Source organism: Corvus moneduloides, chromosome Z (assembly GCF_009650955.1).
Source record: "Corvus moneduloides isolate bCorMon1 chromosome Z, bCorMon1.pri, whole genome shotgun sequence".
Taxonomy (NCBI): domain Eukaryota; kingdom Metazoa; phylum Chordata; class Aves; order Passeriformes; family Corvidae; genus Corvus; species Corvus moneduloides.
This window is the reverse complement of record NC_045511.1, coordinates 69,143,667-69,432,024: the sequence shown is the minus strand read 5'-3', so window position 1 is coordinate 69,432,024 and position 288,358 is coordinate 69,143,667. Positions and strand designations below refer to the sequence as shown.

Genomic DNA, 288,358 nt, shown 5'->3' with positions numbered 1-288,358 from the left:
GTTGTATTAATCACCCTCCCATGTGCTCTTTTCATGTGTGAGCCATGGTAAGTGTGAGCCAAAACTTTAACAAATTGTAATTTTTCTTTTTCTTATTGGTGTGAGATGAATTTTTGGATCAGGCTGTAGGAAGAGTACATGTTAGGTTAAAAAATATAAAATATATTTAACTTTTTCTTTCAAACCTCTGCAGCCTTTGCCCAAAGCTTTATGTGAGCCAGTGTACAGCTATTTCTCTCCCTCTCTCTTCTCCTCCTTCTCTCCTCCCATATTGTGGCAGCTCCAAAGCATGTTTGCTTCCAGGTTTGATAAATCCCTTCCCTCCAAGACCTCCAGTGAGTAACTCTGTTTCCATAAAGCAGCATACCTTATTAAACTTACTAGCTCTTCAAGAAAGATATCACAAAGTTTGTTTTTGGTATGGATGGATTGGTGAGTCAGACACCAGGTATAAATCATACAAATTAATTTCAAAAATTCAAAGATCTGCACTCCCACTGTTATGAACAATGTTAAAAATTATCCATCTCCCATGTTAGAACAGTAAAAGAAAATAGTTGAAAACGTGGAAAATTATTCAGTAGTTCTATTAATGTTCTGTTTCAGTAACTTGCACAACATTGTTTCAAGAAGTTATTTTTTAGATAACCTGCAAATTAGTCTTGTTATATAAGATTTATCTGAGATTGCTGCACCTATTGGATCAGCAATCTGTCATGAATATCTTCTAAATGAACCTTTCACCTTTCTTTGAAGTGCAGGAGAGTTACAATTTGGGGGATTTCTTCAGGAATATTTTGCTGCCTTCTTAGTTAAAGCTTGATGAGGTTATTATGTGGCCTTCAGAAGTGGCTTTTCAGCAGCATTATGTGTCTGAGCTCGTGGTATCTAATTAAGCACGTTGTGTTTTCTGTGTAAATGGTAAAATGAATGTAAAAGCACAGAGGGGATGTAACCTATAGGTGAAATTCCTATGCTTTTCAATCAGTTTCTTCTCTTTTCATCACAGATCAGTACTACTTGGGTTTCATTTCTCTGAGTAGGCTTGGGGTATTTTTTTCTTTTAATATGCTGGACCTCCAAAAAACACTATGAGTAATAACGCGGATAAAAGTAATGGTACTACAGAAGGAAATGACTGTAAAGCAAACTACATACACAGTGGAAGAGAGACACAGAGGTCACTACAGTATGTATAAACCTTGCTATTCTTGCTTTTTGAGCAGAGAGAAGCTTCTTGAGTGTTACACGACTCCAGTAGGTAGCAGGTAAGATGTAAGAGTTGCTTGCAAGGGGGCTTAAGCCATGAGTTAGGAGTGCTAAGTATCAGGGTAGTGTAAGACTTCAGAAGCAAGAAAAGTGGCTTCAATGTTGAGGGCCAATCATACATTTAAATGTGATTTTCAACCAGCTGCAAACATCAAGGACATGTCTGTGTGTGGGAAACAAATCACAGATACTTGTCTGTAAGCTCTGTAGTGTAATTTGGGGAGGTGAGTTTCATTCAAAGGTCGTGGTACGGTTAAAGCAGTGCAGCCTCCATGCTCTGTCAGAGGATGTGTTCGTGTTGCTACAGCAGTGCTAACGCCATTTGAGCCTCACTCCGTGAAGAACAGACTGTGCTGATGTTGCTGCAGTTTTTCTGAGGGTGGCACCCCAGAAAACTGCAAAACTCCCCCACTGCAAAACTCCCCCACTGCAATGTTTTTAAGACAAATTTTACACTGTGTGATTCTTCTCTCAGACTGCTGCCAAACATCAGTATGGCACTGAATCACAGAAGCAAGGTCCTCAAGCTGTTTCCTTGGTCCCAGGGCAGGATCACAGGGAGCTGTTACTCAAGGTGTGTTTCTCAGCGTGGTGGTGAAGGTGTTCGCCAGGCAGCCTTCTCTGACATCCTGCTCCTGGTGGCCCCTACAAGAGATTCCTGGAGTCCACCCCTGAGCTCCCTCCTGGGGCTCAGCCCAGTGCTTCCCCTGCTGCCTCCGAACAGCAAGCAGATAGAGTTCGTCACATTTCAGCTGTCTTTCACAGAAGACAGTTCTCACGTCTCACCTTCTTCTCTGAAAAGTGGGACAACCTTTCCTTGTCAGAGCTTTTTTTTAACTCCTTTGATCAGTCCGCATGAAGTTTTGCATCCTAGACATCTGATTAGCTTTATTGTTCCCCTCTAGTTGACTCCTAGACATTTTGTCAAGAACTTGGAAAAATTTTCAAGTGTAATTCCAAGTGGCATATGTTACACATTAAAAAAAGCTTAACAGGAGTATAATCTGGATAAATAAGAGACAGTTGGTAAGAAATACACTTAAAAATCTCCTCTTTTGGCAGAGAGCCTTGCATCTGCTAATAATAATCATCATTAGCTTTTACCTATAAAATTTTCCAGATTTATTGGTGAGGAACTGACCACAAACACACTTCTCAATCTCATGGTTTGTCACACAGACAATATGAAGTCTTGTTTTGGCATTCATGACATAATTGTTTGGTTATTTTGGGAAAGCTTTCAGAATTGCTTTGAATTGCCACATCATGGATATTGAGCCAGAGCTTCAGCAGCTCTTCTTCATTTCACTCTAGCATTTCAACCATTCCTAATTTTCTCTATTTTTTCACATTACTTTCTGTGATTTGGAAGAACTGAAGGGAAGGCACAAAAACCCCCCATCCTAAACTGTGTAATTATAAGAAATTATTGAATAGGTAAAATATGTTCTGTATGCCTTTTCAAGTGCATAGATAGTCTAGTCCTTATGGAAAAATTCTCAAAGTAAGAAGATTTAAGAACTAAGAAAGTTTTGCTCCTTAATTATTCCCTAGAGGCTTGCTTCTTCTTTAGAAGACTATCATGTCTTTAAAGAGATAATTTATAATTTAAGACTCACAAGGGCTAAAATTTTAATAAAGCCTCTCAGAAAAAAAATAAGAGAAACACTTGAGGTGGTGAGATCTATGGAGAATTTTATTTTCTAGTATGTATTTTTAGTAATACTAAAACAGGAAAAGGTTTTTCTTTGTTCAGTTAAAGTTTCTGTCAGTATGAAATCTGGCAAAAGAAGTAATTTTCATAAATACTGTAGAAAAGAACTCTTTTCAAGGGTAAAAATGCTGGAAGCAAACCTGCAAAGTGTCTGCTGGACTTCTCCAAAGGCAAGTTTGAAACCAGGAATTTTCCAAGTGAAGCAGACATAAGCTGTCCTGAAACAGGACAAATATAAACACAGTCATGCACTTGTCCAGATTATGTCTTTGAGAAAAGTTTTTTTTCAGGCAACTCATGTAATTGTTCAGAAAAAATATGAGGAATTCCACTCTATTCTTGGTGGTAATTCAGATTTTTAATTATGAAAAAATGTTGGTGCTTATTCAATATCACTTAAATGATTTACTCAAAATTACTTTAAAAAGACTCTTCTACAAATGAAGTTATTTGTTATCTGGGTCTCCTTATAGATCTCATTCCAGACTGAAATGCTCTACATAAGTTTACATCTCTGTGATCTCAGCAGATGGAAAGAGAAGTTCAAGACAGAACGGCTTTTTCTTGTATACGTGGAATCTGTTTTGCTAAAATCTGGTTTGCTAAGGAATTAGCAGAGCTACTTCCAAGATCCTTTCTAAGTAATTCCTACAAAAGCAAATAAAAATTGTACTTTGGGTATATTTCCTTAGGTTAGAATATATCTTTTCCACTAATTTTTGATTTTTTCCTGATTTTATTAGAGTATCAGCTTTAAAGTTTTTATAATGAAAAACTGAGTTAAACTCCATTAAACATTTAGTGGTAAACTACTTGCCACAAAAGTATATATTAAATGAACAAATAAAGACACTGTGGTGAGTTGACCCTGGCTGGATGCCAGGTGCCCAGCCTCCCACTCTATTATTCTCTTCCTCAACCGGACAGCTGATAGAAAATGTAATTAAAGGCTCACGAGGCAAGGTAAGGGCAGGGAGAGAGATCACCCAGCAGTAGCTGTCGTGAGTGAAACAGACTCAAATTGGGAAAATTAACTGAATTTTTTATCTACCAAATCAAAGTAGGATAACAAGAAATAAAAGCTACATCCTTAAAACACCCTTCCTCCCCCTCCATCTCCTTCCTGGGCTTAACTTTCCTCCTGAATTCTCCACTTCCTCCCCACAGTGGCGCAGGGGGATGGGGAATGGGGGTTATGATCACTTCATCACATGTGTTCTGCAGGTCCTTCCTCCTCCTGGAGAGGACTCCTCACACTCCCACACACAAGCCTAATACAATAGCTGTAACAATAAACAATATAAACCCCATAAAATTAATTAATGATTAATAAATAAATGTATAAATACTTATTTAGAGACTTACAAACTTTAGTCTCTGGTGAGTTTATAGGCTGACACATTTCAAGGAAAAGAATAAATGACAAAACTTCAATTTTGAGCTTTTGATAGGCAGGAATTTTATCACAGGAAAACCAATTTCTTTGTTTAAATGTTAACATTTTGTCATCTAACCTTGCCCACAAATGTAAACATTTTGAAATCTGCAATACACTTTCCCTGCCCATACCATGTCAAACAGGAAGATGAAAAGCACAGGAATGTACCTGTTAGACCTCACTCGTAAGGACTGTGTAAAAATATGTTACAAGGAGACCAGCTTTGCAACCAGCATTCAATCTGTGATTTTCTGAAATCATTGACAATGCACAGACACAAAAGGGGGGCCAAGAAGATAGGTACATGCCTGGCACTAAGCATTTTGTGGCTGCTGCCACAGGAACTGAGCTGTCTGCTGTGCTTAGGACCTGTTTTAGCAGATGATACTGAAGCCAGACCTTGCTGCAGCTAGAGGAGGTCTCAGACCTTCCATAACCAACCACGAAATAAAACCAGTGGTGCTACAGAGCAGATAAGTGGGTCTTCAATGCATGGCCAAGCTCTTGAGGGGCTAGCAGACAACCACTCTAAGTAAACCCACTAGAACTAGGAATTATTCACAGATCAGTAGGATGGGGTCCAGCAAATGGGACGAAAACAAGGGTTAGTGTAAGTGGACAGCTGTATGTTGAATGTTTACACCAGGGAACAACAACAAAAAAAATTGCAATGTGGCAAACACCCCCCCACTCCCCCCCCCCATCATCTTACTCAATGATTTTTATAATCTGGTAAAGTTATGATTATTAGCATTGTGTGGGTTGACCCTGACTGGCCACCAGGTGCTCACCAAAGTGCTCTCTCACTCCTACTTCTCAATGGGATTGTGGGGAAGGGGAGAAATTGACAGAAATATGGGTCAAGATAAGGACTCGGGGATCTCTTCCTAATTACTGTCAAGGCAAAACAGACTCAGATAAATAAATATATTGCTAATTAAAGAGACCATGATAATGAGAAATAAGAACAAACATTAAAAAACACTTTTGCCCCACCCCTCTGTTCTTTCTGACCTGAACTTCAGTCCCAAATCCTTTACCTCCTCCCCCTGAGTGGGACATGTACAGTTCGTACATGTCGGGGCTGCTCTTTCTTCCTCATGCTTTTCCCTTGCTCCAGCATGGGTTCCCAACCACATGAAATAGCCCTTCTCCAGCGTAGGTCCTCTCTGCAGGGTGCATTTCCTCAGGAACAGACTGCTCCAGCTTGAGTGCCCCCAGGGGGTCCCAGGTACTGCCAGTAAAGGTGACCCTATGTGGGCTCCTCTCCAAGGGCTGTAACTCCTGCCAGAGCCTGCTCCATCCAGGACATTCTCCATGAGGTCACGGCTTCCTTCAAGGCTGCAGGGGAAACTCTGCTCCACCATGGACCCCCATGGGCTGCAGGGGCACAGCTGCCTCACCATGGGCTGCACCATGGCACTGGAACACCTCCTCCGCTCCTGCACTGACCATGGGGTCTGCAGGGCTGTTTCTTTCACCTGCTCTCTCTCGGCTCTCATGGCTGCTGTAGTGCAGCTTTAATTTAACCTTTCTTTCATGCAATATCCCAAAGGTGCTGCCACTGTTGCTGATGGGCTCAGCCCTGGCCAGCAGCAGGTCCATCATGGAGCTGGCTGGCACTGGCTATGGTGGCCTGATGGCAGCTTCTTGCAGAAACCACCCCAACGGCATCCCCGCCCAAGGCTACCAAAACCTTGCCACACAAGCCCAGGACAAGCTTGAGGGTTCCTTGTCTGCATCTATCTTGCCACTTTTCCCTCAGAATCAGGACTGGGAGATCATGGATGTCATGCTTTGGTGATGAGAAATAGCTTCTCTGAGGCAAGTGGCCATTTCCTCTCTCTCCTTCATTCATGATATGAGGTAATTTGAATATGATTGATTGATTGCTTTTTCACTTACCTCTTTTCTTATTTCCACTTACGGTTTCCACAAGCAAATTATTGTGAACACAGGCATGTGAACAAAGACATATCTCAGATCCTAACCCTATTCATCTCCAATATCCAGTATCTCCTCAACTTCATCAATGTCCCTTTATTATCTGCTGAGAACTGTTTTGTGTTAAGTGGTATCTTACAGTGTTGAATAGTGCTCAGCTGGACAGCTGCTATTCCAGCAAGCTGTCTGCCTGGACCTCTCTCACAAAGGTCATCATCCAGCCTTGTTGTCATAGCACCAGCATGTTGACCTTTTTTTTCTCATTCATGTGTATACTAGAGATCTCCTATCTAGTTATGTGGACAAAGATTTTTGCCTACGACATGATTCACTGAAGATAAATATGAATGTGTCATAGGTCTGTTCTGAGGAAATCACCTCATTATGCAGTTCTCTTAACAAGATCATAAAAGCCATTTTCCTGTTCAATGGTTCATTGCCCTTTTTGTAATTATTAGGACTAAAATAGGAATTGTGTAGTGTAAACAAAGTGTGTGTGGTAAAAAAGGGAGAATCCATGTTTAAAATTAGTGACAGAGACAATATGCTGTATGTGTGTATAAATATTTGCCAAAAGACTTTCACTTCTGAGATCTTGTCTGAGACAAGAAGCTGAGAGAAAAAGCCATGCCGCTGTAATGTCATGTTTCATTGCAAATTGGAAAAATAAACAAGTCTGGACTTAGTCAGAGTTACTGCTAGCACCAGCTGCTGTGACCTCCTACTAAAATAGGAATGACACACCACATTTTTCAGATTCTGGTGATGATTACAATTGAGTCAATACATAGCTGGATTCATACTAGTATTGAATTACCAGATAATTAAATTTCATAGAGAAAGTATACGCGCAAAAACCAGTCAATGCTGACATTTTTTAATCCAAGAAATTCAGAAATTCAGCTGCTGCTGAACTTTAAACATCCTTTAAAGGTCAGATTAAGAAAGTCAGCAGAGCTGACAGAATATTTTAGAGTTGCTTCAGCTCTGGAAGCAACACTTTTTATGCTTCTGGATATTTTGGGTTTTCTACATGCAGACCTTTGTTTTCCAGCTGTAAGTTTTCCCATATGGAAAAGGAGACTGTTGATCAATAATCTTATCAGAAGGCTCTGTAGGTATTGCACAAGGAGAAGTTTATTATATCTTTCACGTGCCTATTCTCTCACATAAATATAGGCATGTCTACATCTCATTTTTTGGATAAGGAAAAGGAATGTTCAGATAGCTCCCAATTAAGAGGGCTTAAGGCAACCAAGTGACACAATTTCTAAGTGCTCCCCCTTGATGCAGGTGGAGACAGAAAAGAGATTGGCACACATTGCCTTACAAAATGGTCATCTTTTGCAGTGGGACAAGCACTGAAGGACAGGAATGTCAGTTCCAGCTGGTTCTGTGGGAGCCCAAGAGGACAACACAAGTTTCATTGAAACTTTAAGTGGATGATTCCGGCTTTCCACTGTGGAATATTCAAATATGAGACAATACATGTCTTGGGTTCCACACACCTGCTTTGCTTTCGGTTGCAGTGTAGCACCCTTTACCCTCAGCCAGTCTGGGTAGTTCCCTCAGGTCAGCCTTTAATACAAACAGCCACAAAGCTGCAAGCAGCAAACCCCAAGCACTTCAGAGAGCAGAAGAAAGATGGAGACTTGAGAAGTCATCTCAGTAGCATCCTCTGGGTTATGGCTGGAAAGTTCGTGTGACACTAACATCATTTAAAAGAGAGAAATATTTAGTAATTAGTTGTGGGCAATACCTTAAAAATAATTCCTCAACTCTAGGACTTGGCTGAATCAAAACCAGAATGCCCATAGCCTCTGAACTGTGTGAGGAACATAGACAAAAAAGTTAATGCTCATTCTACTAAGGATGTGAATAAGCCCTTTGCTCCCAGTGCTTTTTAAAACTTCTCCTACAAAAACTTGCAGTTAATATCTGGAGCTGGTAATTTTTAACAAATGAGCATCAGACAGGTCAAACATATTGAAGTGGTAGCAGTAAAGAGGAGGGGCACTCTTATTTACAGAGCTGGGCAAGGTCTGGAGAGAAAAAGAGAAATTAGACTTATCACTGCATAAGAAATGTCGACTATTTTCTAGGCTGCTGCAAGACCCATGCTTAAAAGCAGGCTTCCAAAGGGATTTTGGCTTGGAAAACTTACGTAAGAAGTTGTGCTAAAGAAGTTGTTTTCCTGTTTTTTTTGTTGTAGTGCATTTCTCAGCTACACTTGAGGAGAAATACTTGTGTTTTATGAGGTTCTGTGCAATTTCTGCAGTTATATATTCAACGGATTTCATGAAGAAAATTTAAAAAGTTTTTCTGCAGAAAGAAATAAATTTAGTGAATTATACAGCTGATAGTCCTGTTACAAAAGAAAAATAGCACAATATTTATCTCACTGGTAGGGAGAAAAACATTTGGTTTACATCAGAAAATGAGAAAGTTTAGAAAACATTCCTTCATACATCTGATAATAATTACTAACGTTGCTGTGATGATAACTCCTTGGCTGGAGTTTCAAGGTAGGTTTACTAGCATTTATCTCTTAAAAGGAGCAGCAAATGCCCTGATGCTTCCAAGTTTCATTTTGCTGAAAATCAAACTAGTGGCCCACCAAAACCTGTCTCTTCAAACCTGTCTCTGGAGAATCATACCAGACTCCATATTTATGTGTTTGGACATTTTACAAAGTCATTGTGTAAGTTTTGGAGTTGTTTTTGTTGTTAGGGAAAGCAGGGCCATTTTCCCTCAAGTTTGTGTTTCTGAAGAGTAACCCTCTGATGAGACAGAAGTTGAATGATTTCAAGGTCAGTCAAATGCCTGACTTGTCCCAGGAAAGCAGAATAAATTGCTTCAAAAGAACCAGGTGCTAGGGAGCTCCCCTTATATGTCAAGACATTCCCTTTCTGCAGGTAGTTTGTTATATGTTCTATTTTCCTCTTCCTTTACTTCTATAGCTGAGAAATACTTTTTTAGGTGTCATTCAGGTTTTCATTCTCTCTGCTTATGGGATTTTTCAAGGCTAGAGCAGCTTTCACACTCCCAGAGCCTCTCAAAGCCAGGGTCCTTGGGTCCATTTGGACTAAGAGGAATGAGTGCAGCAGGACTCTTAGCATGCAGCCCAGCCAGGTTTGCTGATCTGCTGGCTGCAGTACTTGCTGCAATAATAAGGAAGGTAGATTTAAACTGCAGCTGATAAGAACTGAATGGTTGTGTCCCTGTGATTTCTCCTCTGTTTTGCATAATATGCTTGATTTCTGCACTTTGCATGGAGTTTAATTTAGTGCTTGCTGGGGTGGAAACTGTAGGACCAAGCCCTGCATGGAAACATATACAGGATTACAGTTTTCATGGATGTGGATGAGGGTTAGGTACTTTTCTCTTGCCTGAGACCAAGATGTTCCTGATCCAACATATAAATCAGATTTGAGATGCCTTTATAGCAAAATTTGGAGTGGCTGTGAAGCTTGTGTGCTTTCACTTAATTGGCAGCTAAATGTAGGTTTTCTGAACAGCAACACTACATAGGTATCTGAAGTCCATCTTGGACTGGAGGTAAGCTCTTTGAAATAAATGTTTCCGTAAAACCAAGTGGGAGGAAAGGTTTGCCTTCAAATACATACCCCATGTTAGTATTCACCTGCTTAGACTTCTTAGCACTTGAACTTCCTCAGATAGTTTGAACATTTTTGAAAATTAATTGTTCCTTAAAAAGAAGTGTTTGGTTAACTTGCATAAGTTAACCAACCAAAAGCTGGTACGGAAAATTTGCAGTAGAGTACAGCTGGGGACAGTCAGGGTCATGAGTAAAAATGGACTTTTCAGGAGAAGAACCAATTCAGGAGACCAGCACAGAACTATCTGGGGAGCTCCCTCTGTTCCTGGCTCCTGTGTGCAAACTAAAGTGCTGCTGGGTGAGAGGGTAGGCATGTATCTTATAGGCTATACATTTTGGAACAGATTATTATGCTTCATTGACTTAGTCTTTGCATGTTTTTCATTACATGGAGTGGAGATACTTAAACAAGATTAGTTTAATATGATCAGAAGGATTGGGGACTGAATGCTTTCCAGAAGCCAGGTGTCCAAATAATCTGAAGGGCCTGACTTGTCTAACCCTGAGCCACATACTATTACAGTGAATTTTTACAGAGCATGGAAAAACTGTGCAAGGTCTTTTGCTGGTTCTGCTGACTCTTAATACAACTATCAATTAAGGAAGGGAAAAAAGGAAAGAAAGAAGGAAGAAGAGGAGAGGAGAGGAGAGGAGAGGAGAGGAGAGGAGAGGAGAGGAGAGGAGAGGAGAGGAGAGGAGAGGAGAGGAGAGGAGAGGAGAGGAGAGGAGAGGAGAGGAGAGGAGAGGAGAGGAGAGGAGAGGAGAGAAGAGAAGAGAAGAGAAGAGAAGAGAAGAGAAGAGAAGAGAAGAGAAGAGAAGAGAAGAGAAGAGAAGAGAAGAGAAGAGAAGAGAAGAGAAGAGAAGAGAAGAGAAGAGAAGAGAAGAGAAGAGAAGAGAAGAGAAGAGAAGAGAAGAGAAGAGAAGAGAAGAGAAGAGAAGAGAAGAGAAGAGAAGAGAAGAGAAGAGAAGAGAAGAGAAGAGAAGAGAAGAGAAGAGAAGAGAAGAGAAGAGAAGAGAAGAGAAGAGAAGAGAAGAGAAGAGAAGAGAAGAGAAGAGAAGAGAAAGAACAGGTACCAGGCAAGAAGCCAGTGGCCTGGGATCGGATGATGTGGAGAGTATCAGAAGCCCAAACACCTGGGAGGGAAGCACGAGGAGAGGTATTATTGCACATAGAGCATGTACTAGCACAGCTTTCACAGAAGTCATAAGAAATTGCTCATGTCTTTTTTTGTCCTCAGCAAATCAAGCTGCAAATGGGATTCCAGACTCACTTCAATGTACTTGATTAATCATTCTCTTCATTGCACTGCAGGCATTAAGGGTATGGCTGTTTGGATAATGACTCATAATCTTTTATCTACCGGTAAATCAGGACAGAAATATAAATTTTTGCATTGCCCATGAAGCACATAGGTCCACTTTGACATGGCTCCAGTGTTTAATGAGGGTTTTAGTGGCAAGATGCAAATATTGCACGAGAAGCTCCTTTTAGGAATCCAGCATACTGAAATGATAAGTGTAGCTCTTTGTACATTAAAATCAGGATGAAAATCTTCTTTTAACAGAGATAATTCTCTAACTCAAATTTATATAAGCTTTGAATGTTTGGGGGTTTGAGTTTTATCTGGTCCTTTTTTTTGATGTTGGCTTTTTTGTTTGTTTGGGGTTAATAGGTTTGTTTGGTTTTGAGGGGACTTTAAATGTGTTTTGTTTGGTTGATTTTTTTATTTAGTTCATGTTTTTTAGTTCAAGTCTAAATAAAATCAAACTTTCTCTGACTGAAACTGGAAATTTCTTCTGGCAGTGTATTTCAATAGCGTATTCTGACACCTTCCTTTTAATTGGTTGTACTCTTCTGATTCTGGCCTCTATCACAAGTATCAAAAATGTTGAAGAATTGTAAGGAATATATACTCTGTGAAACACGAGCTGAGTGGGAAAAACCAAATGTATTTGACCCTAGGGTAACATTATTTTTAGTTATACTGAAAACTCACACAGAAGATTCTAATAATGCATAGCACCATTAATTAATTTTTTTAATGCAAAGCTGACTCGCTAAAATTAAGAAAGATATGCTATTGTAATTTTTCTATTTTTGTGTCATGTAACTGGGAAGAAAAGTATAGTTTTATCCAGAAGAGGTAGAAATAGCTCAGTTTTGCTTGCATAAATACACTCATCAAGAATATTTGATTCCCAAAATTAAATTTACAAGCATTGACATTTTACAATCTGGATTTTTTTTTTTTTTTAAGTTATTTATGGGATGGCTTGGACCTGGTGACCCGTTTTCTTAATTTTAATCTGTTTAGACTTTATATTCACGGGGATTTTAAGGAGGCTTAGCTTTGTTTTACTGCAGATGTTATGAAAAATGCAAGTTTAAAGAAAACTATGCCAAAATGTTTAGGTTCTGTACCCAAACTTAAGATCTTGGATAAAATTAGTTAATCAGGACTGAAACTAGCCATCATACCCCCACATTTGCTACAAAAAACACAGAGTATGAAGTGTATCACGTAAGTGTACACGTAAGTGTAACATGTCTGAAAGCTATAATGTAAATATACATTTTATATACATTTTATATACATTTTTGAAACAGCTAGATTTAAAAGCAAACATATCAAAACATTCTAGTCCTTCCTCCTTACTAGGAAACTGAAAATGGAAAACTGAAAACTGCTGTATAATCATCAGTAAAAAGAATTTGTACTTCAGGAACAAGGAGAGGAAGAAAAAAAGAATCAGGTGAAGGAATCAAAATTTCATGTTCCATTCCAAAAGTAGACGTATCTCTTTAAATTAAGTTAAATTAGTGGTCTGAGAATTTCATAATAACTCATCTAGGTAATGGGGTTTTTGCCCATGTTTGAGATAAAAGAATCAATATCAGAATAGACTGTTTCATGTGTTGAATATCTTACTTCAATGAGAATGCTCAGAAGTGCATAAGATCCTAAAAGAAAGCTTTTTTACTGTGAGGACAATCAAATACTGAAACAGGTTACCTAGAGAGATTGTGGCATCTCCATTCCCAAATATATTAGAAACTCAGGTGAAGAGAGCCCTACATGCTGTACCTGCACCCACTTTAAGCAGAGAATTTGGACTAGATGGTATCCAAAGCTCCCTGGCAGCCTCACATACTCTATGATTCTGAGATAATTAGGAAAAAAATTGTATTTTCCAGTGATTGTAACTCCAAAATTAATATTGATCTTGACAGGAAAATGAGAAATTTTGTTAAAGTCTTGACAGGTTTTATCTTCTCATGTGCCTTAATAGGGATGAAAAACAGCCACAATGTGTCTTTGGTACATCTGTCCTCCTTCCTTGTTTTCATACTCATATTGATTTCTCCATTCCTCAGACTGTTCCATCAGTGTGCAACGTGTACTTAATCACCGACATAACACATCTTGTCAATTCTTAACATTTTTCGAAGCCTTTAATTCATAATCTGACAGAAATGTTTAATCTGTATCTTACCCAGGTGTGCAGACATCACCATCCAGGACCTGTGGTTACAATTCTAACAGGAATAGTTACTCATAAATGATGACAAGATGATTAAAGCCCTGGAAAGACTTTTGTTAGAGGGGTGATGGAAGAAACTTTGACTCTTCAGTCCTGGAAATGGTAATTTAAGAGGAGAGACAGAGGTCTGTGGAACTGTGCTTTGAAGGGAGAAAGCAAATAAAATGACCTTGCTGACTGGTCTTGTCAAAGGCTGGGAATTAATAAAAGGAAGTGGTTAAGAGTGAGGTTTAAAGTAAATTAAATGGAGGTGGTTCTTCATAGAGCAGAGGCTGCTACCTGTGATATCATTCTTAGTCAAAGGATACTATGAATAATAAAAAGTTTTGGAGATTTAAGGGCAGATGGAACAAGTACATGAAGCAAAAATCCATTGGGGATTGCTCAATCATAGGAAACTTCTCTGATTCAGGAAATAGTAGCAGTGAGTTTCTTACGTGTTTGGCAAGTATTTATGCTTCCATTTACGGACAGGAGAGACTGTGCATCAGGATAAGCGAGTCTTTGGTTTGACCCAATCTGGCCAGTCTCGTATGTCTGTGTATTATACACTTCTATAGTTGGATTAATAATTTTGTATGTATCACATATGTATATTTACCACATATGACATTTCAAGTGAGACGAACTGTTGCAGAACCTCTAATAGCTTAATAACTAAAATTAGAAAAAAAAATCCTATTAGACTTTCCAAGTAGCAGTGGCTTAAATCCCAAATATACTTCTATCAAAAATGGTGAAAATAATCCTTCATATTACGATAATCTGAGAACAGAGAAATAAGTACCTCCAGTGCCTTTATAATAACATCTTAGTTTTTCATTATACATGGTCAGTCTTACCTCATTATAAGGGGTTTTGTGTGTCTGGGGTTTTTTTGCTTTAGAAAACAGGACTTATCTGATATTTTTTTTTTTATGTGAGGACAAACTTTAGAAGTTAATCAACACCTGTCCTAATGTGTAAAATCATCTTCTGCATAGATTGACTCTTTCAAAAGCTAGCTTTTAAGCAATATATTAAACTGTTCAATTTCAGCATAAAAGGTACTCACCACCTACAACAAACACTGTTGTATTCAAATTATATTTTGTGTATTTCTCCCATTCATTTCTGTCCTGTTTTCACTGGAAACACTCTCTTTACTCTCTATACCATTATAGAATTAACTAATGCCAAACTAAGACATAGTTCATCTACTACAGATGTGTTTGCTATCATTTCTTCTTCTGTAAAAGCTACAAACCTCTGTTCCAAGTTTGTGTATCCTGTTATTACAGCAACCAGGTCCCATTTTGCATTATAGCTGCAGAAGAAGGGCCAATACAAATAATATCAGATTCATTACTTTTCCAAGGTAATTAGTCATGGAGTCAGAAGGTGTCAAAGAGTAGTAGTGGTTTGTAGGCCATTTGAAAAATGAACAACTGAAGTGTAAATATATGACATTATGAACAAAACCGAAATTTTTCAGAGCAACAAAATGAATTTTTGTCTTCAGATACACCCATTCAAGCCTGAGCTCTTCAACATGTGGAGTTTCTTTTATCATAACTTATTTCTTTGTTGTTAAGACCAATGAGGCACTGACATTGATAAGATGTCTGGAAGCATAATCATAACCTGATACAGGTTGTGTACAGTACATACATATAAATAGGCCCTTTATGTTTATATGAGCAAACAGAAATGGAATAAGATTACTCAGATTTGGTTTTAGTGCATTTTGCAGTTTACCAGGAAATCAATGTAGACATTACAAACCCTCAGAGTCTCATAAATTGTTCTTATTGATGCTCTTTATCCAACCCTATCCTTAATAATTTTAGCTTCCCACATGGGCAGTAGCAAAGAAAAATGCAGTAACCAATCAAGTACTTTTAGCACTCATAAAATAGTTCACAAAAGTTACAACATTAATATGTGAAATTGTAAAGTAGAAGAAAAAAATTTCCATCTGATTTTGGCATATTCAAAACAAAGTTTTCCCAAAAGTATGTTAAGAAGTGTGTGCTTCAGGTCTGTCAAGTTCCATGCTGCTTTTAATCCCGCTCAGTATTATGGGAGTACTCCACAGCCCTGGTCAAGCAGAGGGCTTGTCTTACCTGGTGCTTATCCACAAACACAGAGTAAAAAGCTTTTCTTTCTCTAGAGTTTAGGGCAACAGTGAGCATTTGAGACAGGCAGGACCACAAAAGGCAGGCATTACCTTCCTAGCAAACATATCTTTGTTGTTTATTTTTAATTTGTTTCATGAGTCAAATAAAAAATTAAGGCAGTCTGGACTTTAACTACAATCTAATAGGGGCTGCTTCCTTAGTCTGCATCTTTTATGTCTTTGCTCCTCAAACAGAGTGTCAGCAACAGATATCTTTTACTGAAAAAAACTCTGGTCTTTTCTTTCTTTCTTTGAGGGAAGAAAGAGGAAAAGAAGTTCGACATGCTACATATTATGCTTTGAGAAAAGCTTTTCACCTAGTTTCAGGCAGATGGATATGTTGGTCTAATTCTCAGAACTTAACAACTAGCAATTGAAGGCATCAGTTGGATAAATATCTATGACATCTGGGGATGTTTCCTAATGAAAGCTACTGTTTAGGAGTCAGTGTAGTTTAGAATTGATGCATGGATATTAAACAAAGCATATACATGAGCTTCCAAGCATCTGTGTCCCATCCATACGGTCAGATCTGCCCATGGAATAAAAAGGAGACTGTCCTGTCAATGGTGGTTGAGTGAAATGTGCTCTCATGTGTCTTGCAGACATGCACTGAGTGAGGTCTGTGTGCTGTATTTCTAATTCCTCTAGAAAGAACTCACAAAGTATTGTAAATATTGTTTGTCAATTTTCATTTTAGTTCTTGTTGCTTCTTGGTATATGTTAAGCTACAATGTTTTAAAAGTGCAAAGTCAAACATTTTATTATTTTCTTCTCAATCTTGCTTATCTACTAGAAATTGATTTTGGGTTGGGAGGTGAAGAAATGCTTTGGGTTTTCATTAACACTGTCATTGATTAACAGCCTTACTGCACCTCTCAGAAGGAGTGTGCCCCTCCCAGAATTGCAGTAACATATCTCTCTGTCACAAAATGCCAGAAGGAAAAGCAGTGCCCTTCATAGACATGATTGCCAGGCTCTTTGTCCTTGTGTGCTTCAAGAAAACTGAAGAGGAAGGGCAAGAAGCATTGCCACAACTTCTTCCTGTCCTGTTCTTTCCTCATGCCATGGGCTAGACACACCTTGATGCTCGGCACAGCAGAATGGGACATGTCATTGACAGTAGACACATTTCCAAGATTTCTGAGAGAGAGCTGAAAGGGAACACCTCGTTTAAGTGCACGCTAACTACCTGCAACCCAGGTCTGAGCAGGAGACATTTCATTTGTCATGTTGTTTAAAACAGCAGTTTGGGTTTTGAAGCAGTAGCTGGGGAAGCCATAAATGCGAGTCTACTCTCCCCTCTTCCAGTGGTAAGAAAAACTCCTTCTTCCAAAAAATATTCATTCAACTATTTGAGAAAATGATAGAGGTTGCTTCCTGTTGCCTCCTGGTGAAGCCATACATCTGTGTGAATAAGGAAATTTTCATCCATCTCCCAAAAGACAGCAATGAAGAACCATGGCTCTAATTTACACCAGTTTCATTTGGAAGAGAATGAGTGAGATGTGCTTGTTACCCAGACCAGTCTTATTTAGCAATGGTACACATTCTGTATGAAAACAGTTAGAGGACAAAATTTCCTATTATCATACTTCCAGATTTAAAGAGTTGCCATCCCACCTATAACCTGCAAGGAGCTGAGACTCTTAAGGTGTGTGTCAAGTGTGATATATGTTCCCTAATCAGGGAACATCTTATCTGTGTCAAGATGAGGGTTAGCCATGAGTTCAGCCTGAAGCTGCCAAGTGTGTCCAAGCCTGGGACAGTGGGGAGATCTGCACAGAGTTGCCACTCTCAGCACTTGTGGAGAATCCTCCCTGAAAGTGAGGATCTAACAGAGCTGAAGTACCTCCAGGGTAAAAGCGTCAGGTGTTTTCTATTTTAAAATCTTGACTCTGGGCTTTTAAATTCTCCCTATTTCCCATTTTTTGTATCAGCTGTGCTAGACCATACCTTGCATTCCAGAGTCAGTCCTGTTTTGCTCTACAATGAAGAGAAATTGAGTTCTATCTTTATCCATGCCTTTAAATATTGCAAACTTCCAGAAACACCTTTAAAGGAGCATTTCTTAAAATATTTGTGCTGGAATTATCAATATGCGAATACTGTTTAAAGTTTGCAGACTGTACAAATTAATCCGAAGTTTTAGGCTTAAATCTTACACACAGCTTGTATCTGTTTCTTACTGTAAGACTTTTTTTGCAGGCTTAGTTTTTATAGCTGTTAGTGCTCATTTAAGCAGATTCAAACACAAAAACCAAAGGCGGCCGTGAAACTTACCTGATATGAAGACCAGACAAAATCTGAATCTAAATGAAGGGTGATTGACATACTACTGGATATACTGTGATTTCTACTAAAATGAGTTAGTGAGTCAAAACTAATAGTGTTATTAAATATTCTGGTATTTGCTGAGCAAATCAGACACAGAAAAATAGAAGTGTTTAAGGAAAGCTTATTGTCTTGATGTTATCTGATAAAACACACAGAGAGAATTTTATTTCCAAGTAACAAACATTGTAGATAATATCTGCAATTTTTTTTTTTTTTTTAATTTCTACAGTATTTACTGGGGATTTTAAAATTAAATAGGCAGATCCTGTAATTTTAAGACTTGGCTTTCCCTGTTGAGGTGATGCTCAAGGTACAGAGGACAACTTGAAAGCACAGACTCAGAGAAAGATTAAAGTAAAAGGCACCTCTGGATGCTATGTAGTCCAGCTAGCTCGCAAATTAGACCAGGCTGCTCAGGGTTTCGCCAGGTTTTAGGAATCCACAGGGATGGAGGTTTTGCAGTGTCTAGGCCACATGCCCCAGTGTTCAGGTAGTCCCATGCTGAGAAACTTGCTTTATACTCATGAGGTATAGCAAAAAAATTTGTGTCTTTGGGTAAGTGGAACAGTAAATAGAATTAATGCCAAAAAATACCATCTATTTGTCATTACTTAACTAAAATAAAAAACTCAACCAACATAATCCCCTCTGCCCCTTGCCCCCCCCCAATAGCACCCCCAAAACACAAGTCATAAAATAAATTGTCATATCTAGATTAAGACATAGGAATGGAAAGAACTTGACTTCTAAAAACTACTTGAGAAAAAGTAAATTTGAGGGGAGGAAGAAAGCCTAAAATACATACTCTCTGTGAACTCTTATTTGCCAAAAGATACCCAGCAATGAGTCAGCTCCTGCAGGGTGGTAAATGCTAAAAAATTGTAAAGAAGAAAATAAGAGTAGGGGAGGAGACATATCCATTTTCTCATTCCTAAGCAGCAACAGGATATGCCTTTCTCTGAAAAAGCCAAGAACAAAAGCTCTCAGAGTTGATAAATAAATAGCAGTTAAAACTTATGAGACATCAACTAAGCATAAGGGGTAAAGAGCCCAAGGCTCCAAAAGCAAAACCTGTGGTAGATGACCTGAACAAAGATTACCACACATTTTGTGCTGACCCAGTAGCTTAGATACCAGTGGGATTTGAACTAGCAGTTATCTCTTCCAGATCTCCTAGATATGGAGTAAAAGACTCAAAGGTAACTACCCAAAGATATGGGTAAAAGCCACAGACACAGCTTTCCCAACACTATACATGTCTCTCTATATTGTCTACATATTTCCCAATACACGTCTCTAGAAGCTGTTCACTCTTCTGATACTAGGATGTGGTGTAAAGTCAGTATATTATGTTTTTGCAGGGTTTCAAGTGGAACCTCACAGATTCACAGAGTGATTTTGGCTGCAAGTTACTTCTTGTTATCATATAGTCCAATCCCCCAATCAAGCAGGGTCACCTAGAGCAGGCTGCCAGTGATCATGTCCAGTAGTGTTTTGAATACCTCTGTGAGTGCAGATGCCACAATCTGTCTGGGCAACCCTGACAGAAAAGAAGTGGGGTCTGTGTGTTCAGATGAAATACCATGTTTGAATTTTTGCCCAGTGTGTCCTGTCTTGTCAATACACACTATCAAGAAGATTTTGATATACTGTAAAAAAGTAAAACGCACATGTAAAATCCACGTGTAAATGTGTGAAAAATAGTTAAGCTGGGGAGAATTTGAAGTCAGGCAATCCAAGAAAGAAAAGTATGTATATCATTCTGAAGGATAGAACTGTCAGTAAAAACTGCCTTGAAGATATTTAGTTGGCAAGAATATATCATCAAATTGGAACGACTAGATTTTTGAGTATTTATATAAGAGTCACTATAAAGAAAAATACAAGTCTTCTAAATATTAGAGATACCATATACTACTCGAATATGAGTCAGGACATTCAAAATCTACTATGCAGGAATGACACTTATAGGAAGCTGCAAGAACCCTTTCTGCTGTAAATGATACAAATACTTTTTCGTGTTAACTTCAATATTCATTTCCAGGCAGCATGTCCACAGAAAAATCATTGACACAAATGATACCTTAGTAAATGCTGTATATTATCAAACAAAGAACATTAACTTGTTCATGGTGATGTGCTTTTCTTGGAAGATTATACCCTTCCTCCCCGGCAGAAGTCCATCTCCAGCTCTCATTTGTATCTCACTTGTAAGCACAAATTCATCTCCCATCTGTGCACTGACAACTCATAGGCCTGCTTTCTCCTCCCAGTCCCAACTAAATCCTTGTCTTGTTTCTCTGATGGCTTTCTGTGGATACCCAGCCATTGCCTTATGCTAACATGGCTAAAAATCCCACTCTCTATTGAAGGTCTCCTTAATGCTTTCTGTCTCACAGCTGGAGACATCAGAAATATATTATAAAATCATAGGAGCATAGAATAGTTTGGATTGGAAGGGGACCTTAAAGCTCATCTCATTCCAAGCCCCTACCAAGTCTTAGCACTCACCTCATGACTAGCAATTTTATACCCATTATTTTCCCTTATAGAAATATGCTTGCATGCTAATGTTTTCTAATTTAATTAGACAGTTTTTTTCACCTGTCCCAGATCTCTACAGCTTGCCCCAACATGAAAAATGAATTTTTTTCCAGACTTACATAAATTCATCTCAAATAGACTTACAGAGGTACTGTTAGACAGGATTTGTAATAGCAGCTCATTTAAGCAGAAAAAGAAATAAACAAATCTTTTTTGTGTATTGATATTCTAAGAAAGAACAGTCAAGAAAGGAAAAGGCCTGTTCTCTGGGTAAAAATTAGCTTTATCATGTAACAAAGAAAGCTTAAGTGTTCTGGGCTACCAGGTCACAAACAAGGTAAATTACCAAAAATTGTCACTGTAGGTACAGGTTTGATGTTACAGGACTATATTGTTCATAAAATCATGGAGAGATTACCTTTACAGCATTGAGGAATGGATGCCCAAACCTCAATGCCTTCCTAAAGAAGAATAGTTCTAATCATATATGTGTTCTTATAATAATTATTCTAAAACAACCAAAGGAGAGACCAATTGTGTTGCACAGTTTATCAAATTTTGGAATGACTCAATAGCTGTAGACACTTGTCAAGAATTCATTGGTTTAAAATCTCTTTTTTAAAAAAATCCAAGCACTAAATTTAGCATACGGTAACCTGCATCATCACTATTTGAAATCACCACCAGGAACCCCTAGGATCCCAGGATGAGGTGGAAAATGAAACTGGGGTTGTCCTAACGCTAGATTTTGGGTTCTGCTCTGGAGAGGTGTGAGGCCACTGCTACCCACTGTCCTGCAATACACCCATCAGCTCTACCAGAGTCCCTGCTTGACCACTGTGCCACTGTGAGGTGCAGCAATCCTCTGCAACCTGGACGCGGCAGCAGCATTTAGACCTCCATGTCCAGGGGTTTCCTGGTGGGAGTTTAGTGCATATTGATGACATTTGCTGGCATTTTCATTGATGACATTTGCTGGCATTTTCACTTCAGAGAGGCACAGATGTGTTTGTTTCTTGTGTTTCCTGAATTCTTCTCTGCTGATGTGACTTTGTGGTCTGTCTGTTTCTCTCACTGACTCATGATCTAGGAGAAAGCAATATGCATCACACAGCTATGTTACCAGAGAGTTTACAGATTAATACTGACTCATCAGTTGGACAAATAGCAAAAGTTTTCTCAATCTATTAAATTATTTTTTTCTATTCATGCGTATTCTGAGCAAAATGTTTGTCTATTGTTTCTTCTGAATCAACTCAGAATATGCTGGCACTTCTGCTGTATTTCTTTGACCTGGAATTTTACCTGTACTGGAGTTTTTCTCTTTGGTTCAAGGCAAATAATTATTTTTTCATAATTGTACTTTATGTTAATCATCACAGACACCTGTAAGACCTAAAAGAAAGACTGAAACCTTTCTGAATCTTGGGTACATCCCATGCACTCAAAATGTGTATGTTTCACTTGAGATAGGTTAGTGATAAGCAGCATGGTTGTAAGACCAAGGTGATTGCCATCAGTCAGGAGCTCCTGCTGTAAAGCAGAGCTCTGAACAAATTGTGTGAAATTAGAAGTAGTGGGCTTCCAGGGAACTTCCATTTTTTTTCCCAAGTTCAAAATTTAAAGGTAATTATTTGCCCTTCTGTGCTGGTTTTGACTGGGATAGAAATTTGTTTTTCCCATATTAGCTTGTATGGAATTATGTTTTAGATTAGTGCTGAAAACACAGGGATGATTTCATTACTGCTGAGCACGGCTTGGGGACAGCCAAGGCCTTTTCCGTCTCTCACTCCACCCACTCCACCAGCAAGGAGGCTGAGTGTGCACAAGGAACTGAGAGAGGGCACATCCAGGAAAGTTGACCCCAAATGACCAAAGGGATATTCCAGATTATATGGCATCACGGTCACTATATAAAGGGGGAAGAAAGAGGAAGTTTTGGAGTGATAGGCTTTGTCCTCCCAAGTCACCGCTACTGTGATGGGACCCTGCTCTCCTGGGGATGGCTGAACAGCTGCCCGACCATGGGAACTAATTTCTTTTTTTGCTTTCCTTGTATGTGCAACTTTTGCTATTACCAGCTCTCTTTATCTCACTTTTACTCTTGTGATTCCCTCTCCCATCCCAGCTGAGCAAGGCTGGGTGGTGACTGTTGATGGCTGGGGTAAAACCATGACAGATTCGGGCCATCAGCTGGCAATTGTCTATTTGCCAGGAGGGAGGTCAACTCTGCAGCACCCAGGCATACATAACTTGACTCTGCTTTCCCCCTTACCTCTCACTCCTCCCTCAGCTTGTTGCTTTCCTGATGATCACCCCAGTTTTTCTACTTTCCCGCCTTCCAATCCTGCCTGTGAAGTCCTTGCCCCTCTAACCTGACCTGTGCCAGTGGTGGGAAAACAGCCCTGTGGGTTCTTCCTCCCTCCACACTTTGACAGGCTTTCTGATGGAGAAATGTAGTTGGGGAGTGAAGTGGCATTTCAGCCTTCTCTCCCAACAAAATAACATAAAGCTGACAGGCCTCTCTGGTCTCCCGTGCAACTGTGGAATAAGGCCCATCTCTTCCTGTCCCCATACTTTCACACCGAAAGGAGGAGAGGCAGAAGAACAGCCAGTTGGAGAGTTGCTGAAAAAAGCAGGTCCTGCTCCTTCACATAACCTCACACCTGTAGGTACAAAAATGCTGTTAGTGAGGATTTTCTTGTTATTTTTTCTAAGTCCGTGAGAGACTTTTCTCTCTCACAGAAGAGGTAGCAGGGAATGTAAACAACCAAGCCACCTGCAACCTTGGAAAGTCTTGTTTATGGTATAGTAGAAAATATTTTGATAATGGATGTTTGAGGATTTTGGCCAATCACCCCCAAGGGGTGGCTGGTCCTTTGTCCAATTAGACTATGAAGAAAAAAGTCTATAAAAGGTTTGTAAAATAATTAAATAAATCAATCTTGCTGCACAATTCCTGCCTGCTGGATCTTCTCTCCTCCTCCTCCCTATGGCTGCGGGACATGGTGATATACCGCAGGAACCAGGCCTGCAGTAATACACACCCTCCACAGCTTTCAAAAATTCGTCTCTGCTATACGTCAGTCTCTCTATTTTCAACACTCGATTTATTTCTCTTAGTCAGTGCTGCAGGATTATAGATTAATGTCTTGAGTCCAAATTCATGCCATCTTTATGTCATAAAACTTTATTAGATGCTTCTGCTATCATAAGATATCACTCCCTCAGAGTCTTCCCTCACCTTAAGCATATATATGAAATCTCTGCAGCACAGCTGCTGGAGTTAAGCAAGACAAGAGCCTTGTAATGCCCCAAGAGAGATCTTTGTGCAAGTAAGTGTGTGCATGGGTGTGTCCTTGTTTATGCACACACGCATTAATAGGGTTACATATAAAGGCAGTCTCTGGATATGATGCTGAGAAAGCAGCACAGTGATTCATCTTACCAGGACTGCACAGAGTGTGATAACTGGGCTGAAAAGGGATGCCTGAAATTTTGAAAAGACCTAACTACTGCAGCAGCCTGATGAAACCCATGTGGAGGTTCTGCTCAGCCTTCAGGTACTGTTAGCTTCTTCGTCTCTGAAAGAAAAGTCTTCCACCTTGGTTGTAGATGCTTCTCTACTCTTCGTCTTCTTGGAAACATTCAGATGGAGTCTGGATAGGGCTCTGAGCAACCTGATCTACTTGATATCCCTGCTCATTACAGGGGAGTCGGACTAGATGAATTTTAAAGTTCCCATTCAACCTAAACTGTTCTATGATTCTATGAAAAAATTTGGGGTTGCACCTCTAAGTCTTCGTGCATAAGTGATTGAAGATAGACAATTTAGCTTCTTATACTTTATTAAAGCATAAGGACACAGCTTCTTGTGCTATGACAACCTTAAAGCAATGTTCAGGAGTCTGTAAGACTCTTCACTCTTTTTCCTTATCAGAATAGGTTGTGCTGTAACAACTGTCTTTTCTGTTTTAAAGAGAATGAGGAGTGTCATTTGTCAGCAAGAGATGCTACAGAAGTTTACCACCAAATTATTTCCATTGGGATCTAGATTTGAGGAAATGATAGCACTTTTTCTTATTTTATGAAGTTGTATATTGACTAGTCTGCTTTTTAAAAAGGAGATATACTTGGAACAGAAGATTTTCAGGTACATTTACATGGTTACACTGCTCTTGCCATCTCATCTCCTCTGTGATGCTACCAAACAAAGTTAATACAGTTATTATTTTCTTCTCTGTAAAATATGGAGGTATTTTTCTATTATTCATAGGAGTGCATAATAAATAATTCATTTAGCAGAACATATGAAAAACTGCACAAACAAACAAAGTTTATGGAAGGTTGTACCAACATATGAAAAAAGTGGTTATCAGAGTCCAAACCCTCTAAGCCTGATAGTATCTTGCTCTTCTTTGCTTCACACAATGCATTTGTTTCCCAGTGTGATATGAAAAGCACAAAATTCTTTGATCTCTTCAGAGAGCAGGCCAGACCACAAGACAAGGTTGTGTTGGAGAGGATCTAGGTGTCTAGTAGAGCTGTCTATGCTCTTCACAGCAATGATACAGAAGTCTGAAGATGCCACACCGTTAAAAAGCATTATTCAGTTCCTTGCTGTAAAGTATTAAGACCTTTGTCTCCTAATATTTACTAAGAACCTTGTAATGTGTGTTTCAGAGCATGACATTTGGCATAATGGGAATTGTGTTCAAATTAATTTGAAATATTTTTGAAACTGCTCCGAGAGTTGACTTGCTGAGAAAGAAATTATTCATTGTCATCATATTCTCCGGAGCCAGTGATGCTAATGTCATGGTTACTGGGGCTGCATCAGGTGCCGGTTGATGTTTCCTACAGATTTACTTGTTGATAATTTGATGAGATCGTTAGTTGTATTGAGTTTTGATTATGAAGACAGGCTCAGAGTTGGGATTTTTCAGTGTGAACAAGAGAATGCTCCAGCAAGACCTTATACCATCTTCCAGTAACTGAAGGAAGCTACACGAAAGTCAGAGAGGGACTTTTGACAAGGGCATGTAGTTATAGAACAAGGCAGAATGGCTTTAAACTCTCAGAGGGCAGGTTTAGATCACATAATAGGAAGAAATTCTTTACTGTGAGGGCAGAGAGGCCCTGGAACAGGTTACCAAGAGAAGTTGTGGATGCCCCATCCCTGGAAGTGTTCAAGACCAGGCTGGGTGGGGCTTGAAGCAACCTGGTCTAGTGGAAATTGACCCTGCCCATGGCAGGGGGTTGGAATGAGATGTCTGTAAGGTATCTTCCAACCCAAACCATTCTCTGGTTCTACGATTTAAAGAATTAAGAACTTTCACATACACAACACGAAACTTCCCTAATTTTAGTTCAACTGTCTCATAGCCTTTCTGCAAAATGATGCAAGTCTATCACTACTTGTTTCTACTCTACTATTTTGTTTCCTGAATTTTTCATTGTGACACTATGTCCCAGTTGCCCATGGGTTTCATTTCATGAACATGTCTTAAGCTATCTTGAAGACCCTAATTCCCACTTCCTTGTACTCCACCAGCTGTTAATCAGCATGGTGAGAGGAATCACAGCTTACAGAACTGATCCCAGTTTGACATACTATTTTTCACATGGCTTCCTCCAATTTGATTTCTTAATCAGTTCACTATAAACACTCTTGCAAGAAACGTCTTTAGATGTTTGTGTAGTTGTCTTTGTTTCATTGGTTTTGTTTGGGGCTTTCTTGTTTCATTGTTTTTTTACCAATCTAATTTTGAGACCTCCAGTGAGTCTCTTAGGTAATTTGTTTGTTTCTGCCTGAAGTGAAAATTTTTCCAGCTTCTTCCCACATACTTCCACAGATTTTTCCATGAAAGTTCCATGAAGCTGACTTTCTCCCTTACAAGACTAATCAAGCAGACATGCCCTACTAGGTGCCAAGTAAAATCAAGGCACTTATGTTAGCCTCTGTATTTCAGTTAGTAACAACTTTCAGAATCTGTTGTGATATCAGTAATTAAAATATTAAAGTTTAATTTTATGTTTGTTGTCCTTGCTAAATTTTTTAAGGTAATGCAAACGAAATATTGTTCAGGCTTGCACAGGGTAGGATATGTTGCTTCCTCCTGCTCCGTTCCAGAAAAAGTGATATCTGTCTGACTTTCTCTTTTCCAGACAGCATGGCATACACTGCAATAACTTTTCTCTTGTTACTCTCTGTGATATAAAATTTGCATCATCTCTTCTTACAGTTTATACTGTAAGAACTCCTTTGTACTTTATTTTCCTCACAAACCATGTAAACAGGGTGTTGATGATTGACTTGGAAAATGGGTTATGTCACTTTTTCCTTTCCTGAAATTTGGACTCCTGTTTGTCTGCTTCCCAAGTAGCTACATAATTATGATCTGCTAATCCAGACAGCTGTAAAATCAACTGTCAAGGTACTATTAAAAAATGATCAGGAATATCCATCTTCATTTTGGGTGTTCAGGAGAAAAACCCCACAAAGCAAGAGAATCAAGACTTTAAACTTGTTGATCCTGTCATCAAACAGGCTTCAAACTCCAACTGCAGATTTATGCCCAGAACTGCTCTTGTTTCAAAGCTTATATTAAACTTTGCCTCACTTTGCCTCTGTTTGAAAAGTGGTTCCAACTATAACCATTCCTTCAAATTAGCCTTCAAGTGCCAATAGGTCCTCAGTAGAAAATAACATAAACTCCTGTGAGCAAAGACAGTCTTCTGTGGTCAGCAAGCACACTTGCAGAATGTTACAGTAGGAAATATTAATACTTATTCCTTCTTTCAGTGACGAAGGATTACGATCATTATTACACAGATTTTTACTGCAGTGCTATGAATGTCACTCCATCATTCAGACGCAGCCCAGAAAGCCAAGTGTGTCCTGGGCTGCATCCAAAGCCCCGTGGGCAGCAGGGGAGGGAGGGGATTCTGCCCCTCTGCCCCGCTCTGGTGAGACCCCACCTGCAGAGCTGCCTCCAGCTCTGGGGTCCCAGCACAGGAAGGACATGGAGCTGTTGGAGAGTCCAGAGGAGGCCACCAAGGTGATCAGAGGGATGGAGCAGCTCTGCTATGAGGAAAGGCTGAGAGAATTGGGATTGTTCAGCCTGGAGAAGAGAAGGCTTTGGGGTGACCTAATTGTAGCCTTCCAGCCCCTGAAGGGACTCCACAAGAAAGATGGAAAGGGGCTATTCACAACGGCATGGAGTGACAGGACAAGGGGGAATCGCTTCAAACTGAATGAGAGTACACTGGATATTAAGAAGACATTTTTTGTGAGGGTGGTGAGGCAGTGGCACAGGTTGCCCAGGGAAGCAGTGGATGCCCCATCCCTGGAAGTGTTCAAGGCCAGGCTGGATGGAGCTCTGAGCAACCTGGTCTAGTGGAATGTGTGCCTGTCCACGGCAGGGAGTTTGGAACAAGATGATCTTTAAGGTCCCTTCCAACCTTCTGTGATTTTAGCGGAAGAAGTCGATGATTAAGAAGACCAACATATAATAAAATGAATTATCAGTTCACATAAATGAAAATAAACAATCCAAGGCTTGAAGGGGACCCTCTCATCACTTCCTATTGCTCAAGTATGGCTATGCTATGGCTACCTGGTCAAAAAAACCCACAACAGTTTCAGCCTTACATTGGGCCTATTCTAGTAAGCATCCCAAAAAGTGACATTGCAGTGCTATTTCTAGAAGGTTGCTAGAAGTCTGCATGGAGTCCCATAGCTTTGCATGAGATTGGCTTTCTGGCTTTCACCTCCGATAACTTGGAGGCTTGTACCTCACATACCCATGTAAGCAGCAGTGTAATCATAGCTGCTTGACAATAAACAGCCATATCCATTGTAGTGTAGTTCTCTGCATGAAGTACTCATCTCAGAAGTACTCTTTTTGAAAGTACTCATTTCCTTCATATTTGATTTAAATGGCAGCAGCTGCCGAGTTTTGAAGAACTCAAAATTAAAAAAAAAGACTAGAGTGCCAAGTAGTTCTTCAATAGTTTCGGACTTCTAAGCAGAGTGTTATTGAAGCTCAAGAATACTTCATTTTCTAAGAATGTTTTCTCATGGTTTAACCAGCATAAAAATTTGTTTGCCTGCCTCATTCTACTTTACACAGCTTTTTTCAACTTCTTGCATTTTTTTTCATTTTTGTCAGCAGCCTCTCTGCTCTTTCTTAACATGTTACTCCGTCTGTCTAATTGAGTGGGCAGTACTACAGTCCTAATGTTAGTCTTTTCCTGTACAGGCATAGGAAATCCACTGGGATTCACTGTTATCAGTATAAAATACCTCTCTCTAGTGTATTTCTTAACACAGTGGAAAGTAGATGCTCCAAGAATTTGCACAGTCTGCCAGCTCTGAGCAGTCTGAGACCTACTTTAATGGTTTCATGATGACTCCACTTCTTAGTCAGAGTTTCTGAGATCCTAGTTTTTCCTATATCCTCTTCTAAAACTACGCACTGATTCACTGAAAAGAGAGCTAATAGATTCAGTTCTAGACAAAGCAGAAAGTCTGACAAACTGTACTAGGCCACATAAAGAATTATTTGCTTCTCATGGAGTTTCATATTTTTGAGAAAATACTCTAACAATGGGATACTCCAGTTGTTCCCGTGCCACCTGATTAACAATGAAAATATCACATTGGATTATGACGTGGGGACTGAAATTTTAGACATTGTAAATTGCTACCTCTTAAATCAATTTGTCAGAGAACGCACAAGGAGAAAAACAAAGTTGGATTATCTGCAGAAAATCCAAGCAACCTCGCTCAATCCATAAGCCTCAGACGCCTGTAGAACTTACCACAAGGTGCTCAAGAGCAGTATTCTTACAGAAGAGGAAGAAAACCCCTGGTGAATTAATATTTTATTTAAATGGGCTGGGTGTCTGTGCACTGATCAACATAAAAATAATGAAACTTCTTAGAGAGAGCTTGGGAATAATAGGTCACAATACAAATCATTGGCAAGCATCATGAATATGCTATTTACTAAACCAAGTAAATGCTTATGGCAGATGAATGAGGACTGTAAAGTCAACACATGCGCACACAGAAAAAGCAGCTGGATTCCACAGCAGAATGATGATGGTTGTAAGACAAGGCATTTTTTAACACAGGAGTCAAACACAAATGAAGCGTAGATACCAATGAATTTTTGAGAAATTAAACATAAAACCACAATAGCGCAGGCAAAGAGAAGAACTACCTAAAGACGTAAAAACAAAATAATGAGTGTATTTTCATTTATTCTGGAAGCTGACACTGACACCATGCCAAGGAAGCTGTGGAGTTAACAGACAAAAAAAAAAAGTGAAGAAATGCTCTAGTAAAAGAAATACCTATGGCTGTAAAGTATTGCATTGCTCCATTTACGGCACATGAAAAGTCTAAAGAGTTGGATGAGAATAAAATTTTGGTTCTCTCAGAAAACTGCTTTGAATGAGATGCTGAACAGCAAAAACCTTTCATGTCAAGCTTGAAAAGAACAAGATGTGAAATAGCTGAGAGGGCAGCAGCAGTGTGGAACTTCTGGTCAAATATGCCCTGGCAGAGAAGGACCGGTTGGTGTAATGTGTGGCCCCAGATTCCCAGTGGGTGTCCAGGAGTGGACAGAAATCTAACTATCACTGAGTCTGATTGCAGTGCCGGGAAACGTATGACTACAGCAATGAAAAAGAGAATCTGCAGATAGCGGAGACAGGCATCATACTCAGGAATAAATAGCACTGGTTTTGTAGGAGATTGTGCATCACCAGCATTACTAGTTTACTCTGAAGCAATCAGTTGTTTAAGGTGAGTCAGTCATACATCACAGTTGGAATCACGAATAGCTTTTGACAAGGTCTCCTGTGAAAGTCTCTCAAAGAAATTAAATTGTCATGGGAGGGAAAGGTTGACTAACAACCAGCTAAATGTTAAGAAATAAATGATAGAAATAAATTGTGAGGTTTCGCAATGATAGGACATTGTAAGCAAGATCTCTCAAGAATTAATGTTGACCCTCTCATATATGACCTAGAAGAAAGAGTTGAACAGTGAGATGACAACTTTTGCAAATGGTATATAAAATAATTGACATTTTTTAGTGCAACTTCTGGCAGCTAGTCTTATTCTAAAGTTTGCACAGTACGGAGTGACAGAGTGCTAAAATGGCATACAATAGTGATAAATACAACATGTGAAGGATATGTGAATGAACATAATGTGAATGTATATGTGAAGAAACTGCTCTACCTGTGTTTTCTAGGTTAGATACGATTGTTCAGGTCATAGATGTTAGAGCCATTAGTGCCATATGCAGAAGCATCCAAAAAAGACACACAAAATACTGGAACCCATTAAGAACTTAGTATTTATAGATACTGTCTTTTAACAGATCATATTGTTTTAATCTCAAGTTTTCTTTGGTTGCAATATTATTCCTGCAGTTACATGAATTGGAAAAGAGCTGAAAACAAAAATAATTCTGCAATTGTGTATATTCATATACTTCATTACAAATACCAAGTGTGGTTCTGGTTCTCTCATACGAAAAAAAAAGACGAATCAGAAAAGAAAAGAGGAAGGAGTCTCTGTGATGGGTGACTTAGGAGCTCTTACATCAGCAAGACATAACTGTGGATAGGGATTTGTAAAATTTCCAGCAGACAGAAAAAGGCATCACTAGGGGATGAATATGCACTGTTTCTAAGGACAAATGCACGTGAAAGTCTCAGACATCACATTTAAACCAGACAACAGAAGCATTTTCCTACAGAACTCATCATCAAGCTGTGGCATAAATCACCATAGGAGCCATGGAAACAAATATTTGAATGAAATCAGGCAGGGCTTAGACCAGCTCGTGCTGGGTAGGTCCACTGAGGGCCACTAAATGTCACTGAAGGAAAGCTGCCTCCATCTGAGAAAATCCTTGAACCACTGACGTCAGAAACTGTGTTAGTAAGCCTAGGCAGCATTCGTTTTCTAAATGACTTGTCTCTTTTCCAAAGTATTAATTTCTTGAGACAGGATAATAGAATAATTGCAGCATTATGGGCCTCAATCTTGATTTTCTCTTCTCCTGCGTCTGTTTCAATCCTATGCTGGGCAAAAGCAGAGATTAAGTTTAGTCTTGTCCCCTCTGCTGCCACTCTTCAAATGTGGGAGGCTGGTAGTGACTCTTTTGACAAGATCATGGTTTAGCTCATGACAGATGTAGTTAGATTATTTCTGGGTGTCTCATTGCTGTCCTTTCACTTCTACAACTTCTCTGAAGCTCTTCTCATTACTGGAATTTGCCCTCCCCAGCTTCCTCAGGTTGGCAGGTACATAGTTCTGCTGACTCAGGACCAGGCCACTGTCTCCAAATGTCCAGGATTCACAAGACTTTTCCACCAGAAAGCACAAAGCCATGCCGGCCCTGTGCTCAGAAGAAGCCCCTTCATTGAAATGGGGGGTTCCCTGCTACGCCAAATGAACTCTCAAAGCAGCAACAGGCAGAAGGACACACAAAAGGGTCAATCCAAGTAAGAAGCAAGGCACCCCTGGGGAGTAAGAAATTCAGATATGGCCATATAAATTCAGTCCATTCCCTAAGCATGTTATACACCATAATTTAAGAGTGTATAATCATAACTTAGAAGAGGAGTGTCAGCATCATAGAACATCATCTTGATACATAATTTCTCTTGAGTACACTACTTCACACACTCCTACTGTTTGGGTCTTGCTGGACTAAACATCTTTCTACTCAGACTGTTTGAGGGCATTTATAAGTCTGTCTTTCTTGCCAATTCTTCTTAAACTTCCATTTAAATGATGGAATTGTTTTAGGTTTGAAGGTGAAAATACCAAATCAAACACCTCTTTTGAAAATCATAGGATCATAGAACAATTCAGCTTGGAAAAGACCTCTAGGATCACTGAGTCCAACCACTAGCCTAAGAGTGCCAAGTCCACTACTAAGCTGTGTCCCTGAGTACCACATTCTTCAATAACAAAGATACCTTCCACACCACATCTACAAGCTTTCTGAACAATTCCAAGGATGGTGATTCCAGCACTTCCTTGGGCAGCTTGTTCCAGTGTTTGACAACCGTTTCAGGGAAGACATTTTTCCTAAAATCCAATCCAAACCTCCTCTGGTGCAACTTAAGACCACTTCCTCTTGTCCTATTTCTTGTTACCTGGGAGAAGAGGCCGATCCCCATCTAGCTACAACTCCTCTCAGGGAGTTGTAGAGGGAAATAAAGTCCCCCCTGAGCCATCTTTTTCCTAGAATAAACACCCACAGCTCCATCAACTGCTCCTCATCAGACTTGTGCTCCACCCTCTTCTCCAGCTCTGTTGCCCTCCTCTGCAAATGCTTCAGAGAAAAACAGAAAAAAACCTTAAAAACCCCAAAATTCAGATGGGTAAGATGTGGATCATTTCTAAAGCAAAGAGAAAAATGTTTATGAAATTTGTGAAATCCCCAAAAATTTCTTTTTTTCTAAGGAATTCTAACAACTCTCCTCTAGCATCCTTGGCACTGGACGGAAGGGAAGTGATTAATCCTTCTATTTTTAAAACCCTGTAAATCAAACATCCAGCCACAGTTTAACTTTCTGTTACTAGGATTAAAGCAAAAAATGCTATTAAAACTGAGCATAATTCATCTATTTAAGAAAAGGAAAAAGCAAACCTCATAATGTGATTTGTAACTTAAAATGTCATTTTCAGCAAGACTCATAATCTCTCAGCTGCAAAGTCAAATCTGGTTTCTCTTGAAAAAGAAATGTTGCCTGAATTATTAGAAGTCTGATCTTTAAAAGTAGTTTGAACACATTTTGGTTGTTCAGTTCAAGTACAAGTTCTCTGGGCAAAATAACATCTCTCTAGAGTAAAGAACACAAATGCTAAGTGCATAGTGTTGTGTTCTCTTTCCATCAGGTAAGAAAGATATTGATCAATGACCTTAAGCTATGGTATAGCACAGACACGAGAAAATGCTGTTTGAATAGAAGCTCTTCAGAAACGTCTAGAACAGTCATGTTATTTTCATAACTTGGTGTGATCAAGCACATGCTGACAGGCCCCCTGTCAGAAATAGTGTAGATATAAATGATTATGCCTTGAGGAAGGGTGTAAATTACCATCTCTTGACAGCTGTTCTAGCTCTATGTATTTTTATGAGCAAAAAAGTGTTGCCATTGTTTATATTCACTACTGAAGTACCAGCTGTTTCCTTCCTCCTTCAGTAACGGCTAATATGTTTTAAAAATAGCTCCATTTTCCTGTCATAATCCCTGCCAGTTGTAATTTAATTGGAACCTTACCCACTATGATTTAATTTAAAAAAACAATCTTATTCCTTTATACATGCCCTTAGTTATGATAATCACTGGTTTCAGAGAGACAAAGGCAGAGTTCTTTCTGTAAGTATCACCATCAAAAGAGGGAAAAGAACCACAATACTGTCTTTAGTCAACATTGGCTTTTCCAAGCCAAACAGCTTCTATCTCAGCTCCTACATTAAAATCTTCCTTTACAAAAGTCTTTTTTTTTCAGGGTACAGCTTTTATTCTCTACCAGGGTTCAGTAATGAAGTAAAAGACTTTCTCAGAGTGGGGTAGTATTCTCCAGCAGTCTCAAGGAATTTCCCTGAAAATCACTTTTCTAATGGGATAAATATTTACAGAGGGAGAATATCACGAGCAAACTATCTAATACATTTTTGGGATTGATTATTTTTTTTGGATGATGAAGATCATGTTGGTTTAATCAGAGACTTGCAAATAGCTTGTGTCAATGCTGTGTTAAATATGGCTTTGGCTCTAGGCCTGTCCATGGATTTCCTCTGTTCCCCACAAACATGGTCACTCCCAACCAGAAAACAGGATTCACCACAGGTGAAATGGTGTTGCCTTGGGGAGGTACATAAGATGATGTTTATTGGAAGATCTGTGCTATTGAGTTTGTGATTTTCATGTTGTTGCTCATTTTTTCTTAACATGTCATCAATATTGGCCTCAGAGGCTCATGGGGTAGACTGTCTTCTCTCCTCTTTGTCCTCATCCAGCACTACATCAAATATTGGGAGGTTGGAATGGAATGGAATGGAATGGAACAGAACAGAGTAGAATAGAATAGACCAGACTAGACCAGACTAGACTAGACTAGACTAGAGTAGAATAGAATAGAATAGAATAGAAAACGGAAGCTGTGTGATTCAAGCTTGTATGACATTTCTGGTTTTGGCTAAAACTGTGGTACAGAAGTTTGCCTGTGGTCAAACAATGGAGAACTTTCTCTCCAGGAACAATGATCTGAGGTGTTGCATATGTATACATTAGACATGGCACATGCAGGTGTCTTCCAGGAGATGTTATGATGGTTCAAGTCTCCCATGAGGACCAGGACGTGCAAATTTGAAGCTTCTTCCAGTTGTTTAAGGAAGGTTTCATCCACCACTTCTTCTAGGTAGGATCAAGGACACCCATCAAAGTGTTCTTCCCACTTGTTCTACCTTCCAAGCCACGCTGTACTAAAGCTTCATTCATTTGAGCCATTCTCTTTTCCCAGGGTACATATCCATCCAAATATATTGTGTATAATAATGTAGTACTCACATGATTAGTCAAACATGGCTAAAAATTAACATATTTAGCCCAGAAAACAAGAAATCAGTTATGAGGGAATGGGAATAGCTTGTCTTTACTTCCTTATGCTACTGCTTCTGTTGATTTCCACTGGACAAGAAGTTAGCTTTTTTCTGACACTTTCTAAAATATAATACCTATTATTAGGATGGGAACAGGGCTTTTGCCAGTGGTGTCATTCTTTCAATCCTTACTTAGGGGACGCTGTAGTAAATACTTATAGCTTTAGCCCACGTATGGAATATACTCTTTTAAAATTGGAAAGGTATGGCAAATTCACATAGAATTAAAGATAAAAAGGAAAATAGTAAAATGCAGAACCTTTTCAATTAATTGTATATGTTCATTGTGTTGAAAGCACCTTTTTGAAGAAGTTAGTGGATACCTTCCTCATACCTCTTTAGGACAGGCAACATGAACTGTTTCATAATCTCAGTAATTTTAGAAACCATTTAGTTCCCACTCCTAAAAAATACTGAAGTTCAAGTGGCTTGCTTTCAGGGCTTTTTCCCAATTTCTCCATAATAAGTTTTAGAATATCTGTAATCTGAGTATCAAACCCCAGACTCATTAGGGGCTTGGTTTTTTTCTGTTCCTAACTACATCTTGAGAATGACATTCTTTCTTTTTCAATGCCTTATCTAGAAACTTTTTAAGACTCTCCTTCCAAATAGCTGATTTATCTGTTGTGTGGTGTTAGCAAGTGAAGTTGAACACAGTTTTTGAGTGATTCAGTGGCCGAGATGTAAAATAGTATGTGATTTCTTTATGGATGGCACTATCAATATTTTCTTTCCCCTTCTGTACAACTACAAAGTAAAAACATCCTGCAAACCTTATCTGGAGTTATCTGTAAAAGTGTAATCAAATCCTCTTCACTGAAGTAGATTAATTCTCCATTAGATTTGATCCTTACAAGTCTTCTTCAAAAACTGTTAACCCAACACATAGGATGCAAAATTTAGCCATTAGATGCAGTAGGTTTCAACTTCTCATCTCAATTACTTTGAAAAACTGCTTGGTGCAACAGTGGACTTCCCAAACTCACCGGTGAGCTGATTTCTCCAGATCCAAGAGTTGTGATACTCATAATCTCGTTTCTCATAAAAGCAACCATATCTGGAAAGTGGTAAAAGGCAATGTCCAGACTTGTTAAAATTCTTATTTATTTCTAGTATCTGGCATGATATACACTTATATGTGTGTCCCAGTGTAAAAATGGGAGAATGCAAGTTTTCTGTGCTTGCTTTCTGCCCCAAATAGCTGCATTCAGGCCAGTGGTTTCTCGGGCACACACTTTTTTCTTCAAAGTTAAAAGCTATAGGAAGGTTGAGAAATTTTACTTTCTGTTAACTGCATTTACTTCTAAAATCTAAGTAGAGAAAAATATCCTGGAAAATATTTTTTTGTCCTATCCAGTTTATCTGAAACTTTTTTGTGGTCAGTTACACACAAAAAATAGTGTATTTATCTACTTTTTCTGTAATTAGTGTTTCATTGTCTAAACGTAAACTGCATACACTTAAAGTGGTTTTGTCAAGTTCTACCAGATTTAACAAAACATTTACCAAAACCGCAAAAAAAACTCACTCTGTCAAAAACGAAAGGAAATCCTTTAAAGAGACTAATAGAGATTTTTAACCATTGTAAACAGACTGAGACGTCTGATACCAGGGATTTTACCTGGTGAAATCATAATTTTACCCACTAATTTCCTGCTTTGCTAGTGAATTTTGGGCCAAATTTATTTTAAAATATTTTGAAATGCTCAAAGCTAGAAAATTCAGCCTCATGTGGTCTGATGGCAATTCTGGTATCACTGTTATATGCTGAACCCCCCAAGCCTCCACTCCCCAAGCCTCCACCCCTCAAGAGAATACTTTGACTGTCTGGTATTAAGTACTACTTAAAGGCAGTCCATGAAATCAATCAAGCTCACAGTTTTGAGGGTCAAATTCCCTTAGATGTTTAACACTGACTTGGTGGTGTGTTCAGAGGTGCAATGCCTTGGAAGCTGTGATTCGAACCTGCCAGTAGTCCAAAACTGTGAAGAGGCATCAAATTCTCCACTGTTCTTGGGGTGGCCTACTCAAAATGGGGTTGGACAGAGCTTGGTAACCATAGAACCATCATTCAGAGCAGTAAAAAGAAGCAGATGGTGTTTGAATGATCTGTTCAAGTGAGGGGACCTGAGTGATTTACCCTACTCAGCCCAAAAGAGGTTGGACACTGATCCCCTGCAAGGACATTGTCTTAGCCCAAAGATGTAAAGGACTGGTTCCTTAAAGATCTCTTCCTACTCTTGACAGCCCAGGTGGGTAACCAGGACTGTGTCTAGATGCCTTTTGAATATCTTCAAGCATCTGCTGGCTCCCTGGGGTCCTCATTAAACACATGAAGACAAAACTTCCTACTCCAGCACAGCCCTTGGGTTATTACCCACTATGGATTTTCCATGCAGGCAGTGACAAAGTTGCAATAAGAAGTCCAAGGGCAACCAAGAGAGATTCCAGGGCTTTGGGATGACTGGTTAAGGGATCAGGAGTGCAAGCACTATTCCTCTCTATCTTTCCAGTTAGAGGAAATGATGAGGAAAGAAACATGAAGACCCAGCAGGTCAATACCTGGATCCATGAGTGGTGTCACAAGCACAATTTCAGGGGTTTTGCCCATGGGTTGGGCGACATGATACCAGACTGGCTGGCAGCAAATGGGGTACACCTGTCTCAAAGTGGAAAAAGGACTGTTGCAGTTAGCCAGGTTCATTGCAGCAGCTTTAAATGAGATTAGAAGGGGAAAGGGAGAAAAACAGGCTCAATAGAGATAAGCCTTGAGGTGACAAACCTGTATCCAGATGGGGGTCGGACTCTTCTCCCAGGTAACAAGTGACAGGATGAGAGGAAATGATCTCAAGTTGCACCAGGAAAGGTTTAGGTAGAAGATGAGAGAAAATTTCTTCATGGAAAGGGTCATCAGGCATTCGAACAGGCTGCCCAGGGAGGTGGTACAATCACCATCCCTGGAGGTATTTAAAAGATGGGTAGATGTAGCATACATGGTGTAGTAACATGGTGTAGTGGTGGACTAGACATTGTTATGGTTGGATTCAATGCTATTAAGGGTCTCTTTCAAAACAAAAGATCTTATAATTCTATGAAATTTTAAATAATATATAGTAATTTCTACCAGAGAGCTGGTTTTTAGTACAAAACCAGAAGGAGACCTGCTTGAGCATCTTTCTCTGAGATTCAAAAGAAAAAAAGGAACTTCTGAAACACATGAAAATTAGGCTTGTACTCTGAACCCTATCATGAGATAAGAGTATGGTCAAAAGCATTTCTTTCCTTCATTCTACACCACCTTTTCATAGCCTCAGGAAAAAGATATTGCACATACATTCCTTGGAATTAACTAGAACTGCCCAAAAGGAGTAATTAATTCGTGCCACCTGTGTTTCTCCTCTTAAGAGAAACAACTCTTACTGTTCAGTTTATTGTTATTATATAAATGAGAAGCACTGAATTTCAATATGCAAAATATCTGCTTTAAACATTTCTTGGCGATGAATATCTAAATACTTTCATCTAAAGAGGAATTAGATGGAGCTCTGAGCAACCTGGTCTAGTGAAAGGTGCCCCTGCCCACAGCAGTGGGGTGGGACCTAGATGATATTTAAGGTCCCTTCTAACCCAGGCCATTCTATGATTCTATGATAAATTTATATACTGCTCAGCTCCAGTATAAAGATAATAACTTGTAAACTGGGGAATTAGAAAATCCTCACAGATAATGATGGTTTGTCTTTCAAAGAAATGTTAACCTTTTAAAAAACATATTTGTCTGAAAAAGTTGCCACATCTAAATTCCCTCACGTTTCCTAGTTATTTGGGGTTTTTTTCTCAAAATTATATGTATCATTGTATTTTCCTGGAAAAAGTGTACTTACACTTATACTCTGCAGTCTATTCTTCCCAGAAAAAATGTGTTATTTTCTAGACAACATTTGTTAACATTTCTATTTTCTCTTGCTTTTAAGTAATTTTATTAAATTTATGTGCTGTGTTTCCATTTATGGATTTTGTGAAATAACTGAAACATCGGTATATAACATGATGCTAAAAGTTGCATTAATCTTTCCAAAGACCATTGTCACAAATATTTCTGCCAGTTTTTTCAGTAGCTCTCTATTGTGTGCATATAGAATAAATCAGGATCATCATAAATTTAAGTTTCTATGATTTTTAAAGGGTTTTTTAAAATTTATTTTTCCTTTTTTATTTTTCATTTTTACCAGCTTCTGTTAACAAAAAATAAAAGGAAAATAGTATTTTGAACTGAAAAAGCAAAAGACCTGTTCTCAGTCAATCTCTGACCAAGCTATTTTTGTGGGAATGCTTGTGTGGCATACACTGAGGACTGGCACACGATACGCGAAGAAGTTGTTTAATGTAGCGTCTCAGGCAACAGGATCTCTGTTTCATAAATCGTTGCTCTGCTGCTTTTCTATCTTCTTCCCACAATTAGAAAATCAGAGTGTGGCCATCTTCAAACAATGCTGAAAACAACAGCTTTGATTTCTTTCACATTGCATAACACACAGTGAATTAAGACCCGAAAAACCAGGAAATGGATTAGCAACCTCTCAGTTCATAAGCCACCGAAATGTCTGGTTCTACACAAATGGTGGTGCCAGAGGGGTTTTAAATTCTTTATGGAACAGTCCTCAAAAGCATGGTTAAGACATCAGTTTCCAACATGCAAACAGTCATAACGCCAAAATGCCAAAGTGAGTTACTGCCAGCTGCTCAGAATTTTCATCAAGAGATGTTATAGAGAAATACACTTGTGTGAGTAAGAAGGCACTTCCCAGTCACAACCTTATTTGGACCTGATCATCTAGGCTGTAAGAACAATGTCTCCCGGTTTAGTTTAACCCACCAGACTTCACTTCCGTTTGCAGCAGGGACTGGCTCCCAGTTTCCTCTAAGTCCCCACTGCCTTTGAGTGGACACAGTGCAGCTGCAGCTGAACAAGTATTTGGCTTTTAAATCCCTGCAGGTCACGACCCTACTGTCCAAGGACAATTCCCAATAAGGCATCCCACATCTCCTTTGCCAGGGGCAAGAATACAGAAAAAATCCCTATGATTTACATTTCCTCTCCCTATGACCTCCCCCTCTTCTGCTAAATTTTGAGTGTCTCGCTGTGACATCAGAGGATATAGGTTTACTAACTGGTATGTTTTTGTTATGTGGCCACCTGTCAGGCTGTGTGCAGCCAGTCAGCACCATGCAGGCACGTGGCTCCTGCTGTGTGCTGCATGTGGCTCCTCTTGTGGGCTTCACGTGCATCCCTAGGGATAAGGTTTCTGCCTCTCTGTAGTGGAGAACATCCTCCCGAGCACTGCTTAAGCACATTTCTAAATCCAAAGTCTCATTTTCCTCTCCACCCCGTTTACTTCACATCCTGCTTTGAAAGTCAGACACCTCCACCTTGCAGCTGTCAAGACTATGCACAGACCTGAGCTCTTCATTCCCTGAGCTCAACCCTGTGCTAAATTAAACTTGTTCACACTGTTTTGATGCCTCTACTGCTTACTACATTTCCTCATCACACAGAATTTGTGGAAAAGGTTTTACTCCAGTCAAGCTATGACTGCAACTGACCAACACCAGCAGCAGGACTGAACCAGTACTTCCTCCCAGGAATGGGTGCAAAAGACACAGCATTCCCTACCCTCTGCTGTTGCTTTCACCTGGGCTGGCTGCTGCTAACAGGAGGCATGAGCAAGCAAGAAGGAAGTTAAAAATAGAGAACTGTATGGATTTTGGGTTATCTGGAAGCACACTTCTGGAGAGAGCAAGCAGGAGTGGCAGCAGGGCTGAGAGAGCAGGTGGCTGCCTGCAGCTAGGCTGGGGCACAGAATGTAGCTGAGAGTCTGCAGGCAGAGACTATACAGGGTTGTGGTATGTGCCAAGGGCTTGGAAAGACATGAAACACGGAACAGAACATAGCACATGAATAAGGTGAAATGGATATGCAAATTTACCTAAATTCCAGCGTTGTTAGCCTCACACATGCTACAGGTTACCTTATCCAATGGAATACCCTATTGGCTTTTGGGATAGTTTTATCTTGAAGCACACATCAGATCAGCCAGTGAAGAAATTACCAGCAGGAAGGAGGGCAGTTCTGGCAGGATGCAAAATCTCCATTCCCAGGTTCTAGTCCCACCAGGACTGATGCCAAAGGTGCTGCCACTTTTGGACGGGAGGCAGCAGCTCCTTGCATTGCTGGTCTGGGCTCTAGAGTGAGTGGGAAACGCTGCTGTCCTCTCCATGTGCAGGACAGGCAACCTGCCTGTCTCTGCTGTTGGGTTGGCAAGCAAGGAAGCCATGAATACAGTAACAAAGAATGAACTGCAGTGCTTTCAGCGCAGATATTCCTACAACTCTCTCAGGCTGACAACTGGGGTCATTCAAAGTCATGTGTAAGGTGCTGCCACGTGCTATAGCTTCCCTGACCTGTAGCCTTCCCCTTCCCTTGTCTTGAGACCATGGGTCATTTGCAGTAATGCAAATCCAAGACCATGAGATGGGTCTTTTAGGGGCGCCTTTTGGGACAGGTGCTATGTAATATCTTCACCAATGACACAGATTAAAGGATTGAGTGCACACAGCAAATCTGCAGGTGACGCCAAGCTGAGAGTGCAATTGACACTCCTGAAGGACAGGATGCCATCCAGAAGAAACTCAAGAAGTGGCCCGTGGGAATCTCATGAGGTTTAACAAGGCCAGGTGCTGGTGCTGCACTTGGGTTGGGACAACCCCTGGTGCCAACCCAGGCTGGGCATGAACAGATCCAGAGCAGCCCTGCCCAGAAGGACTTGGGGGTGCTGGGGTGAGAGCTGGACATGAGCCAGCCATGGGCACTCCCAGCCCAGAAAGCCAAGTATGTCCTGGGCTGCATCCAAAGCCCCGTGGGCAGCAGGGGAGGGAGGGGATTCTGCCCCTCTGCCCCGCTCTGGTGAGACCCCACCTGCAGAGCTGCCTCCAGCTCTGGGGTCCCAGCACAGGAAGGACATGGAGCTGTTGGAGAGTCCAGAGGAGGCCACCAAGGTGATCAGAGGGATGGAGCAGCTCTGCTATGAGGAAAGGCTGAGAGAATTGGGATTGTTCAGCCTGGAGAAGAGAAGGCTTTGGGGTGACCTAATTGTGGCCTTCCAGTACCTGAAGGGACTCCACAAGAAGGATGGAGAGCATACAGGAGCATGGAGTGACAGGACAAGGGGTAAGGGCTTCAAACTGAAAGAACATAGGTTTAGATTAGATATTAGGAAGAAATTCTTTGTTGTGAGACTGGTGAGGCACTGTTGCCCAGAGAAGTTGTGGACGCCACATCCCTGGAAGTGTTCAAGACCAGGTTGGATGGAGCTCTGAGCAACCTGGTCTAGTGGAATGTGTGCCTATCCATGGCAGGAGGTTTGAAACCAGGTGATTTTTAAGGTCCCTTCCAAGCCAAGACATTCTTTGATACTATAATTATTTGGTATGCTATTAGGAAAGATGTCTGGGTAGAGGGCCTCCTGTAGGGAGTGAGTATTGCTGGGATATGCAACAGCTGAGCAGCAGCACTGAGAATCTCAGTTTTGAGTGCATATACTTTAAATCAGGAGTACAGTGAGAGTTGGATATCCTCTTAGTTCCAGTTACCAGGAATTTCCATTTGCTTTCCCTGGGGCTGCAGTACATCTATGTCTTACTCTACTTGGCAGACTGTCTTGGCAAAATATAGTTCAGCACTATTTACATACAGAATATTTCTGGCATGTTGCTCCTTTTGAGAGTAGAGAGAGAGAAAACACAGCTAACTGCCATATTCCTTTAATAAATTATAAAACACATTGAAGTTGGATGAGATTAAATGGATCTGGAGATTATGAAGAAGCTGAATTCTGATTATTTCTGCAGCCCTTCAAAGGAAAAAGATTTGCATCATTTTCTGAAATAAAATTCTGTTAACAAAAATACAGCAATAGAACAAATTAATCCCATTTTTATCTTAACCTTCCAGTATCGTCTAGACTCACTTCAAATTTTTACTGAAACAGCACAAAGGCGATTGTCAACAGTGTGCTTCAGTCAGAAATGGCAAGACAAGAAGCTGTTTGGTAGCAAGATGTTTGTAATATTGAGGTTAGGTTGCCCTCCATATTGAATATGATATCTCAGTATTGGTAACAATATTTAGAATTTAGAACTTATCCTTTCATTCAGCCACATCACAATTAAATAATTTACTTACTTTATCTGTGAGAAAAAAAAATTACAAATTTATCTTTTGGTTTTCACTACCCTTTCATTACACTGATCATGTCGAAGTTACAGCAGCACTAGTCTAATTATACTCCTGTTAAAGTGTGCAACTGAAATGTTCAGAATTATTTTATAAAATCAACATTGCTCAAAGTCAAAATAAGCAACAAAGTGCATAGAAGAGCAAATAGAGGAGAAGGGACAGGATCTTTGTTGATTTTTAAAAAGTATCAGTTCCTTATCAGGAAAATGAAATGTTATTAAGCAATCAACATCTCCAGTTGTATATATATCATTCTTCCACTTCTCCAGAAGTTGTGGGTCCCGTGATTGATCAAGGTAAGGATGTCCTTTCAGTTTCACTCCTTTCAATAACATAGAGACTGACTTTCTCAAGAATTCAGAGTTTTCAATTCACCTTGCTGAGTAAGTGCCTCAGGGTATCTCCCTCAACAAAACACATCAATGCTTCAACTGGATTTCTACTGAAATAATTCTTGGATGAGACAAACCCCACACAGTCGGTGAAATATTTCGAATGTAGGAAATTGATTTTTTTTCATCTTTTCTAGCTGGAAAATCTTTGACCTCCCTGTCTAAATGTGGTGGCTTCAAAGCAAAGATCTGAAAGAAAAATTAATGTGTTGAGCTTCCTCACCCTGCTTTAGTGGTTCAAGAAGTGTTTCTTATACAGTTAGGCATACCCAATTGCAATGACAGTCAGTGGATACTCAATTCTAATGGAAAATTCATTACACTTCAGCGGAGTGCTGAGAGTTTTTTACAGTTTGAAGTGACTGTGTCCTTTTGTTCAGATTTTACACAGTGTACATGATCAAAGTAGTTCCACATGCTCCTTTCAGTTTATCCTTAAATGCTACACTTCAAATCATAGAACAGTAAATTTCAGTGTAAGCATATTAAATTAGAGAGAAAAGAATACTGGAGTTATATTGGAGTACTGCTGAAAAAAAAGGATAGAAATAATGGCAGCACTGTTGCAAGGCCTATTCATTAACCCAGGAAATGCAAGACACAACTCAAAGAAAGTTAAACATGTTAATAAGTTATGATCACACAAGACTAAAATATCTGAACACCCTTAACTAAGATGAGCCAAGAATACCCAGAACTGTGACATTGTTTCCAATCTGATACTTTAGGGCTTGTGAACCAGAATAGATGCAACTAATATTTTTTTTAATAACTTCTCATGGTGTTCTAGTTTGGCCAAATTTAGAAATACATCCTCTGAGAGAAGGCACAACCACCCCTCCCCCACCAGGTTCGGGAAAAAATAAATTTTCCTCGAAGGAAAGTGAAAGAGATAAAAACTATTTATTTAACATACACATGGGAAAAGGAAAATAATGCTAAATAATAAAATCTCTCGCTGTGGAGAAAAAACCTGGGAAAGTGTCAGAGTCCTCCCTTTGGTCTCCTCGGAGCTGGGGCTTGGCCCAGGGCCAGGCCCTCTGTGCCCGGTGGAAAGTCCTCCCGATGTGCTCTGATGTTACAGCAATCAAGCAGTCCAGTAGAAAATGGGAGAAAATCCGAAATTCCAGAGAAGGAAATGTTCAACTCTCAGTCTCTCTCCGGAGAACAAGAAACTGAAACAACTGGCCAAAAGCTGACTGGAAAAGCCACAAGCCGGGTGCTTCCTCGCTCCCCTGCCCCAGCTGGGGGAAAAAAAACCCCCTGCTATCTTTATATGACCTTGAACGAGCTGCAAACTGCTTTGAGAAAGTTTTGCTCAGTTTTTTTCCTTCCCCCTCCCAGGCTCAGTTTAGAGGCATAGAAAGGCACAAAAATTAATTTCTGGGCATAGGCGGTGATATGGGATACACATCATAAGGTCACCCCAAGACACATGGGATTTCAAAAGATGAGGGGTGGGAGAAAGTGAGGGAAGAGTTTGAAGGCAGGTAAACTCTTCTCTACCGGAGAAAGGTAAAAGCTTAAAAATAAGTATTTAATAATGGACTTGGAAAATGATTTGGACTGGGTGAGAACAGAAGGGTAAAAGACTCAGAGGCTGACATTGGTGATGTGGTGGCAGAAGATGCTTGCACAGATGAAATGAAGACGAGAAGAGAACAGGGAATGGCAGTGGGTAGGACAGTAGGGACAAGTATGTTTAACTCACAGACTGCAATCTCTCAAGGATTATTAACCACAAGAGTGATGAGTCTTTGGAGGCTTCTTCTGGCAGTGAATCACTGTGACTCCTCTTGGTAATGTGCATTTTATGCCTTCTAGCAACTGATCTGTATATAGAATAACAGATCCCCACTGTTATGATTAGTCCACCTTGTTGGAAAGGGACTCAGCTAAGAGCATGGACCCCCGTGAGTGTGGCCAGAGCAAGGTGGCCATCAGTCTGATTCCTGGAAACTTCTCTCCTGGATGGGTGTTCAATTTCCTAAAGAGACAGGAAGTTAATACAAAAAAAAGTAGTACTGAGGAAAATGTGCTTATGAAGATTTTACAAGAAAGTATGTGTCAGCAGTTGATGTTGTGGGACTTAGACAACTTGGATGTTCAAACTTAGGGGGTTTTTACGTGCCCATGTAGAAGCCACGCACATGGGGAGGATTCTGAGAAAGGTATCCTGTGTTCACCTCAGGATTCACATGCCCAAGTCCTGCAGATGTGCTGATGGTCTAGACAGCAGCTACCCAAATAAATACCATCATGTACCATGGCCATATTAGATAAAAATGGTTAGGTTTTTACCCAATAATGTGGGCATGCTCCTGTGTTTTGCTGATGTGTCTTTTAATCTCTGGTGGAAGCTGAGGAGTACCAAAGGCAACAGCTGCTAGACCCTCTTAGAGCTGTTTTGGTCATTGCCAGCCACCAGCCACCCTCAGGTGCTCCTTTTCCAGGTGGCATGTGGAGGTCATCACCAGCATTCACCTGCTGCTTGTGTTCAAGAAGGTGAGCTCCTAAGGGACAGCCAGCCAGTCTTGTGTGTCCACAACCAGGAAGAGCAGGCTCCAAGCATCATAAAGGAATGTGGAAAAAATTGCGGGCACCACTTTAAATTTCCATTGTGTTGGAAATTATTATGCTTCAAAGGAAAAAGATTTGCATCATTTTCTGAAATAAAATTCTTTTAACAAAAACATATGAAAATATGTGAGTCCATTGAGTTTTTGTCCCCATGATCTGTGCATGCAGGTCATCTCTAACATCACCTTCATGTTTGCTGAGGTTTCTTGATGGTGGCATTCACACACCCAAGCTGCAACAGGCAGGGCATTTATTGATTAGCTGGTTGGGTGATGAATTTAAAAAATTTCCAAAGCCTATATATCCAAAGTATGATGGCTTTCTGTAGTGCTGAGAGGTTTTCAGAAAGAATATGTTACTTATACTAACAAAAAAGAAAAGAAGCATAAAGTTTGCCTTCCAGCTACATGTACCAAGATGCTTCCATCTTAGTCAAAATTGGCTCAGCAAATACAAGCCAAAATAATAAATGATAATGACATAAATATAATAATGTTGATCAGAAATATCTACCAAAGTCAATGACTTCATGTTGTCTTTCTTCTTCTCCTGGTGAGGGCTGGCAGCAGTCCCACCCACAGATACCATCTCGACCTGCAGCAAAATAGCAACAGCTATCTTTCAATCCCATCTTCCCATTGCTCAAGCACCACCACAAATGTGAGGTCTTCATCCAGGAAACAAGGATTAAGGAGGACAGTAGGTGTATTGTAAGTATAAATATACATCAGAAAAATGCCTCTTGTGACTCGTATTTCATAATAGAAACCACTTCCAAACCACTTGAATTTGGCCAACTGCTTGGGCCGAAACTCCTGTCAGAAGTGAGGCTGCGGCACTCTTGTTTGAAGCAAGTAAAAGTTTTGAATTACTATAGTTATAAAAATGATCAGATTTTTCTAATGTCCTCTTGCCCCCCCACCCCCCCTCTGGTACTTATGTCAGTAATTGAACTTTTCTCTCTGAAGAATTTGAAAAAGAAAACTTGAACACATATTCATCATAATTTGGTGTTTCTGAGGTTACTGCTGCATGCAAATTAAAGGATTAGCAAAGTTTTAGAGACACTATTTATTTACAGGAATTTTCCATACAAAATGAAAAAGTGGTTGAAGAAGAAGACAATTCTCTTTTTCCTAACAGACTTTCATTTGAACTTACTTAAAAGTATGTTTTCAATGCCAAGGTGTCTTTTATAGCCACATATATTTCTGCTCCCTTTAAAAACCACATTTTTTTTTTCATTTACTAATCTGAGTATATTGCTACTGTTTTTTACATCTTTGTTCTACTACTATCTTTGGAGACACAACTTCAGAAATAAACGCATGTGCATACTGCCGGTGATGGAAAAGAGTTTCAACCCATTGTTACTTGCACTAAAACATAATTGTACCCTTTATCTCCACACAAGTTTGCCATGTCCTGTTTGGTAGGGACAAATAAAAACTTTATTTAGCTATTCACAAGAGTTCATGTGCTGTCCAGTAGAGGCAAATCAACAATGAAAAGTAAAAAATAACATGTTCCTGGACCTTAGATTAGTATCACATTGAATTCATGGCACAAACAGGCTTTTCATTGATTATGATGCTGGTCCTTTGGTGTACAGTAAAACTCACCTAAGGTGACCTTTATGCTGTAGTGCACCTCTGATTATGCAGAGAAACACAAAACTATTTAACAGATTCATATTTTTATCAACTTAATAACATGCATGAAGCCCATTAGCAACTTCAGACAAAAATCTCTGGAGAAAGACTAAAGCACATAACTTTGCAAGTTAAGAAAACCCCTTCTAGAATATGAGAACAAGACATCCTTTAGGAAACTGGAATTTGGTGACACTGAGAGCAACGCAGGTAAGCACCCGCTCAAATGCTCTCTAGGGCTACCGAGCTCGGTACAGCTTTGCAGACGCTTTGCAGATCCATCTCCATTAGTGCAGTAGCTATTGAGGCATCGATTTTGAGTTAGTTATGACTAGAATTAGGTGTATACACACGCACACACACAAAACCAGACACATACACACATTCACGGAGTCACAGGACTGTGGCCACTCTTTGAAATAGAGACCGGGAGCTCTCAGCGGAGACCCGGGCGCTGCGGCCGCCTATCGCTGTTCCACCCGGAGCCCCGGGAGGAGCGAGAAGCAGCTCCCAGCTGGGCTGCGAGTTGCAGGACGAGAAGAAACAAAGAGAAAAGGGAGAGATCCAAGAGGAGAGCAGGGAGGGAACCCACTCAAGCGGACAGGTACCCACTGATGACTAAGCTGCTCTGACTGGTCCCCAGTTCAGCGGGCCAGAGAGGCGCATTGTCCCGCGGCAGCCTTCCAGGGTTTCCCTCATGACTCACGCCGGAGGAGCATTCCCCGAAAACGAGCACGCCCCCGGCCGGGGCTTCCGCAGAGGCTCCCGGGGCACTTTCCGTGATACACTTCAGCAGGACCAGGGAACAGCTGGTGCTGAACGTGACAGAGCCGTCGGTGCCGGCAGGAGAAAGGCGCCGAGGAGCGAGGCAGAGAGCGGGGCCATGCCTCCTTTCGGCCCGGCAGCCCGGGCATCCTGGTCGCCAGTGCCCGGGGCAGACTGGCCCCCGACTCCCCCTCATACCGATACCCTGTGCCGGGGGCAGCCTGTTTTTTGTCGTCCTGAGCATCCCGATACACAGTGCACGGTGCAGCCTGTACCCCGATGTCACCCCATCCCTGTCCCCAGCGCACGGCGCAGCCTGTCCCCCGATGTCCCCCGCATGCCGGTCCCCAGGGCACGGTGCAACCGACTGCCCTGTCAGCTAGGCTGTCTCCACAGCCGAGCAGGTGGTCCTCGCCTGCATTCCCCGAAACCTAAGCAAGCGAAGAGGCTCCCCCGGGGAAAGTGGTTTGTAAGATAAAACGTTCACCTTCGAGAGAAAAAAAAAAACAACCCAAACTGTAGACGGGGGTGGAGGAACGACCACTACGCTCCACTGCTCCCGCGCTAGCGTGTTAAAATGAGGCACTGGAGATGTCCCTGCAACCTCAGTGTGGAGGGTATGCACGCCCACACCCGGGCAGACCCTCTGCAGGTGCCCCGAAGCACTTTTCTCTCCTTCAAGAGAAAATCGGGTGTTACTGCAACATTCCACGCTGAAGTTGCACCCCACGTAGTTACAGGGAGGGCTACTCACACTTGTTTCAAGCAAGGTTGTCTGTTGCAAAGCTTTTGTGTTTTCTTTTGTTTTGTTTTGTATTTGGATGATACCTTTGATTATTATTCGTTATCCCGGTTTTATTTTCGAATCAGTGACACAACGTCAAGACTGAGTAATAATTATTTACAGTTCTGGAAAGAGGTGCAAGAGACGTCCAAATGAGCCCCGGTTATGGAATTGGAAACCTTTCTTTCCGTAGGCGTACAGGTACATATATGAAGCCAGAAACGATCTGAAGCCCGGGAGGAGAAAAACAACGTGTAAAGACACCATGGATAGTCACAACGGTAACCAAGCAGTTTCTCTAGTGCTTCTGAAGCACGGGCATCCCTCTCTTCAGCTGTCTTCCGTGCCTTGTCGGGTCACGCAGCGGTGCAGGAGAATTAACCTTTGGCTTTTTCTTATGCAGTCCTTTGTAGCTTGATCATCTTCCTTCAGATCGCCTTCTTACCGCGGGGGTCCACCTACAATTTCAGCCTCTGTAACCACGGCAAGATACAAGAGGATCTAGTAAACGTTTTGGATGCAGACACAACCTTTACACAAGAGGTTGGTGCTTTCTCTGGTGGCATCGGAGGGAAACTGTCGGGACGGCACTGCCTCCACGTTTTTACCCTTGACCACCGGCAGCTACTTTCTGAAAATCTCGGTTAGCAAGCCGGGAGTTGGCTAGTTTAGTAAACCGGTAGCTGTGAAACAGGACCTTGAAGTTATGTCCAGCTCTCCTCCGGCGACCTTCCTAAAATGTGCTTCGCTGAAGCTGGGACTGGCAGGGACGGAGAGCGGGAGCCGGGGCGGCCGCTGCCAGAGCGCTACCCGACCTTTCCCAGCGCCTTGCAGACTTGTAGGACTGAAAGTCGCTTGTATAATGCTTCACCGACGCTGAAGATGGTGTCACGGTTGCAAAGGTGATGAGTGGCTTAGAAGCTACGCGGAGAGCTCACACGCGCAGCCGGCCCTTAGCGCAAAGACCAGGCAGTGTTTTTCGCGGAAAGCAGCCCTGCCGCTGGCTCGGGCATCACAGCCCGGAGCTGCCCAGCACAGCCCAGCACCGGCTGCCCCGCACGGCCGCCGACCGGCTCCCGCAGCCGTCCACACCCTGCGAGGCCCCGACGGGGCGACACGGGGCGCCGAGGCAGGAGGGATGTCTATAACGGGGTGCCCGAGGCGGGCTGGCAGCCGGCGAAGGCGACCCCATGGGACGTGGCTTTAACGAGCATCCCCTGTTGTTGTTTCCCTCCAGGAGCTACAACTCGATTTTCACACCTGCGAGGACGCGCCCTCCGAGCCCGTGGGCATGCAGCAGTCCGAGGTTCGCCCCGGTGCGCGCACTCCCCGGCGGCTAGGTGGCATTCCCTTTCCAAAAAAAAAAAAAAAGAGAAGGGAAGGGAAGGGAAGAGGGGGGAAAGAAAGGGAGAAAAGGGAAAGGTATGGCGGAAAAGGAGGAGGAGGGGAGGAGGGGAAAAAGGAGGAGGGGGGGAAAGTGAGCGAGAGTGGAAGGCAGGAAAAGAAGGGAAACCGGGGAGAATGGGGCAAGGACGAGGAGCGAGAAGTGATGGATGGGCAGCCTCTTTTTAAGGATGTGTGGGGAGGCGCTGAAGGGAAAAGGAGTTAAGGGTCGTGACCGGGCCGTCTGCTCGCAGGATTCCCGGCGGGTGGAGCGAGCGGGCCGGCTGCTGGAATGCCTCCTGGAGCGGGCACGGGGATGCGGGGAGCGGCCGGAGCTGTGGCGCGTCACCCGGTCCGTCCTGCAGCAGCACTGCCCCGGCTGGCGCGCGTCACAGGAGAGTTCTGGGACGGCGCAGCGGGACAGCCCCGGGGACAGAGCCGGGAGCGCCCCTGGGACGGTAAGCCCGGGCCCGTGCGACAAGAGCAAAGCCCGGGAGCTGATGGCAGTGTGGAGAAGCTACAACAACTTGGGATAGGTGGCCTGGGGGTAGCGCGGCTTTTCATTCTGCCGCCTCTGCCGGACTTCATTTGCATTGTCCGCCGTGCAGTAATAGCAACAGAGTCATCCTGCGGGTTGGTATTTTTTTTTAATATCCTTAATTTATTAAAAAAAACCCCAAACCCACACACAAAACAAACACTACCACCACCACCAAAAACCGAAAACATCGGGAAGTTCAGAGGTTGCCGACGCGGGCATCCCATGGGATGCGCCATCGGAGGTGGGCTCATCCCGCGCTCCGCTGCCGCCTCTTCGGCGGGGCCACCCGCACCCACAACCGGACCTGGTGCTTTGCGAGGGCAAAGGGGATAGCGAAATGAAGAATAAAAAGGGGATACAAAAATGAAGAATAAAAGGAAAAAAACCGCGCAGTCGCGGCTGCGAGGAGTGTTTGTGGAGCAGTTGGCGGCTGACGCTCCCCCGCGCGCCCCGGCGGCACGGCGCCCGTACGCGGCGTGCGGAGCGGGGCCGCGGGGCGGGCGCGGGGGCCGCTTTCGGCGGCGCACGGCGGGGCGGGGCGGGGCGGCGGAAGCGGGCGGGCGCTTCCTGCGGGAGGGCGGGCGGCCGGCGGGCGGATGCGGACACGGACGCGCACACGTGCGGAGCGATGGCGCGGGAGGGCTCGGCGCTCTTCGCCGCGTTCCGGGTGCTCGGCCGCTTCAGCGGGCACGTCCCGCACGTCCTGCGCTATCACGGCCGCCACCGCGAGTTCTACCTGGCCGTCGCCGTCGGGCGCAGCGTCCACACCTACAACGTGAGTACGCGGCGTCCCGGTCCCCGCTCCTTTTTCACGACCTCCTTCCCGTTCCGACCGGCCGTGGGGAGGCCGGGGCCGTGCAGGCAGATCCGCCTCTTCCTCCCCTCCTCCTCCTCCCCCCCCCCCCCCTCCGCCCTCGCCGTCACGATGCGGGAGCGTGTGCGGGGCTGCGGCGCCCCGGTGCCGCGGCTCTGCAGCCGGCGGTGACCGGGAGCGAGCGAGGGAGGAAGGGAAGGAGGGAGGCTGCCGGCTAAACAGGCCGGGAATGGGCTTGTTTAGCCATGTGGGCAGCGCTAGCCGATGCGGCACAGCCCATCCGTCGGGAGCGCCCAGGTACTGAAGCTTTTCCTTCATTACAAGATAAATCAAAGCTCCCCCGCTCTGGTTTAGCGTTTGAGGATTACGTTTTAGGGGCGGGGGGCAGTCAGATCCTATTAAAACTCCTGTATGAAAACGGATGAGCGTAACAGAGTTCAGACGGACTCGTTTTTTGCAATGTAGAATCCTAAACCCCCTCAGGGTTGGAAGGGACCTCTGGAGATCACCCAGACCAACCTCCCTGCCAAGTCAGGGTCACCCTAGAGCAAGTTACAGAGGAACGTGTCTGGGTGGGTTTGGAATGTCTCAAAAGAGGAAGACTCCGTTACTTCCCTGGGTTCAATCGAAGCATTTTCAGTGTGTAGGACCCAGTAACTACACAGGTTTGAGTATAGTGAACACCAGAGGGCAGACATCAGGGATCTCCCTGCGCTTCTGTGGCGCCTTTTGAGCCTTCGCTCCTGTCACTCTTCACAGCCTTTGAAGCATAGTAGTGATCATCACTAGGCAGAGATGCTTAGATGCTTGCAACTAAAGCAAATTCTGTGTAAACAGAGGTAAAATTAGAATACAGTGTGGTTGTAGTGAAAATAAGGTAGAAGCAGAGATGATGTAGAAACTTAAGGTACCCAAGTTCCTCAGGGTGACTGAACATGTCCTTAGTTTTCTGTGCATTAGGGTAAAATATATCAGGAAACACAACTTACTGTTGGTGAGTAGTTGTCTTTTGGCAAATGCATTGTCCCATTCCTTTTGACCCGCTGTCTGTATGTTTTTCAGTAGACAGTGTTGTAAACTAGGATGAATCATTTTTCTGGTTTGTGAGGTATCAAATTCATTGTCTGATCTAGGTTAATTCCTAGAGTTTTTAATTTCTATTTATAGCAAATTCATTGCAACCAATCACTAAAAACGCCTTTTAAATATTTTCGTTGCAGGTGAAGAAGCTTGGTATTGTTGCTGTGAGTAAGTATGCACAAGTTGTTCATTCCTCTTATTTTGTTGTTTGGTTTTCTTTAATATGTCTGACATCTGCACTTCATTCTCAACTCAAAAGCAAAAAAATAAATTGTACTTACTAATATTTACACTGAAATATATTAAAAGTAGTCTCAGAAATCTAAAATACAAGTTTGGAAATAAGTCTGCTGTTGAAACTGGGATTTAGTTTTCTTAGAGACGTACCTTGTGAACCTTCTGTTCTTACCATGTTGTTCTTCCAAAACCACTTCTGAGCCATAAGGATTGCACAGTGAATAAAGCTCAATTATTAATTTATTGAATTAATTTCAGATCCCTTCTTTTTGTTGTTGTTTTGTGATTATTGGAAGAGTGTTATAGGAGGAAAATAACTACATGAAGAAAATAGATGTGGATGTCTTCAGGGAGTGTTAGGAATTGGTTGTACTGAATACAAAGAATATGAATTGGTGGCTTGACATTCACTTGGCCTTTGGTGACGAAGCACTTTGGGTGGCAACAGCAGGGCCCACTTTCTTCAGCACCATCACCAGCAGCCTGGGTGATGAGGCAGCATGCACTCCTAGGTTCAGCTTGCAGAGGATGCTATTTTAGGAGGAGTAGCTGACACCCAGAACAGCAGAGTTTCAGTCCAGGGAGCTGTTGCAAAACATGAAGCCTGGGCCAGCAGGAACCTTGCCAAGTTCAGCGAGGACGAGTGCAGAATCCTGCTGCACCTGGGACAGAGCAAGCTGGGAGCTGACTGGCTGCACGGCATCCTGCTGGAGAGAAGGTGGGGCTGTGCTGGTGCCAGCCTGAATGTGGACCAACAACACGGTAACTGAGTAAGGCAGGCTGCATATCCAGCCTCATTAGGAATGCAGCCAGCAGGTCAAGGAAAGCTGTTCTTGTGCTGCACCTCATGCACCAGGCCATGCCTGGACTGCAGCACCCTGTTAGTGTGGTTCTATCCCTTCCACAGCTCCTCTTTCTCCTGCAGAAGGGATGCTGAGGAGCCGAGAGAGTATTGGGGCATCCGCATGCAGTATGAAAAGACACTGGAGTAACTGCATCTGTTTAGTGCTAAGAAGGGCAAGATACAGAGTGACCCAGAGGCAGCCTGTTACCTGAAGGGCTGGATTTGTGCTGATGGTGGTAGTGGTAGACAGAGCAGCAAGGGGCAGCAGCCACAGATTGCAGCTTGAGAGGGTCACAGTGGAGGGCAGGAAAGTTATCTGAGAGGTAAGTGTGCTATTGTGTAGACCTTGAGCAGAACTTCTTCTGAAGTGTCCAAGACTCAGCTGGGCACAGCTGCAGCTAACCCAGTCTAGTACTGGTGATAATCAAGCTTTGTGAGGAGCTGGTGGGATGTTGAACTGGTTGATTTCCAAAGGTCCCTTTCATTTGACATTTACATGATTCAGAGGGATGCACTCTGTCTTGAAAAGTAGGGGCTTTACTTCTGTATACCACTAAGTTTTTACAGAGACCTCATATATAAAATATATTTTATTAACAGAGCACCTTTTTATTTTTATTCTTTTTATTCTTTTATTAACAGAGACATTTGAGAGCAAATGTCACACAACCAGGACTAGATTTAGATGATCAGCTGTGCATTGTTAAAGCTGTACACACATTAATGTGTGTATTATGTGGATTAATTTCATCTTGCAAAATTATAAAAACATTGCATATTCTGTTCAATGGGCTACATCATCTTACATATGTAATCATCTAAGCTTTTTGAGAAATTGAGGTGTTGACGTACAAAATTGTAATTGAGAAAAATGAATGCTGTGCGTTTATTTTTACAGTGCTTTTGGTTTGTTGATGTTATGTGGTTGGCACTTTGAACTTTTTAATTTGGGTCTGCCTAAAACTGTCTTAGCCTTAGCAGCCTTGCATACAGCTCCTCTGGAGTACTGGGTATCTGTAACCTGGTTGTAAGCCTGAGTTACTTCAGAGGTGCTCTGGGAAGATGTGGTCAAACAAATGAAACCTCATAGAGTGCAACCTTTTTTACTTTCTTATTTTAGTTCCTCCTTTTGAAGCTGTGCTGCAGTACAGCAGTGTGTGTAGTTTTCTTTGTGTCTACTACTAATTCACAGTACAAAGCACCTTTGTGGGAAAGGCTGCTGTGTGACCATGCAAGTTTGTATCATAGGTGCGCTCCCACAGTGATTTTTGATCCGGTGTTTCTCTGCCGAAGTGTTAAGTGCTTTAATTTGCATTTTTATATTTCCTTGGAGAGTATTATTCCCTACGGTGTTTATTTTTCAGTTTTCTACCTTTTGGGACTACACCACCAGTTTCTCAGTGTGGTCTGGAACTTTGACTCTTTTACCTTTTGGGCTAGTAAAGTAAATATCCCAATATTAGTTACTCTTTCTGAGCCAGCTGTGAGGTGGGGAGAGAATATTCTTCAAGCGTTAAATTCTCAGTGTGGTCAGGAGTCAGGTGCAGGAGCGGGTGGCTAACTCCGAGGCCTGCAGCATAACTTAACCTTAATAAGCCTTGCTAATGCTGAGACTTTGATTTATTGTCTGCTTCCAGCCCTCACAAAGCTAACATGTACCTTTACTTACAGAGATAATTCACTAATTAATTAAATATTTAATGTTTTTCAAAAGAACTACGTTGTGACCTACCAGTCTTATGTTACTTATAATGTTGTTACTGGTGAAATGTTTTGTAGTTTATATTTGCATTCTTCTGAAATGTGTGCATTTCTCTAAAATTCGACATAATGCTCAGCCAGAGGGCTTTTTTTGTGGGTCACCATGCCAAAAAAATACACTGTTGAGCTTTCTCTCTTGCTAGGAACCTGAAACTTGTTTAACTTTTTCTTTTGTTTGATCAACAGGTAACACTTTGCCACAAGACATCACATGTTTGGCAGCAGATCGCATGTTGATATTTGCTTCATACGACAATATTCTCCATGCTTTTGCCAGGAACAAAGAGGTTTCTATTAACTTACTTATTACTCAGTAGTACAAAACAGTTGTGTAGTGTTTGTGGTATCAAGGCAGTTAATTTTATATGGATGCCGTTTTCTATAGATGTTTGGTACCTTCAGTTTTAGGGAAACAAACTGTAGAATAAGGAGTTAAAAGCTTAAACCAGGAGAATGTAAGAGCAAATTCCATAGTGGCTGAACTGTGTTTTGTGTGTTAATTACAATAATTAAGTAGCTACTTAAAGATTAAAAAAACCCATCGCTTCATGTAAGCTAAATTAGTTGAAAATAAATAATTAAAATACTTAGGTATCATATTTTTTGTCAACAGTTTTAAGTATCAGATACAATTATTTATCTTCCACTTCAAGTTGTCTGGCCTTTCCATAAATTTGTTTTGAACTTGTTGCTGGTATTTGTTAGCTGTCCTTAAGTACTATGTTAACATGAAACTCTACCTTAATGGCTTACTGGAAGCATTTCTATTTTGAAATTGTAGGTGGTTCATACCTATGAAGGCCACAAGGCAGGGATACACCTTCTACAGCCTTTTGGTGATCACGTCATCTCTGTGGATGTCGATAATGTTCTTATTGTTTGGAATATACAGTCAGAAGGTGAGAGATTTTATTTTTGTTGCTGCTTTATAGGATAGCACTGTAAGACATTCAATAATTTAAAAAGAAGGGCTTTTTTTAAATGCACATGTTCAGAAGTAGTTAATTCTTAAAGAAAATTCTTAAATGACTGTGCTGCTAAATTGGTGATCTGAAGTCCTAATCCTGGTGTAATGTTTCGTGAATGGATACTGGACCATGTGGAGAGGCCCAGTAAGGTTCCACGTAGACGTAAAGAGAGAATGTTTATATGAAAATTACATTTTAGTGTTCCATTTTCTCATAAAGACTGTGATAGAGCAGCTTTGGAATTACCTCTGCAACCCTGTGTTTTATTGATATTTACCAGACTGGGTACGACTAAATTCTAATGAATAATCCTTTTGTTTGCATCAGCATCTTCTCATGCTGTTGTCAAGTGCTTTGTAAAAGTGTGCTTCAGTGCCCCAAACATTTTTCTTTAGAAAACATTCATTGGTGTGACCAATGTTATTCCCTGCGTGCTGGTTGTCAAAAGTGTCTGTAACCAGGCTTTAGAGATTTGGAGTTGTGATAACAAACAAAAGGCGGGTTAATCAGATGAGGTGTTTTGCTCAGGCAGGAGCAGGAATTGCTCAGAGAGATACAAATCACTACAGTGTTGCCAGTATTGTTGTAGTGGGTAGGCTCATAGTGAAAAAATACACCTTCAAGCCAACAGATATTACAACATAAAGCAGTTTAGCCTCTCCTGTTACACATTAGCTAATCCTGTAATGTAAGAAACACCAGTTGCAGGATTTGAAGAGTAGACATCGGTCCTGCTTTTACATTTGTGAAGGGGTGACAAGCCTGCAGATTTATAGGGGTAGCTGCACTAACACTATTTCTTACTGTTTTTGCAGAAGAGTATCTTCAAATAGATTTTGATAAAGCCACTTTTGCAGTTTCTGCACTTCTGCATCCCAGCACCTATCTGAATAAAATTCTCCTTGGGAGTGAACAAGGAACCTTGCAGCTATGGAATATAAGATCCAAGTAAGATTCTGATACTTTGGCTACACTTCATGCTCCAAGTAGTTTGATAGGCAACAAATGATACTGTTAAGTATGGAATCTTTTACTAGGTATTGGCACAGGTTTTCAGTTGGTATATCTCCAGGAACAAAGAATGCTGCTGCTCCCTGAATGCTGATGCCTTTCAGGTTGCGTGTTGTTTACTCTCCTTGCAAAATGGCAGGGGTTGTTCAGGAATTACTTTTTTTTTCTTAAATTTCTTGGAATCACATAGCTTTCCCATGAAAGGTATTAAAATAATAGTTAAAGCATGTTCAGGCCTCCTGCCTCCCATCTTCCAAGCTTGGCTTTTTTGGTTGTTTTGAGTCCAGCGGAGTGCTGGCAGGTAGAGTGGAGGTAATTACTAGCATTTGAGCCTTAGACTCAGATAAGAGATGTGTAGACATGCAGTAATCCCAGTAGATCATCATCCATAATGTCAGTATTTCATGCCTACCATGAGCAGCTGCTTTTCTAAATCATGAAAGTTACAGGTACAGTGAGCTTCACTGCATGTTCATGTTCATACTGCAGATAGGTGTTAAGTTGGCTTGCATAAATCAGTGTTTCATTCTCCTAACGCAGCTTGCCATGATATCACTGATATTTATTTTGTTTCATATGTTTGTGTCATGTAGTTATGTCACCATTGTGGTATTAATGCACAACACTGGCTTTTTTCAATAAAAATTAGCCATAAGTTTTATTTTTAGCCTTACTTATTAGTATCACAGGGTTTTTTTTTTTTCCTTCTATCTGACTTATAAGGACAGATGCACAGCTGATATACTTTTCTGTGTAAGTACATATAAAGCAGCCACTTTGTTATTGAAAATACCCAAGGGTTAATTGATTTATGGGTTTTTAATGTTTGTTTTACAGCAAACTCTTGTACTCATTTCCAGGATGGGGCTCAGCAGTCACAACTCTTGAACAAGTTAGTATTTTTGTTATCTTTTCTTTTCATATGTAACTGGTCAAGAACAGCAGGCAAAATATTGTTTAAAGTGGCAGCAGTAAAGATGGTTTGTATTCTCCCAGGGACTTGTAGTAGCCCTCTCTTGACTGAAGGTTTATTATCTGCTCTTCCTCTATTCCTAGTTCTGTTGCATTTAGCATCTTACCTTTTTTGTGTTCATCATATCTGTAGTCTTCACTGAATGATGTCATGAATTCACAGAGTTTTCAAGTTGCATTTGTATCATGAAGCTTCATTACACTGGTAGTTTTTTGCCAAATTTATTTTGCTTTGGAGTTTGATAAAATGTAGATTTTGTTGATTCAGGAAAAGATTTTTTAATGGCATTTGCTTTATTTTTATTTTTGGATATAAAAATAAGTTAAAGCTTTCTTGTGGCACTGATGACAGCTTTGAAAATGGTCAGCAGTTGTCCAGGATAAAACTTGTAAATATGTGGGGAGTGTGTCAGGGTGTATAATGGTCCACCAGAGCTACTGGACACTTGAAGTGATCTGTTCTTCAAAGGAGTCACAGCTTCTGGAAACAGAATTTTTTCATTTATTGCAGGCTCCAGCAGTGGATGTTGTTGCAGTCGGCCTTGTATCTGGTCATATCATTGTACATAATATTAAGTTTGATGAAACTCTGATGAAATTTCAGCAGGACTGGGGTCCCATCACAGCAATATCTTTTCGTACAGGTATGTCCTAATGTTTTTTAGTGAAAACATGTATGAAAGCACTAAAACTGAGCGGGACAGAGGAAATTAGTTTTTGATAAAACATTTCAGAACCAAATTTGTGCTGAGAGTTTTTTTTTAGTTTTCAAAGGCTGCAGGTAATCTAGAAAAGGTAGCAATAAGTAAAGAAGATCATGCATTTTCATCATGCTAGCTGTTTTATAGGATTTTCTTGTGTTCTTAGGGCACATGAAGTGACATACAGCATATTTGAAAAGAAAAGTTTGTTTACGGTGTGCCAAGAGCTAGCAGAGTACACAATTGTCAGAGTTACTGTAATCAGTACATTTTGCTTTAGTGTCCAAACCTTCTTCTCAGCAGTGTCTTTGTCCCCCAGACAATGTTAGAATGTTAATAGTTGAGTGACTACGGAATGATGTTACTGGGGAATCTTATTTATGTTCACAGCTTTTTCTTATCTAACAAACGTGTCCTAATTACTAAGCTAGCTACTTTAATGTTGATCCTTCCTGCAGAGCTGTTGATACTGAATCTAATCCCTATTTGAATAGACTTGTGAATCTTAATTGTGATAGAGATTACCTTGTTGAGGAAGAACGCTACTGGAGAAAATTGTGGAAAGACTTGTGAGAAGTAGAAGGAGAGCCTTTTTGTGTCAATATCTATTGTGTTTTCACGCAAAACCTCTAGCTCTGATTGCTGGATTTAGGTGTTCTATTGTTATCTGATATGAAAAAGTCCTGGTTTTATTATCAGTGAGTTTTGGGGTTTTTCTGATTGACATACTCCCAACATTTCTGTTAAAACATATATTATTTCTAGTATCAACTTGAGATTTCTTTTTCCTTGTGATTGTAAGCTTTTCTTGCATCAGTTTTCAGATGTGACAAGTCAGTAGGGATGAGCTCAATGTCAATAAGCAAACCTTTTGAACTTTTCTTTTTTTTGAGCAGATGGACACCCAATAATGGCAGCTGGTAGCCCAGTTGGACACATTGCTTTGTGGGATCTAGAGGAGAAGAAACTGATGTGTCAGATGCAAGATGCCCATTCCACAGCAATAGCTGGCATGTCATTTGTCCCTGGAGAGCCACTTCTTATTACTAATGGTGCTGATAATGCTCTACGGGTGCGTTGCAATTGCTGCTGCTCTCTGAAACCGATACAAAACTCGAGTTGCTGGTTCTCAGTTGGACTGTAGTGGAGTGTAGTTTAAAGATTTGCTGCTATGTTGTCATTGCCTCATTTACTGCTTAGTAGTAGCCTTGAAGAACAAAGCTTTAGACCCACTTTTCCAGAACCACACTTTATATCCCAGTACACTCTCTTAAATCTTGATCCATTTTTATGATGTTTTGGATCATAAGCAGTTGCTGTTGATAAAAGTCCCTTGTGTTGCATGTACGCTGATGCCACTAGGCTTTGGTAGAGGGGCAGAATGAACAGGAAGCAGTCAGGTGCTGTGGTGGAAACTTCCAAAGCTTTAGGGTAAAGGGTGAAAGCCAGTGTGTGATGTTGGCTGCACCAGCTTCCAGCTAAACATATTCCACTGACGAGAGATGCAATTTTTGGCAAGTCAGTGTTTCACAGCCTGTTTTTTCTGCTTGTTTTGGGATGCAGGTGTGGATTTTTGATGGACCTGGTGGTACAGGTCGGGTATTGAGAAGCCGAAAGGGACATAGCGCGCCGCCAACAAAAATCAGGTACCATGGGCAAAATGGAGAGCAAATTCTTAGTGCAGGTATGAATTCCCATTCTTTTTCAGTTTGATTTCTTGCCGTGATAAAGAAAATGTGCAGAGCTAAGTGTCTTTATTAATATACTAGATTATATTTCATGTGTTGTATAATGTATTTATGAAACGTAGTAAGTAGTTAACATAAACAGTGTAATTTTTTACTGTAACAAAGTGTTTCACTAGAGTTTTCCTACTCTAATAGGAAACTAATGTTTCCCTAGAGTAAGGTATCAGCAAGTAAGCTGAAGAGTACTAGAAAGCAGAATAGCGAAGGAGCTGCTCTTATCATCTGTATTTAGATATTTGATAAATAAAAATTGGTTTATTATCTCCTGAGCAAATATCAGCTAGTCAGAATGAAACCTGTAACTAGCTAGAGAAATTTGGTTGTGGCAGGGGAACAATTAGCATAATGTATTTAGAAACTAATTTTTAATAACTCCTTTTTCCACTGGTTTTATCAAGCTTTGTGGCTTGCACTGTCTTTGTAATTTATTACAGCTTACTTGTATCTGTAATATTTATTTTCAAGGTTGCTTTTTACTGAGATATTAACCTAAAAGTGTAAAAATGCGTAAGTGACTACCCTTCCTTAGAAACTAGTGTATTTGAAAACACTGCTTAGGAAATGGAAGTGCCAGGTCAGACTGTGTTGTACCCAGACCACTTAAGTAGTGGGGTGATAGGGACTCACCACCTAGTCTCTACTTATTCCTAAGTAATTAATTGTCTGCATGGGCTACTTTTGAAAGCATTACATTACCTGTACTAAGATCTCTTGCTGATCATCCAGCTAGTGACTTGAATTCATGTAACAAATTACTTGTCAGTATTTCAGCTCACACCGGACAAACCGCAGTATCAATCAAGTGTTGCTTAACAAATCTTCACATTTGCTTGTGCGGAGGAGAGGGCAAAGAGGCAACCTTTACAATGAAAAGGGTCTTAACCTTTGAGATCTGATGTATCTGCAGTGTAGAGAGACTGACTCTCTACACTCCTTTCTGAAACAGTGGTAAAACTTTGTGCAGCAGAAATGAATTAGTTTCCTTTCAAGTGCTACTGGTTTCCTTAGAAGAGGCATCTCCTCAAATAAACTTTATAAAATTTCATTAATGAAATTCATTTCAATAATGACATTACAGGGTCAGGAATGGAGAAGATGTCTGTGAAGAGTGTTTCATGTGAACATGTGTGGGGCCGAGCTGTAGCAATGGGATGTAGGCTACAGAAAATTAGGCTCCATTTATTCTGCTACTTACAGTGTATCTGTATTTATTCTTGGACCAGAAATTTTAGTATATACCTTATTATAGTGTTTAAAGTTGTTAATTGCTTATCTTTTACTTTTCTTCCTCAAATAGCTTATGAGTAAAGTTGATTTTTGCCCTTCACTGCTCTGTGCTAATACTTTCGTAGGTCAAGATGGAACACTACAGTCTTTTTCAACAGTGCATGAAAAGTTCAATAAAAGTTTAGGACGTGGTAAGTATTTCAGTCAAAATACAAACATGGGTGAAAAGAAGTCCTGAAAAGTATTTATGTAAATATTAGACAGGCCTTATTTTCACTTTAACTGTTCTATAAAAGCCAGTCACCTGAGTTATTTTGCAGACTCAGTCCTTCCTGCTGTAAGTGTACTCTTATACTTGTTTGTACTTGGAAAAAAGTGATTTCTGATCCTGGCGGTGTATGTTACTTCACTGGGCATGATTTTTGTGTTAAAAATGTGTAAAGCAGTAGCTGACATTTTAGCATACATGATTGCAACTTTTTAGCCTATTTCCCTTCTGTTCAATTGACTGAGTTATTGGCCAATTCATATTTATTGGCTTGAGTTCCTTTGATTTAGTGTAGAGCTGTACTTAAACACACGTTGCGCATCATGCTCTGGTTAAGGAACATTTTCATTTGGGAGAGCAAGGATCAGAAAGACTAAAATAATTTGTAGTTTTAAGTATCTGTCTGTATTATTATACACGTATTTGGATCTGTTTGAAAAGACACATAAGAATTAATTTGGGTATAAATTTGAAATTCAAGATTCTTTGGTTACTGAAAGGATGCTGTTTATTGCTTTATATAGTCATGTCTGTAGGACCATGTATTTAGCTGTGATGGAGGAACCTGTGCCTCAGGATTTCAGCACAGGATCCTGGAACAAAGAGATTTAGTGGTGAATTCACATCTGTGAATGTAAAAGGCTGATGATTTCCTCAGCATTGCATGAATTCTGACAGAAACTCTGTATTAGTGTTCTTAGCTCTTCAAACCTAGGGAACAATGATGTGTTCATGTTAGCGAAATGTTTCTAAATTTAAGAGGAGCTTTGCGTTTTGTTAACAGTCCTTTTTAAACCGTTATGCTCAGTTCTAACCATGAGACTGAGACCCTTAATGTCTATTTTTAAGGTTCAATTAACAAAAAGAAATCAAAAAAGAAAGGCCTTAAGCTGGATACGATGGCACTACCACCGATTACAGCCTTTGCTTCAGGTAAGTGATCTTTGACATAGATTACAGACTAAATGTAAATACATTATCTTCAGGTATTCATTTAATTTTTTAACCCTCAAAACACTACTGTTTTGAAAGCTCATGTTATATGAAGATTAGATTATTCTGTGGCCTTTCATGAGCTACTGAGTGTCAGTTAAAATTGCATTTGTCTTGATAAAATGTTCCAATATTTCAAAAAGAGGATTTTATATTAAAACATCCTTGTCTGCCTCTTGGCTTGAAAATCTCCTGCATGGGAGCCAAAATCTCCTGATGTACATATTATTCCAGGCTGGAAAACCAGCAGCTAGGTGGAGGATGAAGATATTTGTCAGCTGAGGAAATCTCAGTTGCAGTTACAGTTGGTTTTGAGTCCTCAGTACATTTATTTGAGCCACTTTCCAAAGTTGAATTTCAAGTAATCCATTCATTTGTAATTCAGTATGCAAATAATGAAACTAACTTCTTTAAGCAGAATTACAATTATCTTTGCTTCATCAAAATGTGTTTCTTTAAATTAATGACCTCCTCTTCAGACTTGAAATCTGTTTTGTCAAAAGTGTAGCTATTTTCTCTTCTGAGGATGATTTATTATTTCCTATGTTGGAAGATCTGGACTTAAAATTTTGTGGAGCCATTTGACTTCAGTGATACAGACTGTTTGTATATACTTACTGCGAGTATGTGTGTATATCTTTAAGGTTTTTATTTAAAATTATTAAATTTTAAAATTAATACTAGACCTGCCTGTGTTTAAATACATAGAACCTCCATTTATTTAAGTACACTCTAGAGTTGTTTCTTTTTTGCTGTATTGTCTTTGTTTGGTTAAGTAAACCAGTTTGTATCTTGTTTTAATCTTTGAAGTTCTAGAAATCACAGTTTCAGGCTCTCAATTTTTTTAAATTTCCAGAAAAAAATCAAACTTGTTCATTATTTAGATCCCCATATATCGTATTTGACTACAAAGTTTGGATACCAAGTGTTTGATAAAGAATTTTCCTGGAAATGCAAAGAAAGTATTTTGCTATGTGAAGCAGATTTAGCTCTTAAACCTGACTTGGTTACCTGGTGGCTTCTGCTGCTTCAACAGCTGAAGAAAACGTTTAAGACACTCAGCTGGAAATGTGTACAGATTGAGCAGTCTAAACCATTTAAGCCAGTTTAAAACATTTACATTGAGGTATGCTTTTCAAGCTGCAGAGTCTAAAATATGCAAAGACACAGAGCGTAACGTACTAAACAGTGCTTGTGGTTCTGTTGTTAGCATTTTGGTTACCCTGCATATGCACAGCTCTTTGCCCAGTGGTTTTTCTGAGTGGTAGCCTTTTGACTGTGCAACAAGAGCACTAAATATGAACTGTGCTGTCCAAAGGTATTTTAAAATATCAGGAGACCTTAAGTTTGACTTTAGAATTACTGTTTCTAAAAGGACTCTGTGTTACCTTGCAGAAGTGGCACATCAGAGTGACTGGGATGGTATTATTGCCTGCCATCAAGGGTATATAACCTGTACAACCTGGAACTATCAGAAAACCTCCATGGGAGCTCACAAACTGAGGCCAGAAGAATTTAGCAAACACAAACCTATTGACATATATGCAACAGTAAGTTTATTTAGGCTAAGATTTCTTCAGATTGGCACTGCATGCTATTTTTATTCCTGTTGGTACAGAAATAATGCTTAGAATGAAAAAGCACTGTCTAGATGTGTCTTAGTTGCTTTGCAGAGTGATTTCTGCCAGCTCAGTGTGTTCAAGGAGATGGTTTGTAATGCTTATGGTCTTAAGAAAAATTTTGCATTCGCATTTTTTCCTTAAACATTCAGTTCAACTTTCTGGTTCAGAGAGGTGGTTAGTGTTTTTCTTTATTCTATCACAGTGATGTAGAGTTGTCTGTATGCCTGTGATGATTAACTTGCTCTGAGAATGCAGATTGCTGAAAGCTCGGGGCTTGGGCTTTTTTTGGCAATACAGGAAAGTGTACTTCCAAATTGCAAGCAGGATATTACCTCAAAATTTGCCACTTGAGCTGGACACAACAACATTGTGTCAAACACACAGTGACAGAGATAGAAATGTTTGCTGAAGTTTATCAGCTTTTTAAAGGAGGAATTACTGTGGCACACCTCATTTGCTAGGGCTTCATGCAACTCCTGTGTGTTGTGGTACATGGTTTTTTGACCTTACGCTTTACTAGTTAAGTGGTAGATAAATTAAATTGTAAATAACCAGTTTTCTTTTGACTACTAGATTTGGACTGTTCCAAAGACATCTAGACCACTGTTTCTTTGTTTCTTCCTATTTGAACTCTACGTGACCTTACCCTAATTTGGGAGGGTATTGGTAACATGGGCATTGAAAGAGGCTTGCAGCTGCCATGCTTAACACTTTCTCTTAGGGACTATATTTGTGGATATCTTGATTATTTAAGTTACAGTGCTGATATTATTATCTATGGCTTCTGCTGGATGTCACTAAGCTAGGATTTCATTATCTTTCATAACCATGCACTGCCATATTTATTACATGTTATCTATTTGCTCATTTTAGGAGCTTCTCCCTCTGCTTTCTTGAGATGTAGTTTGTTCTCTGCAGGTTTCCTCAAAGAACATGTTAGTATTTTGTATTCCCGATATGCTGTGTACCTTCTAACAACTTCACTGATTGATAGACACCTAAAGAATTGTTTGCATAGGTGCTTTGTTTTGTTTATTCTTTTTTTTTTATTCCCTTGAAAGGCAGTTGACATTACCTCGTGTGGTAACTTTGCTGTAATTGGGATGTCAACTGGGCAGGTAGATGTGTACAACATGCAGTCTGGCATTCACAGAGGGCGTTATGGCAAAGAAAAAGGTAAGAACTCCTAAATTTCGAAAATACTGGCTCTTAACAGAACAGCAGTGACCTGATGTTCTGTCGTCTTGAAAAATTTAAATAGTTTTTGAGTTGAATTTGGGATACATTTCAGTTTTTCTAATTATACTGCACTGTCCTATCTTGCAGTCAGAAAGCTGATTTGAAGGATCCTTGATAGTTGTAACAGCTCTGATGTTAGCATATCCTTGGTTTTATTTAACACAAAATGGTCAGTTACCAAAATGGTTAGCACTAAAATGAGATACTCTGGCCTCCACTCTTTTTGAGATAATCGCATTTCCAATACTTGGCTTCTTGTTTTATAGGGTTCTAGCTCTTAGATAAATTTTTCCATCTGTTTTGTGCTCCCTGCTTGGAAATGAAAGAATGTTTCATGTAAATGGAAAATTGAAGTCCTAAGCAAGTCCAGTTCTTTGCATATGGTGTTATTTTTAATTATCCAGCTGCAAATTTAGAACATAATGTGGCAGTGCTCTGGCATTTCCTTTTAATAGTTGCATACATATATATTTCATGTCATGTGTTCTCATGCATGTTTTTTTGGCACTCCTTATCTGAATTTTTTGTTGTAGAAACAAGGAAAGAGTCCTGATGAACCCTTAAGACTTACTGGATTTCTAAAAGCCATCTAGCTCAGCAAATACGAAATGGTCTCTTTGTAAAATCATTGGTTAATGGTGGGATGAATTTTCTAATTTTGCTTACTGGCCAGTAGCTCTCGGTATAGATTAAGAAATTGATCCAAAACCAGAGGAGCTATGTCTTGCCTTTACACTGCAGTGTGAAGTAGCCTGGGAAAATTCCCAGCCTTTGTGCCTGAACTGAAGCTGTAATTTTTTCTGGAGTAGTCGGGCCTCTTGGAACTATTCCTTAAGTGATTCAAGAAGTCCCTCAAATCTCACAATCACAAAAAGTTCCCCAAACTGAAAGCAGAAATAAGAGCTAACACTCCACTTCAATTGCACTTCTTACGTGTATTCTAGATGTTTACTTGAAATCAATTTAGTTTCTCTAGAGATGAAAAAAAAGTAGAATATTGGAGCATCTTGTCAAGTGTCTTTCAAATTGTCATATGCTTGCTACTCATTCGTTGTAGTCAGGCAAAGATAAACCAAATAGTGTTTGTCATTCAGCTGATTTCTGTGCTAAATTTAAATCCTGAAATAATACTCTCTTTTCTCTCGTCTTGCAGCACATGAAGGGGCCATTAGAGGGGTAGCGGTGGATGGATTGAACCAGCTGGTAATCACAGCTGGTAGTGAAGGATTAATTAAATTTTGGAAATTCAAAATGAAAGATCTGGTCTATTCCACTGAACTTTCTTCTCCTCCGAGTGGAATTCTGCTTCACAGAGACAGGTAAGAAACTGGAGTTATTTCATGTGCATATTTTTTGGTGAACATACTTGTTGAGAACGGCAACCAGTATTCTTTATTAGAATATATTAGAATTTATATTTCTGATGCTTTGAAATACAACTGACTAGTAAACACAGGATGACAAGAGATTTTATTAGACTGAAGAACTGTAACAGTGTCCTATTTTTAGGATAAACAATACCTAGAGCAATGTTAGGATGTTTTTATTTTTTGCCTCTTGAATATTCCCTGTCATATGTGTTGATGTTTCTTGGCAGTGGTATTCTGGGAATTGCCTTTGATGACTTCACTATTAGTGTTTTGGATATAGAAACCAGGAAGATTGTCAGGACATTCTCAGGACACCATGGACGGATTAATGACATGGTAATTGTTAACTCATTTTCATTTGTGACATACACAGATACCTAACAGATTTCACAGATGGTGGACTTCTCTGCATGTATTAAATCACTGGGTATTATGTTCAGCTGTGAACAGTAAAGCTGTAGTTCAGCTCCACAGCACTTTAGCCATGTTAGCTTTAAAATGTAAAGTGGTCAAATTGCCATCTATTTTTTAAAGTGCTTTGTGATTTTACTGTAACTTGGCAACAAGCTGATTTGGAGGTCAAACAAAACAAAGCGTTGGGAATAATGAAAACCACGTTGGGGAGCAAAATTATGCAGTAGTCTCAGCTGTGTATATAGAAAAGACAAGCAAGCTGAAAACAGATCTGAGATTATGCAGCACATTGATATTTGGTTAAATCTTATGTAATAGTCCATTGTAGTGTTCAGTAAAATAGTTTTTAGCTTCAAATTTACTTATAAATTCTACTAAATTAGTATTTACTTAACTTATTCAACTTCATGCTTAGGAATAGGTTTTCACCTTCAATGTAAAAGGGAGGACCAAAGTGCTTTGACCAACAGTGAGATATGTCCTGTGTTTTACATTTGAACCTGTTCTTAAAAAGCTTCTAGATTTGTTCTTTTCTCACTTTCAGTAATGTATTGTTGGTTTTGGTTTATGGCCAGACCATTTCACCCTGGTTTTAGGGAGCAGTCTAATCTTGGCAGGGCCTCCTGTGGGGTTGGCTTATCAGTTGTGCCATAAAATTGACTGTTTTATTTTAGACTTTCAGTCCTGATGGTCGTTGGCTGATAACTTCATCAATGGACTGTTCCATTAAGACTTGGGACCTTCCCTCTGGATGGTGAGTCAGTTTAAAAACATGCAGCAGAATAAATAATTCCCTGTCTGCTAAATGGCAGAAACCTTCTGGCGTGGTTATCTGTCACCAGATGTGACAGATTCAAAGTTGCACTTGATGTAGCAACTCTGTCCACTATTTTAGTTGTGTCCAGTGCTAGCAATGTGTGTCTTTTTCTGGGTCTACAGAATAACACTGTCCTGAAGATCTGTTGATGACACCTGGAGCTTCCATGTAGTGTGAATGAGTGTGAATTTGTTCTTTGTCTGGAAGCAGTGCTATAATCTAAAGGGCAAGAGATTGCTTAGGGTGAATTGCAGTCTGATATGCTGAGGTGTTTGTAGGATCATAGAGTGGTTTGAGTTTACAGAATCACAGAATCACCAGGTTGGAAGAGACCTTCAAGATCACCGAGTCCAACCCATGCCCTAAGACCACCTCAACTAAACCATGGCACTGAGTGCCACATCCAATATTTTTTTAAACACATCCAGGGATGGTGACTTGACCACCTCCCCAGGCAGACAATTCCAGAACTCTATCACTCTTTCAGTAAAAAACTTTTTCCTGACATCCAACCTAAATTTCCCTTGGTACAGTTTAAGACCGTGTCCTTTTGTCCTGTCAGTTGTTGCCGGGGAGGAAAGACCAACCCCCACCTGACACCTTTCAGGTAGTTGTAGAGAGTGATAAGGTCACCTCTGGATCTTCTTTTCTCCAGGCTAAACAACCCCAGCTCCCTCAGTCGTTGGAAGCAAAGATCTAGTCTAACTGGATATGGAAAGGAACTTTTCTCACTAGATCAGGTTACTCAGAGCCCCAGCTTGGCCTTGAACACCTCCAGGGCTGGGCCATGCACTACTTGTTTATGCAACCTGTTCCAGTGCCTCACCACCCTCATAGTAAAGAAATTCTGCCCTACATCCAATCTAAACCTACAGTCTTTCAGTTCAAAGCTGCTGCTGCTTGTCCTGTCACCATAGGCCCTGTTAAAAATCAATCTCTCAATCTTTCTTTTTAATCTCCATTTAAGTATTGAAAAGCCACAAGGTTATCTCCCCCAGAGCCTTCTGTTCTCCAGGGTGAAGAACACCACAGCTCTCTTTATTTTTCTCATAGCAAATGTGTTCCAGGCCTTGGCTCATTTTCCTGGAGCTGCTCTAATTTCATGCATGTCTTGTGCTGGGGGCCCCAGAGTTGGATGCAGTACTCCAGCTGGTTTTGTAAAGAGAGACCCATTTTCACTTACATTCATTTTAACAACACAGTATGGTTTTACATCAGTTATATTTTTCATTTGTTTGTACTTGCAACTGCCAAAAATACTCTCTTGTGATCCACTGTGAGTAGTTTTCTCCCAGAATAAAGTTTGGCTAAGAAGTAGACAAGTACACAAAAGAAGTTCAGGAGCATAGAAAAAAGCTGAGAAGTAACTTTGCATTCTGCCAGTGCATTCTTTCAGCAGCACATCGGATAGATTTTTATTTTTTTTTTTAGTAATTTAAGGTGGTACTGTGCAGTGTGCAGCTCTGGTGGTTGTGCCTGGAACTGAAAGGTTTCATTCGGGTTGATTATTTTTGTTGATGTGGTTTGGTAAATTTTGTATACTTGTAAGAGTTATCATTTTACTACTACAAGTGCCTTGCATCTCAACAAACAATTGGCCTGTTCTTGCACCATCTAAAATAGACTATGTTCTAGTCTAAAATAGAGCAGGATGGACATTGTCTTCTTCCCTGTGTAAATGGGAAGGAAATTAGCACTCTGTCTTTCTAACACTCTTTCCCTTGCAAAGTAATATGTCTACAAAAAATTGCAGCATTAGTTAATATCAGTTTCTTCTATTTTTCATTTCTTTAACAACATAATACTTTGTGGTAAGAATCTATTCATAATGTTTTTAAAGCAGTCTGATGGTAGTTCTCCTTTACGTGTAAAAAAAATTAAATATTTTGTCTCTTGTCTCTGAAATTCGGGTCAAGCTGAAATCTAGGCAGGTACTTAAACCCTGGTTTTAAAAGTAATTAGGTTAAATTACATTTCCGTTATGTAATGGCAAGGTTTTCCCATAGCTATAGGCAGAGGAATGTATTGAAAAGGAGGAACAGCTTTAAATAAAAGGCCTGATGCTTGCTTTACCTCTGTGGCTCATAAATAGGAGAGACATCTCAGGAACTAGAACCTCAACTTTGATATTGTTCTTATAAAAAGATGGAAAACGTGTTTCTAGAATCCAGCATTTATGAAAATTACCAACTGACTTTAATAAATGGTCTGATATCTATTAATTGGACATCTGTTTTTACTTGAGAGTGGTGCTTAACTGTTCTTATGTAATAAAAGTCTTCCTAGTGCGTGTTTTTGCTGTAGGGCTTTTTGAAAACTGGGAAAAAAAATACCAATTTGTGTGAAGAAAGTTATAAGCAGAAACCCTGGCATTATGCAGATTTTCTGCTGTGTGGCTTGCATAGGCAAATTAAGAAATCAGGGGTACGAGCTGACTGTTCACAGTTTGGATGGAACACTTGAGAAGAAAACAGCATAAGAGACCTGTTAAATGTGAGCCTAGTAGCTTTATACTTTGCATTGTCTCAGTTTTGCAGTTAGGCAGGAAGCATAAAGGTCGATGCCTTCGGCCCCCTGGCAGGATTCATTTAGCTTTTTGTGTAAAAATTACAAGCACGTCTTATTTCCTGTAGTAGATTGATCCCGCTTTCCCCCAAGCCTGTAATTTTAATCATGATTTAAGTTCAGTAAGTAGAAAAACTTAATTTCTTGTTAAGTTTGTTTTGGAGTTCTTTGTGGTTGATTTATTGAACAGACTTTCTCAGCTACAGATAAGGATTGTGATAAAAGGATGGATTTGAAACTAAAAAAATTATCTAGGGTAAATTTTTTTCGCCATTGTGCACTGTGTGCAAAATGTATCTGGTATAAGTTTGGGATTTGTGGGTTTAGTGTTTATACTGAAAGTGATGAATGATTTTTTCTTACCTGAGATTTGCAACATGTGTCTAAGAACATGCAAAGGGAATAAAACACCCCATTAAGGGGAAAAAAGGCTTTTATTTTTGGCATGCTCTCTCATGCTCATCACAGGAGTGCTCAGTATCTAAGGAAATACATGCCCACAAGATTTTATGTTTTGAACTGCTGTGTTACATCAATATTTTTTCTATTGTTAGTGATCGGAACATGGCTGTAGAGCTGTAAACAAGAACAAAGTATTCACACTCTTCATTTGTTCTTTTTGTTTCTCTTGGTGAACTAGTTGTCAAATTCAACTTTTACTTAAAATTTGAAGTAATTGAAGTTTATATTTCAACAAGTGACAAGCAATGCTGTGAACCTGGGCTTGAGTGGAAGTCTGCTAGGGAGTGCATCATCCAGAACTTAAATGTCTCATTGTTAAAATAGTGGCATAATAAATATTTTAAGTTTGTCTTTACATGGTCTTTTTTCGATTTTCTGCAATCGTGAAAAAAATTATCAAGGAATGGTTTATCAGGCTGAAGATATGGTAATGCCAAAACTGTTGCAGATAATCAAACTTCACATTGTACAGTTCATACTTTATTTTAGAAACATTAGGTGCTAGTATTAACCAGGTGTATATGAAGTATGCAGAGAGAGGGGATTGTCAGTCTGAGCAGCTGGGGCTGACTGGAAGTACAGAATTTATGGCCACTAAGAAGGTTTGTGTTAGGTACAAGGAGTTTAATAATTCGTCACATATTCCCCAGGGTGTGCTTATCTAAGGACGTGCCCGCTTTATCCAGAATTTTGTAGAGACAAGTGGTTTGTTGCCCAGTGCTCTTCACTTGCTACATTTATATGATCTATTGGGATACTTCTGCTACCCTGGTTTGTGTCCATACTTGTAGTGGCCTCTTTGCATTCAGCTGTAATTCAGATATGTGTAGATAAACAAGTTTATCTTGCTGATAATTTTTCTGTTGTGTTTTTTTTCTCCATAGCCTCATAGATTGTTTTTTGGTAGACTCTGCAGCTGTGAGCCTTACTATGTCCCCTACAGGAGATTTTCTGGCTTCAGCACATGTGGATGATCTTGGAATTTATTTGTGGTAAGTATGAGTATGTAATCTGTTTCTACACAGAATTTAGGATGGGAAGGAGTTCTTATAATCACTTGTACTGCAAATAGAGAATTGCCCTGTGAAGTATCATCTCCAATGTTTTGTGTTTTCTGGTTCTTATTAAGACAGGTGTTCTGTATTGCTCTAATTCATAAATAATGAAATTTAAAAATTTGATTCTGTTAAAATATTTATTCTGATAGTTAAATGGTCTCTTTTTTTCTAAATGTTTCATACTCTTAATAATTCCTGTTATGCCATTCCCAAAGGTTTTTATAGACTCCATTTCCCCCCCGGCTTTGAAATGTCCTTGTTCAAATAGTGTTTCTTTCTGAAGTGCTTTTCTTGTCCTGCTATACAGTGTTGTCTGAGACTTCTGAGCAGTGTATGAAAATTGTGATTATTTATCTTTATTACTGATAAATGAGCACAGAGGTAAAATGTGGTTTAGTTCAGTTTCCTCCTGATAAAGCTTTAAAGCAAATGACTGTTCAGGTCCAGTACTGAAGTAGCACACTCTGAAAGTGGCTTGGGTCTTTTTCCCATTCAGCTGGCAGATTATTTCAGGTTATATATGTTGGCTGTAGTTTTGCCTGAGGAGTGTTCAGCTGTTAAGTCTTCCTGTGGTTAAGTAAACGTGCTTCCTTGTGAATAACAACAGATGTTTTTACCTAGCCTTAGTTTATATTGACAAAAGAAGAAATTTGCCAGAATCATTTGTGTGCGTATTTCAATCCTGTGAAAGCAGGATGAATCATTTATTTTTGCATAATGTCTTGTGCATAATGTTCAGCCTGGAGAAGGCTCTAGGGAGATCTCAGAGCTGCTTCCAGTGCCTAAAGGGGCTCCAGGAGAGCTGGGAGAGACTTTGGATAAGGGGCTGGAGTGACAGGAAAAAAGGGGGAGTGGCCTCAAACTGAAAGAAGATAGGTTTAGATTGCACATTGGAAAGAAATGCTTGATTGTCAGGGTGGTGGAGCACTGGCACAGGTAAATATATTTTTGGCCAGCAGGACTAGGGCAATTATTGCCCCTGTACTGGGCACTGGTAAGGTCACACTTAAAATAACGTGTTCAGTTCTGGGCCCCTCACTTCAAGAAGAACATGGAGGTCCTGCAGCCTATTATTATTATGTCCTTGGCAATAATACTTGAACATAACATTTACATTGCAGATGTTCAGGTGAGTCTATTGCTACACTTTATTTCTTGCTTATCTGGTAGATGAGGAGAACTAATCTTGAACAGAGCCTGGTGAATTGCCACACTGAAGCAGTATTAGACTGCGGTATAAATTGTGTCTGAAGTACTTGTTCCCCTTCATCTGGAGATGACTTTTAAAATGCCTGTCTTATTTTTTCAGGTCAAACCGTTCTTTGTATTCACTTGTGTCATTACGGCACCTTCCTGCAGATTATGAACCTTCTTTGGTGACACTCCCCAGCACCTGCCCCATGCAAGGTAATCCTCAGATGAAAATGTATTTTATTTTCCCCTTGCAGTTTGTTTCCCTGCTTGTATGCCATAGATTCATTGCCATTGTCTTGTTGGCAAGAGAATTGGGTTCAGCTGACCTGCCGTGTGCCTGTGCCCAGTGAAAGAAAGGCCTAAGTGGAATTTTTTTGCTAAATTACTAGAAGTGATTGTGCTTCAGAAGTCCTCTAGATGGAGGTCTTGTCTGCCCAAGTTTGGAGTGCCTGCACTCCATCTGCAGGAAAATCACACTGGAAAAACTATTGGCCACTAGAACATACTTTGTGATGATGGCTGCTGTAGCAAGCACATACTTGTTTTACATACCTAAATTAGGGAGACGGGATTCATCCCAACACTGTGAATGTTTTTATCCTGATTCTGGCAGAAAGTTTTAATCCACTTTCTGTCTTCAGTAAATGTAAAGTTCCTGTTTAGATGCTAAGGGCTCTTAATGGGTTACATTCCTTTGTTGTTTCAGGCTTGTCTTAATAAATTCATTGTTTTAGCCAAGTAATATTTTGCAAAAAGAAGGGAAAGCAGACATATTTGGCCAAGACCACATAGGAAATCAACAGAAAATTGAGTGACTGACATTATAGCTTTTCTTGTGGGATGTTGTGCTTTAATGTTGAGATTTTCTTTATTTTTATGTGCCACTTCAGTCAACCTATGAAGAGGTTGTGATGAGGTAGTGAATATGGTGCAAGGATTTAAATGCAAGGATTTCACAGCTTTGTAACTTAGAACTAAAATGACTGTGTATATATTTAGACAGTTAGAACAATGGCTTACTGTCAAAACTTTGTTTTCTTTAAGAATTCTATAAATTGGTTTTATATAACTTCAGCCAAAGTAGACAGATCTTAGTACTTTTTAAAATTTTGGTTATTCAGTTCTGCATCTCAGCTCTAATCTTTTAAAATTATTTAATATTTCATAAGGCTAATACACATTGTTTCTGTAGCTTTCAGCTCTATGTTATGTTAGCACCTATGTCTATAACTGTTATGCATTTGTTATTCAAAAATTGCAAAATAAATAAAAGTGTTTGGCTTGATTTTTTAAAAAATGAATGTGGCGTATGAATGTTTATAAAAGATATCTGTTTCTGCAAGATGTGGATGTGTCAGGAGATGAAGAGCCATGTGATGAGATGATAGAATATGTTTCACCTGAGCAATTGGGAGAGCAGCTGGTGACCCTTTCCTTGTTACCGGAATCAAGGTGGAAAAATCTCCTCAACCTTGATATTATCAAGGTACTGTGCAAAAAAATAGCATACATCCAGATACATTTGCCCTATTTCTATGAAATGCATTACCTATTCATGAAACTTGATCCTGCTTTTCAGGCATTTTCCAAGATTTTGCAGTAGAAGTCTATATGGTGCTTTTCACAGCTCCTGGCATTTGGGAGAGGGGCTGTTTTTCTGCTAAACAGTAGCTTCATAATTAGTGGTAAAAGATTTTACCTGTATATTTACTTTTCAGTTAGTCTTTAGATCTAGTTTTCAAAGTATTTTAAAAATAAAACTGTTGACAAACAAAATATTCCCATGTGCTCTTACTACGATGATAATGATTTTAATTCAAATATCTAATTAACAGAAAAAAAATAAACCAAGAGAGCCACCAAAAGTTCCAAAGTCAGCACCTTTCTTCATCCCAACAGTTCCTGGTCTTATACCCCGATACGTTCCACCAGAGGAGGAAAATGATACACAGGTAAAAACAAGAATCAATGTAATTGTGTTTATGTAGTGTGTTTTAAAAGAAATCTTAAATGCTTGTTAGGATTTAGTTAAATCACTAGACTTCAAAGTACCAGTTTTAACTCACTACGCTATTGCTTTATTTCTCAAAGTCTTATTCTGTCAGTAGGAAAATAATTTAATTGAGTTGTAAAAATATGTCTGCATATTCATGTACACACTGTTATGCTTTTGTGGTCCAGTCGAAGGTAGTAAACCTCGGAGTGCTGGCACAAAAATCTGATTTCTACATTCATCTTGAAGAAGCCCTGAGCACCAACAAATGTAAGTTAACAAAATATTTCACAAAAAATGTTGATGCTGCTTTTATTTTGAGATATATATGTGATTTCTAATGTCAGAATTGTAACAGATGTGAGGGAAAAAATATGCATAGTACAGTAGAAAAGGCAAAGAAAATGACTTAGATAGCCTGACTAGATCACAGATCCATTGGTACTGCAGCTTGTCTGCAGCATGGAACCCAATTGTGGCTAAAACCCTTATAGGGAAAGAAGGTTGTGTTCCTAAGGTCATTAACCTTTTTTGAAAACTGTGATGATCTCACCCAGAAAAGGTGCTATGTATTATTTGTAGGGGAAGGAAGGAAGGTATTGATTTGGTAAGGAATAGTCTGGTGATTCACTGAAACATAGAAGCATAATGTGCCTGTAAGTTCTCCTTTCAAGGGCTACTTCACCAGACATTCAGCAAACTTACAGTGTTAATTCATTGCCTTATAATTTAAAGCTTAAGAAGAAATAAATGATACAAAAATAAGGTGTTGGATTTCTTTGAACATTCAGTTCATTTTGAAATTCAATCACTTAAATGACCTGTGGAATGTACCAGCTGTTTTTCATGTTTGTCTTGTGATGCTGCAGAATCCTTGAAACTCAAATTTTTGGAAATGATTGCTAATATAGCTAACTTGGAAATGTAAATGGACAGTAGCTTGTCCACAAAGCAGTTCTGTTGGGAATTCTTCTACCCCTGCTTAAACATGTTGAGATGACCAGCTTACTCAAGTGCACTTTAAAACATTTTGTGTGCAGAACTTTATTATCTGTCACAAATGGTGTGTGTTCTTATGCTGTATTTTTAGTATTTCGATTGGCAGCATTCTATTAAACTGCTTCAGAGCCACTCAGAGAAGAGGTGCGTGTTTCAAAACCTTGCCAAGCATCTGGAGGCAGCAAGTACACTCTGATGCACTGTGGTAGTGGACATGTGGATCTGCCTCGGGCCACCTCTGCTGTAAGGCAGGTGTGCTCCAGGGTCTGTGCCACAGCCACAATCCAGGGAGCCCAGTGATCCTGGCTGGGGATCATGGCTCTTTGCTTGCTAGATTACAACCATCTCTTCTAAAGGTGAAGGACCATGCAAATAAAGAGAATCATGCTGGAAACCATTCTGATTTACTGTGGGGATGGAAACAGGGTTTCACACCTTGGGTCAGGAGTGTGGAACACAGACTGAGCTGCAACCTTTTCCGTGTTGTATGTGTGTCAACTTCACAACATGTTCCAAGCTTCATTTGTTTAATGTCATAAAAAAAGATATTTGATGCATCTGTTTAGTACTGTTGAAATGAGTTATATTTAAAACTAGCTAATGATTTTTGTAGGGATCTAATATTGATTTATGCCACCTAAAGAATATTAGCCAGTGTCTAATACCATTAGCTACCATGAAGTCAGTCTTCTTAACAACTTCTTAGCAAAAGAAATATTAATCAGAATACATTTTAAAAATGTTATGACTATCAGTTGCATTTGCAGCCAAACATATTTTTAGTTTCATTTTTAAAGCAAATGGATGGAATCCTCATAGATCGTCAGGTAGGATGGTAGAAATCCTGAGAAGGAACACTTATTAAGAGGAAGAAAGTTTGTAATTTGCATGTATTTCTGCTATGGAAAAGATTTTCCCCCAGGTCCCAGACAAGCATAAGGCATTCACTTAACAAAAGTAGTAGTTATGTTAGATGCACCAGAAGATCTCTAGTTTTGCTTAATGTCAACTAGAGTAAAAATGCCTAGTAAAAGTAGTGCTCTCTGTCTTTCAGAGTATATTCACAGTTAACAGCTCGAAATCTCAAGTATGTACATTCTTTCTGACGTGTGAAATGAAAAGTTATGTGGTTAATTAGAAAATTTGTTTAACTTAGAAGATAGAAAAGGGAAAAAAAGTGAAACAAAGATGTTGCTTGTATTTTTCAAGGTGAACTTTAAATGCGTCTGAACTTCTAGTATGTGGTGGGACAGTAAATTAAAGACAGGAAGACATTTTGTTGAAAACAAAATAACAAGGAAACAGTAAAAACTTGAAATTCCTAGTCGTTGCTTAAGAATTTTGGAATAAGCCTATCTTATGAAAGATCTGTAAGATTCTCTTCTGCAGATGTTACTGATAATGTGTCCCTCAATATCCTCACACAGATAAAGCTCCACTTGACTTACTGAAAAGCTTGGGGCCATCTAATATTGAGATTGAACTACGGGGTTTGGCCCCTGAAGGTGGTGGCTCAACGGAGGTGATGCTGAGCTTTCTGAGAATGATTGGGATGATGCTGAACAAGAAGTACAACTTTGAACTTGCTCAGGCGTACCTGGCACTATTTTTAAAGGTAGCAATTTTCTTATAAAATTTTATGTTAGTTCTATTTAGAATTATGGTTGTGCAGTAAAAAGGTATAAATTGTCTGCTTGAATTACCTTAAGTGATTTTGGTTGAGAATGGTTATAAAATGTCTAACTGAATGTATTGGATGATTTGGCAACTCATTTGGTGACAGTCAAGAAAAACTTGCAAAACAAAAGATGTTGTGAAGAGGTCCCTGCCACATAGGTTTTGTTCTAGTTCTTGGAATTGTTCTTATTTTGTTCTTAAAATTGTTTTCATTTTTTTGATACATGCTTAACTTCTTAGTTGTTGTTAATTATAAAACTAAGGTATGCTACATCTTAAATAAGCAAAGAATTTAATGCACAGTGGTTGGGAAATAAATTAGATGTTTTGTTGGCTTTATCACTAGACATTGCAAGCCTGACCTACTTTCCATGTCAGTGGGCTGCCTTTCTTGTGTTACCTATTGAGTCTCACAGAGCTAATGAAATGATTCCAGGGCAGGTATAAGTTAGAAAGTTATTGTACTGAAGTGCAGTAACAGTCACTCTTAGAGACGAAATGGTTCTGCAGAAGATTGAAACCCTTCTGATATACAAGTGCTTAAGATACTCTGATTTTTGAAACCTTGTGAAAGCAATTAATAACAGTTTACTTGGAGAACATTGTTATAAACATTCAGACACATGTAATATCAGGCAATACCCAGCTTCTCTGGGTAACCTGTTCCAGTGCCTCACCACATTCACGGTAAAAAAACTTGTCTAGTATCCAAACTGAACCTACTATCTTTCAGACTAAAGCTGAGTATCAAGACTCCTAAATTATAGCCTGGACAAATAACTATTCCATCTGTTAAGTGGTAATAATTGCTACAAGATCAGAAGGTTTCTCTTCCTTCTGCTTTAACGAGGTTGCTGTTTGTCACATAAGGAGACACCATGCATCTCTATAGAGTGTGCTGGCATCATTCTTCTTGATGTATGCAACATGGATAATTAAAATAATAATCCTGATTGACCTTTGCACGTCTGTCTAGCCTTTCTAGCCTAAAGAGGAATTTGTGATGCAGGTCAGAAAGTGGAGAAAATTACCCTCTACGGACGTGTGTAATGGGGATAGATTCAGCAGCCTTGCCAGAAGATGATCTAGTAAAAATATAGCATATTTAAGATATTTTGTTGCCTTATCTCATCTAGTACATGGAAAATGGATTTTAAAGACTAGCAAAAGGGAGGCAGTATTAAATAGAGGAAATTAATCAAAGGAAAAGTGTCCTTTACTTACTTGGGACATTTCCTGAAAGCAAAGTATTGGAACTGAATGGGAAAAACAGTCTCTTAATTTTTTTGTTATCTGTATTTGTTTCACTAACTGCTTGTTTTCATTTTCAGTTACATCTTAAGATTCTCTCATCGGAGCCAAAACTCTTGGAAGAATTATCCAAATTGTCAATGCAACTTGAGGAAACTTGGATTCACTTGCAGAGTCTCTTCAATCAGAGTCTGTGTGTTTTAACATACATGAAAAGTGCTTTGCTGTAAAATACTTCAGGGTTTTGTCTGTATAAGATTTCCCTCAGAGTAACAGTACAATTACCAAAAATACTGGATTCCAAAAATCATACTGGGTCTTGGAATCATAGAATCATTAAAGTTGGAAAAGACTTCCAAGACCATCAAGTCCAACCTTCTACTGAATACCACCATGCCCACTAAGCCATATCACTAAGTGCCAGACTTCTAATTTTTTTAATATTTCCAGGGATGGTGATTACACCTTCCTGTTCCAGTGCTTCTTCTGGTGCTGTATTTTATACATCTACATATGGCAGAGTATTTTAGAACATGCATAACTGCCCAGTTTTCTTCACTTCACTTGGAGAAAAAATTACTATGTGCAGCTAAAGTATTTGTTGTGTTGGGCTCTTCTGTCAACGGACAGACATTTGGATTCAAGGCCCTGAGCAACCATGGCAGGGGGTTGAAACTAGATGATCTTTAAATTTCCTTCCAACCCAAAGCCATTCAATCATTCTCTGATTCTATGGCTGCATAAAACGTAGTTTATAATGAAAAAATGACTTGCGGGGAAAATAAAGAAGTGGGAATGTAACTCCTGTGCCGGAGACCAAAACCTATATTATTCTTAATAAAGTCATTGTTGATGCAAAAATAAAACAAGAAGTCTGAATTGTTAACACTTTATTAAGATTAGTCTAAAGCAAATTAAACTAAAAATTGTGTTCCTCTGCAATTAGAGCTCTTTTCTTACAATGTTTGTAAAAATCAGTTGTCTTCTCGCTTTTGCAGACATCTATTTCTGAAGGCAAAGATTTCCAGCTATACTAAAAATGGTTGAACTTCAAAAAAAAACCCAAGAAACCCAAGCACCATACTAAACAAACAAAACCAGATCTTTGGGAGGCCAAATTTCATATGAAAATTGTATATTTTCTTAAGGAGAAAAGATTACTGGAAAAAAAGCTTTGTTTGGGGGAATTTTTAATTAAATCAGATGGGGTTTTTTACAAATTGATATTTAGGTTTCAAAAAATAAGGTTTGGGCATTGTTTGGGAAATGAGTGACATTAACTTGAACTGTGCTATTTCAGAGTCTTCCTCCCAGCAGAAGAATCTCCTGAACAAGGCCTTTGCTGTATTTCACGTGCTTGAGCTACATACACAGACCAACAGAGTAACTAATACAAATATGTGCAATTTCAACAAATAAACTTGAAAGGTGGTTCATTACATTTGGCAGAAGACTGAAGCAATAGTGAGGGTTAGTTGTACTGTATATCTTATTTCTTTTTAATGCTGTTACGTTGTAGAACTCCTTTTAGTTGTGTACTGGAACAAATTATCTGCAAACATAGAATCAGACAACAATAGAATGGTTTGGGTTGAAAGGGACCTTAAAGATCACCTAGTTCCAACCCTCTGGCCCCTTCCAGCCTGCCCCTGGACACTTCCAGGGATGGGCATCCACAGCTTCTCTGGGTAACCTGTCCTGCTGTCTCACCATCCTCACAGGGAAGAATTTCTTGTTAATGTCCAATTTGAACCTACTGTCCATGAGTCTAAAGCCATCATGTATACCTGAGGTTTCTTATGAAGTTTGCTACTGAGATTTAAGAAAATCCTTTGTACCACAGAATTACTAGTTTCTGGTGATACGGTTCTCAAGGACCCATTGCTCCCAATTTATTATTTATTGGATTGATCTGAACCAGTCCAAAATCCCTTAAGTGTCGATGTAGTATATAATGAACCTCTCAGCTTGCAGGCCTTACTGTAACTCCTTTAGAAGATCTTACTGAATCATTTTTTGAAGAAAGACAAAATGTTCTAGGGTTAATAAGGGCAGACCTGCCTCAGTGGAAGAAGGACAAGTGGATAAAGAACTTTCATCTTGGATAAGAGTAAGGGTCTGTCAAGACCAGTACTCTGTCTCCAGCAGGAAGAGACGTAGTATAGCAGCCTGGTTATGTATAAAGTGATCCTTTCTCAAGCACATCATAGCACCTTTCAGCAGATGACAATTAGATACTCTGTGACCCAGCTGTGGCCTGACAGTTGTGTTTAATGTTCTGTGACAGACCTTTTGTTCTCTCTGAGTTCATCTAATCTCTTTTAGAACCCATTTATCCTTCGCAACATCCTGTAGTAATGGGGCCTACAATTTAATTAGCAGGAATAATGTATTTCTGTTTACATACTCCAGACCTGCTATCTTCTAATGTTGTATGCCCCTCCTTGAATGTGGAAGTATCAACTGTGCTCTGGTCTTCATGTTTCACAGACTGCCACAGAGCAGTGGTGAAAGGGTTTCTACTCATGAAGGACATACTTCATTTTGCTGAGGGCATGTGTCTGTTTTTTCACTGATACCCAAGAACTCTTTCTGGGCACAGATGTTTAAATCTGTATGTACAAGATTTATCTACAAAACCTGTAGGGATTGTAGAGTAGGGGATTTTTTTTTTCAGCTTCTGTTTTCATGGTCTGCTTGATGTCATCATAAGAAAAAAGACATGCTCTGCCAAGCAGGCTATTCTTCTTAGAACAGAAATATCAGGGTAATTTTTGTGACTGATGTATGTATAACACAGTTGACATAATATTTGCAGTCTGTATGACCTCATTAAATGTCTTTAATGCAGTTTCATGTATCATACACAGATATGTTTTAAGTCCACCTGGAACACTTCAATAACCTTCAGAATGTAGTGTTTAAATGTGAGTGATATCTCACCTCCTTTATTTTGTCTTTTTCTCAATATTGCTATTCATCACTGCTATTTCAGGGGTGTTTTACTATTATTAAAGCTGCAGAGTCTTCCACCAATAGTTCTGATTGCTTCTTGTTCTTGGTCTTTTTATTTTGTCATTTTTATTCCATATCAAAACAATGAACAACTTTTTGCCTTTAATAAAAAACTTCTTCAGAAATAAAAAATAATTTCCTCCTGCTAGTGGATGAAAGTAGATATTTCACCTGCTCTTTCCTGCATTATTCCTTCACTTGAGATGTCAAGGACAGTATTTTGTGGTATGAGTCAAAAATTGTTGATTACAAGTAACACACATGACAGCTGAATTTGATAATTTGGGCTTTGTGTTGCCCGTAAGAACTCACTTTAGCCTGGTGCTTTTGTAATGGCATATGCAATAGGATGTGAAAAAATATCTAGAAAATTAAGGGATATAGTTGTTAACTCTAGGTTTTCTTCCAAGCAGGGCAGCTGCTGAGGATTTTACCATTCTTACACAATGTCAAGCCCATCTTAAGCTAGCTCTGAGTAGCAGCTTGCTGTTAAAATTCTCCATGTTATTGTGTGCTGCAGCACTCCTTTCAGCTTCCTCTCTAGCCTATGCCTGCCTCTGTTCCTGTGCTTCCTTTTCACCATGATTTTCTCAGCTCTTTTGGCTCCTGAGTGCAGCTGCTGCTCTTAGCTACTCCTGCACACAACAGTACTGTCAAGTTAGGTCTCAGTACTTCCACTATTTTCTTTTGACTCTTATTTTTTCCAAACAGATTTGGTACTTGTGGTTGTTTTGACTCTAAGCCAGCTAGTTGGACCGTGCTACCTGAATTTGCTACTGAGTGGATTCAGACTCTGCACAGTGAATTTTGCTCTTCTCTGACCCATAAGAAATCTTCAATCTTAGCAGTCTTTGCTTTCGTTTTTCAGTCAAGTGAAAATAGAGGTATTATGAGGAGATGCATGCAAACATGCAGAGAGAGTAAGGGGATGCAAATGTTTGCATTGGCTACCCTGTTCAGTAGCTAGCATAGACCTCTGACTTGAAGCACTCCAACTTCTTGTTGGAGTTATTGAAATTATTTCAAATTTAACTCTTCTTCAAAAAAAAATGTTAGAAAGTTCTCACATCTGTGCAAATTGTCATACTGCAAGTGTTGTAGTCCCAGAGTAAGGAAACTGGAAGATAGTTGCATTCTGTGAATTAGAAAAGGTAGGGTATTTGTTGGCATATTTGAACTCTGTTCAATGATCTGTGTTGAAGGAATTTAGCATTGTTTAAATATCACTAATATATAAATAGTTTGTCTTGTTTGTTGGCATCAGCTGATGTTTCTTGAACATTTTATGTTAATCTTAGCACATAACCATTTGTATCTTAAGAATTACTTGTTTTATGAAAAATGATCCTTTAATAAAAATAATTTACCTTTTTAGAGATGAGGCATCCAATCAGTGTCTTATTTGATGCCAGTGCAAGGACTGGCATCCTTTATGATGTGTTTGCAGTATGTGTTAGAGGAGACCAAAATGCTGTCATTAAATGTCCTTAATACCTGTGCTTTTCTTTTTGTGAAGCAGTGGTGAATTGAGGAAAGAAAAATGAAAGATGACTAGGATTTTTCTACCCTGGCTGTTATGTGTTCTATTCTGTGATTCTGTGTTCCCCAGAAGGATTAAATGAGCTCTCTGATGCTTGTGGCACATCACAGAGCTTTGCTGTTTAGTAGCAGTCTCTGAAAAGTTTCCTCCACTGATGTATGCACTGCTGGTTTGTGACACAGTTCATGTGGCTAAATGGAATTACATACTACTTCCCTGACTATCCAGTGTGTTAAAAAATGTGCTGGCTCTATGAGTGTTAGATTATGACAGGGTTAAGGCTGCTCACCCTGAAGGATCAGACCAGCTTGGTGATTTGCAGTTAGGTGAAATCACCCATAGAGTAAGTCAGAATAAGGTAGAATAAAATACTTGTAGAATCCTCACTCAGTTGCTATTTTTGTAGAGGCAATGGAAATAAAAAGAAATTTACCTACTTAACTTAGGTCCAGAGGATTCCTTCACCCTGTGTTAGTCTGTAGCCAAGCTGATAGTCACCTTACAGTTACACAGCTGAAGATCTATCACTTACTGTCTCTCAAATTGCCCAGTGTTGGTCTCAGAATGAGACATGAATTTAGCAACTCATCCCATCCATTAGCACTCCAAACACTTCTTGAGGGTTGTTCAAATTCACATGCCTCAGAAGTATTTTGTAAGTATAACTCACTGAAAAAAACGTAGTCATGACATTATTTTGTTACAACCAGTGGTGTTCCTGCTGCTCTGGAAGTGTCCCATCTGTTTGGCATGGCTGGAACTGAAAAGTCACCAGCCTGTTGTAATGCAACATGTCCCTTCCTGTCCCGTGGAGCAAAGGTTAAAGCCCAGGTAAATGTGTTTTCGGAGTGTATCAGATTACATATTTTGTTGAACATCAGGTTTGATCACACAGTGTTGTGCAGCTGGTTGTTGTTCTTCACATTTGTGATTAACCTTTGTGTTTGCCCATTGCTTTGGGTTGATGAAAGGCTGAGGGATGACTGCCCAGTTCTCTTTGAAGAATTAAATTTCAACAGAATCAAGACAAATGTAAGCTATTTCAGCAGTGCTTACATCAGTGCTTAATTGAGATGGTTTATTCATGGTGCTAGAGTAAACAGCACCATCTGTACAGAAATCCCTGCAGCTCCCTTTGTGTTGGTGGGTGAGGATGACAACCCACTGGTGCATATGGAAAGGGCAGAAATACTTGATACTTTTTTTTTTTTGCTTCAGTCTCCACAGGCAAAGCCTGCCTCCGTTTTCAGTGTGTACCAGCATCCTCTCTGAGGGAAAGGAGTTGCCAGCAGTGGGGGAGAAATGGGTTAGAAACTTTAGCGTGCAGAGCTCTGAACTCACCTTGTAACCATGGGGCTGCACAGGACTTGTGCATGAATGCTGTCCAGTGTGACAGTACTGCCTATCACAGCACTGGCATCAAGGAGCTCCCTGACAGCTGGGTTGAGGCTGTTGTGCCCGTTTTTAACAGACGTTAAGTGGAGGATACGGGGAACTGTTGGTTCATCTAATTTCCCTCAGTCTCCAAAACAGTCATGGAGCACACACTGCACGTGCTTTTGGAATCCATCTCTAGTGCACAAAGGGAAAGATTATGATGAACAACCAGCAGAGAGTCACGAGAGCAAATCATGCTTGCCCAAGGTGGTTGCGTTCTAGGATGAAATGGCTGGTTGGGTGCACAAAGGAAGAGCTGTGAATTCAATGATCAAATTCAGTGCAATTACAGCAGTCTGTGATTACATTATCATAGTCTATTATGAAACAGTGTAAATTGCTACTCTGAAAGTCAACAGGCATGCTTTCAGTTAATATTTTGCAAATTATGGTGCTTGTTCATGGCAGTCTATGTGCCATTTACCTTTTATACTTAGCAAGCTGACTTAAGCATCATATTGGTTCTGCAGCACAGAGGTGTGAATTACTTTTGCAGTTATCCATTATAATCAGCATTACAGAAATTAATTTAGTCACGTTCTAATTATGCCTAATGCATGATTATTTTGTTTAACATCCCATAGCAAAGGAGCTCAATAAATTAGATGCAGAATGTTGAATAATGCTAATGGCATTCAAGAGGTTTGCACTGAGGCATAGAAGAATTAGACTGCCAAACGAGTTGAAAGTATTTCAAGTGAATGGCTGGTAAAAAATTATTCTAAAATTGGTGTGTGCCACAACACACTTGGCTGTTTTATAAGTTTTTACCTTTTATCTACTGAGGTTTCAATTTTGTGTATCACCACTGTGTCATGTCTCCTGCTGCAGCTATAGATCTTTCTTCTTTTTACAATAGCTTCTTCAGCCTGACTATTTTATAACCGTTTGGTAACATAATTTGTGCCTGAGCAAGGACTTTTCCTGGGGTACAGGGTACTTACTCTGGGAATGGTGAGAGGTCCAAGAAACACTCTTAAAAGAAACTGCAAAACCACATAGCCAGCTGAGAAAGAGACACAAAGTGCAGTTTTCTTAGCGTGAAGGTGGTGCCTAGAAATGTATTTCTGGAACAAGACTGCTGCTTAGGCTTGGAGACAGCAAATTGTACAAGAAACAGACTGTGATGTATCAGGAGCTGGGTGCTTACTCTGATTAAATGTCATTTCTCAGTCGGGAAAATGCATGAACTGATGTAAGGAATCTGTGCAATTAGAAGTAGGAAAGGTTGTCTGTCCTCAGGAAGAGAATGGGCCCCAGTACAGTGGTACTTGACCCAGGAGAGGACGTCCCCTCTAGAGGTGCTGTCCCTGTTGCAGCGTCTCTCTCAATAATTAAAGAGAAATTCATAATGAGAATATCACAGGAGTTACAACAACAAAAAGAAAACTGCTTGGAAGAGGAAAACGCAGAGCCTCACTTTACACAAGAGGACTTGTAGACAATGGAGTAATACCGGTGTTCCTGCAGGGAAGCAAGGGTCTGATTGCTGAAAGCCCATAATGAGTAAAGACAAACATTCACATTTCTCCTCTTCCCTGCTTAGCTGTGGAAGCATTGTGGCTGTGCTGTAGAAACACTCTTTGCCCTTACAGTGAATTGACTGCAAGATCTTACCTTTATGCTTAGGTTTTTCCTAGGGCCCTTCTGCTTAGACAGAATCACAGAGTCCAAAAGTGGCCCCAGCTGGCTAATGTTAAACATTGAGGATATCACATGCATGGCAGCATGCAATTTGCAATCCTGGCCTTCTTTAGGGGACCAAAAAGAATTATTTCCTCATAAACAGAAGACCCAAATCTGGAATACTGCGTTTCTGAGGAATGACTTGGTTTTCTGTATAAATTGGGATTCAAGCTTGTATACTGTGATTGCCAGTGTCAAGATCTTAAAGGGCGATGGAAAGAAATTATGTAGTGGATAAATATAAAGATATTGCCAAAATACTAACTTGATAAAACTATGTGAAAAACGTACTGATTTTTTCTCAACTGAATTAGTGACATGTACTGAATGTTTCTAGGTGTTGTGAAGACCTGAACAGATTTGTCTTTCCAAACAGAAGGTTAAGGTACAATTTTTTTTTTCATGCAAATATCTGTTTCTGTGAGCTCAGGCAATTTTTAAAATTAATTTATAACTATTTAATTAATCTATTTTGAAGTACTGAAATTGTCAAAAGGAAAAGAAAAAACATCAGTGAAATATTAGGAACAAAAAATGATGTAAATTTTAATCCTAAGGGATAATGATACTGAAAACATTATGCACTAATGAAGGCTTACCATGTTAGATTCTCTGCTTCATGCATATGAGAATACTTTTTAACTGAGCCCAGTACCTGGTGTTTAAAGAATAAGTCTTGATTGTATCATACATATGTAAACAGACTATTTTGACATAACTGAGGAGGTGCTTTTCTTCATTGAATGCCATTTCCTTTCATTCTCTAAGGAGAGGCTTTGAAAATATGGCAAATTTTTTTCAAGCAGAAACATAGCACAGTTTAGATACTAGTTCCTCAGCTTATTTATCATCTTGATATGTTGAAGAAGGAAATCCTGGAGCCACAGATCATTACAGATGTTACCATTAATCTTGATATAACCCGCCCTTATCACCCCAACTCCACTTAAGTCTCCAGACTAAGAAAGGTGGATGGAGCTCTGGGATTAGCCCTGTGGGTTGTTACTCAACTTCAGCATGGACCATGAGCTCCTTGATAGGCCTGGACAGCCTAAACAGAGACTATACTGACTAAGGCATCACATGAAGATGTTCCAATAATAAGATGAATCTAAACCCATTTTATCTGATCTATCAAGAGCTGCGGGCTAGTGCCCAGGAGTGGAGTGTCAGTGTTAAGCTGAAAGCTGGTGCTGGAGAAGGAACCAAACCCAAACCACAATGATAGAATATTCTTACCGTCTCAATGTGTTCCATCAGTAAAAGAATGTTTACAACAGCCTCTCTGAAGTTCAGCTTTGTACAGTAGTCCAGATTTGTTTGTTATTCTTATTTAAATACTTTTAAAAATACTTGTTACAGTTCTAAAAGAGATGCTGTGGTCTAGGTAACTATTGAGCTGTTTTAGCTGTCTGCTTTTAATAACTGTCAGTCCTAAGTGAACTGTCAATTAAAATGACAGATTCCTGTTGGTTAGAGATACCTACAATGAATCTCTAGTCAGTGACGAGAAACAGGCTTCTATGCTACAAGACAGCCTGCTGTAATAACAGGAAAAATATTTTTTATAATAGGCCATAAATTAATTTTCTACTGTCTTTCCACAATAAAATAGTATGTTGTTTTGAAAAGAGATTGGGGTAAAAGCTTTAAATGAGACTTTTGTAAAACTTACAAAGACAAGATTGCTAAGTAAGTTTTTGAATTTTACTTAATCATGATTGAGAACTACATTCAGAAAAGCTACGGAACTGTTTTTATGTGCATTGGAGAACGTTAAACAAAGTAATTCACTGTCTTTAAATAGAAAAGGACAACTGGTAGTTTCAAATGATGTTCCAGCCTCTGTTGTTCTGTTGTAATTAATCTACATGGCCACAGACTTCACCTCCCACAAATACTAACCTCACTAGATATTGGAAGCACATATTTGGAAAAGCAACAGACAAATGAAAACTATTTAAAATTATTTTAAACCAAATAAAATAGAAAGTTTCATGATTAAGAGAATTGTATAATTTTCCTCCTTTTCCAATCAGTCAAAAGATTTCTCACAAGATTTCTTCTTAACTTATGACTATTATCCCCCCCAAAACCAGAAAAGCAGTTTACTAGCATTAATTGATTCAGTTTCCAATAATGTCTGTCAATCCTCTTTCAGTTTATTTGAAATTATTCTTGCAGTATTCTCCCCACTGCTTCCATATATCTACTGAAATGTAAAGAGCTGAATAAAATATTGTGGACACATCTGGTGAATTCAGCATTTTCTTATCTGTGTTCCATAGTTCTAAACAAGATTCTCTCTTTCCATTGTTTAGTTATGCTTTTCTTCTTTGCCTATAAGGGAGGATGTCTTACTAAAATGACAGGATTGTTACTCAGATTGTACTAAGATAAAGGAAAAATCTTATTTGTTTCATTAATCTTTTTAATTTCTACTGTAGGATTCAAACTGTAACAACTATCCTTTGTTACAGACTGCTTCTATTCCTATTAGAGACTGACTTGAAAGGCAGGCACTTCTTTTTCCATTGTTATTTTGTGAGCAACCACTTTCTGAGGAGCTAATTCTCAGTCTAAGCGGCACCCACTCATTTTATGATGTTGGTAATAATTTCCACTTCCTCAATGGGAGGTTCAAAGATTAAAAGTGCTTGACTTGGATAAATTTAACTTGACAGCAAGCCATGAATAGGTAAGTGTTATCAGAACAGTGTGACTTGTAGGAAAATGGATCATCTATCATAGTGCCATGTAGAAATATCTGTATATTGTCATTTAGGAGTGTTAGCCAGAGATTCAGTTCCCAGCTGTGGTTTCCAGGCCTAAAAAGCTTGGTGCTAGCTTGCTATCTCTTGCTTTTCTGATCACTCAATCTTAATACATCTGTTGTTGCTGAATGTCGTCTGACAAGTCTGTAGAATGACCAGATATAGTACAGAGGAATTCTGACTCTTGGCTCCTTTTCCTACCACTCAGTATTAGTCCTGTCTTGAGAAAACTGGAACTGTAAGAAGAAGAGTAATGAAAATCAAGATTTCTCCATTAATGGTAAAGCTGGACAAGAGAAAAAACTATCTTTTAGTTTCCATGGTGTGACCAACTGTATTTTTGTGAAGATTGCTGCTCAAGCGTTTTACCCAGGAATTGCTAATGACTCAATCTTCTCCATCTCCAGCAAGAGCCTTCAGTGCTCACTGGTGTTAGCTCCAAACAGCACTTCTAGATTTATAGGGAAAATAGAGTGATGTATTACCATTACACAGAGTAAATTATCCACACAATCAAATGCTTAAGCATTACTCTAACTCAACCCAAAACAATTTCTTCCTAGCAAAATAAAAGAATACTAAATGGTCAAGTCTGGCTCCTAATGAGACTGCTTCACGTAATAATGTTCATATTCATAAATGAAGAGACAACAACCACAGGGTTTTACCCTATCCAGAAATACAATGAGAAATTACTCTGTGAATTCAAAATACTTCACTAATGTGAGTCATTGTGTTGTCATGTGAGTACTGATAAATCTAGTTATAATCTTGTTGAAAACTGTAGTCTATCTGCTCCTTTCTCACTACAAAGGTGAGTACCTGGATAGCCAAAGTAACAGTAAAGAATGTGTTGTTGACCCTTGGCCATCTCATTCTTTCTACACTAGAACACTTCCAGAGACGGTGACTCCACAGACTCCCTGGGCAACTTATTTCAGTGCCTGAGCACTCTGCCAGTGACAATTTTTTTCTGTTATCGAGTCTGAACCTCCCCATGCACAACTTAAGGCCATTTGCTCCCATCCTTTCCTCCAAGAAAATCTCCTGCTGTGTGTGTACTGCTGAAGAGTGGTGGGTTTGACTCACAGTAAGGCATTTGCACCAATGATGAGTTGATTACTAAATTGGTTATGTATATATCTTGTAGCCCAAAAGCTTGGAACTCCATATGGTGACTCACTATGGCCTAAGAGTTGCAAAGGATTCTGACACGGGGTCTGGATGCAATCCCGTACATGTATGATTGAAGTTAGATGCAGGTGAACCCAGAAACTCAGGTGAAATGTTAGGCCTCTCTGATACTGCGTCACACTACTGGATCCACAGGTAATAAATGTCCTGAAAACCAAGTACACCAAAATTTCAGGCAGATGACAACGGCCTACCTTCTTGCTTTTTTGTTGCTCTGTCCTGTACATCTACAACCCTTCAGTCTGTGAACCTCAGAGGTATGACTTGCGGCCTCTTAAAGCAAATGATCAGGGCCCCACTGGACGGGAAGGGAAGTCACTCTCTACAGCCCTGTAGAAATACCTGAAAGGAGGTTGTGGGAATTAGTCTCTTCTGCCAGACTCTTCAGAGGTCCCCACACAACAGGAAATTTTCTTGGAGGAAGCTTTTCTGTGTTGTGATGAATTGAAAAGTTGTTTAGAAAAATAACCTATAGGAAAAATCCCTTCAGTAAGATCATATTTTTATCTGACCTGGTGTTTTAACTTCTGCTTTATGCTGGGGTAAAAAATGTGAAACTTCTATGTAACAACAAGTGCAACTCTGTTAGAGCTGATGGAAGTGGCCAGAAAAGACAAGGGAAAGTGAAACACAATAGGACATCTACCTCCTTTGAAACATTTTCTCAGGCTCTACCAAGTTGAAATTAATGGACTATCAAAGGCAAAGATGGTTTCTAGGTGTTTTGGGATATCAAACAGTGGATTTGTCATCTGTGAAGCTGCCTGGCTTCTTTTGAATCCATCTACATTTTTGGCATCTGCACTATCCCATGGCAAGAGGTTTCAGAGCTTACAGCTGCCTCCTCTTGCTTGTTTGAAGCTGGCTTCTTACTAACTCTACTTTATTTCCCTTAATTCTGTCACTGAAAAATAGCAGCAAACAATTAATTCTTATCCAACCTGTGTTCCCTCCCCTCTTTCCCCCTTCTTTTGATTTTCTAGGTCTTCAATATGGGTAAAATTAAAATAGAAGCAGTTGAAAAGAAGACCTTGTATAGGGAAGGAAAAATTTCTACATATTCAAAGTAGATATGGGTATGTATGAACACTGAACAGTGTAGGTACTCTTTTTCATAAAATTAAAAATAATATTTACAATCATTTTATATTTTAATGCTTTCATAACGAATCATGTAGACTGATTACTTCTGGAGTTGTAGGCAGCTTAGATAACTGGAAACATCACAGAGTAAGTTGCTGGCCACATCATCCTCTTAGTTATCAAGCAGTGTATTAATCTGGAAAGAAAACACAGGCAAACATCCCAGTTTTTAAGAATATCTTAAAAACCCCAAACAAAACAAAACAAAACCCCCAAACAAACAAACATAAAAATTCACAAAGGAGCAAGTGAAGGTAACTAACTTCAGTTGTTGTTTCCAGATACTTAATGAACTAACAATTACCACTTCTGGATTATAAAAACAAGAGCTTATTCAGTGGGTATCAGCCTTTTGTCAGTTACATGCCCTTGCTTGTCAAACTCCAAAATCTTGATTTCATTTCATTACAGGGAAACCGTTCCACAATAACATTGTTTTCCCTTGGAAATTTTATGTTAAACAGAGATGAGATCTGGGCACAGGAGAACAGGTCTTCAGGTTGTGCTGACCCTCTGAAATGCGCAGAGAGTGTGCTTTTGCTTGTTCTTTTCAATGTATGGATCCATTAGCAGTAAATGAACAGCCTCATCTGTGATGTCATGATCAAAGCACTCTTCCTCTCCCTCATTGTATAGGGTGAGCTGGCAGCCGGTGAAGTGTGTTTGGCTTTGGATTGTCATTGTGGAGCATCTCTGTTGCAAAAGCATGACCTGGTGTTTAACACTTAAACAGGCAGCAAAATTGCTGAGAATATGAGTAGTTTATTGTGTTCTCTGTTTTGCACACACATTTAAATGTTTATATAATTTAATGGGATCTCTTACATTATTTGCAGACTCGGTAACTTTTCTGAGGCTCTGTACAAACTTCAAAAAGTATATTCAGTGTTAATGTTCAAGTACTGTAAAGTGAATGCTGGGCATTGATAAATTATATGTGACATTTATTATGCTCCATTCTGTGCTGACCCAGAGCTAATGGAAATTACAGCATATTGTTTGCCTGTATTTGTTCCCATTAAGGGTACTTGTTCTCAGTGGCTCTTCAGGCTGCTCATCTTATCTATTTATCTGTTTAGTGGCTTAAGCTGCCTGAAGTCTTTCTAATTCCCATGATCAGTTCCACTTCTGTAAGGACAAATACACTAGGAGGATTACAAGAAGGAACAAAGTTGAAAAAGGTAAAAGCTTGCAGTTAGTACTGGGGTTGCAGAAAAGCAGAGTTTTCTTGTGTGCCATGCAAAACTAGAGCAGAAAGATATTAGTTCTTTTCTCAGATGTCACCATCTCTCAGTGCCTTAAATAAATCAGTAATGTATTCCTGAATCCTTCGTCAATGAATCAATGCTCAGTGTGTCACTGTTACCAGGAATTCAAGGGATTTTTTTAAAAAAATGAGCAAAAAAAAAAAGTGGCAGACTAGAAGGAAATATCCTTCTCAATATGCAAGTAATACTTAGGCACATAAAGGCTGTGGCCTGCTTTGTGCCAGAGTGTCATACTGTGCTTATACATGTCTTGTTAGAACAGTTACGTTTAGTTCTTGCAAAACCTTTCCAGCAGTTGGCCTTCCATCACTGCCAGAATGATTGAGTAGTTTGGATGCCTTCCAAGGCTCATTCTTTTCCCAGTAACCTAGATTGTTTAAGATTGAGTGTGTCAGAGAGAAAAATGTTTCCCAGTGATGTCTGTTACAGGAACTGGTGGAAAGCTCACTGGACCTGACTCAAACCATACAAGCATACGTTTTTTTGTAAATTTATATTGGGGCCTCTTGATCACAAGTGTCAAATTTAGTCATATTAAGATTCCTGAAGAATTTTCATGTTTGGCCTTCTGAATTATGGACAGGGAAATAATATTCTGATGGCAGGCGGTTAAAAGACTGTCATCTATCCCATGCATGTGGGAATAACATAAAAGAATGTTGAAATTCTACAAAGATGTAACAATGGAGTGTTGGTGGTCAGCTCCTTCTATTGAATGGGGCACTTTTCATCCTTGTGGTGAGTGAGATGTGTGAGGAGTGTGGTCATGGGCTCTGGACTCAGAGGCAGAAAAGAGTATTTTTGAGTTTGGCGATGACTTGAAAATCAAGTTCCTGAATATTTACTCACAGCACTCTGTCCCTGTGCAGCGTCCTTACCTTTAGTACCTCCAGCCCAGCAGAGCCTCAGGGGCAAAATTCATGTACTTTGGTGGAGTCTGTTTAGGAGCAATTATTTAGTCTTGAAAAAGCCCAGACATTCTTCCTCTGTGGTAAGCATCATCATGTTTTAATAATGATATTTTTATTATCCTTTCAAGCTATGTGAAGGAATTGGATTTCGTCATAGAAGCTAATGATTTCACCATTGCAGAGATACTGTCTGAGAAAGAAAAGGGAACTCTGATGTAGGTTTTACTGGACCTGGACAACAGGCTTCATCTGTGATACTGAATGCATTCATTACAATAGGAGATAGCAGAGGGAGGAGAGGTGGGCACACCTCAGCAAGTGAAGGCTCTTCAGATTTATAGAACAAATGCTGAATTTTTTTTTCTTCATTTTTGCATTCAAGATGCTAAGTTTTCCTTTTTTTTTTTTTTTTTACCATAAATGCTCTACATGCTCTCTGCAGTATGTTAGCTGATTCTTGTTATGTGTTCACAGATTGTAATCTGTCCAGGATATTTTTTAAACTGGAGGACAGCATCACCTTTAAGATTTTACTTTGTATCTTCAAATGAAGAGACTTCACCAGCTGCAAGGCAGCAAAGATTTGCAGCCATATTAACTCACACTGTCCTCTGTCTTTATTTTTTTTAGGCTAGGAGACATTTTCAGCAAGTCTGCTCTCTTATGGTCTTAAATAATTTTTTTTGTGATTTCATGTGGTGAATTATTTGATGCCTGCTGGGAATAAAATTCCCAGCCAGTTAATGCTGTTACAGAAGGAGCATGTGCTATATCGGTAATAGCAATGATGTGAGCACTAACTGTGAGTACAACAGTTTTTCAGGAAGTTAAAAAGTCTTGAGATGCAAAAATGTAAATTCCGTGAAGATTTCCATATTTTAGTGATAAAACATATGTGATAATTTAATCAGGAAATTGTGGATGGGGGAATGGGGAGCAGGGAAAGCACATGTTGATAGCATCTAGCTAGTGATACTCTCCTTATGCTGCCAGAAGGCAACAGATAGTTTTGACCTACCATTTAATGAGAAAATGAGATGCCACTAGAGGATAATTTTGTAACTCACATATATTCCTTAGTATCCTTCTGCTTTCATCTTCCAGTTTGCATTCTGGTTATAAAATTTTTGTATATATTGTAAGAACTTTGAGAGAAAGTGGGGAAGAGTTGGCGTGGAGAACATAGTCACAACCACTGGAAGTTGTCTGGAGCCATTGATGCCCAGAAAACTTAAATTTGGTCTGTTGACCAAATAGTGTCTGTTTGGTTTCACAAATGAGGTCTCTGGTCAATATTTCCCTCCTGTCCTATGGATCATCACAGCAGCCTCAGCACCTGTGTCCATACACAGCCTCTCCATCCTCCACCAAAAAAGTTCTCCTTCCCTCTGCCAGCGTTAGTTGCTTTCCATTACTTGCAATGGCCTGTTCCTTGTGCCTCCTCAGCCAATTTCCTATTTGTACCTATTTATTCTGCAGAGAAGTAGTCTTCTAAATTATAATGTAGTCAGCATATTCTGGATACACCACACTAAATTTGGCACTGCTGCAGGGGGATCCTTATTTTCAATAGTAAATATAAATGATTCAGCTCTAGAAGCAGCTTTTTGTTTGCCACCTGGTTATTCTTTTCATGGAAAAATCAAACCTCCCTTTACTTCCAAGTGTGTAAACTATGCTGATAGTTCATAGATCATTTTAATACATTAGACTACTATGAAGTAATTAATTCTTGTCATGGGGAACATCTCTCTAGCAAGCATACCATAAGTCGCAGAGCCAGTCCCCGGGGTCTTTCTTCTCTGAAATGTGTATGAGCTCTTGCTGCTGCGATCCTCTCTAAGTGTTGACAGTGCTTTCCATTTAAAATCAGCATTTTAAAAGAATTCAGTATGCAAACATGATTGTGGCAGAAAATTGTAGTACCTACAGATGACTTAGGCAGACAGTCTTCTTCTTTTATTGGCTCTGGGGCTTTTTAAAAAAATATCCACATATCTGATCCTTTTCCCTTTCTTTTACCTAAGAAAATATGATAGAGACTGCTGATGGGGGATGACGCTTTCTGTAGTCTACGAGAAAAGTTTGTAGTTTGTGTAGCTGCGATTTTAAACAATCTGCATTTTTTAGGAAGTTGGCAGGAAAGTTTAGATGGTCCAATGGCATGGAAATAAGGCTGTTTCTTCAAAATTTAAAATTTTTGGTAATGGGGCTACAACTTAAGCTTGTATTCACCCATCCACTTAGACTTTTACTTGGCTCAGCAAGATGTACATGTGGACTTATTTTCCAGTAAAATCTATGACGTTAATTGAAGCCCATTTTTCATGCCTTGCTTAATAAAGATCCTAGATCTAGAGTAAGAGCCTCTTTTCCAGGATGAAAACGCAATGTAAGTGAGCTGGAGCTGAAAAAAGGAGAACCTGCCCTACTCTTGGTGTGGTACCTGCTGATTACAGCTGTAATCATCTGGGAGGAACCGAAGCACCTGATTGCCTACTCCTGCACTAAAGACTTTAAAGACACATTTCTGGGAAGAACAGTTCATGACAAAATTACCTGTGACCACAAGGGAGGGGATCTGAGAGCCCAGAGTGCACTCCCAGAGTCCCATATATTGGTCATGGTCCAAATTCACCAGAAACCAATTCTTGTTGTTCGAGCAGATCAGCACAGCCTCCTGTGCTGCTCTGGCCAGGCTGAAAGCAGATAAGCTTGTTTACAAGAGCTGGTCACATATGCCTGTGCTTATGAGTCTGGCACGGCCTATGTGTACACCATCCACACATGTAAGTGCGTAAGTCCATGGCAACCAATCCCACTGATGTGAGTGGGACCAGGCATTCAGCCTCCTGCTTGCCTGCCTCTAATTCATCACAGGAACACATTGAACATAGGATGTTTAAAAAGTGCTCTTTGTTCTGTGTTGCTAGTCTGGCTGTCATACCTTCATTCTGCTTTTCTCTTATTTTCAGCCCTTGGCAGAGTCTATTTCTAGATGCATCATTTTAGTAGAAAATTTATACTGTTGCTGCAGGAGTGATTCTCTGGTTCAGTGGGAGAAAGAAGAGAAGGGTTTTGCTCTGAAGATCTACCACTAGTTTAGTATCAGTGGTATAACCTGTATCCTTGAAAATACATATGTTGTGATGAGTTGATTGCTAGAGGAGAAGCACTCCCTTAAGTGGTGTTAAATCAAGAGCTAGCCTTGGTGTTTGGTTTTTTTTTTTAATTGAGAACAAAGTTTGGGCTGAAATTATTTGTGTTTACCAAGATTTAATAACAATATTAGAATTCTGCAGAAGTGCGTCATTGTAGGTGTGTAAACCAACATGTTGCTCTACAAAAATGCTGTGTTTCTTGACCAAGTCACTGAGGATTCACCTATCCAAACAGAAAGAGCAGGAAGATGAGATCCTTTAAAAGAAGCTGCTATTAAATGCAACATGTATTTTAAAACTTTATCTGAAAATTGCTTATTGACATGGTCCAGTTACATGCAGAATAAAGACAACCTCTCAGTGATCTGTTTTTCATCAGACCTGGATTCATTGTCTGGTTTAAATATTTTGCACACATCATAGGGCCTCTCATATAAAAATTCTGTGGTTTGTAGCTTAGATCGAAGTTTGTAGGTTTGAAAAAAGCATCCTGTATAGAACTGAGTTGCTGTAAGGTCAGGGATACCCTGAATTTCAGTATTCTATATGTCTAATTTTCACCTCTAACAAGATGACTTATGTGGCCTCCAAGTTAACTTAATTTTATTAGTTTTCTAGGATCCCTATTCCATGTCATGCAGTTAGTCAAAATGCAGGCTGGGTACTGAAGAAATTATTTTTGATGAAAAAACTGCACACAATACATAAGGATACAGGCAGAAGTTATTAGGAATAGTTATACTGGCAGTTATGCTTTCTTCATTACTGTGCCTGAAAATGGTAAATGTGTCTTGGCCAAACCTTGAACTTCTGTCTTGCTTTTATCTTTAAGTTTTTAACTAGGAAACTGTTTTTCCTCTGGCGGAGCATCAGGTCACAGGTGAGACTGCTGAAGATTAGTACAAGGAGAAATATACAACTTAAATGTTGACTTCTGAGAGCAGTGGCTCTCATTGGTGTCAGACACCCTGTTCTTCTCTAAGAACTTCAAAGTTTGGCTCAGAAATATTTTACAGTTTTAGGGGCAGAGTTACAGAGCAAGATGACCCATGTAGCTTCCGAAGTATTTTATCAGTCTCCTGCTTAATAGCTGTTAGTTTACTGAGAAAAATAATATTTGGGGATGTGGTATTTATGGTGATGCTATGGCATCCACTTCACTCAGCTTTTCTCATGACTATTCTGTGATTCTATGACAAGGTGCTAAATTGGCTGTGTTGCCCTTAAACTCTAGGTGTCATCACTCCTGGAAAATCTTCACACCTTTGGAGCACTTACCCTCGTGCTTTTTATTATTTCCACTCATTTGAATGTTGCAGTGGCTGATGCAGGCTTGGTCTCTCTTATCATGACCTGCTAAATGGTTTTCCTGCTGATATCCCAGCCGGAAAGAATTACCCATGAAAATGGCTGCGAATGCTACCCAAACGCACAGAGTGTTTTGCCATGTTAAGCTGCATGACTATGAAAAATGCAAAAAGCCATAGCCAAGATAAATGTACCAAAGAGGAGGTTCTTCACTTTCATGTCTCTTAGGCTTTACATTGTTAACAACTAAGGAGTTTGGGATTTTGATTTTGTTTGGGTTTTTTTCTGTTTGTTTGGGTGGCCATTTTTTTTGTTGGTGGTGGTGGTGGAGTCTGTGCTGCTGCTGCTTCTCTGTCATAGACTGGGGACTTTTTTAACTAATACCTTCTCCAAAGGAAAAAAAAGAAAATCTCAATAGGAATCCAGTGTGCTCAGAGCTAGACTCAGTAAATAACTTTGTATGAAGAAAACCCACAGAACTCTGGAAGAAATCAAATGTTTTCTATAGGTACTTTTGAAGTTAAATATTCTGCTTAAAGACTGATTTTTTTTGTTTTAGAAGTCCTATTGAAAATGTTAACCCAAACTGAATCTGATGAAGTATTTTGTTTACTTTAAGTAAGTCACTTGCCTTTTACTGCAAGACCCAAAAATACTGATTGTAAGTTGCCTTAAATAAGTTTGTGTGGGATTTGGCCAACCAAGCAGGGAGTCTCTTGCAGGGCCAAAGATGAAACACACACAAAAGTCTTCACTCTGGTGAGGAGCAGAGAGACTCTTTCTCGTTTTGTCTCATTTCGGATTGAAGGCACTTCTTTCCAAATTCAGTCAGAAAAATGTAACGAGCTGCTATTCCTCAGTTCACTTTGGTAGCTCACATTGCCTTCCCCATGTGAGTTAAGAGCTTATCTACGTAACTGCTGACATTTTGTAACAGTATCTGCTAAAAATCCTAGGAAAACGTGAAGATGGCAAGTAAAATGAAAGCAGTTTTGCGTGATTATTTTATGGAAGTCTTGTGCAGAAGAAGGCAAGATTAGCTGGTTAACAGACAGACATAGCATTATCAGTGCACTTTCATCTGGTGGTGCAAAAACCCCCTCACTCTCCAAACCAGGGTCAAACTGTCGACCCTGAAGGAGGACTGGTGACAAACTTTCTACAAGGTGTCTGACCAGATATTTCTTTTACTTCCACCTGCTAATAGGCTTAGAGATCATTGGCACTTTGTAAGTATAAACCAATGTTAGTTTCTGATATATTATTAAAATCATACAAATAATTGTTCAACCTTTAACTGGACCGAAAAAAAAAAAAAGGTGTCAAAAGCCTCCAAGAGACAGAAGGTGAGGAACATACAGCTTGGAGAGTGCTTAATGCTTCAGTTTGTTTGTTTCCATATACTGGTTAGTGGTTTTAATATTGCCATCCTACACAAGAGTTCTATGGAAGTAGGAGGTATTGTTTTCTAGTGCAAAAACCTTTCTGTACATCTACAGTAATTATGTGCAGATCAGCATTCAAATTATATATGTGTTTTTTACATATACCTACCTTGTCATTTACTCTTGTGAAGTCTGAAGGATTATGTATATCCTCTCAGTGAGCTTAGCTTTACTGTGAAGACTGGTCCAAAGCAGGGTAGGATTTGTTTTAATATATTTTGAATATAAGCAAAAAATGGACAGATTCATTTGAACACTATACTGAGTTATGATCATAGCATTTGATTTAGTGAAGAATTTTTCACTGAAATAATTGTTCAATATTTCACTGATTGCATTTCAGTTCAGATTTTAAAAAAAGAAGTATGTAATACTACTTGAGGAAATCAGGATGTCCTTAAAATTGTGCAAAATTTTATTGCCAACAAGAGGAATTTATGAGTCTTTGCAAGGTGATTTATACTAGTCAGATGTTGCCAAAGTTTTTAGGTACACTTCATAAATCAAGGGTCTAAACAATGGTAAGAGTATTTACAGTACCAAACTACTGTGTGAGAAATAAACAAGAGGAACTATTTACATAAGCAATGGAACTGTTCTACATTTTGCTTTGCTTCAGATTTACTCAACTGGGTTTGCATGGCAGGGTTTTGGTGGAGAGGAAGGTGATGGAATCAATCCCAGCCTGTTCAAAGACAGACTTACTGCTGGCTGAGTGAGAAGTAGAACCTCTGGCATTAGCTAAGAAAAGAGAGAAAAAAACGTCTGCACAACAGCGACAGGAGTCCAAGGAGAGGAGTGAGAATATGTGAGACAAACAGCCCTACAGGCACCAAGGTCAGTGGAGAAGGAGGGGCAGGACAGGCTCCAGGCACAGACACAGATTCACCTGCAGCCCATGGTGCAGCCCGTGGTGAGGCAGCTGTGCCCCTGCAGCCCGTGGAGGTCCAAGGTGCATCCAAGATCCACCTGCAGCCCATGGAGACCTCAAACTGAAGCAGGTGGATGTGCCCAAAAGACGCTGTGACTTCATGGGAAGCCTGTGCTGCAGCAAACTTCTGGCAGGATTTTGTGACCTCCTGGGGGCCCTACACTGGGGCAGTGAGTTCCTGAAGGATTGCACCCCAAGGAAGGGAAGGAAGGGACTCAAACTGGAGCAGTTTGTGAAGAACTGCAGTCCATGGAAGGGACTCAGGTTGGAAAAATTCAGGAGGGGCTGTCTCACGTGGGAAGGGACCCCATGCCGGAGCAGGGAAAGAGTGTGTGGAGCCCTGCCCCTGAGGAGGGAGGAGTGGCAGAGACGTGCCATGAACTGACCACAGGCCCCACTTCTCATCCTCCTGCAGGGCTGGTGTGGAGGAGACAGAGAAAGCTGGGGGTAAAGTTGAGAAGGGAGAAGTTGGAGGGAAGGTGATCTAAGCGGAATCTGTTTTGTCTGTGATGGCAACTGTTGAATGACCACTTCCCGCCCTTATCTTGCCCCAAGAGCTTGTATTTTCTTTCCCCTGCCCAGCTGATGAAGGCGGCGACAGAGCAGCTTGGGTGGGCACCTGGCATTCCATCCAGGGTCAAAACACCACACTGGCAGGGGTCGTAACGGAACACACAGGTGGAGACTCTCAAATATCATCTCTACACATGGTATTCAACTCACTTTACTGGAAATTCTACCAGGGTGCTTTATATTCTACATTTAATCTTGTTCAACTTTAATTGGAAAAACAGTAGTTGAAGGGATGAGTATAGTAATAGAATAATACATTTGTTCAGTCTAAAAATGGGATCATCATTGTTAATTCCCACCACTATAATTAATGAATGGTACAGATTTTAAAAATTTAGCTAAGCAAGAATTTAAACAACTTGAACTGCAGCTGATTTTCTTAAAGTGCAAATAAAACTCCTATCTTATGCTTGGAAATGCCCAATTTTATTGGTGTAACATGTATGAATATATATGTATATCATGTAGAGAAGAAATTGCAGTGCTGTGACTTGGAAATACTAACTTCAGTTTTGTGTTGGAGGGATTCAGATTTTTTGTTTTACAAGATGTAGCATATTTTGTATGAAAGTATAATCTTGTATGATCTTGAGCCATGAGTGAATTTAGGATATTTCCAATGTTTGGAAGTTTTTTATGAAAACTGCAGAAATTATCTGTGCTATAGGTACATATGCCTGCACTTCTATCAGAGGGTTTAATGATACTGAGTTGCTGAATAATTGGTAGGACTTTGCATTTTATCAGCAGCTTAGTGTAAGGTATCCCTCTGTACACCCTTCCATTACAGTAATTACTTTCGAACTGTAATAAATACAGGGTAAAAATCTTTATGTGGATGCTTATCAGAGAGTAGAAGAGCTGCTGAAAGGCCTCCTTTTACCTAGCAGTAAACTCTTCTTTGTCCCTGAAAGTTAAATTAGTTGCAATGAATTTTCAAGAATCAAAAATGGAAAAATCCAGAAAATAAATGGAGAAAGCGAGGAAAGTTTTATCCTGGAGCTCCAGGGCTTTTATACAAGAACTGTTGGAGAGTGGAACAGTTAGGTGAGAGCTTTATGTCTGTGTGGAGGCAACCTCATGCAGGCCTGAAGTAGGCACCAGATCTAGGTGAGACAAAGTGAGATTGAATTTGTGTTTTGTCTCTCCTCTCCTGTACATTTGTGCACAGATAAGCTTATAAACATTGCTTCCTGGGGCACAGATGCCCTTCTGCTGTGTCTCTGGTCAATGTGTGTCAGAGAAATATTGTTAGTGGTAGTAGGGCCACATGGATCCAAAGAATTAAGGGTCCTGTAAAAGACCAAAAATCCCAAAACATAGATGCTCAGTCTAGAGGGGAGTAAAAGGAGTAATTATTCCCTGAAATACTCAAGTGCAGACATTTTCACTCCTTTGGAATTTCTGCATAAGTATTTCCCCTTGACTGCTGTCTCATTTTGAGATCCCTCAACAAAAGCATCAGAGCTGTCTCTTGAAATGATTGCACTCATGAAGACCAATGGTGCAGTGTAGTACTGGACCGAAACCCGTAAATGAATAGTTAACCTTCACTTTTGAATTGAATTTTGTTGTAATATCTGAATTTTTTTTTCCTGAGTTAGGTCTTTTCTAGAACCCCTTTAGCTAACACAGCAAGACTGTTACCATCAATATCAGCCAGGGCACTCAAACAGATTAGATTGCAATTGAACAAGACCATATCTGGATGCTTAATCAGAAAGATGTACAAAACAATATCAACAAACTACAGCCATTTCCTGTCTCATAAAAGCTGCAATTTTCCTGAATTTACAGAACTGGAAGCAATCCAATCAGAAATCACTGAAGTAAATTAGGATATCTTTTTTTTCTTTTCTGTACTATGCCCTGGGTACAAATTGTTTGTGTTTCCCACTGTTGTCACTGGCACTCAAGTCACAAGAAACCCAGTCACAACTGCACTACAGTTAACAGCCCTCTCAATTTATAGCCGCTCAAATATGAGGCAAATGAGTAAAACAAAGAAGGTCTGTTCCATAATGGATTGCAGCAGTCAGAAATGATGGCCTTAATTGGTTTTCACAACACAGTAGGGTTTTATTTATTTTGTTTGGGTAAGGGGAGGTCACAGAATAAGACAACTGGAAAGGCAAGATTTACTACCCAGTCTAGCTAGTAACTTAGCTGCCTTTTGGAGCAGCAGTAGGAATAGACCTTGAATTCTCTTTGATTGTAACCATGGCTATTAACTTCTTGGTAATGGACTAGCTACTGAACTCACTTCACTGCTAGATAAGGTGTTGAGGTGCTGGTAGTGGAGAGTTTGCTTTACATCTGTAGTAAGAAATCGTTCATTGCTGAATCTGCATATATTTATATGGGAAACCCAAGCAAAGAGCTTAGACTGCTTCTCTCTGCTGGGCAATCTAACACTGAGCGGTCTGCTGAATTTTTAACTGGGTTTACTCACAAATAGCAAAAGGACATGCATAGCCACTGAGTAATTTTTAAAATGAAGTGAGTGGCGGCTGTTCCCCTTCAGATTATTCCTTAATGTTTTCTTTGTTGCCAGGCAAAACATACATTCAGGAAATAGAAAAAAGCTTTAAGTATGGCGGGTTTTTATTTCTTCAATTCATTGCCCATCCACACAGACTAATGCTAATGCTTAAACCTCCCTCTAACCTTCCTGAGAAATTACTGGTTTACTACTGAGATGAGGTTGAACTCCGGCCTACTCTGGGAAAGTGAAGTCTCCTCATATAAATGACCATTTCTCAGAAAATGCTAACTTTCCCTTCCTCTTACAGTTTTCATACAATTTCCTGTATGCAGATTTCTTTTTCCAAATACCAAAATACAGATGAAATTCTTTTCTTTCTTGAAAGAAACTATATTAACATTGTCAGCTTTTGTTTTAAGAGTGCTTGCCTGTGACTAGGACTCTTCATATCTGTTTTCCTAATATTTTATTTCAACTTTCTGTTGGAAGTGTTGAAAGTGTGGCATCACCTTAAACCTGGCATAAAGTTTTTACTCTTACTTGTACAGTTTAGAATTCACTTTATGGGTTGCTTTTTTTTCGGGGTACAGGGGGTGGTGTGAGGAGGGTGTTCTTTTCCCCTGCGATAGAGGGAGTTTAAACTGCATATCTAAACTACATAATAGCATTTGAGGGGGAAGAAATGTTCTGCCTTAGAAACAAGGAAGTGCTATACCCTGGAGAAATTTATTGTGCTACTAATAATGGCAGAGGACCTCCAGCTGGATTTTGTTTGAGCAGGGCTTAGAGACCCAACAACAGCAAGGTTAGCTTAACTCAGGAAGAGCTATGCGTGACTTCTGTGGGTCCTACCAGGTGACTTCTTGTTTGTGAAGCTTGTCCTCAAGGGGGTGGTTTATTTGGGTTTAATGACTCATAGACTTGTGGACCAGCTTTATATTTTTTTGTGAACCAATGCTGTTTGATCCTGCAAAATGAAAGGGAATGCTTCAAGTATCCTCCTACATTCTAGAAATCGAATGATTTATTGAATCACTTAAAGAGGGACAGGAAAGATAAGTGACTATGGTGCAAAGATAACTGTTCTGTGTGTCTTCCCGCAATGACTATAAAATGACCCTATTGATACCCGCAGCCCACATGATGTGGTTCAGGGATAGATGAATCACAATGTTTTCTAACAGTTTATCTTCAAGAAATCCCTTCTTTTATCCCCGTTTACGTGTTTGCTTTTCCCAGTCTCTGGCAAAAAAAAATGGTCTTGACCTGTGAGTAGGGTTTGTGGTAAAGGGCACATTGTTACTCTCCTTTACCTCTACTGTCACTCTACAAAGGGTCGTGTTCCTCTTTGTTTCTTACATAAAGACACTTCTTCCCCAACATCACTATTCTGCTCGCCTCTCCCAGCACTGTGTTCATCCTCTTCACCTGATTTAAACTCTTCACATACACAGCTGATGAAAGTGTCCATCTTTACCCAGCAGCTCTGTAAATTTTTAAGTAGACTTAGATTTACACATATAACAGCATGAAAGATGATAATAAGTTAATAGACAGTGATGAACTTGTTCAATACAAGTAATAATCCTTCCTATACATAGAAAAACCTAAAGAAATTGGCAGAAGTTTTTAGCATTTCCAACTGACAGGGATCCATGGAAGCTTACATAGTCATCCAGAGGTACTGGAAGTTGAGTGGGAAATGAAAGATGTTGCAGAAAATAAAATGAAATGCAAGGCTTTGTATTCAGCAGGGAAAATCAATGACAGGGAAGGGAAGTGAAAGCTTTTGGGATTTGCCCTGATCTCAACTTCTTTGACTTATAAGTGACACATTTTGAGTAACTTCTGTTTCAGAACACTTAATCTGCATTACAATTACAGCAGAGAAGCATCTGGTACAGCACAGGTGGAAATTTGGAATCTATACTGAAACATCTTTGTAAAGAGGGAAGCTCTAGTACATGAAAGCCATTTTGAGAGAAATATTCCTTAATGGGGATCGTGTCTGACAGTTTGCTTTTCACAGATAACACTGCCTCTATTACAGTAGGTGTGGACACACTGTGCCCTCACTAGGAAGCTGCTGCAGTTTGGCCAGGAAGAAATACTGGCGTAAGTTTCAAGGGACTAACATGGTGCTCTTTCAACTGATGCCCACAAACTGGAAACTAGTTATTCAAAACTGGGGACAGAATTTGTTTGTTCTTGAGTTCCTACACAAGGTCTGTCTGCTAGAATTGTATGAAAATTTCAGAAGTCAAGTTTAAAAAGTTCCTCTCCCGTACTTACCTTTAATTTAGCCCTCTAAAATATGTTCTGCTTATACCTGATGCAGTGATATCTGTACAAAAGGACAACAGCATTCACAAAACAGGACTGCAGCAACCAGGAGGGCAGAAAGACTACTGATTCCACACCTCCACCAAGACACCAGATTACATTCCTGCTTTTGGGTTTAAGTTTATGGGTGACAGGAGGGAGGCAGAAGATTGGCCTTCTCTTGCATGTATGTTTTGTTCATATAAACTGCTTCCTCCTTGACCTGCCTTTTTTCTTTGAGTTTCTAACCTGGGTTTTTTGGCAGGAAAATTACGATCTTTGTACCTCTGTAATAAAATCTCATATGCAGTGTGTCACAAATTGATAAATGAAGATTTATTAGTGTTTTAGTTTCATGTCCAATAAAGTTGGAATCTTCGCATGGTTAACATAGATCTGAGTGGAGCACGGCACATTTGAAACGCTGTCTTTGGTTACCTGGAGACTGAGACGCATCTTTTTGCTGCAGCCTGAAGACTTTCTTTAATTCCACATGGACACATCCTGATCTTAATTTTTGAAGGATGTGGATCTTCTGAAGAACAAGGTCCAGTCAGTTTTCAAGCACAAGGTTGTCAGCACGGTGCAATGCAGCTCACTTTTGAGTTAGAGTTTCAAGGAAAGCAAAATACCTTTGATATAGATAACCCAGTTTAAAAAAAGAAAATCAAAAAAGAAAATCCACTGGTGCTATGTCATTTAGCACGGAGTAGCTGAAGGCCCGTGGTAACTATATCTAAATGGTCAGAGATGTGACCTTGTTTGCAGATACCTAGATAAATATAACGCTACTAAAATAATTTTTACAAAAACCTTCCAGAACAGAATTATATGTGCCCTTTGGCTTTCAGAATATGTTAGATATTTGACTAAAAATATGATGTGGAAAAATACTTTCTTCTAAGTGTGCTGATTTGCTATTTTGTGTGTGTGTGATTGTCTTAATCAGCGACTATTTCTTTTCCCAGGAGAGTCTGTTAACAAATAAGGTGAAAAAGCGTCACCTATCAGCCAAAGAGATATGAAGAAAAGCTCTGCATGCACCAGAAGAAACAGAGAGAGCTGGGGGATTGAAAGGGGACATGAGCAACAGTGAAAAGGCTGCCTGCCTGCTGCTCTGGTGCTGATCTTAGCCCTGTAACTGTGGGTGCTCTGGGCATGAAGTTTGTCTCAAAAGAAATTTGGAGTTTCTGTCAAACTGGATTGGGTGGAACTTGGTTTTCAAATCAGGACTTTGGGTAACTTTTTCCTGACTTTCAAATATGAATTTGAAAATGATAAAATCTCAAATTACAATTGGGATCTACATTTTAATTCTATAATGACAATCTTGAGACAAAAAGGTTTTATCTCTCTTTTATCTATCTCATTTATCTCTTTTATCCTTTCCCACTACTAGCAAAGACTGGTTTAGGAGATACTTCTTCTATTAGCTGGTTATGCAGAGAGAGGCATTTCTTTGTTAAGGTCTTTGAGAAATTAAGAGGTTTAGAATTAAAATTAATTGCCCCATCTGGGTACAATAAGGAAGTTAAGGAACAGTAAAAGACAGACTTGCTTATGAGGGGAAGCAAATCATTTTGGAGAACATCAATACGCCTGGATAAATACAATTCTGAACAGGATACCCTGCTTTATTTGAGCAAGAAATACAATGTTTGAAAAACAGGCCAGTGAATTGCAGTTGAAAATTAGAGGACAATACTTCGGTCCTTCTGCTGCACAGGTTTACACATGGTCCATTTTACCTCCTGCCTGTGCTGGCATGGCAATGTGAGTGGGTGTAACAGCACAGAGAGGATGTGAGTGGGATTGATCTGGCACACTATGCATGCGAGGCACACACAACTGCTGCTGTTTTATTTTGCCACTACACCAATAGAAACGACCCTTCTATAGATGTTTCTGGCTAAGGATTTTGCAGTCAGGGATATAGCATGCTTTAGTATAATTCGCATGCATTTCATAACCTGCAGATTTCATAACCTGTTAAAGAGTGGCATTGCAGCACAGCAATTTTATTTCTCTATGGCTTCTTTTAGTTCTCTGGTGGGAAGGGAAGCCGTGTTTTGGGGATTTTTATAGTCATGTTCCAGAATTTGTCAGTCTCTTTCTTTCCCACTGCTGTTTGCCTTGTTCAGCCTCAGCCCCCACACCCTCCTCGCCAAATTCACGGCAGAATTCCTGAACTCCCGCTCGGGAACTGGCAAAACGCTGCGGCATGGCGGGCCGGCGCCCACCTCGCTACGGGCTGCGCATCCTGCCCGGCCCCTCCGCACACAGCCGGCGGATCGGGATGCGATTTCTCCTCCCGTGCACTTGTCCCCCGGCGGGTCCGTGTCCCGCTCCCGGTGCCGGTGAACTCGCAGCACTCCCTCCGCCCCGAGCCGGCGCCGGGGGTTTCTCGCTGCAGGCGTGGAGATGCCGCTCGGCTCGGCTCGGCTGATGGAGCGGGGCGGGGGGCGATGGAGGTGCATCTCCCCACCCGGGGCGGCTCCTGCGGCCCCGCCCTGGCCCCGCCCCGCCGCCCCGCCCGGCTGGGGACCCGCCACCGCCGCTCCAGCGCGGCGCGGGGGGAAGGAGGAGGAGGGGAGAGGGAGGGGAGACCGAGGCAGGGAAGGAAATAAGTAAGGAAGGAGAGAAAGAGGGAGGGAGGCGAGGTGTAGCCGCCGCCTTGCCGCTCTGCGTTCTGCAGCCGGCGCGGAGAAGAGGACAGCCCACGGCAGGCGTCCCGGCATGCTGAAAGTCACCATGCCCTCCTCATCCTCATCCTCCTCGTCCTCCTCATCCTCCTCCTCCGGCTCCTCGGCCGCCAGCCGCCCCGGCTCCGCCGCGCCCGACTACTGGATCGATGGCTCCAACAAGGACACCCTGGCTCACTACTTCGAGCTGGAGTCCGAGCTGGGACGGTGAGGCGGCGCCGGGCCGGGCCGGGCGGGCGGGGGGCGGCCGGGGCCGGGTGTCCCTGCCCGCGTCGCTATGGCGAGAGCGGCAAAACTTTGGTGTGCGTGAGCGGCAGCGGGAGACCGTGCGGGCTTTCACGAGGGACAGGATTTCGAAGGAAAAATCACAGCTCCCCGGGAGCGAAGCCGAGAAATCCCCGGGGGAAGAGAATGATTTTTAGGAGGAGGCATCGGTCCGCTCGGCGGACGCTGGCCCGAGCGAGCGAGCGGCTTCTAGTCATGGTACCTGTGTGCTCCCAGCCCCCGTGCGGTGTCGGCTGAAGGGTGGGCATCACTTCGGGAGCACCGAAACGCCGCCTCATTAGCAGCATCCCTTCATACCAGACCGTCCGCCGCTCTCTCCATTACCGGCACCCTGCGCTGACAAAACTCCGACCCGAGACAGGAGTCCGTGAATAGGCCTCTGCAAGCAGGGTCTTCCCATCGAGGTGCAGTGTAGGCGAGTGAGCTGCTACATCTTCATTCATTAATTTTGCACTACTGCCCTGGTGATGCTCCTGCCCAGCAACTTAAGGGTCCCAAGTCTTCAGGTTCTTAAAAACTGAAGTCTGGTGTAAAATGCTATATCTAACGCATAATTTTTGCCCTCCTAATGCCTTTGTTAGTTCATGTTGAATTTGCAGATAGAAAATAGTGTCCAAAAAAGGGGAAAATTGCGGGGTTTTTAAAGGGTTCACAGTATATGACTTAAATGTGTAAGTCACTAGGTAGCAAATAGCAATTGTTAGTTTTGCCAATGATAGAGTATTACACCTCCTGAATGAATGTGGGAAATTTGCAGATAATAACATGGTTGCCTTGGTAGAATACTTTTTTCAGAAAGGACATGCAATGAAAGTTATTGCTTCAAAGCATACCTGTGCTTCCTGTACCATAACTGATAGGGGCAGGAAAGGTGATAGAAATACAATATAGTATAATTCTTGGCTTGCTGCCTGGGTCTTAAGCATCTGCTGCTACTTTTTTCCCACTGTTGCTACTATTCCTAGCCAGATTTAAATAGGTATAGTTTTATGTATGCTTATCACATTTATGCTTGACTTCACTGTACCCCTGTGCAGAAGCATAAAAATGTAAAGCAGAAAATATTGCTGTGTTGGTTTTGGGTCTAGAGCCAACAACAAAAAAAAAAGAAACAAAGCAGAATGCTGGTGAATTACAACAGTTGATACCAGCTCTGTCACCTGGATGAGTACTCTGTGGTCTGTCTAGAGCCCTCCCACCATTTGTGATAGTGACCGTGGGGTTTGCTGAAGTGTAATCTCTACTGGTGATACATCTCGGGTTTATTGCACAAGGAAGGGTTTCTAACATGTGAAATCTTCAGATTTTGGTAGGAAGAGTTAATGTTGTAAAAAGTACTAGAGTCAAGATGAGATGCAATGGATTTTTCTACCTTGCAAGGTGAGAGAGTAAATGCTGAAACACTAACAAAAGGTTTGAATATGGAAGATAACCACACCCAACTAGTGTAGAGATGTGAGCCTTTAGGTCTGCACTGCTCCTTGGTAGAGCTAGGAAATAAGATTTACTTAAAACAGAAGCAAAAACAATATAGGAGAAAACAATCATCTTAATCAATGATTAAGAGGTAGAGAAGGGACAGAACAAGAAAATTTCTCTAATGGGTATGGCAATGAGATCTTGGTCCTTAGGTCCCAAGGCCAGCTTTGAGGTATTTTCAGAGCCAACATCCAGAGTGCTGATGATTGTCTCAGAACCCCTCTGATAGGTGTATCTTGACAAATCTATAAGGAAGATCCAACAATCCCTCTTGGTTCTCAAGTGTAATATAATAGTGTATTGTTTTCTCTTGGTAACTCTGTCTCCAAACTTTTAGTTTTGGATATGGTTTTCAGTATGTCTACAAAAAGAAGTATTCATTGTTTAGTTAGGTTAGTGGTGGTGAAAACGTGTTAGGTGACACTGAATAATGTGGCTATGTGATCACTTCAGATGCAGTAAATAAAGTAATATACTGAAATAACCAGAGGAAAACATTGTCCTAAATTATCTTTAGCAAATACAGGGATTGAAAGATGCCCTTTGGCAGACTCCAAAGACATGCATTTAGAGAGCTGTGGCCAAATATGGGAATTTCCCTTTGGAAGGAATGCCCCTTGTGCAAGCAATGTCTGACAGATCCCTAAGATGTCTTACTCCATAATTCTTGCATGACTAACTAAGGAGTCATGGAAGAAGAGGGAGAAGATCGTATTAGGAAGAATGATAAATGCCTATAAGCTTAGGTGAGAGTTAACAGTCATTTTTAAACAGTGGAGTTCCACAGCGATCAGTTCAGGTGTCTGTGCTCCTCGACATGCTCATAGATAAAGGGGTTGAACTGTGATATTTGCTGGTCTTTGTAATTGTCAAGGGTTTTAAAGATTGTAAAGATTGTGTTTCCTATGAAGAATTACAGAAAGACCTCACTCTACTGTTGGGGTATTTAAATGGCAGACGAAATTCAGTTTGGATAAATAAAATGGGTGTGGAGGAGGAACCATTTAGTTCTCTTCTGTCCTTAGTAAAACCTGTAGTGAGGTTAGGAGAGGTATCTGGAGGCACATGTGGCATGGATGGAACATCTTGTTAGAGGCACTTGCTGGCTGGTTTTATTTCTTTCATGCAGGCTCTTAGGGCTATCTGTCAATAAATGGGGTATCCAGTCAAAAATGAATGACAGGTGGTAAGGCAGCTTTAGCACGGTGTGCTGGAAATCCTGGCCACTGGATACTATGGATGCTAGAAGCTTACATGGAATTAATGGGCAACTAGGCAAGTTTACATGGAGGAAATCCATTAAGACTGATTAAACATGAAGATATTAACTACTGAACTGTAAGTTTTTGAGAGCTTTGAGGGTATTCTCTGACAGCGTTGACAGGAGTTTGCTCTATTCTTACATTCTTCTTGAGGCATCTGTGTTTGGCCACTGTTAGTACTCTGGGCTATACAGGCTTTTATTCTCATTCTTTTATTCCACTTTTATGTTCCACTGAAGCCCTGATTAGATCACTTTCCTCTTAGTACATTTTTTACAAGGGTTTTTGTGTATAAGTGGGGCTCAAAATGCTGTAAACATGAAATTTTGTGTTTTGTTTTAAAAAACATCTTTGTTTTACAGGTTGCAAAGTTGATCAGTTGTAGAGTTTGGAATTTCTTCTGAGTGTATTTAATTTAAAAGCTTATTTTCCACACTCCCTTGGAAAAAGATGTTGAAAATATTATACTCTAAACTTGTGTTTCCTTAGGGACTAAAACCTTTCGTTAGCCTTATATAACCCTTGCTGCATCTTTTGGTACAGAGTTTCTGAATTCAGGGTCTAAATATGGTGTTTGAGTGAAGAAGAAATTCAGTAGTGATTTTTTTGATACTCAGCAATATTACAAAAAACGGAAATTTTCTTTGTTGGCATTTTACTTGCCATGCACCCTCTTTGCCTAACTAACTACATAACTATCTGAGTTGAAACTGTCTAATGTTACTATTGTAGGCAGACTGCAAATCTATTAAGTGGTCAAAAGCAGACGAAAGTGTTTCCAATCAAATCCTTCGGGCTTTCTTTCAACTTCAAAGGTTAAATTAATAATAATTTTAAAAAACCCCAAACAAAAACCGAACCAAAACTCAACAGGGCAGTTACTGGCACTTTTTTTCTTGTAAGAATGATAAATCTTCCAAATCTTACCTTTTCCTGCATGGGCAGTCTTTCAGTTGTGTGATCCTTGCTGAAGACCTGAGACTGAGAGGCTCTCAATACTTGGCAACTTAGATTGGATTTACAGTGTGAGCTGAATCATAGGTGGTTAATGTCCTTGAGCTTTTAGCACAGAGAAAGTTTAAATCCAGTGTACGGTTTGAACTCAAGATTTCAGAGTGCAGAATGACGCCTTACTCTGTCAATCCTATTTATGAGAGCTGTCATCCTAACATCTACTTTTGTAATGGCAGTAGTAGATGAAATAAGCTAACTCCTTTGTTAGCTGACTTAAGCTAACAAAGCTAAAACTTCTTTGTCAAGCTGATAAAAGCATTATTTTATAGAAGTGGATTGGTTTTGCACTTGATGCTTTGAAGTTCAAATAGTTTTTGCTTTGAGAGCATGCCAATTATTTTGCCCTCCATCCCTTCAATAAAAAAGGTTCCTTTTTGTGTTCATCTCAAAAGTAATTTGTTTTACAGCCTCTTTGCCCTGTTTATTTTGAAAATCACTTGCTCATTGTGCTTTAGGGTGCATATAAAGTAGGTCTGTCCCTCCTTCAATAACACTTTTGCTCACTTGCTTGTGACTTTTTTTGTAGTGGACCTGAGGGTTTTCCCAAGTGATGCAGGCGTGCAACTGACAGACAGCGCATGGTCCTAGCTGTCTGAATGTGAGAGCGTGGAGTCCTTAGAGGAATCAGGATGAGAATTATCTTTGAGTAGAAACTGCCAGTGTAGATTTGCCTGTGCCACAAACTGCAACTTGCTTTTTACCCTCATGCCTTCAGGCAAGCAGGAGGCATTTTCCCTCTGGCAGTCCCTGCCCGTAGGGAAGGTTATTGAAGAGGTGGGTCTGAGGCCTCATTTGGGAATGTTGTAGTTGGACCTTGCTTTAAGGCAGGAAAATAGGAGATAGCTAGAGAAGGCAGGATGAAATTTCTCACTTGGGTACCAGAAACGAGAACTTGTAGTGAATAGCCCAGGCTTTGACAACTAAATTTCTTTAGTGGATGCAGGGAGTGATTTTTTTCCCAGTTTTGTCTGGTTCAGTTCAACAACTGGTTGATTCAGAAATAAAAAGCTGTGTCGAAAAAGCAGTGAAAGAAAATTTACCATTCTGTAAATAATATCTGAAATGAGTGGGTGATCATTCTGTGTAAATTTAACAGTTTTCTCGTACTTAAAAAAAGAGCTATTAATAATGAAAAGTTTTGATAGAGAACAGTTATTTCGTGATTTTCAAGATTTTTTTTCTGTCAGCCACTATGCGTTTATGTCACTGGTTTTGATAGTGTTTTCTAATTTGAAAAATTATATTTCTAGTACAGAATATGAATAGCTCTTGAAGTAAGTACTCTTAAGAATGCTGAAAAAGTTTTTTACACAGATTGGTTTTAGGAGTGATAATCATATAATTTGTATTAATACAAGAATTGTCATGCTTCAAAAACATTGCATTAGTCTGCAAGAGGTAGGATGTAACAAAGTCATTCTTTTAGCATATTAAAGAGAGAATCATAGAATATCTTGAATTGGAAGGGATCTACCACGATCATCAAAGTCCAAGTCTTGCTGAAGAGAGAATATCTGAAATCAGATAAGTATTTTCAAGTGCAATTGGAAGCACTTTCCTATGTGTGATTGTGGAATAAGCCTGTGTGATTCTGGGCAGATAAATTTACTGAGTTCTGTGGTATCAGAAGCACATTATGTGTTCATTCCACTGTGTCTTTTTTTGTGTGTCCAAGTGTGCACACTGTTGTGTAAGGGACTGTAATGCATACAGTTTCATAGGTAGAATTCTTCCAGTAAGAGATGTTTAAATGCTTGCTCACACAGTAAATAGCCATACTTTAAGAGACCACCAGTTACGTGTGATGGTCAGTGAAAAAAGACTCAGCAGTTTGCAGTAGCCTCTGCCCCATCTATGGAAGTTCAAATACTTGCTAGAAAGGGCTAACTATCCTCTTCAGTCACTCAGATCAAAGAAGTTTTATTTTCCTGAGTATTTTTTGAAAAGTTCAATAAAGAAATTTTAAAAATCAGTCATTCCCCGCCCTTTAATTGAGCCAGCTTTATTGCAGTAAACCTGAGCAATTTTTCTGTGGTCTTCTGCTATCCACAAGGTTGACTGGGCTTCGGAAAAGCAATCTTCTGACACTGCATGTTGTGTGGAAAAACTCGCAAAGGTTTGAGTATTATTTTCATCTATATATATACAATATGAATGAACCATTAGTAGGAGTTCAGATTGTATTAAAAAAAGAAGAACATATACTTCCTTGTGCTTTTGCAATGAAGCAGAATTTAAACATAGAAACTTGGACATTTTTCTTCTTTGTTTAGGTATTCTTACCATACTTCCTCTGTTCACAAGAAGCAAACCTTTATTATCTGAAAAATCAGTAATTTGACAAGGAATATTCTTTTTCCAGTGCATTGATAATTCTGAGAAAGGGTAACCATTTATTTCCAAATGTTGATGCTGCTTTTTGCTCTTGGTTTGTCTAATGTCTTTCCAGATATTTATCATTTCTGTACCTCTTCCATTTAAAAAAAAATGGTAAGAATGACACCTTTTACAACCAATCACTGATACACTGGAAGTTCTCTTACATTTGGTGTTAACAATCCTTCATTTGGCCTTTCATTGTCAATGTCATTACTATCATAGGTTACTCTCTGTTAAAACACATGGACAATTGGGGACCATCAATATTTGCATCTGTTGCCCTGTGATATAGATTGATGAGGTGTTGTTTTGCTCCTTGTAAAGGAATTCTAAATTAGGAGACCCTGCAACAATATGACTTTGCAAGTGACCACTCAATCTGTAGCAACTGAAGATTTTCTCTTTGAATTTCATCTTCAGGGAACAAGAAGAGAGAAATTACTTGGAGTGATCCACCAAATTCCATGGTTTGAACTGTGTGCTAGTTCAGACGCAAGTAAAAGTAATCACTTGAACAACATACTGCTGTAGATTATAAATTGGCCTCCTTTCATTTATGTGGTTATCTGTGCTAGAGATAAAGAAACATAAAATGTAAAAGAGAAGGAAATGGGACCCCTCTTGAGGAGCAAAAATAATTATAAAACATTCTGCTCTTAGACAGTTTACTATCTATATATTATGGCATTTTGTGGGGGATGAGGTAAAAGCAAGTCCAAGAGTCATAATTCACAGCCTTAAAAACAAACCACTAAATTTTATGCCCTTCAAAAAATATATAGTCTGTGTTCCAATGCATACCTTGCTGTGAGCATCCATATGCCACAGATAAGATGCCAGAACTCCAACTTTATCTCAGAACTGATGTCATCTCCACAGTCCTTTTCCCCAGACCCTCCTCATCAGAAACGTGTGGTACATCTCTCCCCTGGCCTGTCTCCAAGCATTGTGAAAAGAAAAAAAACACCTCGCTTGGATTTAATGAATAGCTGTCAATTCTAAAACAGGGCCATGTATGTGTTCCCCTCCACACCTTTCCCCGCAATAATTTTTCCTTCTTGCAAATGTTCATATTTTCTTCACAGTTGAGATGATTATGAGCACACCAATATGTTTACTTATTTTCGGTCGTTTGATCTTTAAAGCATACCCATGTCTACCAGGTTCACTGCCTTTGGGTACAAATACTGCATCTTAGTATACTCAATTTAGTGTGATTTTATTAATGAAGACAACCCTGCTTGCTCCACAGACTTAAGCAGAACAGAACACAAATAAGAATGTTCAACAAATGTCTTGTTTTTATCTTTTTGTATTGAGGTGGCAGGGAGGGATAGTCAATCAGACCAGCTGCCACTGGTATTATCTTCAAGTACTTCTGAAATAATGTTCATATTGATTTTCTCTTAATAGTCCTTGTTAACAGAGTCACACTGACAGTGCCAAAGAATGTGGTATGTGATTTTATTTTGTACTTATCTGTAAAAAAATTAAACACACCATGTTGAAAAGATTTGACTTCTGTACCCATATAAGGAAGGCTGGCCCTACATTGTGCAGCTTTCACTTGATAATAAGATCTTTAGCTATTATGTTCTTTGGTGATTAGTTGTTTGAATTTTATTCAAACTTGAGAATGCATCTCTTCCAGATTCTCTCTGAATACAAGATGGTATTTGCTGGTTTTTGACTTTTTAGGTGTCCAGCACCAGCCTAATGTTGTGGATCAATGAGAGTATTTTAAGAACATGCTTTGGACCAGAAAAAATTTCAATGCTTTTGGCACACTTTGATTTTTTTTTTTTTTTTTTTTTTTTTAATGTGGTGGTATTACACAGCTTTAGACTTTTGCAGAAAAAACTGATGTTTTGCTAAGGCTTATAAGGCCCTGAGAGTGTCTGCCATGGATGAGTACAGGCTTTTTTTGAATGCATTTTTTAACCTATTGACATATTTTCTAGATTAATGAACCACAGTTCTGATCTGATGTATAGTGCTTTACAAGATGTTTGGTTTTTTGTCTTCCTGATGGAGAATATGTTTGTCAGCTTCCCATGTTGTGCAATAATGACTTGTTAAAGCTGAATGAAGACATGCTGAGAACTCTGACGCCATTATCATAGTCTAAGCTCAGGGAGCTGTAAATTACATGTACATTAATGTTTTTAGCTTTGTTGAATGCTTTGTTGAATGCCCCCCCCCCCCCCCCGCCTGATGCTGTGGGTGCAGCGAGTGATCCTTCTCTCTACATTCTCTCCAAACCCTCATGATATTCTGACTAGCACAGTAAAATTAAAAACGAAAGAGTTGAAAGATGATTTTGTAATGGGAAGCAATACTTTATGGTGTAGATACTGATGACCACTAGGAAATGACTAATGACATTGTTTAATGACTTTAGGCTTCAGGCGATCAGAGGAAGAAACCTAATAAAGATGTGGGTTTTTTTCTTCTCCCCCTCACCTTTCTTTTTTTTTTTTTTTCTGGGAATCTTTGCAACCTTTTCACTGGAAGCTGCAGATGCTTGTGGAGCACACTGTTCACTGGCCTGTTAGCTAACTGGCAGAGGATTAACTTAAGTTAATCTAGTCTTAAAATTCTAGTCTTAAAAAGTCCTACTAGAACCAAAAGTAATGTTGGAGCAACACTTATGACACTGAAAAGGCAATAATTTTGTTTGGTGCAGGGAGGAGGAAGACTGGTAAATTAATTCTATCTTATTCTCCCTTCACAGCATTTCAATTCAAGAAATGTGTTAACTGTAAACAAGAATAGAGTTTAGTAGTTAAAATTAGTAGCTGATGAATTCTAAGTAAGATCAGTAATCAATTCCAAATGGGGTCAATATGTAGTGGAAAATCCACGGTGAAAGAGATCCTAAAATTCGCTAGCATTTTTGTTTTCTCTGACACTTGTAGGGGTGAAACCCATCTCCATCTCCGTATTACCTTCATAATAAATATGCATGTAAATGATTTTTTGAGTTTGAATTCAAATCACATCTCTATTCATAATTTATATTGTAAGTATTCAAAAGTAGGTGCAGCAGGAATAAAACTGAGTGAAAAAGGCAGTTTTATTCATTACTATAAAAGTTGTTCACAGAGTTGATTTGATTGGCAGTAACATAAAGAGAATATTCTTTTCTTTTCAGAGAATCATTAATTTCAAATGAGAAAGAAACCCTTGGTCACCTTCTATTCAGCATGATGGCATCGTTTTGACCATTTCAATATTCAGCTTGTCTAATTAAAGTACGCTAGCTCATGTTGTTGTACAATGATTTCAGATGGTTTCATCCATACTAGTCTATTTTTATTGTTCATGCGACACGTATTAGAAGAAAAAAGCAAAATATTTTAACCTCTTCACATTCTTTTCCTGCATGACTTTAGAAAAGATGAAATGTCATTTGTGATGGAAAAATCATATTAGATGTATTTCCCTTGCAAATGACTGTCTAAATTAGGGCTGGTGAAATTTATTCTTCACATAAATAGCCCTAAAAATCTTACTTTCTTTCTCTTGTCAGTCCCTATTCTGTGAACTGGTTATGTTTGCTATTTGTGAACTAACACAATAAATATATACCAGATAGCCTGTTTGAATAGTTTGCCATGTGTTTCTTTTGAGCCATGTGTCTCAACTGTATTGAATACCTAGTAATAGCATTTTCCTGTGTTTTGCTGTAGTCACAGCCGAGATAGAATAATAATGATTAGCAAGATGTGTTAGTCAACCACAATGGCATGTGGCCATTAGAAGACCATATGTAATTCTTCAGAGCTCTACCTGCTAAAGCTTGTTTTATCCACATATTCTTATCCTTGCAATAGTTAATTGTCATATTTGAGGACTCTGGAATTTTCATCCCATGATAAAGTTCAATATTTTGGCATTTATCTTTATTTTGAGTTAGAATGAGTAATCAAGGTACTTACACGTTGTGGATAAGGGACCGTTTCACACCATGGAATTTTTCAACAGTTTTGAATTAAAATTTTCAAACCCTTTTACATTTTGTGTTCATTAAAAACATTCTTCACTCTAACAAGATTTTAAGTATGAAGTAAGTTAATATAGTGTGTGATGGTGCTTTGAGAGTTCTGATTCAGGTCCCTCTTAGCTCTTCTCATCTTCTCTCTTTGGTTCTTGCTTGGACTGTGTTTTACAAGCTACATCAAAAGTGGTGCAGCTTTCATATGACTTATTTCCCTACTGGAACATAAAGAGGTTACAGAAGCAGTGTTTGTCTACTGCCTCCAGATACAAAATTCTCAGACTTTTCTAATAAGAACATTAACATTATTGAATGGGATGGGGTCACATTTGCCTTTTTTACAGCTGCTGTCATGGTGGCTTATAGCTGTCTGGTTTTTTGTTGCCCAAACTCTATGTTTTCCATTTTCCTTCTCTGTTTGCAATTGATGAGATTTGTTGTTTGTCTGTACTTCATGACTGTGCAGTTAATGCAGTGAAATTTTATCCCTTTTCTTGTGATCCTAATCCCCAGGCAGTAAGTACAGGCTTTTGCTTTTTGGTATTATAGCCCTCTGCTGCACTGCCAATGCCTCCGCACCTTTATCATCAGCAAACTGAATCAGCATACTCCCAAGTTTATGCCAAAGGCAATAATTCAAATATTAAATAAGATGTATAACCAACCAAAGGCATAGTGCTGAAACACGCATGCCTGAGAAAAGCAAAAACACTGAAGTAATGTGCAGTGTCTTTCTGGAAAGTTTTGATGAAGATTAGATGCATAGGCAAATTTTCTTGAGATTGAGAAAAAAAATCCTAGAAGCAAATGGCTAATAAAATTTTTCCCCTTTATACCATTATTCCACTCCAATTGAAACTGAAAAAAATCGGAATTCTTGCAGAATTGCCCATAACAAGGCTGAATCTCTTCTTTTATATTCCTTTGGTGATTCCTAGCTCCTTTAACTAGGGGAGTCTATTCTCACCTTCCCTCCTCCCAGCTCCTAGTGTTTTCTCTAAAAAGAGAAATTTCTCTAAAAAGAGAAAACACTAGAATGCGTTCTCAATCATCTGTATGCAAAGAGAAAGAAATAATCTTCACATATTTAATGGACACAACTTCAGAAGCTGCAAAATTGGTCACTCTACACCTGTCTTTGTGTGATGGCTGCCAAATAATATAATTGGTGTGCTAGTCAGGAAGCTGACAGAAATGTTGATGTTTCAGTAGATTAAGTTTCAGTATGCAGATAGGTATATTCCTCCTCCTGTTTTTGAAATGTGGATTAAATATGTATAAATTTATCAAGTGCTGCATGTGGAAGGACTCATCTCCACTAAGTCTGTCAAACAAAAAAGAATGTTTCAATATGGCATTTGAAAATTACGTGGGTCTGTGAATTGTCTGGGACCTGATATGTCCTTTTATTTTATCCATCCAGCATAATAGTTGTAGTTGTAAAAGGTGACAGCAACATTGACGTAAAACACTTGCCTTCGTATGTATTATGAAAAACCTCTTTTAAACTTACTTGTAAGCATTTCGTCTGAAAGTATACTGTGGAGGAATTGGTTTTTTACTCCCAGGTGGTTGGTTGTGGTAGTCCTCCAACAGAGGACCACACCTGTGAGTTAGAATATTTCACTTATATTTGAGGACTCCTTGTGCATGCAAGGGAAAAGAGAACTACCTTGACCATGATTACAATAAAAATTATAATTTAGAAGAAAGTCTGTAACCATCTGTAAGCCTTTTAAATATGGGCAAGACAGACGAGAATTGTGCCTAAAATTGGTATGTGATAATTTTGCAGAAGAGACTGTGTGACATGGTTGCCCATGTTACCAGGAGCTGTCTTGATGACTCAGGAGAGTTCTTCTCAGTTATCTTCAGAATAACTGCATTGATTTTCAGTGTCCTCTTGTTGGTAGCAGTGAGTTCAGTATTGATCTGTTGACACAACCAAAGGATCAGCCAGATTCTCCTAGCCATATTCTTATCTCAAATTGAAATCAAAATGTCTTCGGGGGCCGATGTACTCTCCTACATCCTTAGTGCCTGGCTGGTGGAAAATGTACCTAAACTGCAGTTGCTGCGCTCAGAGATGGGCATGCAGTGCACTGGGTATGTGTGTTTTAGTGTTTAAAGGAAACTTAACTTTGCCTTCCAGAAAGAATCGACTCTAATGATAGCATGGATGTTTTTCCATTCTGCTTGTGGAGACATCTTGTTCGGAAACACGCAGTATTTGTTTCCAGAACTTTCAGCCACTTCAGAGTCTACTGACTAAAGCATACATATATGTTTGCAATACAATTCCAAATGAACTGGTCATCCTAAGTTATCTGAATTTCTACAGCGTAAGAATGGCGGTGCTGGGTCAGATCAAAGGCCTGTTTGGGCCAGTATCTTGTCTCCCACCTGTAGTGAGAAACATATGCCTAGACAGGGGTACATCTATCCTTAGATGTTTGCCCAGAGCAGTCCCTCAGCCTCCAGAAATCAGAAGCTAAATCTGAACCTTTAGCTCTGTTCCTTGTAACAAAATAGTAATGTAAATTTGCATGCAGTGCTTGAGGTGTAACACACAATCATGGAACGGACAGAACTGGCAGGGACTTGTTCAGATCATCCAGTCCAAACTCCCTGCATAAAAAAAGTTAGTTAGAGAAGGTTTCCAAGCAGTGTGCCCAGCAGATTTTTGAATAGATGGAGATAAACCAGGGGAGATGTTCACCCAATGAATTTATACATGGACTAATGCTTAATACCTCTTAACAGTCGTTGGGTTTTGGGTTGCCTTTTTTTTTTTTTTTCCCTTCTAGTTAAAGGCTTGATTTGTGTTATTTTTGTCTATATTTCAAGATGTCTTTTCTTGTGGTAATAGGCCAATATTCTGTTTAATACATGAAATTAGGATTGTGTTCAGTATTCATAATTTAATATTTATTCACAGTGAATTTTCTCTGCCATTTAATACCCCATAACTGAATCTCAGTAGACTCCTCTTGCAGTTAGGCATCAACTTATGGATAAATTGGATTATAAAAAAATCTCAACCAGCTATTTTCACCTCATTTACATCTTGGCTCCTTGGGTAGCAGACACCAGCTCTGGTCAATTAGACTTTTTGATGACCTCTCTGCACTGTGAAAACCAAACTTCCAAACTTTTATTCCTTCCCTGTTTTGTATCTCTTAATCAGCTACTAATTCATCAGTGCCTTCTGTGGTTTCTTCAAGCACCTGTTTTGAGGGACTTTGTCAAGTAATTTCTGAAAATCCAAGTAGACTAATCAATCAAACCTACTTTATATCCAAATACATGCTGAATCTTTCAAAGAAGCTCTGTGATTTTGACACACAGTTTCTCTCTACAGAAGCCACATTAACTCTTCCCCAGGCTAATGTATGTACCCATATATCCGCAGTTCATATTCTTAGAGCTTTAAATGACTTCAGCAATATAGACCAACAGTACAGTCCTTCAGTTCCCTCTGATTAACATTTTTTTAAATTGTTGTGACATTTGTTTTGTTTTAGTCTAAAAAGGCTAAGTAAGTGTTGTACAAGAGTTTAGATATTGCTTTAATTTGAGCAATTGCATCCACGAGTTCAGGTTAATCAATTAACTGTGTCTCATCCAGTTCCTATAATGTGTTATTGGTCATTTTATCTTTTTTTTTCCATGATGCCTTCTGCCTCTTCACTCTCTCTTTTTTGTGAGGTTTGAAGACCTTTTTTTTTCCCATCTGTCTTCTGAGTAAAGGAAGATTCTAGCATTGGAAAACCTTCACTTTGTTCAACATCAGATTTATCATAGTCTATTTAGTAGACACAAAATCTTTACAGAATTGAAATTTTATAATGATCGTGCAGCCACTTTTCAGTGTATTATGGTCATTCTGTGCTTGATGAAGAGATCACCTTCAACACAGAATGTTTTCCAGGTGGTGAAATACAGGTAAGATGTTACTCTCCTGTCATTTGGTGCACATGCCCAACAGTAGATCTGAGGGAAGAGTGAAGCTGTAGAAGCTGATGTTCATCCTTGCAAGGTTTCATCCTACACCTTCCTTTTACTGTACCTTAGCACAGTTTGGGTAAGGTGAAGGTCTTCACATATTTTTACTATTTTTTTACATCTGACCACATGGTGTTAGCTCCTTTAAGTCCAGCAAAAGAGAAATGTGCATGACTAAAGATAAGCAAAAATTGTTAAATTATTCTGAATCCTCATGCAGTGACTAATCAGTTCACTTTTCTTTTCGATAAACTGTGCACGGGACAGACCATTTTGGGAAGTTGAGGGATAGAAATTTAGTTCCAGCCTAATAAGCAAATGGAGAAAATTTATTTTCTGTTATAGATATAGTTTTTGGTATGGGAGTTGTGAATGAGAATGACGAGTCTTGCATCAAGTTACTGTTTTTCAGTGCTTCTGGAAGTTATTTATGTAACAATTTTTTTGTATAGCTTGTAAGAGAAGTACATGTGGCTGGCATAGGCTGGAAAATATATTGTTCTTATTGGGCAGTGAAATTTGTGCCTAAATTACTGCCATTTAGCCTGACAAAGCTATATAAGGGTCTTTCAGTATCTACTAATCAATAATCTGAATGATGGCTCCTTGGCTTGTTAGTCCTTTCTGTCAGCTTCCATTGTCTCTTCATTCATCTGTGACCTTACACTACAACATCAGTTTTATTGTAGAAAACACTCCATTTTGTTTAACTGCTAGGAGGTAAAACAGCTGACTGAAACTAATCATGCTTATCATTGTCCCTGAAGCAATAAGGTGCTCTTGTGAATGCTCTATAATTCATTTATCTGCCGTGAATTCATATGTGTACACACACGTGTAGGTGCAGCCAGGCACACCTCGGGTGGATGAGAGGGTAAGTGGCAAGCTTTTAATGTGTAGTGACTTTTGTGATTCCTTTTGCTGTCAGGTGAATGGAAACCACCAAAGAAGGTGCACTGATGGAGATGAAATCAATGGTGGATATTTAGAAGCCTAATGTAACTCTTATTTTCTTTGGAAGTGTTTGTCCCATCTTCTATCAGTGATGGACAACACAGCATTCCAAATTTAGGTAAAAAAATGTCTCCAAAGAGGGTTGGAAGCTGTTGGTCATAATGGTTCTTGAAGCCCAATAGAGATGATAAAATGCCTGGATAGAATGAAGGAATTATGTAGGATACAAAAGAACCTTAAGATCCTATGATCCAACCATAAACCTAATGCTGCAGCTTTCACTGCCGAACTATGACATGAAGAACCACATTTCAATGACTTTGGAGCAGCATGTTGCTGACCATTTCCCCTTGGATTCTGGGAGCTTCATTCTGTCTCTTGTCTCTGTTTTCAAGCTCAGTGGGCTGGGTACCCCAAGGTAACTCATCTGGTGTGGTGCAAGTGCTCTTGGCACTAGCCAGGGCACAGTGGATGCACAGGTTTCTTCTGTGCCTCATCAGGTGAAGGAGTCTGAAAGTGTGTTGAGCTCCAGCAGTTGTGCAGAGCAGCCTTTCTCTTCTGTGCTTACCCACACCTGAGATGCTCTGGGCATCAGAAATTTCTGAGGCACTGTCAGCACCCCAGCTGGTGGTGTCCTCCTTTCCCACAGAGGTGCTCAGAAGAGATGCTTTACATCTGCTCTTACTTTCACACTGACTCCACATCTCTTCTTCTGAGATGGTCAAACTTCTGTCAACAGCTGCAGATAACAGATAACATTGCTCACAAATGTCTAGTTGCAGCTACAGGTTGCTTGTCAATTTCTCATTTTCTCCAGCTAAACTCTCTTCTTGTGTATCTTCTTGGGGTCACCCTTCTAATAACATGACACAGGATAAAAATCATCCTTTCTTCCCCAGTTGCCACACTGTGCTTCTGTGAGTAGTGCAAAGAGGAAAGCCAAGTGAGAATATTCTTCCTTGCCTTTAGCTTTTTCAAAGAAAATGCAGAAGGCTGTTATCCCTGATTTGGCCTTTTCTACATACTTGATTTGTGTTAGAACTTTCTGGTGCTGGGAAGTAACAAAGTTTAATCTGATCCTTCAGCCCTTCAGAAATGAACATTTTCATGGACTCCAGATGAAGAGTTATTCTTCTCAAATAAACTGCACTCAAAAATTTGAAGAGAAGACTGGAAAATGAAATGAGCATTATAATGCTCAGAAACTGTTGATTTATGGTGGAGTGTCAGAGTTCATTTAGGGCTCTGCCTTGAACTGGGAGTACTATGAGAGTTTGCCCTGCTGTGCTGAGATACAGGTATGTCATCCTGGCAATGATTTCCATTCAAACTCCAATACAAAATACATGCTTTAAGCACACCTTTCTTTCATGAAATTCTCATGTGTCAGGTTCTCTACCAAAGTAGTTTAAACTACCTTGAAAGATAAAATGAAATATGAAAATTTTCAGTTGGCCATGAAGACTTTTGCCTCTGGGTTTCATAGGACTAGACTCTGACAGGACTGGGATGACTAATGGGATGGTTGTTCACTGATTTTACACCAGCAGCACCCCCACCTTTCCCCATTCCCATGGGCTGAATGAGCTGAATCTACTACTGAAACCAGTATTTTCTGACTTTCAAGTCTGAAAAGCTGCAGATAGGTCATCCCCATACAGAATGCTTTTCAGTTTAGACTGCCATTACAATCATTATGAAACAAAGCTGATTTGTTTTACATCTAAAGTATATTTAACATAAAACCTGATTTCTTTAAAACTGACAAAATGGAGTCTTTCACCGTAGAGCACTTTTTTGGGTTAATATTTAAGAAATTCTGGCCATAACAGCATGTGCAAATCTTGGTACACAGCAAAAATAAGGGAAAATATGCTTTCACATAACATAAATTTCCCTAAAATTTCATAAAATTCAGCTTTGAAGATGGTCTGCAGCCTGGGTTTTTTACTTCACTGACTGAGGGTGAAAAAGGGATTGTTAGCTTGAAAGCTGTCTTCAATTCATTCAAACGATTGCTTGGGTAGGCACAGTTGTTCTTGTTAAATGCAGATACTTAAGTGGAAGTCAGAGTACTTGGAAAACAGACTGCATCTGCCTGCTACTCTACAGTAAATTTTTTGCGCTCACCACTTCTGCAAGTAAGAACTTTGTTGTACCATCTGTGTGTTAAAATGATGTGAATGATTCAAGAATGGTGATGATTCTTCCTGTAGAGTGGTTCTCTCATTCTCTTCCTTCTGCTTAGCAGATTTCTTGTAGGGGAATGGTGTTTGTTTCTGCTACACATGACTAAGTGAGTTATTTGGGAAGCCCAAATAATGATGTTCTGAAAGGTATTTGGTGATTTCTCAGGCAGTCTTGGTATTTGGATGTGCTCCTCTGTCTGTTTCCTTCAGCAATGGGCTCAGGAGCCCTGGGTGACTGAGGAATCAGGGGTTCCAGTAAAAGGTGGTTTTGCCCCTTTTCAGGTGTGTTTTCTGTGTCCTTGTAGCAGTTCTGGCACCCTCATGCAACCTGCACTCACAGCCCAAAGAGGTGATTGGTGTCTCTTCCACTTGGAAACTCATATGGGATGATGCTGTGCCTCACCTCTTGGGAATGATTGGGCTGGAAATGAACATATACCATGAGAAGTGGTACATGCACCTTTGCAAACTCACTTTTTCTTTTTTCATTATTTTTCCAGAAAGCCCTTCTGAGTTTCAATCATTTTAGTTTTCACCAAGACTGCAGCAGTTGCAGAACCAAAATTTCGGTAGTGCTGAGGATGAAAGGTTCCTCTGCTCTACTTGATAAGCTTCACCAGGTGACTTTTAATGAGTTAGTCAGTGAAGAGTTCTGTAGTCTACTGGTGTTTTGCATAGACTGGCAAAGAGAGAGACCGTCATTGCCTCTGTCAGCACCATTCTGTGGGCCTGGCTGCAAGATGCCTGAGTGCTTCATATGCACACGTGCATTAAGAGACATCAACTTCTTGTGTATGTAATATCTACTTAGTTTTCACAACAAATAATTATGTTGAACAGCCATGGCTGGGAGTTTTTCAAGGCCCTTGAGTAAATCAGGGGATTTAAAAACAGTGAAAGTCCTAGTGTAGCTAAACTGACAGAAAAGCAGCAGCTTTGGGTAGAATGATGGAAGCCAAATCTGTTATGCTGAAGGATAACAGGTTTGGGGGTTTTATGGTAATACATTAATTGTAATTTGTAATCATATTAACTTGAATAACTCCTTTTGAGGGAAACTGCAACATGCATATGGGCATGCTCTGGGATAAAATATCAAAAGTCTGATACATCAGGGGTGGTTCATTATATTGTTGATGCTATTGTTTAAGCTCCTATGGCTTAAAGAGCTATTTAATGTTGTACTTAGTTGTGGTAATCCTTCCCAAAGTACTTTAGGCCCGTAAGATTGGGCTACCCTACCGTCTTAGGGTAGATTTCAGTGTGAGACAGTGTTCGTGTATGTTTTATAGCAAAACCTGCAAGATCTTTAAATGTAGTTCTGAAATATGTAGTCCATTTCTCTCTGCTGCTTTTTATGCTATCATTTGGGTTTCTTGATAGTAGTTGTGCTCCGTTATTGTAAGTATTTCCAGATGTTTCCATGGGTTACTTGCTTTGTGTGATTACTGTCTCTAAGGTGGTGTTTGCGTGTACTCAGATCCTTATGACATTGTCCCTTAGCTCTTTAGCAGTCATTTTCTAGGAGTCACCAATGTCTATTTCTAGATACTTGTGAGCAGAAGCCAAAGGTCTGTGTGAAGGTAGGGTTTTTGCAGAAGAAGCATTTGGATTTCGTCAAATGGAAGTCATGACTAGCTGTGTGAAGCTATGCTTTCTTGCATGTAGTTGAGGACCATGGTTTTTGTAGTGGATTAAATTCTTCTGTGCTGTGGCTCCCTTGGCTCACTAGTCTCCTTTTACAAAAGCTTATAGTGTGACCACAGCTAAGCTCTGTTCTTTGAAAACACAAATAACCCAGCCCTTCAGCTTAAGGGAGTAAAGATTTTCTTTTTACTTTATATTGAAATCTTCAATTTCCTTTTCAGAATGAATTTCTGGCACCATTATTAAACTATATCCAGCAGCCTTCTTTGCTACCCTTTCCAAATGCTTGCATGAAAAGCAGCAAAAGCACATTGCTCTATGCCTGAAAGAATAAAAAAATTCAATTTCTAAAGAATGCCAAATAATTGAGGGCCCTCCAGAGTGCCAGGAGCAGCTCTAAGTATACTAGCACAGAGCATCTAGTGTAGTAGTAATTTGCAAGAAAATCTTGAGACAAAGGTAAATTTATGAAATAACACAGAATGTGCCCAGCTGTCTCCAGACTTGCCAAGATTCACCTCTGTGTTGAAGAGAGTATGGGGTTGTAGAGAGACTTTATTATATGAATTAACTTCATCTGGAGATTCACTTTCCCTGAGGGAGGTACTTGTCTCTTTTGAGTTGGTTGTGGGGGGGGGTCTTCCTGACCACTTTTTTAGATTGTCCGGATTTGTTTTAATTCTTGTGTGCTCTCAAGCATGCATTCCCAGATTTGGAGTATCTGTATTAAAAAACCTACATATTTTTAATTTGCTAAAGCAATTATGACCTGTCTATTAATGACCTCTTATATATGTGAAAACACCAAGCAGCATCAAACACAGGAGCAGACACATGTTGACACATGCGTCCATTTGAACAAATTGCAACTACTTTTAACTATCAGATCATTTATAACTATTATGTCAATGTGTTTACCCAGTCTTTCACTGACCCTATAGTGTTTTGTCCTAGACTGTCTCCCTGTATTATTTCTGAGAAGGTTGTGTGAGACAATGTCATAGGCTGCATGGGGGTGAAAGTGTGTGGCATCCACTGCCTCCACTTGGAATGAGGCTTATTACAGTGGCAATCCAGCTCTGTAAGAGATCTCATTACAAGAGCCAAGTTCACACTTTTAGTATGAGGCACAACTAGTTCTTTTACAAAAACTGCTGAACCCTTCCATGATGCCAATTTTCATCTTCAGAAATAGCTGCTGACTGAGTGCTTCATAGTATAAACTTCATTTTTAGTTGTATTGTGTATATCTAGACCCCTGCTGAAACCTGTTTTTAAACTATGACTTCAGAGTAACCTTACTGTTTATTTTCAGTTGCAGTTTCATAAACTGGTATGGTGTCTTGCAAGGTAACTTCCCTCAAACTATATATGTTTGTGTCCTTTTATTCAAGAAATTAACTTCTTTAGTTAGGAATACAAAAAAGTAAGTAACGGTGACCATGATGAGCTGAGGAAGTTGCTTTCTCTTCCCTGTTCTCTGATCTGTAGTGGCTGTTGCTGTGATGGAGGTGTCATGTGCATGGAGTAAAGGGAAAGGTGTAATGTGCAGTGAAAAACACACAGGCATGTTTATAACAACAGATTAGGCTTTTGATACAATTTTATAAAAGTATAGCATAAAAATGAGATGCACATTTTTAACATTCGAAGAGAATAGATAGTGAAGTGAAAGAGCTTGTTCATTCAGATTATAAATAAAACTTGAGAGTAGTCACCAGGTGTCTGCCCAGTCTGCTGACAAGAAGAGCAGATAGTGCACAGTAAAGATTACCTTAACAGATTTATCAGGACAACATACTCTTTAAAACATAAGTATTTATACTGAACAGTGTTTGAAATAGATCTGCCATTTGAAGATACAAAATTCTCTGATAGTACAACACCTCACTTGATGAGGGTCTGATTTTACCTGTGAGAAGGAGACATATAGTCCTTCAATATTAAAGTACAGGAAGTGACAAATAGAAACACTTGAGAAAGTACAGACAGCAAATAGGTGAGGTAGTGAAAGTCAAATGTCTATTTCTTTCTTTGACCTGTTACACTGAACATATTTTTGGTTAGATTGCAGGTGTCCTCAGCTTATTCTTTCTTCACAGTTCCTGAAATGGTGGCTAAGGTCCTAAAAATGCATGCAGAAGGGTAACCCCCAGAGGGCAAAAGATTAATTAGGAATATGTTTAGAGCCATTTATGTTCATGCCGTCCAAGTTGTCCAAATTTACTTTCAAAGAAATATTGTACTTAAAAAGGATGGATCATGGCAATGATACTGGACTCTTTGAGGCTCTGGATGTTACAGTGATACCAACAAAACATTGTAGAAAGTGCATCTCTTCCCTTTCTTTTTTCTGATCAGTTATATGGCACTCATGGAACTTTTTCTACGTTAAGCTTTGGAGCAGACTCAGAAATACTTCTATATTTTGATCTTTTTATCTGCTTTCTCTTAAAACCCATTTTATTTATTAGAAGTTTATATAAGTATAGTTATCTGCACTAAATTTGCAACAACAGGAAAATCTTTCAGATTGACCATAGCTGTGAAAATTACTGGCTTGTTGTGAACCAATACTATTTACTTGAGGAAGTAACACTTGAATTATACCTGAAGGCTGTGCTGCCATTCAGTAGGACCTTGACAAGCTGAAGAGTTAGGCAGAGAGAAACCTAATGAAGTTGAACAAGGGCAAGTGTAAGGTCCTGCACCTGGGTAGGGATAACCCCCAGTACCAGCACAGGCTGGGGGCTGACCTACTGGAGAGCAGCTCTGCTGGGAAGGACCTGGGTGTGCTGGTGGGTGACAAGTTGACCATGAGCCAGTTGTGTGTGCCCTGGGGGCCTGGAGAGACAGTGGGATCCTGGGATGCATCGGGAAGAGTGTGGTCAGCAGGTCAGGGAGGTGATCCTGGTGCCTTGATGGGCCCCCTAAAACAGAGACTATACAAGAATAAGGGAATAAAGGTAGGTATTTGTTTGAAAGGCCTTCAAAGGTACATCCTGGGGAGCCAGAGGCTACTGCCAAGATGGACCCCAAGATGGACCCCAGGTCACGAGTTCTTTACACTATTATAGGTTTGGTTCATTTGCCTATCAGGGTTTATTCTCCAATTAAAGCTTCAGTTAATGATGTAATTTCCCCACATTTGCCCCCCCTTTAGAGGCTTTTGGTTTATACTTTTTGGGCTTAGGATAGTCAGAGTGTCCTTGGAGAGCAGGCCTAAGGCATCAATCCTGCCCCCTTCTTGCCCCTAGTAAGGCACATCTGGAGTGCTGTATCCAGTTCTGGGCTCCTCAGTACAACAGACATGGGGCTCTTGGAGTGGGTCAAGCAGAGGGCAAAAGAAGGTGATTAAGAGATTGGAACATCTCTCTTAGAGGGAGAGGTGGGAGCTGGTCCTGGTTAGTCTGGAGAAGAGAAGACTGAGAGGGGATCTCATTAATGCAAATAAATATCATCCTGCCAAGAGGATGGTGCCAGACTCTCTTCAGTGGTGCTTGGTGAGAGGATAGGGAGCAATGGCATAAACAGAAACACAAGACTTTCCGTCTCAACCTGAGGAAGAACTTCTTTCCACTGAGAGTGGCAGAGCACTGGAAGAGCTGCTCAGGGAGAGTGTGAAGCCTCCCCCTCTGAAGACATTCCAAACCCACCTGGGCCCATTCCTGTGTCACTTGATACAGGTGACTATACCTTGGTAGGGGGTTGGACAAGAAGATCTCCAGAGGTCCCTTCCAACCTTAACTATTCTGTGATTCTGTGAAATTATGGAGATTTGGGGGATTTAAATGACAAAAAAAGCTTATTTTTAAGAGTGAAAGGCTTTGTCGGTAGGAGGGCAGTATAAAAATAGAAACTTGCAAGACAAGAGAACAAAAAGATGTGGTTCTGCTCTGAAAAGCAATGCTGTGAATAGCATTGTATAGACAGATAAAAGATCTTTTTGTATTTTGTTAAATCCTGGATTAAATCTCCTCTGACTTTTATAAAAGAGACTTTATTTTTCCTACTCCTTCTAGTAGTGTTTGACCAACAAAAACGATTCTTCAGTCTTAACTGAAGACTCAACTTATGGAGGCTGAAGAGAGCTTGAAAACTGAAGTCAGTGGTATTACTCTAACGGTTAAAATTAAGCATGTGTTTAAAAGCTGTAATAGGTCATGGTCACATAAAACAGTTCAGCAGAGGATGTTCAGATAAAACAGTATGAGCTCACTCTCCCTTTTGTTCACTCTTGCATTGCAGAGGAGATGTGTTGAAATCTGCCTCACTTTCTCTGAGTCCATAGAAGAAGCAAAATTTCCAACATCAGCACCTGGATGCATTGAGTAAAATGAAACTTTGCAGGATACATGGCCACATCTGTCTGGTGCTGTGCACTTAATTTTAATCTGTAAGTCACTGTAATGAAGTGAATTAGGCCTGTCTTTTCCAACAGTAAAATGCAGTACAGGTATTTGCATTTTACTGGGGGCAGATGCAGCTCACATGGCTTGTGCACGACTCCTGCGGATCACGGTACAACTGAAGCAGTTGCTAATGTGGTCATAGGATCAGACAGGGAAGTTTGTAGATCCCGAGATTCTGCTGTGGAAAAAGGTACTTTCATGTAACCTAGAGCACACTTTATTCCAGAAGTCAGTTATTTTTAATTTCTAAACAGCTTTGCATGGATTTCTTTTAAATACATATCATCTGGAGCTTTTCGGCACGACTTGTGATTCTGCTGACATAAAATTTAACTGTTTGCTTCTATGCATTATTTTTTTTCCTAAGGAGAAAGATAATTTCAATGATTTATGAACTCAAATGCAAGATCTTTAAATAGGCAGGAAAATTAAAAAGTCAGAGTATCTGCAGATGTGTTTTCTGTCAGTAACTGGCAGAAAGCTGCATGGAGGAGGGGTGAAGACAGAGTAGCAGTAGAGGTCCAGAAAATGTGTAATATGAAACACAGCCGCATTTACATACCTATCATTCAGAAACCTTATAATTTCACCAAATTTGGATATGGAATCGAATTCAACTGCTGAGTTTGCCTACGTGTTTCTTATATTAAAAGGAGAGTGAGTAAGATGTGTTGATAAGGCTTTCCTAACTCAAGTTAGACAAAATCAGTTTTATCATTTTTAGAAGTGAGGCTTCCCTGCATAAAAAGAGATGTCAGCAAATTGTATTTGAACCAAAGTGTGAGATTAGTCACTGTTACTTGTACAGTATTGTATGTTTATGTAACAGTGTATATACATTTATGTAGCGTATCTGAAACAGATGTGTTCTGGACTCCCCAGATGCTTTTCCCAAGGGAACTGTTTGGACTATAATGAAATTTGAACATAAACTGGAGAAACAGAGATGGTGAATAATTACAGCTCTGTACAATCCAGGTCAGTAGTTGCTTGTCTGCAGCATCATTTAGTAAACCAATTACTATTATTGCCAGAAAAAACCAGACTTGTCATCAAAGTTTACATTCATCACAGTCTTCACAAACTTCACTTATATAACAAGCAGACTACCCCATCCAAAGTCAAAATTACATCATCACAACGCCACATAGGTCATTTACCGATGCTTGTCCTTTTGCCACCATTACAATGAAATTGTAAAAACTACAACCATTTCCTAGTTGCAAACAACATTTACCCGGAACCTTTTTCTTCATTATGCAGTGTCATTGAATAACAACGGCAGCTTTGAAGCAGAATGAGGGTAGCCATATGTTATAACTAGCGTGTCTGACCTACCACCTAGGAAAAGTGAGGGCGGAGATAGGTGGCTTGTGTTTGACGGCGGCTTTCGCCTTGGAGCGACTGCAGCCTCTCAATCAGCCGCGGCGCTGGCCATGGTGCTGAACGCTGGGAGCCAGGACGGGGTGGTCTGGAGCAGGGGGGTGGAGGGCGCGGAACACTTATGCTGGAGCAAAAGAAAAGTCACAGATGTGGCTAGAGGAGGGAATGGTGAGGAATAGAAGAGGAAAGGGAATGGTGTTTCTAGCAGAGAAACCGAGAAAATAAAGATTGCGGCATGTTTTATTTTTCTTGTAAGGATGGCACTGCTGTGTGGAAGAGTTCAGGAAACGGTGAAAGCTTTGTCAAACGTTTGGATAAGTGGCTTTAATTGAATTTAAACATTCTTTTAATCAGAATTATTGCAGAATTGCTGCTATAATCATTTCAGCTATGAGCTGTGTGGCTAGTTGTGGCAGACGATGTTGGCTGGACTTGGAGGCTATAAGAAGTAGGACCAAAGGAGAAAGCACAGTGTTCTTGTTTTTAACTTTGACCTTGTTCTAGCCTTGTTCTTGCTTTTAATTTTAAGTGAGAGAACAATTTTTCTACAGTTTGCTCAAATTAAATAGTAAAATGGCATACCTAGGCCATTTTTCTCCTTTCAGCCTAGAAACATTTGAAGTACTATATGCTGACATGCTCTGTTTGTAATTCACAGGCTGTTTTCTTTATCCCTTTGCAATATTAGTGACAATTGTGCCAATGATAAGCAATCATTTTTTCCTGCAACATAAGAGAATTTATTTCTGCTGGTATCATCGCCCTTCCAGCCTGAGAAAACTGATTTCAAAACTTAAGTTTCTATATGGTGTGCTACATTTGCAGAAGTCCTATCATGTTGCATCTGAACATGCTGGATGGAAAAGATAAGTTTGAACATTTTCTAAGAACCTCCTCTAGCAGTCCGTCTGCATTTGCCAAGCCTGATCCTAAGTTCTCACACATTAATAAGTTGGTAGTCAACATTAATTTTTTATAGCCACCTTTGCAGCCAGCCATATTTGGTTGGAATCCTTACCTTTTAAAGCTCCTTCAAGGTCCTTTTTTTGTTTATGATAGAAGATGTGCATAATTAAGGCATTCACTTATCTTACTTTAATTTTGGTAATGCAGCTGTTAACAAATATCTCCTTTATGAGATCAGAACATAATTTATTTCAACAAGCCACAATGAACTGCTCATTTTCTTTGGTTGAAGTTTTGGCAAGCAGAAAAATCTTCATGACACTGTCAAAAGGAAAATCAGGTGCAGAAAGCTGATCATTTTGTTAACCTTTCTGTAGTAGTGGGTTTTAGTTTTTGATCCGTTTAGTACAGTCTGGAGCCGGAAACAATCCTTAGGCCCTCTAATGTTACCTCCTGACAAATCTCTGAGATTAAGTGTCATGGAGGCCTGCAGATTTTGAGTCCTGTATTAAAGACAGACTTTGTTTTGTGGCAGGGGAATTCTTGTATTCCCAAAATCCAGTTGATAATGTGTATTTCTATCAGATGCTGACTTGTCACCTGTTCTAGTCATCACTGTATAAATAGTTCACCGATTTCACTGGTGTTTGAAATGTCGGAATCACAGGTAATAAGAGCAGATTCTTTCCTCCTGGCTTTCTCTTAGTGATGTTTTTGAGTTCTTGCTGAGATTAAACAAATGCAGAGCAGGGCATGGAAAACCAGCATAAGAAACTACTTAATTAAAAAGTAGCTTACTATTTTACATGTAAGCTTATATCAAGATATTATTTTTATGAAAATTCAGTTTATATTCTATTGGAAAGATTTCCAAAATAGCACATACTTCTTCTTTGCAAAATTATTTAACATTTTCACTTGTAACAGAACACGCAAATGTACAAATTGAGTAGTTTTGCTGTTTATGTAAAATATGTATAATAGACAAAGAGATTGTAAGTACCTAGAAAAGCTGCAGGTGCTTGTGGTATAAATAACGCCAGTTTTTCTGACCTTCTCTATGTGCGTGCTAAGCATAACTAATAATTCAATAACCTTTCCAGGTTTTATCCATTACTCCTTTCCTGATCACATCAGGTCTGTATTCTACATAGCTTTTAAACTCATCTGAAGGAGGGGCATTTAGTTTTGTTTTGGGTTTTTCTTTCTGGCTTTTTATGTTTGAGTTTCTGCCTAGTCACACATTTTTTCTTCTTTTGGCATTTTTCTTTGAACTTGACAATGTAGTTTTGCCTTTCTTATTTCTGCACAGAATGTTATTTTAGTGGTTACAGTAGAAGATCAAACAGGTGGTCATTTTACCCTTCTTTTCTGCCTTCTTTTGCTCTCTTGTTTTTACTTTCAAGAGCTTTTGTTTCTCAGTCTTAGCTGGAAGTCTGTCAGCTTCTTCTTCTGATAGTCTTATGATGCCAGACGTCTTGTTTGGTATCTAATCAATTGCTCTGGTGGTTTTCCATCAGAAATGAAATTACAGAAAAGGAATTTCCAATATGATGTCAAAGGGAGGAGTGAATCCTCCATCCCTGAAGTTCATTTCAAAATTGCAGCTTGTAGTGTGTTCAGACAAAAAAATCTGAAAGGGGAAACACCAGTTGGGAAGCAGAGTTCCAGACTGGTTTCTCAGCGGTATTATTCTTCCTTCTAACTTCACATACCATCTTGCATCTTAAATCCAAGGTCAGCCTGAGTGGGCTTGAGGCTAGGGACAAATTTTTCACATGTTCTCCTTAATGCTAAACGAACTGTAACAGGGCGTTCTGACACAAATGGTAGCAGTGTGAGAATGGCTTTGGAGCTCTTCTTTGTCCGCTGGAGTTCCTTACCTCTCCTCATTATCACTCAGAGCTAACATTTTCAGGGCACTCACTGGAATAAAATCTACTTTCTTTCTCTGATGCTTACCTTATTTCAAACTTTGCTAATGTCCAAACGTTCAGTTTCATCTGGCAGCAGAAAAGTCAATTATTGTTTCCAAATCAAAAATACTGGGTACTTCCAGATTTAAAGCACCTTCTCTTCAGAAATACAGTTTTGTACATTTAACTATTCACATTTTTCGTTTTGCTAGCAGTAAAAATGGGGAAATCATCCTAGAAGTGTGAAATACTTCAAGTACCCATAGAATAAAGACTAAATGCTTCTTGCTTTTGCATATGCAGAAGGTGCAGAGAGAAAAATCATAGAGTGTTGACAGAGAAATTTGATCTTCGAAGTTTTTTATGTCATTCTTAAACAGTTTTTTACAGTATTTATGTGGCAGAAGCCTTGTGATCTGAATTCCTGTATTGAGAACTGAGCAACAACTTTTATTGACAAGCTGGGGCAGCTTCCAAGAGAGGAAATGAACTTAATTCTTACCACTGTAATTTGCATTTCTTCCATTAATACTGTGGGGAAAATGTGGCCATGCCTGTGTGGGACTTAATGCATGACTCTGAAATTGAGGTGACTCCTTTTCTTTTTCAAGTATACTTCATATTTGAGATATCTTGTATTTGCTCCTTCTCATAATGCTTATTTTATTAATTCACACTGACGGCTTGCAGTGCCACTTTCACTTAACACCCATCTATGCATTCAAATAGTTTTCATTCTTCCCATTTTAGGATATATATTTTTTCTTGTAATCTCTCTTCTGAGACTTATCAGCTGCAAGGTTAATGTGACTACTTCTGATGCCAGCAATTTTGTATTTGCATAAGCCTGAAAGAAAATCTAAGGCATGTTACTGGCTTGTGTCAAAAACCAAAGTATATCTGATTCGTTTATTTCCTCTGTGGTTTTAGTTGTCATTGTTTATTACTATCTCTGTGTCTTTGCAGCTATAATAAGTGAATGAGAAATTAAGCAATCAAGTGTTAACTATTTTCCTTTTCAGACACTCTCACTGCATCAAATAGTCTTGAGGGAAAGTTAAGTTACACCACATCCTAGTGGTGGGAAGTGCCATACCCTTGCCATTCTTATTTCTGTGACTACCTGATGACATTATTTTAATAAAAAATCATTTTATCACATTTTATGAAAAGTAAAGTTACTTTTAAAGGTTTTATTTTTACTATGATGGTTTTGCACACTGTTGGCTTTTGCTGATTTTTTTTCATGGTACTTTAGATACTTGCAAAATATTGCTGTTTACAGCTTTTGAACCTGCAGAATATGATAATTAACCCCACGGCTTCCTGTATTTTCTTGTTTTCTGCTGCATAGAACTATCAAGCTTATGCATGGATGCATCTCTTCTTTTTATAAATACTGTATTGCAGGTATGTGATCTGATGCAGCGTAGATTGACAGTTGGTAAACTTAAATATAGAGTGAGTTAATAATATTTTAATCCTGACCAGGACCACATTTTCTGTGCCTTGCATGATTCCTAAGCTGAATCTGACTGATTGCCAAAATATGTACTAACTTTCTGTTATACTTTGTTGCGTGTCATCACATGAGAAGGTGTCAGAAAAAAGTGCATTTTCAGAGTTGAACCTTTAAAACTACATGGGTGATATGAACTTGTGGAATATTGATGTGCAAAGAACACAAAAGCATCTAGTGTCCCAAAAATCAGTTACTCTATTTTTTCCATATACTCTCATTAGTGACTGATGTGCTATCACACATTGTTCATGTTCTCGTCTCGCTGGCAATTGTTCCCTAGTGCAGCCCAAGATGCCTGGTCCTTTGTTCCAACAACCCTTATCTCCAAAGCCTTTTTAGGCTTTGCATCTTCCCTGGAAGTATTGTTATTATTTGTTTGGGGTTTTTTGTTTTTATAACATTTATTTCTCACTCATATTTGAAACAGTTCCACTGCAGTTAAACTAACGTGCTGAACACTTGACTGAATCAGAAGCCTCTACCTAGTCCTGTGTAATAGCAGGTAGTTTTCTTGGGCAAGATAAATTGTCCAGGGATGAGAGATTGTCACATCTGAGCAATTAGGTATTGTAGAAATATACTCTTTAAGAGATTAAGGAAATGAAATTTAAAATTCAAAATTTAGCTTGAATGATAAATGACAAAACAACAAGCTAACATATTTAAAAGTCCACGTCTCTATGGCAGAACAGTGAAGGTCAAATATTATTAATCATTAGTTGTTACTGATTCAGGGAATAAGTTTATGACTTGTTTGAGGGATAGATTATGGCAAGAAAATATGATTGTTGGTGTTTGTTTCGTTACAGTTGGTTGTGCCACATGTATTTGTAAACTCAAGGAGATGTTTTGCCCAAACAAAAGCTTCATGTAGCTACAGCTATCCCTTAGTGGTGCACATGATGTGTTGCATGCTGAAAAACTAATGGGAAATAAAGTAGGAAATCTATTGGATTATTTAATCTGAAATGAATGGCCACATGGAGGAACAGAGAAACAACCCTACCAGTTAGCAAAACAATGACAAGGAGACACTGAAGCTGGTTTTGTCTTTTATTGCTAGGGTTTCTTAACAGGAATATAGGAATCTTACTCTATTTAATCTAGTCTTGAATATTTCTTGCTTTCAAAATAGGAGGTAACATGCCACCACAATTTCATAGTGTCTCTTAACAGTCAGTTCAATATTGTTTTCAGTCAATAGCATTTTATCACCCCCAAAACCAAATTTTTTCTCTTCTCTGCACACTTTGGAGGAACTGAACAGAATTTTGTTGGGTACTCATGGTTTCCAACTGTAGAGCTGCATATGAAATGTAGCCAGAGAGTTTGGATGATGATATGTGCTTGTGGGACTCAGTATCTGAACAGATTTATGTTTTACATAAACATGAAGTCAGAGTTTATATCTGAGCATGTCTGTATTGTGTTTTGTTTGCAAGCCCTGGTAGCATCCAGGATCATTATATAGAATTTAGGTATGTGTGAGATATATATGCTGCAATTCCTTTTAGTGATAAGAGAGATTCACTGTGGTTTCAGGGACAACAAAGTGTCAATGTACCATTCAAGTCTAACCACGTATGTAGGATAGGTCATGCAGTCTCACCAAAGCTTTTGTTTGTTTAATGCAATAACATGTTCTGGAACGATGCAGTGTCTCCTAGAAAGGTGGAAATAAAATATTTTGCAATGGGAATGAAATGGAGCAGAGGAGAAGGCCTTCTTTGAACTAGAATGGAAATTATTATACCGAGATAGGTTTTAAACAAATATGCTTCACGCTTGGATGGGAATGTTGTGCCTTTGTGGGTGTAATTATTTATTTTACAGTGGTGGGTACAGCAGAAATCCAAGAATATCAGTGCTGCACAAAACATTGTGTGACAGGAGAGGTGGTCTCCCTGTCCACCGGACAGGCAGAACCCAAAGGCACATGGATCAAGCAGGCAGCATGGGGTTGGGTTTAGGCCATGAGCTCTGAAGACAGAAAGGCAGATGGGATACACCAAAAGTGTCTCAGGGAAAGAAAAATACCAACAACAAAGCCACCACCACCAAAAAAACCCCAATCAACCAAAGCCTGACGTAGCCCGTGCACTCAGTTCCAGAAGGTCTGTGTTTCTGCTAGTCAGCAGTAGTTTTGCTCCTTTGTTTTCCTGCTGTGTTGCTACTCTTTCCAGTTTTGGTGCTTTATAACTGGACCACCACAGGCCACGGAATTTGAAAACTGAGTGTTTTGTGTTGCTTGTGTGAGATGGAAGGCAGCAGGCACAACAAAGGCCGGAGGTAGTAAGGTGGAAGGCACTGGGAAGGATTTTGTGAAGCAGATAAACGTTACAAGACAAGACGAACAGAATTAACAGAATCAAATGCCTCTCATCATAAAGCTGTGGCCTGTGTGTGTCTTCACTTGCTGGGTTTTGTTTTGCCTTAGTTGTAGCAGTGAGCACCTGACTTGGCTGAGCTCCTCCGGCCTTAGAACTGCTGGGCAAGAAGGTGCAGAAAGGACCAGGGGTGACTCCCAGCTGCTTTTGTCATCTAATGTGGTGTTTCTTTGGCCAGTGGCAGTGTTAACCCTCAGTGCACAGGACCTCTGACATGATCTTTAGCAGCTTCAATTCAAAGTTAAAGGAAAGTCTCTTGCAAAGCCTTCTTGCAACTCTGTCTTTAGAAGCGTTCATGTCAGCAGGGACTCTCATTTCTGGAGCTATGAAGGATAACAAGTCTGAGCTTACAGTTTGCAGGTTTGACTGACTTCCCCACATTCCCTCCTGAAAAGCATTTGTGTACTTGGGAATTTAGCACGGTCACATCTTCTCCAGATCTTTCTGTAACACCAACATGGAAGTTTTGACTTCCACAGATAAATGAAGATTTGCAGCCCTTTCTACATCAAATACAAGATCAATTCCAAACCTGAAGCTCAGTCTTTTCTACAACATCTGTCACCTGGTATGGATATAAATTATATATATAAAAAAATTGTTCTAGGAAAGAACAAATTCTGTCTTAGTCCAGCGTTCTGTCTGACAGCATTATATACTTCCTGTATCTCATAACTCCACCCTTTTTGTTTACAGTCTTGATTTTATAAGACTTTTCAAATCAGTAATTTTTTGTTTTAAAATAGGTTCAGCATTTCACACCATTTGTTTCTGCTGGAAGCTTCATCAAGACCTGGTTTCTCTGGTGGTTGAAGCTGCCTGATGGGGTGAGATGAGCTTGGCTGAGCGGCATGTACCCATCAAGGTGCTTTACAACCCTGTCTGCTCAATTAATTAAAACATAGTGAAAAAGTTTGGGTCAAGATAGGGATAGGGAGATCACTTGCCATTTACCATCACAGGCAAAACAAACTGATCTTAGGGAAATTGATTTTAATTAATGACAGTTAACATCAGACTAGGATGGGGAGGAATGAGGACAAATCTAAAACCACTTTCCCACATGCATACATCTTACAAGACTCAACTTGAAGGATTGCAGTCAACTCATAGCACTTTGTGCCTGCTGCTTCTCCCTCCTGATGCTCTTCCCCTGGTCTGACATGGGGTCCATCCCAAGGGAGACTGTCCTGCCCAGCATGTTCCAATGTTCCCTTGGACTGAAGCTCTTCACTTACTGCTTCAGCGTTGGTCCCCTTCCACGGGGTGCAGTCCTTCAGGAACAGGCTGGTTGAAATGATTTCTGGGCAGGTGTTTCCTACTGTGAGACAAAATGGAGAAGAAATATAAAGAAAGTTTTCATCAAAACAAAAGCAACTAAACAAGAACTTGACCATGTCTCAGTTGCTTCTCTTTTGTTGCTGGAGAAACACAAGGTTCTTGGAGAAATATTTAGAATTCCCAAAATACAAAAATATAGACAGTGAGGTCTATAAAGCATATCAATAAAGAATCTTGAAACTTTATGTTTGAAGTATTGGATGATAAGCTCCTTTTGATGACATACATGCAATTAACAAAGCGTACATAAATAAATTGAATCAAAATTTCAGATGCTGAGAGTAAATAATCATTATGAAAATACTGCAAAATATAGGTGCAAAAAAGAGCTGTTACTGAAATGACTGAGCTTAGCATAATTGAGGGTGTGCTGTACTTCCAGTGAATGAAAATTACTGCAAGGCACAGACCTTAGGCAACAATAGAAGTCTATTTCTTCTTTGTTAGATAGCACTATTTAAAGGAAGAGAGCCTGAAAATAAGTGACAGCTTTCTACCAATGCCAAGAAGTGTAATTTTCTTTGTTATTGACCCAGAAAAAGCTTTGAGCATTGCAGCATATATAAACAAAAGAAGTATTTGGCGTTTGCCTGAGAACACAGAAGAACTCGGGCATCACCTGATGAGTTGCTGCAGAGTTAGAATCTTGTCCCAGTCATAAGAAATGTAAGTGATCTAAATAAGGATCCATTCTACTATTTCATAAATTTATGATGTTGAAACAAAGATAACATTTCATATAAGTCACTGAATTAAAGGATTAACTCACCCTTTATTTCTTGACTGCTTGATGACATGAACAAGAAATTGTCATAATAAATTAAATACAGTACAGTGAAAGATGAAAGAACCTTGGACATGTTTTCAAAAACAAGAAAACCGTTATGTATTGTCCTGGAACGCAAACGCTGCATAGGAAGGGTGTTCATTTTTGTTACCCCCTTAATATGATTAAAATAAAGTTATTTATTTTGGAGTCTCAGAATCCTTGTGACTGAAAAATGATCAGAAACATATGCTTGGATTTAATGTAGAAATGCAGAGCCAAGTGCTGGATTCTCATTTTTCTCCTCTCAGTCTGCCTGGCAGAGAGAAGAATGGAAAATATATGCCACATCTCATAAACTCATTAATTTATTTCTCACCATTTCAGATACATTTTCCAATTGTTTTGAAATTTCTTGACTGAAGCAGAAATGTGGTGTGAGGCTGGGGAGTTCATGCATCCAAATTTCTATGTTGTTCTGCCAACACACATAAGTTATGTGCCTGCTGGAATTTTCACCTAAACCCCGTACCTGTCTGCCTGAGACATGCACAGAATTTAGAACATGGCAGATAAAAGGTTGCAGAGTCTAATCAGTCACCTAATTAGTGGTGAGCAACATTAATTTAAAATGTGCTTTCTGATGATCTGGTTCACTTTTGCTCTCGAATATAAGAGCATGGCGCTAAAAGAAACTTTCTGAAATGGTAGCTGCTGTAATTCTGTTTGACAGCTAAGCTCTTCAGTCCTGACAATTTACGGTGGGAAGAAACATGCATTGCCATGGTTATCTTGAGGAATTTGGTAAGAAGCAAAACTGTGCTCTGTACCAAAATCTTTTTTGTAGCCTTTCTCACAATCAATTTAATAACAAAAACTTGTTAAAAGAATACTTGTGCCTAAGAGAAAGTGGTTTGGAAAAGAGAAGGTTGCTAAAAATACAGTGCTTTTTCCCTTCAAGTGGTGTGTGGAGAGGACTGAGGAGTTGATTTGAGTCTGTGAATTCAGCTACAGAAAAGAATTAAGTTGCTGGCAAAAGCAGAGTATAAACCCCCAAATAATGGTGGTAGCATGTATTAGTTGATTCATGTGTACCTGGTGAAATGATGTGTGAACTGAAAGCATTTTAAAGAATTCTGGTGTGTTTGTCTATGTCCAGCTTGGGGAAAAGGGTATGTTGCTCAAGTAGAAGGAGCTTTGTCTTGAAACACTTGTGGGATAACTAGAGTAAAAATAAAAAAGGAAAGTAGATTATTTGTCAGAAAGAAAGGTGGGTCATACCCCTTTCCCAGGAAGGTGTTGTTCTTGGAAACACAAGGGTAAGGGAAAACAAGACAAATAGACATAATTTTTCTGTGAAAACCATACTTGCCATCACACTGCACTAATGAAGCAACTGGAAAGGGAAAATATCAATGTTTTGTCGATTTGTGATTCTCTACTTACACAGCACCTTTTTTTTTTTTAAAGTATTTTTCACATTGCTTTTCTGGAATGTCTGGTGCTTTTCTCTTCCTTTCTTGAAAGTACACTTTTTCATGTCAGTGTTAGGTGCAGATGGTGGCTTTTTAGAAATCAGCTACGACACTCTTGTTGCGTCCCTTACATAATGAGCTTCTTGAAATGACAGCCTTAAAGGAGAAAGTACATTTAATAGAAGGTTACAATTTTGCACAACCCACAGAGTAAAAGGGGTAAACAAACTGGCACAGGTAGCTCTTTTCAAATCTAGTAGTAGAGGAAGGTGCAGTGTACTTTTCCTCTCACTGAACTCTGGATAAGCCATTCTGAGCACTGTTCAATAATTGTTTGTTGGTTTGTTTTTCTTTAAAATAATAAAATTTGAAGAGTATATGGTTTTCTTCCTAGCTGTTGCCTGTATAGCCCCTGTTGTGTGCACCTAGAATTTGCCTAGGGCCACTAGATCCTTCTGTCTTGTCATCATGCCATGAGTAATCGATAGCTGCTGTAAGATGTATTCTTTCATTACCATGGCAGAAAAACTGTAGCTGATCAATAACAGGAAGATCAATAACAGTAGAAGCAGTTACATACTTATTTAAATTATATGCTGCAAGAGCACTTAAAACTACATGATATGGTTGATTTAAATAGCCTCACGTTTATAGAATGGCAGTAGGCAGGTAAAGACACTGCAAGAAGGCAAAATGTGCCTACTAAATCTACTGCAATAGTAAAAAATCAAGCAAAAATGGTTTATTTTTTCTTTTTTGCATTTATTTTGCATTTATTTTTTGCATTTATTTTTCTTTTTACATTTATGCACAGGAGCACAAGAGAATTTCTGTGCTTTTACAAGAGAAGATGAGCTTGAAGGGGGAAGATCATAGGCAGCCTATTAAAGGTGGATTTATATGGTTACTTTATGCATTCTTCTTTAAAATATGGGGGGTTTTTTTCAGCTCACAGAATGAACTTAATTTTACATGAAGAACAGGCAGTTCTTTAAGGATGGTGATTTTTCAGGGTTGAAATTTGAATACCATAAATTGGTCTCAGGAGCATCTATCAGACCACAGACTGCTCAGTTACACAAGGTGTGCAGGCCTGTTTAGACTGTATTTTAGTGAAGGCATGAGTTATGCTCACATGCAAGCACAAGGCTCGATACTGCAGCTTGATGCAGGTTGCCACAACCGGCTGGTTTTTTTTTTTATTTTTTCCCCTCAATTCCTGAATGTGTAACATTTGAAATGACATTATGTGTAGCAAGTCTACAGAGCTGTTTTTCATACCACTTTTGATGCTGCATTGAGCCTTAAAAAATTGTCATCACATTTAATTATGTTCTGCAAGTGTTGCATCCTCTCTTAGATGCTCATGATTAGATTAAGGTGTTAAAAAAGAAAAAATAAAGATTTAAGCTATTACATATTCTTCACTCCATTTTATGTTTCTCTGTACTATTACTCATTGCTGAAGCTTGAAAAGCAATACAGTTGTTCTCCTCAAACTTGCAGTTTCTCTCTTGCTCTTGTTCTCTGCTGTGGGTTTTTTTGTCACTGCATGCTCTGTGTCTCCAAACTGAAACCATGGGCCTATGTGCTTATTTTCTATTTGTTGCTGCTTCTATTCTGAACTCCTTTTTCTCACTTCCTTTCTTACTCTTCCCTTGGCACGTCTCCTGACCCACTCTGCACACCCCCACCACCTCCTCCTCTCACCACCTTATCTTCGTGTGCCTGTCTTCTCACTTCAGCATCCGTCCCTCCTTATCCTCCCTCAGTGTCTCGCCATCTCTGCCTATTTCATCTCCAGATATCTAGATAAATATAGATAGACATGTCCTTCTCCATTTCTTCCTCCAAGATGCCATCTCTATTTCTTTTTTCTCGCAAAGGTTTTTCTTTCCTGTGTTCTTTCTTCTTTTACTTTAAGTGGTGGTGTGCTGTGACACAGCATGGTTGCTTTCTCAGCATGGTTTCATCACACATGTGGGTCTGCACTGGTTTGGGTGGGACATGGGGAGGCAGAGGATTGAGAGATCCATGAAGTTTTTGGTTTTGACTTCATCAAGAGGGTATCAAATGCTGTTCACTGATCAAGACTTGGAAGGGCTCTGCATCATGAGAGATGGGCATCGTGGTGATATTTTTTGCTGCTCTTGAGAGTCTTGAGAAGAGGTTGCCACGACTTTCATTCAAAAACTCATTGTTCTGTGGGCTGCTATATTTAGAAAGGGTGGGAGCAATTTCCCCTGTCAAAGACAGCTACTTCTGTAGGTACCTATGTAAAGCTTCATTGGTGCTCAGAGTTAAAACCCTTTCAGGTCCTGTTGTACCTGACCTATTCAAAAAGTCCTTAGGATGGAATGAGCCATGTTTCAAAATTGCCAATTCCTCTCCGTTATCTGCAAAAGGAATTCAGATAATTACCAGGTACATACACCTGACATTTGATTAGATGAGTTTTGCTCCCTGTTTCTGTACAGACGGAAAGAAAAAAATTGTATTGAGTCAGGCAAGTCATTTGATGGTTCAGAAAAGGTATTCAGCACTGTCTATAGCATCACAAAGTGTCAGACAAATGGAGAGGTAAAGCCAAAGTAGAGCAAGGCTGTGCCAGTGAGACATCTGATAAGTCTGCTAATAAGGAAGAATACTCAAAGTCCTGTGTTTTACTAAAAACTCATGCAAATACTGTGCAGAGCTAAAATTAGCCAGAGAATTTAATACTTAATGTCGTGGGTCCTGGTCTTAACTTTGCAATACCACATCTTTCTAAACTCCCTTGAGCTGTCATTGGAGATTTTTTTGCACTTTTTTTCCTCTCTGGAAAGAAACAAGTCCTTGGTTACACCTGAGAATGCCCAAAGGAACAAAATTTATCTGAAAAGAGCCAAGCTTGGTTTGAGGCTATTCTGTTGATGCTTGGGGAGGTTTTAACTGTTCTGTCAGAATACATTGTGTTGGTTGCTGATATTTTATGTGCTTTAGCCAAACTCTTCCTGAAATTGTAACATCTTCAATCACTTTAACTCAACAATAAGATGAAGAAATGGTTCATTGTAAGATTAATATATGCTAGAGAGGTAGAGGGTTTAAAAGTCAGTGGGACAGACAATTCTGAAAGTGTTGCCTTCTGCTAAACATTTTCTAGTGCTCAGTGAAATGGTCTTTACAAGAAAATCTTAGGCACTTTCACCATATGATCAGCTCATGCTACTGATGTAGTATCTGAAGACAGAACTAAAAGATGTCTGCTTTTTCCACATTATCGGTATATTTAATAACATATTACCTCTTCATGCAGTTTGCCCTTTTAGAGTATCATGGCTGAAATAATATTACATCTCTTAAAATTACTGCATGGAGTATGGTGTTCACTTTATTATACGAAAATTACTTGAAATAACTACAAGATTTTTTTTTTTTTAATTCATGTATAAATTTATGAAACAGAACCACAGCAGCAATTTTCATTATAGTGTTGTGTAGCCCTGCTGCAGTGTTTGAGTAAATGGGAGTAATTTCACATTACTGCTGAGTACTGCCCATTTCTAATACTGTATAGTACAAAAAAAGCCTTGCATGTTCATTATTAGTAGCCCTTACAAAATTAAGTTTTTGAGGATAAATTGGAAAAAAAATGAAACAAAAACACCACAACAAACCTCTAAAACAAATGTTCAAAAGCAACTCCAAACCAGGAAGAGAAAAAAAGAAAAAGAAAAATGCCAAAAGATTGTGAGCGTGTTATAGGCAACCATGTTGTAAATAACTGTATTTTCTGCAGCTCCTGTAACTTAAGTAATTCTGTTTACAAGTGATCCATGTAATAGGGAACTTTCAGTAAGACCAAGAAGGTCCCAGGCTGGAAGACTGGTTCTGTGCCTTCTGCCTTCCTGGGACTGCGAGTGGTCCCCGCCATGGTCCACCCTCTTCTCGCCTGCACTGGGAGCAGACCACGCTCTCATATGAACTCTCTCCTCTCTTCAGGTGATGCCTCTTAGGGCAGCACTCCTGTCTCAGACTAATGGGATGCATCTTTCTGATCAGGGACTAATGAAATTACAAAGCCAGGCTTCTTCTTTTTTTTTTAGTAATGTCCTCATTTCTTTTATTTACTAGAGGCAAGGGGCTTTCATTTATCACAGTCAGTGTTTTTATCATTGAACAAACTACAGTGCTATAAACCAGGCAGCAAAATAATTACCCTTAAATCTCTCTGTATAGGCAATTACTGTTAACTCTTTGCAAATTAAATCCACTCTGATGGACAAACTATGAAGCTCTGACTTTCTACCATTGCAGTTGATAGGAGCAGATTTGAAATTCTGGAATATAATTTCACATCTTTAAATTCTAGGCAGGGAGATTACTTGCACAAACCGGGAGAAGACAAGCTACCTCTTCATTTTGTTAACAGTACTTGCACTAGACCTTCCTGATAACTAGAAAATACGTTGAATGCAGTGCTCCTCCATTAGGAACAAAATGTGGTGCACTTACAAAATTTCATAGGCCCTTTGGTAGGGGAATAGGGGAATGAAGATGGAAACAGGGTGCTTTATTGTGTGATATACTAAATGGGAAGTTTGCTGGTTTTATGTTTTCTAAATACTTACAAAACTATGTTGAGCAGTAGGTTAGCAATAGCTGTTAATTTTATGAAGAAGCTAAGCCCATTTGTTGAGACACTGGAAAGCATAGTCTTTTCCAAGCACAATTTGCTTTAAGAAATGGATTAGGAGAAAAAATTAGAATGATGAAGTCTTCTGGGTCATATCTCACAAAATCTGTGCTATGTCACAGAAATCAACAACTGACCCTAGAAGTCTCATAACTGGGAATTACTTTTTCTGCCTACATTGTTGTAGGATGACTGCAGCAAATGAGTACATTTAAGTAACACATATATTAAGCCATGGTGTACTAATTCAGGACAACTTCTGTAATCACTTTTACTTTTATGTAACTGCATATAAAATATGTCATATATATAGTGAGTCTGAAGTACAAGCTGGGACCTCATTAAGGTCCTGAATAACTTTAACAGTTTTATCAAAGACTGATTACTCTGACTATTTATCTTCATGGTGGTACAACAAATATATCTTTCTTGAGATTTGAACTATTGGGGATTCCTCTGTATAGATTTTCTTTTTTTCTAAGGTGTCAAAGATATTCTGTTCATCAGGGGACACTTCAGCATCACTGTGCCATGCCCTCTGTTCCTGAGGGTGGCCTAGGTTTGGCAGTTTATTCTTCCTTTGAATTTCGAGTACTGGGCAAATACAAGTGAAAGGTGGTGTTGTGACGTGGCTGATAATTCTGTTTTACCTTCCAGAGAAATAATACAACTGATTCTAAATTTAATACAGAGCATTCTTTTATGCATAATATGTTTTGGGATTTTAAAAAATACTTTAATACAGTGGCATAAAAAAGTTACCAGAGGTTGAGGAATAATCCATTAAATGTTGCAATGCAAGATGCTACCGTTTGTGGAAAGAGACATTCTCCATTAAAAGTTCATGTATGCTTTCTAGTAGACAGAAGGTTGCAGTAAATGCCAATGCCTGGGAAATCAAGTGGATTTCTATGCTGATGGAAAACACTATCACTAAATAAAGCAAAGGGAGGATTTCTTTAGATTACCATTTGGGGGGAATAGCTCAATTTTTGAAAGTGCAAATGAAATAAGCAAAAAAAGCACTTTGACCAGGTATGTTGCACAGTTCTCTCACCCTCTTGTGGCCCACAATAGCGTTTTTGTTCCTGTGTAGTCTGATAATGGCAATGCAACATGAATTGATCTTTATTAAAAGCAGGATTGAAAATCTCTGGCTAAAAATCATGCACCTAGATTTTAAATTACTACCTTCAGTCCTTGTGTGTTGGTGAGATGTTTTACCTTCCGTGCTGCAGTGAAGAATGGATTCAGCTCCTGGCAGTTTTTGGAGCTCATGGTTGTGTTCTCTGCTCTTGACTATGCTGCAGTAGAGGGGACCAGTTTGAATTTGAATTCATGAGCAGTGAACCTCTGGATGGGAGCTCAGTGGGTCAACAGTAGGTTCCCAAGCAGGGACAATATGGTGTCAGCTCAGCAAAGGGGTAATGTCTGACTTGGTGCAAATAATACAGTTTTTCTTCCCTTATGTGGCTGGCAAGAGGGATATTTGTAAATGTACATCAGTTTTCCTCCTGATAAACACACTAGAAATATCCTAACTCCATCTGTCCTATTTCCTTCCTGTATTTTGGGAGGAGAGGGAGGATTTGCAGTAAATAATAAGAATGCTGTTTCGAATCATGACATACGGAAGTATTTCCTGAGTGTAACTTCATAATATTTGCCCTGTTCTCCTACCTCTTGAGAGCTATCCTGTGACCACACTTAGGAGCTGTTTCACGACCCAGATGAATCAACCAGAGCAACGTGGGTCAGGGTGACCTTTTAAAGAATTTTTTCCCACTCTCTCTCTCTCCAGAGCTCACCATATGGCCAGGCTATCTCAGCATCTCTGCAGCAACAGCAGCATCTTCTGATTTCTCTGCCTGTAGCCAGGCCCACCCTGCTGAAAGATAAGCAGATGGACTATGTCAGAAGTTAGGAATTCTCCCTGGAGATGCAGCACATGTATGTTTAAATATCTAGGGTTTACCTTTCAAGAAGGCCAATATGCCACTTCTTAAGAACTCCGTCTTAATCTGAATTCCCCACAGAACAAAAATGAAAGACTAATGCCACATTTGGAAGTCAGTTTCTCACGTAATAAGATACCTGACACAAAATGGCACAAACCTTCTATTTTGAAATGAAGGAGAGTTTTTGCCCTGGAACAATAATTCAGGAAATGTACTTAATTTCCAGCTGTTGTAGCTCTACACTGCAGAACAGCTCCCACAGTAAACTTAAGTCTTAGTGAAGGTATTTGTGAGGTCGATCATCTTTGCCCTTTGGTAAAAACACAGAGGTGTCTGAAGAACATACCTGATTTCTTTTTAACCTCCCTCTTCTGTTTTTCTGTTGTTTGGTTGGGGGTGGGGGTTATTGTTTTGGTGGGTTTTTTTTGGGGGGGGGGGGTGGTTTTCAAGGCCATAGTGGTTCTGCATTAGAAGACTGATGGTGCCAAAGGAAGGTGTATTTTGCTTTTTACTTTTGGAGCAATGAAGGCAGAAATTTAAGACTCTTAATTAGCCCCCTTCATAGACATTATGCTTTGGCACCCTGCAATTAAGACCCAATCCTACTCCTTCGCTGCTGGCAAATTTGCCCTGTAGATAAATTTTGCATTTATGCAGCTACAGAAAGGCTTACCAAAGAAAAGGGACTTAAAAAGTGCTTTAATTAGCTAAATGCAGCTGTAAGGGTAAATCCAGGGATGTTGCAGTAAATGTATGATAGCAGCGAGTTATTCAGGTAACGGGTTTTTTCCTAGGGGGACTGACAGTGGCTTTGAAGAGTCTTCCTCAGAAATAAGAATATGGAGAAATGAAGCAATTAATTTTAAATATATGGCCTGAAGCTTCTAAATGGCTTGCAATGGCCTATAATTAGCTTCATGTAAGAACAAGGATATGTAACAGGTGGAAACATCTTGGTAGCACCTGCTTTGGAGTAAATATATTGCTTATATACCTGAACAATAAATAGATACAGCTATACAGGTGTTACACAGTTTTTCTATACCCTGGAATGGCAGCTCTGGTTCTTTAAGCTGCTCTGAGTGTGCTTTGTTCTTTAACTGACATAATTTTCTACATTGTGCAGTCACTGTCCACAAATACAACTACATGACATCACCACGTCCCACTTCTGACCTGAACTCTTTTTCAGACCTAGATTAGATATCCATAGTTGAAAGCCCCTCTTCACTCTTTATGTCCTTCCTCAACTTTATTCTGTCTTTAAAGGGAGATAGAGAGGGTTTCTAAGTCTCTCAAGCAGCAGCAGAGTGCATTTGAGGCTGTCTGTCAAACTCTAAAAGGTGCTAAACTTATCCTTCACTGGGAAAATGGTTTGCAAGAGTAGTGCTTGTATTGAAAACTTCCCTGTAAGTACTAGAAAAACATCGTAGTAGCCCTTCTGATTGTTCTGTTTACTGTTTTTATTTGCATAATATAATTTCCTTGGAAAACAAAAAACTAGAGTTTTTGTCAGTGTTACTGCATTCAGTGGCGTAAGCTGTTAGACACACTAGGTCTGAATCAGTTTTCTTCTTACAGTATGTGTTTGGCAGGGGAAGAAATATGAGGGAAGTGGGCTTAAACCCTCATTAACACCAAAACCTGTGTGTTGTGCATGTTCCAGTGTCCTGTGATTAAAATCAAGCCACATGACTGTATGTGCAGTCCCTCAGATCTTACTGAGATTGTGTTCACTGCTCTGGCTTCCTACAGCTAAATATTTTTTTGCCTGAATCAGTTTGTAGAAATAATGTAGTTTCCATCAGTCTGAACCACATTTTTTATATAACCAGAAAAAACGTAGACTGTCTAAGGCTGTAATATTTTACAGTCTAAGTCTGTAATATTTTAAATATGAGGTATTTTAGTTTATGTTCTGCCTACCTGATTTACTAATTGACACTAAACAGGACTGTGAGAGTTGCTGAAATAGTGCACAATCTTCTTAAAATGCAGAAGTGCTAAGGGAAGAACACGGATCACAGGTAATAAGTTACAGAACTGCTGATAGCTCCAGTGGGTGAATGAAAAAAGCAGAACGCTGTAGGAGGAGAGGGACAGAGTGGGACAGAGCCTCCAGTGTCCTTGAGGCTACAATCTGCATTGTGCACAAACTTTTTGGATCCTTGAACATTTATAGAAAATGCAACACAAAAAGCTCTCTCTAAAGAGCAAGAACTGTTTGGCCACAATCATTAATATTTTGTCAGCCATAAACACTTGTTTTTTTGTCAAGACAGGACATAGTCCCACACAGATTGCTGCGACCCTTGCAAAAGTTTCTCAAGTTTGTGACTGTATTCAATGTTTAACAAGCATTAGTGTTGTTTCATTAAAAGCATTATTTTCCTAACAGAATTCACAAATTGCCATTGCCAACAGGTTTGTTATTAAGTCAGTGGGGACAAAAGAAATTTATTTTCAAAGGTTCAGATGGAGGAATAAGGAAAACATTTCTTCTAAATGGAAATGTAGATAAACTTCTCAACAATATAGTGAACCTCAAAAAAATATTTTTAAAGGATGTATTAAATAATTTAAAATTATATTGTATTTTGCCTCCCTCTTTGGAGCCAAAGCTTTAGAGAGCCTGACATTACTAAAATTCTTTATAGAGTTGATATAGGCTAAAACTTCGTGCCATGTATTTTGCCAGATAAAAACATTATTAACTAAATATTTGGACAGAAAATATTGTTAAAGCGCAACTAAGCACCTACAGGGATGTAGATCAATCACCAGGAGTCCTGTGCATCCTCAGTTAAATCTTCAAAAAAAGAATTGTTCGATTTTGGATATATTTTGCCAAATCAGTCTCAAGCCCAGAAGCAGCATTTTGACACCTGTAAAGATAAGTTTGCAGAGTTGGTCTTTACTTGAGATCTCATTAAGGTTGTTTCCTCTCCAAGAATCAAGAAAGGAAATCGTAGGAAGGGGTGGCAGAAGTACGTGATGCCTTTCACAGCTTGGTTCTTATGCAGAGGAGAATGTTCTGTGTGTGAATGTGACACCCAGTCTTCGGGGCACAAAGGGGTGTGCAGGGACACAGAGTGATTTCCAGGGACACTGAGTGGTTTCCAGGGACACAGAGTAGTGTGCAGAGACACAAAGTGATGTGCAAGGACACAAAGGAGAGTGCAGGGACACAAAGGGGTCTTCAGGGACACAGAGATGAGGGCACACAGAGGGGTCTTGACGGACACAAAAGAACCTGCCTGTCTGACAACAGAAGATCTTTGGAGATCCATGTCCAAACCTTCCTCACTGCTGGTGCATCACAGCTCTTTTCCCAGCCTGTGGCTGATGTGGATGCTGGAGCTGTGCCTATGGGGGATCTCTGCTGTGCAGGGCACACACCAGCCACTCGCTGGCACGGACAGCTGATCTGCATGGCTGCCACCCACTTAGAGCTTACAAGACCATGAACTGGAGCATGGCCATAATTGACTGCATGTTCTGTTTTGAGCCACTCTCTGAAGGTACCCACAGAACCTTTCTAAAAATATGTTTAAAAAATGTGAATCTGTAAATCCTACATAGGCCATACTGCAAATACTGCCTAACTGCAATTCTATTTTATATTCCAGTGGAGTTTGGAAGGGACAGCCTTCAGGTGTGTCATTGGACTACCCTGTGCTTGAAATTTCAGCATGATGGGGAGAACATGAAAGAAGTAATTTATTTCTAAATGTCTATTACATCACTGTGCTGAGGTCTTTATGTACAGGAGTACAGACTGACACAGATTAGATGAGATTCATTATCCTGGATTACAGAGCAGCTCTGAAAGCTAGAAAGCCTCAGTAATTTAAAAACGGAAACTGCAGCCTTTCTCTAGCATCACCAATTAAACACTGGCTTGATCAGTGACTGATATAGAGAACTTAAAAAAAAAAAAAGATGTTCATGGACTAGATGTTCTGGAATCTTCTCCTTGGAAATGATAACTTCATAACTAAAAAAAAGACTTCCCTCATTTCAAGCACTGAGTAGTGGTAAAACTTTCATGAAAACATAATTCAGCATGCATGCATTTGCCTTTAGGTGTGTGTGACTAATTATCAGGATGGTCTGTGATCATGGTTATTGAGAATGGTTTCTGTGACATTCTTAACATCCTGTTGAAGTTTTTGTAGGTTTAGCTGCACTGGGAGCTGTCATGATAGAATGGTGAAAATTGGAATTTCAGAAAAAGCAGAAAAGGCAACATAGAGCAGAATACACAGCAGTATCCCTAAGAAGGGAGAAAGCTGAAGGGCATGGTTGACTAAATTTACTAAAGAGCATCTTTTAAAAATGTGATGGGGGAAGAGGAAAAAGAAGAAAAAGTTAAGTTCTCTAGTTAAGAGGGAGTACTAGCAACGAAAATGTGTGGAGAGAGCTGAGGTCCTTGTAAAAGGTTAATAGAATATTAAAGGCCCTATTACAGCAGGTGTGAGAATATTTGAATCAGACTGCTGATGTCAGTGGTGACTGGGCGATGTTCATCACAGAGTGCTGAAGAATGAAACTTCTGGGAGGAATATCATAGTTTTCACCTGCTATCCTTCAGAGTGACTATGGGCAGGTGAGTATGGATTTGGTGGAGTACTGGACTGAGACACAGGAAGTCTTTCCTAGAACAGACAGGTTTTTTTATATAGTTTATTGCTCCAGATGGTAGCTGATGCAGAAAAGACTGAGCTTCAGGTTTGAAAGTTGGTGTTGTATCTGTTGCAGAAAGGACTGGAGGGCTTAGTTTATCTGTGGAAGTCAAAACTTCCATGTTGGTGTTACAGAAAGATCTGGAGAAGATGTGACCGTGCTAAATTCCCAAGTACACAAATGCTTTTCAGGAGGGAATGTGGGGAAGTCAGTCAAACCTGCAAACTGTAAGCTCAGACTTGTTATCCTTCATAGCTCCAGAAATGAGAGTCCCTGCTGACATGAACGCTTCTAAAGACGGAGTTGCAAGAAGGCTTTGCAAGAGACTTTCCTTTAACTTTGAATTGAAGCTGCTAAAGATCATGTCAGAGGTCCTGTGCACTGAGGGTTAACACTGCCACTGGCCAAAGAAACACCACATTAGATGACAAAAGCAGCTGGGAGTCACCCCTGGTCCTTTCTGCACCTTCTTGCCCAGCAGTTCTAAGGCCGGAGGAGCTCAGCCAAGTCAGGTGCTCACTGCTACAACTAAGGCAAAACAAAACCCAGCAAGTGAAGACACACACAGGCCACAGCTTTATGATGAGAGGCATTTGATTCTGTTAATTCTGTTCGTCTTGTCTTGTAACGTTTATCTGCTTCACAAAATCCTTCCCAGTGCCTTCCACCTTACTACCTCCGGCCTTTGTTGTGCCTGCTGCCTTCCATCTCACACAAGCAACACAAAACACTCAGTTTTCAAATTCCGTGGCCTGTGGTGGTCCAGTTATAAAGCACCAAAACCGGAAAGAGTAGCAACACAGCAGGAAAACTGGAGCAAAACTACTGCTGACTAGCAGAAACACAGACCTTCTGGAACTGAGTGCACGGGCTACGTCAGGCTTTGGTTGATTGGGGGTTTTTTGGTGGTGGTGGCTTTGTTGTTGGTATTTTTCTTTCCCTGAGACACTTTTGGGATATCCCATCTGCCTTTCTGTCTTCAGAGCTCATGGCCTAAACCTAACCCCATGCTGCCTGCTTGATCCATGTGCCTTTGGGTTCTGCCTGTCCGGTGGACAGGGAGACCACCTCTCCTGTCACACAATGTTTTGTGCAGCACTGATATTCTTGGATTTCTGCTGTACCCACCACTGTAAAATAAATAATTACACCCACAAAGGCACAACATTCCCATCCAAGCATGAAGATAATATGATTAAAATACATCCTGATGTAACATTTTTCTTTCCAGTTTCCACTCAGTTGTTAACTGGCAATAATTAAACTTAATTTCCCCAAACCAAATCAGTTTTGCCCATGACAGTAATTGGTAAAGGATCTCTGTGTCCTCATCTCAACCCACAACCTTTTCTGTTAAACTTCCTACCCCCTTCTCCCCAATCTTGTTGATGGACTGGAAGTGATGGAGCAACTTGTAGAGCACCTGACAGGCAAGACCAACTCACTGCTGTCCTGCATGGTGTACCTGTGTCTCTGAGAAGGAGAGCGTGGTGATCCCAACTTCCTGCCCACTTTGTCACTGGGGCTAGGGTGGATGTTAGGGAGGGCTCCATGACATCTGCAGGGGAGCTGAGGACTGATACAGCTTTGTTCCCCTGTGCATGCGGAAGAAATCCAGCATTTAGGGAAGGTCTAGACCTACTTAGGTCTTTCCCAGCCACCAGAACTAAAGCTGGAAGAGTTGGTCTTCACAGTTTTGGAAGACAGGACCTGACTTGAAACCTCCCCCACACTTGCGGTAAGTTGACATTTGGTCACCAGGCTTGGCAGGATTGCAAAACTTGTCACTCTGATGTAAATAAGCCCCACTGACAAAACCTGCATCAGAGTATATGCCTTAAGGCCATCTTCTCCGTTTTCTCAAGAATATTTTTCTGTTTTGTAAGTAGTAATAACCTCTCTCTGTGGCAGCTTCATCTTTCTTCTCTAGCCTTGTTAATGCAGTGAAATTACAGCCAAGCATTAAGTCTGCAGATTATTGTTATGATAATGGCAAATTAGGTTTTCTGACTGTTATAAAAATACTAGAAATGACAGACTAAAAGTGCTCTCTATTATGGAAGATCAGCTATTTCAGTTTATATTTTGAGAATATATGTAAGTATGATCAGAATATAGAAAACATTATAACACATATTTGTTTAGGGAGTAATGGCAAAGTATTATATATTCCTCCAAACTCTCTTGCGTTGCCTGGCTTTTAGTCTTATAGCGTATGATTAGAAATGTCTGCCCCACCAGGTTTAAAGAAGAAAATACACAGAGTAGCTAAAAAAAAAAGCACAAGAACTTTTGAATCTGACATATATTAAAATTTTGTTTGTTGCTTTGTAGTAAAGAATCCTGGGCTGGCACTGGCCATACATTTCTTGGCAAAAGCAATTTATTTCAGAGAAGACACTGCACAGGAATTGATGATTCAGCACAACACAAACTTCCAAGGAGAAAGCTGTGTAACTAACCAAAAAGAGGGCTGTTGAGGATATGCATGGGTACAAGAGCTTTCAGAATCCCCAAAAAATGACTAGGCCTAAACTCACAGGTTGTAAAGTTTATTCAAAGCTAGTTTTAGATGTGCAAACATGAATAGTCATTAATTTTTCCCTGTCTGATTTCAAATGGTTACTTTTCTATGTACAGAGCAAGCTGTTAAAAGTCGGAAATCTCCATACTGCTTCCCTTCCCTCGACCAGGAGAGCCAGGTTCAGAGTGTCTGCATGCTCATGCTGCTACATGTTGTCTTTTAGTGCAAAGGCCAGTCTGCCTCCTGCATCTGGAGATTGTCATGAAGAGCAGCAATGAATGACATTGACACCTGTTCAAAGTGCAGGCTGTTTAAAACACTTCCTGATGAAGGAATATGTCACCAGGAAAAAAACCCAGGCAGGTAATTCTGCAGTGGCCCAGGAAAGAAGGGCTCTCAGCACAGGAGGTTTTACAAAGTTTTTACTGCTCAGGGCTCTTTTCTCCTCACATAACACTCTTCATTACGTTTAAATAAATCATGTTTATTCTTCATCAGTATCTTTCAAGAGGAGGAGGGGGGGAAAGTGCTGCTTGTGAGACAGGGGTTTAAATGGTGCTTTAAATAAGGCATGTGTATTCCCAGGAGGGGTGAGGTCGCTGGATAGTTTCAGTTGTCAGGCTTTGTGTAGGACTCAGCAGGAGCCAGGCAGGCCATGTCATGGAAAGAAGAAAGTGTGTGCACAGCATCTGTGGCTGTGAGAAAATCCTTGAGACTGCCAATCTAAGGATCTGGGTCTGCATCTTGCGCAGGTAGTGTAAGCATGTGAGTTGGAAAATTTGTCCCACTGTGTCCAAAGTTTGGTACCAAGGACAAAAACGTGAATGGCTTATCTCAGTCCACTCTTCACCCCCTTTTCTTTGCTCTCCCCATTTCACTGAACTGCTTTAACACAGGTAGCTAAGTACTCTTCAGCCCCTGAAAAAAGAAGAGCAGTCTCAAAGAAAAGTTGTTCCCAAATAAAATATTCAAGATCACTTTCTGGGTCTGTTGGACTGCAAGAGCTTCATGTTGAAAAGTCACTCCACATTATTACAAGTCCAGTTTCAGCCAAGTTTAAGTGACATGTCTTTTTCTCACTTGGTCAGAAAGAAATTGAGTTTCCTACTGAGAATGTTTTAGAAATACAGCTCTTCCTATGTGCAGTCTGACCCAACATTTTAGAGGGGCTAAAGGAAAAAGAAGAAATGGTGAAGGTATTTTCTATACACTTTTCTTACACAGGGCTGTACAAAGTGTTCAAATCTTCACCTCATATCTGTATTTCAGCAATCATACCTGAAGTTTGGTTCAGGAACCAACTTTCAGGAAGCTGGGTTACTCCAAGGGGAGCAATCTACTCATGGTATGGCAGTAACCTCTGGAATTCAGTGTAGTTTGAGTTTTACGTCTGTGCTTTTCAAATTAATGCCTGAGATAATGATTCTTGTTCTTTTAGTACGTTGGGGTCAGCTGATTCAGTCAGTGAAAGGCAGGGAAGCCAGACTCAGTGTTGGTGGTCTCTTTCTGGTCCTTAATATTTACCTTTCAGCTAAACTGAAATTTAAGAAGTAGCATTTGAGGTGGAGGAAATTATCTAATGTTAATATGAATATGAAAGAATGCAGCTAATTTGACTTCTAACTGAACTCCTGTGGTTTAAAAAGGCAGTAGCGTCAGATGTAACAATGTGTTTAGACTCTTTGTGGGATAGAGGTCTTTTTCTATAAATTTCCTGCAACACTTGAGGGAGGAGCCCTGCTGGAACCAAGTTAGAAATATGCTGCTGCAGCCCCAGCAGGAATTATCAACTGCTGGTCCAGCCACCACAGCAGGAGTGACTTGAACTGCTGCATTATAATTAGTGTTTCACCAGCCAACCTACCCCATGTCAAGAGAATTTCAGTTCTATAAATTATTATCTGTGGCAGTTACAGGTCCAAGACTATTGGCAAGCACTAGTTTGATTACAGTTTTTTAAAAATAGTGTATGTGTTTTGTTGTCCTTATCTAAGGCTCCTTTTATCTGTTGAATGCAATGAAGGCTGAATATAAAAAATATCTTGGACTATTGCATTGCCTCTGCAGGCCAGCCTGAACAATTGCTAAAAAGTCTTTTCACCTTATATATTAGAAAGTCAACTCAGCAGCTAAAAGTCAAAAAGTAAAAAAACCCAAAAAACAAAAAACCCCCAAAAATTAAAAAAAGAAATCAAAACCTGCAAAGTATGGATGTTTTCATTCTCAAAATCAAACCGGACAGAACTCTGGAATGCAGTGGAATTAGATTTCCTTTTCAGAACTGTGTACGTTTTTTCCACTAGCCTTGCCTTCTTTAAATATTTGTTTTATTCCTGATAGAATGTGGGAATTCCAAGGCTTTTTGCTACTCCTAAATTATATATGTTTTTTGAAATTTTCCATTCTGTTTACAAGTCATGAAATAATGAGGGTAAAGGGAGGGCTGCAGTTGCTTGCAATTGCCTGCAAGTCCTGTCTGTATATGTAGATGTTGATATTTAGAAGAAGCTTTGAGATTGGATTTGAGTAATTTATGAATTGTTTGTCAGACTACTGTAAAAATTGTTTGATAATTCCACATGAAAACCAAGTTGAGAGGATTTCCAAATTTACATGTATGTACTTTTTAAAGTGAAGGAAATATTAGTAATGCCATGGAATATGCATTTTTAAACTAAATTTAATTTTTAGCGTTAATAGATTTTCTCTTTTTTTTTTTGTTCTGTCCAGTCTTTTAACTTCAAACAGGATGTTTAATTTTGAAGTCTAGGAATAGTAATTTCATTTCTATAAATCCATTTTGACCTTTTACTGTATATCTAAGAGTAAATTAATGTGTTTTAACTTTATACTTCTGTAAATGGTACAAAGATATCAGTATTCTTTGTGGCAACCTGTAGTGGACTTTGATCTCTTTCTGCAGTTTTGGCAGCACAGATTTCCATGGCTTTGTACCAGGTACAGTTTTCTTGGGACCGATCATTCTTTCGCCCGTTTTTATTGGACAAATTAGATTGTGTAACCATTGTTTGACTGCACAAAGCACAAACTGATTTATTTTTTAAAAAAATCAATGCAGAACTTAAGGAATTTAATCCAAATAAAATTTACAGGCGATTACATTGAGCAGTGTATTTGTAATGAGTTGATTCAAAAGGCAATATAAAAACCAGGATGAGTGGGCATGGTGTGGAAATGCTGACCTACTTTCGAAAAGACCAAATTTCCTACTTACAGTGAAATTACTGGCAATGAGTATCAGTTTATTTTAAAACCTGCAGCTCGAGAAATTTACTTTTATTACCTACCTGTAGTCAAGTAAACATATGGCTGCATTTCATTTTGGTTGCCTTTCCTGTTTCAGAGGCAGACACTTTTTGTGGATTTTGGGGAAGAAATGTTTTTTCCAAACTGGGTCAAATTCTGTCTTTTCTTGTTATGTCTTTTCTCTCTCTGCCAGGCTCCACTGCAGGATCCTGCAAATTCCATTTTCTCCTTTATGTGCAAATTCTCCTGATCACTTCCACCTCCTTAACACCCCTCCTGGGCATCCCTGCCTTCCTTCCATCTGTGCTGACGCCACTATTTTTGACTGCATGTATTTGAAGTGTGGCCATGCTTTTTCTCTCAGTTTTGCAGTCTGGAGTCCTTAGCACAGGCAGGGCACTATGGTGCTGTTGCCTAACATTTAAAACAGTGTCCTTCTGAAATAATTGGGAACTCGGTAACACCTGTAGTAAGGAAAATAATCTAGAATGCTTAAACAATTGTCTATTGAGAAGGGGATGCGGAAGCGCCAGAAGGTTTTGCACATTTTAAATATTTTGAAAGCATTTTTCAAGTTTGTGTGTAAAACAACACACATGCAGAGGTCAGTTATTGAATTTTAGTCTATTCTGATGTATTTTGTGGTACTTACCTACATGCTAAACTAATGGGTGAGTGAATTTATCATGTCACTGAAGTATTTGTACTTCTGTGCTAATACTGAGTTGTGTGTGCTTTAGCTGTGACACATTTTACGCATAGGACATCACGATCTCTCTCATGTGTTGTCATTGTCCTCATTGTAGGTGGCATCACAAAAGTGAGTGTTCTTGTTGTCCATTATGACCAAATAGTTAAGATGCATACATGATTTTCATTTTTTTTCTAAGTTTGATACATATATACATATATATATGTAGATGTAGAAGCACATTTTTGTAGTAGAGCATGTGGCATGTTCACAGTAAAAGGATCTGTTGTTGTTGTTGTTGTTGTTTAGCATGTTCACAGTTATACCTGGGCTTTCAAAAGCAAATCTTTAACGGAATCATTAAGCAGCTTTCCAGACAGAAACACATGTGCCAGTAAAGGAGAATGACAATATTTTCAACAATCCTAATTACTATTCTCTAGCTTGGTCAACTCTGTATTCCAAGAATATGCCTATGTTTTTCTCCTCCATATTTCTTGTTACAGCCAACTTCAAATAATTTATATTTTGATTCCACGTAGACTGTTTCCAGGCAAAGGTGCAAAAAACCAGCAGCTGGATGCTCCTTTAAGCCTCATTTTTGTTAGAAGTAAATAAATACACACTTACATATACAAATATAATAAATATTTCATATAAATATATATATATACATATATGCGAAGGTAGCTGTGTTTGTATATATTCACTAAATACAAAGAGGCAAAAGCTGACAGAATCCGTTTTAAATAGGCAAACACTGTATAGGGAGTGATCTTGTGGAATATGGGAGACATAATTTCTGGTTTCTAGCCTGAATTGGTAATGGGTCACTTGTCTGTCACACACTGCAATGTACTTCTGCAAGTGATTATCAGCTGTTTGGACTCAGGGCCCTCTCAGTTTCTCCCATTTAAACCTGTAATGGGATAGCATTAAACACTCTCTAGAGTTGTTGTCTGCTGCTTATCAAATAAGTGCCTTAACCATTGAGTATAGGTGATCTCTTTCTATAACACTATTTATTTATCATTCGGACAAATCAAACACCCCCTGCAGAGAGTGGGACACTGAGAAGCTTGTGGTCTGCCTGTCTGGCCATAATTTCCATGCCTGAGGGAGTGGCATGTTGCCACAAGGTTTCTTGGTTTCTGTTCATTTGTGTATTCTGACCAAATGTATCAATGAAGTTTTCAGTTGCTGCAGATTCCGGAGGACGTTCTGAGAGGCCGGTTGAGGGCAGTCAAGATTTGAGGTTGAAAAAACTTAGGGTAGGGGCAAGAGGCTACAATTAGCAGCTCTCTGAGTGTTTCAGCTTCACATGAGAGTCTTGCAGCTGAATCTTCCCACTGCTCTTTGGTGATGAAAGCTTGAATTGCTCCAGTTGGTGACCTTCCAAGTCACACAGTCTCAGGAAAGCTGGATGTGCTGATTCAGCAGAAAGCTCCAGCAGGGAGCCAAAAAAGGAAGCAAAGCAAACCACTCTGATTTGCATGAGGCAGTTCTGTTTGCACACTCACATGCTAGCAACCCCTTCCCTATTTTATTTTTTTTTAACTGTGGAGAAGCAAACATATCCTGTTACCACCAAAGAAACAAGGAATCAGGTCCATACTGGAATAGCTCTCTGCTACATTTTGCATCAGGCGTGGTGTGAGAAGGTTGCCATCCTGTTCCTGATTTCCTGTACGGGTTTCTGGCGTGGAAGAGGAAAACAGTGTTGGTTGTCAGCTCATGTTAGATGTTCTCTCTCCTGTCTGGTAGGAGAAAGTCTGTCAGAGCTGGGCATAGCCACATAAACCAAAAGCAAACTCTTTCAAAGTGTTCCCAAGCTTGCAATACCTTGTCATCAATTTTGCACCAAATGAGGACTCCAGGGATATGCAGAAATCTGTACAATAGAGAATAATTTCTAAAGTAGCTCTTCTGTGTGTGTTTTGAATATTGACTAATGTGCCTGATGTCAAACTGCTCAACTGGATATTCTCTCCGGGCTGTCTTACACCTCTTTCAAGCATTTTGCTGCCTGTCTTCCAGTTTTGGGCACAGTCAAACGAACTGTTAAAGGTGGTGTGATGCTATCTGTCCTTGCTTGTGTAGCTGTCCGTCTCATCACTAAGCCAGTTAAATAATCTGGGGTGTTCTAGTGGCTAGGCTCTTATTCACATGGAAGATTTTGCAGTACCAGGTTGCAAATGGTAAAGCAAATGCTGAGAGACAGAGACTGTGCTCCATTGCCACAGCAGCAGTGAACACCAAGAGAATGCACAGGAAAGAGTGCACAGGAATGGTCTTCCATTTATTTGGATCATCAGCTGGATAGCTTATCTAATTCTGCCCTCACCCGAATACAATTGTTTCTAGAAGGTTTGTTGCCTACTTTGTAAGAACATATGTAAACTAATGAGTTTAATAATTATACTGCATTCTACATATGTGAAGCGGGGTACAGGAATGATTTGCAGTTTGTGCACTGACTTCTCCATTGCAATCCTGCAGTGAAATACTGGAGAAATAAAGCTTATCACATCAGGTTCTTAGAATTCCATCTTTTAACATTTTTTGTTGGATGTAAAAGATGTGAGGGTTTTTTTAATGTGGTATATTTTTTCTTCATGCTAAATAGAGTCTTTTGAGACTTGGCCAAGGAGAGGAGATCTAATTAAATTCATGTAATGATTCTGGGAGTCACTGAAGCTCTCAGTACTCCCACACGTTTATCAATATACTTTTATGAAAGACTAATCATTTTAGCATTTGAGATGAAGTGAAGATTAATTTATACGTGGTGAAGAAAAGCCCTCAGATGACTGAGCTGCATAACCCTTGCCACAGGTGACCTTTCCTTATGGAGAGGTGTTTCTGAAATAAATCTCAATCAAATGCCAGTTCTTGTGCTCACTCATGTACTTATGAAAATAAGGACGTGCCCACTCAGAGCCTTGTCTGGCACCTCTCTGGCCTGTGCTGAGGAGGGAGAAGTGCAGGGCACCCATGGCAGTTTTGTACAGCACCCAGAATAATGAAGTTTGCACCACAGCTTTAATCCTATAGTCGAGCATAGCTATGCCATTCTACTACTTAAAAGAAAGCTGCTCCTGTCACTGTGCAGCTTCTGCTTGTCTCCTGTAGTTACTGAGATGGGTTTCTCTTGTTTCAGAGTGCAATATGGAATGTGATATGTATGGGAATTTGCTCACTGCAGAATTGCTGTATGCAGTTCTGCAATGGTTGTTCAGGAGGTCATATATGATAACTGCAGTCCCTCTACCTTAAAAATATGCAGCTACTTGGAAGCGATGAGTCTTGGAGTAGGTGACAAATCTGAGGGCAGGAAGCTTCCAAAAATGCCTTAAATTCAGTGATGGTGCTTCACTGCATCCATTTTGTGGTAGAATACAAAAGTATCTGAATGGTTTGTAACCAGTATGAGTTTGCCAGAGGTTTCACCTCTGTTTAAGTAATTCATAGAGTACAGGGTCCTTCCATGACAGTAACAAGTAAAGCACAGCAAATTGAACCTGCTTCTGGAGACCATCTGGCCCAACTTCCCACTCAGAGAAGTGCCTTCCACCCAGCAGAGCCATAATTTTATGTTAGGAGTGCTCAGACAACACATTCAAGTGACTACACCTTGAAGGCAAACTGAAGATACAAGCCCAGTCCACTTTTGCTGTGAACAAGTCCCACCAGTTTCCACTGAACTAACACAAAGTGCTGCTTGCTCCATTTGGTGCCAAATTTGACTGTTTGGGCCACTGGGCAAGGAGCAGCGCAAAAACCGTCTCTTCTGTCTCACCATTGCTGCCATCAACAATTAGTGAAAAAACCCCACAAGGTAACAAATTGTTGCAGATGTGTTGCCCTACCAAAGGCAAGATGTGTTCGCTTGATTATCTGAGGAAACATCGAGGAACTGCCATGAGACAGAAGAGGTGTGGCCAAGAAGGATGTTAAACTCTTGCAACCTCAGTTGGCTGAGTAACTGCTGACGTTCACTGGTTAAACACAGAGAAGCTCTGACACTTCTTGGGTTTTGGGGGGGATGGTTTATTGCATCTGTGGGGAAAAGTGAGGTTGTTTTGCCCAAACTGGGAGGAGTAGAAAATGTAGGAAACTCTGTTTATTGACAAATTTGAAGAGTTGTATGTACAACTCAATTATTCTTCCTTTTTTTTTTTTTTTTTTTTTAATTTAGTGGGGCTACATCCATTGTCTACAGATGCAGGCAGAAAGGGACCCAGAAACCTTACGCCATCAAAATGTTGAAGAAGACAGTAAGTCATTTTTGTTTTGTTTTGCTTTGTTTTGCTTTGGAGTATGTTTGGGATTTTCTCTGGGTTGGCTTTTTGTTGGTTTTTTTTGGTGCAGTTTATTCACGTGGGGAAAATGTGCTAGATTTAGGACCCTGCTAAGCTTGTATTTTCCATGAGTGAGTTTTGGCTCCTCATCATTAAAACAGCTGTTAGAGGTAACAGTACTGTGCTGGGAATGCCTTATCCCCACAAATCTGGCTTGTACCTTCAGCTGGTGGTGTATGTATACACTTGGATTTGGAAAAAACCTGTTAGAAAAAATATGTCTTTTTCTTTCACTAAAAAAAAGCCAAAAAGGACACCTTGAATTATTTAAATGTTCAGTGTTTTTTCTTTGATTTAATACGTTGTTTTGCTCAAAAAATGCCATGAAACAATTAATCCTCTTCCAGAAACTGATTAAAATACCAATTCAAACCCAAGTAAAATTAAATATTTTGTAGAGGTTTTTTTACCGCTATGAAATTGCTAGAGAACCAGTTGAGACGATAATTTATTTTTAGAGCTCCATATATGTCACACTTATACTACAGCTATTTTTGTGTGTTCCAAAAAATAGATGGTGGAAAGCAAGAAGAGGCACTAGGAGAGGAAAGGCAAGTTATGGACTGAGAGACTTCATGCAGAAAGACAGTGTGGGACACAGGGTAGAGCAGCTCACATTCTTAGGATGGGAAGAGAAGTCTGAGAGAAAGCAAGCAAGCTGTGAGGCATGGACATGATATTTATTCATGAATGATTTTGATTCAGTTTATTCCAGTGTTAGATCATTCATTATTCCATCATGTTCAGGAAGGCTCACTGTAGAACCATAAGGATGGGTGGGTAGGTATAAACATGTCTAAATGGTGACTTCACTGGTGGTCTCAGTGCAAGATGTAATGAGTGGGTTTCACATGAGTAAAATGTTGGCATTAATTTGTCATCTTTGAACGTAAGCCAAGGTTTAAACTGGCACAAAGATTCAGTTGTGTGTGCTGCTTTTGAATTTGCATCTGTGCACTGGAAGAAGCAGAGCATGTGCATTGCTGCAGCTTATGGTCTGCCTTTCCTATGGAAGAGCAGAGAATTTTTGAGGTTTCATCAGTTCATTATGCCATTGATTTAGATAATGTTTTAGGAGTATACGGTCCTATAATTCTCATCCTGAAATGCACTAGGAAGAACTATATTTCTTAAAAATATTTCTCTGCTTTTTGTTTTTTGCCTTCATGGAAATTAATTCATGTTCACAATTGCCACATTTATGCTAGGTCTATTTATTTGTGTCTGAAACTAGTCAGTTTAGACCTTGGTAGAGTTACTGTAACACAGATTTTTTCCTTTTTTTGTTGAAGTGTAGGAAAAATGGCAAAGAAGAAAAGACTATAGTTATGTAAGTTGTTTTCACATCAGCAATAGCTTGGCTTAATGCACCCTTGGTTATATTAGCAGTGTGGTTAAGCAGTTCACAGAGCTGAGTTGTTCCCAGTGTAATTGATGCACTTTGGGATGTTTTGCTATGAAAACAAGTAATCCTCTTACACAGCTGAGCTTTTCTGTATAAATGAGAACATGGGAGACAATGCTTTAAGGAGTGCCACTGCTTGTGTCTGTCCAATTTGGAGAGGTAATTATTATCACAGGGACAGAACTATCTGTGTTAGAGTGCTCCTACAGCAGGAGATCTGATCTTTGCTGAGAGTAACTCAGTATAAAAATAACCACATGTGGGCCAAGTCATCTACTAAAATGTTGACTGGCTTAAGTTTCCTGTTGGCTTTTTGAAAACAATTAGAAAAAAAGGATGGCAGTTCAATAGTGGAGGAAAAGGGACAGGAGGAAAAGAAGAGCCTGTGATTATTTTTGATTGAGTCCTATTTCTTCAATTTCCTTCTTACATGCATATAAGGGAGCTCTGAAGAGCACATGAAATTAGAAGACAAAGGAAGATGACAGAAGAGCAAATACTCTTGATTTTTCCATTCAAACTGACTGACTGAATGGAATCACTCTGCTGCTCTGAACAAGACTGACTCTCTGTAAAAAAAGGGTGAGGGACAGGGATAGGGTGGTCCAGATTGTTCTAGAAGTGATAACAAGTGATGTGTGATTAGGAGGCTGGTGGCTGATGGGCAGCTTCAGATTTGTGAGTGATGGTAACTAAAGTGCTGTAATTTGAAGTAAAGCATTAGAAATTATTACTTTTATCCCATGAGAATGGCTTAGGTAAGAACATATGATCCTTTAGGACTGAAGTAGTGTGCTAGGAACAGACTGCAAGAAACATAAAATACCTATCAGTGTTCTTTTCATTTAAACAGAAAGAGTAATTGTTCATTTTGCGTGATTAATGCATTCCCATTTAAGAACAAATAAAATTTTGGGCAAGGCCTATCATCCAGTTCTGAGAATACATGATTGTACAGGGATTTGATTTCCTATGAGGTTCTGCATGTAATATGTTTTTACCATCTTGCTTAATAAAACAGCAGTAGATTATTTGCAAGTTTCTGGGTGGGGGAGTTTTGTCTGTGGTTTAGGGGGTTTTATATTGCTAGTTAAACCATCAAAGAGTAACAGAAAAAAAACATTTATATAAATTTTTCCGTGTGACTAAAATAAAACAAAGTGTTCATAATATTGTATTTCAGTTGAGAGGTTTAATAATTCTTAACCATTAATACAAATTTTCTACAATTCCAAAAGGAGGAGAAAAAAAGGTTTTTTACTGCTTCAAAATTATTGAAGCAGAATGCTTCCATTTTCTGTTGGTTTTAGTTTTGTCCAATTCAGTCCAAGTTTAGGAGTATCTTCAAATCCTTTAATTACACTAATGGTGAATAAAATTTAGTTCAAAGAACACCTCTTGTTCTCACACCTGAAGTGTCAAAGTTGGGAAACTAAGAGGCAAGTTAGAACTTTAACTTCTAGACCTGCTAAAAGACAACTGCCAGAAGGGTTAAAGAGGTCCAAAGAAAAATTGATTTTTGAATTAGTAGGAGAAGCACTCTCCACTAATGCATAAGAAATAAAATTTTTAACAGTTCTTTAGACCTATCAAAAAAATATTTAAAACCCAGCATCTTTGGGTCAGATGAATAAGCATGCAAAATTATTGCCTGTGATATCCTCATCCAACCTTTGTGCTTAGTTCTTAAGCATAACTGAAATGTAGGATTGTATTGCATGCTCATTATTTGACTTTTTCTAAGTTTAGCAGGACTCTTAAATTCCACACAGGTAGTAAATTTAAAGATATGAATCGTATAATTTGCTTTTGGGGAAGTATATTTCATGAAGCAAGAAGCAAAAGCAGATCACATAGCACTTCAGAAAAAGTCATCAAATGAGCAGAGTACAGTCATGAACTTTTACTCTTGCAATTGCAGATATGAGATTGTTTTGCTTTTCACTATACATTTTACCCTCCTTGATTACTCAGTGCTACAGAAAAGTGAGGTGTCTTTAGCATACACCTTACAAAAATTATTCTTACTGCTCTTAAGCTGAGACTTAAAAATTATGTGATTTTTAAAACCAGTCATTCTAGAACAGTTGTTGCTGCAAACAACACATAGCATGAGGATCATATTGGAAGAATGCAGTTCTCTAAGGGAGCAAACACATATGTGCTATTTTTTATATGAAGTCTCTCATCTGCTTTTCCACTTTTTGGTGTGTTTTGAGGAAGCTAGGCAGCCTGGAGATTTTCTCAGAATCTGGGTAGGTGAATGCCTTCCAAGAAATTAGATCCACCTCCGCCTTAAATTTTGTACCTGAGTCTGGACAAGTTGCTTTAAAAATAGTGAAGAGAACAGATGGCCTCTGTTACATGGTTTCTAAACTAAGACACCAAGTGCCTGCCTACATTATAAGTCTACCAAGTGCTAACTACTGCAACTGAAGTAATTTAGGAGCTGCCATTGCAATAAAGTAACATGCTCTGCTGAAAGGAGAATAGGATTCTGGACTGGGTTGTCTGGAACTTGGGTCCTGGCATATTCCCAGTATTTCTTTTGGTTTCAACTTTCTCATTCATAAAAATGAGAAAATATTTATTTCATTTGCTTCTCAGCAATGCTTTGAAGGATAGCCTGATTAATATTTCTAGGTTCTAATTGATAGGTGCTGTCGCCTAAGAACAATTAAGTATTATGAAATATTAGACCCTGTCTGTCTCAGTCAATGAGGCATGCAAGTATAGAGACTGTTTTGGAGAATTTTCATTTTGATTTCCTCTTCTTTTATGTGTGGGCATCCTCCCTCACACAGTTTGTGATTCTTAAATAATACTTCTGCAGCACTTTTATCAAAATTAGTATTTATGAAGCAGCATTCTTCTTGCAGGCTGGTTGATATTCAAAATCAGACAAGCATTCAGGCCCATCAATTTTTTCTCAGATCCGAAACAGAGCAACAGCTTTCAAGCAATGCACATTCTGGAAATAGCTGGTCTGGGATTAATCTCATTGGACAAATAAGTTAGACAATTTGAGTCTATGTCTGTGGATCAGAAAGGAGAGTGAATAAATGTAAAGGGAATGTGGATGGTTTGGCTTGGATATCTAGCATTAGGGTCTGAAGGAGATTATAATGGTCTATAAGGCATATCTAAAAAGTCTCAATTGCATTTATGTTTGCATATGTATATATAGACACACACGCACATATGTACATATATATGTACATTGGGAAGAAAGGACAGGCAACTCAGGAAGAGTGCAAGGATGTCCCTGGTCACGTAGAGAGAAAATTAGACAGGTGAAAGATCAAATAGTTCTTAATCTGGCCACTGCTGTGAAAGATAATGAGAAGTGTTTTTATAAATACATAACAAAAATGCGGCCAATGAAAATCTCCACCCTTTATTGGATATAGAGGCAAACACTGGAACTGAGGATGAGGAAGAGGCTGAGGTACTTAATGCCTTCTTTGCCTCAGACCTCAACAGTAAGGCCTGTTATCCTCAGGGAACCAGCCCCTGAGCTGGCAGACAGGGACAGAGAGCAGAACAGACCCTGTGCAATCCAAGAGGTGGGAGGGAGTGACCTGCTGAGCCACTTAGACACTCATAAGTCCACAGGACCAGATGGGATTCATCCAAGGGTGCTGAGAGAGCTGGTGGAGGAGCTTGCCAAGCTGCTCTGCATCATTGATCTTCAGTCCCATCTAACTGGGGAGGTCCCAGATGATTTGGAGGCTGGCTAATGTGATGTCCATCCACAAGAAGGGCTGGAAGATGGATGCAGGGAACTACAGGCCTGTGAGCCCGAACTCAGTGCCAGGGAATGTCACGGAGAAGATCATGAGTGCAATCACACAGCACATACAGGACAGGAGATCAGGTGCAGCCAGCAGGGGTTCAGGAATGGCAGGTCCTGCCTGAGCAACCTGATCTCCTTTTATGACCAGGTGACTTGCTTAGTGAATGATGGGAGGGCTGTGGATGTGTCTGCCTGGACTTCAGCGAGGCCTTTAACACTGTCCCCCACAGTAAACTCCTGGAAAAGCTGGCAGCCCATGGCTTGGGCAGGTTCACTCTTGGCTGGGTTAAGAACTGGCTGGATGGCCGCGCTCAGGGAGTGATGGTGAACGGTGCTGGATCCAGTTGGTATCTGGTCACTGGTGGTGTCCCCCTGGGATCAGTGTTGGGCCCATTTCTCTTTAACATCTTTATTGATGCTCTGGATGAGGGAATCTGTTGTATCCTCCATAAGGTTGTGGATGAGAGACTAAGTTAGACTAGAGTGTTGATCTGTTGGAGGGCAGGAAATCTCTGCAGAGGGATCTGGATGTTTGGATTCATGGCCCAAGGCCAAAGGAGTGGTCAACAAGACAAAGTGCCGGGTACTGCCCTTGGGTCACAATAACCCCTGCAGTGCCACAGCCTGGGGCAGTGTCTGGAAAGCTGCCTGGTGGAAAAAGATCTGGGTCTGCTGGTCAACATGAACATGAATCAGCTGAACATGAGCCAGGTGTGCCCAGGTGGCTAAGAACACCAAGGGCACGTGGCTGGGATGAGCAATAATGTGACAACAGGACAGAGACTGTCCCACTGTGCTGGCACGGGTGGGGCCACAACTCGAATCCTCTGCCTGGTTCTGGGCCCTTCACTGCAAGAAAGACATGAAGTGCCAGAGAAGGGAATGGAGCTGGGGAACAAGAGTAAGTTCTTTGAGGAGCAAGTGAGGAATCTGGGTGCACCTAGCCTGGAGAAAAAGAGGCTCAGGTGACTGTATTGCTCTCTAAAACTGTCTGAATGAAGGCTGTGGTGGGAAGAGGGTTGGCCCCTTCTCCCGGGTAGCAAGGGACAGGATGAAAATAAATGGCCTCAAACTATAGCACGAGAGGTTCTAGTTGGACATCAGGAGGAATTTCTTCACAGAAGGGTGATTAGACATCAGAATGGGCTGCCCAGGGAGGTGGTGGAAGCACCATCTCTGGAGGTGTGTTCAAGAAATGATAATGTGGCACTCAGTGCTCCTGTCTCTTTGACAAGGTGGTGATTGGTTAAAGATTGGATTTGATAATCCTGGAGGTCTTTTCAACGCAAGTGATTCTGTGATGTATATACTCATGTATGTTTTATATACAAATATATACAAACACCTATATATGCACGCTAGAAGATTATGTGTTAATATGATATGTATTTAAAAATTCTCTATAGTCCCAACTCTACAGGGAGTATAGTTGGCTTTTTGGGTTTTTCATTTCCTGTTGCAGTGAATTGGTGGTATTAAGTGGTTATCAAGAGGCTCGTGCAAATGTTTGGTCTTTTTTCTTGAAGGAGCACTGCTTTTGGTTGAGCCTTCCCAACTGATTAGGAAGACAACTGTCAGAGTGGGAGGGGCAGGGGAGGAATGGGTGGAGACTTGTGTATCACAGTTGGCATAATCAGAATTAGTAAATTGTTCCTTTGTTGACTTCAGGAGAAAATGATGTATGTTTGTAGCTGTAAAATTAAACCTTCTATTTATTGCCATGTGGCCTTATGTGATTTATATTTTAAGTACCTCCTGCCTCCATATGCCTGTTTCTCTATAAACCTTAGATGTGAGTGTGTATATATATATATATATATATATACACACATCTATGTGTATATGCCTATATTTATACAGCTATATCTGTCTATATCTATGTGTTTCTATATCTATATTTAATCTATCCAACTGCATTGGTGAAGTAACTGTCAGTACTCATAGTGGACAGATATCTGTGAGTGATAAAGTTTAGCAGACGTACCTGATCCACAAAAAAAGCAAGAGCTTGACATTTGTATGACATGCTAAGGCAGTATCCTTTTTTCTCCAGACTACAAATGTGTGGAATATATTCACATTCATATGTATATTTAAGGTTATTTTTTCCCCCACATTGTATTAGTGTGTTATGTTCTGATTTTTTTTTCAAATTTTTCAAAATAGGGAAAGAATTGTGTACATGTAAGCCTACATGAAAACAGTCAACTGCACATCGCTGTACATCATTAAAAAGGACTATTTTTGTTAACTAGCTCACACATTGAGTTATTCATCCACATCCACACACACACATATGCACACCACACAGGCCACTGCTTGGTAATTAAAGGGAAAGAGTAATTTCTTAACTAGCACTTAATTACCACTCCACCTGCAGAACTACCTATTCTTTTTCCTGGCTTTCTCATTTTTCTTCATCCACATCATCCTCTCATACATATGCAGTTCACACTGTTATGTTTTTACTGAGAGATAAAAAAAAAGTTCAGACAAAATTATTCTGAATAAAGAAATAAGGCAGTAAAACTTCGAGTTTTCCACTGCTTATTTTCAGCTTTCCCTCATATGTGAGGGGAGTCTGGCTTCCACTGTCTGATTCACTACAGTCCAAAAGAAATGGCTTTTGAGTACAAGTCCATCGAATGCAAAATGTCTAAAGAAGAACAAAGAAGTTAATTTTACATAAATTCTCTACAAAATAGGAGAGAACCAAAACATTTTTTCTGCACTAAGTTACCAGTAGATTTTTGCTCTAGAAGCCGTGAAATCAGACACCCATCAGTGAAAGTGGAAATTTTACTGAAAAAAAAATTTATGAGTTGTTTTAGTCCTTGCAAAGAAACAAAAAAAATAATTTGTTGTGTCAGGACAACTTTTAGGAAAGGAAAGAAAAAATAATCCCTTTCTACAATTGTAAAAGCCTGCCCTACGTGCATAAAGTTATTTAAAATCTGGTTTAAATTGTGTTGTATGGTATCATTGTGAGATGCCCGCATTATGTAAAAATCACTTAATACAGAATAATTTTTTTTAACCATCACCATTTAGATTGAATTGCTGTGTTATTCTTGAGTAAGTCAGACCTTTGGTTAAGATTTTAACATTTGGCAGTATGTATTATATTTCCTTCTTCCTTACCTAATTTATAGGTACTCAGAAACACTCATTTTTGGTCTTTACAGCTTACTTTTCAGAAATATAAAGATCAACTAATAAAAAGAGAAAAATATAAAGCTCAACTCATTGTTATGCCATTCAGGGAAGCTCAACCTACTGTATACATTGCACTGTTGAACAAGTAGTTCTGAGTGATAAAATCCTTTAGGCGATAGATTCAGTAAAATACCCCCAAACCCAAACAAATGACGCACATTTAGCTTTGAGTTGCTTGACAGGAACTCTTGTGAAATTATCTCAGCCACAGATATTATTCCACCAACCTATCCATGCACATTTTGCTCCTTTCCTCTTGCTGCAATTTGTCTTCTCCATGGCTTGAAGCAAGCCTGGAGGAGCTCTGTGTGCCTGGGGTGCACATAAATGTGGAGGGGCAAGACAGGGAATAGGACCAGAACCTCTTCCTCTGTGAGGCTGTATTTAATACCTAAAGCCAAGATGCAACCGTACAAAGGGATTTCTGAACAGTGGTGCAGAGGTAAATATTAGCCTATCCTGAAATGATACCCCTCCTCTTTGGAAACCTTATTTACAGCCTGTTAAAGAAATTTGGAGACGTGCCTTGACGGAGCAGAGGAGGCCAAGTTTCTGCATAAATGGAGAGTCTGTGAAGCTTGTGCTGGGGATCTCTGAAACTGTTCCTCCCCTGCATTTTAGAAAGTTTTTGTTTTCAGGTGTGAATGGTGTGATGTTATCATCACAGATGTGGCAGTTATTCTTTAGCAGGGAGAGAGATTCTAAGCTATAGAGTAATGAATTAAAGGAAAGCTGTCTGTATGCACTAAAACATGAAGAGGGCAAAAGATAAGAAATGTCAGTGCTTTCTCCAGTGCTGGAAGTTCAGGTGTTGGAATAAATCACAAACATTTTATAACTTAAAATGTGTCATCCTGTGCTTATTATTCTGAAGCTGAGTTCTCTGTAGCCCCTCAGAGAGGCAAATCTAACTGAAGTCTGTAGAAAGGAGGATTTATTTTACCAAGGACTCTGTAATCAGCATGGTCTTACTTGACAAACTGGCTTATTTCCAGATAAAATATATGCTCTTTGGCTGAGATGGTCTTCATTTATTTCTGTCTTTTAAGAGAAAGACCAACCCCATGTAGGGAGGAATGGAAAAGCAAAGGTGGAAATTAACACAGCAGCTGTGTAAGCAGCACAATCTGAGGGCTCTGTTACAAAAGCTTCTTTGAGAAATCAGGAAGACAGCACCTCTGTCTGATTTCCTTGAGATACATCACCTGAGCAGAGGATCTCTCAAGACTAGAATTAAGGCTCAATACAAAAGTCTAAGCTGAATGTTGTGACAGTTGACAGCTGTAGCATCGGTGTGTGTGAGTGAGGCTTATGACCAGTTTTTGTCAAACCAAACTTGCTCTCTGATCAAGTCACTAAAGAAGGGTTTTCTTAATGAAAAAGCCCCAAACAAAACAACCCCAAAAGACCCAACCCCCCCCAACCAACAATACCTCACCTAAACCCAAAATCTGAATAGATAAAAAATAACTAATATCTTGTTTTCATACAAAAGTAAAAAAAAAAATCCCACTTCTATTGTTATTCTTCCCCCTTCATTTTAAGCAGTCTTCAAATACTACTGTTTGTTTCCAACAAGCTATTCCATTACACTTTGCATATTTTTAAAAGCAGATGTTTCAAACTCCACCTGGACATGTCTTCAGTAGATGCAGCTGAAACGAGCTTGAAGCATTTCCATAAGTAACAAGAAATAGCATAAACAGGATGGTTTATTTTATACCTCAGTCCTGTGATATCCAAGCAATTTTCTTTTACATTTTGTTGGAGACAATTCTGATTTCAAATTTTTGTTTGAATTGCAACCATTACACGAAGTGCTAACTTGTGAGGGCTTCTAAGCAGCACTCTCACAAATATCAACCTGTAGAAATTTATATTTTGTCTGCAAAATACATCGCACTCATATAGTTTTCATCTCTTTGTAAGGTGATAAAAGAATAGTGCTACAAGAAGAAATAGCATTATAAAAATTGTAGGTTTCTGGATTGAGTAGTAAACACAGTAGATACAGGACTTGAATGTAAAAATAAAAGAAACTGCAAAGTCAAAAGAACAGAGGATTTGATGTAAAAATGTAAGAAAACACAAATCAAAAGAACTCCATGCTATGGCTTTCAAGCATTTTTGGGAAAAGTCGTAATTCTTCAAGATGAAAGCCCTAATTCCCACAAATAAGAAGCCATAAATCCGTTAATCAGAAGTCCAGGAAAATTATTCATTTCACCATTATAACTAATTTCAGTTATTCTTTTTGGGCCATTACTGTGTTACAGCTGCAATACCACAGTGAGAACTCACATTAGCATTGCCATGTTTTATGGATGAGGACCACAGGAGCTAGAGCTGTAAAGTATTTTTATCCAGGCACTTGGTACCACAGTTCACAGCACATAAACAACTACCCCCTGCCTTCTTTACTTCACAGGTAAAATCTGTCTTCTCGTCTCCACACCTATGGGGTCTTCAGAGGTTATGGTTATAGTTTTGGCTTTGGTTTTTTACTTTTTTAAATACCAAAATTGCACCTGAATCACACAGTAGGCACCAGAGAGGGGTTTTAGGTCAGGTATTGTGTGATTTGCCAAATCTGCATGTGATTTCACTGGCCATAAAGGGAGACATAAAGTTTCCTGAAATTCAAATATTCACCTGTTCTGGTTCTGGAACACATAGCTTACAACTGCCCCCTTTCAGCATCTCCTCCATTTACTCCTAAATTTTATGAACCATCGGGGAACACAGGATCAAATATGAAAGGCACGCTGTGGTTCTTTGTGCACAGAATTCATGGATTGAGGTGACCTCTTAGGGAGGGAAGTCGCTGTGTATTCATTCTACTCTCAGCCTGCTCAGTCATATGTCCTTTTTTTCCCAGCACAAGTCACAGTTCCAGGCAGAGGAGGCAAGGTAATGTGCTCCCATTCATGTAGCTGAGACATCCTCCACTGGGATTGGAGAGATGAAGGAGCAAAAGCAGTCCTGTAAATTATGGTGTTATTTGTTGACACATAGTGCTAACAAGAAAGTCTGAGCTCACAGTTTCTAATCTATGAAGCAAGCTCTCTAAATTAGTTACAAAGCCTTGCTTTCACATCTGCCTACCTTTCTTAACCATCTCACCATCTCTACATGCTTCTCTGTATCATCTTCCAATTATATAAAAAACTTCTCATTTTCAGTCCCTGAAAGTCTTCTTCAACGGATTCCTTCCCTGTTTTCATTTGAGCACCCACAGGTTTTTTTGTGTTATTCAGATTATAAAGTATATAACCTGTAAATCTGAAGCAGTTTTGGGGTCAATGTGTATGAGTCCTGCATGTGTAGAATTACAGGTTCTGGATACCATCAAGCAACACAGAAATTGCTTCAGGACTCTGAATTTGGGGCTGACCTACCAGAAGAATTCACTGGGATCCAGACATTACAAGTCTCCCAGTACAGGGGTCATTTGAGCAGTAGGTTGAGAGATTCAGGATGGTTCAGAAGAGGGAATCTGCATGACTTAAGTTGCCACTGACATTGTCATGCTTTTATCCCACCTGAACTATTTTGAACAAAACAAACTCATTTGATCGTCAGAGCCACAACCAAGCCTTCTTCACTTGTCATCTGTGTAACTGCTTGTCAAATGGAATGGTAGAGCATGCAGCCCCATACAGGTAACTATGAGTAAAATTAATTCTAGCCTAGATGAAATTGCTTCATTGATCACATGGACTTATTTGATATCTGTGAAGGAGATTATAATATTAATAGTAGTCCTGATGCATGAAACCTTCTTTGGGTAACAGTGAACTCATGGTTCTGTAAATACGAGTTGGACTGAGAGCAGGATGGGCCCACCAGCTTATTGTTCGTATGAAATTTCTTAAATTGCAGCAAGCATGGCACTTGACTAATGATATAAGCAGGTATAATGTATTCCAGATCTTTATCATGCAGCTCAGCACCCCTGAGAATTCTGAGTGATTTTAAGATAAAATATTGTACAGCATGACAGGAAATGTCCTATCCTCTAACAGCTCTCAATTTCTAATTGTCATGTGGCAATTTGTTTATTCAGAGGGATGGTGTGAATGTGAAACCATGATGTTTAATACTAGTTATATCACCCAGGATAAAAGCTGGATTGATAAGTTTTCTCTGGGAGGAGAGAAAATTTTTGGATTTGTAGTTTTATAGGTGAAAAGCAAGAACACACAAGAAGATGGGAAGTACAAATTTATAAATAGAACCATAAATACATCTATTTTGACAAAAACAAAAGAAGTGCTTACCTTTGATTTACACATTGTTCTTGCATCTTAAATGTGTCCTCCTCCACCCAGCTTTGGGAACAGTAACAATGGCAGTAACACACTATAAATAGTGAATAGCTGAAGTGAGCAATTCATGAATACCTAATAGGCTTAAATTTGTTTGCATAAACTGCTCAAAAATTATCTAACATATTTGCAGAAATCTGTGTATTAATGAGACAGGGAAAGAAATAACAACCAAATTAGTCATATAGTAGACCATAGCCTATAATGACGCCTATTCTAATGAATATATAACTTGTTTTTTACTCTCACATAAAATGTGTTGTTGCAAATGACCAGTGTTGTGCAAGCTGTAAGTGGCTCTGAACCCATCCCTTCACCCTGTGGTGATGCCACCAAGTTAATATAGGTGAGTAACAGAACCTACTCACAGAGGATTTTGCGCCAGTGGGGAATGTTACCTGCATCTGGTCGCCTTTGCTACTGAAACCATTTATTTAAATATGCAGGGCCTGTAAATCTGATATGTCAGAGTGTGATTTACTCTGCTGAAGTTTATACAGTCACAGGAATTATCTGTATCCATCTGGTGGTTTGCCTGCAAATGTACTGTGCCTTTCTTCAGAAACAGAAGTGCTGCTTCTTTGATGGAACAATTTAATCTTAACAGACTGACAGTCTTATCCCATGCAGATAGATCAGTCTCTTTCAGGTTCTACAAACCCAGGTATTTGCAGCCAACAGCTTTGTGTGTGCTACCAGACTTTTAGTCACCTGACAGGACAAATGCAGGCACATTGATGTAACTGGCAGTATTCTCATGCAGGTGTGTTCAGTCTGAGGACTATGCATCACTTGAAGGACTACAGCTGTGAATTGGAAGCATGGACATGTGTGCAGAAAATAGTTGCTGTAGTAATTAATAGTATTTTTTTTTTCAATAATAATACAAAATTACTTATGGAGGGTAAAAATAAAAATCCTCAGTAACCCACTGTTGGTGTTTAACCCCACTAAGCCCCACAGAGCTTATCACTCTCTCATCCCCAGCAGGATGGGGAGAAAATCAGAAGAGGAAAAGAGAGAAGACTCATGGGTTGAGATACTGACAGTTTAGTAGGGAAACCAAAAGCTGTGCACACAAGCAAAGCAAAGTAAGGAGTTCATCCACTGTGTTCCATGGGCAGACAGGATTTCAGCCATCCTGAGGAAAACAAGGCTCCACCACACAGAACAGTTACTGAGGAAGACTCTGAATTATCCCCCTCCTCCCCGCTTTCCTTTTTCTCCTAAAGCTTTATGCCCTGAGCATAATGCCTCATGGTCTAGAGTATCCTTTTGGTCTTCTGGAGTCACCTGCCCTGGCTCTCTCCCCTCCCAGTTCCTTGTGCACCCCCATCCTGCTAACTTGTGTGTTGGGAAGAGAAGCAGAAAAGGCCTTGGCTCAGTGCAAGCCCTGCTCAGCAATAACAAAAACATTCCTGAATTATCCGCACTGTTTCCAGCACCAATCCAAGCACAACCCTATGCTAGCCACTGTGAAGAAAATAAACTCTATTCCAGCCAAACCAGCACACCTACACAGTGAAAACTCCGGGCTGAGTTTAGGGAAGATACTACAGGATTGTGCTGTTGCTGTTGTGCTTTATTGAGCTGTTTATTGTGCTCTTCAGGGAGCCCATGTTAAGCTTGAGTGAAGACAGAGCCAGAACAGTCTGCCCAGCTTAAAATACAAAAAGGCTGTTTCAAACAGTTCTGTTTTTAAGATAATATTACTCCATTAGGAATTCAAAGGTCGATCCCTTAAAAGAGAGAGCTACAGATCATGCTGAGAAGGTCAAGCAGTGCCCCACTAAGAACAGCCAACAAAACATAGGAGGAATTCTTTACTTGAGAAACTCTTATTTTCATTCAAAAAAAAGGTCATTCAATGAATCAAATCATCTGAAGCAGCTGTTAAATAAATGTTCTAGTTGGAACAATGATGTATCCATACATTCAGAGGGATCAGCTTTTTAAAATTCTGCTTTTACCTACTATCCACTGCCATGTTGATTACAGAATTACACCAGAGTAACTTAGAGAAGTGGACTGAGTTTCATGTAAATCTCTATTTTCATTTGTCCTATGATTTTTCTTTCATACCACTTTCTGTACCTTCCATGATTCTTTATAACTTATGCTGAAGATTGACATCAGTTTCTTGTGTTGATACATAGACAAGATCAGATTATTTCAATACTATCCATCTTTATAAAGATATACAAAAACACATTCAGAAGTCTTCTTTAAAGTGTTTTATCCTTGAAGTCTTGACTGAAAGACTTTGTGAGAAGATACTCTCTGTGTGAACTGGGCAGAAACTGGAATTCCTGTCATTCAGGACATTCTGAAATTGAAAAGCAAGACCTTAAACTGCATAGAAAATATGTTCTTTGAATCTTCTTCTTGTGAAGATTTATTTAAATTCAGGCTTTCAATTCAAGCCTATTTCTTTTTTTCTTGAATCTCTCAAGAGAGCCTAGGTAACCCAGCAGTCTTGTGTTCAGTTGTGACAGTTGGGAGCAGACCTTCAAACCACCAAGGAACTGGCAGTTCTGCTTGTGTGTAGCCTATGTCTGTACAGGTTTTAATATTTCAGCTTAACAGTGAGAAGAAAAAATAATGGCGAAGTTATAAAAGCTAATTAGCAATTGATGCCATAAAATACAGAAAGGTTTAGGCTTCAGAGCAGTTACTGTATGAGCAAATAAAATTTTGTTTCTTGGAAGCACTTTTAATAGTGTGGTGTCAAGCTAATAATGACTTGCACCGTGATCCCTGTAAGTGCACAGAGGCACATAGTCAGAGCCTGACCTGCTGGTTCAATAAAGAATTCATTGCTAGTATTAGAGGTGTTCATGTGAGTCAAAAAGTGGGATATTAATTAAGGAGCTGTGCAGAGCTGGTGTGAACAGACTCCCTGAGGTGGGCGGTGCTGTGAAGCTCCTTGAGAGATGTTTTGCATGGGTTTCTTCACACGCATTGCCTGGGCAGAATGTTGTCACCCAACCTGCAGATGTGCCCCTTGTATCCACAGTGCCTAGGGGAAGGAGAACAGCAGAGACTGAACTTGCAGGATGAGGAATGTGCTCTTCCTCTTGCTTTCTACTAAGTTTGAGGGTACAGAGAACATCTGTTGGCCACCTGTTTTCAGGGTGGTACCATATTGCAAAGAGGCAGCTGGATTAATCTGTGTAAGTGGTGGTTCATTTTATCTTGTTTCATTTTGTTCAGATAGAAACCACTTTAACATCTCAGTGGTTTTTAGCATTACTCCTCCTCACCATCTTGGGACATGGAAACATGGAAGAATATCAGCTTTCATTTAATTTTTCAATCCTTTCCCTGTTAATGTGAAATTTATAAATAAGAAATACACTGATTATAAATCTAGTTCTCCTTTCCTGCATGACCAGTATCAAATTTCAAAGGCATAGTAATTGCAGACACAAATCTATAAAAGAGATAAATACCTAATTCTACTGAAGTGAAATAAATGGAGAGACAAAATACTAGCAGTAATCCAGGAATGATCACCCTTTTTACGTAAATGCTTTATTATAAATTAAGGGAGCAGCACTCTTAGATTGCCTCTCGCTCCTGAGTTCAGGCTGTTGTATCTTTGCTGCTGCAGGTACTTTATCTAGTTAGATTAAAGCCAGCATGCAGGTGCTTATCTGTGCTACAGTCACAGCTCCTGGTTTGCTTGCTAGAGTTTACTGAGGAGCACGGGAAGCCACAGCACAAGGCAGTGGCTGTGTAGCACCTACAAGAAGTTCTTGCAGATTTGCTGCCTTTCAGCATTCCATGTGCCTTCACAGGTAAGCTGCGGAAACATGTAGGTGTTGTGGGTTTTAATAATCACAGGGCATCTAACAACTTTGGTTTTTTGGCCTATGACAGTGAAATCTTCAAGCCAAGGGTCATCAGCAGAGGGCTGATAAATAACTATTTTGAGATTACCTGGCAAATGATTTCTCTAATTGACATGGGTGTTCCACAGCAGGTTGCTGCTCTGCTATCACAGCCTATCACAGCAAATGCCTCTTGATTGCTTGCAATTTAAAGTTTGCAAATACAGAAAATACAGCTCAGTAAATTTGCACCAGTGTTAAAAACATCCAACCAGGCATTTACAGGACCTGGCACAGAAGTAGTGTTTTTTTCACAGAGTAACGTAATCATTTAAGCAGAAATCAAATTATACTGATTAAATATTTGAGCAAAAGCATACTCTAGTCCATTTAGCATAGATTAAAAGCAAAGAAAAAAGGATAGAAGGATAATTGCTAAGCTAGTGGAGTGTGAAACTTCTGAAAGTTAATATTTGATTGTTTTTTCACTTCACAAACAGACCAGCTCTGCTAATCCCACTATTCTTGACTGTAATATACTCACAAAGGTCTCACTGATGTTCCTGTGAGTCATGCTAATTTAAGGAAAGCTCAGATACTTCTCAAGCATTGTACTGCATATTTAAATTTCATCCAAAGAGGAGGAGACAAAACAAAGAGTTTTGCAACCTCATTTTGATCAGTTATTACATACACAAGAATCAGACCGCTGTGTTTGATCCAGTCCAACATACTTAATTTGCCCAAACATTGTGGTAATGGCATATTTTGATTAAATTACCCGAGTTTTAAAAATTGTTACTATAGCAACATACACTCTAGAGTGAGATGCCTGACTCTCATCCCAGCAAATAATTTCTGTCAGGAAATTATTTGATAGGATGATGATAGAAAAATTCAATATAAGTAGTTGAATTGCTGATACTCCTGCCCAAACTAAAAATAAGCCAGGTTTGGCCCTGACATAAGTAGGCACATCTTTTTTCAAATTAGCTGAAACAAGGTAAGTGTTGATATAACTTTTTCTGTACTTAGTGTAGGAGAGGGTAAGAAAATAAAAGTGACAAAATAGGCTGTCTGTAATAAAATGTTATTACTAATTGTGGTCCTTTTTTTACTCTGGAATGATTCATGTCGCCTATACATGCCCATTTCTGTTGTAAAATCTGTCCCAATAGCCATTACATATAAATATATAAAACTCCTAAGTGTTTCTCTGCAGTATATTTGCCACTGCATCTTATCATCTTGAATTTTGAGGTACCTTTTAGTCATACCACCATATGAGGAAGTGTGAAAGCCTACTGTTTTGTGTCAGGTCACAAACTTGATCACAGAGGACCTCACCTACAGTTGCAGACTAAATGTCAGTGGAACCAAGAACCTGAAACTGAGTCTTAGTCCATGTTTTGACTTAGTTTGTTGCTACCTGCAAGATAGAGGAGGTCTCTGTATTTTCTCACTTGTAACTACTCAGTGCCAAAAGGGGGCATCTTTAGATTTTGGGCAGTCTTTTCCATGCTTGCTTCCTGGTGTGCTTGGTGCCCAAACGTTTTCAAAACTTCAGGAAGAAAACTGTGGGTTGTTCAGTCTGTAGCAGTGCTCTTGGGTAAGGTAAGTTTTTCAGTCTAAACTGCTCTCCTGGGGATATCACTGTCCATGCACAATTGCACATTAATTTTCCTGAGGTGCAAAGCATGTGAAAACAGTCACAACGTCTATTACTGTGTGATTCATCAAAAGCCCTTTGCTGCCCAACAGTGACCTTTGGAGGCCTTTGCTGCATGTTTGCACTCACTAAAGTAACCCAAAGTGATGCCAAGGAGATGTCAAAACCGAGCAAGACCACAGGCTGGTGCTTGCAGCATTTTAGGAAAAGTTCACAGGAGTCTATTTTTCAAACCTGCTGCTCAGTGTTTATGTAGCAGGAAAAAGCATTTATTAGTCGCATTTGGAGTAGAAAGCAATAAAGTTTATAAAGCATGCAATGGTCACAAGCTTAAAGGGCCCTGGATTTGAACCCAGAGCAAGTGTTTATCCATGAAGATTTTGTTATTTGCTGTATTCTTCACCCTCAATTATATGCTCAGGTAATGGAATATTTAATTCCTTTTTGATATTTGATTCCTCCTCCTTCTTACATGCACTGATTTTTTCCAAAGCTGGTTTTTCTTACTTCATTTTGCTTCCTGGCAGTCACTAGAAGAGATTGAATGTCAATAAGTTTTAAGAATGCCCCGAGGGCTCTAGTTCTCTACTCATTTACACCACTGTCAGAGCACTGTGGCATTACTAAGCTGGAATCATCCCTGGCTGACACAAGGGGAGAATCAAATTCTGCCTATCCAGTAGTTCTGAATGTAATGGATACTTGGATTTTGTTGATGCTGGAAAAAAAATTTCTGAGAAGTAGCTCTCTTTTTTCAGGTGATTAAAAAACCCCATGTGTCTTCTTCACTAAGAATTTGAAGGTTATTTTATGTCCCTTTTAAAGGTTTATATATAATGACTGCCATTCATTTCCCATATGATATAAAAAACAAAAACCAAGACTTGCCTTTGATGAAAAGCCTCCACTAAAAAATAGCAGCACAAGTCTCTCTCAAAATGTTCTGCTTGACATCATGTATGTCATCAGTTTTTGAGCCACACAGTGACTTGCTGACTCTCATTCATTTCATAACCCCCTGAGCCATCAGTGTAGGACTCCTCTAGGATTTGGGAGAATATTTGCAAACCAGGTAGTTTCCTCATAAGTGTATTAATTGCCTTAGCAACTTAAAAGCATTCATAATTTGCTTACAAACATTTTCCATTCTTGCTTGCTTAAGCGTTCTAGCTCCAAGAGACCTGCAGCTTTCTTTCGTGAATTAAATATTCCCTAGCTCTGCCTTTCTTGTGAGAAATGACTGATGTCCCCCAAGAACATAAGTTGTCCCTGAATTGCTAAAGACTGCAGTTCGAAAAGAGAAGGGGTAATCTTCTCAGAGGTTTAACCCGTAATTTCAATTAATAGATCATACTGTTAGAGATAATTGAAGCCAGTTGAGGTTAAACCTTACACGGTGGCTGGGGGTATTTGGCCCTTGCATCACTTTTTTGTTCTAAGCAGTATGTTACACTACTTTGATGAGCACATCCTACATGCAGAAACCTTTTTCCAGCACAGCTGCTGATCAGTGTGTCTAAAGGAAGCTATCCTAGCATAAGCTCAACAAACGTAAGTAGAAATAGACAAGGCCAGAACTTGAGTAAATTTTCCCACTGTTTTCAGATATCTTTCCTGTAATCTACACCTTATGTGACTTACATGTATATTTGTAATCATTTTGCTGGATGTGGACATTTCTCTGTTATAGTATGTCTTGTGTTAATGGAAAAATTCTCTTTACAGTATGTTTGACTTGTGATTCTCACATCAACTTATTCTCCTGGGAGGTCTAAAAGTGCTATTCATACATAGCATCCTGTGATTCATCTACAAGTTTCTATGGTGATCATGGAAATAATTTTTTCCATTTTTCCTTCCCCATTTTTAACCAGGTAGACAAGAAAATTGTCCGCACCGAAATTGGAGTTCTTCTTCGCCTTTCGCATCCCAACATTGTAAGTTTAGCCATGTTCCTTCACTCCACATTTGTTTCCTTGTTTTTAAATATACTTTTTGTTTATGAGAGAAGACTGTTGTGGTTCACCTGTACAGACCTGGATTAAAGCTTTGGGTTCTCTTTGTGGGCATGCTAGCAGCTCTTTAATGAACATCTGTTGAGTTATACTTCCATTTTAAGATAAAACGCTGATGTTCTTACAGAGTCGAGTGAGAAACCACATGAAAGAAGTTCTGCAAATGAAAGTAGAAGTTGGTGTTTTCAGTCCTGGGAGGGTAGGAAAGGACTTACTTTTCAGTTTCTCTGAGAGGTTGGCAGATGGCTTCTTAAAATCCTGCATTTCATAGAGGTTACTGAGGTATGAGAATAATCAAAAGAGTACAAAAAAAGAAAAAAAGCTAGCAAAAAAAAGTGGGAGAGAACAAGGTAACTCTCCCAGCTGTGGTCTATTTTCTACTGTTGACCTTCAGATGTGCTTAGCAAGAAGACAAATAAGCAAAAGAAATACTTTCTGTTATCTTTTACCAGATAAAACTGAAGGAGATATTTGAGACTCCTACAGAAATCAGTCTTGTTCTGGAACTGGTCACTGGTGGAGAACTATTTGACAGGTAAGTTACCTGTACACACCTCTCCCAGTACCTTCCTTCCCCAAGGATGTTAGAGTTCAAATTTCTTCTCTGTGTGTAATCCCTGTGTTAGTAATTACTGGAATTATTTCACCAGCATATGATTTATTCACATGAATAAATATCTGCAGCAAACAGCTTAAAAATGCCTTTGGAAATGTAATTATCAGTAGACTTTTTGGAAATTATACACGAGCTGAAAACAGAGGAATTAGCTAGTAAATGTTGAAGAAAGGTGCTCAGCAGACACATAGCATTGAGTGTGTTAGAGCAGAAAAAAGGTAGGAAAAACTGGCAAAATCTCATTGACCGGTCATCATAAAACATGTCAGGCAGCAATGAGCTTGCCAGCAGGACAGTGTTACATCAAATGAAAATTTCGTAAGCAAACTAACAAGAAAGAAATTCTCTTTGGTATTTGCTCTGTTTGTGAAACATCTGGTTTTGCTAAAAAGGTTCTGCAAGACAGCTGTTGAGTTATGAAGGTTTTGCTCATGAGGCTGCACATGCTTCTGGAGTAGGTGCGTATGCATGAAATGAGATGATTCTGTAATAGTGTTGGGATGATATTTTACTAGTAGGGATTTGGGTTTTTTAGAGCAAGAAATGATAAGAAAACCATTTTATACTGGCTTGAGTAAATGAATTAACTTACTGGCATTAGGGATTTCCAGCTCACGTAAGAACTTCTGTAATCAAAGTTTAGTGTTATAGAGGAATATTACAAAAATACGCGTCAAATGTTAAGTCTGAAAGTATCTTTCATTTGAAAAAACAAAAGCATACTTCTTTTTTTAATACTGTGATCATATCTTCGACCTTGACAAGAACTATTTCTAAAAAACAACAACAAAAGCATCTACTACTGTGACATCCTAAGTTTGACGGAAGAAAGGTGATTCCTCTCTGAATACTCGTCCAAAGCAATGAGGAGAGACATGCTGCAAGTTAAAGAACCAGTGAGGGCCCTGAGCTGGAGAGGAGCCTGGTCAAAGTGCCTTACCTTTCGTGTGGGCCTTTATGTATCCAGGTGGGTTTCAGATTAGGTCATTTTCAAGAAGGCGGTATAGTCTACAGGAGTCTTTGATGAGAAGATTTTGCAAAGGCAAAACACAAATAATGCAGTGAAATGGTTGGTTCCTGAGCAGCAACCATCTTTGTGGCAGAAGAACTGAAGAGACTAGACTTCATAGGATCCAGGACAGGGAATTACATTATTTGATGAAACCAGGATTTAATATTCTGACCATTTCAACATATTACAGTCTATTCTCAGCAGTTACTACTAGATTTGAGCTGTCAGATTGATCTTTTCAAAAAGATTGGATGCTTGATCCAATAGTTTGGACAGCTAAGACCAGCTGTCTGGTGTTTTGACTAGAAGCAAAGTCACTCAGATTGTGGGGCCCCCTTGTGATGCTATAGATGAACACCAACACTGTGGGGATCTGAACTTTGCATCCTCCTTTGCTTCTTGTACAACAGAACTGCAAACTTTGTCAATTCAGGCCTCTGTGATTTGGAAAAAGAACCAACAAGCAATGGAGCAAGAAAACATAAAATTATTTTCAGCTCTTAAGCTAGGAATAGAGTATTACTTCACTCTTCAACCTTAAACTAAAAACAATTAAATAGAAATATGCAGCTGAGATGTTGTGCACTAGTGACTCCAGTTAAACATTAACTCTCTCTCCTTTCTCAGCTTCGATGAAGGATTAACACTTGCATTGTGCTATACAATGGTTGCCCTTGGAGTTTTAGTGAGGGTAAATTTAGCTTTCTGCCTTAGGGCATTCACCTCTCATGCTTAATCCTTTCAGTCCTTACATCTTTTTATCATGTGTGAAGGAAATGTCCAGACTGACAGAGAGATCACAGAAAGGAGTGCACTCCTTTCTCTGTGCTTGTATGATTTGCATCCCAGGAGAAAGAAAATGACCCTGGAATCTCTCTTCCTGGGCAGAGGAGTTGTGTCAAATGTGGACGGAGAGCTGTGACCAGGTCTTGAGATCCACCCCACTGTTGTCCTCAAGGAGAGACCCTGTGTGGGCAAGTAGGACCCCAGTGTGGCCTGGAACCACCTCCAGGGTTTGGAGTACCTTATGTGCCTTATTTGTAAACCACTGCCCATACACAGACGGCAATGCAACTTCTGTACTCTGGAGGAGTTACTCTTATCCCTCTTTCAAATCAGCTATCAGCAAATGACACTACTGGGCCTGTTACACAAGCACTCCCGCTCTCCTGGTTGCAAACATCCTCATTGCTGTTACTGCTAAATCTTGTAATATGCCACTAATTTTTATATCAACTGTTTTATTGCTCTAGTTTTCTGCCATCCCAGATGTCCATTCTTTTTTTGAATAGTATTTGAGCTGCAGATGAGTAAATTCTTTCATGTAAACATCCCTCTTATCATGAAGATGATTTTATAAATACCCAAGATCCAATTAGTCTTCTAGAATCTTATTAGCATTGTTGATGTGCTGCTGGTTTCATGCCACTCTAACTGAAAGTTCTGGGTAATGAAATTATTCACTTCCTTCACCATATTTAACATTACTGTCAAATCATCCATGTTATTGCTAAAATTAACTTTCATTATGACAATTTTTCAATTGTGTTACCTGAAAGGAGATAAATTCAAATGAATGTATCAGTTTGACACCTGAGTTAATATAGCTCAAATCAGATTGGTTTTGGCTGTATTTTTAAAAAAAAACCTGTTTCCCAGACTTCATAAACCACATTGTAGGTCATACTCTACATACCACCTCAAATACAATAAATATAACTGTACTTGAAACTTCAGAAGTCTGTGTAAATTAGAATATTTATTGCCAATGTACATGATGATTTTTGCCAACCCAGTAAGTGAGGAGGGACAAAGAGCTTGTGGAAAAAAATGACAAAGAGAGTGGCAGACCAGTGGAGGAATTCAGCAGCACAGAGAGAAAAATGCAGCAGGTCTAAATTAACTGGTATTGAAGTTCTTTATGGGTTCTGCATCTCCAGCCTAGTGCTGGGACATACTTCTGATATTTGCTTGCCCTCCTCTTTCATTCTGGCATGTTTAAAACAGACAGGCATTGTTGAAGTGCATTTAAACTGGCAGTGTTTTGACAGAGCCCCAAGAGACTGTCTTCTGATAAGGCTCTGAGTGTTCCAGCAATGGTGAGCCCAACAGCACAATCTGATATCTTGTCTTATATGGCTAACTTTTGTTGAAGCTGGTCTTTTGCATTCAGATTTTATTCATATCTATTGTCTTTCAGCTGAATCACCACCTTATTTCTTTTCCAAATATGAATTTCAGCAAAAACAATCAACTCTACTTTATTTTAGTCAGAATACCTGCAGATTGCTAAGAATAGTTTTTGTTTTTTCCATTTCAAATAATAATGTCAATCCATACACTCCTCTTGTTTTTACTTTGGCATCTTGACCACAGACTCTCCTGATTCTTCTTTCATCTTATTGTTAAGTGTAATGTCTAAAAATAGCACTTACAACTGACAGTCTCTCGAGTCACTTCCATTTCAAGTTTCATGTAATTTCCTCTGAACTCTAAGTTCAAGCTCATATTCTTTTATGCAGTGTACATTAACAAAAATATTAATTGTTCTAAAGAACTTGCCTTTTTAAGAGAGGTGGGAATGACTGCCTCATGGACAAAATATAGTGAAGCCTTCCCAGGCTTTAGGAACACCTTTTTTTTCTTTTTTTTTGCTTTTGGAAATTAAAATTGCTAAGCTATGTCAAAAATAGTCAAGGAGTTAATCAGTCACTAAAGTGGGGGTTTTTTTAGGAACTAATGTCAGAATAGCACCCTCTATTTCCTTCAGTGCTCTGGTCTCATTGTGTCATGGCAGTCTGTTTTCTGAACAGGGGTCAGAGAAGTCCTTTGGACTCCCTGCTTCATATGACCATATCACAGATCCCTCACTCAGGACTGGCAAAAATAAAAAGAGGTTGGTGACTTGACTACATCAACTATGCCTGGAAGTAAAAACACAAAGCTCTGATAAAAGTGCTCCTTGATATCTTAGTAGCTCATTTGGTTTCACTTGAATTTAACTTCAGTAATGATAAAACCCAGTAATTTCAGAAAAAAGACATGTGCATTAATGCTCATTTGTAGTCTTTTCAATGTAATTTGCTATTTCATTCTCATACAGAGTTGTAATAATGCCTTTATAGTTTTTTTTTTGGTGGTCTGTGCCTAATTTTCTATCACTCTGGAAACTGGGAAATCCTTTTGTAAGTTGTGCACATCAATGCCTGTGAAGCTCTTTAGTTTATTAGATATTTTTAGTACAGAAGGTTCTTGTGATTATAGCTCCTCTTACAGATGTATTCTCTGTTTTCTACCACAGCCTCAATTTTGTAACATAGATGTACATAGTCTGGATGCCAGAAAAATTAGGAGAGATACACCTGTTAAATTAAATAGAAAGTTGATTGAGGCTTAGCTGAATTCCTTAATTATTAACAAATTTTAACTTCTTGTCTGATTGAAACACAGAGAGGTTTTGACAGCTGTTGAGGTATATATACCTAGAGCGTATATGACTGTACCCTACACATATATATACATGCAGAAAGTCCCTGAGTGACCCAAGTGCTAATGATGTGTCTTCTGTGCCTTGATTCAACACCTGAAATTATAAAGTCACTTAGGATGTGCATGCTTTGTACATTTTGAGTTTAATTGCTTTTTTGCTATGTACATTATGAAGAGAGTGTAAAGTGAAGTAAAAATGTTTTAGGAAGAAGTGCAGTTTCCCTAAATATTCAGAGCACTGAAATGCTTTTGCTAGTTGATAATTAAGGAGATTTTTTGATGAAAGCCTGAAAAGTAAATAAGTTTTACATAATGTATTTCTCAGTTCAATGTTAACCTTTAGTCGCTGTTGTAAGGAATGCATCACAGACCTGTGCACTGTAAGAGGTGCCAAGGCCACCAAAGAAGGTCTGGAAGAGGTGAACCTGAAATAATCCTGAACTGAATAATGATCATGTGAACACTCCTGGGAATTGTGACATAGAGAAGTATAAGGACAACCTGAGTTATGCAAGCTGTGCCCAGTTCCAGCGTTTGATGGTCCATTGCTCACTCTTGCTGGCAAGTAGGTGGTGTGCCAGAGTGAGCGCCAGGCCAACGTGTTTAAAATGTCATGGCAGCTAGAACTGCACTGGTTTGGCATGGAGGGGGTGGAGTGAGCAAGTGGGTCACCTGAACTCAGGTAGTATCTTTCCACCATCCTTCGGCATCCACAGTTTTGGCTTTTGTTTCTCAAACACCTCTGTAGTCTTCTTATGTGCAAATTATTCCAGTGACTCTTCAGACTGATAATTAGGTTCAGTGCCAATATTAGGAAAAATTTTTTTTTTGTAAATTTGGCCAGTATTTGTTTGCCTTGTCCCCAGCAGGTAGAGAGAAGGTGACTATTTTATTCGTTAAAGCAAACGTTAAAGCAAACTGTCATGCAGTGGAGGATTGTGGAAGACTCTATTTTCTCAGCCCCTGCAATCTTTTGTCCCCCATTACATTTTCTATGTGTCAGTTACTGTGTATTGGACTTCCTGCACATTCCCACATCTTTCCTGTGTCATGGAGCCCTTAGATAGACAGATAAATCCAGTTAAAGCCTCAGCTGTTGTTGGCAGAGCAGCTTCATCGGTGCCTTCAGTGCTGCTCTTTTTCCCTCCCCAGGCCACTGCGCCTTTTGCAAGCTTTCATTGATTCTTCTCTTTGCCCCCTCTCTGCAGGCTGGAGTTGTGACATGCTTCAGTAATTCAGTGTGTTGCACTGCCTCACACAGTCATTCACACAGAAACTTTTGAGAGGGACGCTTGAGCAGCCAGTGCATGACACTCTGGCTTCACAATCTCTAGAAGCAAGGACTATTATTTTTTAAAATGTCTTCTGAAATCAAGCTCCCGAAAGATGAACTTGTCTATTTCTGTGGGTACTATACTAAGGCTGAATTGGAAGTAGAAAGTTAAGGAGGTTAAGTTAAACCCTAGTATGAGCTATAAGATATATGTAATCTTTCTCTAAATTCTTGTGCATGCCACATTTACCAAAAAGTGCCTCTTGCTTAGTAACAATGGAGGGAAAACAGTTTTCCTGAACGACTGCAGTGCTGAAATTCATTTCTAAACACAGTATTGAAGAAAAACTTCTACTTTGTTTCACAGGGAGTCAGATGCAAACCCAGGTCAGTATTTCCCATTATCTTTTTTCAGATCACAGACAGACAGTTTGAGTCATTAGAGACAATAACAGCTAGTCTGCTCTGGACTATGAAAATGGTTGCAAAATAAGGGAGATTCTGAATCAGAGCTACTTTTAAAAATATTTATTATTCGTCAGTTCTGTAGTATGGAAAATGCATACATATTTATGAGGGAAACCTTTTTTTTTAACTAAACAAATGCATCAGAGCAACCAGGAATTGCAATCACTTCAATACAGACATGAACCAATAGATCTGTGAATCATTCATTGAGAAAGTGTCCCTTGTGGAAACCATTTTGCTATTGAATAGAGAGATGTCATTTTCTTTTCCTCTTTCTGCTAGTTTTCCATCTCACTTTAGCTTGTAGAAATCTTCTAATTTCATTTTAATTGAATACAAGAATTTGCATAAGAATTAAGAGAGCAGTTTGAGAAAAAAATCTCCATGACAACCAAAGCGTTTTAGATAAATTAACGTTTATTATATAGAACCAAACAATTTTAAAAATTGTTAGCACATACTTGCATTGGAACAGGATTTGTATGTGTCTCGGGCAGTGTCTCACCTGAGACTGTGCATAAAGTAGCATGAAACAGTCCACAGCTAAGTTACGGTGCAAGGGCTTTGGGTAAAAGCCAGCCAGAGGCAGAATGAAATGACCCTAAAAAGAGTGATGGCTTTTTTTGTGTCACAAGAGTTATAAAGGATGGTCTGCAAAGCAAATACAGACAGTGCTTAAAGAAAGCAAAACAATGCTGGGAACTGATAAAGTAATAATTTTAGATGGCCAAGTTGATTTAGCAGGACTTTTGCAAGCCATACTATATGTTTCTAAATTCAGCTAATACTCAAATGCTACTGACTCCACATCGTGGAGAAATAGTATTTATAGTAGCAACATTAAACGATGGCTAAATATTTCAAATTTTAGAGTAACTGTTTAGATTAATTAGCATAAAACTAAGTGCAGTTACAAATACGAATTAAGGCAGGAAAGCAACAGACTTTACCTGCTCACATTTCAGGCAAGAGTGGAAGATGGGTAGAGTGACCCACGTGGGAGGGAAGCAGAGAAGAAAAAGCTAAGAATAGGAGAACTAGTGCATGTAGAGCATGGGGGAGGAAAAAGTAGGTTTGTTAAAGTGGTGAGATTTCAAATTTTCTTGATCAGAAGGAGTCGTGAGTACACGTGGAGTTTTAAAAAGCAGGAATATTCATTGTACTGTATTCTGATAGCAATGAAAAGTAAAAGAGGCTTTGGTCTCAGGATCAGTGGTCTCCACTGAAATTTTCAGGCATTGCTGCAGTGAGAGGCCTGGAGTAGCTCTGTGGAGTGGGGAAGGATGTTCACCCTTCCTCACTCTTAGCTGAGAGCTCTCACTGTAACAACAGCAGAAAGGGCTGACTGGAATTTAAGTTGCTGCCAGCCTTGCACGAAGAGGTGTCTGCTATAAGTGACTAGCCCAGTGTAGCATCTTCTGGCACTGGATGAGTCCTCTCCTTGCTCAAAACAGGTTCCTGGATGGTTTTGATTCCTTTTTATACCGCTGCAGCTGTGTGAGCTCTCTTTCTCTTGCTGGACTTGAAAAAAGCTTTCCATGGCTTCACACAGTTACAGTGAATTAAAGCATAATACCAGGAAGAATGCCCCAAAAGGAGTAAAATCTTTTACATGGTCCTCCCAAATTGCACTGTAGGCTGCGGGGGTTTGGTGAATGCTGGTAAGAATTTATGCATCTGCAGATGTAGACTCTGATGAAGATGCACATCATGGAAACATTACAAACAAAATACAAAGAGCTGCAATTCCATGGTAGAGAGGCTGCTCTGAAAACTGTCTGCAAAACTGAGGAATTTATACTGAGAGAAAACTTCTAGTGCTCACAAGAAACAGAAATGCTGGAAAGGCTGGCTGGAATCTGGCAAGAATTACTGCAAATTATGAAACTCTTGAACACATACATGTGTTCGATGATGGAAACTGCCAAAATTTCAATTATAGGAGAGCATGCATCCCCAGAAACACATTATGCCATTTCCCCAGGCTTGCTGGGCAGTGTGATGCTAAGGGTGTTTTTGCTCACTGCTAAATATGCTATAGCCCCATTACCTGGCAAGGCTCTTCCACCTCTGGGCATCAGCAGCAGCTGAGAGAGCATGATAACACAGATTTCTGCGGGGTACCTGCGCCCTGCAGGCAGGCAGAGGTGTGTCTCAGCACTGTGGGACTGGGGCCGTTCCCAAAGGGCGTCTTCATCTCTGCTGGCGCTGGGAGAGGGCAGTGAGTAGGGAAAGCATTTCCCAGCTCCTCTATATAGGAAGAGGCAGATTTATCTCAAACATGATTACATGTTCCTGGAAAGACAAGATTGAGTCGGATGGTGCTTTAGAAGAGCTCTGGCTTGCTGTCCATCTAGTAGACATTCTGCTAAATGTGTGTCTTGCCATATACAAGTGTAAACAATTGGATCAGCATATTCCAATAAATGTGTGTGCACGATCAAGAAAAATTGATCCTACACAAATCGGCATCGCATTTTTGCTTGGTCTAGAATGTCTTCATTTTGAATTTGTGTCTTGAATTTCCTGGATGCTTGCAGAACCAAAATCAGTGTTTTTCCAAGCTTTTTTTTCTGGTTTGACTTCAAGCAGATCTGGATTCCCTAGTGTCTTCCTCATAGTTTTTCTCTTTAGCACTCTTTTGGCCTACCTGGCTCTTTCATTTGCACATCAAAGAGAGTATTCAATTAGTTCCTTATTGCTGCTGCTCCTATCTTTCTGTCCTCTCAGCAAAGGTTTAATCTTCCTTCACCCATGGTTTTGTTAAAGATCATTTTGTAAACTAGGTATAAATAGTTGGGATTTGCTTCAATAATAGGGAAATAAGATATTTCTGCAGGTTTCCTTCCTATTATAGCAAATAAGGGCAATGAGTCATTGTTAATCTGCAGGCTGAATTTGAGAAATCCTTTTACAGAAGACTCCTTGGTCTCAGGTAGGAGTGTTGCTGGCTCACCTACCATTTGTCTTAAGTAAACTATCGCAGGGAGGATGCAAAAAAAAATATGCAAATGATCCCCCAGCACTACTGCGTGACCTGAACTACAGGATAATCCTCTTTCAACACTCCTCCCTACTGCCTAATAGCCAGGTTTTAGTTCTAAAGCAGAGAACCCTCAGAAATAAATGTACATCTTTATAAAGGGATATGTATTTTTTTTTCATTTATTGCTGTCAGAAGATTACATTTTCTATTTGCTAGATTATTATTAATTAAGAGTAAGTTTCCTATTCTCAATAAGTCTGAATTCTAGACTTCTGGAAAACTGGAAAGTTAACTGCATGTGACATAAGCTGTAATTGGCTTGCCAGTGCATGTTATTCACATGTGGCATTAGCAGATGGGTCCACTGCATTGCACAATATTTCTACAGCTGTTTTTAATTGCTCTCCAGAAATATGGGTCCACAGTTCATTACATTTATTTATTGTAAAGTGTAAATTACAAAGCTTCATCTACAAGGTCTGTGTGTTTCTTCTGCTATGTGTTTAACATAAATAATGAGAGCAGCATGCTATCCTTACCAGCATATATTGTGTAAGTTAGTGTGGACTCATCTCGAGGTCAAGAGGGCAGTCTTGAGCATCTCTGATTTTTCCCTTGTTTCCAGTGGTCACGAAAATAGAGGGGTTTTTCTGCACTGGCTGGGCATTTGCAGGAAGCTCCTCTTTTTTTTTGTTTTTGGTGAGTGGAGGAAAACACAAAGAAGCAGAATGCATTTAAGGGATTTTTTTTTTTCATTCCCCTGGTTTATGTATTTGAAAAAGATAGAACAAAGACTGAGTTACCACACCATAAAAAGACAAAGTTTTTGGATTAAGGGAGAAATGCAAATTGAATTGTAACTGCATTGCTTCGTATTTCTCTGATCTTAGTCTGAGATGTTTTGGAAAATCAGGGTATTCTAAACACTGTTCAAAGCCTTAGAACCTGCCTCATGCATTTCTGAGGTCAGGTGCACAGGGTTATCCTGCACCTTGTAGACTCAGTGCATGGGGCAGGGTGGATGCTACAGACAGGTACATCTGGCTGAGACTAAAAATTTCATTTTAATTAAGAAGTAGGGGAAGCAAAGCCAGTATATTTGGGGGAATGAAGACTAAGCAATAGCATCACTGGGGCTCAGGTCTCAAAATGTAATCTAACAGAAGAGGATAATTCAGCCTGAAATGTCTAAGGAGTAATCTAGCCTTCAAGCATAATGTAGCATTTTATTGTGTAATTTGTGGGTTTTTGTAACCCCTTTCCTATACTTCAGGGTAAAAGCCTAATACAACGTCTCAATGAGGTTTGCTTCCTTTTCCCCTTATGGTGATAAGTTCTAGTAAAGCTCTCCCTAATGGTGTAAACAGATGATCAAAACAGGGGAAGGGTGAAGGCACAAAAAAAGCAAAGGTATTTAAGCAGTGCATACGGCATGACAGCTAAAGGGTTGCCAAAAAAACCAAAGAATCCAAATCAAACCAGCTTCTAGAAATAATCCCAAGCAATTATGAAGCAAAGAAATCGTGGTGAAATAGAAGATCTGCTTGAAAGGGATTATTTGCTGTTACTGATGCCACTTGAATAGACTCAGTTCTCTGTGAACTGTGTAAAGGTAAAGTAATTGAGGCTGATTGGGAACATACCTGTGTAGACTGCTTTCCACAGTGCCATGCTCGTTGCCTCGTTTGTGGTGGAGTACTATCCTTGCATTGTTTCTTACCTCTAATCACTTGATCCTCTAATGAGCATAAAGTAATGCTTTTCCTGTGTAGGTCAGTCAACACCTTTCCTGTCAGTTTTGTGAAGCTGTGACGAGCTGCACTGGTTGTAACTCAACAGGAATCTGTTATTTCAGTAAAAGGAAGTGATAAAAACTTACTGCAAAGCAGGAGCGGTGGGGAGAAAGAAGGATAGCTTTCCTGCCATCATCAGAGCCTTTTTATGGATCTTGGGGCAGAAGGTCTTTTCAGTGACTCCAGACATTAAAGGTTCCTTGCTGTGCTGCTTCATGAGGATTTTAGGATATTGTTTCATAAAACTGGCTTGTCTGCTTGCAGAACATAATTTTATAAAACGTCTCATAGGCACCACAGGTTCTGTTTCTAGACAACATCTATCTATGTTTTTTTAGGCTTTGAAGAATTAATACGGTAAAAATATCAAGACTTCAGATCAGAAGTCTGACCTTTCAGGTAACTCTCTGAGGGAGAGTTATTGTAGCTCACAAATACTGTGCTCAGTTAAAAGCATTAGTAAAAAGATTATTGAGTGTCTTAAATGGAGTGTTAGGATATCTTAATAGATAGATCCTTCTTTTATTAACTGCTTGTATGTCATTGTGCAAATCTGCGTCTACTGCTGACTCTGTAAGAAAAAGTAGCTTTTCTGAAAGAAAAAAGTGGCTTTAGTTGTAATAAAAGTGTGTTTCTCTGCATACAGCATCCCCAGTTTTCTACTGATGGGGTATGGATACAAATATTGCTGCTAGCAAGAATTTTTCTTGCTTCTTCCCAGTCCCGTGAGATACTTTTCTCTCTCACAGAAGATATTAGCAGAGTTCTATAAACTATGAACACCTGCGACCTTGCAAACCTTTGTTTATGGTACAGTAGGAAAATATTTTGACAATGGGTGTTTTAGGATTTTAGCCAATCACCCCAAGGGGTGGCTGATCCTTTGTCCAATTAGACTATGAAGAAAAAAGTCTATAAAAGAATTGTAAAATAATTAATAAATCAATCTTGCTGCGCAATGCCTGCCTGCTGGATCTCTCTTCTCCTCCCTACCACTGTGGGACACCATGATAATGGGGGAAAAAGACAGTTGTTCAGCCCATCACACTCGAGGGATAATTTGAAGCTAGTAAATTTTTACGCCAACTTTTTCTCTTGAATAATTCAGACCTGTGTGTGCATAGCATAGTGCTGTTTTTTTATAACTATCTAACTAACTAACCAATTAACTAACTAACTGGGGAGGGGGGGCTTAAGTTAAGTATAAAAGTGAGAAATCAGTTCCTAAATGTTGAGTAGTTTTATCTTTCAGTAATTCAGATTCCTTGACTGTCAGAAAGTTCCAAAAACTTTGAACTGAATGTGTACATATAGTATGAGCATCTTATCCAGATGATATTTTACCTCCTGTCTTTCATTTAAATGGGAATCAAAGGTAACTTAAATTGCAAAAGGGTTGTTTTCTAGTCTCTTGGGAACAATCCACTGTCATATTTAAATTCGATTTCTTGCTATCTCATTTTTGAAAAGAAGCATCTACCTTCACTGTTTATTCACCTTAAGGCTTAATTGTTTATTTTTTCTGCAGGATTGTGGAAAAGGGATATTACAGTGAACGAGATGCTGCTGATGCGGTCAAACAAATCCTGGAGGCAGTTGCTGTGAGTATTATCTGGTATCTCATGTTCAGCACCTGATCTTTAATCCGTGGTGGCTCAGTAAATACTTGTGTTTGAAAGAGGCAGTGTGCACAAGTTTCCTCCTACAATTAATTCCATATTGGTATTTTTTAAGGTAATGAGTGGCACTTTGGAGAATTGCACTTCAATCAGAATGACAGTACTATTGAGAGAGAGCAGAATAATAATTGCTGCCAGTAGGTTGTGCAGTTTCTAATATAACTTCTTCCTCTATATGTTTTGTGCTTTTCAAACATTGGAATTTTTTATACAAATATTTCACATCCTGTTACTTAGAGAAAGGTATACAGATTATTGAGGAAGGCTTCTAGTGTCTACATACAGTATTTCTGTGCATTTCCTGTGCTTCTTAGTCACCTGTAACTCTTCCATCTAATTTCACACCAGATGTTCTCCAAACCAGCAATCAGATACTAGGGAAACACTAAAGAAATTAATTTGTCCAATGTTCAGTGTATGTGTTGGCACTGTTCACTTCCAGTACAGAAGAGAGAGGACATGTTGGACAAGAAAAAAGAGAGGTCAGCCCGCAGGGCTCATTGGAAGGATGTTAGTGGTGAGGCAGGTTATGTACAGGCCATCCAGAGAGATTCAGTGTCAAAGGAGCTGTCCTCAGGAAAGGACTGGTGGTGATGACTGACATCTGTGGAAGATGTCTAGAGAAGAAGAGATTACTGGTTACAGCAGTAATTCTGTTAATCAGAAGGAACAGACAGATCTGGGCATATACCTGGGATGGTAACAAAATACCTCAGTGTGAAAAGTCTCTATAAATCATGGTTTAGTATTATTTGTGAGCCTGTCCACACTAAAAAAAGATGTGAGAACTGGTGTTTACTCCACTAACTGCACTAAACTGCAAGACCACACATGTTCACTTCATGGTCCTTTCTGAATGATCTGATGTCTACTGTATCAATCTCATCCAAAGAAATTTAAATTATGTATTTTGTAGCACATCATAATGCGTTTGTATAAACTTTTAAAATTGGCTCAGATTATTATTTTATGACTAACTTTTTCTTGCAATTGAAGTGTCCCAGATAAGATGGCTCTATGTTATTTAACAGTCTTTTACAAAAAATGATGATTTACTTTTGCTGAAACATGTTTCAGAAGGTGTTTAAGCTCTTTATTTTAAAACCAGAAACTAGAGAAAAATCTTCACCTTCTATGAGTTGTAATAGCTTGGCTGAAATTAATGGAACAGTGATGTATGAAAACTGAAAAACTAATTTTAATATAAGCAATAATTAGGATTTTTATGGTTCCCTGTACTAGATCCCTAATTAGGATGAACTGTATTGACTTCTGCTCTTACAGCTGACACTGAATATCTAAGCCAAGGCTGGAAAAGCTGTGGAGGTAGCAGTTACCAGCTTGGGATCTTGCAGCCCAGCTGAAGTACTCTGATAGATCGGGGCTATGAACTTGACAGAATGGTGTTTGTGAGCGGGAGAGGAGTTATTGTTAGAAACTGGAAAATGCTGCTGCAACAGCATAATCTTTTGAAAATAAAAGGAAATGTGTCCATAGATCATTCCTAAAACCAAATATTTGTACAATTTGTACAATAGGCAATGCCAGTGAATATTTTTCTGACAATACATATGCTTTTTGACCTATGCAATTTTTATAAATTGTTCTTTGACAAAACAGCATCCAGCCATCCTTTTGCTGACTTCCCTTGAACTAAATATTTTATAAGTCCCCTGTTCAGGACTGTTGCTCTAGTCATGGATTTGTCCTTGCAGTGGATCATTAACATGAGGAGGTATTAGGTCTTCATACAGAAACTGTTTTTATGAGACACGTCTAAAGAATTTAATGAGAAGCGTAGAATGGAATTTTAAAAGCACATAAGCATTTTTTGTTCAATTCCTTTTGAAATTGTTAAAGCAAATGGACTAATCCATAAAGCTTCTAGGTCTGTCTGTTTTCTGTAATACCTGAATACCTGTAAGCCCAGCTCTAACTGGCCTACCAAGAATTAATCAAGCAACCAGAGTACACACAGAAAATTAATCTGAATCTTCATGTCACAAACCATCATGAATATATCAGACATCTGTCATCCCAAGATCAGAGAAAATAACAAAAGCAGTACTCCACATTAATTTTGCCTTTTTTCATGAGTTTCCTTTCTGCTGTTTACATCTGATCTGGTGTTCCCAGACGGTGACTGTATTTGCCCTTAGTGGGAACAAATTACATTTTTTTCTCTCTTCTGCATTTTTGTCTTTGCCATTATTCTTTCATTGTTCTTCAAGCTGGGAGATAGCTCCATTCATAAGATAAAAGGCTTGTACAAAACTAGGTCAAACCAGTGTTCATCCCTTTAGCTCTTCTGCTGTGCTGTTCAGAGCAGGTGGGGAGGTTTTTTGCTACCTGACATCTCAACACAGGGAGATGAGATGGAATCTTTTCATTCCTAAAGTTTCATTCCTAAAGAGGAGGTATTTGAGGGCACTTGGCATACCATTGTAATTTCTCTCATAAAATGAGTTGCATGCAGTGTGGTCTTCTTGCGTGCTTATTCTAGTAGCAGTTTTTCTTTTTTTTTTGGTAATGAATGTATTTCTGCACGCAGATATCCTGAGCCCAGATCTTCACTGGGTATCTTGCAGAATGAGTTATTGCTGTTTTGGTATCCAAGTAGTCCTCGAAAGATTGGTCACAAAAAGAATATTGCACATTTCTTTAAGAGATGTCTATTTTTTAGCTGGTCAAACTTCATAAAATTATACTGTGTCTTGGGGTGACCTTATGATGTGTATCCCATATGGCTGCCCTATGCCCAGAAATTAATTTTTGTGCCTTTTTATGCCTCTAAACTGAGCCTGAGAGGGGAAAGGAAAAGCTGAGCAAAACTTTTTCAAAGCAGTTTGCAGCTTGTTCAAGGTCACACAGAGAGAGCGACTTTTTTTCCAGCTGCGGCAGGGGAGCGAGGAAGCACCCGGCTTGCTGCTTTCCAGTCAGCTTTTGGCCAGTGGTTTCAGTTTCTTTTTCTCCAGAGAGAGACTGAGAGTTGAACTTTTTTTTCCTTCCCTGGAATTTCGGATTTTCTCCCTTTTCTACTGGACTGCTTCAACCTCAGAGCACATCGGGAGGACTTTCCACCGGGCACAGAGGGCCTGGCCCTGGCCCTGGCCCCAGCTCCGAGGAGACCAAAGGGAGGACTCTGACACTTTCCCAGGTTTTTTCTCCACAGCGAGAGATTTTATTATTTAGCATTATTTTCCTTTTCCCATGTGTATGTTAAATAAATGGTTTTTATCTCTTTCACTTTCCTTCGAGGAAAATTTATTTTTTCTCGAACCTGGTGGGGGAGGGGTGGTGACCTGCCTTATCTCAGAGGATGTATTTCTAAATTTGGCTAAACCAGTACACACCGTTTTGTTTTGGTTTTTTTTAATGTGTACTTTCAAAATCTTACATTTATCACTAAAAATAAATGCTCTTCCTTCTTACCTACTCTGCATTAGTGTCAAAGGGATAACTTTCTGCTTAGGGATTAAATTACTCTTTTCAATATATTTAAATTTGAAATTTTGTATAGCAGTTTAGTTTTTGTATTTAGGGTATTTACTAGCATAGCTACTATATGTAGTTTTCAACTCATCCGTATGTCTCTAAATTAATTTCCCACCAAGTTTTACAATAATTTGTTTTCTTAGACTGCCCATTATCTTGTCTAGATAGGAACACTTTCCTGAAGTTATATGTGGGACTCCCTCCATTTCTATTTTTTAATTTAAGTTTTCAACCTCTTCAAGCTTCATTATAGATCTGAACCTCTGTTCAGTTCCTTGTCAGCTTAAATTCACTGGGAGCATGCTGAACTCTCAGGATGATGGCAAAGCCTGAGGGCACTTAAGTAACTTGCAGGTTTGAGAGAGAAAATCTAGATTAAAGGTTTCTATTCATTTCAGAGAATTTTGATCTGTCCAATAATGAACTGTATGCTAGCAGGCAAGATGTAGGTACTATGAACATGCAGCTTGCAGGTGCATTTTACAAACTCTGAGGCATTAGTGTGTCTGACAATTAGAGTTTAGGCCAAATGAGGTAATCTAAAGACAGGATGAGACTCAAGCGTATTGATTTAGATATTTGGGGGTTTTGGCATTCAAAGAAAACTGTACAAGAGATAGAGATTATGCAGAAGTTTCTGTCAAATTTCCGCACGTTCACGTGTCGGAGGAAAATAACTTTAAGGGATGGGACTATGCAATTACACGAATTTATTGTTTAAAATAACAAACGCATCAGTCGAGGCGTGAGATTTTACAACACCTCCGAGTAATGACGACTAGTCACAAGATTAGGGTTACATCGTAATTTATAATTTTCTAATCCAATAGATACTTAAAACGACACTTTGTTTTAGATTAATGACCTATCACCTGTGGCACTTCTCACTGCAATGCAGTTATGTCTTGACCAATAACTTCTCATGTCACGTACACGCAGATGTCTCTCTTATACCATCTACATTCTTAACTTAAACTATATAAAACCACACTATTATATTTTAAAACCCTTCACCAAAACACCCAGTGTACAATTTTACTTATAAGAATACAAGCTTGTAATCCTTTTGCTTAAAGTCTATAAATCTCTGTCAATTAACTAGTCTCTTCCGGGGTGATAAATCAAAGCCTCCTTTAATTGCAGGAGTTTCTATTCCTCTGCCTCACCCTCCTTTCCTTTTTTCTATACAGTCATTGACTTAGTTCTTTCTGGAGATAGAGACAACAAATGGATTTTAGTTTTAGCCACCAGGTACAAGGTAAAATTAATTGAGGTGTATTTGTCACAGGCTTCTGAAATTCTGAGCAAGGCAAACATGTTACATTATCAATACATACTTAGCAAGGGCTAAAAAGGCATGCCATAAAAAAGGATAAGAATTGGGAAGAAACCTGGAGCTCAGTTCTGTAGAAAATGAAGTTAAAATTCACAGAAGAGACTGGCAGGGCTGCCTAGGTATTACAACTGAGGATAAAGACTTGTCTAAAATAGTAGCAAAATTTGGGAATACTCCTTGTAGGAAGAATCCTATGCTTGATTGAAGATATTGAAGAACTATTCACTTCATCTCTTTAGAAGATTTTGCAAAGGATTCTCATTTCAGCAGAAGAGGCATTTGAACCTTCAGATTTCTCCCCATTCACTGATGAATCCTGAGTGTTTTCCATCCTCCCTCTGGCAGTAGAGAGTGGCTTTCTGAGTCTGCTCCTGGCATAAGTGTTGTTATCCATAAGGATGAAGTTAAGAAAGAGCCGGTGTTCTGATCTAACAGATCAGAAAGCAGGTCTAACCCCTGCTTTTCTGATGGGGAAGGAAGGGGAAATGTAAAATTCTTCTGTTTGCTTGAAAGCGGAATTTCAGAAGCTTGCAGGTTTAGGCTGGATTCAGTGTGTGCTTTAACTGTGTGACTGTTACTAAGAGGACCAATGTTTGATACTGTAAAGAAGGAATCTGCTAAGGATTATGATGTTGTACTGTATTCCCTGACAGTATGGTCCACTTTGCCATTCCCATTCTAACACACAGGCTCATAGCCTGTTTAAATAGCATAAACACTACTTTAATAGTGGTCCTATTAGACTGCAGAATAAAGAGGTTCTAGCAATATTTCTAAAAAGGACTTCCATAATAAAACATGCCTCGTAAGCACAATAAATCCTGTATATCAAGGCAGAGTGTCAGACATAGAGGAGGAATGAAAATAGGGGAGAATCTATTGTTTGCTTGCATTGTATCTTATAATTGCAGTGAAGGCAGGCAAGGACTGATGGTTGGACTGATATCAGGATGTGTTTTCCAGGTCAATTACATTCATTCTTCCCTGAACTGGGAGCATTGCCATAGGCGTGGCATACAACTTAAGGACTTGTAGTAAGAAATAACAACATCCGTCCATCCTAAGGCATTCTTGTTGGGTTTTTATTAAATAAAAAATAATTTCTGTTTGATCTAGTCTGGGCACAAAATGTTTCTTTCTTCAAGATTTGTTTGTGAGGCTTGAAGGTGAATCCTTTTGGAGAAGGGTGGTTTAACACATCATGTACAGAGATGACTCCATGGAAGCTGGGAAATTTTCTTGGCCTCTTCTTCCATTTGGTGACAACATTTTAACAGGGGCTTCATCAGTGCCCTGGGACACTGTTCTGTCACACTGCTGTTAAGAACAAATAAGCATGTAGGTAAACTGTCAAGTTATGTAAGAAACCTATTGAAGTGCTGCCACTGCCTGGGAGAGAAATGCATTTCTGTTTCAAATGTGCTGTTTCTGAAGCCATGTTCAATAATGGTCCCACACACAGGATAATCTGCTTAGAGAGTGAAGGCATTTTTAATGAGTAGGTTCATAATTTTGCAAGCTTATATTTGATTGCTTTTCTTTTTTGTTGCAAACAGATTTTAAACTATTTTTTTCTTGTTATCAATGTACTTAAATTGTGGGGAGGGTAACAGACTGGGACCTATTATCACACTAACTTGATTTATTAGCACCTTGATTCAGAATTATTTTATCAAAAACATTTTTTGAGATCTGTTTTCAGCTGAGTACAAAGTTCCTTTTGCAGCGCACCTACTGAAGAAGAGTTACAGTCAAAGGAGCCCAGCAATGCTACCATCAGCAATGAGGAAATGAGGGTATTGTATTTGCTATTATCACTAATAGAGGAAATGGAGCGAGCAGATTTACTGTATTACAGTTAATGTCCAGTGCAGCAAAAAGTCAGGGTCATATTTGCCTAATTGTTACTGTTTTATATTATGCTTTCATCTTAGTAAGCTGTCCTTCTCTTGTTTTGGAAACACGTCACTACAGTATTAATTTTGGAAAGTATTTGGAAATAACAATGAAAGTGACTAATTAGCACTTGTTTTAACTCTCAGCACACCACAAATACAATGCCAAATGAAGCTGTGTTTGAGTCAGTAGCTGCTACTTAGTCCAAGAGACTGACATTTGCAGGGAAATTGTTGTCTGAGAACTGACTGGGGACTCAAGGATTTGACCTTTTCCCAATTCATCTCAGGGAGATGGGAGATTTACCTGCACCTTCATTTATAAGACAGATTGTTGAAAATATTGTGTGAAGAGAGTGCTGACCCCGTCCAAAGGCTGGGTCTATCTGCCTGATTCACTGATTCTTGAGGCATTGTTTGATGATGGCCTGGATGTCTCCTTTAGAGGGGGAATAGCACAGGAAAGAAGCTCTGTGAGAATCTGAGTCTTGTCTTTATACAGCCACACATTGCTCTTCTGTACGTTACCCAGCACATTGTTAGCAATTAATAAGCACAAGAAAAGGAAGACTACATTTGTCTCAGACCTTACACTGCTAATAGTCCTTTTATTAAAATAATTTTTATTGCATGTATTTTGCAAACTGTAATGCAGGTATAGGGCATCCAAGTACGTAGGGGATACACTGTACACTCCGCATCTCCAAAAAGTACGTGTTGCTGTATGAGCCTGGCAGGGCTCTGAAGGCTTCTGAGCTGGAGAAGCTCCTAAAGCATCCTGAGATCCTCACATATTGTGTAGAAACAGTAAAAATTAGCAGCTGGATCCTACATAAAGAGTCAAGAAGAATTGATGAGAACTGAGGAGGTATCAGTAATTGCCCTAGAGAAAAATACCAAAGCAGAAAACCACCCAGCTGTGCATGAAAAGATAGAGGAGTTAACTGTTATACTGTTTTACTGTTAACTGGCACTGCAGGAGTGCCACCAGTAACTGCTGCCCTTCATCTTGATAAAGTTATAGTGGTGTGGACACATATTACAGTATTTCACTAAGGACTGAAAGCCATCTGGTTAAATGTTACATTAAATTCCCTAAATCCTCTCTGAGGTTTGAAAAAATGTAGAGTTTTAATGAATTTTACAGAATCCTGTGTAGTGAGAAAGGCCTGAAAACATCTGTGTATAAGCCTTCCCCCATCGCCTGGTCCCTGCAGTAGGCTACCAGGCAGAAAATTGCTTACCCAAGGAACTGGCACAAAACAGAAGCACCTTTGTAGAAGTCACTGCTTTATCCCCAAAAAGATTTACTGAAGCCTAAGGAAATCCTTTTATCCAGCCCTCCAGGACTGTGTTTTTCTGTTTCCTAAGCCAACTGTGCTTGTAGGACAGGCAAGGGCAGTCTTGTCTCCTTGTGTCTTCCTGTTCATGCATCAGTTAATGATGGTAAGGAATAAAGACACATTGATTTCAGTAGCAAATTACAGGGGAACCTGTGAAATGACGGACAGCTGCCAAAAAATTACTCAGTAGTATTATTACAGCCTTATGCAATTTTGCATCTCAGATTTCATAGTACTAGACTGACTAAGATATCAGCCTCTTAGCGAGACAACTGTTCGCAAAACCGCATTTTTTTCATTAGGTTGTATGGAAACTTATTAGAACTCTCATGCCTATGATTTGAAAAAAATGCTAAGAGAATTTCTGCCCTCTTTGGGGGAGATTCCGGACATGCCAAGAAGTTGTCACAAATGAAGATTGACTGGCACTGATCCCTCTTAAACAGGCAATGTAAAAATTTATCAGTCATTGTTTCAGTTCAGTGGCTCTGTTTCTGTGGCCGGATAGCATGAGTGAATCAAGACTCCTCGTTTAATCTCTCAAGATTCCTAACTGATCCTCTGAAACGTAAGCAACTGTGGATAGTTTGAACTCGCAATGACCCTGGTTTTCTCCCTTTTCATTTACTCTTTCCTGATGATTTTTATGTCTCTGAGTGACTGGTTTACATGATGTTGTTACACTATTTTGCTGGCACGTGTAGAATGCTTTCTGAAGCCTTTTACCTTCACTTTTATTGTTTCTATCAAAAAATCCAGGGAGTGCCTAGACTTTAAATTTCATGCAGTCCTTCTTTTCAGTTGAACTTTACACAGACTTCTGCGTCGGAAGAGCCAAACCCTAGCAGAGGTGAATATTGAAGCCAGTGTTTTCAGGAATCAGCACCACCCCACACTTACCACTTCATTAGATCCGAGTGCATGGTGGTGCATTTTACTTCATGAGCTAGAAACAATGAGATCTGATACTTATAAGAAACAGGGTGTCTCCTTCGTTCAGCTAGTTGGTGATCAGGGCTTTCTTCAAGAGATGTGTTAGATGGTGCCTGAATGAAGCACCATGAATGGTAGTTCGATTTCTGGACACTGACAAATTTGACTGTTTGGTGAACAGTGCTGGATGGGAGGATTTTGTTGTATTTTCTGCCACAAGTTCTTGTGCAATAGTAAGGATAGGCAACATCTGGAGTGTAAACAAACAGTGTATTTCATTATTGAAATGTGCTTTTCCAAATACTCTGCTCAGCTGAGTCCATCTGATAAGCAGCAATAGCAGAAATTCAGCATGCTGTCTGTCAGGAAGTAAACATATGAACCTTCTATTTAATGTGTTTTAAAATTACTTCATTTTACTATTGTGGTTTCCTGACTATAACATATTACCATACTTTGTAATTATTACCACACTTTACGGTAATAAAATATGACAATTCTGAATTATATTTTAGTGAGCAAAACCTAACAACTGTAGAGCTAGGTATAATAAATTACAGGGTTGCAAATTGGTCCTTTTCCTTGCATCTGACTGTGCCTGCTTCACTGGGGTTCTTATATCTTTCTGTGTAACACATTGATGCATTTTTTTTATAAGAAACTTGGAAACGCATGCAATAAAATCTGTTAAAATTATGTCCTTCATTTAAAAATCAAGATTTAATCTAAAACTCCATAAAGATTTGATAATATGTGGTATGGAACATTGTTGCCAACAAAAAAGTCAGCATGGTTTTCTGTGCAGTTACAACTGCCCTGGAATAAGTTTGCACTTGTGGCTGTCTGGAAGGATGAATAATTGAACAAACTCAAAAAAGAGAAACTCGACAACTCCATGTCTCTCATAAATAAGAGTTCTTTCTTCCTGAGTCCTGAGAGGGTGCTTCATTAAAGTGTCTTTAGTTTGAGCACCACATGAGCATTCAGATATATATGGATCAAGTATCTTGTCTTGTAGCATTTTCCTTGATGATGGGACTAAAAAGATCTCTTCTGCTGGCTGCCTGATTTGTTCCACCTACTGAGAGAGATGGTTGGTTACATGTTAGTTTCTTGTAAAATGTATTTGAAGTTATTCAATAGTATAAAAAATTATTAGTTGGGGGGAGAAGACTGACTCCTTACATCTTCTTCCTAAAGAAAGAAAGGGTGGAAGACAAAAATAATGCAGCAGATGTCCTCAAGAGGAGATCTGTGCAATCCGGTTTTACCTCCCGTATTTTTTTCATCTCAATCCTAGGTTTTGCTTCTGAGACCCTCCCTCTGATTTTGTTTCTCATTGGAAATCCAGAGTAGGGAGGATCAACAAGCAGGCAAGTGCTGGTTCACTGCTGCAGGAAGACAAGGTACTACAGATATCTCAGCTCTGTGCCTGGTGAGAACTGACAGCTGCTTGGTGCAAAGACACCTTCTTCACCTCAGAGAGCATCTTCCACCTCTCAGTGGCTGCTTCTTCTTCAGGTTTACAGGGCTCCCACCACCATGTGCAGGAGCAGAGGGAGGTTCCTGCCCTGCTCCTGCCAGTGCAGATGCTGTTACAGATGTGCATGGGCCAGGGTCTGCCAGCATCTTTGCCTCCTGTGCAGGGACTGAGGGTTCCCCTTCATGCCAGGTGCTTTCCACAACTCCCATTCTCCAAATAGGGCAGCAAAGCAGTGCCATTTACTCTACACCCAGATTTGCTATATTTATTTTGTAAATCAAGTGTTCTGCTGTTCACATGCCCATTGGTAAATCAAACAGATGAACCTAAGCCAGGGGTTTTTTATAGGAACTACAAAGTTTCAGACAAAATACTCCTAACAAATCAGAGATTATCTCACTATTTTGAAGGATTCAACTGGTTTTCTGAGAAAGCATAACTCCTTGCAGTAATTTTGAATGCATGGTTGTCTAGAAGGGCAAACCAGCCAAAAGACAAGTTAATAAAGCCACAAATAAAATTAAAAGTTTCAGTTTCTAGTAAGCTTTGAATTCTCTAATCAGATAGTGTGAAGAAAAATCTGGTAACATGTAGAGAAACCAACTTAAAGACAAAATCTGATATATTTTGCTTTTAAATACCTGTGTTGTCACTGAAATTTGCAGCAAGGATAAGATCCAGTATGTCACTTGAATATAAAATGACCATTTCCAGCCATATATCTTTTGCAATTGTTTCCATGTGAGACTGAAGGATAGCTCCTGTGTTGGGTTGTCACTAGTGTTATCAGTGGAGGTGTTCCAGCGACCACTTTCCTAAGCTTAACTACAAAGTAGGGGTCTGTGAAGGATCCCCTGATTACTCAGGTACAGACCTTCTTCCTTTCCAGACTTGCTGCATTTTCCCCTTCTCTGCTAATCCTAAGGAAGCAGACAGAAGCAGTTATGCCTGAGCAGATCCTTGAGCACGTGTTTCAGGAATGCACGAAAGATTTCAATAGTTCTGTTTTAGTCATAAGGAAGAAATGTTTAAATAACATGATAAGGGTGCTTTCCAAACTATCAGATAAAATAAGTGGAAGAGTGATATAGTTGGGTTAACATTGCTGCAAGGGGACTGGTTGGTAAATAGAAATTGAAATAGCCAGCACAACGTGTCTCTTTTGCAGGTCTTTTTGAGGTCTGTTGCAGGTAACCCAGTAATCTGAGTTCAGATCACACATTGGGACTGTTCCATGGCGCACCTGTGCTCTGTGGCTCACATCACACCTCAGGCTTTGGAGGTGATGGGCAGCAGCCTGACATTGGAAGGGTGGCCTTTGCTCCTGTGTTCCCACTGCCACATAGATGTGCAAGACATAGCCTTGGGCTGCACAGCTCCCCATGCTCCTGCCTGTGCCAGCTTCCTCAAAAACCCAAATGCCAGTGATGGCTGGATTTAGATCTGTAACTCAGATAATGCTGTCTTTCCCAGAAGGCCTCTAATGTATAAAAGCAAAGGTTCATGAAATGCTGTCACCCTTCAGGTTTGATGTACTCAATACGATGTTACACAGAATGGGCATACAGCTCTTTGAAAGTAAATTATTCATCCCTTACTATATTACTATTTTACTTACTGTTCTTCCTGGACTTTATTTTCCGTGACCTTTTCTCTTTATTGTTTCTTTATAATTTCTTAGAATTGTTTGCTTTCTGCATGAAATACAGACCAATGTATCTAAATAGTGAAAAGTCATGGACCAGTTCACAGTTTTCTGTCAGTCTTCAACTTGACTGATATGCTTAAAATCACAGAGCTGACGTCTTTGATCTAGGCTAAAGAAGTGAGGGCTTTGGTGGATGGATGCCGCGTTTGTCCCTGCTGGGTCCCTCATGGACCACTCAGGCGGCACTCTCCTGGCACCTACATGTGCACACAACCTCACCTTCACAGGTGGTTGAGAACAGCCGGCTCACACACCCAGTCTGTGCACGAACCAGAGGCAGAGAGGTGAGAGGAGTTCTCTGCATGCGATTCTGAGGCGTTTAATGGCAACACACCCGAAGGGAATAGAGGCAAGAAAGAACCACCAAACCAAAAGCCCATGCCAGTTTTATCCTGAAAACTGCCAAAGGCGGGCAGAGCATCCAAAACCAATGGTCTGAGGGCTAGGGGGCAGAGGCAAGGTTGAATGGCATAACAGGGGCCAATGGGAAAAGGGATGGGAGGGGGAGAGGGCCAGTGACCAGCAGGATCTAGACAGAGGGAGAACTTTCTAGCTCAGTATTGTAAGAAGAGAGCACTTTTAGAGCAACTTGGGGGGTGTAAAGTGGGCTTAGCCACTGCAATACTAGGCAAAGAAAATTAAATTCTTTAATATGGTAGGGCACAGCTAAGCAAAAGAAAAGAGGTAGTCACTGGGCTTTTGTTTTCAAACACTAGCAGTCTACTTTGGAGAGCTGAGTTTTGTTACAGAGCTGTGTCCAATGTGTTGTACACTTGGCAAGGGCCTTTGGCTGAAATCCTTTCATGCAGCTTTGGACATATAAGAAGAAATGACATGAGACAAATAAGGCTGATCATTAGGCATCCCTGCTGGACCTCCCACCAGCTACCACAAGAACAAACCCCTTCATCACAGACCTTCCCTAAAGACCAGCTAAAATGATCTCTGACACAGCCCCCATCAAAATTCTCATCTGCAGCCAGAATTGATGAAAAAAACCTGACAACCCTTCAAATATGAGACCCTTAAGACCCCGCAAGAGCCTACTCATCAAAAATGTTGAATGAAAAGCACTGGGTATCCAGAAGGCCATGTGTGCCTTCCAGCAGGGACTGCAGACATGTTCATCACTGCCTTCTTGACTGTTTCTTGTTCTCCTGCTGCAGCATGATCTTGGTTTATTACCATTGCAGTGCTCAGGGGGAGTGCCCAGTTTTTTGTGATTAGAAAAAGTAGTTTGTATTTTGTCAGTATTCTGAGCTCTAAATTGCATATGGGGAAGGAGGTTATCTTCCAGGACAGAGAGATAGAATCCTTCACTACTCTTTGAGGAGTGTCAGAGACCACAGAGACCTTCTCTGTCATTCCTCCTGTAATCCTATTAATTCAGCTGCATTCATACCTTTGGATTGATCAATAAATGCAAAAGAATGAAGGATGGGAGGCCATAAATCCTCTCCAGTTCTTAGATGTCCAGTCCCTTCCTCACAATGTCCAGCATAGCAGTAGAGAGTTGCAAAGAAACATGTCTACAGTGTTGGGAGGTCAAGAATCCAGCTCTGAGCCCCTCCCTGGATGCAAAGTTTTCTGCTGAAACAAAACTGAATGTAGCTTTATGCCTGTTGTCCTTCCCTTCCAATGCAGGTATAAGCCCCTAAGGTTATTTAGATTTGTACAGCAATTATTCACATGAGATTTGAGAATAAGCTGTAGCATCTGGCATGCTGTAGTTTCTTCATCTGCTAAAAATTTTATTCACTCTGAATTTCAAACCTAAATGGGTAAGATTTATTTCAAATACAAAAGAGTGAAATATTCAAGCAAGATTTGTGCGATATTTGGCAATGGAGGTAATTTTAAATGTACAACATTTCATGATAATTAGATTAAAGGTTTGCTGTTTCTGTAATGACATGGACATATGGGAACTTACCAGAATGAGCAGCTGATATTCCTTCTGTGGTTCATCTAAATAATGATTTACCAATGTGCAGAATGTCAGAGAATGTGGTGAGATAGTTCTGAAATCCTCTGTGCTTTTCTTAATATCTGTCCCTGGAAAATATAATGTACATCCGTCCTAACTTAGGGAGAAGGTTATGTTTTGTAAAGTGAGACATTTGTGCCTTTTTTTACTGATTTGCAGGGGTTTTATTAAGTTTCAGGAGGTTCAATCCCTGGTTGACTTCTAGCCCTGGTGATAATTGCTTTGAATGGAGAGTTGGTATCCATCCCTGTTGCAGGGACAGGAGAGAAGCACCAGGAATTTGAGTGTTACAAGCACTGAAACTCCTATCTCTACCCATGGTTATTCTTCAGCCGCAAGAAAAGGCTTTGATTTTCCCATTCTAGATTCATAGAATGGCTTAGGTTGGAACAGACTCTAAAGATTGTCTTGTTCCAATCACTACCCTCACTAATGAGAATCATTTAAGTGTCCAGTTCAAGCCCCAGAAGTTTTAAAGAGTCTGTTTCTTTAAAGAAAATAGTAAACGTGATGGACATTGCACTTAGGCAGAAAGGAATTTCTGAGTGCCATTGCATTTCCATTCAGACATGTCATTGTATCTCAACCATTTGGAAAGGCACTTTGAGCTTGGTGTGGACATTCATCCCTATGATCTGTCATAAATCTGCCTTTGTTGGGTTTCCTCTGCGTTTTGTGTTAATTTTGGGGGGATTTCTAAGCCGGGGAACATTGCTACCAAACAATAGTTGAGTGTTCATTCTAATAGGTAGTGTGTTCAGTTTAACAGGCAGATGAACTTATCGACACATATTGTTGATAGCACCAGTGGGCTTATTCTGTTTCTTGAGAAATCAACACTTACTTTGAAAGTAAAGAACTTAGGTTTTAATTAACTTGGAAAATTCTTTAACGTGATTTAGCCATATAGCTGTTGTCTGTATTTCAGATAAGTCTGCTCAGACCAAAGCATTCTGCATGTAAAATAAATGCAGTGAACTAAAATATAATTTTAGAAATAAATATTTAAAACATTGTTTGTTTGGCTTTTATTAAGCTTCACCTGATTTCAGCATAAAGAGAAATAGATAGAGGGAAAATGGGTGTGCTGTGAGATGTAACCTGGACACACTGGAATAAACCCAGCATCAAATCTGGGCAAAAAAGGCTGAGGTTATGCTGGGTTATCCTTTCTGAGGCTGGAAAATACACCACTCTACAAAAAGGGTGTGCACACCCTTGTTGCAAAAATGAGGTGTCACCAAGCAGATGCTCTGCAGCATCCCACTGCCCTCTTCTGGGTCTCTCTGGGGTGGGCTTGCTTCTCCAGAAGGAGGGTCCAGGCACTGGAAGCAGCAGCCATGCATGCTGCATAGCTTGGGGCAGGAAGGGTTGCTTGGAACCTCAGTTGTGCCTTGTTGGTTGATGGAAAAGAGGAAAAGAAACCTGTGTATTTCTGCCTTCAGCCACCATTGCAACAGCAGTTTTTTATCCAGGATTTGCCTTGAGAAGAAAGTGTTCTTAAAGCAAAGGAAATGGTGCCTTCAGATGTGGCTGGAAAAAAATAAATAGTGGCCTGCAGCCATTTACAAAAATACAGTTTTTTTGGTTGCCAAAATGAAAGCCTCTTTTTAGTATTTGTATTTTTTGTGTTTAGGGTTCAGGATTTTTTGGCATTTCTCTTGAAAAGAAGTGGCTTGTCTTGAGGAAAGGACTGAGATGCCACAGATTCACATATTTAAGTGTTCACTACAGAGAAGTGTATTCAGTCTCTAAGATGTGGTATGTGTAGCCTCAGGTGTTGTGTGCTGCTAGGCTTTGGCTGAAGCAGGTAGAACTGTCCCAAAGACTGAAGCCCTTTAGACTACAGATTGCAGGTCCTGTCCTGAGTTTTAGAATAGTTCAGTTTTGGGAAGTATTTTCCTAAAAATATTACACTTTTTCTAGGGATTTTATTAACTCGTTGTTGCATATTTGGTTTACAGTGAGTAATCATACCTCCAGATTTAATCCTTTTTGATTTCATGCAGGCTAGGCAAAGGGAAAGAAGATGCTCTGAATAGGGAACTACAAACCTATATGCCCTTTTACCAGAAAAATAAAAGCAAATAAAGCCTCAGCTGAAATAATTCAGACTCTTTTTTTATAAGATGCATTCCAGCAGAAAGCAGCTATAATGTAATACTTTCCTGGCAGCCACAGTATTATGTTATTGCATGACCTTTCCCTTTGCTTTCATAACTCTGCCTGCCCCAGCCATGTGTGGGACAGCCAGCTGCCTGCTGCCTCCTTCCAGGATGGTCACAGCTCACCAGAAGTAAATCCTGGCCTTAAAATCCTGGTCAAGGACATTATCCCTCAAGTTTAGTAGGGATTGATGTGCAGCACCAGGGACAAATGCACAGCTCCACATGGAAGTGATGTTACTGAAATGCACATTCTTAATTTTGCACCAGAGTGTAACAGGTTAAATGCACTTGCTCTCTTCTAAAGAAAATGTGTCTGGTTTAGTTTAATTCTTGTACCATGTGCTGGTGTACATTTATATGCATACAGTCATCCATGTAATGTGATAGTCTGTAACTTAACATTGCCTGCTCTCACTAGGCTATGTAGAAATTTTTTTTATGTGGAAAATATCAGCTTTTGCTCACAATTCACAGGCATACTGTTACAATTCTGTGATAAAATCGTCCAAAATCTGGGATGAGATAGCTTAAGCACAGTGACAGTTAAGATAATTAAATTTGTCAGAGAGGTAGGCGCAGTAAATTAATTATAATGGTGGAAAATGTTGGCATTTTTGTAAGTTTTCATAACATTTTTTAGCTAGTCCTGCTAAATCATATGTTTGACGGTGTGCCTGATAGTTTCTGTTACCTTGTTTGGAAACAACACTGGCTTGTATGAAACTGTTGTGACTTTGTATAATAATATTTGTCTAAACACAGTTACTCTCATCTCTTCAAGTTCAAAAAAGCTGAATGATGACTGCACCAGCTGAGGCCCCAAAGTTTTGTTCACTGATTTAGCAGGGGAAAAAATACATACCTATACTGAAAAACAGGCATGCATTACATAAAAGTACAGATTTTACTGTGATTAAATCCCCCACCCATGGTGATCATCAATGCTGCACTGAAGCCAGTGGAGTAAACACAGACATTAAATTTTGTCTTGTTGACTCCACAGTTTGGAAAAAGCATCCCTGACTTCACAGGGATGCTCACTTTTGGATCCTTGGAAGGATGCTCAAATCTGAAATTCAACCTTTTGTTTCCATTGTATCTGTAAGTTCTAGGTTTTGTGGTGTTGCCATCATAGATATATCTTGTCACAGAGAGATGAGCCATGATCATGAGACCAGTCAGCTTTTTGCTACTGCATTCCTGTTGGAAACCTCCTTTGATCTCAGTGATTAGGTAATAGCTGTGGGTTTTCTTTCCATCGTGTCCATTCTTGTCTTGACAAACAGCATTTGTTTCCTCTTGCAGCCTACAACTATTGTTAGGCTAAATAAGCCTGTGTGTTTAATCTCTGCTCATAAGAACATGGACTTCAGGCTTAATGGATTTCTTATTCAGAGGTCTGAACCTGATTGCAACCTGTTCTGGGAAAACTCCAGTCCCATATAATATTTCAGGCACCCATATTCAAAGTAAAATAATTGAAAATTTTAAAAAATCTCCTGATCACTCAGATAGACCTTATCTTTACATGTATCACCTTATATATGTAAAATATTGCATCTCACTTATTATTCTTCTTTTGCAAAATGAGAATTCTCATGTTCTCCAAAATTCCCTGCTTGTTTTTCAGTCCAGAAAAGTCCCACTATATAAGTTAAATGTTACAACATATGGTAGCATCATCAGCCTGATTTGGCATCTGGTCTAAACCAGAGTTTTGTGCAGCAACACCTCTCTCCATGACAGTATCTCTGCTGCTGCATCTGAGGACTGCATTTTTCTGTTGCAAAAATGGCATCACTCCAAGAGTTCACCCTGAGCATCTGGGATGTACTCATAGCACATCTTGTGGTGTATAAATATATACTTATATAGATAAGTATCTCTCTTCCTCTTGCATTTCCAGCTGATAACTCCTCATCTGTGAGCTCAACAACTCTATATAGGTGTCCAGTAGCACCTGGATTACTACCCTTGAGAGAAGTTGGTATTTTACAGATTTCTGTGGACCTGCCAACACTGAATGTGGTTCATCTCTAGAGTGGTCTTATGAAACTGGCTGTCTTTGCTATGTGAGGAAAACAGCAGAGCTGTGTGTACTACAGGATGTGCTGCCAGGATGCTGGAAGATGCATAAAGGTGGACGGAGGCTGGTACTTAAGACAGATCTTGGAGTATCTGTGTAAGAGAAGCAGTGCAAGGAGTGTGAGAGACCTGAACAGAAGGAGGTGGAAAAGCTAAAACAAAGCATGTGATAATAGAGGGACAGTCCTTCAAACGAGCAAGAAGATACCAGTAGTTTGACTATTTGGCCCTGTGGAATGAAGAACTGGACAGAGAAGAAATATAAAGTACCTTGAAACTAGCTTAAAAAAGAAAAGAGAGCAGCAACAGAAGCAAAGATGGCTTACAGGTAATCAATTAGCAAGATTATGTGGGCTAAGTTGAACAATGTTAATTATCCAAAAATCAGCATAAGTAAACATTAAAAACCTAAGCAAAAGAATGCACATAAACGGGAGACCTCATCATAGACAACAAGACTGTGTGGAAGCTCAGCCTCGTAGTCTGCAGTGCTATCTTTGGTGTTTGACAAAAGTCTTAGTGAAACATATCTTTGCCAATTTTATTTGAGCCTCACAGATTGAAAAATGTATTTTTCAGCAGTACCTTTCCTTTCCATCACTATTTCAGAGCTACACGTTCTCTCTGCACCACACTCCCCCTTGAACTGGAGCTAAGCAGTCCATTAAATCATTCCCCTTTGACATGTTAGCAGCTTGAGTTGCTCTTACCTGACAGAAGACATTTCTCATCTGAACGTCTTCCAGTGCATCACTGAGCAGGCAGAAAAGTCATCTCATCTTACTTGTTTGCAGTGTTTTGTGTACTGGGGCTTTGGCTGAGCAGAGATCATCTCTCAGTGTGATGCTCACCCTGGCAAGCACTGAGTTGAGATCAGTACTTAAGGGTGAAGTTGTCATTTCCAGTTCATCAGTGACATAAAGTACTCCTGGCTCATTGTTTCCATTTTGGCTTTCCTACTTTCAGCCTGTGTCCTCCTCCAGCCCACCTGCACAAAGTGCTTGCAGCTGGCTCTTACCCAAGAAATAGGATTTGATGCATGGGGTCAGATTCCCTATGTATCAAATCCTATTTCTGCTAATTAGCACAACACACAGAGCCACCAAAAACTGCAACTAAAAACAGTTCAAAAAGCTGTATGTAGGGTTTGAGCCTGGCTGGATGACACATGCCCACCTAAGCTGCTTTATCCCTCCCTTCCTCAGCTGGGAAGAGGAGGAAAAAAAAAACAACAAAAAGCTCATGAGTCAAGGGCAGGAAGAAATCTCTCAGCATCTTCCATCACAGGCAAAACAGACTCAACTTGTGGAAATTAGTTCAATTTATTACCAATTAAATCACAGTGTGATAACAAGAAAATATTCTCACTTCTCTCCTTGAACTGCTGTTGCTGTGTTGAGGGGAACTTTTCCCCCTCATAAATACCTAATCCCAGAGGTGCTGCCACTGTTGCTGATGCTCTCAGCCCTGGGTCCATCTTGGAGCCAGCTGGAATTGGCTCCGTTGGACAGGGGAGAAGCTTTTGCCAGCTTCTTGCAGAAGCCATCCCTATAGTTCCCCTGCTACCAAAACATTGCCATGCACACCCAGCACCCTTTAGTACAAAAGGGAAAGAAAAGAAAATACCATAGCATGTAGTCTTCTTGATAGCTGTACCGAGCATCACCTTAGAAGAAGTTCATCCTTTTACCCACACACACTCACCCTAGAAGGTTGCCCTGAACACTTGCGACTTTTACAGTGAGGAGCCTTTTTCTCATTTCTGGCCTTAAAATATTCATAGCTGCTTTCTGGTTGGTTTTTTTTGTGCCAAGAATCCCTTAGCTTAAGCCTGTTCCTTCCACCCTGCCTGGTGTTTATTGCTGTGTACTGGTAGAGGGTGGTCAAATCCTCCTTCAAACCTGTACTTTGCATTGCTGAGCAGGGCAATTTTGGCAGTGTCTCATCAAACAACAGCCTCTCCACTCCTCCATTGATCTCTGGTTTTCCAGAAGAGGTTTCTCCACACCAAGTGCTTTCCTTGCTTTGTGCTCCTGACTACTTTGCATTTCTCCTACTGATCTCTATTTCCATCAGTGCGACCATCAGCTAGACCAGTAAGACACCTGAGGTAATGTCAGATACCTTACTGATATCCGGACATTCATGTCTGTGGTTGTTTCATGAAGTTTACTGATTGAAACCTCTGAAGAGGAGGATTTTTTCCCTCTAAACAGTCTGCAGGCAGGGTGTTGTTGTCTGCTTCAGCATTGGTGTTTACATTCACAATTTGCCATTGAGCCTAGTCCGGCTGTGGTTTGATACGAGGAGGTTCATCTGGGGTAGGAGTGGCACCCCATGTTCTGAAATATGTTAGAATTAACATTCATTTATCTTCCTTTAGCACTTTTTAGCCTTATGAAATTGTTCAGCCGTAGCCTGCGGAGGCTGAGGGGACTCGGGTTCTTCTTATTTGTACCATGGCAAATGGTGAAAGGTCATAGCAAACCAGAAACCTCTGTGATTAAAAAAATCATAAATGATGGTATTATAAATTTTGAGATGATGAAAGCCAGGGTGTTAAGAAGGGATATAATTTGCAATCATCCTCTTCACAGTTCTTCAGTCAGGTTGTTTTCTCATTCTGATCAGTAGCAATTTAGCTGTTTACTTGAATGAGGCCAAAATAACTTGTTCCTGTTTATATGGATTTACTTTTAGATTCAGAGATGCGAGACAAAAATTTTTTTATCCCAGCTGGCATTCCTGTTTCTCATTACATGTTTTACATTTATTAACTGATATTATGAATTTCTATACAGAAAATTTTAATACTATCATCCCCTCAGTTTGGAAGTTATTCTAAAACCATAAATACATGTTATATCTCATACCGATTGCTAAACTAATCAACAAAAATCTGTGGACATTAATAATCTGTGGACCAGATTATTAATTATCCTGTTGTGCTCTTTTAGTACGGGAAAAAAGTTAACCTCAATGCTAGTCAAGTCTTTTGTACTTGATACAAAAAATATAATCCTACATTAAAATACAAAAAGAAAAATATACTGCCACCCTATCTCCATCCTTCAGAGCCCAGTGATAACATGTGATGAGTGGTGGTCATTACATTTAATTCCACAGTTTTAAAGCAGAAGACCTCAACTGTCTTTGAGAGCCACGTCAGTGACTATTTGCTGACCAGGGGCACAGGGATGTTTGAATTATGGTGGTAGTGCAGTACAAAACATTAAACTAGCACACACATCCTGGTTTCTTTGAAGATAACAGAAACATTTCACTGATTTAATGGGATTATTTGCCATTTTTCATGTGTAGTTGATCCTATTTCTAGCTCTAAATCCTATTTGAAAATTACAGTGGCCTGTAAGACAAACACTTGAGCTGCTTTTGCACCCCAGGCTCCTCCTGTCTGACCACAGACCCTGAGGCAGGCGCTGGAGGTGACAGCGGGTTCTTAGACATATTTTATCACTATTCACCATGGAAAGCACTTGTATTACATGAGTTTGTCACTCTCTTTGAGAAACAGCTCTGGAAGTTGCAGTTTGGGACAGGTTGGCTTATTTGCGTTGGGAATACAATCTGTCCACAAAATAAAGCCAAAATAGTGGGGCTTTCTTTTAAGTTCCGTGGCTTTGTAGAATATGTTGTTGTGACAACCTGTTGTTGTATATGTGACATAGCACAACAGTTTTGTTCATATTCGTATGTATTTTTACAAGGATTTTCTGAACGCTGGGAAGAGCGTGGCACACCAACTAAGAAACAGAAATTTAATTTTTGTAGTTTCTTATGGACATCTCCATTACAATAGCAACATTTGGAATTAAGAGAGATTCACATAGAAACCAGGAAAAATATTTGAAAACATGATTCTCAAGATTCTTCAGTGACAAAATTTTAAATTAAATCACTATCTGTCTTCCAGTATTAGCAGATCTCAAAAAGGAAAATACTTGTAGCCTTCTGGATATTAAAAAATAATCATATGGTGTATTTTAAAAATTGACAGCATTGCCTGAAGTTCTGGACTAGAGCAGCAAAACCACAGGGAGGTTTCTTTGTTAGACCAAAATTAAACATCCCATTTTGATCTGTTTCTGGTGTTTCTAAAATGGAGGAACTGATAGCAAATTCGGGTTTACAATTTGGCATTTCTCAGGGTGGCATGCAGTATTTCAGAATTCCAGGTGTCCAAACAATGAACATGGAGTGCCTTGATGAAGTCGTCATGATTCCCAGAAGAACGTAAAATTTTCTTCCACATTCTAGTGTCTGCACAAACCATGTAATATTCCTTTACAGAAAACTCATATTTATAGTAGTGTACAATCTAAGAAAGGTTTTCAATAGAAGCAGTCACCTAGGTATCAGAGATATCTGCAGGCTACCTGACCTCTTCCACTTACTGACAGATGAGAATTTTATACCTCCTTCCAGTTATGTTTTTACAGGCATAGGTAATTTTTATTATTTTGATTTTCTAAAATACCTGATTTCCTTACAAATATTGCTGGTACCTTTTAAAGTACAACAAAAAAGTCTGTTCCTAATGCCGTCACCTGAAGAAAAATTCAGGCTCGGAAACCTAGAATGGAGATGGGTCTTACAAATTCTCTCTCTTTTGGGATCCTAAGTAGCTGTCTGTGAAGTTTGGGTTTTTTCACCAAGTGCCCATGATAGACCATAATAGATACCTTTTCTCAATTTAAGTATTTAAATTTCCTGTTGTAAAAACATGAAAGTTGGGGATCGTTGGCAGGTCTAGCCTGCAAGGTGTACCTCAAGCAAGGAGATGCCTGAGATATGATGTTGCTGACAGAAATGATATTTTGTTTTCCTTCCTGATTTCAGCATAGGAGAGTGTGTGTGTCACAGTTCTGTGAGGCTATCAGTCTTAAGTTTGCCACACCACCACTGTGGTTTAATGTAATGGCACCTGGAAGACTGAGGTTGGCGTTTGTATTGCATGGGCTGAGGGCTCATGTCTAGCAAATGAGTAAGTGGAGACTCTTCTGTGCATGTACTCTTTGAGGGCTATGCTGTTTAAAACTACATTTTGTAAAAGTCTGTCACAAAAATAAAAATTTTTTTTTTTTTTTTTTTTTATATAATATGGTTGATGCAGCTTAAATGTGTGGTCAATATTAGGCTTAGCAAGTGATGCTATTACATGCAGGCCAAACTTCACCATTCAAGGAAAGCAGTATAATTAACACAAGACAACATCTTTGTTTTATTTACACATAAAGAAGGATTCAAATGCAGGATTATAAGTATCCCACAGATTAAATTATGTATTTAAAATGATAGACTTTTAAAAAATGCATCGTTTGGAACAAGAGTTTCATGGATGGACAAGAGAAATTTCATCCTCCTTGGTTTATTACCCTGAAATCTCACCTTTGAAACAATTAGAAGTCTGACCCTACCAAAACAGTAAATTTCTGTCAGCAGTGCCAGCTGACTTGTTACAGACCATATCCATGCCATTAAATTGTGCCGGCCTTCAAAAAAAATGGCCAAATTGCCTGATGTGAATATCCTTCGGCTTGAAAAACAGGGTGTTGTTTTGATCAGTGCTAATTTACCCAGGGCTGTTCTAAACACTTGAACAGTGTAGACAATTGAGTATTGGCACCCAGGAGAACTTTCTGACATGGCTTAACTTAGTAGTGTACAGTACAGGCAGAACAAAGTCTGCTTGTTCAAGAGCATATAGTAAAGACTGTAACTTACCCATTTAAGGGCTGCATTACTTTATGAAATATCCTTCTTAATAAAAGGAGATAAATTAATCAAAATGAAATTTAGTGCTTTGATTAGAATACAAAAAAATCAATTTCTTGCAAAAAACCTAAAATATGTTGGGGCAGAATGAACAGATGTGCACCTGTGGCTAGTTAGGGCATTGTATTCTGGCCCTGTTACAGGTAGCCTCGAGCTGTGGCTAGTGAAACCCTGTGGTCAGTGAAACCCAATGCTGCCAGAAACAGTTTTCCATCAGCTAAATGTCTCTCCGATGATGAAAGTCATTGGGACCTGAGCTAGCACCAGGTATCATTGAGAGCAGATTTAGATCTGTTCTAGATTGGTTTTCGTATGTATCTTTTCAATTTCCCAATGGCAAAGCCAAAGACATTACTGGCTTGCAAAAACAGTACTTACTTTTCAATAACCTGTTCAGAATAGAGAATCTACTTAATTTTTAAATTTGCTAGAATTGCAGAGATCTTGCTGAATTTTGTATTCTGTATAGGGATAGCAGATTGATAAAAGCCTTTCTGTAGATTTATGCCAATGGCTAAAAGGAAGAAACCTGATTTTATAAAATTGCTCTCTGCTTCCTTTCAAATTTGTTGTAGTAACATTACCTTACAAAGGCACATTAGTGTATTTATGAAACTTTTGAGGTTGTTTTATTGTAGGTTGGTCTTAAAAGAATTCCATCTCTAACGCTATTTAAATATTTTTTCATGTCTTGAAGTTAATTAAAAACTCTTGTGTATTAGCAATTTGTTTGGTTTTTTGCTTGTTTATGTGACTGTGGTCAAGAAAGTAAAAAATGCTGGAAACAGAGAGCGAGAATAACAAAGTGGTAGAATGTAATGTGCATGTGATGCTTTTTTTGTCTTCTGACCTCTATACAAACCATAAAACCTCAGCACACTGTGGAGCGTTGGTTGTGAGAGCTTTCGTAAGTGAAGGAGATTGAGCAGAGAGGTTCTGTGTGTTGAACAAAACTGTAGAGGAAATGCGTGCTCGTACCAAGGGCAGAACTGCACTGCTAGGTTTTGGCTTTTGCTTTAAGAGAGGGGGTGTTTTTGGAGGAGTTTAGCTCTCTTGGGTTTTTTTGTACCTCACAAAGAAGTGTACTGTACCTCAGCAGGTCTGACAGATCAAGTCACACCTGTTAAGTAAGTTCTGCCCACTGCAATTCTGTGGTATTATCCTGCATCTATTACAATGGTTCTTTTGAATTTCACCATAAATTACTGAGTTTTCCCAAAACAAAATACATCCTTCACCTTTTCCATATCCAACTGGAGAGGGAGCAGGCACTGGGAAGGTGCCCAGTCTGTGTGGAGACTGCAGTGGGAAGATTGCCCTGCATGAGGGGTCTGGGCAATTGCAGGAGAAGATGCATCCTCTTTGTCTTCTGTACCCCAGACATGTAGAACAAACAAACAAACAAAAAAAACCAAACCAAAAAAACCCCAAAACCAAGCAACCAACCAACCAAACAAAAAAGAAGAAAAAATAAAAAAAGAAAATTAAGCAGAGTGGTTGTATGAGCAACATGGTAAATGTATGTTAATTCTTCTCTGAATTCAGATAGTCTGCAAGTGGGCGGCTGTTCTGGATGGATTTAAGAAAAAAACACTATATCAAAGCTCTTCTATCTATTCTGTTGCTGTGGCCTACTTACAGTTTAAGAGGAGAATTTCATGCCACTGCAGACAGTTATCTCTCTGCACAAAGCCCGCTCGTTTGGGAATTGTGTGGGAAGGTGTGTGCGTTACCGTCTCCTACATGTGTCAGATTGTACAGAAATTACTGTACATGATTTGCTGTCACCACACCTGGTGTAGTGTCGTCATCCCTAAGGCTGCTTCACTCTTCTAGAAGCTGGAACATTCAAAAGATAAAAATGCTTCCAAATGTAAAATAAAATTAATTGTGGGGAATGCAGCTGAAAATTTATATAACCCAATTGCTTAATCTAAAACCTCCTTTCTGACCTATCTCATAACTTTGAATATTGTAGATCAGCAAAGAAAATAACCAGATTTGGATTTATTCATTTATGCTGATGCATTTCTTCATTCTTTTTCATAATACACAGATTTATTATCTGAAATTATAAATCAAATTAGTTGTGTTAATGCATACTTATGCAAGGTACAAAGGCAAGTATTCTTTGTTCCACTAAAACAATGTTCAGTTAAATTAATCTAACTAGGCTAATTGACATTTTATGAAAATGTTTGGAAGTTGGTTTATGAAGTAGCAAACATAGTGGCATACTCCTATTTCTCAGAGCAACCACTAAAAGCAAGACAAGTGCAAAGAATCAGATTTCTGCGAGGTGTTTGTAGGATTTTTCATTATTTGTGGCCTTTCTAAGCCTCTGTTTTGTTGTCATCCAGACACTGAATTCCAAAACTTGCTGAAATACATCCAGAAAATAAATTGATGTTGGTTTTGTCCTCTGTGGTGATAAAATGGTCCTCTGTTCATTCAGTCCCAAAACCAACATAACTACAGGAAAGAAATGGTGGCAAAGGGGAGATAAGGATGTGTATATAACTGTAACTTGATCTCACACTTTTATTACTGAAACCTTGTTGATGCCTCTGGAGCTGGGTTCTGACCTTACCATTGACGATGTTTTTTTATTTGGTGTCTTTTTTTGAAGCTCTTTAAGTAAGAATTCTAACATATACTTCTGCAAGACCTCTTAAAACAATCCCTGTATTTTCAAAATTATTTCCATTCTTGTGTTCTATGTTGTACAGAAAAAATTTAACACTAAATAATGTTTTTACCATGTAGGCAACAGAGTCAGATAAATGCACTTTTCCATAATCAGCACAAATAAAACTATCCAATTTCCAAAGCCAACGCATATAGCATTTCAAGTCCTGCTCTGCATTTAAAGTTATGTTCTGCCTGGGGGATAAATGAAGCACAGGAACAGGCTGCTCATGGTAGCTGTATTACTATACATATTTTAAATAAAGTCTGACAAAGTTGAAGTAGAGGAATTTTACATGGATTTCAGTGGGGACAGCACCGTTTCAAAAACAAATTATTGTGTGTCCCCATTTCCCTTTGCACTTGTCACTCTGACATCTGTGCAGCTTACATGCCTCGACAGTTTCGAAAACGTGGAAACTGAGATGCAGAAGAACTGCCTGGTTTGCCCTAGGATAAGCCTAGGTAGCTCCAGGTGACATACCATATCCTCTTATCAATCTGTAACTTCCTGGCAGTTGTTGAACCTCTGAATTGCAAATTCATGAGATTGTAACAGTACATAGGTGCTCACCAACTATAACATTTTAGATATCTCTCAATTTCCCCAAGCCGCATGTGCCTTGTTTTCCAAAGTCTGCACCAATGTGGAATGTAGGATTCCAGGTACATTTTCAGTGATGCATTTTGAATGTTTCTCTGTACTCTGTAAGATCTGTGCTGAATGATGACTTTAGATATCATTACGTGGAGACTGACTTTTCCATTCTACTTGTATAAAGTGAAATCACTCACCTTCCTAGGACTAGAAAACAGATTTTTTTTTTCCCAATATCTTTCTGGTTTATTAAAAGTTGATTTAAGCTTCCTCTTAACTGATGCAAAATCTGTATCAATTAACCATGCCTTATTCAAACAGTATATGGCTGTAATCAAACCAAATTACTGTGCAGTAGCTTTCATTATGCAATGACACTCTTTTGTGCAGCTTTTGTGAGGGCTACAGAACGAGCTTAATTACAAGTCTAGACATTCCTGAAAAGAGAGAAAAAAACCTCCCTGTTTTCAGTTCCTTATGCATGTAATGACTGCATTTATAGCAGAAGATGTCCAGCGCTGGCTTTGGTTCAAAATCCTACAGTCCTGGTTTCATAATGAATTCAACATGCAAGTCCTACATATATTTTATCAAGCAATGAAACTGTTGGAAATTTTCCGTTTGAAAACATGCGTGAATCTGGTATTCATGACAGTGGCTGTCACATTTTCAGCATCCTGGACAGATATTGCTGTGATGAAACCACTGCACCCACCACATCAGACATCAGGCTTCTCCCCACTGCTAAACCAATGCACACAGAAACCAGTCATCATCAGTCCTTGAGTAAAGGTCACTGCTCAGGAACAGACCATCCTGGAGTTAAAGGAAAGCAGAGAACAGGTCAGGGTCTTCATGCCTGCGCTGGAATAACTCGAGGAATTCAAAGGCTGAAGCCAGGAAGGCCAAGACAGAAAATGAGAATGCATCTAGCATGAGATAAGAAGGGTAGCAAACTTAATCATCCTTGTAAGAAGAGCTACAGGTGAAGGAGACCTACTGAAAGATATCTAGAAGAAGGGAGCACTGTTTCTGCCTTTTTCTTCTCTTCTAGTTTCCATTAAAAGTTCAGTTATACCTAGATGCCTAGCACATTTAATAGCAGTGACTGAGCTGTAAAAGATGAGCCTAGAATAGGAAAAGATTAAGTGAAAATTAGTTTCAGAGTGTATTCAAATAATTTAGATATTCTTAAAATTGTTTGCATCCAGTGACCTGCATAGTACAATCTTTAAAGAACAAGCTTTTTAAGCCCAAAATAGATTTAATAGATAACACTCACTTCACTCACTTAGGATGGAGGCTGGGCAGAGAAGCAGATATATGTAGTACTCACTTCAAGAGGAAGAAGGAACGAATTAACTTCACTCCCCCAAAAAATCTGAAGTAAATTGTGAAGAACAGAATGTGGGGCATCTGGGGGATAACAAGGCATGGAGGTCATCAGCAAGGTAGGATTTTGTTCAGATCAACCCATGCCAAATCAGGCTGATTTTTTCTCAAGCAGGGTAAGGGACATTGTTAGCGGGAGAGAAGCAGAAGATATTGCACCTACTTGACATAAGTAAAGCTTCTGGTACTTGACTCATCTGACAGTCTTACAATAAATTAGGGAAATACTATCAAGGTTATGTCATTTTAAGCTGTCTAGAGCCTGGTTGTTTCTACTGAGAGGATGTCTATCAGTGTGTCTGAAGATCAAAAGTGGAGGTTTGGGAGAAGCCTTCTCTTCTCTGCTTTTTTAGGGTTTTGGTTGGTAACCTCATATGATGGAATAGAAGGTCCACTTATAAAAAATTGTGTACACCATAAAATTGGAGAAAGGTTCAGGTATGTTGCAGGGTAGGATCAGGAATAAAATAACTTTGCTAAAATTCAATGTCCTTTTTGTACATTCAAGGACAGTGGGAAAAAAAGAGAAAGGACTTGAAGGTTGCACTGGATCAAAAGGCAGACAGGAGTGGTATATGTTGGAAAAAAATGGCAAATACATTTATTAATACATTCTATAAAGTTTTTCATGTCACAACAAGTGGAATGCATTTTTGCATTTTAAATACATTGGTGCAAATTGACATTGACTGGAGGAGAGAACAAGAATGACCACAAGTCTAGAAAAGGCTGAGCAAACAAAAGTCCTTCAGTCTTAGAGAGAAGAATGCTTGTGTACATGGTAACAAGTATTCAAAAGGTTCTTGCAAAAAAAGGACATAATCTGCTTTCTGCCTCTACTGCATATAAGAAACAGAGCAATGGGCTTCATCTGCTCTTGTCAAAATCCAGGTGAGTCGCAGGAAAGTACTTTCTAACAGTCAGGAAAGCACAGCCCTGTAATAAATTGCTTGGGGAAATTGTAGAGTCTCTAGCAGCAGAGGTCTGCAGGAAAAAATTGAACAAACTGTTGTAGGTGTAGTTGATGCTGCCAAGGAGCATAGAGAAGAACAGATGATTCAGGTTCATTACAGCCCTACTTTTTTACAGTTCTGTGTACTGGGTACCATAAATAAAATTAAGGGATAAGGCTAGAGTTTTAAGCAGTTTGCATTTGTCCTTTTGTTATAAAATCTTTCAAGTTAGATAGGTACCTGAATTATTAAACAACAAAATAAAGAACAAAAGGAACTCATGCAGCAGAGTTAGAGTTCTTTAGAAAAAAGCTTAGGGGAAAAAAAAAAAGACAAAAAGTCTTTCTATTGCAGTCATAGTTAAAGTCATGGAAATTGTCCAGTCAGGAGTTGCTGTTGTGTACCCCAGGAGTAAAGGCCAAAATGAAGACTGCCTTCATTTTAAGCAAGTCCTACAGAGAAGGGCCTGTATGTCAGACTCAGCATGACCTGGTGTCATGATGAGTCTCACCTCAAAGTTTATCAAAGAGTACTGTGCTACTCAATTTTGTCATAAAACTTTTGTCCCAGATTATCTGGGATGTCTTTGTTTTCTTTTATTGGCTGGCATTCTCTATTGAAAATCTGAAGAAAGTGAAACCAGGATATTTTAGCTACAGTGAGAGTACCACATCATGATCACATTTTAATGTGCATGCTATATTAAACTGTTCTGCAGTGCTGTGCATTTACAAACTCTACATCCAGCCATAGAAATGAAGTATTTTCCAAGTCTTATCCATACATTTTATGTGGGGAAAGCGATGTAATTCAGCAATGCCTAGGGTCATAACGTGAACTCTGGAATGATATCTGGGCCCAGATCCTGTCATTTCATCACATAACTTGGTCATTGAGAGACATAGCAGATAAATATTAGAGCACAGGATACCTGTCTTATAATGGAAGTGTCTTATAATGGAAGTGCACAATGCCCAGATCTTTACTACAAACTGGGAAAATCTTTGAAGTTATGCTGCAGAGACTCTGCCTGCAAAGGAACATAACTTTTATTAAAATCTGTATATGAGAAATAAGGGGAGAGCAATCAAAACATAGCGCATATAAATTGAGATAAGTGTTATACGAAGTGGATTATGCTGATTTACCTAAACCTGTTTCTCAGCCAAAATATTTTAGCTCAGAATACTGCTCATATTTATACAAGACCAAGTAGTAGTCCTGTCAATAGCAGGAGCTCTAACACAACATGAGGAGCAGAGCTATTGGGACAGATGAAAATTTACCAACGTGTTAGTCCCAGGGAATCTACAAAGTAAGGCAGCAGTGCTGAAAATGGACAGAGTGTTGCAAGGGGGTTGTGGAGCGGGAAACTCTCCCAGTGAGTGACTGGCAGCTCAGGCTGGAGCACAGGGGGCCACTGCATCTGCTGGAGACCTTTAGTAACAAGGCTGTTTGGAGGCAGACACCTTTTGCAGAAATCCAGCCAGCTGTCTATCCCCTCAGAGGGCTATCCCCTCAGGGGATCCACAAGCCTGACTGGTACTTCCCTGAAGAATAGGGTATCCACATCAATAGAAACACTGGGGGTTTTTTGTTGGTTTGGTTTTGGGGGTTTTAACCATGTTGCCCTTTTGTCTGTTAGTTCATAACAAAACTATTGACCCTATTGGCCAAACTCAACAAATTTGATGTGTTATGAAAGATACAAGCTGCCAACAGTAGGTCTGTTAAACCCAGGACCTGGCAGCATGAGGCAGCCTCAGCCATGTGCATGTCTTGTCCCAGCCCAAATATGAAGTCAAGCAGGAGAAAAAATGGATGAGGAGAGGAGCAAGGGCTGATTTTAGGGTGTGACATGGCAGGACCTGTGTGGGCTGCAGAGAGATGTCAGAGGAGGAATTCTGGATTAGATGCTGGGAAGATAAGGGGCGGTGTGGTGAAGAGGGAGTAGGTGAATGTGTTGTGATGAGGGCACATGAGAGAGAGACCTCAGATTATTGCAGTGACAATCTTTGAAGGCATGGGTTAAGTTATTGAGGCAATTTTCATTTTTTGGGCACCCCCATCGTGTGATTTTTATGCAAATGGTGGGCTGGACAGAGGAAGGAAGTTTTCCTACTTGGGGTTTTGTGAATTCATAACAAAAAAAACCAGTTCACACTCCAAGTTCAATACAAATTGATTAAAAAGTCAGTCAGTCATGAGGCACAAACGTAGTTAGCAGATGTTCCCAGTTATGGTTCTTGCTGTGTCTGAGAAGGAGCCCCACAAGCTAGTCTCATTTTATGACTTAAAAGGGAGGAAAAGTTGAACAGCTTCTCCCAAAGTTTGTCCCAAAATTCCCTCCCACAAAAATGTGTTTCTGGAAAGAGAAGAAAATTTCTATGTTTTCAGCCTCACAGCATAAAATGTTTTTAAGATTATGGGCATGTGTTGAAAAGGACCTGCTAAAACACTGCAACAAACTTAGCTGGAACATTTCTCTGCACAAATTTGATCAAGGATTTTTTGTGCAGATGAATTGGAAGTGTCTGTTTTCCACCAAGTGATTGTGAAATGTCTGATCCTTCTCACTCCTGCAGAGGCAGCTAAACTGATTTGCAGCACATGAACACAGATCAGTTCAGACATCTCTTACTGTCCACCTCAGTCTGATGGCTTTTGGTCACTTCCTGTGTGTCACTATCACCTCAGTATCAAACACATCCCTGCTATGCCACGGGAGCACCTTTGCTGCAGTTATGCCTTCACTGGCAGATGAAGATATATTTTGATGCAGGGTGGACATGATTGTTTGCAGCCATGCAGATGTGGCTGCATTAAAGGATGTAGCAGGGTACAATCCATCAGTTTCCAGATGTTGTTGGCTGTTTTTATATTGGATAATTGATTAGTTATCTCGCTGTAGAAAACAGCTGGAACAAACACATATTTCCACTGTGAAGAAAAGTGAGAGTCTTTGGCTGATCTCCAAAAGCCACATCATGACAAATCCTGTGACTTTAGGATTGCAGAGGAAGTCAATAAAAAACAGTTATTGCACTATGAGAAACACACAGGTGAAAAGCACAGAGTGTCACTAAAACAATGCCCAAGGGCAGAGCAATTATTCTTCCTTAATGTTATTTAATCACTGCCAATTCATACAAACTAAAATTCCAATGAGATACACAGTCAAGAATTCACCTCAGATGCTAACTCAAGTGCACATTATAGCTGTGTTGTCTAGGTGAATATTCAACCATTTGTCATTTCCTGCATCAATATGCACACAGACTGGGTTTTTTTGGTAGTGGAAGCACAGCTGAGGAGATGCTACTAAAATGTAGAGTATGAGACTTTCGAGTAAGGTAATGTGATTCTACCCTTAAGCATTTCTCTTCTAAGATTTCAGAGCTTTGTGTGAACATTTTATCAACAAGAAATACAGAAATTATTTCACTAGTGTATCCTTTTTTGTCTATCAGTATATTGTATATTACATATTTTTTTAATATTTCTGTCCATAGCAGTGTAAGTGGCAGCCACGTGTTCTAGAAATTTTTCTTTCCATTAGTGCAAGGCAGGAATTCAATGGTAAGTGAATTCACATGTACTGCCTGTGCTTTGGCAAGACAGATGGATTTTTGGGACTTTGTAATTGAGTGGTTTTAAAACTTGTAAGAAGTCTGCACCAGTGGACTCTGAGCATTTTGTAGCTGAGCCAGGACACCTACTGCATCCTTTCGACTCAAATATGTCTATTAAATTGTTTAATAGTTATGTGACCATTTTTCTATCTCTCAGAATGTTATAATGTACAGAAACTATCTTCCTCTGAGCTGGACTTCCGCATCTCAACATTTATTAGATTGCTTCTTAGGAACTACTGCTGTATTTAAAATTCAAGGATGCTTTCTGAGATGATTTTTGTTCCCAAATGAATATGATCTCCACCTTCCCAAATTTTATTTTCATATTCAGATTACAGTATGAATTCAAGGATCCTATGCTGAGCAAGTTTGCAGAAAAAAGAGCTGCTGAAAATTGATGAAGCAACTCTGTGTCACACAGAGCAAATGTTAATCTGCTACTATAGAGAATTAGAAAGATGTCAACTCATGCTTGACCGTTCTCACTTACATGCTTTGTCTTTCTCTTTTTTTAGTACCTGCATGCAAATGGGATTGTGCATCGGGACTTGAAGCCAGAAAATCTACTCTATGCAACACCAGCACCGGATGCACCATTAAAAATTGGTGAGCAGCATTAAATATGTGTTTCCCTGCATCAGTAATATGTGCTAACTGATGTTTGGAGTACATGCATCTCACGATCACCCTGTTTGAAGCCAGTGCTTAATGAACAGCATGTTACTTCAGCGGCACAGCTGTACATAGTAGTTTCAAAACCAATGCAAAACTAGATGCTTGCTTAGAGAATTTATAGCCAAAATCATGCAAAACGTGGCAGAGAATAAACCACTGAGAACGAGAAGGATCATGAGAACAGCATAAAGTTCTGTGCACCACTTCTATGCCCCTTTTTTTCTGTTGAACTAGTACCTTAAGCGGAAAGATATATTGGCGTGAAAATAAAAATGTACAGATAAGTGGTAGAAAGCAAACTGAGCAAGGCTGACTTCTGTTTTGAAGGCAGATTTGAGGCACACAGAGAGATCTTTGCAAAGAGCACAGGGAAGCTCTCTGAAGCACGGTCAGCATCACAGAGGGGGTGAGGAAGGACAAGGCTCTCCTGATCAGGAATGTATTGTGCCAGTTCTGTTGGAGATGGCAGACACTTCCAAATGGTATGACCTCCAAAAGTTCTGGACACGCCTAGTTTTTGCCTGAGCAACAAGGAGTGTCTGTGCAACTCTTTTGAGCCATATATCACCAGTTTGGAAACACCACTCCCTTAGGAGTGAGTGTTTCCATGTTCATCAGGCTGGTGGTCATCATGGATTTCTGGAGCCAAATTTCCATGAACTGGCCTCAAGCAATTTAGTATAAATTTCTAGGAATGTCTTGGCTCTCAGGGTGATGATATCTTAATTTATGTCTTATCCTAGTTCTTATCTTTGACAATAAGCTCTAAACTTGATAATTTAATGCAGCACCAGTGGTTTTGGTTTGACGTCCACAGTGTGTAGGCCTTTTGAAGTATTTCCTAAATGCCACAATCCTTCATCTTCCTGGTAAGGTCATTGCCTTATTTAAATTGAAATCCAGTTTACAATGAGTGGCTGTGTCTATAAAAGTAAACTGTATTTTTAATTAGATAAATAATAATACGTAAAGGATAGTCGTTTAGGAACAAGTGACCTATTTTTATCCTGATCTTGAGTCAAAACATTCTCTTTTATGTTCAATCTAACAAAACAAAATCAAATACTTTTATTTTACATTTTTAAGGCAAGGGTGATTGTCATTACCTAAACTGGAATTTGAATAAGCTCAGTTTATTCTTGGTGAAAAAAAGAGTTGTGAACACTTCCATTTTTATGACTTTTAAAAAGGAGTCATGCAAGTACTGTGTGTATTGTCATGAAGCCCTTGCTTTCTGAATAGTAATTCAGGGTGGAAACACTCCAGAAAGGATGATCAATACTTCTTCTGACACCATCTTTATGCACCTTTCTATCAAAACACTGCTGGGATTTTGTCTTGCAGAGACTACATACTCTGACCCTTGTCCAAAAAAGCAACCTGAAATTTTTCTGATAATTTTATTGGATTACTCACAGAGTGGAAACTGCATATATACCTAAAATACATTTCTGGATTTCTGCTTGTATGCCTTTAGGCCTCCCACTGTACTGGCTTTGCGCAGTTTTTAGAGTAAAATACAAGCTACATTTCTGTCAAACAAGAGCCAGGAATACTCATTTGTACGGCAAATTTTGCTTCTGGATTGCAGTCTGGGTAGATTCTTTAAATCAATGCTTACTTCTCGAAATGTCAATACCATTCATTTAATGTATAAATGTTTATTTAATTGCATAAACAACATAAAAACCACATAATTACAGGGAGTAAGAACATTAATATTCCCAAACCATCTTAACAGCTGACTTTGGACTTTCCAAGATTGTGGAAGATCATGTGACCATGAAGACAGTTTGTGGAACTCCAGGGTACTGTGGTATGTTGTTTTGTTACTTACTTTTGCTTTTATAACTTCAGAGTCAAAGGAAAGAGGACACTGGAGAAGACCATGAGATCACTCTGTTACCTCGTAGAACAGCTGGTAATGCAATTCAGGTGACATTGTCATTGTCTATTACCTTCTATGACATTGCCTGCAAAGCACACGCAGGTGCCAAATCTGCTTTAGAGCAGCACCTAGTTCCAGTCCAGTTCATTTCACAAAACTGTATTTCACATATTAGCTATTAATATTCTGATTGTCTTCTCTTGGGACAGTGATACTGGCAATGACACACATCCATAGTTAGAGCTTAGCCCTTTTTATGCCCAACTTTGTATACAATAAAAACAGGATAAGGCTTATTCCCATAGAAGAGCCCTCAGAGTTATGTTGATTTGGTGGGAAGGATTGAGGCTGAATATCTCTGCAGAGAAAGGAAGAAAGGAGCTTTGTGCCTATAGTCATGTGCCTATAGCAATCCTTGATTTACAACTCAAGTTAACTGACCATGCAGAATTCCTGGTGCCCGGAAAGTATTCAAGCATTACTTCCCAGAATTGGAGGAAACCCAGGAGAAATACTGTTTAAATGCCAAATTAAACTATGAATAATTGATGGTTCTGGGCTGCCAGCTCCCACATCCTGCCCACCCATCTATCAGCAGCTTCTCCAGAAAGGACACAGCAACAAAAACACACACTGGAGTCTGAATACTTTGGCATCAAGACTTGACAATCTACAGTCCTTGGGATGTGCAGATGGATGCAGAGGACTGAAGGCACAAAGATGATCACAGAGAACTTAGTTTGCTGCAATCTTGTGTCTTCAGTGAACTTAACAAGAAGAACAAGTGATTTCTGAGAGTAGCACAAAAATTAAGCCAGTGCAAAGCAATGATTCATGATCAGTCTGTTACAGGCAACATCTAAACTAACAGCAGTGTGTCAGACAAATCTATTCACCAAAAGCAAACTTCTGGAAATCTTAAAAAATACTAAAAACCATTCTGTTCATAGCTCTGCAAGTGTTATGTGGGAAGGGGAAGAGATTGCATTGATGCATGTAAGTACAGCCAGCCCACTGTGCTCCAGAAACGTGGCAGTCATCCCATGTGCACCACAGATCCAGTGGGACCAGGGTCCTCAAGCTGTGCCTGTCAAGCTGCTTGGGCAGACATTGACACCTCTTGACTGTTGCAGAGCTGGAGTTCCCCAAAACTGCCTGGCCTTTCTGTCTGCTCCTCCCTACAGCAAAAGCAGCTGCCTGAAACGGTCTGTCTTTCCTTCCAACTAAAATGGAATATCAAAAATAAAGCCTAAATAAAGTGCCAAGTGAATAGAATCATAGAATCATGAAGGTTGGAAAAGACCTCCAAGATCGTTAAGTCCAGCCACTAAACCATGGCACTAAGTGCCATGTGCAGGCATTTCTTGAGCACCTCCAGGGATGATGACTCCACCGTCTCCCTGGGCAGCCTGTTCCAATGCTTAACCACCCCTTCTGTGAGAAAATTCTTCCTAATGTCCAACCTGAACCTCCCCCAGTGAAGCTTTAGCCATTTTCTCTTGACCTACCATTGTTACGTGGGAGAGGAAGCCAACCCTCACCCCACTACAACCTCCATCCACGTAGTTGTAGAGACTGATAAAGTCACCCTGAGCTTCCTTTTCTCCAACCTATACACTCCCAGCTCCCTCAGCTGCTCCTCTTAGGACTTATTCTCTATACCTTCACCAGTTTCATTGCCCTTCTCTGGACATGCTCCAGCCCCTCAAGGGCCTCCAGGTTGTGAGGGGCCCCAAATTGGACGCAGCACTTGAGGTGTGACCTCACCGGTGCCCAGCACAGGGGGAGGGTCATTGCCCTGCTCCTGCTGCCCCAGTCTTGCTGACACAGGCCAGGAGGCCCTTGGCCTTCTTGGTCACCTGGGCACAGCTGATTCATGTACAGCCACTGTCAACCAGCACACCCAGGTCCTTTCTTGCTGAGCCATTTTCCAGCCACTCTGCCCCCAGCCTGTAGAACTGCAGGGGGTTGTTGTGGCCCAAGGCAGGATTGGCATTTAATTTTGTTGAACCTCATGCATTGTCCTTGTCTCATGGATCCAGCCTGTCCACATCCCTCTGTACAGCTTTCCTAGTCCCCGCCTGACTTGGTGTCATCTGCAAACTGACTGAGGGTGCCCTCGATCCCGTCATCCAGATCACAATAAAGACGTAAAACAGGACTGGCCCCAACACTGAGCCCTGGGGATCCCCTCTGGTGCCCAGCCACCAGCTGGATGTAACTCCATTCACCACCACTCCCTGGGTCCAGATGTCCAGACAGTTTTTTACCCAGTGACACCACCACTGTCCAAACCATGAGTGGCCAGTTTCTCCAGGAGAATGCTGTGGGAGACAGTGCTAAAGGCTTTACTTAAGTCCCCATAGACAACATCCACAGCCCTTCCCTCATCCACCAGGTGGACCACCTGGTCATAAAAGGAGATCAGGTTGCTCAGGCAGGACCTGCCATTCCTGAACCCCTGCTGGCTGCACCTGATCTCCTGTCCTGTATGTGCTGTGTGATTGCACTCATGATCTTCTCCGTGACATTCCCTGGCACTGAGTTCGGGCTCACAGGCCTGTAGTTCCCTGCATCCATCTTCCAGCCCTTCTTGTGGATGGACATCACATTAGCCAGCCTCCAAATCATCTGGGACCTCCCCAGTTAGATGGGACTGAAGATCAATGATGCAGAGCAGCTTGGCAAGCTCCTCCACCAGCTCTCTCAGCACCCTTGGATGAATCCCATCTGGTCCCGTGGACTTATGAGTGTCTAAGTGGCTCAGCAGGTCACTCTCTCCCACCTCTTGGATTGCACAGGGTCTGTTCTGCTCTCTGTCCCTGTCTGCCAGCTCAGGGGCTGGTTCCCTGAGGATAACAGGCCTTACTGTTGAGGTCTGAGGCAAAGAAGGCATTAAGTACCTCAGCCTCTTCCTCATCCTCAGTTCCAGTGTTTGTCTCTGCATCCAATAAAGGGTGGAGATTTCCATTGGCCCTCTTTTTGTCGCTGATGTATTTATAAAAACACTAAGTAAAATACTGAAGTTAAAGCGCCACCTTCTTGGTCACATTGTAGCTCCAGTGCAGCTGTAGCTTTCTGTGGTTCCTTTTGCAAATGTAAAAAACAAATTGAAACCGAAATACACTTCTCATTTTATTCTGGGTCTGCCTGGGCATGACTTCTCTTGTTTTATAGTCAGTGAAGGGAATCATTTGCCTAATTAAGAGATTAAGGGGCAGTCCTAACTTTTTATAAAAGATACAACTGTGCATGGACTTTAATTGACTTTGTGACTGTTATTTCGTCACTCAATTTTCATGTTACTGACAAGTGTTTTGTCCTCTGCAGCACCAGAGATATTACGGGGATGTGCCTATGGCCCTGAGGTGGACATGTGGTCTCTGGGGATTATCACCTACATCCTGTAAGTGCAGACAGTGCTACAGAGAGGTTCACTTTTTAGCACCCATGACACCGTGAGCTGTGCCATTGGAAAAGACAAGATCCTGAACTTTAATTATTCTGTTCCTAAACTTACTGAAGTAAGTCAAATCCTCGAGGAGCATGGCAAAGCAATTTAAATATTTGATAAATACAACACTTCTTCCTGAACAGCAGCAAGATCTGTGCAGAATCATGCTATTAATGTGAATGAGTATAGACCAAAAGTTCCAAACAGCTGTGTCTAAAAGTAGGTATTTGTGTCTAAGTCTTATTGTGGCTAGTCATGATTTAATTGGTAAGAATTGTAATTACTTTATTGAATTGATTGAATCTTTCTAAGGAAGACTATTGAGAAGGGAAAATTGCATATGACGTATTGACTCTCCTCTTTACAGGAGAGTAATTATGAGACTTAATTTAGACCCTTGGCAATGACAATGCTAAGACAGCTTGTGTAGTTATATACAATATTTCTAGGATGCCTTTTATGGGAATAAAATGAGATTTTACACAGGTACCTTAAAGATATGGAGGATTTTATACATGTGGACCATTATCCCTCCCCTACTAGGATTAACTATGTCCAGCAAGTACAGTGTGCAATAATACAATTATTTTGTTTTCGTCTTTTGCAAAGAGAGAATTATATTCTCTATGTTTGTACTAAAAGCCCATGTAAGGATATATAAAAACTGATGGTAATGTCAGGAAACATCTTTTGTTCTGCGCATAAGACTTAAATAGTTCACATGTCTCCTTTTGGGTACCTGTAAATAATAGGCTACAATATTCCTACTTGCCATTTTGTTACCTGCTCCTTTTTAAATATGTGTATCTTCGTGTCAAGGTCTGGTTTAAGATCCAGACCTTGTGTTGAAGATCACATCTCAGATATTGCCTGCCAGGTGTTCATTTCTTGTCACTTCTAGGGTTTCCACTCATGACAGAGAGATATGAAATTTGCCAGCAAAGTGGTCCCTTAGACTGGAGAGGTGACTTTTGTTGTCCGTTTATAGACCCACCTAGATTAAGTTATGGCCTTTCCTAGTTATTCAAGGCTTAATGAAGTTGTAGTACTTCAAACTAAGAGCTTTTCTTGAGCAGAATTTGTTTTCAAATGTAGGCAAGCTCCAACCAAACTCCAACCAATTCCTACCTGAATTCCTATCTGGAGTGGCATTTTCTATATGCAGCTTCTCAAAACCTCCCAGCTGTTCAGGAGATGCTCCCAAGCCACATTAAACCTCTGCATGTGTGTAAACATAAGTGTGTGAGTTCCTGCTGTGTATGTGGCTGCATCCAGTATAGATATTCTTCTATTCTTCCTCCTTCTAATCCTGTCCCACTCCCACCTCGAAATCCAACTTGATCTACAGGAACAAGCCAGGCCAAAAATCTACCTGGCTGTCTCTTCCATTTAGCTTTAACAGTATTCTACATTTAGAACTCTTCTATTGTGTGTAAAACTCTGTGGCTGAATATGTCTGATAGATTAGAAACTGAGACCAGAAAGGTACATGTAAAATTACTAATTCATTAATCCTGGAGCCCAGAGGACAATGTTGCATGACTCAGTCTCATAGTTCGGTAGATGAAACCCACTACCATAGAGTAAAAAAAAACCATTTCTGTATGTCCCCCCAAAATGGAGTGGATGTAATAGTCAACAACCATGTTACAGAGGATCTGCATAAAACCGTATCTTGTCATTAATCAAAGTGGATTTACCATTTGATTAAAAGAAACTTTGACACATATTTTGACAGAACAGTTTTTCCTGAGGCAAATTATATTAAGACCTATTGGTGAACTGTCATAATTCTAGGGAAGCCACATCTGTGGTTTTAAAAGTCAATAGGAGCAGTCCTTTTGTATTCCCAAAGCAGCTTAGAAATCCTTCTGCATGTTTGAGATGCAGAAAGTGGTCAACAAATACAGAGGCTTTGCCTGTAGTTGAGATTGCATGGATTTAGTTAGAGGTGTTATTTTACTAACTTACTTAAAAGGACACGAAACACAATCTGGTCATTTTTAGTTGGTTTTTAAGCTGCTTGCATTGACTTTTCCTTTATTTTTAGGAAATCAATTTAAAGTGAATCACCATAATAAGATGTTATTTCAAAATAAAATGAAATCAAGACCAGCTACCCTAGGTCTTGCACTGATTTAATTAATCTAATTTGAAATCACACCTCTAGATTTACTCACCTACTATGGCATGTAGCAAAAAACCCCCAAATCTGTCTGCTGAAATATATTTTTAGGTAGAGGCATATATATAGAAACTGTTAATAAGAAAACAATAGGTGATGGTAGTGAGTTACAGTGGAAACAGAGAGCTCACTTAGGAGGCTTCCAACACATTCATAGCAAGGCTTAAGCAGGTTCTTACTGTCATGGGTTACCCGGCTCCAAAAGGCAGTTTGGGCTGAGTCAGTGAGGGGCCCTGCTCAGGGGTGTTCCATGGGGACAGCAGGGACCTGCTGCAAGCCCAGAAATGGTGGTGGGAGTGGCAGCAAACAGGAGGGGAGCAGCAGAGGGTCTCTGGCTGGCCACCACCTACTGAAGCACGAGGTTTGGAGGCTGGATCCTTGTGTTTTAATATATCTCTGCCAGACTTGGAAAAATAATGTGCCCAGAATGTGCTTACAATGAGGTGTTTCTCCTCTTCAGCAGTGGAATGTGATGCAGCTGTTCCACCCACGGCTATACACCACTCCCAAACCCACATTTCTTCCTTGAACCTTAGCCTCCTTTTTCAAGCACATTGATTGTGTTTAAAAATACAAAACCAAGTTAAAATGTAAGGTTTTTCTAGATTTGTTGCTGTCTTGATCTTTATGATCTGCTGTTGTTTTCCTCTCATCATCTTATTGCTTGTTGCATTTTCTGGAGGCAGAGCAGCAGATAGACTTTCTGTTAAGCTCAGATCACATACTGGCTGAATAGGAAATTCACTTAAAAAAATCTGATTATGTGTGCAGGCATGATTAAAGTGCAGTGAAGCAATAAAAACGGACATTATATGAATGGAAACCACATCTATGAGTCTGCTTTCCCTGGGGCCAGCAGTGTGGATTTCTGCTGGTATCTGTGTTATTCAATATATTCATAAATGCAATCATTAGCAAGATCACAAGATTTCTAGGTTTCATGTAGGTTACCTAAGTAAAGATGAGGGCTGATCATGAAAACCTACCAAAGGTTTTTACACACTGTGGCTGATAGGATGAAAAAATGTACAGGGATGAACATGACCAAAAATCAGTCCTAACTGGATATGTAAAAACTTCTAACTTCATGTGTAAGATGGGTTTCCTCAGCTAATTCCTATTCCTGTGGCAAGAGTTACAGGGATTCTGATAAATGTTCTATGATCCTGTATTATTTGTTCCAATTAAACACTTGTGAAAATACAAAAGTAACAATTAGAAAAGCCTTTCCCAGTGCTTAAGAATACTTATGACCACATTTCTTTCTGCTCTGTAGAATTAGGAGTTCATGAGTTTCCCAAAGTGATCTACGGGATGCAAAGTGGGGAAAAATACTCCCATGAACTGTTTCTAACAACCCAAGACTAATTAAACTTTGATAAATTAATTTCTTTTTTTATCCTTGCAGACTTTGTGGCTTTGAACCATTTTATGATGAAAGGGGAGATCAGTATATGTTTAAGAGAATCCTGAACTGCGAATACGACTTTGTGTCCCCCTGGTGGGATGATGTGTCTCTGAATGCCAAGGATTTAGTAAGTAAAGCAAAAATGAGACTGGAGTATTTATATTGCTGCCACTGACAAAGAGTCCGTTTTGAGGTGGGGGCAGAATAATTGGTTAATTAATTGTTCATAATTGTTTCCTCTTGTCTTTGCTATGTAGTGCTGTCAGTATCCCCTGTTAGTCCAGTGCTGTAATTTTGCACTCAGAATCATGGATATTCAGGTTCTTCTCTGAAGTAAGCCACAGATTGTTGGCAGCTGTCACAATGTTCATGCATGCCTGTCTTTCCTTCCAGCTCTGAAGTGTTTCACTGTTCCTCTTTTCTGGGCAAACACCTTCAGGGGAATATAGAAATAAGCCCTTCTTTTTGTGCACTTTTCAAGCCTGAACTTTGGGGAAGAATATAAAAAGGAATGAAACTCCCCTCATCGCCCTGCTTTTTCTGACACACTTTTTCTGTCCATTTAAAAGACTGTTTCCTTTTAAATATGGTCCATTAGCAAAATGCAAGGGCTGGCATGCTGTCTGCGCTGTATTCTTTTATTGCTGGATAAAGTAATTTGGATCCAGGAGACACTGATCTGCGAAGATAGGTATGCTCGAGTCTGACTTCTGTCAATAATAACTTGCATAATTCAGTTATTTCATTAGCACTGAAAACACAAGTGCTCTGTTCCATATTACTTATACAAACTGTGCTACAAAATATTACGTCATTTGTGTTAATGAAGTACTTCAGGATATTTCAAATGGAAGGACTGTAGAAGTTCAAAGTACTTTTTTGTTGTTTTGTGAGATATGAAGTTTTTCTGAAGCCAAAAGAATATAACTTACTGCTATATAAACAGCAGTCTGCAGGTAAAGCTCTTGTCCAAACTGCTCCATACTGTCTTAGTAAAATAAGGCTCGAAGTTTCAGGTTTGAACATTGTATAGCAAGTTGCAGATAAGGATGACGAACATGACTCTCAAAACCCATACTGTGGGCAGTTCTGGGGTGTTCAGTTGAAGTGATTTGCTTAACTCAAGTTCTTCCTTGGAGACAAAACCAGTATTCACCACAATGCCTGTTATCCTGCACCCACGTCAGGGCACTAAGTTTCTTTAAAAGCTCTCTGTAGGGAAATTTCAGAGAACCCTAAAGCATGTTTTCCCTCACCCTTGGGCACATAGGAGCAGTGGAGCCCTGTGCCATCACTTGCACTCTGCACCAAGAGGCTCTGCAGTCAGGAGAGCTGGATAAGTTTGGCTCTGCAGAGTGTCACCTGTGTACTGTTACTCCATCCTCACCTTTCTTCTTTTTTTAAAACACCACTTGTCCAGAGATACAATAAAACCCATGGAATGTTGCTTGACTGGACACACTTTGTACTCAGCAGGACCATCTCCAGTCCCAGGGGTATGTTTGCAGTGCCTTTTTCCCAAAATCTACTACTATCATGTTTGTAGAAGTGCAGGTTTGCTGGCTTTGGTGACAGAAGGAATGGTGTAAGCAGCATTAGTTTCGGGGTGGGCTAGGACAGAAACACTTGTACAGTGCTTTTTTTCATGTGTACATGTGACTGAAAGAAACATTTCCTTTGTGATGTACCTGACAGGGACTGTGTGGTACAAGTCTGCATCAGCTCCATACACTATAATTTAAACCTTCTAATCCAGTTTAAAACTTGTCCAAATCCAAAAGTAGAGATACTGCTCAGAGATTTGAGAATCTCCTAGGGCTTTCGTGACAATTCAGACATGATAGATACAGGTCATCTGCACTGGTTGGTAACCAGTTGATTCTTTCTTTTCTCTCTTCCCCCTTAGTGGCTGTCTTAATCAGATGTTATTTATGGAGGACCAAGAAATGCCAGAAGCAAAATACTTGCAAAGACACAAATGAAAATTCTTGTTGGTTTCTTAGAATGTGTGACCTAAGATGCTCCCCAAACCAAGACCAGAGCCCCCAAATGCAAAACTAGGTAAATTTGAATGAAGAATAAGGTTGACAGTCTTTTGTATTTCTTGCTTGCGATGCAGGTTAAAAAGTTGATTGTTTTAGACCCCAAGAAACGCCTCACCACTCTACAGGCATTGCAGCACCCATGGGTCACAGGGAAGGCAATAAACTTTGCACATATGGACAACGCACAAAAGAAACTTCAAGAATTCAATGCCCGGCGTAAACTTAAGGCAAGTCTCTGCTCATGAGTCTCTATTTGGGCTATGAAAGCATGCAATTAAATTTGTAGCCTTGCAGAAACTTTGCACATTTTTGAGGACAACAGTCCATGGTGTTATGGAAGCTTTTTATTTAAAATGTCTGATGAAGACTGAAGAAGTTTGAAGCTGATTTAGTTGATGACTGAGGCCAAACAAATAAGAATGGGTAAAGTTGATTGAAAACTCTATCTACACAGATAGAACTGCTGAGGATGTACACGTCTTTCACAAAGTCCTTACTTTCCTTCTTTTCTTCCCTTCTTCCTTCCTTGTTTCTGTCCGTCTGCCCTGTACTGCTTGTGTGTCCTTACAATACTGACCAGAAAGAACAACATACTGAGTAATTTCTTAATAAGCATCCATAAGTCAGGAAAAAATTAGTCTATTAAAGCATATTTTGATCCCTATGATCCCCTGAATTACCTGTATCTATCAATGCATAGCAGGGAGTTTAAGTCATCCTTCTGTACAAGCCAGAGTCAGCATTTCAGTTGTGTAGGTCCATAGAACATCACCAGGATGCTCTTTTACCATCCAGTCTACATATCTACCAAGGGAAGAAGCAGGGAAACATCTTTAGGTGCAAACAGCAGGCAACTGGACACCTGACTGATATAGAATCAGGAAACTTTCTTCTCCCCTAATCTGTTTCTCAGTTTTTAAAGATTTTCATCTGCTCAGGAAATACTTCCAGGTATTCTTCAGCACAGAAATTGTTACCAACAGCTACAGTGAAGTTGTCCTTGTAGCCCAGGGGAATAAGCAACTTCACTGAGAGCTTTAGTAAATCCCATACGAAAACTAATTCACAAAAAACTGAGCCTTAACTTTGGCTTTGTTATTTTTTTAGTAAAGGACCATGGCAGAGAATCTCTACAGGGCAAAGGAATTTGTTTTGTCATTTACAAAGTTCTCAGAGATTGTATGTAAAATTCACATTGACATTCTGATTTTGTTTTTCTTTATGTTTTTACACCAGAGATTTTTTTTTAAGCTGATTTTATTTAGACACCTACAGTCAATCAATTTATTCTTTTGTGATTACAAACTATTGCTTTTTATAGGTTTATTTCTTCATTACTTCTCCATTAAAGATGAAATGACCAAATTTCCAATTATTAAGAGGATTGTCTGAAGTTAGCAGTTCTTGTAGAGGTAATAGTTTTCCACAAATATATCCATAAAATAAACCATACATTTTTAGATGATTAATTCCTGGTCAAAAAAATAAAACCAAAGCAGACATCCAAGTAGTGAGTACATGAGTCAGCTGTTGCTTTGTTAGTAAGAATAATGTGTAATTATCTCCTCTTTCCCAACATAAAAGTCCATCGGCAGGCTTTTTATGTAAAGACATATTTTTATAGAATAACTCTAAAGGTCTCAGTCACAATTTGGTTTCTCATACACTATGTTGAATTTGTTTCATAAACATCCAACATGGCTTGTGAGAGTAAATTACATTGAAAGTATCTTAAGACATTATAGTATCTTTGAGTGTGTTTTTCTGTCTGTAATCAGTTTTCCAAAGTCCTCTCACCACTAATGTGGATGTCTGTGATTTTTCCTTTAAGAGGTCTAGTCTCTCACTTCCAAAATTCTTGCCACTTCTTTTGGTTTATGCCTAACAGTATTTCTTCATAATCTGTTTTAGCTGGTTCTTTTTTATTGTCAATGTGTATGTTATCTGTTTTTCATTGATATCTTTTTTTCCTTTTTATTTGTGGGAGTTTTTTGTTTGTTTCTTTTTTATGTGTGTGATTACCTCTCCAAAGGATCCACAAAACCTTCTATGTTCTTCATCTCTTCCCACTTCTTTGATGCCTAGGCAAAAGCTGCGAAGTCAAAAATAGCTTGAGTTGTCACACCCAGAGAGTAGCATTTCTTTTCCTCACCTCTGTATGTTTGGTTTTTTTCAGGCAATAAAACTCTTCAAGGCAAGGGCTAATATAACTGTCTTCATGTGTGTCTTCATTTTGTGATATTTCATGTGATATGAAAGCCTACCCCCAATGTGTATTTTTATATGTCTATACTTAAGATGTTGCCCATATGCTCTGCAACATTGGGTTTGGCATATGCAACAGCACAATAGTGATAAATACTGTGTTCCTTTGTGAAATTTTCAGGGAATAATCCGTGATAATACTGTTGTTATCATTATGACAGAAGATGATGACTTTCTTTTTTTCCATCCAACTTCAACACAGGACACCCTAAGTAATTTCTTAAAAAAGTAAAAAAATAAAAAAATGCAGGCAGTACACCTGAAAAAAAAGTTATGCTCATGTCACCCAACCTGTAAACTTGTGAAAGCAGCCCATCTTAAACCACAGTCCAGTATTCCAGGTGGCCTTCTAAATCTACCCAGGCCCAGGCAGGTATCCAAACATGACATTCCCAGGAAGACTAAATGCAGTTGTGTTCCCTGCTGGGGCGGTGCTGAGGCTGCGGTGCCAACAGGCCGTGCCCCCTAAGCAATGTTTGCTTGGTCCTCTCTCTCCCAGGCCGCAGTGAAAGCCGTGGTGGCCTCCACGCGCCTTGGCAGCGCCAGCAGCCACAGCGCCCACGATGGCCACAAGCCCGGCCACAGCCCAGCGCCCGCCCGCGACGCCCAGCCCGCGGAGAAACCCACTCAGGAAGCAGCAGCAGCTCCAGAAGAAATGCCTTAGGTCGATGTTGCTCACTCGTGTCAGCAGAGATGTGCCATTTCATACACCAGCTACCTTGTCATTCAGCGAGAGAGATTAGTAAGCTTGGCCTCTCTGGTTCTGCTTCGGGGTGCCACAGGCCCCGCTTGGTGATCCTACCTTCAGTGCATGTGACTGCTTATGAAAATAGTAAACTGTTCCATTAGGCATGTCATGGAAACAGTGTAATTTGCAGTAATACCGGCAGGTGAAAACATGGGGATTATTAACTACCTACCATAATGTGTATACTTCATCTATCTAGTGTTCCTAGGTGGCATTTGAAACAAAATGCTATTTTGTTTGGTTTTATGGAAGTAGGTGTCTTATCTATGTTGTAAGTTTCTTTGAACTGTTTCCTTCCAGGTTCATAGTCCTTTGGCAGACAAAATGGAAGGAAATACAAAACCAATGCTTTTAAAACTGATGTATGAAATAATGCTTTTTATCTGTAAAATTGAAAAATTATTTGGGGATTTACATGCAAAAAAAAAACCAAACAACATTCCACTACTTCTGGGAAGAAATTGAAATGGTAGTTCCACTGGGCATGAAAACATACATTGTTCAAGCTTGCATTGAGAATGCCTTATTCTGACTTTTCCTGTTTATATAAAATATTTTAATAACAACCAAAATTACTCAGATTGCTGCCATTTCATTCCACAGTAAAGTCTTAGCAAAACAAAACCATAGACTAAACAAGGATTAGAGTAGATGCAGATTTTTGGCATACCATTATATTTATTCATTAAAATTCTAAACTCTGCAGCTAGAAGACTTTTTATAGGCCCTAAGGGAATAATCTGCATTTAAATAAGTTGTAAATGCTTGAAGAAAGCTATACCACAGCTTACTGATTTTGCTTTGGGGAAACACTCTTATGCGAGGTCCGGGAGCAAGTAGTATAATCTAGTTGGTTCCTGGGTAGTTTAACCTCATGAGTGAGCAGTTTCCACTTGTAATTAGTCCACATTTTCCTAACAAAGGACCCCTCCTTGTAAAGTGATCCACCAGCACAGATCTTGCATCCACCCAGAGCTCCTGTGTCTTGAGTTAGCAGCTGTGTGCATCGATCAGCTTGCAAAAGTAGGGTCAGGCTCTTCAGCTATCTTGATGTTTTTGTTGAATGTGATTGATAGGAACTGAAAAACTAATGTGCATCAGTGTGTATGACCACTTACATTTGTTTGTTATCTATTTGACAGCATGTGACTATTGTACTGATATATTACAGAAATGGCAAAAAGAACCTGATGTACAAAAATGTCATTTGTGCTTGTAAAGTTTTTAATACTGATAGTTACCTAACATCCTAATACAGTCATCATTCCTCTTTTGCTTTATTTGTTTTTATGTTGCTGTTAGGCCTTGCACAATTCGCCTTGAAAAAAATATAGCAGCTACTGAAAAAACCAAGACTTTAATAAAACATTCAATAATTACATTTCCTGATGAAATAAAGGGTAATGCAATGTTATTCGTATGGTAGATTTAATAAATAAAATGTGCTCTAAATTAACATATAAAGGAGGATTAAAGATCCTGTCTTTACAGGGTGAGAATGTATGCTAGTGAATCTATTATACTTGAGATTTTTTATCCATTTCCTAGAACTCTTTGAACTTGTACAAAAAGTTTTGCTAACTAAGCAGGGTTGAAATTTAAAGTACATGCATGCATTCATTTTTCAAGGGACACACTTTGAGGTCAGCCGAAGCAGCTGGTGGGGGCCTGGCAGCTGTGTGCAGGCCAACCCAACACTTTTACACATTTTTCCCTTGAAAACAAGTACAGCAAGATTAATAACTTTGAAGAAGATTATAGGTACACCCACCTGTCTCACTTTTTACTCTCTGTCTTACCTCCTTTGAGGTAGGAAAAATCCAATTCTCAGCTACTTTACTCCACCCCCTTATTCTGTGGTGAAGTCATCCAAGTTCAGTCAGTCAGGAAGTCTGATGGGAGAGGCTGGATATCTGTAAGATTTCATCCTTCATTTGGGATAATTGCTTCAAACCTGCAGAAGTGGAGCTGGCTCCACACTTCTGTGAGATATGCACATCTGTGAGACCTTGAGTATAAATTTCTTCATCTGAGGCACGGTTTTTTGAGCTGAAAAGAGGTCCCAGCTGATTCTCACTGGTGGTTTTTGCTAAGTTATTCCGCAGCATATTATAACTATGAACTGATGGCATCCAGCAGGAGACCTCTTTGTGACAGCATGATCTTCAGAGGCAGCTCAGTTTTGTGTACAAAGGCTCTGGGGCTTCAGTTGGTTTTTTGCTTTGTTTTCTTTTATCATATTCAACATTAAGCAATCAGGATGTCTGTGCTGAGTCTGTGACTACCAGTACTCAGTAAAGCACTGTGCCTGGCTGATACATTTGATGTATGACAGCACTTGGGTGTATGCATGCACTGGAAGACAGGAGTGTTACCTGCATTGGCTTTGTCTGAAAAATCACCTCCTGGTGGCATCTGCTACTGCTCAGACTGGGATGTGCAACATCAGTGTCTTACTGCGGCTGAAAAATGTGAACACACTTGAAAACTACTGGAGATGGACCAGATGTTTCCAAATCTGTGGTTATAAGCTAGGTAGAAAGCTACTCGTGCTCTTTTCTGTTGAAATCCTAAGCTTTAATTTTTTAGAATATTTAACATATTAACAATGTTCTTCAAGAACAAAAGGGAGAACCTTTCAATCTTTTTGAAGCACTTGAACTTAGCAAAACTTTTCCTTTAAAAGCAGATTCCAGCTCTAGCCAATAGTAGTCCAATATTTGAGAGCTAGGATGATGATCAGATAGCTGTTAAATGGCTAAGGAAGTCCTGCCTTTGCACCACATAGGGGTTTTTCCAGGTTCAGAAAGATTCCCTCCAACATAAAATAGATTTCCTGTAATTTCAAACACTTTTGCTTGCAATTTTGTGGATGACACAGTAGATTACACTGTGTGAGCCTGGTGCTGATTTGTTGGCTGAAGTTTGTATTTGACAGTGTACAAACATGCTGTAAAGAGGCAGACACACTGTAATCAAACTTCTGAATGCATAATAACATCAGGGCAAAAGTTTTTGATACAGCAAGTTCTTCAGAAGAAGTGTGCTAAGGACTCTGTCCCCAGAAATGAGCAGGCTGTTGGACACACAGAGTGACAAAAACTGCCCAGCAGTCCCTTTGCCTTGGTGAATAAAGCAAAATGCTCTGAAAAGCTGTGTGGTAGCAGAGCAGAATAAAAGCATCAACCAATAAAGTTTTTTGAGGTGGCTCAGACCAGCAGCAAGTCCCAGGCTGCAGGAGGCCATGGCTCACTGGCTGCCAAGCCTCTGCACTTTCCAAATGAATCACCTTCTCCTACAACTCACACTGCAAGCGGAACACAGACACAGCTGGCAGCCACAGGAGAAGTGAAGATAGCACCATGTTTTCTGTTGCCCAGCAGCAGGGAAAGGAAAGATGATACTGGGAGTTGTTAGTGTCCTACTCGACAGAAGGACAGCAATATCTGACAAGCAGCAAATGCAGCAGGACTATGGAAAATAAACCCTTGTTTCTAGATAAATGTCCCTCTGCTCCTGCACATGTGCTGGGTCGTCTCTGGGGTTTTAAGAGCAGCATATGAAAGTGTAGGGTGGAGGACTCCTGCAGATCCTTGCACAATGTCCTGCATGTCGCCTGCTTACAGAATGACAGACACAAGCATCAGCACAGTGCCTTGACCCCAAGCTCACGCAGAGGCTGTTTCTTCTGGTGAAGAACTCAGTTTTGTGTGGTCAGCCTTGTTGCTGCTGAGGTTATGAGTGCATAGCTTATGGAGGCATGGCATCCATGTAACAAAGATCATCAGAGGCTGACCAAGAAAGATGCACATTTAGATCTAGAGACCAGAGGCAGGGATACACACAAGTCCTGAAGATAACTAAGGTAACAAAGAGACAGGCAGAACATCCTTAAAGGTACTTTATAAAACAATAATAGCTCAAAGAATGTCCTTTCCTCCCTATCAGAGTTAGTTGAGTTGGAACATAGTGAAAGTTCATTCTTCTTTTGTATAAAGAAATTTATATAAAATTCCCTGATAAGAGCCAACACAATACCACATTTAATTAAACAAAAATCATCAGCTGCATTACAGAATAGAAAAATAAGGAAAGAAAAGGGAAAAAATAGGAGTTAAATATTTGTCTAGTGTAGACACAGAGTTCTAAAGGGAGGCTTGCAGAGGGTTACAAAGATGATGAGGGGACAGGAGCAGCTCTTTTATGAGAAAAAGCTGAGGGAGCTTGGCCTGTTCAGTCTTAAGAAGGGATGATGGAGAGGGGACCTCATTAATATATCAGAATACCTGAAAGAAGGGTGCCAAGAGGATGGACCAGGCTCTGCTCCATGGTGCTGAGCAATACGACAAAAGGCAATGGGCAAAAATTGATGCCCAGGATGTTCCCTCTGAACATGAGGAAGAAATTCTTTACTGTACAGTGACCGCACACTGGGACAGATTGCCCAGAGAGGCTGTGGAGCCTCCCCCACTGGAGATATTCCAGAACCTGCACACAATCCTGTGCAGTGTGCTTTAGGAAACCTGGTTTGAGCAGGGAGGTGGGACCAGATGACCGCACCGATGGTCACTTCTGGACTTACCCATTCTGTGATTTTGTGATTTTATGATATTAGTTCCAGAAGATACATAAACTTTTACTGGCAAGATTGGAGATTCTTTACATCTGGGAGGTAAAACTTCTGGCCAGAGTCATTCAGTGAAGATTGCTGGAGGGTCAGTGAAGACAATCCTTTGAAGTGTGAATCCTCAACTAATATAAGAATAGAACAATATACATGCATATAACTAAAAATTCAGCAAATACTTACATCCTCTTCTACTCCTCCAGAGTGGAAAAGAAAACATGAATTGCAGTCATGATCTTAGTTACTGTTGGAAAGCATTCAAATATTGTGGGACTAGGCATAGTACAGAAGCAGGAATACAATGGAATAGTTGAAATGGCTCAATTCTGAACTTAGCAGTAAAATTATAGATTAAAATCTGAATATGTACATGAACAGATAGATATATAAATTTATCAAATAAGAAGCAGAGACTGCTGAACAATCTCTGAGAGCCAAGTCTGTATTAAAAGTTGCAGCAACCTGCTAAGCCATGTTTTGTACCTTGCCAGCATTACTCAGCTGGACCTGAAACTATAATGATTAACAGTCTAGCATACATAGATCATCACTGGATGAAATTCAGTAATCCATATCAAAGTATGAAAGATAACAAATAACAGCGGTACAGAGTTTTGCCCAGCTCTGGCTCCTTCCAAGACACAGCTGCAAAAAAGGTTACTTCAGTGCCCTTGTCCTTTCTTGTGCTCAGTACAGCGGTTGAAGAGGAGTGACAACACAAGCACAGAATTTCATGATGAGTTCGAGCTGCCCCAAACTGCACAGAGGCCCTGCCCAGTGATGCTCCATCCACAGCATGTGTGACTGAGAACTGACAATCTGGCCATTTATTTGCACAACAGGAAGGTGTATATTGGCCAAGGTTTATTAAACAGCACATGTTTGCCCCTACGAAGTAGCATGGAGCTCCTCCCATAGGAAGATACATAAAGAGCAAAGCTTAAAAGAAAGGGATCATTTATTTTTTTCCATTTGAAACTCTGGCTTCAAGAACAAGTGTTAACATTCATGGCTAAATGGCTCATAGTTATTCTTCCCCTTTGTGCTTCACCTAGTTTTTCCTGACCCAGGGGCACCCAGGAAGGGCTATCAGCTGCCAGTCAGTGGGTAAAGAGCCATCTGACACCTGGCAGGTTTCAGCTTTCCTGCCCAGACAAATCTGCTGTTGCCCTTGGTTCCATAAGATGTTTTCACTCCTGCTCTTGTGCTCCCAGAAGAGCCTGGGTTCTATCAGTCAAGTATACATGTATTTCTCTGTGAGCCACCCCTCGTGTGATTTGTCACTGCCAGTTAGTACCCAGGGAGAGATGTTTCTACTTTGCCTCTCCATTTCCCAGACACATGCTGTTTCCTGGCACCTTCAGAATCCTTTCTTAAGAGCCTATACCTGGCTGACAGAAATAGCTCAGTGATGTGCAACAAATGCCAGACAGACACACAAAAGAATTCAGTGTCTTGGGTTATTTTCCTAACAGAAGATGAAGGCACCTGGGCTGCTGCAGGCGCAGGATGAGGGGTTCAGAGCAAAGAGGCACCATACCAGGTTCTGCTCCTCAGCACCAGGAAGCTCCTTTGTCAGCAGCACCTTCTTCCTTCTGTGGAAGACATTGTTTAGGTCAATCCAAAAAGACAAGTCAGGCATAGGAACTCTGAAAAATATCATGTTGTGCTATGACCAGGGACCTTCTTAACATTGTTTACATATAATGTGTTGATAGAATCGTATTTTATGCAGCATTGCCATTTACAGTGTTGGCAGAAGAAACTGCGAAGTGAGTTTGGAACACTTGGTCACATTTGTTGCCTGGAACTGTAAATAATGATCTGCTTTGTAATACAAACTCTGGAGCCAATCACTGTATCTGCATAAGTACACACAGGGAAAGTCCATCAACAAGAAAACAGACCGTAATTCTTATTCCTGTGTTGGGTGGATCTGGGGTGGCTCTTCTAATTGAAATTATGGTGTTGAATGATTCGAAGCAGCTTGAAAGCTGAGGTTACTTGAAAGCTGAGGACAAACCATTGGGTTTGATTTACAGCTGCAAATAGCAAGTAATCTACCCCAGAGAGAATATATTCTAGAAGCCACTGAGTCATATTTATTCATCCACATCCACAGTGCATAGGGGTCTGCATTACCCTATCAGCCCTCAGAGCCCAAAGCATGATGATGTTACTTACAAATGTGAAATGTGCATGAATGAGCACAACTACACAAATCCCCAAATAACACTGAACAAGAAGCGCCCACAACAAACACACCAGAGAACTCTGCTAGAGAACACACCAAAGAGAGCTCCTTTTTAGTTTTGTGTCAACAAAGGATGAAGTGAAAAGTGTCTATAAATGTGCAGTCCGAGGTTTCGAGGTTCTTGATTTCTGTTATTTTCCCGACATCCCTACTAGCCATGTTTATGGAAGTACTGCAAACAAATCTATCCAGTGACAGCCTCTTCCAGATGGGAAAACCTCACCACTGACCCCGCTTTTCATTTGTAAGACATCAAAGTTATATTGTTCGCACTATTAATATGTCCCCCCAGTCCTTTCTCTTTCAGCTTGCTAAGGGGCCTGAAGTAGTCTTTTAAGGAAAACTGAAGTTTGTCAAGAAACATTTCATGAAATGAAGCAAATGCACTGTACGTATATTTAGATAAAAATATCTTTGAAATATCTCCTAAACCCTGCTGCAGCAGTGTCCTCCCTGAGAAGTATTTTCCTTGGGAATGACAGGGACCCTGCAGAGCATCTGAGGCTGGTGCCACCATCAACGTACTGCCCTTGATGTCATGCCTTGTTTGCTCTGCTCAGATCATTACCATCTTGCAGGGAGACCGTAATTACAAACCAAGATACTTTCTACTGAAAGTAATTAGAAACAAGGACTTTTACAACTACTAACTACAGAAAGGTAGCCGAAACTATTTCTTTGTGCTGTTGAGCACAAGAACCACTTCCTTGTTCATATCACATCCTCATGAGATATCATGCTAACGCTTCTGATTAAATAGCAGAAATTTTACTTAAGGTTCCATAAGGGGACATTGTTTTGGGATCCGGTTGTTTTTTGGGGTTTTTTTTGGCTTTTTTTTTTAGAATACATGGTGTTGAGAGGCCTATGCTCCTGAGAAAATTACCTCTGAAATGGTTAGCTGCTCAGGGAGAAGGAAAGATGGAGAGGTGGAGGGTAAACCCTAGTCACAGAACCATAGAACTATTCAGGCTGGAAAAGACCTTTGGAAAAGATTGGTTAGGAAAGATCATGCAGTCCAACTGTTAACCCAGCACTGCCACCTCCACCACCAACAGGATGTTCTTGCAAAACAGCCGTGGTGGCTGATCCAGCTTGTCGGGGAGCAGGAGGAGGGAAGAATCATTGAGGCTGTTTTGCCTGGGGGAAGAAGTCTTTTAGTCCCCAGGAGCTATACCACCACACCCTTGCAAGCCCAGGGGTACCAAGCAGAGGCTGCCTGGCTGCTCCACACCCACAGTAAGGAGCTCATCAGCTTAAATTGGTTTTAACCTGAAGAAATGCGATATGTTAAGGGCTTGTGTCTGGCTTGGCCTTTGTTTGGAGGACCTGGCTGGATGAGGACCAGACCATAAGGTGGGAGTTTTGTGCTTCTGTTAATTCAATAGTGTATGGTGGATGGTTAGGGTATGTGTTGATGTTTCCAAAACAAACAGAAAAATGGTGCCTTCGACTAGTAACACAAAGTATTTTAGAAGGCTGTTTGATTTGAAGCCTCATTGATCTCAGAGCAGTGGTGGCTGGACTGTTATCAATAGCAATGAAGAATGTTGTAAATATATATAGCAGACTCTCTCAAATTAGCTCCATGTCCTGTGTTCCTGACTCTTTATTTTACTACTTAATGTGTAAGAAATCCTGTACTGTCAACACTGTTTTCTTCTACTAGCAAAGATGTAAGCAACTAAATAGAAGTTTATAGTCTGCTTGTTTAACTGTACCTTTTTCTTCTGATTAAGCCTGTTTGTGTAGTAACTTTTCTGATACTGTGCAAGTGAACCAGAGAGAAATTTGAACCAGACAAAAAACTACTGTTTTGTTATTTCCATGTATTGTATGTGAGACCAGTGTACCTCCTTGTGTGTTTGCATGGGAATGCTGATAAGCCATGAAAAAATGCTTTGATGCTGGGATGTCTATTTTCAATAAGCGGCTTGCGTGACTGATCTGATGCTAAATAAACTAGTAAATCAAGAAAAGCTTACATCTATTATTTGCTGACAGCTAGTGCTTGACGTAGAGCAAGAAACAATAGTCATTATAAAGAGGAGTAATCATGGGTATTAACTGTTTATATTGCAAAATCTAGATTGAATTCCAGCTTGGCACAGCATTTCTCCTGCTCCTCTTCCCTCAAAAGTTAGCAACTGAATAACAAACTAAATCTGTAAAATACAGAACTAGGGGCTGTCCAGGCTTCCCCTGTGCCACAGGGTAGATTATGTGAGATAGATGCTTGTCTCCCTTTTTGTTAAAGACTTGCAGCGATGAAATTGCCGCCTCCTTGTGCACTCTAGTTCTGCTACTCTTTTACCTGAGAAGTATTTTACGAAGTCACGAGTCTTTTTGATGCAGTTAACAGTTTGTCTATCACAACAATTTGTTTTCTGCAACCTAATCCAAACATTATTAATGTGGTCCTTCATTCAGCATCGTCTTCTCTCAGCAGCATAAACCAAACCTTTACCCCAGAGGTCTTACATGCTTCTTCTTGCTTGAATATGGATTTTCTGCTTTTAGTTGACTACTCTTTGTCTTGAACTATGTTGCCAAAGGCTGCACATGGTACCTGAATGGAGAACATTGCAAGACTGAGGTGTTGAAAGGATCTTCTCTTTTTTATTTCTCTGCTCTGTTCCTATATCTGTCACCCTCAGTGGTGTTCCCTCCTGCCTGGTACTGGTGCATCTTGTTATTCCTGCCACCTACAACTCCTCAATCTTACAAACTGCTTGAATGCAAAGTGCCTTCATACCCTTCTGTGGGAGATGATTTTACAAAATCCCTCCATCCTGGAGCAACGTAAGAAGTAAATTATTGTAAACTCTACAAGACGTTTAGCAACAATGCTTCAGACAAAAAGCCTAATTTGGTACTTCCATGGATGTTGCTGAATCTTTTCCCAAGCTAATGCAAGGCATACATTCTTATTGCAGTTTCATGAAGCCATCTTTGTCACACCTCCATAACAGAATGGAAAAGGGCAGTGGAAAGACCAAAGGAGAGAAGAGGGCAAGTATCAAGCTGGCTTTGAGCTCCCCCCTGGAGCTCAAGGGTTTTTTGCTTTTGGCTGACCTCTTAGAAACAGCACATCAAACAGCTGAGTGGGAGCTCATGATACAGCACAACGTTACACTGCTTTTATAGTGAGCTTCAGACAAACAAGAAAATAGGAAATAAGAAAGAACTAACAAGTCAGAGGAACTTGTAATGAGTTAGGACAGCTGGGGAGTGAAACATAATGATCCTGCCTCATAATTACCAAATTTCTGCATTTCTGTCTTTGTCTGGTGCAGTCTTCTTCTCTAAAAAGCCCTGGGGTTTTGTAGTTATGAATCCTTCTCAGCAGTTCAAGCACTTATTTCCTTCGACATGTTATACATATCCCAGAAACTTTATGCCTCAAATATCCAAGGATGAAGGTGGTTTTGGGAAGTGATTCAATATTTTTACACCCATGGTGAATTCTCTATACTTTCATTTGACATTTAAAAAAAATAGTGCATGAAGAGCCTCTTCTCTCCTCCTTACTTCTTTGACACTTGTGGTGGGCATCAGATTTCCTCCATTTCCTTTCTGCTGAAGCTCTAATCCTATGGTGTGGGCTGGGAGGCACACAGCAGAGCAGAAAGATGTTTTGCCCATGTTGAGAATATACAAAATTGTATTTTCATTTAGCTGATTGAGACAGGGAAACCATGAAATTCTGCAGATATGGCTGTGCACATACAGGCTACATCCTTAATCCTGTATACAGAAGAGATGGTTTGTGGAGACATGGCTTATGCTCCAGTGAACAGGCATGCTGTGGTTTCTTTCCTTCCTCCTTCAAATTGTGAGGAGCTCAAAATCCTGTTAGGCATACAGACAAGGAGGGGCTGTATGGCACCCAAGTAACATGAGCTGAACAAACTCACATTTACTGCTGCTCAAATGCACCCCCTTGAGCACTGTCCCGCCTCCTCAGTGCACCTTGGAGCTAGAATTAGTAACACCAATGCCTCAGCTGCAGTGATCCCCGATTGGAACCCAAATTGCAGGCAGCACTCAGACTGACACGCTGAGAAAGTCAGGCAATCTTGGCATAATAATTTTCTCTCCAGGATTATAAACTGCCTCAGAGATGGGTCTGTGCTGGCAGGCAGGTCAGCAAGGCCCAGGTACAGAGCTCAGGAAGCGCTTTCTACCCCTGTGCATCCCAGGGCAGAGCCAAGCTGGTCCAGCAGGGGTTTGAACAAGGTCAGTTTCTGCTTACCCTTGGGGCAGTAACTGATCTTCCAAGAGTTCCTCTTCGGTTACCTGTTGCAAAGAAAAACTTCTGAGGACTATTAGATTGTCTTGGTGTCCTAGTTCTGGATAATGAGTCGGGATTTGAGGCTCCTTAATCCAGATGTGGCATTTCTTACCATGTGGGTCAGCTGTGAAACATGCACAGGTCTCTCCTGCCCTGCGCTGTCACCATCTCTGCCTGATTTCTCCCTGCCAGTAGCATAATCCCAAGGAAGATTAGACCCATGACAAGCAGTGCGTATCTGAACGGTAAAACTGAGTCATCAGCACAGGCCCAGCGAGGACTGGAAACGGCAGAATGTGTTACAAGGTTTAAATTGTGGCTTAGGACTTCAGGATATGTTCTTTTCCAGAAAACACTTAATATTTAGCATAGGTTTAATATTTCTCCCATCCTTCTAGTATCTTTCACCAGGAAATGGGTTTGAACACCAATGTTTTCTTTTAATAATTCTAATAATTAATGTCCTTAATCATTTGCCAAAGATCCCAAGTGGCCTCTATACCCTACCTCATTTTGCAGAAGGAGACATGATACATGCCCTACAAGAGCGTGCTGTATCTCAGAGGTGGCAGTTCAAACAGGCAGAGAAACACTCTCGGCACTCTGAGTTCTTACAGTTCCTTTTCTCAGCAAGAGAAGGCTACAACTCTTTTCACTGAAGTCAAATGCTACAGAACTCTACTGCCTTTATGCCAGCTTTGTAAGAGAAACAAGGGAAGGTTCTAGAGAAGATAAAGGGATTTTCTTCATTTCTGTAGGTGCTAATACATGTCAATATACATGTTGCAGCTTGTTCTGTATACCTAACATACATTTATATGCCTTCTGCCAGGTGCTATGTACTCATGTGTTTCAGATTAACTTAATGTTTATGGTTAATAGGTCACATAAACATAAAAAAAGGTAAATAATACTAAACCAAAATAATAAATAAAGTTCTTCCACAGCAACCACGGGCTCATCACAAAAAAATCCCTGTATATACATTTTTATAACTGAAGCCTTGAGAAAATCCTATTTGCACAGCTTTCAAGAGATTTCCGTTGGGCATTTTCCTCAGTCTAAATCAAGTTTTCAAGTCAACGTAGGCTTTTTATTTTCAAATTTAAGAAGATAAACTGATATCCCTAGAGATCATCCATACAGCTGAAGATGAACTACATCATCAGACATAACTCCCCAAAAATGCTATATATGGCTGCACAAGTACTGAAAAAGCTACATCACAAGCCTGTTGGAATCCATTATTTTAATTTATTCTGCAGGTGCATTCAAAATACAAATACAATCACTTAAATGCTGAACACGGTAAGTTAAACCGACTGTTAAAACAATTTTGACTTTCCGTATGCAGGCACAACTTGACTGGTTTCACTAGAATTAGGGCTATTTTTACAGCAGTGAGCCTCCTAGGTTGAGCCACCAGGTCACACCATCAAAACTGTTCTGGTTACTTATGATTACTGGAGGAATTATATGCTCTGTGTTTTTTAACTTCGTCATGTTTCACATTTATAAATTCATAAAATCTGAGATCAGAGCCTGCGCAGAGAGTATCCTTCTGCAGTACTTGTCCACCTCCCAGCAAGCTGTGGTAGAGTACTTTGACTGCCCCTAAATTGAACTTAACCCCATCTCTGTATCTTCTGCACATCTACAGGCAAGGTTTAATGCTGCAGGTTTTAGATGAGGAACACAACCCAAACACGAAAATTGTCATATCTTCAGTCACCTTTCCCACACACACAGACCACCCCATTAAAGTGTCAAAGAGTCACATTGCCCAAAACTCTAAAAAAGTAAGGTTTTGTTTAAAAATATTACCCATATAAAAATATTTTTGATGTCTCTACATACACGCTATTTCTCTAGCAAAATCAGATCTCTGCTATTCTTGGGCAATTTGTTCACAAGTCACTTTTGGATAACTATATTCCAGTTAAACTGAAACACTCCTAAGTGACAGAAATCCATACTAAGCAATTCACTTTGTCTCCTACTTCTTCTCCATAAGCAAAACACGGCTTCCTGCACTTAGTCCTTGCAACTGCCTTCTTGTTTTAACTCTCTTGGCTCCACCTAGATTGTCCACTAACTCAGGAAGAGAAGAATGCAACAGTGGGAGAAGAGGCTCTGGTATTGTGGCTTTCTTGGTTCTGATGTACTCTGGTTAAAGAACAGTTCCTCTTTCCTCTCCATCTATAGCTATATAAAAATAATATAAATTTCAGGTTCAAACAAATACATTTGAAATTGGACATCTTTATTCTAGTTCTGTATTAAGTCTATAGCTGAACTAAATTTTTATTACAAGTATCAATATACAAAAATACACTAACAATTTTCTTACTTTAGCTCAAGTTCTTCTTTCAGCTGCTCTGTGCTTCACCTGTCTTTACTGAAAGCAGAAAAAGCCATTTCACTGGATACTAAATAAGGACAGATACTATATATGTGTCAGAGCCCCTACAATGGGTGTTTGGAACAATTCTTTCTGTAGCACCTGGTGTTGCACAAACAAGTAAGTGTCTTGTGCTCCTTCTGACCCATTTCTCCAGCACCGAAGTGCCTCTGTGCAGATTTAAACTGGGCTTTTTACATATAGAGGGAATATTTTTCTCTATGTACATCTGTATCACAACCCCTCCATTAGTCAGTCCCAGCAGCTCTCAAAAGAGAAGGCATGAATATGCAGATTCACTGCATATGCAATCTTTGTAACTGGGAGGAATAAATAGGCTACACTTCAAACAGTTCCTCTACAATCATGTCATCATCCCACGGAGCAGCACTGCCAGAGATTTCATAATTGCCTCTGTACCAGTACTAGAAAGGAGAGGATTCTGGCAGCAATTCCTTGGTGTCCTTGGTGGTAGAAGACCACCTTGTGAGCTTCCAGTACTTTGGTGGACACGAGGGAAGGTAGAAAAAGAATGGGAAGACTAACCGAGGGGTTTAAAGGGAACTGCAGAATACAGAAAACCTTAGAAGGAGCAACATTTTCTGCCCATGAAGACACTAAAGGCTCTTTGATGCATTGTTTTTAACGGTCTTAAATAATACTAAATACCTTAAAACATGAAGCAGGTTGAAGAAGTCCCCACTATAATTGGTATTATGTTTTTTTCTAGCTCTCTGCTTGAGCAATGAGAAAGGAAACTCCTCGCTATTCAGAGTTCAGCTACAGTGGCCAGTGTCAAAAAAAACAGTATTGTAGGGGACTTTCATCTGAATTTTTGTTTTTCTGAGAGTCCATTACCAGCCCCTTGATCGTTTGTATACAACTGGCTCCACAATATCAGGGCTCCAAGATACTTTCCCTAACTCCTATACAGTTAAACTTGCCACTGTGAGCACTGGCAAAGCATGGGGATACTACAATGTCACCTGAGCAAATGACACATACCAACATTAAAGGCTTAACATCAGACTTTAGAGAGAATTCAGATTCCTAGCAGAAGGAGAGTAATTTTTCAAATGCCCCTGCTATGTATCTGTCAGAATCAGTAGGTTGCCAAATACCCTTAAAATCTGCCTCTTAAAAAAAGACCCTGTATCCTTCAGCAGATCTGAGCAACTCTGCAGCTTGAGTTTTGGCCTTCAGTTGCTCATGTTTTAAGATGTGATTTATTGCACAGATCAATCTAGGGACAGTACCACAGAATACTCCACAGCACCAGCACACTGGCAAGTCTGCTCTCTTGTAGCTACAGCAACACCTATCCCTGAAGCACCCGAGTGGCTCTTTCTGTTGCTTTTGTAATTCCAGGATTTTCAGTTAAAGAAACATACAGAGAAAAAAAAACCCCAAAAACCCAACTCAGCAACACCTCCCTCCCCCCCCCGCCCCATTACATGCAAATTTAAGTAAAAAATTCCTTAGAACTACAGGGTATCTCTGAAGATCCATTGGAGGTTTGCTATTTTGACAACTGTGTGATTAAAAGCCCACAAAAAAAAAAAACTATGGAAAGACACCTGAAGACCTAACTGAGCTTTGGATCAGCTGTAAGGGCATTTCTTTATGCACTGAGACTGTTATATACAAAAGTAAATAAGTTAAAGTTACAACATCAAAGAAATGCCAATAACGAACACTTATTTTTGCTCTCAAGTGCGAATAGCTTTCTCATGAATGGTATCATTTAACAACTTAACTATAAAATATCCCTATGATAAATCAAAGCAAATTTTAAAAACAAATTACAGATGCAGCTGAACAAACTTAAAAAAATAAAAAAATTTAAGTAAATATAAATATATATATATTACAAAATTACATCTTCAATGACATGCTACCTGTACAGCAAACTGCACCATCAAAATCCTGAGCACTCAGCTTCCAAGACTGCTGGAGAGAGCTGAGCTCACACTGCATTTTTCAAGCCCACACACACATCTTGTGCTTTCTACTGAGAAAGCTGGGGGTTTAGACACTCAGGCTATTCCACAAAGCTGCAGAGTGCTGAGCAGCAAAAAACATCTTGCACCACACCGTGCACTGGGAATGTATGCCAATTATCACATCAAAAAGCACTTGGTAAAGTTATTTGGATCCTCAACATAAAGGTTTGGGTGTCATTCAGGAACTACTCACCTCCACCTTGACTTAGTAGGTAACCTATGCTAAGCTAAACAATATAATCTGATTGCAAGGAATGCACGGGCTTTTAGGTCACCGTTTGTCTATGTTTTGAGTGCCTTTTTGAGGTCAGAGTAGAAATTGGCCAGAGTACTAGACATGGCAGTGTCTACTGCAGACTGTGGTAGCATCCCTCGCAGCTCAGTCTGGATGTAGCCGGTCAAAAGACTGTGGCCGGGAGAGTCCTTGAGAGGGACACAGAACCAACCGCAAGGGTGATTGAATCCACGGACAAAATTCGGTGTCACCTCTCCATAGTCCAGGCTTATACCTATCGAGGAAAATAAAACAAACAAACAAAAAGGGAAAATAATTTGAGAGAGAGAAAAAAAAATTTAAGGTGCAGTAAATTTGAAATATGCAAGCTTCTGCTTGGAAAATTCAGCAGTAGCGACAGACACACTACAAGTTTCTGGGTATTTTCATGCATGAAAGTTGCTCTTCATCCAAACTCTGCGACAGACAGGAGAGCATGATAACCAAAAACTCAAATATTAAGAGGACATTCCTCCCATTTACTAGAAGCAAGTTGTTACTCATCCCAGTTTGCTCTAAGACCTGAGCTGGAGGACTCGTCTCTAAGACTCCTGCCCTGCAGCTGGCACAAGTGAAACCCGGCACAACAGAATGGTTCATGGGTAAACCAGTAGCTTCTACATTTCTTTAAACCTATAAAATGTTAAAACACCTTTGAATTTGTTAAAACACCTTGAATTTATTTGTTGAAGACCATCCTACACCATTTTTTGAATGTTTACTACTACTAAATCTGAATCAAATCTGAAGCCAAGCAACTGTCGCAAAGTAAGAATTAAGCAGAGACAAGTGGTGGCTTACCACATGTTAGGAGCCCATCTTCATAGCTCGTGGTGTAAGAGAAATCAACAAACTCCCTTGGTGCTATGATGTTCCACAGCTGGCCGGCAGTTGTATAGCGCATCACACAGCAGTTCTTGTTGAGTGACAGAATTAGGAGGGAAAGAAAACAAAAATATCTTAATATAATGAATAAAGGGAAACTTATGCTCGCAGGCAGCTAATGTTCTTTACAAAGGTCACAGCCTCTGTCAAATACACTGTGCATATTCAGTGACATCTCAATGACTGTGCCATTTCCAACCTAAAAGGTGGAAGTTGTAAGGACTTGTAGTCTACAGCTGAGAGCTGTGGGAGCAGAGATTATCAGCCACCATAAAGGTTTAAAGATCTAAAGCCAGAGAACTCTGTCATGCGTGGGAACTGAAAGCCACATGGTCCTCATGTCGCCAAGGATTACTTGGGAAGCCTAAAAGGACCGTGAACAAATTTTCAAGAGGACTCTCTTGGTACTAAGATACTCTATCAAATACTCTAATCCACTAAGTGAATGTGAACAATTATTCAAAACGGGCTGTCTTATAATACAATAGAGTCTGTATAAATTTTATACAGACAAAATACCTTGTCACATAAATCTTCCTCAGAGCCAGAGCAAAAAACAATCCATGTTCAAGCCGGGTGTCCAGATGCGGGTTTTGAATTCACACTGAATGACTGCATTAACCAAAGGAAGGCTACCAACTGTTCCATAACCAGCTTCAAACCTAGCTTTCTTTTATTAAGTCCTGACCCTCAGTATGAACTCTTTTGTGTCTCAGCACAAAGCCATGCCACACAAGTCAGCCCTTCAGGACAAGGGGGAGGTAGCAAATTCCATTCGTGTGGACTATTACTATTGTTTGTTGTGGAATGGAAGCAAGCAAACTGTATGAAACGCCTTCGGCACATACAGTGTCACACTGTAACCCTCCATATGTGAATTTTATCAGAGGCTACCAGAGCTCCCAGGTCCAAGAGAATTGTGACTGACTCCTTCATTTTGAGCATTGATGGAAAGATGAAGTTCAAGCTTCAGAACAGGACTGTGCTGCCAGAAAGCCTGATCTGTGATCACACACAGCATGTATGCACAATGCTGCTTGTGCATGCAAAAAAAAGGCTGAAAAAGGTTCCTATCTGCAATCTGGAATTGCTCTGCTCTACTGTTAAATTCACTTATTCATCAATACACATTTCCCTCAAGAATCTAAGTAAGTCTTCACCTCTTCAAATGTTTCCATGATGTCCATTGAAGTCATTAGGCTGTCCCAGTCTAGCCTGTAAGGTCCAGGGCGAATATGATCCACTATTCTGTTAGTAACATCTTCCACCACTCCTTGAGCTTTGTAGCTAGAAAAACATATTTACATTTGGTAAGAAGGTCTTCATATTCCATCAATTTTCAACAGTACACTCGCACTAACACCTTGGTACCAGAAGTATGGTCAGTGGACAATTGCATCAGAAAAACAGTACAGGAAAAGACCTATGGGTGCATCTATCCTTCTCTGCAAGAAACTTTCTTCTGTCAAATTTTGGGGGTTTTTATACAGGTATTATTTTATAAATGGCAAATTCCTTCCTTGGATAAAAATTATCCTGTTTATTTCTCTAACAACTGTAACAACTTGCTATTTTACCCCTATTGCTGGGCTGGCAAGGGAGTTCACCAGAGATAAGTAAAAGTAAAAATGAGATCAGGAATATAATGGGAAAAACACTTTTCATAAAGCAGAAGTAACAGGATGTCAGAGACTGAAATGTTACGATTTATGGCTCTAACACTTTTACGAAGGACTTCTGCCTATTACAGCAAAACTGTATAACAAAAGCTGCACAGAAGCACCCTTAATGGGCCTTCTGACTGAGGCCCTGGACTGCCAGCTGACTGGAGATAAGATAAAGTGACTCAGGTCTGGGCTGGGGCAGAAAAATATTTTCACATAATTAAGCCCAGCACCTTGAGGGTGGAGGCCACAGCCCCAGGCTTATCTGCTGTCAGAGGCAGTGACTGCCCATCCTCTGCTGTGCAGACCAGCTCAGCTGTGGGGCCCCTTCACATCGGTAAGGCTGCATCTAGGGGACATCCACATGGGGGATAGCAGAGGGGGTGCCACGGCCCATCAAAGCCCCACCTCCGCCAAAGAGGTCCCCAGACCCTGCACCAGAGCTGCATGTGATGCAAAATGATGCCACAGATCCACAGTTGTGCAAGGGACAGTGTCAAACTTGCCCCCCTAAGGGGAGTCACCTGGGTGATCCCACCTGCAAAAATGTATATTAATCTATGGGATTCTATACCTTTGGGTGGGGAACACTCACCACCAAGACGACCAGATAGAGGGGAGCAACAAGACATCACTGGGACCTACAGAGCAGTGGTATGTTTCTACTTAATCTGCCTCTGTCACTGTCCCTGTTCCCCCCTGCCCACCCCTCTTTTTCTATTTCTTTCTTTTCCTTCCTTTCTTTTTTGCCTCTTTTACTATTAGATAAAATGTATCAATTTTTGGGTATCAACATCTAGCTCTTCCTTCCTTTTTGCCTCTTTTACTATTAGATAAAATGTATCAATTTTTGGGTATCAACATCTAGCTCTTCCTTTCTTTTTGCCTCTTTTACTATTAGATAAAATGTATCAATTTTTGGGTATCAACATCTAGCCTCCTTTGGTTTTAATCAAGTTTTGGGGAATATGCTAATGTTTCTGGGCTCATACTGCTTTATTCTTTTTGCTCCTCTGTGATTAGAGCAGATCATAATATAGGAGTAGAACCAAGATAATGAGAAACTACATTATGCTTTAGTGGCATTTGAGTACCAAATAAAATAATCTGGTACATGACATTACAGAATATTCATTTGTAATTAGGTACTTTCAGTAGACACTAGAGATTTTGTTTTCTTGAGTTACTGGGCCTCCAGATCCTGAAGGGGAAGAATCCATCAAAATCATTATTATTTTACTTTATATTAAGATGTTCCTATTAATAGCAAATAACTAGACAATCAGCAGATTCAGTTCTTCACTTGTGCAGTTCATCCATATTCACACGTAAGCATCTGTATGAAGCCCATCTCAGCTGTACACTTGGAACTGGAGGAACACATGAGCATCTCAGTGGCTTCCAGGTAGGTGTTTGGAAAGCTCTTCAAAGTGTCCTTTGGTTCTCCAGGTGCATAAACAACCCTGGGGTCTTCACATTCACACAGCAGTCACTGCCCTCCTGACAGTGGTTGAACTACACAACCTGTTGGTGCCGGGGGGCCCATGGAACTGCACGAAGTCAGCGCACTCTTGGTGTCTGGGGCCATCAGCTCTTGCAGATTCAACAGGACTTAAATTCCATGGGGTGTATCAGTCTTCGAGATCATTTTAAACAATACCTTTTCATATGACTTTTTGTTTCTTCAGAGTGCTGTTTTCTAGTAACTATTTCTCTATCAAAGCCTATAGACACCAACAGAACCCAGCAACAGAAACTCACATGGGAAGGGCCTTCGTGTCACACATCTCTCTCACAACTCCACACCTGGTATTTTGGAGTCGCATAGTCACTGCAAGAGTCCAAGGACTGACTGAGCTGTCACCCAGTGATCCTTCAGAACTACTGAACCCAGGCTTGATTCTGAGCTTTACAAGCCGTCCATTCTGGGCAGATGCTGTTGCTCACTTCAGCCAACGGGAGTCCTGTGGTGCGCTCCACAGACTTCACTGTTGCTCTAGACAGCATGCAATGCTAAAGTATCAAACTAAAAAGCTAGAAAGGAATAGTACAGCCACAATAGGTAATCCATTTAGCTTCCCCTCTGGAGGATCTGTGTAGCTGAGGGCTGTAGAACTCAGTCTCAATTTCTAAATTCTACAGAACACATCTGTGGAACACTAAAAATATATCTCTTGTGCAGGCAAACTTACAGGTATCCACTGAATTCCTCTGATGGTTTACGCCACACCGTTGCATCTTTCTGAAAGAAAATATAAGACACAATGTTAGTTGTCACTTGCATACAATTATAAAATGCCCAGAAAATGATTCACTTTCTTGAAAAAAAGCAGCCAATGTTATCATTAACCGTGGTTCACCTGGGCACCACTGTACACTTTTCTTCAGATGTTTCAGATACCTTTTACTTGTAGTTTTGCATTATTTCAAAAAAAACAGACAACTGCCTTTGTCAGAGTAAAACACTAGAATTCTGTGCAGAAGTAGGGTTTCTTAGGCCAAGCCAGTGAAAACACACAGTATGATGGAACAACATTAGTAGTCAAAGCCTTTCAATTGCAAGGCAACTGGAAAGCCAATAGCTGGATGCTACTCAGACAGGAAGACCACACAACTTCTGCTTGCACTGCTGTAACACAAGTTACAGAAATGTGCAGGAGGTGCAGTGGGAGACAAGAGAGTTTAATTACCCTTCTCTCCCAGATGCCTGACTAGAAGAGTCTTGCAAGCAGTAGTCTATTTACATTAAAGTTACACAGAGAAAACAGTAATCAGTATTTTCTGATTTTTACGTAACTATGAAATGGACGGAACCCCTGTACAAAACCTCTGATTTTTGGTTTTGAAGAGAGTACCATATGGCACTTTATTTGGAATCATGATTATATAAGCAAAAGGGACCAAATGTCCTAAAGAACAGTACTGTTAAGTACCGCATCCAGAAGCATTTAAGATAATTTTGGGGCACAACACATCTCCTTGTGGTAGGTAAAGCTCTGAATGTCTTTTACATGGCACAATACCAAAATGGAAAGAAGGGAGGGAAGAAGGAAAGGAGAGAGGAATAAAAGGCAGGAGGGATGGGTAAAATCTGAGGAGTAATGTGATTTGAAACACTAGGATGCAGGTAACTTTTTAAAGGAATACAGTAGTACTTAATATAACAACACAGGAATACTAATACAGGAATAGACAACATTTAGTAGAGCAGAGGTGATAAGGTGTATTGCTAGAGTGAGAGGCTTGGATGCTCTGCTCATCCCTCTCAAGACAGCGAATTTGTTAATTTTGCAAATAATGAAGTCACTTTGGATCACTTGCCTCTGTCTTATCAATACCTGCTCATGATGGAAGAAAAAATAAAAGGCCCACTCAAACCAATGTAATAAAAAGACAAAGACAAAAATTTACCACACTACTCCTACCATATTGCTACACTTCTACTTTCTGTGGAGGACAGCACTAAAAAAGTATTCACCCAGCCTAGAACTAATGCACCAGCAAAGGCTATTTAGCTTGTTGAAGCACGACTCAAAGAAGCCAGGCAGTTTGAAAGAAAAGGATGGCAAACTGCTTGCAAAAAGCAGGAATTGTATTCTCTTTCATAGAAGGAAACTTAGGATAATATGTGGTCTCTAAAGAACAACAGAAAAGTGAAACAATATGAGAGGAAGCCTTGAGAATGATCTCATTTCTTAAGAGGAAGACACTTGTAAACTGAAGCATGATAAACTATTTATTGACAAGATATTCCAGAGGCCATGAAAGTACACCTGGGCCTCTTGCAACACTATTAGTGCTAACTACTTCACACTTTACTGTAAGCCAAGCCTCTAATCCTACACAAGTAGGATTCTTCTGTGAGATGCTTCCCCGAAAACACGTAAAAGGAGTAACAGACTATGCCTGAGAACAGGAAAAACACATTCTGCCATCTAAAGATCCTAGAGGGATGGTTTCACAGCATCTGTCAGTTTAAAGTCCTGCAGGGCCCGGCCAAGTGCTTCTCAGCCGTGTGACACGGCACAGCGGGCTCTTTCCGCCGCACAGGTGACCCACAGCTTCCCGGGGAGCAAGAACCGGGAAGCCGCCCAGAGTACTCACGGTTTTCTTCGCCACCCTCCACTCGCCGTCTCCGATGCTATGGTACCGAACCAGCGTGTTCCGCAGCTTCGAGGCCAGGGGCGCAGGATTGGGCAGGGGATCCATTTGCTTCCCTCCTGCGAGAAGATGCCTAATCACACAGACAGACAGCAAAACAAGGCACGGGGTCAGGGATGCCAAAAACAGCGCGGATCTTCCAAACCCGAACGGAGGATGTAGAAAACACCGCTGCGTGCACACACGCACATCTCCCCACTGGGTTCGGGTGGCGGCGAGCGGCTGCCAGGGGCTCAGGCCAAGGGCCAGCAGCCGCCACCCCAGCCCCAGCCCCGTCCCGGGATCCGCCGGGAACGCGGGACAGGCGCGCTCCCCTCACGGCCGCGCCGCCGCCCGGCCCCGCGCTCACCCGCGGCCCGCCCGACAGCGCGCGATGCCGGCAGCCAATCAGAGTGCGGCCGCCCCGCCGGCGCAGCCAATGGCGACGCCGTCCGTCGGTGCGGAGGCGGGAAGCTTGCCGCCCCCTCGCGTCACGCGACCTTGCGGCATGTCGCGGCCGTGCCGTCATGGGCCAAGGGCGGGGCCGCGCCCGGGATTGGGAGTGGTGGGGGTGGCGTGAGGGAAGGTGGGGGGAGCGGGACCGCACTCGGTCCCGGTACCTGTGGGGACACCGTGGTAACGCCCCTCTGGGACAGCGGCCGGGCTGCTCTGCTCGCATGTGCCTGGCAGTGTCGCTTTTTACTGGTCGCAGAGAGTCACAGAATCGGCTGAATTGGAATGGACACATCTGGATCATCGAGTCCCAGCTCCTGGCCCTGCACAGGACACCCCAGGAGTCACAGAATGCCTGAGAGCATTGTCCAAACGTTTCTTGCACTCTGTCAGGCTGATGCTGTGACCACTGCCTTGGAGGGTGTGTTCCAGTGCCCAAACACCCTCTGGGGGAAGAACCTTTTCCTGGTATCCAACTTAAACCTCCCCTGACATTCCTTCAGGCCATTCCTTGGGTCCTGTCACTGGGCACCACAGACAAGAGATCAGTGCCTGCCCCCCCTCTTCCTGTTCCAACGCTGAGGTTGCAGACCCCAGTGAGGTCTTCCATCAGTCTTCTCCAGGCTGAGCAGACCCAAGCGCCCTTAGTCACTCCTCATATGGCTTCACCTCAAGGCCCTTCACCATCTCTGTGTCCCCTCTTTTGACACTCTGAAGTAGCTTTAGATCTTTTTTGTATTGTGTTCTCCCAAACTGCCCCCAGGACGTGAGGTGAGGCCTCCCCAGTGCAGAGCAGAGCAGGACAATCCCCTCCCTTTCCCGGCTGGCGATGCTGTGCCTGATGCCCCCCAGGACACGCTTGGCCCTCCTGGCTGCCAGGCACTGCTGACTGTCCAACTTGCCATCAGCCAGGACCTCCAGCTCCCTTTCCATGGTGCTGCTCTCCAGCCCCTCATGCCCCAGTCTGTCTGTAACTCCAGGGTTGCCCCATCCCAGCTGCAGAGTGCAGCACTTTCCCTTGTTGAACTCCACATAGCTGGTGATTGCCCAGCTCTCTAACTCATAAAGGTCTCTCTGCACGGCCTCCCTGCCTTTGAGGGAGTCAACAGCTCCTGCCAGTTTTGTATCATCTGCAGACTTCTCAGTGTCCCTTCCAGTCCTGCATGCAGATTGTTTATGAAGATGTTGAAGAGCACAGGGCTGAAGATGGAGCCCTGTGGAACCCTGCTAGTGACAGGTCACCACTTTGATGTCACCCTAGTCACTGTAACTCTTTGTGCCCAACGGGTGAGCGAGTTGCTCACCCATCACATGACATGTTTATCCAGGTGTTCCAATTACTTGTCAGTAGAATGACCTTGTTAAGGTTTAGGGCTCAATGTGCTTCACTGTCAGGATTTAGGGGGAGGTTCAGTGCTCAGACCTAGGGGGAGGTTGACAAAGCCTGGAAGAAGGATGTACTATTGCAAAATGTAAAAATTTTTTAAGAAAGGATGATCTTTAATGTGTTACCTTTTTATACTTTCAACAACAAGGAAGATTTATTCCCGGAAACAGAAGGCAGCCAACAAGGTCTAAGTGATGTCCAGGTGTTAAAAAAACAAACTACTTCTTGGCAGAATTGCCTTATTAAGGTTTAGGGCTTGACAGGCTTCAATGATCTCAGACCTAGGGGAGGTTTGCAAGGCGTAGGGAGAAGTATGTAGCACTAATGACACAAAGAATGCAGAATTTACAGGCCACAAGGACACCTGGCAAGAATCCCCAAGAAAAGGAAGAGACTAATAAAGGAACTCAGCAATTGTGCTGAATCAGCTATGACTGGTAAAAAGTAATTCCGGCAGCAGGAGATGCAACCAGCGATCCAAAAGAAAAGAAAGACTGAGCATGCAGAATAATTGACATAAGAAGTGAGGGACTCAACCTATAGAAGACAGACTACTAATTAATAAGAGAACTATGCAACTTGTGGCCAATGAACATCAATTCCTATTTTTGCTAAAATGTATAAATAGTGAATAGTTCTGGTACTCATGGTGCTGGCTTTGTGGATTTGCCTCCAAGCCCACATTGCTGCACAGGTCTGTAAATAAATCAAGTATCTCCATTGTGCATTGTGTGCATGGATTGGCCTCCTGCACACCAGGTGCAGTAACATATTTTGGGACAACAGGGCTTCTTTAAAGTGGCCATATAAAGGTTTAACAGGGCTGCAGCTTTCCAGAGTCCTGTGGATCTGTCATTCAGCTGACGTGTGTCATGCTAGTGCTGCTGTGGTGGGCAGGAGCAGTGAAGGAAGCTTCCCTGGGTCAGCATCCCCAGGTGGCTGTTAGCTGTGGCTTTTGTCACAGCACCTGGAGCTGAAAACAACATGTTTGTCCAGCCACAAAGGGCTTAAGGTGGTGCAGAGCACGGTGAGTGACACACTGAGGTGAGAAAGTCTGAGACACTCCTGCTTCCAGTCAGCAGTGCTTGCAACACAACTCAGCAGGATATTGAGGAAGTGTCGAAGTTTCGCTTTGCTCTGTAAAGCAGCAAGCAGACCAGATTCTTCCTAGGAAAAGGCAGCTCCTGTGGTCAGCCCACAGCTGAAGCAAACTTCGGAAGTGTGTGTAAGTGCTTGGTTCCTGCTGAATTGCACTGTTCACTGGGCATTATCCAACTCAGTCCAGCAAACACACTGGACAATGTTCACATAAAAAGTGAAAGCTCTTGTAAGGGCAGAAAGATAAATGGGTTAAAAAGCAGCTTATTAGAGTGGGAGGACAAAAGATCTTTGTGTGGTAATATGTTGTTTGTTTTGGCCAATGTTGGCTCCCAAAATGAATGTTTTGAGCGTGGTTGTGTTTTCAATACAGGGCTTTACACCAGACCTTTTGAACTGTCCCTAGTTCCCTTTGCAATTTACAACTTTTTTCCCCACTGAAAATGGGTCTCTAAGCAAAGGTCATGCTGGCACATACTAAACAAAAAATGAAGATATTTTATGTGCAATCCTTTAAATTTTACAATGCAGAATCAAAAGAGAAGTTTTGAGTTGAAAGCGTAGTGACAATACAGGAACGTATTTCAGTCATCTTCCTTCAGATTGCCGTCTATTATATTTCTCTGAGTGAAAAGGTGTACATTTGACCACTGGCTGCTTTCTCCATTCTTCCTTGCCCTGTTAAACTCCTTGAAGTCCAGTGCTTTCATGCCTTTGAGCATGACATTCCTTCCTCATGAGCTATGACTAGTTTAAACCACCACTGTAAGTTTATTCATTTTTTTAGAGGGAATTTTTTTTTCTTGAAGGAGGGAATGACAAGTTTGCATTGGGAAATGCTGATTTTTTAATAAAACTATTTATAGAAATGTTTCATGTTTCCATGGGCTGGGTGGATTTTAACCGGAAGTTGTTTGGTTTTTTTAAAGCTGCTCTGGGAACTCATACATGAAGTTTCTTAAGTTTAGGGGGTCTGTAAGCTTTCTGTAAAGTAGTCTTGCAGATTATAGATACTCTATATTCTCATATTCAACATAAATTGTATTATTTGAGCCAACAGGGTGCTCTCAGGGTTTATAAACCAGTTCTTGCTGACAGTGAGGTATTTCCGTACCTTCTGGGCTTCCCGGCTGTGCAGAGCACAGTGTCAGTGAAGCGTGTGAGGTAACTGATGTGATGCTGAATATGTTTCCTGTGTTATGTTCCCTCATGAGTTGCAGCAATACCTACAGTGCAACCAGCTTGTGCCTGTGTGAGAAGAGTGCTGTGAGGAGGTGAATGTTAAATGTTGCTAACAATACCACAGCTGAGCTTTTGCTGCTCCTTCCTGCTGGTCTCTCTAGCCCATCTCTGTGCAGTAACTCCTGAACCACTCCCAAATTATACCAGAGCTGTGTCATGCCTGAGGTATGCAGTATTCCTGTGTTCCTCTTGTTACATAACACCTTGCGTGGGGTAATTTTGATTATCGTAATGGGTGACACCCACAAACACTGTCAAAAAGCCCGAAATACCTCTGTTCCCCAACTGGAAAGCAACTAGATAGAATAATTTTCTTTCTGAAAATGTCTGCATTCACCTCCATGAAGATCAATGCTTGTCTTAGAATGCCTAATATTTCATGTTAGAAATCCTGTTGTTTGGAAGAGTGTGAGACTAGCTACTGGCATTTAATTTTAGATGACCAATGCCTAGCAATGGCTTTGATCACTGGAGCTGCTCCTCTGTAGAATGTTTAACAAATTTGGCTGGTTTTCAAACACATGGAACTGTAGACATTTAACCCTAATGTCTTACAAGGCAACAAAATGTCTGCAGTTTACCAAACATAGTGGACCAAGTTCTGCTTTTGTAGTGAAGGGTATAGAACCACTAATACATAATGTGCTCACTCCTATGTGACACTCAGCAGGCTGGCTCCAATCCAGAGCAGTACCAAAGTATTTAACTGGAATAAACCTTAACTCCAGCTGCTGGAAGAAGAGCAAATGGCACACAGTTACCTCATTAAAGTCATTCTGACTAATTTATTTCTCTTAAATTTAAATGTAGTTAGTGCCCTTTCCAGATAAAAAACATGTCCTTGATGTCCCTTGCAACTGGTATTATATGATTCTAAAGCTCAGCAGGCTGCCCTTAATAATAATGTATTTGATATTCTCAAACTTAAATATAATGTGAACCTGTGTCACACACAGAGGACCCTAAAAAAACCCACCATATTTTGTCCTGCCAAGATTGCTCTTTGCTGGTTGAGCTGGCTTGATCATATGGAGATACAGTATCTCCATTTAGAATTAAATTAATACAACTCTTCAGAATCAAATCTGAATTTTGGAAATGAAAAAGCAAATCCAAGATCCATGTTACCAGGCTTCCTGTTTTCTCACTGCTTTTTACCAAATTAATAGCTGCATATAAATTGAAAAGCTTGGATTTTTCTCCTAATTTTCTGCCTCATTAGGAGCTTTCTTCTTTCTACAGGCATTAAATAAGACTTGTGCAATTAGAGGCGTCAGATAATTCCAGTGCAGAAGGGTGGAGATAATGGCACCTGGCATCCTTTATTCTTTGGGCATCTACCTCCCTTTGGCTGATGGGTTGCCAATAGCCATTAGACAACTTTTCAAGAAGGAAAATGTAACTATCATGGTTTATCAGTATTGCTTAACATTTTTGAGGAAAAAGCATTTTCTTCCTAGATTTCTTAACTGTTTATTTTATCGTGAATAGACTACAGTGTGCCAGTGGGGGTGTTATTACCAAAGTAGCCCAACATATTTACTCTGAGCCTGAGTCCTTTTCAGCAGTTACAAACTTATGAAAAGTAGCTGCAATGTCTGTGCCAATACATGTTCTGTACTACAGTTCTATTTGACATATCACTAATGAATTTTTGGGGTTTTTTTCCCCCAGATTTGTAATTCTGTAGGAGAGTGATATGTTTGGTTGATTGACCAATTGATCTGTTCCTAGAGCTGTGCTTCATTTGATCATGACCAGTGTGTTTACCATTACTGTCTTCTGACTGCTCAATTTTCCTTAGCTGATTATTGTGCTTACTGTTACCAGGACATTTCACGCAAATCTACTTGAATCTGCCCCCTGGTGCAGGAGATCTGAGCAATTTCAAGCAATGAAAAGTACTCATGACTAAGAATACAGCTCAAAACTTTGTTGGGTTTTTGTTTATTCCAGCTACGAACTTAAATTGCATTTAACTGTGAAAGGTAGAAAGCCGTGCACGTATGTCAGAGTTCTGCAAGTTTGGGGCCTTTGCACAGGCATCAAGTTTTGTGGTCAAATTCAGACTTTCTAGACCCACGCCTTCTGTGTTGCACAAAACACACAGGCTGTGTAGCCCTTTAAAGATATTCAGTGCCCACCCATAGAGTCACACAGTGACTGGAAGGTTGAAGCTGACAGAGATCTCAGTGTCATTGAGCTGGATGAGGTTCCTGTCAGCCCCTTTCTCCAGCCTGTCCGGGTCCCTCTGGACGGCACCACGACCCTCTGGTGTATCAGCCCCTCCTCACAGTTTGGTGCCATCAGCAAATCTGCTGAGGATGCAGCTGCCCATCATCCAGAGCATTAATGAAGGTGTGAAAGAGGTTCAGACCCAGTCAGTATTGACCCCTGGGTCACACTGCTCCAATTAGACTTTGTGCCACTGACCACCACCTCCCATATTATCTGGTCGTTCAGCTGGTACTTCAGCAACTTCTTTATGAGGATTTTGTGAGAAATCCTGCAATTACTTTTCTTGTGCAGCTGACTTCTAAGATTTTCCCCCCCCCACCTTTCTAACTACCCAATTCATGTTCTCTGTCAAGAAAATAAAATACAAGTGTCCAGGTTTGCAACTCAGGTGTAAGTAGGACAGTTGAAAGTTGGAGAAAAGCCTGCCCTGGAAAACCACAGTCTTGGAATTTCCTGGAAAGAGCATTCTAAAAGTGGCACGGGAGGACTTGTACTTAACTAAAACAATTTCATTTTGAAACTTTCTACTGGCTTATCTGAAATTATATGGCCCAGGAAATTTTTTGCTAAATCATAGACAAGCGAAAGTGTTTTGCTCTTAACTACTCTTGGTGTATTTAGTGGGACTAGCATAGCATTTCAACTGGCAGGACAACTGCTGGAGAAGTCTGACCTTCTAGAAAGTTCAGCCAATGAAATCTTGAGAGGCTGGTTTTTGCTAAAAACATGCACATGTGTTGTTCACCTACAAACTGTCACATGAGCCAGTGACTATACATACAGACTATACAGTGATTAACTGACTATACATCTTTGGTAGGAGGCTCTTTCAAATCCAGCATGGGCAAAATGTTTTGGGTTTTGGTGGCTTTTTTCATAGAAATATGTCACAGGCATGAAAAAAACAAATAACCTTGTTTTTCTTTTGGGCAGTTAAAAAGTGAGCCACAACAAAAACAAAACAAACCAACCAAACAAAAAAAACTCCAAACTGTGTATTTCTCTAATAATATTTAATGTAATAAACTCTAATATTTTTCATGTCTGATCTTCAACTAGTTATTTAACTTCTTTGGCTGGATTGGAGAAGTGTACAATGTGATGCCTTTTAATCAGAATGTGATAGAAAGCAAGTCTTTATTTATTTTCTATGGTTGGCCCACATAAAACTACAGAAATGGCATTAGGATTTCATGTTTGTTTGCTTAATATGAGCTGTATTAAATCAGCTAGCTTGACCATTCCCTGTAAATGCCAAAGAAACCCAAAAGGCTACAGCTGGATTCTTAGCACTCATACATACTGCCAAATGCAACTTTCCAGATGGTGAGAAGCATAGCTAATAATCTTGCATATTTCACTTATGTAGCACTGGTAGGGTTTGTCTCAGCTTGTGAGTGAGCCAGACTAGAATTCACTTCTCACATAATCATTCAAACTAATGTATTTAACTAAGAAACAGGAATGCAGTAAGAATTCACTGGCTCAGGCAGATCTGGGTCAAGGGAACAGTGTCTGGAAGAGAGAATGGGCCATCACCCCTTTGGTGAGACCTGGGCTAGCTGGCACGATTTCTTTCTATGGGATCAAGTAGTTGCAGGAATTCATTGGACTACAGGTCCATGCTGTTGCAAGCTGCAATACTGTTTAGGGAAGAGGGGGTGATGGTCTGGAGCAGAGCTTAGGCCAAATAGTATTCCAAAAGCAATCTTTTCACAGACCAGCAATTGTACCTTTTCCTAAGTGCATTTTGCGGTTAAGCCACAAGATGGCAGGAAAACAAAATAAATATTATTTTATGAAGGAGCTGCGCTAGAAAGTTACATCTAAAACCAAATATGATCGAGAAGGGGGCAAATTTTCCTTACGAAAGTGTTGCTAAAGCCATATAAAGTTTTAAAATATGTTAGATATTCCTTTAATTAATGTTATCTAAGTGTGATTTAGGCTAAACCATCTTTCTCTTATCTGCTGTTTTGTGGGTCTGGACAAATACTGTCTATTTTTTTGCCTATAGGCAGGAAGTAAAAAAGCTAGCCCTGCTTATTTCAGCTTTGGTTCCCAGTGTAATATTCTGTGTAACAAAATTAAATTCAGAATAAAGTCTCTTTGTATCTGGAAGGAGGACCATGATTTTCCTGAATGGTGATTAATCCTTGGTTTCTGTATTTTACGTAGTATGCCCTCTCACTCTGCCCTTGCAAAAAATCCCTACCTTCACATTATTCTCAAAGCACACTTCAAAGCCAGGTAGGAGATTCAAATGATGAGTTGATTCTTCTTGATTTGAAGAGTAAAAGGTGTAGTGCCTTACAATAACCTCTGTGCTTTATCTGCCTATGTCATCTGATATTAAAAATGTTCTATAACTTTTTCTGTGAAAGAATTTCAAATGACTGGATTCTGTTCCTCTCCTGCTGTATCCAATCAGTGGAATTTTAAAGAGACTGGCTTTTAAAATATCTTAGCTTCTTTTTCAAAAGCAGTGGTTACAATTGCATTGTTAGTACTGTATAAGTAGCAATAGCGCATAGCAGCAGTACATGTCAATAGTGCCTGTAAGAGAGGGGTACATGGAGTCTTACTACCAGTTCTCAGTTTTTTTGGATATTCTTGTCCTGCAAACACTCTTAACTGTCCTGTGGTGCTGATTGCAACTCAGAGAAGATGTTGTCTACCATAGTTTAGGGGGTCTTAAATGTTTTCCTGAGTGTAGCAAGCTGAGTGTAGTAAAAGACCTATGTCCAATAATAGATGAAGTTTTAATCTCTTGCCTTACCTGCATTTGTGGATACACTTGTCTGTGGCCTCTCTGCAGTCATCTCATTATAGTGAACCAGGTAGCTGTTCACCAAAATGTCTTTATAAGTAGTACTGCTTATCTCCAAAAAAGTTGTTGAACTCATTTTGGATGGGCTCCAATGACACCCTCAAAGGCTTTCTGTATTTTCATCTGTTGGGGAATTTATTGCCTCTTCTTTCCATCCCTACTGTCCTCATTTACTGCTTCTTACAGGGGCACCTTTTGCTTCTCCAGCAGGCAGCTGTGGGGATGTGCTAATGACAGAGAGGGTCTCTGTCGAGCTGGTCAAGAAGGGCACCATTCTGCAAGTGCCATAGGTGTGCCTTCACCAAGGGTCCAAAGCTCGGATTATGGGCCATGAGGCAGTGTACAGAACTTTATCAGTCACAAGAAATGAGGAGTAGTTCATGGCTTTGCCATATAGTTAAACAGTCATAGTTCATAGGTGCATTCGTAGTTGCCCTGCTAATAAAGGGAAAAAAGTATAACTGAAAAATTACCACATCAGTTCTACATACAACACACGTATTTGTGAGAACTACTGATCCCACATTTTCTGGTATTGAAATGTTGGTTTATGATAAATTCATAGTTGTACCTAAAGCAATTTTGATCCCTCTGAGACTCAGGCAGCAACCCTAAAGCAGTGTTTTCATTTAAAGCAGTCGTTTCATTGTCTTTTCTGTGAATTGTCCATGCTTGTGGTTCTATGAGGGAGTAATATCAGCAAGGCGTAGCTGTTGGTTATATGTCTGTTCTAATTCATTATCTCAGTTATGGTGAGGAATTCCCAATTTGAAGTAATGAGTACCAAAAGTGACTTCTTTGTGTCAATCAGAAAATCTGTAAAGTTTTCAAAAGTTCCTTGAAAAGACATATTGTTCAAGTCACAGACAGAAAATGACATTCAAGTTTAGGAAACAAGACCTTTTATTACAGCAATGAGAAAACAAAAATAAAAAGTTGCGATTACTGTTCTTTGAAAGGTGGATGTTGGACCAAAGCAAGGGCTCTGTACTACATATTAAGGTGCCATGATATTACACTTTGCCTGGGAGAACTTACAGAAATAAATATCATTCTTTGTTTAGAAGGCTAATATTTAATGGGTTTTTAGAAATGTGCTGCACTGAAAACTTTTTGCCACCTATCCATTGATTTCCAACTTTGGGATTGTTGTAGCAACACAGTGTGTTGTGATTTCTGCAACCACACTTTTAAAATCTTAGGTTCTGCTGTGTTTCCTTTTTTCTCCCTTCACCCAGAGGTAGACGACAGGTTTAATGGAGCTGGTTGCTGCAGACAAACAGAGAAGCTGAAGCTGAATTTACTCCTAGTGGTCTTACACCAGTAGCAGAGCTGTGCCAGTCTCATTCTGCCCACTCAAGCTGCTCACTACTTCAGCTGCTGTAGTTTTGAGGAAAACATGGGGAAAAAAAAAAAGAGAGAGAGAGAGAAACAATAAGTAAACACCAGCTCCACTTTTCCTGTGGGTTTTTCTTTTAATTACTTAATTTACCATGCCCCTTGGCAGCACTGTAGGCTTTTGTGCTATTTTCCTATAAATATGTGCTGAAAACCCTTGTGGCCACATTGCACTGCTTTGGTATTGTCCTGATATTAGCAGATCTGGAAACCATGTTTCTGATACATTTGCTCCTACACTGTTTATATTCTTTTGCAAGTCAATTTGAATATGCAAAATTTGCTGACACTTTTACCATTTTAACTGTACATAGGTGCAGGGTTGCCATCATTACCAACATATTTTGTGCCAGTCGTGGTCACAGCCAAGAAAAACAAGACCTCTTTTGAACTCTATGATTTCCAGGCTAGATGGAAATACCTGAGCTCAGTAATTGCCTTTTGTACGGTGTATTCCCTGAAATATTCGCTTCTTCTATATTCGCTTAACAGAAATTATTTTGCAGCTGGATGCTTTTTTTTTTTTCATGATATTTTCCAAGTGGCAGCAGAACATTATGGCACACAAAATTCAGTCCTCCTAGATGACATTTTTTCTTAGAAAAGTAGCATCCTTATCATCCATATCAAATAGAATACTTCAGGGGTAACAACTTAGAGCTTTTAAGATCTTAAAATATGCTTGGCAACTTTTCAGTGAAGTAAGATACATTTATCTAGAATATCTGAGCTATTTCCTTACAGAAAATGGCATTAGCAGTTGCAAATAAGCCTTTTGGACTAATGAACAGAATATGGTGTCATTGTTTTAACACACATTCTGTCTTAATCATCTAATTATATGGACATGACAAATGCCTCTGTTTTCTTAGCCAGTCTAAAACAAATTTGATATCTTGGATTATATCTTCGTCCTGGTTATAAATGTAGTATTGGGAGTATCAGGTAAGTAGGCTAACATAGGCCAGCATAGTTCTGGTTGAGAGTTCCAGTCACAGACAGGAAACCTTAATTATTTTTCAGATGTGACAGTGGCAGAAGACTGAAGCCTGACTGTCTTAAAATCCCTCTTTAGCCCTATGACCTCTTGTTTTCTTAGCTCCGGTGGGAACTAGTGGTAAAAATAAAACAGTTCTTCCTCTGTACCATGGAGGCATGTCTTTGTCTTTTCAGATGATTCTCATTACAGTGTGCTCCAGGGTTTGATGTGTGAGGATAATAACAGTATGGACAACAAAATTCAGAACTCATTACATGCAGTTATTTTTGGGATTTTTTTTTCAATAAGGAGGGACTCTTTGAAGCCGCCTGAGATGAGACAAAGATGACTAGTGGAACATGTTTAGGAAATAATTAGTTTCCTGGAAGAAGAGCACCTTTATCCTAGGATGGGATCCTGAAAGGTGACCACAAAACAAAAAATAAAAAGGCTAGGGCACTCTGCTAAGGTATAGCAGAGAATTGACAAGGAAAGTATACAAATTAACAGGTTTACGTATAGGCAAAACATGGTTAGAGTTCAAGGAAACCATGGATGTAGCCAGCTAGAAGTAGGAGGCTGATGATTTGGGGAGGGTAGTTCAGCTGATAAAAGGATGTATTTCTGTTGGGTAGTAACAAAGGCTGCACGACAGGGGTCAGATAGAGACTGTGTGGTTTCCAATAACAGTAAAACTTTTAAGGGGCTGCAGTCACATCAACTGCCTGCATGTACAGCAAGGAGGAACTTGAATAAAGCTCTACTCAGAGTTCAAGGAGCTTTAATATGTTTGAAGGATGCTCTGACACAAGCTTTTATGCAGTGCTCTGGAAATAAGAGGCTGAAATTGGGTCAAGAAAGCAATATTATTCACAGCACAGTATTTTAAATTTCAAGATGCATTAGAAGTCCAGAGTGACCTCTTCTCTCCATAAGAGGTTTGGGAAAATAAACTGTGTGTTAATGCATGTTTTTCATAGAAAATTTCTCTGCTGTATTTCTGTAGCAGAAAATTGTCATCTAGATAGCCTAGGGAGAAGCAACTAGCATTAGTTTGCTTCTCAATTAATTCTGATTAAAGTGGGAGGGAGTAGGTGGATTCATGGACTCTGCATATACCATAAATGTGATGTGGATACATATTTTCTTTTAATGATAAATCTTGCCCAGTGGCCCAGTATCATATAGCTTAGTGGCTTCATCTTGCTGTATCAGAGAATTTTAGAAGTTGTCTATACAATTTTCTTAAATACAAGCCAGAGGTGTATTTATTTTTAATAAAATAAACTCATTTATTTTATTGGGAAAAAATTATTGTTTATTGTCATTTATTTTTGGGATAACATTGGACATTTTTTGTACTCAGTAGTGGCAGACAAAGTTTTTGAGTGGTGTTTTATAGTTTAAGGTAATAACTGTGTTTTAAATTTTCTATGACTACAGCTGTGAAGCGATGGCAAAGAAAATAGGATAGTAATAACTCTTGTAGGTTTATTCCAAGTGAAAAGCAGCAAAACAATGTCAATTGTAACAATCTAAAACAATCAAACAAAACATCTTTCCTAGGAAACAACACCAAAAGTTTTACTTGTTAAAATGTATAACTGGACACATACTGTTGGAACACTTTTACAATGTTATCTGTGCCTGGAGAATATTAACTTTTGTCATTTAGGTTAACATTAATCAAGAACATGCCAAAAGCCTGTGCTGAAATGTGACCGAATTCTGTTTTCTAGAGAAATGGTTTGGTATTCTGGAAACTCTTAATAATGGATACAGAATTTACATATTTCTTTCTTTATTTTAACAAAGATCAATAAGCATTAATAACATTTTAACTGTCCTGTATTACTTTTTTGATTTTCATACATCTTCTCTCTGCGTCTTCTGGATCGGGACAGCCTCCGGTTCCTCCTCTTTCCCCTTCTGCTCTTCCCTTCATCCCAAAGCTTGTCTGCGTGGAAGATCTGTGTTTGCTCAGAGAATCGCAGCATATGCCGAGTGGAGAGGGCCAGCACCAGGATCATCGCGCCTCGGGGCAGGGCAGCGGCAGGGCAGCGGCCGGGCAGCAGCGGCAGACGGGCGGGCAGCAGCGGGACAGCAGCGAGCAGGACACCGGCAGGGCAGCGGCGGGCAGCGGCGGGGCAGCAGCGAGCTGAGGTAGTACTTAGGGCTCCAGGCTAGGGGCTGGGCGCTGTGGTGCAGTTCATAACTCCTTATATACAGCATGGCCCCTCCCACAGTCCGATCGTCCGGAGGAACCATTGGGTCGTCTAGAGGAGTTCATCCTAGCGACAGAGCCTCCCCCCCTCCTCGAGGGGGGCTCGAAGGGGGTTGCTGGGGGAAGTCATCCTAGCGACACAGCCTCTCCGGCCTCCTCCCCCTGCCGAGCCACGGGTGCTCGCTCTCTCTGTGCACGTGTCACCGCCAAGGCATGTGTGGCTTTCCTAGTACTTTTAAATTTAACGTTAGTAAACCAAATTTTTAAGCAACAGTTCAGAATAAAATCAAAACAATTTCAGATATTTTTATTTTAACATTAATCAGGCCCTCACGTGGGGAAGAATCTTCTCCTGATACCCTGACACAACTTCAGGCCATTCTCTTGGGTCCTGTTGATGCCTTTTTCTGAGCCGCTGGGCACCACAGAGGAGACATCAGTGCCTGCCCTTTCTTACCCTCAGGAGGAAGTTGCAGACCCCAGTGAGGTCTCCTCTAAGTCTCCTTTTCACCAGGCTGAGCAGACCAAGTGCCCTCAGCCACTCCTCATACGGCTTCCCCTCGAGGCCCTTCACCATCTTCATGGCCTCCTTTGGACACTCTCTGACAGCTTTATGCTTTTTTTATATTGTGGTGCCCCAAACTGCCCCCAGCACTGGACGTGAGGCCTCCCCAGTGCAGAGCAGAGCGGGACAATCCCCTCCCTTTCCCGGCTGGTGATGCTGTGCCTGATGCCCCCCAGGACACGCTTGGCCCCCTGGCTGCCAGGCACTGCTGACTCATATCCAACCTGCCATCAGCCAGGACCACCACATCCCTCTCCGTAGTGCTGCTCTCTGGCCTCTCATTCCCTATTTCCAGCTATGTTGTTTGGCAGCTGAATAAAACAGGTGTATCAGGGAGGTGAACAGGGCAAGTAGATCTGAGCTAGGTTCATGCTGACACCTTCTCCAGATATGAAGGACAGCTTTGGTTATATAACCTCAGTTGTATTTTGAGAACCTGGGACTGGTCCCAGACACAAAGGGACTCAAAGGGACCTGTGGATTCCATGGCCATGTCTGTGATGTTAAATGCTCCCTTGCTCACAGCCACAGTGGAGCATGGAGATCCAGCGGCAGATGGAAGAGCCCAGGAACACCACAAGAGCCACCAGCCTGTCAGAGCCCACCTCAACACAGCCAGAGGAGCACAGGAGCCCAAAGGCAGGTGGGAACTGTGCCCTGTCCACGCTCTTCCCAGGACTCTCCCAGTGGACCCACTGCCCCATGGCCCAGGTGTTACACCCATTATAATAAAAAGGCAAGGCTGGAGCACCTTTTGAATGGAGGGGGTTTCTGCCTAGACACATAGGATGTGTTAGGGGAAGGACATTTTAGGACTGCAGAGGATTTCTTATGGGCTGCTTAGGGAAGAAACCAAAGAAGAGAAAGGAAAAGGATTTAGATGATTTGGGGAGGAAAAAGTAGAGGAAAACAGAGGGATAAGATGACAGAAAAGGGCGTTGTTTTTAAATAATTACACTTGTCTGCCTTTGCAGTGTGCCCAATTAGCAGAGTCTGACCTATCTTCCTATCATATTAATTTCTAACTCTTTTTTTTCCCCTGGTTAAGGGAGGAGCTCTCTCTTGGTGGTCCAGGGGAGTTCCAGCTGCTGGAGAGATGGCAGGGTCTGGAGGTCTCCAGGGCAAAGGCAAGTGCTGTGTCTGTGTGAGTGTGAGACCGCAAAGTGGTTGGCTAAGTGTTGTCTCTATCTCTGTCTGAGAGGTTCTGTACCAGTAGCTGGAGTAGGGCTGTAACCTTGGGGCCCCTACGTCCAGTGCCAGCATCCGGGGAGGCTGGACTCCGGGGACAGCTGCTGGATCCTCATCCTCACTGTCCTGCTCCGCCAGA

General features: G+C 39.9%; 3 protein-coding genes across 4 annotated transcripts; 2 read left to right on the top strand and 1 right to left on the bottom strand.

The window, feature by feature from the left end:
• The first annotated feature begins 52,239 nt into the window (after positions 1 to 52,239).
• On the top strand, positions 52,240 to 83,990 carry WDR36 (WD repeat domain 36). 2 transcript variants are annotated; one of them, XM_032096329.1, is made up of 23 exons: positions 52,240 to 52,442; positions 53,702 to 53,729; positions 56,590 to 56,690; positions 57,185 to 57,302; positions 58,187 to 58,319; positions 59,220 to 59,274; positions 59,866 to 59,998; positions 60,952 to 61,127; positions 61,619 to 61,739; positions 63,156 to 63,221; positions 64,148 to 64,231; positions 65,687 to 65,841; positions 66,975 to 67,089; positions 68,306 to 68,471; positions 68,750 to 68,858; positions 69,611 to 69,690; positions 73,665 to 73,772; positions 75,148 to 75,245; positions 76,376 to 76,518; positions 76,868 to 76,984; positions 77,214 to 77,295; positions 79,452 to 79,639; positions 81,033 to 83,990. In XM_032096329.1, exons 1-23 carry the CDS (start codon positions 52,296 to 52,298, stop codon positions 81,180 to 81,182), a joined length of 2,673 nt encoding a protein of 890 aa, XP_031952220.1. In that variant the 5' UTR covers positions 52,240 to 52,295; the 3' UTR covers positions 81,183 to 83,990. The 2 variants fall into 2 exon arrangements, with proteins under 2 accessions (XP_031952220.1, XP_031952221.1); XM_032096330.1 differs by lacking the exon at positions 52,240 to 52,442 and adding an exon at positions 52,633 to 52,778.
• Positions 83,991 to 110,736: 26,746 nt separating this feature from the next.
• CAMK4 (calcium/calmodulin dependent protein kinase IV) lies at positions 110,737 to 257,715 on the top strand. Its single transcript, XM_032095631.1, has 11 exons — positions 110,737 to 111,054; positions 168,172 to 168,250; positions 188,456 to 188,518; positions 189,049 to 189,131; positions 201,762 to 201,834; positions 235,923 to 236,013; positions 237,824 to 237,898; positions 241,301 to 241,376; positions 245,018 to 245,144; positions 247,137 to 247,289; positions 249,827 to 257,715. The coding sequence occupies exons 1-11, from the start codon at positions 110,882 to 110,884 to the stop codon at positions 249,989 to 249,991; spliced, it is 1,158 nt and encodes a 385-aa protein (XP_031951522.1). The 5' UTR covers positions 110,737 to 110,881; the 3' UTR covers positions 249,992 to 257,715.
• Positions 257,716 to 262,480: 4,765 nt separating this feature from the next.
• STARD4 (StAR related lipid transfer domain containing 4) lies at positions 262,481 to 272,944 on the bottom strand. Its single transcript, XM_032095632.1, has 5 exons — positions 272,582 to 272,944; positions 270,670 to 270,719; positions 267,974 to 268,100; positions 266,730 to 266,844; positions 262,481 to 266,163 (listed from the first exon to the last, which is right to left on the bottom strand). Exons 1-5 carry the CDS (start codon positions 272,684 to 272,686, stop codon positions 265,937 to 265,939), a joined length of 624 nt encoding a protein of 207 aa, XP_031951523.1. The 5' UTR covers positions 272,687 to 272,944; the 3' UTR covers positions 262,481 to 265,936.
• Between the last annotated feature and the right edge of the window lie 15,414 nt (positions 272,945 to 288,358).

Coding starts and splice junctions, on each gene's coding strand:
- CAMK4 (XM_032095631.1), top strand. CDS start 110,882: ATGCTGAAAGTCACCATGCCCTCCTCATCCTCATCCTCCTCGTCCTCC. Junction 188,519..189,048: donor GCCTTTCGCATCCCAACATT/GTAAGTTTAGCC, acceptor ATCTTTTACCAG/ATAAAACTGAAGGAGATATT. Junction 201,835..235,922: donor AAATCCTGGAGGCAGTTGCT/GTGAGTATTATC, acceptor CTCTTTTTTTAG/TACCTGCATGCAAATGGGAT.
- WDR36 (XM_032096329.1), top strand. CDS start 52,296: ATGGCGCGGGAGGGCTCGGCGCTCTTCGCCGCGTTCCGGGTGCTCGGC. Junction 63,222..64,147: donor CAATAAAAGTTTAGGACGTG/GTAAGTATTTCA, acceptor TCTATTTTTAAG/GTTCAATTAACAAAAAGAAA. Junction 69,691..73,664: donor TGGGACCTTCCCTCTGGATG/GTGAGTCAGTTT, acceptor TTTTCTCCATAG/CCTCATAGATTGTTTTTTGG.
- STARD4 (XM_032095632.1), bottom strand. CDS start 272,686: ATGGATCCCCTGCCCAATCCTGCGCCCCTGGCCTCGAAGCTGCGGAAC. Junction 270,720..272,581: donor GGAGGGTGGCGAAGAAAACC/GTGAGTACTCTG, acceptor ATTTTCTTTCAG/AAAGATGCAACGGTGTGGCG. Junction 268,101..270,669: donor GAGGAATTCAGTGGATACCT/GTAAGTTTGCCT, acceptor ATGTTTTTCTAG/CTACAAAGCTCAAGGAGTGG.